This window comes from Vicugna pacos, chromosome 7, assembly GCF_048564905.1.
Source record: "Vicugna pacos chromosome 7, VicPac4, whole genome shotgun sequence".
NCBI classification, from domain to species: domain Eukaryota; kingdom Metazoa; phylum Chordata; class Mammalia; order Artiodactyla; family Camelidae; genus Vicugna; species Vicugna pacos.
Window position 1 is genome coordinate 6235163 of NC_132993.1, and position 288358 is coordinate 6523520.

The 288358-nt window shown below is 42.0% G+C and overlaps 2 protein-coding genes, 1 long non-coding RNA gene and 1 other non-coding gene across 19 annotated transcripts; 1 reads left to right on the top strand and 3 right to left on the bottom strand.

The window, feature by feature from the left end:
• Positions 1-7142: 7142 nt before the first annotated feature.
• Positions 7143-7227, bottom strand: TRNAP-AGG (transfer RNA proline (anticodon AGG)). Its single transcript has one exon. It is a non-coding gene; the product is annotated as a tRNA-Pro (tRNA).
• A 64163-nt stretch (positions 7228-71390) lies between these two features.
• EZH2 (enhancer of zeste 2 polycomb repressive complex 2 subunit) lies at positions 71391-126203 on the top strand. 13 transcript variants are annotated; one of them, XM_072964281.1, is made up of 21 exons: positions 71405-71555; positions 92286-92409; positions 92979-93129; positions 100720-100898; positions 104216-104332; positions 107187-107307; positions 108038-108178; positions 109132-109234; positions 109726-109889; positions 115211-115302; positions 116686-116926; positions 117561-117730; positions 118641-118735; positions 119748-119788; positions 120187-120312; positions 121010-121188; positions 123111-123206; positions 123817-123898; positions 124757-124837; positions 124917-125001; positions 125877-126203. In XM_072964281.1, the coding sequence occupies exons 2-21, from the start codon at positions 92293-92295 to the stop codon at positions 125935-125937; spliced, it is 2442 nt and encodes an 813-aa protein (XP_072820382.1). In that variant the 5' UTR covers positions 71405-71555; positions 92286-92292; the 3' UTR covers positions 125938-126203. The 13 variants fall into 13 exon arrangements, with proteins under 13 accessions (XP_072820381.1, XP_072820382.1, XP_072820379.1 ...); XM_072964274.1 differs by having other exon boundaries at positions 71521-71652; XM_072964273.1 differs by lacking the exon at positions 71405-71555 and adding an exon at positions 86181-86199.
• On the bottom strand, positions 121632-129327 carry LOC140697285 (uncharacterized). Of its 2 annotated transcripts, none has more exons than XR_012074162.1 (4): positions 129163-129327; positions 128251-128374; positions 125856-126742; positions 121632-123165 (listed from the first exon to the last, which is right to left on the bottom strand). It is a non-coding gene; the product is annotated as an uncharacterized lncRNA (long non-coding RNA). The 2 variants fall into 2 exon arrangements; XR_012074161.1 differs by having other exon boundaries at positions 125856-126847.
• Positions 129328-130507: 1180 nt separating this feature from the next.
• On the bottom strand, positions 130508-221147 carry CUL1 (cullin 1). 3 transcript variants are annotated; one of them, XM_006217539.4, is made up of 22 exons: positions 220971-221147; positions 190611-190911; positions 170177-170351; positions 167930-168097; positions 164590-164640; positions 164287-164377; positions 163400-163563; positions 157613-157775; positions 156600-156730; positions 145224-145331; positions 145043-145149; positions 143019-143067; positions 142524-142655; positions 141177-141294; positions 139948-140024; positions 139369-139500; positions 136896-136988; positions 133211-133258; positions 133051-133133; positions 132422-132527; positions 131823-131936; positions 130508-131027 (listed from the first exon to the last, which is right to left on the bottom strand). In XM_006217539.4, the coding sequence occupies exons 2-22, from the start codon at positions 190748-190750 to the stop codon at positions 130947-130949; spliced, it is 2331 nt and encodes a 776-aa protein (XP_006217601.1). In that variant the 5' UTR covers positions 190751-190911; positions 220971-221147; the 3' UTR covers positions 130508-130946. The 3 variants fall into 3 exon arrangements, with proteins under 3 accessions (XP_006217601.1, XP_072820384.1, XP_072820383.1); XM_072964283.1 differs by lacking the exon at positions 220971-221147 and adding an exon at positions 220789-220907; XM_072964282.1 differs by lacking the exon at positions 220971-221147 and adding an exon at positions 220516-220651.
• Positions 221148-288358: the final 67211 nt, after the last annotated feature.

Here is a 288358-nt window from a genome sequence, read left to right on the forward strand (position 1 = left end):
AGTGTTTTGGATTTAGACAGTTCTAATATGTGTGCAGGAATTTCTTGTTTTAATCTACAATTCCCTGATGACGTATGATGTTGAACAGCTTTTCATATGCTTATTTTCCATGTGTATATCTTCTTTGGTGAGGTGTCTGTTTGAGTCTTTTGCCCATTTAAAAAATTGAATTGTTTTCTTATTATTGAACTTTAAGTGTTCTTTGTATACTTTGGATAGCAGTCCTTTATCAGATATGTCTTTTGTAAATATCGTCTCCTAGCCTGTGGCTTGTCTTTGCATTCTCTTGACAGTATCTTTCCTAGAGCAGACCTTTTAAATTTTAATGAAGTCCAGCTTATCACTGATTTCTTTCGTGGATCATGCCTTTGATGCTGTATCTAAAAAGTCATCACCATAGAAAACAAATTGTGGTTACCAAAGGGGAAAGGGTAGGGAGGAATCAACTAAAGGCTGGGAATTAACAGACACACATTAGTATATATAAAATAGATAAACAACAAGGACCTACTGTATAGGTAGGTAGAATATTCAATTTCTTGTAATAACATAATGGAAAAGAATCTGAAAAGAAGAAGTATATATGTATGTATATGGATAACTGAATCACTGTGCTGTACACCTGAAACCAATGTTGTAAATCAACTACACTTCAATAAAAATTAAAAAAATATATATATATATATATAAAGTCATCACCATCCCTAAGGTCACCTAGAGTTTTTCGTATGTTATCTTCTAGAAGTTTTATAGTTTTGCATTTTAAGTTTAGGTCTTTGGATCCATTTTGAGCCAATTTTTGTGAGGAGCATAAAGTCTATGTCTAAATTTAATTTTTGCATATGGATGTCCAATTGTCCCAGTAATTTGTTGAAGACTGTTTTTTTTTCTCTGTTGTATTGCCCTTTTTCCTTACTCAAAAATCAGTTGAGGGCTGCCTGAGCCAGTGGGCCGTGTGCCACCACCCCTGCACAGCCCCTCCTGGCGCTTCTCTCCTTGGAGTCCCAGGTCCTGGAAGAGTTGTTTCTTCTGTCTTCAGTCTGGGTGTTGGGTTTCAGCCACCTGGGCCCTGGGGAGATGCTGCATCACCTTACTCCCTCATAGGCCCTTTATCTTGTTCCCTTTCTGCTGTCCAATCCCAGAAGTCCCCTAAAAGCCACCAGGCTCCACACCTCCCACCTGTCCCCAGGCTTCCAGGCTCCCGACTTTCCTCCAGATCCTGCAGGTCCTCATTCCTCAGCCTGCACTGTAGCCTCTTCCTTTAACTCCATTGGAAGACATACTGACTTCCTCTGTCCTGGCTGTAAAACTTTGCTCCCGAATTGGCCCAGAAATTTCAGGGACGATGCTGGATGTTTCTTCCCATGTGCGTCATCGATAACCCGTATGTTTTGTGTGCCCCTCACCCCCCGTAGTGAGGATGGCTGTGCCAAAAGCAGGGTTACGGACAGCCCTGGGTTACTGACAGTGCAAATTGATTAAAGGGCCCCTTTCCTTAAATTAAAAAACATTTTTAATTGATGTTACGTATATGTCATTAATGACAAAAGCAGCAAATATAAAATCGCTCCACATAAATATGTAAACTATGTATAAATGTCAAATTATGAAACATAATATAATAGACATAGGAATTTTAAATCACTATAAATAAAAAAACCAAAATTTATAGTTTGCTATAAAATAGTCTTACATGCATGTCTCGCTTTCATTGACAGGAAAGGGCAGTTTCAAGCCTTACTTGTGTTACTTTATAACACTGAGTTTTTGTACTGACAAAATTCTCTTAACAACGAATAAACAATTTTTATAATATAAATGGCCACTGGTCCCATGGGCCCAACCATTATAATGTATTGTATGATTGGATCTTTGTCCTACAGAGCAGTTTCCACAGGCATCTGTAACCTCACTATTTTGTTACTGCCTTCAATTTCTTTTTATTGTAGTATAACATAGACAACATACCATTTAGCATTTTCAACAATTTATAGTGTGTGGCATTAAGTCCTTTCACAGTGTTGTGTGATCACCACCATCCATCTCCAGAACTTTTTTGATCTTGCAAAACTGAAAATCTATACCAAATAAACAACCTTCCCCCACCTCCCTCTCCTGCCAGCACCTGGCAACCACCTCTACTTTCTAGCTCCATGAAGATGACTGTCCCAGGTATCTCATATAAACAGACTCACACAGCAGGGGAGGGTATATTATAGCTCAGTGGTAGAGTGCACCCTTAGCAGGGATGAGGTTCTGGGTTCGATCCCCAGTATCTCCATTAAGTAAATAAACAAACTTAATTACCTTCCTCATAAACAAATAATTTTTTTAAATTAAAAAAGAATCATACAGGATTTATCTTCTTGTGACTAACTTACTTCACTTATTATTCCATTGTACATATACATATGCACCACATTTTGTCTGTTCAGCCATTGATGGACATTTGGGTTGCTTCCACGTTTGACTGTTGTGAATAATGCTGCTGAGTGCAGGAATGTACAGATACCTGTTTGTGTCCCTCTAACCAGTGAGCTGGCAGAGTGACTGGAGAGAACATCGGAAGGGAGCCAGCTGATGGGCTTAGTGTTTTAACAACTTAATATCCTAACTTCTGGGACGTGGCCGGGGATATAAATACAGCAGAACTTCAAGAGGATACTAAAACATTTTAGATTGTGAAATGTAATTTGCTGTAAGTACCATCTCTTGGATACATCAACAGCCACATATATGTAATTTTTTAAACAATGTTTTTATTGAACTATGGTTGATTTACAATGTTTCAGGTGTACAATAAAGTGATTCAGTTATATATATTCTTTTTCAGATTCTTTTCCATTATAAGCTATTATAAGATAATTTAATATAGTTCCCTGTGCTATACAGTAGGTCCTTGTTGTTTATCTGTTTTATATATAGGAGTGTATATCTGTTAATCCCAAATTCCCGATTTATCTGTCCCCTCTACATATATGTAATTCATACCCTCACAAAACACCTTCTCCCTAAAATTTAATCACAGTACTGCAATCAAAAGACTACTGTGACTGTGGGCAATTAACCAACTGGTTAGAACCTGATTTTCCTTGTACGTAAAAGGAGGAATTGGTCTAGAGCCCTCAAAAATGCATCTCTAAAGTTCTGTGATTCTGCTGTGATTTTAAAGTCTTTTTTTCACAGCTTTATTGATATATTTATGCACCATAAAATTCATCCTTTTAATGTGTATAATTCAGTGAGTTTTAGTATATACCCAGGGTTATTCAACCATAACAACTGTCCTGTCTTCATTATCCCAAAAAGAAATCCCATATGCCCTGGCAGTCATTCCTCTTCCCCTCTCCCCCATTCACTGGCAACCACAAATCTACTTTAGATTTGCCTATTCTTAACATTCATATAAAGGGAATCATACAATATATGGCCTTTTGTGTCTAGCTTCTTACACTTAGCATGTTTTCAGGGTTCTGCCATCCTGTAGTATGTGTCAGTAATCCATCCATTTTTATGGTAGGACGGACCACATTCTGTTCATGTATTCAGCAGTTGATGGACACTTGGGTTTGACCATTATGACTAAGTCTGCTATGAACATCCACGTGTACGTTTCCAATATGAACATAGCAATTCTCTATTTTGGCAGACCTTGATATGCTGCTCTGTGTGTCAGTAGAATGCAGGTGATAAAAGATTCTCCATGGCTGATCTTCAAAATAAGAGCAGAATTAACTTTCAAAAAATTGGGAATTACTATATTGTACGCCTGTAAATTATATACCATTGTACATCAATAAAAAAAAAATGGAAAACACACACCCACAAGGTAGAGAAGGCTATCCTACCAGGAGGCATAGACTAAAATACTGATTCATATCGGTAATTGGAAACAAAGATGTAGTGCAAAAGAATCAAATGATGGTAAATGGTCAGACTGCCCTACTCAGGTGTTGATGGTAGATCCAATTACATGAGATGCCAGATGTGTAAATCATTAATATTAATAACCTGTGAGTACTATGAATCGAAAAAAAGAGAGAATTAGGAAAGTGTTCAGAAAAACCCCCTGCTGCCCACACAATTTATGGGCGATCCAGATCCATAAAGCACAACTCCAGGAGCATCTCAGTATAGTCTGTAGTCTCCGTATGAATGTGCCCTCTGGAGTTGTGCAGTGCACAACTTGCCCAGCCGTACACGGTGGCCTGGGGAGGTCGCCCTGGATAGGCTCACATCCTCAACAGGCTCTCCCTGGTTGCTGGGGCCAGTGCTTCCCATGTCTGCACAGCATCGAGTGTGAGCCTATCCTGGGTTAGGCTCGGGCCAATACCAAGGATTAAATTTTCTATTTTAATTAAAATATGACTTCCCCAAAGCCTGATTTTTTATATCCCATGTGCCTTTGCTACTTTGCAGAGTGTAATATAACCTTGCTCAGAAATAACATCTTCCCATTCCCCACTTTCAGATTTTCAACCAAGATTATGTTTGTATTTTGTATATGTATTCATATGTTTCCAGTAAGAATATATGCTATAGAATATCCTATTAGATTGTATAGAATACAGGATACAATATAGAATATATATAATATAAGAGAATATTATATTCCATGTAATATATTTATCTATAAATACATAAATATTTAAATATATTTATAAATATATTAGGTATTATATGTAATATAATATATAATATAAGAATTAGAATCTAATATAGTCTAATAAGAAGCAAGATGTAATTACTTTAATTAATCATACATGTAAGCCCACTTTAGTGCTACAGGACAGAATGATCATTTACTTCAAGGGTACATTGTACACATTCCTGTTCAATAGGAGGAAATCACTAATTACAGCATGAAACTCATCTTTCGATGAGTTCATTTAAAAAATTCAAATATTGTAATTAGAACATTGCCCAGGGATCCAATTTAGATGTAATGATACTTGCTAGCAGGCTCTGCTGTGTTAACTGAGAGGATCATTATGCTAGAGACGATTGATGGGGTGATTAACTGCTACACGTGTCACAGCTGATAGCGCTAAGAAACCCAAACAAACCTTCCTCAGCAGCTCACAGCCTCATCACCCCAGGTCACAGGAACTGTCTCCTGGGCTCTAGTGACACCCACTCGCCATGTTCTCGTTTCATGAGGATATTTATTCAAAGTGCGACGCAGACTTCCTGGCAAGATGCAGACTTCCTGGCAAGACGCAGCAGCAGGCTCTGCACAGGAAGGGGGAAATACAGCAGGAAAGAGGGGTCTGGGCAGCAAGCGTAGGGGGCATGGGTGGGGATGTGGGTGGGGGTGTGCAGACGTGGGTGGCGTTATCACCAGGCCTCCAGAGGGATGCGAGGATCATTTAAAAGTGCCCATTCCACCGAAGAGGACAGTATGGAAAGGAAGAGAAAAAAGTGACTTTCCTGTGGAGAAACCAGGCAAACTGTACCAAGTGATGAAGGTTGGGTCAGCAGTGCTAAGTCACAGCGATAGGATGTGGCCATGATGCAGTAAGATGAGGATGGTCCTTCACTTCTGATCTTTTCCCCAAACCCATAACACTGGCATAATCATGAAAAAAAATCAGAGAAATCCCAGGGAAGGGACATTCTACAAAATACCTGATCGGCAAGCCTCAAAACTATCGAGGTCATCAAAAACAGGGAAACTCTGAGAAACTGTTACAGCCAAGGGGAGACCAAGGAGACATGCCGACTAAATATAATGGGGTGTCCTGGATGGGATCCTGGAACAGAAAAAGGATGCTAGGGGGAAAGTGAGGAAATCCGAAGAATGTGTGAGCTTTTAGTCAATATCATGTACCAATACTGGTTCACTCATTGTGACCAATGTACCCTGCCAATGTGAGATGTTAATAACAGGGGACACTGGGTGCGAGGTATATGGAAACCCTGTACTGTCTTCTCGATAGATCTGTTGAAGTCTAAAACTGTGCTAAAAATTTCCTCTTTTTATTACAAATGAGACCACAAACAGGCCCACTCAAAGTTGGCCACTATTTAGCTTCTTCGATATAAAGTGATTTGTATCACAGTAGTCACCCTCTTGCAGTTAAGAAACCAAGGCACTTTGAGTAAGGGATTTACTCAGAGTTTTACCCAGAGCAAAGACTGCAAACCTCGCTGTCCAGGGGGTCCTGGCTGCAAAGCTATTTTCCCTTAAAAAGCCAGCTGTTCGCCATGCTGGTGACATTGATGCTAATCTTCCATCTCGCAACTGTATTTTTTAAAATTGACGTATAGTTGATTTACAATGTTGTTAGTTTCTGGGGTACAGCATAGCGATTCAGTTATATATATATTCTTTTTCAGATTCTTTTTCATTATAGTTTATTACAAGCTATTGAATACAGTTCCCTGTGCTATACAGTAGGACCTGTTGTTTATCTGTTTTGTATATAGTAGTTTGTATCTGCTAATCCCAAACTCCTAATTTATCCTTCCCCCATCGTTTCCCCTTTGGTAACCATAAATCTGTTTTCTCTGTCTGTGAGTCTGTTTCTGTTTTGTAAATCCATTCATTTGTATCATTTTTCAGGTTCCACATATAAGTGATATCACATGTTACATGTCTTTCTCTGTCTGACTTAACTTCATTTAGTATGATCATCTCTAGGTCCACATCTCAATTCTTATTCTCCTTAACCCAACCCAACTATGTGGCTCCTTAACTCTCCTCCCTCATCCTCCCTGACTCTGGGCTGCCTGCCTCATCTCACCATTGGTCCTTTCCTGTTCCCTCCTCCTGCCCTATGAGTACTTAAATCTGTCTCTCCCTTGACAGATCTCTTCACAGCCTTGCCTTCACTCTGCTGGCTTCAGCCGTGCCAGCCTGTGCTATCTGGGTGTCCCCGCTCGAACGTCTCACTCCAACCTCAAACAATCTTTCCAGTTCCAGCCTCATCACCCCTATCTTCTCTCTTCAGAACTGTCTCCCTTATCCAACTGCTCTGTTTTTAGCCAAAAAAAAAAAAAAAAAAAAAAAAGAACATTCCCCTGATTCATGTTCTCCACAGCCTGTCAATCACTTGCAATGTCTGAATAGTTCTTCGCAGTGCTTCTTCTGTGTGATCTTTTTGGGGGGGCGGGGCAGGTGGTAGTTAGGTTTACTTAAGTGGAGGTACTGGGGATTGAACCCAGGACCTCATGCACCCTAGGCATGTGCTCTACCATGCACTCTACTCCCAAGCTATACCCTCCCCTTTCTGTGTGTTCTTTGTTTCTTTGTTTCCCACCTCTAATCTTGTTCAGCTGCTTCTGTCTCATTAAATTATAGCCACAGATCCTTTTTGATCTTTGTGACTCTTGCTTATTAATCCCCTGCCCTCATTCCGAGTTTGTCCTGACGTTCTGCTGCTTTTCTGATCTTATTTCTTCAACATCATTTTCACCAAATAATGCCTTGATCAGAAATCAACAAGGCTCCCTGAACGCCATAGTTTATGTCCTTCTGCCAGATTTTAAGGTCCTCCAGAATCTGGGCCCATTCTGCCTTGCCCACATTTATAATGGATTCTTTAATGAGTAGTTTATAATGATGCTACCAAAAAAAACCCCCCAAAACCAGCAACCAACCCTCAATGAACATTTTGGAGGATGCTTAGAAACCGGCTTATTATTTTCACGACTATAAATAGAGGAAAAGACTCAAACATTTATCCTGCTTTTATTCAGCACACTGCATCTCAGAGTTGCTGAGGGAAAGTTTCTCTTCGTAGAGACATGCTAACTAACAGGTAAGAAGGAATGGGAGAGTTAAAGCCACACCGCTGTGCCGGCGACCCCTGATGAAGTGATGGATCCGGGCAACAACCGACAGCTGTTACCACCACAAAAACAGACTCCAGCACCATGTACTTCTTTATAGACCTTCACAGTACCAGGGATGCCCACTCCCCAAATCCATCTGGAATCTGATCAAGACTCCAGACCTCACCATCCATTTACAGGAGAATACAGAGCAAAAGAACACTGGAGACAACATCCCAGGGAGGCAGTCAGGGACATCTACCGCCTGAAAACTGCGGGCAAATGACCCAGTTTCCTCAACAAGCCAATTGCATAAGAGAAAGAGGAGACGCCTATAGATTAAAAGAGCATTAAGAGACAGAAGGTAGATTAGTGGTTGCCAGGGACTGGGGTGGGAGGGGAAAAATGGCAGTGTTTGCTGATGGATACTGGGGTTTCTTTTGGGGGGTAAAGAAAATATTGTGGAATTTGATAGCGGCAATGGTTGCATAACCTTGTGAATATGCTAAAAATAACTGAATGGTATACTTTAAAAGGGTGAGTTATGATATGTGAGTTATATCTTAATTTTAAAAATTTTACAGAGGATTAAGAGACATGTTGACCAATGACAGTGTATGGCTTTTATTTGGATCCAAATTCAAACTACAAGCTGGAAGAAAAATTATGAGGCAGTCAGGGAAATATGAAAGTTGTGTATTAGATGCTACACAGAATCAGCTGAGTGTTCTTCAAGCTACTGTCTCAGGATCTTTTTTCCCAAGGTTCAGTGGTGACCGTGAATGGGCCTCCTCCCAGCTGCTGGGGAGATGCCCACTGTCCACTGGGACTAGGGCTGGCTGAGACACGCGTGCCACAGGAGGCTGCCATGCTCAGAATCCACCCAGACTTTCTTCAGAAGCATCCTTCACCGATGGCAAGGAGAGACAGCCACTAAGGCGTGGGCCACTACTGAGGGCCCCAGCTTTCTACAGCCGCCCCAGCGCAACCTCTGTCGTTAACCCCTTGGTGTGTTGGGAAGATAATGATTCCATTCTGTCGAGGTGGAAGCAGAGAAGGAAAGAGAGAAGAACTGATTCTGAAAGAACGCTGGTGGGAGCTTCACCGAGAAGCTTACTGCAGAGCCTCCGTGGAACCACAGACCTGAAAATTAAAGCACAGACAGACTTCCCATTTTTGAGTGGGTTTTATTCTGGAGATAAAGTGCAGTGAGTATTGTGAGCAAACATGAGAGTGCCAGGCACAGGACTGTTGAACAAGCACTGCTGTGGCCAGGTCCAGCCCCGCTCGGTTTCGGAGTTGCCCCTGACTGGGGCTCCGGGCTGCTAAGAGATGGTGTCGGGGCTTGCCTCCCGCTTCCCGAAGTTGGGAAGAACAGGAGAAGCTGCTTCTCTCTGCGCCGCAGCTGCTCAGCGCGGGCTTGGGAGGAGGGCTTCGGGGACACACATCTGACCGCTCTCAGAGACATCTGCAGCACGTCAGTGTCCGCTCTGTCCTTTCCTCCCCAGCCCCTTAATCCTGTTACTCCCGACAACTCCCACCGCCTGCTCCAGCTCCCAGAGGGGCCCTTCAGTTTACTTAGGCCACCCATTAGGAATAAGCTGACTTCTAGACCTTGAAAATGTTATATATTACAGTCAGTAATTTTAAATAAATGTGTATTCACTCAATTGCTCATTCATTCCAAAAACACAAAATGTGTACCTGTGAGGTGGGGGGTTGGGTGCTAGACACAAGGAATACATGAATGAAAGAACTCAGGAAACACTCCCTCTCTAGCTGGGGAGCCAGAAAAGGGGATGGAAAATGAGAATATGAGGCAAGATGTAGTTAGGTAAAGGCAGAACGGGGCACTCTGTCTGGAGGGAAAGGTGGGGTGTTTTTTGCCGAAGGCAGTGGCAGGGGCTCAGCGATGGGGTGGGGGAATCAGGTGGGCTCTAGAAGCATAGTCTCTCCAAGGGATCAATTTCCATCCTGTCCCTGGAGAGCAAGACATCTGATACCCAGATCAACACAATTATTAGTCCCCAGGGGACCATGCAGAGGAGAACCAGGGCGCTGCTACAATCACACTTCACCCCAGGTCCCTGAGACGTGCGTACTTGCTCATCCTACACACACACACACCCCCACACACACCCAGGAGCAGAGCCCATGATCCAGGCAACTGAGAAAACTATTCAGATACAAGAGGCAAAGGGGTTTGGGAGCAATGGATAGGCTGCCTCAATTATCCAAGTATTTGCTTTAATTTTTGTTTCCTGTAACTTTGCCTATCAGTTGCAATCATGATGGAGTTTGGACTAGAGATAATTCCTGTTTCAGTGACTCAACCACCAACCCTTGTCCTCTTTCCCCACTGCAGAAAAAAGAGAAAAAGATATCTGTGCTATTTCCTCCATAGTCAGGAGCTTTGGGAAGGGGTAGCACCCTCGTTATTTTCTTTGCTTTGCTTCAATGGCCAGTCTCATTGTCTAGGAAGGAAAGATTATCGCTGGTTGTATTATTTTAAAAAACGATCATTACTATTTTGCACTAAGGCAAATATAATAGAGCAGGGTCAAGGAAAGACTTGTGGATTTCCCCTTTTGGCTCTGCACCCTAGCTCTTCTCCCTAAACTCTCTAAACAGAGTGGGTAGGCCTGAACTCCTAAGAGATGCTTACAGAGATGGATCATTGACAAGCGTTTGCAGCTCAGACAGAAGGTAACCATGACGACAAGGAGAGCCTTGGTCCTCAGAGGAGACAATCAGGCCAGTACCTGGTCCCCTGAAAACTGCTCTTCCCTTCTGAGCAAAAAGGCACCCTGGACACGCTGCCAGGGAGGCTCCACCCTTGGCAATGACGCTGTATTGGCCCCATCACCAAGGGCTGCTATGCAGGAGGTGGGCTCCATCCCAAAAGATGTAAGAAACTGTCATTCAGGCTAAGTACAAATGAAAGGCTCAAACCTGCAAAAGACCACTTCTGGTTGAAAAAAAAAAACTTAGGCATTTGTTAAACTTAGAAAAAGAATGATATTGTTCCTAGTTGTTACGAGTGTACTTATTTAAGAATGTTTTTCCCCCAAAGTGAATATTTTGCAAAGTTATTTTTTTAATTGGATACAAACTCAAATGGTAAAAAGCCAGTCAAATTTAGCAGTGGGGGGTTGTATACCAACTTTAGTGACACTAACGTTAATAAGTTCTGATAACCCACTACCATCGGACCAGCCAAAGGAACTGCTTTCACTTTCAGTATATAAATCTCTTAAGTAGCTACTCTAAATAACTTAGGATGAGTTGTTTTCATAATTTTTGAAAAGTTTTAATGTTATATGAACCATACAATGTAATTCTACAAAAAGCAATACATTTCTTGGTTATTTTCCCTGGAGTTTAAACAGTTTAACACAAACTGATATTCAAAATGAATATAGTTGCATGATGGGAAATAGAAATAAATTACCAGATGGAAGCCTCTTGTCCTTCACAAATATTTTAGGACATCCAGGGATCACAGGAAAAAATAATGAACATACTTGTGCCAAATGGTTAGCAAAAAAAAATTCATGTCAACAAAATGAGCTTTGATTTAAAAAAAAAAATCGTCTATGATCTGCAAAATGCCTTCCTGACTCAAGGCAGCAGCAGATGGCAGTATAAACAGAAGATTCACTTTCCATCCACTTTCTGTGTAGAGCTTTGACTAGAGGACTTCTTGGCCAAGAATACATTTAGTGTTCACACTTGTTACAGACTTTTCTTCTTTTCTTAACAATCCCTGATAGTTATAATAAGTCAAATATTTATACCAAGTTTAACATGACCATATCCTTCATCTTTAAGAAAGACTGCTGCTGTGACGTACAAGTTGCCATAAAATGCTAAAAAGCATTTTTAACCAATGGTTTTGTTGTTGAGGCCAAATCCCACTCACTGATTGGGTATAAGCACCCTCACCAAAATCCAGGTAAGAAATTTCACATGAATCAGAAGAAAAGGAATGAAAAGGATTAGAAAATGGTCAACAAATCTTGGTTATTATCTTTGCACATCAAATCTTAATTTTCCTGCTTTAAATCATTCATATTTTAAAATACTAAATGTTAAAGTGAATCAAAGGTTTCAAAGATACAAGAAAATATGTGTTCAAGATTATGACTAATGTGAATACTTAGGAAAAACGGCTTTGTAAGGCATGACTGTGTCTTCATTGAGTTTATCCAGTAACAGAAAGTTAAGTTATTGGAATAAGAACTATGTTCCAAGTTCCTTGGGAGCTGGGGCTGAGAGAAGGGAAGAGCTGAGCCTTCTTGCAGATGAATAATAGAGGGGAGATACAGTCTCTACCCTCACCTTTATAGTCTCTCGGACAGTAATTAGGACCACTTGCCAAAGCAGGCTAGCTGGGATTTCCTGGAATGCTGACCAGTCCAAAATTACTTTCACCTCTCCCACATCTACAAGACTCTTTGGTTCATTTGGATGGAAGGCCATTCTGGTTGGTCTCAGACATCTCTTATCAAAATGTAAGCAATTAATTTCTGTTTAATGTGGTAGTCTGAACACATGCATTTGTCTGAATTCCTTCTCTAATCCTACTAAAACTAGAGTGAAACAATAAAAAGTAGGGAAAGAGAAGAGAAAGAAGGCGTCCTTCACCCTTTCTTCCTGTGTGCAGTGGGGACTGATGACTGGAGGGGGAAAAGCCATTCTGAAATCCTGAATACAGAGGCCCTCCCAAAGGATGGCATAAGACAGTGAGAAAAGATCTTGGAGTCTTGATGACCTGGTCGTGCATTGCTCCAGCCCTGGTGACTGCATAGCTCCACACTTCTTGTGATCAGAGGACAATAAGTCTGCGTAGGTTCAACCCACTGTTATTTGGGTTTCCTGTTACATGCAGCTCAACGCATTCCTAACTAGTAGAAAGTGGGTACCCAAAGCAGGGGCTATGTATCACCAGATCACGGTGAGGTGTGAGAAAGTTTAGGTAGCACTGTACATGAACTTAAATAACACTGACTCCTATAATGAGAAAGTTATTTGTTTCAACTTTCAACTTTCTTTCAATCCTTCTGATGGCATCAAGGAGGGAAAAAAATCTTAGTTTGATGATATGTCACTAATACCTCCCATTTGCTATGCTGCTTTTTAAGTAAAGGGAAAGTACTTCTTGCTGCGACAGAATCTTACTAGAATTTTAATAACATTACTTTGTTTCCACAGTATTCATATTCATGGTTCCCTTTTACTTATGGTAATTGATATTGATTTTCTAATTTTACTAGAGATGTAAAGTTTTCTTGAAAATAAATATATTTTTGGAAAATTACTTGGGAATAAAAGGAAAAAGATTACTAATAGATGCAACAACATGAATGAATCTCAAGGACAATCATGAACAATAGAAGCCAGATACAGCAGTGTGCAGAAAGTATGATTTCACTCATGAAATTCTAAAAAAGAGAAAACTAATCTATGATAATGGAAGCAGATTTGTGGTTGCCTAGGATGGGGCTTGAGGATGGGGGATGTGGAAAAGGCCATGAAGGAACTTTCTGGGTGATGGGAAGTTTCTACATTTTGGTTGTGATTTCACGTATATATACATTTGTCAAACTGCACAATTAAAGTGGGTGCATCTTATTGTATACAAATTATATCTCAATAAAGATAAAAAATAGAAAAGAAGGATTTAAATAAAACAAATTAATTGATTTAAAGAAAACTGTGTGTAAATAACCATTCAAGCCATCCTTGCATTTCACAAAACCCAGGAAGTGAGTTTCAAATGGCTGAGATGGGGAATATATATCACTTTGACAGATGCTGAGATCAAGATCCTAAAACTGCAACCAGGAGATGCTGGCTATGTCTGGAGATGAGCGGAAGTGTGAACTAGGGGGCAGTGGAGGAAGGAGGTCTGGAGAGGAGGTGGGAGGACAGGCATCGTTAATTACTCTGTTTCACAGCTGGGCTTTGACCTACCTAGAAAAATAGCAACACTTTAGGAAGATGGGGCATTCAGTCACGGGGGTTCTAGGGAGGAACACTTTTTTTTTAATGTGCTAATCTGTGCTTTTCTTCAGAATATGCTGGAAACCTTTCCATGCCCTCCCCACCTTTGATGATTCTTAAATTCACTAATTTATCGTCCCTTCCCCAGGCTTGTCTCTGCAGGTGGTCCTTACCCCTGCCCAAGACCTCTGCTCTCCAACCAGACCCAAGAACTGCTCGTAGCTCCAAAGCTCCGTGTGGTCTCGTTTCTCATCCAGCCTGATTATAACAGCCACCTACAGCAGGGAAGGGAAGGAGACCATTACGTAAAGGGGAATCTTCTGTGGACAAAAGCATTTTTTAGCCAGCTCTATCTAAGCTGGTCTCCGATATGATTTCCTCCCTTAAAAATCTCTGTGCACGGGATATAAACAGATGCCTCTTCTAAAATGCAGGAGGAGAATATGACTCTGTGAACAACACCAACAACAAATGTTGCCTTTGGGCAAAGGTCACGAAGGAATATGAGAAGAAAAAAAAAAAGCAACAGTTGTGCTCTGGTGATAGGATGCCAGACAGTTCTCGTTTTCTTTTAAAAATTCACTTGTGTGAGGCCTTTGGGGAAAGTGATAAAAATGTCCTAGAACACAAACCTGGTGTCTTTTGTGCAACTCTAGAAATTTACTAAAAATTCTTGAATTTTGTGGCACACAGATTATATCTCAGTAAAGTTCTTTATAAACCTTTTTTATGCTCTTTTATGAGTTTAACAATGAATTGAAAATTAGAAATTAAAAAAAAATTCCCAAATTTTCATAGCAGCACTATTTACAATAGCCAAGACATGGAAGCAACCTAAATGTCCATCAACAGGTGACTGGATAAAGAAGTTGTGGTATATATACACAATGGAATACTACTCAGCCATAAAAAGGATGAAATAATGCCCTTTTCAGCAACATGGTTGGATCTAGAGATTGTCATACTAAGTGAAGCAAGCCAGAAAGAGAAAGAAAGATACTATATGATATCATTTATATGTGGAATCTAAAAAGTACAACAAATTAGGGAATAAAACAAAAAAAACAGCAGATTCACAAATATAGAGAAACAACTGGTGGTTACCAGTGGGGGGGGGCAAAACAGGGGCAGGGGATTTTTAATAAGGGTTATTATGGGATTACAGAAATCGTGTGTATGAAACTTTTGAAAATTGTAAAGCACTATAGAATTGAACGAATCTTTTATTCAATAAAAGAAAAAGAGGCTGAGTATACAAATTCCCTCATGGTGTAAGTAACATCATATAAATCCCTATATCGAGTCTAAATGGGATTCCCCAAACCCAAAATGACCCTGAAGAGGAACTTTAAGCAACCAGAGCGGCATGGCCTTCTGTAAAATTGAACCTCAGGGTTCTTAACATGACTTTCCAACTTGAAAAAGGAAAAGATCAGATGGGAACAGATGCTCAGGGTTCCATCCAGCCTCCTGGGGAGGCTTGGTTGTTGAAGCCTGCGTTTGTTATTCACAGGCAGGGATGCTGCAGGAGGAGGGCAGGGGGCATCAGCCTGGGGAATTCTCTAGAAGGCCCACCTGTGGCTCAGGCGGCCTGGGAGACGGGCAGTGTCCGGCTCTGCTACTGCAAGAAAAGGCGGGTGGGACGGGTCTGCGGGGCTGAAACTGGCCCTTCGCCCCCCGGGAGGGTCCGCGGGTCCCAGCATCCGGACGCTTCTCTTGCAATAGGTTCCACCTGGACCCGGCGCGGGGGCGGGCGGCGGCGAGGGGCGCGGAGCCAGGGCCGCAGGGAACAGCCGGCCTTTGTGCTCGGGCGCCGCTCGTCCCGTCGGGCCCGGGGCGGCGATGGCTTCTGCGGCGTCCTCCTCGGGCGTCAGGTGGGGCAGCCGGGGCGCCGCGGACCCGAACAGGAGCGCTTTGTGCGTGCTGTTTGGCAGGGGCACCCCGGCCGGAGCGTCCCCCCCGCCTTTTTTTCTTTCTCCTTTGTCCTTGTTTCTTTCTTTCCGCCCAGACCTGTGTTCCTTGGAGCCACCTCTCTGGAAGTTTCCCGCTTCCTGGCAGCCGCGGTGGGCGGGGAGGGCCCTGGCTTGGGGATCTGGTGTTGTCCCCACCCCGCCACTCCTGGCTCTGCAAGCATTTGTCCCTTAGGTCTCGCCTCCCTCCTTTGTAAAATGGAATGAGAGCACTTCCTCCCCATCTTTCTTCTTGAGGCTCCAAAATCAGCTGGAAAATGGGCTTGATCAAAGGCTGTAAGTACTGCATCATTAAGGGTCAATGCTGGAAGTTTTATTGCTTTTTTTTTTTTGCATCTCGGTGGCCGCCGTGTTCCAAGGACAATCCTCTCCAGCCCTCCGGTCGAGGGTGGGGTGGGCTTTTGCCAAGGCATTCATCAGGCAGAGGCCTCAGGCCTGGATGGGCAAACCGTTAGCTTAGGTAGGTCTTGGTCGCAGGCCTGGAGCTGGATGGAGGAAAGTACAGTTAGTTGGTGGATGAAACACGGAGACTGATTGGGGATGGAGGAATTGGCATGCGAATAAACTTGGGAAATCAGGAGCAGGTGGGCAGAGTCAGACAGAAGTATAATGCTATAAGGCTGGCCCCAACTGGTACCCGAACTCTCAGATTAGGTGTAAGCTTCTTATCTGTCTCATCAAAGCAGAGTCGGATATTATTGTCAAAGCATTTAATTTACACCAAAACAACGCTCATCTCTGCAGTATAGAAAGATATCATGTCTGAAAATAAAAAGCAGGTAATAAGTATCATGATAGTAGTTAAATAGAATTAATTGAGCTCTTGCTGTTTGGGACTAATCACTCTACCATCATACCCATTTTTTTCTATTTTTTAAAATTGGGGTGTAATTCACCCATAACGTTTTTTTTTTAAATTGAAGTCTATTCAGTTTACAATGTGTCAATTTCTGGTGTACAACATAAAGTTTCAGTCATACATATACATACATATATTCGTTTTAATATTCTTTTTGTAAGTTACTTTAAGATATTGAATATAGTTCCCTGTGCTATACAGTAGAAACTTATTTATCTATTTTATATAGTAGTTAGTATCTGCAAATCTTTAATTTCCAATTTATCCCTTCCCACCCCTTTACCCCCTGGTAAACCATAAGTTTGTTTTCTATGTCTATGAGTCTATTTCTGGTTCTGTTTTAAATAAATTCATATCTTTTTTTAGATTCCACATTTTTTTAGATGTCATATGGTATTTTTCTTTCTCTTTCTGACTTACTTCACTTAGAATGACAATCTCCAGCTCCGTCCATGTTGCTGCAAATGGCATTATTTCATTCTTTTTATGGCTGAGTAGTATTCCATGATATAAATATACCACAACTTCTTTATCTAGTCATCTTTGGCACAACATTCTATTAGTTTCAGGTGTAACATCATAATTCAATATTTGTATATATTGCAAAATGATTACCACTATAAGTCTAGTTAACATCCTTCAACATAGTTACAATTTTTTATGAGAACTTTTAGGATTTACTCTCTTAGCAACTTTCAGATATACAATACAGTATTATTATCTATAGTCACCATGCTGTACATTACATCCCTAAGACTAATTTATTTTATAACTAGAAGTTTGTACTTTTTGATCTCCTTCATCCATTTTGCCCACCTTCCACTCACCCACCCCCACCTCTGGCAGCTACCTATCTGTTCTCTGTATCTGTATAATAACTCAGTTATTATATATATATATAGACATACACACATATATATTTTAGTTTCCACATATAAATGAGACCATACAGTATTTTACTTATTTATTTTACTTAGCATAATACCCTCAAAGTCCAACCATGTTGTCACAAATGGCAACATTTCATTCTTTTTATGGCTGAATAATATTTTCTTTACCCATTCATCCAACGATGGACACTGAGATTGCTTCTGTGTCTTGACTATTATAAATACTGCTGCAGTGAACATGGGGGTGCAGATATCTTTTTAAATTACTTTTTCATTTTCTTCAGATAAATACTCAGAAGTAAGGTTGCTGGATCATATGGTAGTTCTATTTTTAATTTGTTGAAGAAGCACCATACTGTTTTCCACAGTGGCTACACCAATTTACATTCCCACCAACAGAACACAAGGTTTCCCTTTTTTCCACATCCTCCCAAGCACTTGTTATTTCTTGTCTTTTAGCCATTCTAACAGGGGTGAGGTAATATCTCATTGTGTTTTTGATTTGCATTTCCCTGATTAGTGACATTGAGCACCTTTTCATGTACCTGTTGGCCATCTGTATGTCTTCTTTGGAAAAATGTCTGTTCAGATCCTCTACCCATTTTTCAATTGGGTTGTTTGTTTTTGCACTACTGAGTTGAATGAGTTCATTATATATTTTGGATATTGATCCCTTACATATATATGATTTACAAATATTTTTTTCCATTCAGTAGGTTGCCTTTTCATTTTGTTGACGGTTTCCTTTGCTGTGCAGAAGCTTTTCTATTTATGTAGTCCCACTTGCTTATTTTTGTTTTTATTGCCTTTGCTTTTGGTGTCAGATCCAAAGAATCGTCACCAAGACTGACTTTGAGGCACTTAATACCTATGTTTTATTACAACTGTTTTAATAGTGAGAAAACCGAGCCTCAAAATTCTAACTTGTGCATGATCACACTCCTGGTAAGTGGCAGAAAATGGAATGTAATGAGGTGTGTCTTAGGCTGCAAATAACAAACTACCAAAGACTAGGCAGCTTAGACAACATTTATTTCTCACAGTTCTGGAGGCTGGAAGCCCAAGATCAGGGCGCTGGCAGATTTGGTGCCTGGTGTGGGCTCTCTTCCCGGTTTGCAGATGTCTGTCTTCTCACTGTGTCCCCACACGGTCGGGAGAGAGATCCTCTTTTCTTAGAAGGCACTAATCCCATTCGTGAGGGCTCCACCCTCATGACCCAATCACCAAATCACCAAAGGCACCATCTTCAAATACCATCATATTGGGGAGTAGGGACTCAACATATGGATTTGGTGAGGGAGGGGCACAAATATTTAGTCCATAGCAAGGTGGCAACAGCCTTTGGTTTTAACATATCAACCCTCCCTAGAGCTTAGGACTTTTCTCTGTATGTGACATACAGACCAAGACACCAGCAGTTCAGTCATTGGAACCTGACAAGATCTATGCTGTAGAACGTGATTTTCATTCAGTCAGAAATATGCATTGAGTACGTACCGCACTGTGTACAGGAAGCTACAGGCGTGTGACCTCACCCCTGCTGAGTCCTCCTGCTTCTTACCTCCCAGAGGAACAAATGGAAATGAGAAGTAATTTCAAAGAAAGTGACACTAATGGAGGAATTGTTGCCAGAGGCTCCAGCTATCTGTTCTCACTGCTGAAGACTTGAGTGTGGTCTCACAGAGATCACTGTCCCTCGCTGCAGGGGGTCCCTCTCTGGTCCCCTCCCCACTGCAGCTTCCTCCTGCCAACCCACTAGCCTTGAGCACATCCTGATGAGCCCAATACCAGCACAGGACAGTGGCATGGATTTCCCATCAGCAGTTGTCAACCAAAAGTTGCCTGTGTTCTTTTCTTGGAAATATATTCTTTCACCATTAACATTCTTTACATATAGTAAAGAATATAACATATTATTATAATTTTACATATTATTATAATTTTATGTACTTTTCTCTTTAGCCATTTTCACAAACTGAATAACCTACTTGTAACTGAATTGTGCTTATAATTTTCTTTAAAATGCAATAAAATCTTTTTTTACAAACCATGAATTATATTATTCTTTCCTTGGAAATTCCTCAGGCTGAATGTGTATTTCTACATATCTATCAATATTTGGGGTGGGGCATTGGGCTTGGCATCAGAAAACCAGAGTTGAGTTGTGATTGAGCCACTACACAGCTGTGCATCTTTGGGCGAGCCGCCTAGCGTCTCTGGTCTGAAGTTCCTTGTTTGTAAACTGCTTTGGGAACCTTATGTCATACTTTGGTGTTACCTTGTACTTCAGAGAGAAACACAGTGGCAGGCAAATCACATATATTATCTACTTGGCTACTTGGGGACAGAGGTTGTTTCTCTTATGTGTTCCTTGCCACAGTGTTTGTCAATGGTAGGGGCCAGAGAATATTTGTTGACAATCTCCTTATTAAAATGATGATGTGTATGCCTCTGTGTAAAGGATGCAAAAAGAGGAGAATCCGAGGGTAACCTCATGGATACACAGAATCCTTTTTGAATTCAAGTTCTTAGGGGCTAAAAAAAATGTGCACTTGAATCAAAGGGCCTTGAGTGCAATTATTTGCATTGTTAAATAATGCACAAAGATATACAAGTCAAGTAACCATTCCTAAATAATGGCTTCCAATAATGAGTAGTCTGGAAACTCATCAAAGGGTCAAGTCACTACCAGTCCTCAGTCCTGCTGAGGTTCACTGATACTCCTAGCAGTTTGGAATCTTTAAAAGATTGGCAGCTTGAAGAGCAGAAACTAAGCTGGTGCTCTCATGACTTCTGAAGCCAACCTAGATCCTGTCTATTAGTGAAAACACGGCTCTTTGGAAATAGAAACTGTTCATTCATTTAAAGAAATAAGCATTGAGTATTTTAAAAAATACTCCAAGGCATTGTGAGGCTAATGAAACCGATACAATTGCACTAAAGGGGTTCTAATCCACCTGGGGACAAATTGGCAAATTATTATTAAACAACAAAGGATTTGTTAAGTGGTGACCCAAAGTAAAGGTAAAAACAAGTCTTTGGTGGTTTGCCGGAAGGAGGAGCAGACTGAGGGGGGAGACTGGTCCCAGGAAACCTAACCAGAGCAAGGACACTTCCCTTGGTTATAGCCAGAGGAGATGCTCTCAGCTGGATACCCTCACAGACCAAAGAAGAAAACGAAATGGGAAGTTTATTAGTAACTCAGCAGCTGTCAAGTCTCCAACAAGGTGACTGCTGCAAAGCCCTCTTCCCAGAAGCCAGAATCCAGATCTGGCGTGAGCTTTGCTAGCATTGTGGTCAGACACATCACATTCGAATGCATGGGACGTTCTACACAGCATCTGATATGCTACTAATTAAAAACAAAATCATCAAATTTTACCTAAAGACCAAAATCTTTATTTGCCCTTGTGAACTTGCATCTTCCAAAATTTGACCAAAGACAGATGCTCTGATTTCTTTCCCTTTCTCTTACAGGAGAATGTATAAAGGAACATCCATTTGGGATTTTGTAAATTTTCTAAACCCACCAAAGTGAAATGTTGTCTGAGTAGAGGTAATGCTTTGTTACAATGAATAAGAAACTGCTGCTGCTTGCTAGTGTCTTGACCCTGTTATTGTATGAGATCTAACCAGAAAATAAAGAATGAACAGAAGCAAGGGAGCAAAGACCTGGCCCAGACTGCCTCGATTAGACCTCTGCTCTGCCGCTTACTCTGTGCACCCTGGGCACGTCCTCTTTGCCTTAGTTTCCTCATCTATAAAACAGGGATAATAGCCCCCACCACACAGAGTAATTATCAGTAGGAAGTGTCCTATGTTTGTCAGATGCTGAATCAATGAACACAGCACAACTCATTCACTGAGTAATCTGTGCATCAAATATCCAAAGTAAGGGTTATCCCTTTCAAAATAATCACCTTGGAAGAATGATTCCAATGATGTAGCCATTGGTCAAAATAGATCTGAAACCAAGTGCAATTGTCTTCAGAAGCCAGGGCACATTCCTGTTGACTATTCCTTGTGGCAGCGACTCTTCCTCTTTGGAAGGCAGATGTGCTTTTCCAAACAGTCCCAAGTCTGTCAAAGTCCAGGATGGTGAATGCGATGAGAACAAGCCAGGAAGGAAGTCCTTGGCAAAAATGAGGTGTCATTAAAGTAACACCATTCATCTTCTTGCGTGGCTCACACTTGGACCCCGAAGGAGACTTTCAGAGCAGAAGGGTTCCAACCAAATAGGCTTAAGCAATGACAGCACTTTTAGGGAAGAGCATGTACGTATTAGTTCTCTCTCACTGCATGACAGATTAACCCAACACAGCGATTTAAAGCAACAGACATTTATTTTCTCACCATATCCATGGGTCAGGAATCCGGGCACAGGTAGCCGGCGCTCCAGCTGAAGGTCTGTCACCGGGCTGAACAGAAGGTGTTGGCCGGGGCTGTGGTCATCTCAAGGCCCCACCGGGGAGACATCCACCTCCAAGCTCTCTGCTTGGCTTTCCGCTCACTCACAAGACTGAGTACACACGTCCTGGCCTCTCCACAGGGCTACTCTCTACAGAGCAAAGAAGAGAGAGAGGGAGGGAGGGAGAGAGAGAGGGGAACCCTAACGGGATCTATAGTCTTTTTTCCAAATTGTACTTGGACGTGACACCCTATTACTTTTGCCGTATTCTTTTCCTTAGAAATGAATGAATAAGCTCAGACCTCACTTCTGGAGAGATGATTATACAGGGAATGAATCTCAGGAGGCTGGATCATTGCAAAAGTCCCTAAAGTGAAGTGACGGGTCAAAGATAACACTCATTTCTCTCTCTATATATCTCCAATTGTCTTTTAAAATGTCATTGTTTTGTAGAGATGCTCCCTTTTTCCACCTACAGATATTTTTGTGGAAAAATTTTCTCACACTAAGAACATGATCTTTTCCCTTTTTTTTAATTGAAGTAAAGTTACAACGTGTCATAGCATAATGTCCCAGTTGTGCATATATACACGTATATTCATTTTCATATTCTTCTTCATTAAAGATATTCATTCTTCATTAAAGAATATCATACAAGATATTCTGTGCTATATAGAAGAAATTTGTTTTTACCTACTCTTATATATAGTGGTTAACATTTGCAAATCTCAAATTCCCAAATATATCCCTTTCCACACCCTTTTTCCTGGTAACCATAAGATTGTTTACTATTTCTTTTGTCTGTTTCTTTTGTAGATCAGTTCATTAGTGTCCTCTTTGTTTTTTTTAGATTCTACATATAAGCGATACCATACGGTATTTTTCTTTCTCTTTCTGGCTTACTTCACTTAGGATGATGATCTTCAGATCCATCCATGTTGCTCTAAATGGCATTATTTTATTCTTTTTTATTGCTGAGTAGTATTCCATTGTATAAATATACCACAGCTTCCTTATCCAGTCATAAGAACATGATCTTAATCATTGTCATCTTGGGCTGTGCCATGGGTTGAAATTACAGAAGCAAAAACTTAGTCCATTTCCTTCACAATGGATCTCACCTCTGAGAAGTTTTTTAGTCATCTGAAATAGATGTGGAAATCCCTGTCATGTCTATAACACTGAACAAGATTCTGGCATTCTAACATTTCTAGACTACCAGTTGTCTAGAATTTGGGGACTTTGCATCTTAATGCTTTTAAATTCAGGAATGAATATCAAGTTCAACAAGGCTGACACAAAGTACCCATTTTTAACAAGCTGCCACTGGCCTGAGAGTGTGAGCTGTGTGTGTTCTCCAGCTGAGGATGGTCCTTACTAAGCAAATGGTGCCCTTTTTGTCTATCCAGATTTAGTAAACAGACCCTTCTCTCCAATTTTTTTCAAGGGCTTTTTCCCTAAACAAATTTACAGTAGAGGGTGCCTATTTCTCAACAAAGCGGTCAAGTTTCTTTGCTAAGTGTGTTGGAACCTGTTGACTGAATCTGAGTGTAAAGGCAGCTGATCACAGCAGTTGAACCAAAGAGATGACAGCTGGGGGCTGACAGCTGCAGACAGAAAGGATGCGTGGAGACGGAGTCAGGAAGTCTTGCCACCCAGCAGAAACTGACTTACTCCTCTTTTCCTACCTGATTTTCAGTTGGGTATCTATCTGGGTCTGCGAACGTATGTACTTCATATATGAAACAATAAGCAAGTTAATGCCAAAAAAACATTATCTATTCATTCACAGACACCTACAAATATACTGAATTTTGGCAACAAATGTTCCATAACTTCCCCTATACTTTCCCCCCGCCATTCTGTCTCTTTAAATGCTCTCACCTGAAATCCCATTCCCTAGAGTTAAGTAAACACTGTTAATAATTGGATATGTATCTTCCAGGTTTTTTTCCATACACAGACATATGAGAGGAAGCTTTGATAGGTTTCCCCCTCCTTCCTGACTTACAAGAAATGCATTGCTGTTGCCATGAATTAGCAACTTTTTAAATAAAATTTCTAAATACCGGTACATTCTTTGATAAGTTTAAAGCTAATTAAAAGAAAGTTTGGTTTTTTTTTTCATTTTTTTTTCCTTTCAGGCACTTTGAAACTTGAATGCATAAATATGCTGCTAGAAAGTTAACTTTACCAAAAAAAAAAAAAGTAACCGAACAGGCTATTTTTAACGTTTTTCTTTTTAGATTAAAAACTAAAACTTTCTTTAAATTTGCACTTTAGTTTATTTACATAAACACTGCAGAGTATTGCTTCTTAAGAAGTGCAAAACACAGTCAGTCAAGCGTGGTTGGGGAGGGAGACATCGTTAAACATTATAACGGTAACCCACAACCCTCGGACCAACTGAACAAGGTGCTGGATCTTTGACTATTTATAGTCCCTTTCCAGACGCTTTTTTAAGTAAGGAGACTTTTCATGGCCTATGCCACAACCGTGAAAAATAAAATGCATACAACTTCCCAATTCAATACAATGTAAACAAAACAAAATCGCTCTTTTTAAAGTAGCACTTGTAAAGATTATGTTAACCACTAACCTTTTTTGCATTTCAGTTTTTAACAAATGCATTGTGGGTAGAGCCTGGCTAAATATGAAAGTAAACCGGGCGGGTGGCTGGCGGCCACGCGGGCTCCGGGAGTGGCGGTCGCTCTGGGTGAGGACGGCCGGCCTGGCTGGGAACCTGTGCCTCGCCCGGCCGGGTGGGGCCGCGCGGAATGACCCAGGAAACGAAGTCACGCGCTTGTCTCGGGCCCAAGGCCGGGTGCACCCTGGCCGGCTGGCCTGTCAGCGTCGTGTCGGTTTCGGGGCGCGCGGCGGCGCCTGGACCGTGCGTCCGCGGAGCGCGCGGAGCCTGGGCAGGGGAGAGGGGGCGCCGGCAGGCACCACCTTTAGAATTCTCTTCATCATTAGAAGCCCCTTCCCCAGAAATCACTGTGTCTACACCCAGGTCTCTACCAGTTCGGGACTGAGTGAGTCAGCAGCAGTCAAACAGGTGGCTCCAGCAAGACTCCCTGTTTCCCTCCGGTAATTGTAGGTGCCACCCAGGAAAAACCATGTGAACTGAAAACCCTATTCTGGGCGTTCTTCAGCCTTTTACATCATCCGTAAATTACCTTTTCTCAACCCACAATGGGGGCCGGGGTATTTCTATCTAACAATTAATTGGGAAAATGCAAACCATTGGTGACCTTCCGCAGCTTTAAATATTTGTAATGTAAGTCTAAGGACAAACCGAGAGATCCCGCACTTAAGCGTTTTGCACGTTAAAAAACATTGCCAATGAAATCATGAAGTTCTTTTCCTTAAGGGAAAGGATTTCTGCTGAGGAACTGGGACCAAACCTCACTTTTATATGTCAGATATGAATTATACCCAGAAACTAAAGTATAATCTAGATGTAAGAAGTAAGCCCTTTGGAATATTGACATCTTCTGAATTTTTTTCTAGGGATAGTTTTGCTTTTTAGTTGTTTTTGTTACAAAAAATCCTTTGGGGGAAACTTTGATAGATTTCCTGCACTTACGCAAAGTTAAGCTCTTATTCAACGTTTTTCTTAGAGTTTTCCCAGTAACTTACTGTTCTTTCTTCCTGCAAAGACAAAACCAGGAAATTGTTCAGAAAAAGGCCCAAGCTGACTTCCTAATTACCTATTGTGATTAGTGAGAAAAACTTGGGAAATTGGGTTGAGAATTTCAGAAAAATGGAGAAAACATCAAATTTAAGATAAGACACTTAAAACTTGTCCTAAAGAAAATGGTGCTACAAAAGTTTAGAGATTTCCAAAGTCTAAGCTAGCTGACTCAGTGGTTTTTTTTTTAAATACATACAATCTTGGAAAGGCTAATAGATTAAAAAAGATATTAGGAAGGTTGTCAAATGCCATATTTCAGAGATGGATAATTGCTCTAGTGACATCCTTATAAATTTTGGGATTTTTGTCTTTGACCAAGGTGGGAATTTATATAACGGTAATCATTGTAGTTTGTGTAATAATTTACACTTTTTTTCATATTATCTCACTTATATTATAGTACTGATATCTTTAGTAATAGGTAGCACACATCAGCTTTTTTCCTGCTTTGTTATATTTATTGGACCTGAAGGGAATCAGAATATGCTACCCCGAAATATACTTACCTTGGCATAAAATTATTTTGAGCTGAGGAGAGTTGAGAGTCAACAGATGAAGAAAGAAGCCATTTTGGAGTTTCCCTTGTCTGACCCAAAGCAGTAACTTCAGGGAAACAAGGCTGTCATAAATTTCCTCTGTGGGGCGAGTCTACTCATAAATGCCCTCTGGGAGAGTTTTATGGCCCTGAAGAAGACAGAAAGACCACTTCAGCCCATATGGACAAACATTGTCACAAACTTTCTTATCTCCTGTTTGTGCTCCTGAAAATCCTTTTGTCTTTCCCAAAGAAACCCATTTGTTCTTCCCATAGTAGCCTTTTCTGTCCCCTCCCTTTCCCCTACTAAGTTAGGTACCTAAGCTCTAAATTCTAACTACCCCTTTAAGTTACTCATCATTGAGCATTCCTGCATAAGTAAACTCACCTTTTTTTGTTTTCCTTACTATCCAGTCTTTTGTTGGGCTTAATTCACAAGTGCCAGAAACAGAACATGAGAGAGTAGGGGGAAAGTTTTTTTCCCTTGCCTACTGACCTAAAGGAAATGCCATGAAATAGTAAAACAAGTACTGATCAAAGAGGTTAATGGGGTATGTGGGGGGAGAGGAGTTTACCCTAGATCTTTAAAAAATTTTTTTATTGAAATGTAGTTGATTTACAATGCTTGTTTCAGGTGTACAGCAACGTGGTTCAGTTATACATATACATACATACATATTTTTTCTTTTTCAGATTCTTTTCCAGTATATGTTATTACAAGAAATTGAATATAGTTCCCTGTGCTATAACCCTAAATCTTTATAGAAATGGTCTTAGACCTAGATCTGTGGATGATTTTTTTTTAGGAAATCCTGAATTATAGAAAGCATAAAAGGGTTTTGTATTTTATTTTACCTTTAATATTATTATTTATTCAGAAGCATTTATGGACTGCCTCCGAAGCCAGGCATCACGAGAGGCAGGGCCTCCCAAGTCTAGACACAGTCTCTGCTCATTGAGGTTCATACTGAGCTGAAGACAGGCTTGGAGCAAACCCTGGTCAGTTCCAGGGCAGTTGTGAAGAGGGGGTCAGGAATACAGGGCAGGGGGAGCCCTCAGAGTGCTGAGAGCCGAACTGCCTGGGGTAAGGGTGGGGGTGTCAGAGAAAAGGGCACAAGCCCCTAAATGAGAGAGACTGGAAGCTTGGAGAAAGTGTTGAGAGTCCAGCCTAAAGCCAGATAATTAGGGCCCATTAAGGCACAGGATATAGCTTGGTGGTAAGAGTGTATGCTTAGCATGCATGAGGTCCTGCGTTCAATCCCCAGTGGACCTCCATTAAGAGAAAAAGTGAAGGGAATCAGGTCCTTCCCTAAGGAAGGAGATAATATGGCCCTTTAAATCTTTTTGAGGGATTTTGGACTTCATCCTAGGGGGCAAACGCTCCTAAAGATTTTAATCAGAGGTGTGATATTTACATTTTGCAGAGATCCTCTGGCTGCTTCGTAGAGAATAACTTGATGGAGGCAGAACCATTAGGAGGCCTGTGATATTTCTGAGAAGAGATGCCGGTGATGTCGGATGATGGCCATGAAAACGGGGCAAGAGTGGACAGATTTGACAGCAAAGTTGGAGATGTAATTGCAAGAGGTAAGGGAAACAGAGGAGTCGGAAACAATGCCCAGGTTTCTGGCTCGTGTCGGTGGATGGGTACAGGTACCAGTGCCTCGACTATGGAACAAGTGATATTGACATGGAGAATATTTAGGAGGTGGTGGTGACAGGGATATGTTGAGACCAATAAGCTCCATTTTGGAGCTGACACTGTGAATCCCTAAAATCAACAGTAGGCAGCATTTGTCAAGTTTACTGGACCCACAATGCTTTTCTCCTTGGCAGAACGTCCCTTGAGGCCAGCGTTCCAGGGAACACGCTTTGGTAAAGGCTGGACTGACTGCTCTCAGTGGTCCCAGCTCAGGTATGATCTTTTCCCATAGTAATCACCAGAATGCAAACTGCATTGCCTAATGTTGTTAAAAAACTTTTAAAGTCAAGGGTCAGAAAGGTCTAGAAGGTGTACAACTGATGCATTTTTACATAGTGAGCACACCTGTGTAACTTAGAACAACACAGAACATGTTATCACAGAAGCCTGCTGTGTGGTCTGATTTTTAAGTCTGTGAATCAAACACTGGACGCTCACAGGCTGGGGGGGGTGGGCCACTTGGCTGGACCGTTGCTCCGTTCTGTCTGCTGGGATAGCTTCCCCTCCAGAACTCAGGGGTGCAGAGGGGCCTAGACGTTGGCTCTCCCATCACTCTGCACCCTTAGTGCATCGCAAATCAGGAGCACTTGGCCTCTTTCCTTGAAAGGAGTGTTAATAAGCAATAAATCAAGTGAAGGACCTCCATCCAGAGCTGGCCTTCATGTGAATGTGTCAGGGAGAAAGGTTCTCATCCATTTGCCAAACAGCCTCCTGCAGCTCTTGATTCCCTGGGTTAGTGGGGGTGCAGCACAGGAGGCAGTAAATATTTGCAGGGTAATGAGTGTGAATATCAACCTCTGCTTCCTGCCCAGGGAATTGGCTGCAGAGGCCGATGCCTCCAAGAAAGCAGCTCTCATACCCTGAGTGAATGAATGAATGAGGGAGTGAATTTGAGACGGGGAGGAAAGGGGGCAGGCGCAACCCTTAAGAGAATGACACAGTCATTAGCACCAAGGTAGTGGAAGAGTCAGCTCCCAGTATACACTCATCATAACACAATGGCTGCTAAATGGCACTTCCACAGGTGCCAGGACAGTTTCAAGGTGGACCATAAAAGGTCAAAAAGTGGGTGGTGGCCCAATTCGGGAAAGCCCATCCCCTCCCCCAAAGTAGTTGGCATAATCCTCCCACCTGTTAGCATATGGAGTTACCGAGCCCATAAAAACTAACAACCCTGCACGTTGTGGCCTTTCTCTTGCCTTCTGAGACGGCCCGCGCTCTGTCTATGGAGTGTGTATCTCTCTGAATAAGTATACGTTCACTCTACTGTGGCTCGCTCTTGAGTTCTTTCTCGCGTGAAACCCAGGACCCTCACTTGGTGGGGTGTGTCCCAGGGATTCACCCAAGACCTAGGACACGGCCATCCTCTCGCGCCCCATTTTTTCCTGTATCAAATTCACTTTCTGGGTTGAAATGTTCCTACCTCTTTCTACGGCTGACTCTCCTATCTGCTGGCCCTAATTTCAATGCCAGTCCCTCAGAGAAGCCATTCCTGACTGCTAGGCTAGGTCAGGCTCTCCCTTACATACTCTTTCAGCCCCTTCTGTTTCTTAACACGTAGCACCCCTGCTGTCAGCAACAAGGAGGCCTTAGGCCCGTGAGGCGGCCTCAGAGGATGGTCCCTAAGGTCAGACTTCTGGCTTCAGGTCTCTGCTCCATTTAATACTTATGAGCCTTGTGACCTTTGGCAAGTTACTTAACTTCTCTGTGCCATTGTTCCTTTCCCAGCTGAATGGGGATCATCACAGCACGCACATCAGAGTCCACTGGTAAGATTAAATGAGAGAACATCCTTGTCAAATGGTCAGTGCCGTGAGGTGCTCAAAATAACGCAAACTGAGTGATGAGCATTGACTGCGTCTTATTGGGCTGTTCTGGCTGAGGTGTGGTGGGAGTTTCTACGAGTCTGGGTGTCAGAGAAGGGCGGTGGGAAAGCCGGTATGGTGTGTGGGGAGAGTGGTGGCAACAAAGAATGGAGTTTTAATAAAGTCTCTTTTAGGACAGGACCTGACTTGCTTTTACCCTATGAAAGATGCTTCTTAGCCTTTGCCCAAGTTAGAAGCCGGCGTCGGTGATTAGAGGCCACTGGTTTTTGCGGGGTATTTGGCAGGGTGGGAGGGAGGTAAGTAGGTTTTTACTTATTCATTTATTTTTAATGGAGGTACTGGGGAATGAACCCAGGACCTCCAGCATGCTAGGCATGTGCTCTACCACTGAGCTATACCCTCCCCCCTAGGGGCCACTGTTTTAATATGAATGTCACAGAGTCTGTCTCTTCTTTCTGCTGGCTTCTGTCATGGGAACTTGGCTGCGGGGCAGGCCATCAACTCAGTGGACTGGATTTGGTTCCTGGTGACTAACCCCGTCTGAAAACCTAGTGCCAAAAGGAGAGGAAAGGGTGGGGTTGGCCTCAGATCGTTTACACGTGATTCCTACGAATGCGCAGAGTAAGGGAAATAATCACGGATCCTCGCCCTGGAAAGTTCTTCCCAATTCCCTTTTTAAATGTAAATGTTTACGATCTGGTCTTACTTGATGAGTAAGTGTTTTTACAGCTTAGGGAGGTGGAAGTCATTTTGGAACGAATACATTTGGTCATTTATTTTCTGGCCTAGTTAAGATGCGGTTTTGAAGACAGTGGGATCTGTCAGATCCATGATCTGTCAGTTTCCTAGATCACTTCTAGCCCTGTAATTCTATGATCTAATAGGATTTATAACATTATGTATTCCAGTAGTGGCTTGCAAAGATTGCTTTGAAGGGATTACAGATGGTTCTGTAAGTATATACTTTTAGAAGAACATAATGCAATTTTGCTTCCTAGCCCAAAGCCCAAAAAAGAATTAGGTAGGAGTTCAAACAAGTGTTAAAAGGCAGTTGTTGCTGGTGAATCCAAATGGGTTTTAAAATTCAATTCCATTTATCTTTATCATCAGAGGAGGCCTTGCATTTCGGAACTCTTATGGTTTGTTGGATGGCAAAGCACAATGACCACTCTAACATTACAAAATTAAGCAATGAGAAAAATCAGTGCAACATTCCAAATTTACATTAAGAGCAACTGAATGAGGAGAAGGCATTTCTGAATGTTAGAGTGAGGAATGGAACTGCGTCTCAAGTATCTGCCTTTGCTTACACGGTCGGATTTGCAACTTTGACACGTGTCTTCCATCTGACTCTGCCTGTAGTCCCTCATGCCTTGGAAATGCCCTGTGCACCTGGTGTCCTTTCATGGCATCCGAGGGAGACATTCTCACTGAAGTGCGGGTCCGAGTTCAGGCTTGATCTGTGCATAGAGGGTAGGGATGGCTCCGAGGAGGAGGGAACAGAGGACATCCAGGTAGTGGGGGCCACACTGTGGAGGGCCTTCCTGCAGGCAAGACGGAAACATTTGGAAGTTTTATCTTCAATAACTTTTTAGTTATAAGAAGAATATACCATTAATGTAGAAAAATTAGAGGAAAAAAAGAACAGTGTAAAAAAGAAGATAAACATCACTCACAAGCTTGTCTTTCAGAGCCTTTATGGTTTTTCCTCTTTTTTAATTTTAATTTTTTAATTTTTTATTGTTGGAAAGAGACATATCAAAGTGCTATTTTTAGAAACATGAACATGACAGGCAATTTAAGATGTACTCAGGGAAGAACTAAGAAGGCAGAGAGACTATTGAGGAAGCTAAGTCATGAGTTACGGGGCAAAGTGGTGGTGGCAGCAGTGACCTAAGGAGGAAGGGACAGATACGAGGCCATCAGAAATGAGCGATCAGTAAGTCTGCATGAATTTAGATGTGAGACTTGACACGGGGGAGGTGAAGGTGGTGTAGAGAGTTCCACTGAATGGACATTGCCTGATTCATTCATTCGTTCAATGGAAATGTATTGAGTACCTGCATTAAATCATCATTTGTTCATCCAACAGAAATGTAGCAAGTACCTACTAGTCTCATGGAACTTTCAGTGGAATGAGGCGGGGGGACAGACAAAAAGGAAAATAATTAACTACAGTGGGGAGTGTTAGGGTTAGCTCAGCAGTAGAGCACACGCTTAGCATGCACAAGGTCCTGGATTCAATCCCCAGTACCTCCAGCAAAAGTAAATAAATAAATAAACCTAATTAACTCTTCCCCAGAAAAAATAAAATAAATAAAATAAAATAAAATAAATAAAATAAAATAAAATAAAATAAAATAAAATAAAATAAAATACCACAAGTCATAGTATGGGGAAAAATTAAGCAATGAGACAGCTGAGATGTGTGGCAGGCGCTGTTTTAAGTAGGGAAGTCAGGGAAGATCTCACCGGGGTGGGATTTTGAAATAGACCCCTTAAAGCATGAGGAAGTGAGCCATCTGGTTACCTGGAGGTGGGTGTGGGAGAGGACCAGGAGAGGAGGGAAGCCATAGGGGGCCTTCGGCAGAATGACTCTGACCCTGGCTGTCACATTGAGAAAAGGCTAAAGAGAGACGCGAGTAGAAGCAGGGAAAGTGACGGTATATCCACAGAAGAGGGAGGTGTCCTCACCGGCTGGAGCTGCTGTAACCAGTGACCACAAACAGGGCAGCTTATGATGACAGAAATGTGTTCTCTACTGCCCTGGAGGCTAGAAGTCTGAAGGCAAGGTGTTGTTGGCAGGATTGGTTCCTTTTGGAGGCTTTGAGGGGGAGTCCGTTCTGTGCCCCTCTCCTGGCTTCTGGGAACTGCCAGCAGCCCTGGGCGTTCCTTGGTTTTTAGGTCCATCTCTCCAGTCTAGGCCTCCATCCTCACACTGCCTCTCCTCTCTCCTAAGGATACTTGTCCCTGGACTGAGGGTTATCTCAGTCCAGGAAAATTTCATTTGGGGATTCTTCATTACACCACTCAACACACTTTTTCCAGATAAGTCATGCTCACAGGTTCCGAGTGGAGATGTCATTCTGGGCCACCATTTGGCCACTACAGGAGGTCGGGATGGGGGGTTTGGGAGTAAGGCAATACGTTGACAACAGTTATGACCTAGGAAGACTCATTGATTCTCCCACAATTTCACAGGAAGGTGCTGTCTCATTCGCCCCAAAATCTATATGCGTCTCCTTAACTTCCCCTAGCAACACAGTGCTGAAAACAACTTGACAAAAACAGAAACAAAAAAAAAAAGCTGAGATCATAACCTTGAACCATAGTTCAACTACGTCATTTCCTCAAGAAGCCTCGGCTCTACAGGTGCGCTGTCATCCTGTGATCTACCCTGAGAAAGGAGTGATCCTGGAGGACACTTCATGGCCCTGTCACCTTTATTCTAATGAGTGAATCAATGAATAACCAATTTCAATCTGACCTCTGGCCAGTGTTGAAATTCATAAGAGACTCCAATAAAGCCACTGGTTCTTATGCTGTTTTTGTGGAGTCGAGGATGCCCTTGAGAGTGCAGTAGAAAGTCACGGATCTCTCTCCCCATGAAACTGTAATTATGCTCACTATACACAGTTTCCAGGGATTCAGTGATGGACAGTCAGTCTGAGGAGGTGGCCCAAGGGGCCCCTGGAGACAGGGCCACATTTTTATTGTTACTTGTTCAATCTTGAGTGCAGAAAACTCCTCAGCCGACTTCATCTCATATAGCATAACCAGCAAGATTTGGGCCTGGAAGCGTTCAAGGGCACCAGATTGTCAGAGAGCTTAGAGCAGGGAAGACTCCAGCCCAAGGGTCTGGTCAGGAGACGGCGGGTACGATGCAGGGGAGAGGCCGTGTGAGGAGGCTGCTGACTCTGGGGAGGGAAGAGGAGGCTGAAGCCAACACACAGTCAGGAAATGAATTGGTGATGGGCTGTGTGCAGAGGGCAAAGGAAAGAGGATTTAAAAAGGACCCCAGCTTGCAAGCCTAAGGGAAGCAACAGAGGCCTGATGACCTAAAGCAGAGGGGGTTATTTTGATGACAAGTCAATCGGTAGCTTTTAAAATCTTCATAGCCATACCAAGTTTGGAAACTTTGAACTTGTGGACATGATAGCAGTGACTGATATGAATAACACTCGGACTTTGCTCTTAAAGCAAATGTGGACTTTAATTGCTGCTGGGACAGCTTACCTTTTCTCTACGACATCTAATCTCATTTGTCATAGGCCAGGTATTGTACATAATCATGTAATGAAAGTCTCCTAAGATAAACAGCAAAGTCCTGCTGTAACACAGGGAACTATATTCAATGGCTTGTAGTAACTTGTAATGAAAGAGAATATGAAAAAGAAAATATGTCTGTATGACCAAATCTCTATACTGTACACCAGAAACTAACTCAACATTGTAAATCAACTCTACTTCAGTTTAAAAAATAAACAAATAACAAAGATAATGAGAGCAAAAAAAAAGTGTCTTAAATAAAAATTGCTTTTAAATGGCACTTAAAAAGTCTCTACTGCACCCCCTACCAAATTCCTAACAGGGCAAAATTCACAGTGTGATGTGAAGATCTTATGTGGAGAGGAGTTTCAGATTGTATATATAGGATGCAACTAAGAGGACAGGAAAGGCTTATGGCTTTTGGAGGTTTGGAGTTAGAAAGGGAGTGACTTAAAAAAAACCTCTCTGTGTGCTTACAGACATGTGCATGTGTGGAAATGCACAGGAAAGTGGTCCACGGGACAGGGATCCTATTAACACATTATCTCCGAGAAGGAGGGGAGGAATGGGGTGAGGGGAGGGGACTTTCAACTGTTCTATTTATCCAGCATTATTTGAATCTTTTTTTTTTTGCTCTTCTTTTTATTGAAGTATAGTCAGTTTACAATATTGTGTCAATTTCTGGTGTACAGCATAATGTTTCAGTTATCCATATACATACATATAATCCTTTTCATATTCTTTTTCATTCTAGGTTACTACAAGATACTGAATACAGTTCCCTGTGCTATACAGTAGAAATTCGTTGTTTATCTTTTTTCTGTATAGTAGTATTTGCAAATCTCAAACTCCCAATTTACCTCTTCCCACCCCCTTACCCCACTGGCAAACCATAAGTTTGTTTTCTGTGTCTGTGAGTCTGTTTCTGGTTCTGTTTTGTAAATAAATTCATTTGTGTCTATTTTTTAGATTTCACATATAAGTGATATCACTTGGTATTTTTCTTTCTCTTTCTGGCTTACTTCACGTAGAATGATGATCTCTAGGTCCATCCATGTTGCTGCAAATGGCATTGTTTTATTCTTTTTAATGGCTGTGAGTAGTATTCCCTTGTATAAATATGCCATATCTTCTTTATCCATTCATCTGTCGATGGACATTTAGGTTTTTTTCATGTCTTGGCTATTGTAAATAGTGCTGCTGTGAACATTTAATGCATGTGTGAATTATATTTTATTCTAGTTATATGCCGAGGAGTGGGATTGCTCGATCATATGGTAAGTTTATTTTTAGTTTTTTAAGGAGACTCCATACTGTTCTCCATAGTGGCAGCACCAATTTACATTCCCACCAACAAAGTAGGAGGGTTCTTTTTTTCTACATCCTCTCCAGCATTTATTATTTGTAGACTTTTTATTCTGATTGGTGTGAAGTGGTACCTCATTTTAGTTTTGATTTGTTGAGCATCTTTTCATGTGCCTGTTGGCCATCTGGATGTCTTCTTTGGAGAGATGTCTATTTAGGTCTTCAGCCCTTTTTTTGATTGGGTTGCTTGTTTGTTTTTTTTTTTTTTGATATTAAAACTGTATGAGCTATTTGTGTATTTTGGAAATTAGTCCCTTGTTGGTTGCATCATTTGCAAATGTTTTCTCCCATTCTGTAGGTTGTCTTTTTGTTTTGTGGATGGTATCCTGAGCTGTGCAAAAGCTTTTAAGTTTAATTAGATCCCATTTGTTTATTTTTGCTTTTACTTCCATTACACTAGGAGCTGGTGTGAAAAAATTTTGCTGTGATTTATGTCAAAGAGTGTTCTGCCTATGTTTTCCTCTAGGAGTTTTATAGTATCTGGTCGTATATTTAGGTCTTTAATCCATTTTGAGTTTATTTTTGTATATGGTGTTAGAGAATGTTCTAATTTCAGTCTTTTACAGGTAGCTGTCCAGTTTTCCCAGCACCACTTATTGAAGAGACTGTCTTTTCTCCATTGTGTATTCTTGCCTCCTTTGTTATAGATTAATTGACCATTAATGTGTGGGCCTATTTCTGGACTTTCTATTCTGTTCCATTGATCTATGTGTCTGTTTTTGTGCCAGTACCACACTGTTTTTATTACTGTAGCGTTGTGCAATAGTCTGAAGTCAGGAAGCATGATTCCCCCAGCTCTGTTCTTCTTTCTTAAGATTATTTTTGCTATTCAGGATCTTTTGTGTTTCCATACAGATTTTAACATGTTGTTCCAGTTCTGTGAAAAATGTTATTGGTAATTTGATAGGGATTGCATTGAATCTGTATATTGCCTTAGGTAGTATGGCCATTTTAACGATATTGATTCTTCCACTGCAAGTACACAATGTATCTTTCCATCTGTTTTTGTCATCTTCAGTTTCTTTCATCCATGTTGTAGTTTTCAGAGTGCAGATCCTTTGCCATCTTAGGTAGGTTTATTCCTAGGTATTTTATTTCTTTTTGATGCAATGGTAAATGGAATTGTTTCCTTTATTTCTTTTTTTGCTATTTTGTTGTTACTGTATAGATATGCAACTGATTTCTATATATTAATGCAATTCTACCAGATTCATTGATGAGCTCTAGTAGTTTTCTGGTAATGACTCTAGGATTTTCTATGTATAGTATCATGTCACCTGCAAACAGTGACAGTTTTACTTCTCCTTTTCTGATTTGGATTCCTTTTATTTCTTTTTCTTCTCTGATTGCTGTGGCTAGGATTTCCAAAGCTATGTTGAGTAAAAGTGGTGAGATTGGGCTTCCTTGTCTTGTTCCTGATCTTAGAAGTAATGTTTTCAGCTTTTCCCCATTGAGTCTGATGTTAGCTGTGGGTTTGTCATACATGGCCTTTGTTGTGTTGAGGTATGTTTCCTCCGTGCCTACTTTCTGGAGAGTTTTTTACTATAAATGGATGTTGAGTTTTATCAAAAGCCTTTTCTGCATCTATTGAGATGATCATATGGTTTTCATTCTTCAGTTTGTTAATGTGGTGTCTCACATTGATTGATTCCTGGGTATTGAACAATCCTTGCATCCCTGGGATAAACCCCACTTGATCATGGTGTATGAGCCTTTTAACGCACCGTTGGAGTTGATTTGCTAGTATTTTGTTGAACATTTTTGCATCTATATTCATAAGTGATGCTGGCCTGTAATTTTCTTTTTTTGTGATATCTTTGCCTGGTTTTGGTATCAGGGTGATAGTGGCCTCATTCAGTGAGTTTGGAAGGGTTCCTTCCTGTACATTTTTTTGGAATAGTTTAGGAAGGATAGGTGTTAACTCTTTAACTCTTTTCTAAATGTTTGGTAGAATTTGCCTGTGAAGCCATCTGGTCCTGGACTTTTGTTTTTTGGGAGTTTTTAAAATACTGATTTGATTTCGGTACCGGTAGTTGGTCTATTCATATTTTCTATTTCTTCCTGGTTTAGTCTTGGCAAATTGTATCTTTCTAAGAAATTGTCCACTTTTATGTTGTCCTTTTTTGGGGGCGTATAGTTGCTCATAGTCGCCTCTTATGATCCCTTGTATTTTTGTGATGTTGGCTGTAACTTCTTTTTCATTCCTGATTTTATTAATTTGGGCCCTCTCTCTTTTTTCCTTGATGAGTCTGATTAAAGGTTTATCATTTTGTTTATTTTTCAGAGAATCTGCTTTTGGTTTCATTGATCTTTTCTAGTCTCTATTTCATTTATTTCTGCTCTAATTTCTGTGATTTCTTTCCTTCTACTAACTTTGAGTTTTGTTTGTTCTTCTTTCTTTAGCTGCTTTAGGTGTAAGGTTAGATTATTTATTTGAGATTTTTCTTGTTTGCTGACATAAGCTTGGATTACTATAAACTTGTTTGAATCTTTTAAATGGAGAAAATGTTCACAAATTACCTTTGGAATTCAAGAGAATTAAAGAAAGACGGAGGTACAATTTCAAGACCAATACAGCTGCATAAACAGACACCTAGACCTTCTAGAAAGATCGACTTAGCTTTTGGTTACCCTATGTAAAATGTGTCCTCATCTGGTCTTCCATTTTGAGAGGTAAAATACGTGCTGCTTTCATGGTTTCTTTCTAAAGACGTAGCTCGGGCCCTGGGCACGAGGATGTGCCAGGAGCCAGCTGGCTGCCTCTCTCACTGGCCATGGGAGGGATGGGAGCTCTCCCTTCATTGATGCTCTCTGAGTGTGCGTGAACTTGTCCTGAGTGTGAAACGCTAAATGCCGCATGGCAGTTAGTCACCACCCACTCTTCCTGAGCTTGTTTTATAATAGAATTGAATGGACACAAAATAGAACCAGAAGTTTATGGGCTTTTTTTTTTTAATACAAATTATCTCATCAGTCCTCCCACAGTCCAGGGATACCCACCTCACAGCCTGTTTACGTGGAGACAAAAAGTCCCATCAAGACGAGGGGGGTCTTGACGTCTACATGCCGGTCTGTCCTCTGGGGCTCCTGGAACAAAGTACCACATCCTGGGGCTTAAAACAACAGAATATGGTTGTGTCACAATTCTGGAGGCTGGAAGCCCCAAATCAAGATGTCAGCAGGACCAGGCTCCCTCTGAGACTCTGGGTAGAATCTTTTCTTGCTTCTTCCAGCTCCTGGTGGTGGCCGCCAACCCTTGGCATCCCTTGGCAGGTAGACACACCTCTCTAATCTCCCCTCCTCCAGGCTCTGCCCTCGTCATCACATGGCATTCCCTTGTGTCTGCCTTCACATGGCCTTCTTCCCTCTTCTTGTAAGTGCATCATCATATTGGATTAAATGCCCACCCTACTCCCGTATGACCTCATCTTAGCAAATTCCATCTGCAAAAACCCTGTTTTCCAAATCAGGTCCCCTTCTGAGGTGTGGGGGGTTAGGACTTTAACGTATCTTTTGGGGGACACAGTTCAACTGTAATAACATGTCAAGCTGGAACTGGAGTTCTCATCTTTCCTTCCCACCGAACCAAACTTATAATGATTCACTGCCTACCCCTCCTCCCTTGAAAAAAGCATCATGTGTAGGCCTTGGTGAGTGATAGTATAGGCTGTGCTGGGAGAATTCTAGAGGGAATAGCTAGTGCCTGCTGGGGACCAACCCTGGGTAGTGACGGAGGAGAGAGGCATCCCAAGGAACTTGCCCGTGGGATGGCATCCTGGCAAGATATTGTCGTACTAACCTGCTGGCTACCGTTAAAACACTTCGGCTCTCCACCCTTGGATTTTGCCAGCCCATAAAACTGTATGTGGCTGATGTCATTTGAAATTCTATAGGTTTGAAACCTCATGAATTGAATATGTTTGTATGTGTAGGTAAGAGTGTAGATGTGTTTTGTGTATGTGTGTGTGTGTGTGTGTGTTTGCATCAGTGTGTTTGTGTGTGCTGTTGTGTGTCTGTGAGGTCGAGATGTAGGTGTGATGATGACAGTTGATTCTCTCAGGATTTCACAGGCGTCCCTTGCTAAGGGAAGCCTTGTAACCTAAGGCCTGGAAGGTTGGATATTAAGGCAAATTAGATGGCAGCGGTTTAAGTGATTTTCTTCTTTCAGTGACCAGTGGAACTCGGGATGCCCCCCACCCCCTGCCCCGCTGACGTACCAACTGAACAAAGACTTTGGGTTATAAAGTTTGAGTGCAGGAAGGAAAGCAGAGAAAGCTAGAGGAATGCTAGGCTCTCACTGCCATCCGGAGCTGGAAGCAGGAAGGAAAATCTTCTTAAATAGAGGGGAGGAGTGGGACGAGATGGGAGAGAGAAAGAGACAGACAGAATCAGAGAGCAAATAGGCCAGTGTTCCCAGGGCCAAAATCAGAGTTTGGGTCAATTAAAAGATGGTTAATAAATTTTTGGGTGAAGAATAGAGGTTAGCATAAAAGCCATTATGGGGAAAGTTAAGAACTGGTAGGAAAGGTTCAGTCATGTATTGTAGAATTAATAATAATTTCAAAATCTGCCCAAAAGGTGTGTCATCTGAAATTCAGCACTTCCAGTTGTTTTACCCATATCTGTACAGGTAGGAATGTGTTTTCTATCAGACTGTGTGCCACCATGGTGTCTCCACTCACAGACAGTGACATCATCAGTGACATTTTCGGGTTGCCTCTCCAGTGACAGCACCTGTGTTGTTGGTTGGGTCAGAGTTACCAGATTAGTAAGGAGAAAGCTATGATTTTAAAAATCAGACCACTCATCTTAAGAGTTGGATATTAAATTCTTGCGTCTTAGGAAATGAATCAACTATCCATTTACCTCTCTACCTAATAAATTGGTAAGACAAAAGTAAATTTTAGAAGTGGACTTAGAGCAAAACCTATAAAAAGTTGCTTTAGAGATACAGCTAGATATGTGTGGAGGTTTGAAGGTAAAGCAGAACTTCCCCAGATCCTAAGACACCAGGAACTACAATGTCTTCAGCAGGACTGGGATGTGAAGCAGTGAAACACTCAATTACTGTCAGGGTTTCTGGATAAATTTAGGTACGTTTCCTTTTGTAGTTGGCATTTCTGGTTGTGCTGGCATTTTCTGAGTCAAATTTAGTAAGTGGATAAGCCTTTTATGGACAAAAGGGAATTTAAAAAATGTGACCAATCTAATTAATATGTTAATTCAACAGCGGAAAGCACCACGTACTTGCTGTGTGCTGTATGCGCGCGGTTAAGCATACATTTTCAGCGTATGTGATCTTTAGATGCTTGCTTTTTTAATTATAATTTTCTTACATTCAGAGACAGTGCTTTTTTTGTTTTGCTTTGTTTTGCAGAAAGGCTACCTGATTTTCCAATGAAAGAATTCATTTAGCAGAAATTCATTTGAAGGAAACAAAAAAATTCTGCTCTGTGGTGGGTGAGAGCCTTCTGCACTGAGGAGGGGATATTAATACGCACCTGCATAGTAAAAATGCTAGCTTGAAAGCAAATAATTTTGCTTGGTATCTAGTATCTGAGCTTAAATCACCAAATAGTAGAATGTTTTAGAGTCTTTCTTAAGGAGAGAAACCATCTCCTAAGAAATCTCTGCCAGGGTAGACACTGTTTTAACTGTCTTTGTATCAGTGACCTGCCCAGCTTAAAGCTTAGAATATAAAACATGCTCAAAACATATCCTTTGCAGGAACATTTGATTTGGGCGTCCAAACCTGAAAGTGCCGTTTCTTTACCTACGATAGTCAATGGTGGCTTTTTTTCCAAATGACATTTTCCCTGCTCTTGGTGATAATTAATGCTCACTTCAGACTGCACGGTTTGGATGAAGAAATCTGAACAATAGCTAGACAAGACAAAGCCTGTTAAATCTTATGCAGGCTTCTCCGTCTACTAATGTGGTTTAGAATTATACGCTGGGAGCACTGAATACCAGAAGAGTATTGATTGCATTTTGGATAATGCAATTTACAGTTAATAAGATGGTTAGGCTGGTCCAGGGAAATATTTGTTTTGTTCAATAATGTTAGACAGAAAACATACATTTTAATAAATACTGCATGAGAACAATCCTTTTGGGTGAACTTCAAGGAAATCAACATAACCGCCATATGGCTACACATCAGTGGATTTTCACATTTCTAAAATCTGGAGAGATGTGTTCTCAGTAATTCTTTGTTTTACAAATAGGTTCTTTTGAATTGTTCTTATTTCAAAGATATCAGAAACCATTGGCTAGCATTTTGTATGTAACCTTTATTTATTTATTTTTATTGAAGTCTAGTCAGTTTACAATGTTGTGTCAATTTCTGGTGTACAGCATCATGTTTCAATCATACATATACATACATATATTCCTTTTCAGATTCTGTTTCATTATAGGTTACTACTACAAGGTAGTGAATAGAGTTCCCTGTGCTATACTGTGTGATCTTGTTGTTTATATACACACACACACACACACACACACACACATTTATAGGTACATGCAGACGCACACACAAAACTCTGGAAGACTGCGTATCTAACTTCACAGTGGTTATGGTGAAAATCAGGGCAGAGTGAGATTATAAGGTATTATTTACATTTAGAGTTACATATTTCTGTGATATCTGAATTTTTATAATAAGCCTATATTGCTTTTGTAGTCAGAAAAAGATATATTAATATACAGAGCTGAGGTTGATCACATCGACAATAAAAACAGTCTTGCCAAGCGCTTGAGAGTAATCTCGTTGCAGAGTCATCTATCAGAACTGCTTCCTGCCTGCTCTACAGGATGTCTACTGAGGCCCCCCTACCCCGAAATGCCAAAAGATCTGCCATTTAAAAAGTCTTCAAAAGCCCCTCATCAGAGGGAGACAAAGAGGACATAAGGATGTGTGTCCGTCTGCAGGGACTAGGAAAATCTTCTGGGCGGTGCCCGGGGAGACACTGGTGAGCCCAAGGGGGACTATATGGCTGGGCTGGGGGGCTCTTTCTCAATTTTGTCCCGAGTGCCTGTACTGCATGTTAAAAAAAATTAAAATGTTAAAAGGCTGTATATAGGTTCACAAACCACAAATATTGGTCAAGATAGAACAGGAATCTGACGGGAGAGTTGCGATTTCCTCCTAGCGGGCTTCTCACACCCGGGTGCCTGCTGTGTTCTCCCCCACACAGGGTTTCTGGAACAGACCATCAACAGTGAAAGACCCGTTTTGGTTTGCTCTTTATTTCCCCAATGCCTCGCAGACCGATGCTGTAATAAAACCTATACAAATGAATTACTGCAAGAATGAAATTAGGAAACAAACAAGACATGCAAAATTCAAGGTCCAATATTTTTACTGTTGGAAGGAACAGACATAAAGGTCCTCTGTCAAATTGCTTTTAAACAGTGGTTCTCAACTGGGGGGGGGGCTGTAATTTTTTGCCCCCTGGGGGACATTCAGCTACATCTGGAGAACTTTCGGTTGTCACAGCCAGGAAGGGGAGTGTTACTGGCACCCAGTGGGTGGAGGCCAGGGCTGCTGCCAGGGTACGGGCATAGTGGAGGGCGGGGACCCACAGGGCACAGGATGGCCCCCGCACTAAGGAATTGTTTGGCTCAAAATATCAATAGAGCCCAGATGGGAAAATCCTGCCTTAACAGTTTTTAAGCGGTTAATCTCAGATTTTGTATTTATCTCTGGTCAAACTGGTAACGTTTCTGGACCCCTGTCCACAAACCACGCTTTGAGAAGACTATCCTAACCTACTCACTTTGAACTCTGGCCCAGGAAGGTTGCCAACCAACTGCAATCAGAATTCTCTAGTCCTTGAAATCTGTGAGGCTTCCACATCAAGAATATACTAGAGCATGCACAGGGAAATGGAGCTGAGTGATGTAACCAAAAGAAACTCGAACAATGCAGGAGGCGAGACAGCGGCTTGAAGCCCAGCTTTGCTGTGTGGTAGCTGTGAGAGCCTGGGGAGGCTAGTTAATACCTCCAGACCACCATTTACCCATCTGTGAAATGGGAAGACCATCAGCTTCTAGGGCTATTGTGGAGGTTAAGTGTAAATAAACCAGTTTTGAAAGCGACTGAGAGTGGGGCGTGTATGGATCCGTGGTAGAGTGCATGCTTAGCATGCAGGAAGTCCAAGGTTCAATCCCCAGTACCTCCACTACCAAAAAGGAAAAAAAGAGACAGTGACTAACCCACAGTGGCGGCCAGTGCATGGCTCATTCTGGCCAGTCTTTTCATTTCCGTAGTAGGGTTTGAGCAAGACAAGGAAAAAGAGAATGGGGCTCTTCGCCAGAGAAGAGTGGGGCTTGGCAGGAACTTCCCACTACCAGACCTGTGAATGGGTGACGGGCGGGGCCTGACTCCTGTGCGGAGGTTGAGAGCCGCTGCCTCATACAGTGGAAAGTGCTGCGTGTGGGAGGAATCAGGCATGACAGTATTGATCAGGTCCTTACCAGACGCCCTTAGTACAAAGCAGTGGGGAAGGAAACTAGAAAGGGTGGGGGGAAGTCCCACAAAACCCGCCACCTGGGAGCAAGCCGTGCGTTTTGGGAGACCCAAAGCTGTTTGAAAGGCAGATGCAGCCTCCCATTTGTTCACTGGCCAAAGCAGTCTGGGAGGGAGGGAAAACACAATTTGTGAAGAAGCTTCTAGTACAGCTCATGAGGCAGCCACAGGGCAGGCGGCTCAGGCTTTGGCAGGAACTATCGGGAGGGATCACACCCAACAAGTTCCAGCTCCACCTTAAAAATTAACTGCCCAGCTGGCTCTGTCCTCCTGTCCAAACCTGGCCCTGGGCATGGCTGACCTGGTTCCAGGGACCCAGAAGACAGCCCCTCATGTGTTCCTGTTCTAGGAACAAGCAGGGGAGAAGGCTGGCTGTGGGCTCAGGGCTGAAACGCTCTCCTGGGTGGATCTCCTGGAATTGCAGCTCATGGAGGAGATGAAGGAAGCAGAGGGGACAGCTAGGGCACACAGGTATTTGTCAGTGACACCTGAGGTCTGGCCATGTGGAGGGCCAGCCAGATCTCTGCTTCCAAAACTCTTTTTCTTGAGAATACTTCCCTGTCTTTCATAATTGCTGTGAGTGAGTCATGCTCTGGATTCTGCTCAAACGATTGTGAAAGAGGACCTGTCAGAGGCTGCTTTCAGTTTGCACTCTGAGTAAGCAACAGGTGCTCTGGAGAGACAGCTGCATTCAGGCTGATGATCGGGCAGCGATGGGTAACGAGAACCTCACTGAACAGTCCAAAAGCCTAGAAGTTCCCACGCAGAAGACAGGGATGGATGGGGAAAGGTATGAATGAATGACACATTTATTAACCACCTGAAGCTGCCTGGGAGGACAAATCCATTCTGTTCTAAACCCGCATCATTTCAGCCACTCCTTCATGCCCGCATCACCTACAGCATCTTTGCCACTGTCAGTGGAGGGACTGGAGAAAGACGGCTTGTTGATCACCTTCTGTACCCGAGGGCCAAGCAGATGCTGGGTACACCGAGAGAATTAAGACCAAATTTCTCTCCCGCAGACACTCATAGCCTGGATGGAGACATGAAAAATCAGCTGATAATGACCACACAGGTCAAGTGCTATAAAAACGCACCTTACAAGGATGTGGGAACCAAGAGGGAGAAACCCTCGAGTGCCCAGGAACAAAGAAACGGCCCCTGATGCTCCCCTGCCTTCTCCTGACACAGGCTCCCAACGCTCAAACCTTATGGTGGTTGATATCATGCCCTGACTATGCAGCAAACACTTTCTTATTTTATGGCTTTTTAATTTTAATTCGTATTATCAGGTTTCGCTTCTGTAGCAGAACATGCAGTCTTAAACTATTTGTTAATCTCACTCACCCAGGTCTTCTTATGACACATTATAAGTCTCTTTTACCCAGCACATACTTTGTGTCACTATCTGACTTACACGATGTACTTTCGTTGCCAAAAGCAATTTGTTCATAGAAATGTTCCTGCAGATCATTAAGCCTACATACTTTGGAACCAGGCATAATTGGAAGATGAATCCACAAATAATCCCAACATTTGAGATTTCATCCTGTTTTCAAAGAAAATAATATGAGTACACTCTTATATAAATGAGTATATAATTGTACTGTATACCAGAAATTGACACATTATAATTGACTATATTTAATTTAAAAACATTTTAAAAAATGAGTATGATATATATATGTACTTGAGTATATATGATATATACATATATGTATGATATATATAAGTATTATATAAATGATACATGGGTATATTGACCTTTTAAAAATTTTAGTCTCAATGTTATTATTTATTCTAGTAAATCAGGCAACGAGTACACTTTTCAAGGCTAAACTCTTTGTAGCCCTGTGACTCAACTCTGCTGTGATGAGGTATTCTAGGGGCTTTTAAAAGAATGGAGACATTCTTAAGATTAGTAAAAATGGGATCGTTGACTTCTTGTGAATTGAAAGTACAAAAAAATACCATTTTAGCTTTTGATGGTTCAATGAAACTTTCTCTTTACTGGCTTCATAATTCATAAGCATCAAAGGCAAGGAAATTGTGGAGACATAGTTTTGCAGTCGCAATTTCTGAGTCCCAGAAATGCGTTCAGCTGAATCGAATATAGTTTTTTTTTAAAAACAGGTAAAATATAGATTCATGGTTTTAGAATCAGAATCAGTTTAATGACTGGAAAGAGCCTTTGAGAAAATTGGTTCCCAGTCCATCTTTTTACAGATGAACACTACAACAATGCAGCTCGTTTATGACTGGCAGCTCTCTTAACCTACCAGGGCTCAGCTTCCTGGTCCATGAAGTGAGAGGCTGGGCTGTATGAACGCTTGATCCCTTCCCACTGCCAACATTTTGTAGGAGCCTAATCAATGGTTGTTGAATGAATGAAACCAATGCCCAGAGACTGATTGATTTGTCTAAGGTCACACAGTTACTCAGGGAGAGATACAAGTCTTCTGCCTCTCAGCCATTGCTCTTCCTCTAGAATAGGCCCCAAATAAAGATCTTGAACTTGTAAGAGTCCATAGAAATTCATGAAGACAACATCCTAAGAAGAGAAAAAGACAAAACAACGCTATATAAAAACCAAGTGAGGGGGAATGGTGTAGCTCAGTGGTAGTGTATGCTTAGCATTGATAAAGTCCTGGGTTCAATCCCCAGTAACTCCATTAAATTTAAAAAAAAATAAATAAAATGATGGGAAAAAAACAAATAAAACAAACTTCTGATTACATTCCAATGATCTGCATATCCACTTTTTAATCATACGCTGGCTTCCCTGAGGCACCCAGCTCATGTGCCTGGGGTACTAGACATGCACTGAAGGAGCATCAGCCATTCTATTGCAGCATAACAAGCTTCTCCAAAATGAAGAGGCTTGTAACAGTTTACATTACCTCTTCTTATGGGTTAAGTTGTGTCCTCCGAAAAGACATGTTGAAGTCCTAGCCCCTGGAGCCTGTGAATGGGACCTTACTTGAAAAGAAGATCTTTGCAGATGTCATCAAGTTAGGATGAGGTCATCAGAGTGGACCCAAATCCAATCCCACCGGTGCCCCCGTAAGAAGAGGGAAATCAGGACACAGAGCTACCCAGAGGGAAGAAGTCCACGTGACGATGGAGGCAAACCTTGGAGTGATGCTGCCACAAGCCAAGGGACATCTGGGACCACCCGAAGTTGGAAGAGACAAGGAAGGACCCTCCCCTAGAGATTTCAGAGGGAGCATGACCCTCTGCTTGACTTCAGACTTCCAGCTTTCAGAACCATAAGAAACTGAATTTCTGTTGTTTTAAGCCACCCAGTTTACAGTACTGCGGTGAGGCAGTCCTAGGAAATGAACATGCCTCCCGTGTTTCTGGGGGTTGATGGCTTCTTTGGGTCCTTCTCTCTCAGGATCTCTTAGTTGGGGCTGGGACCGGAGTCATTTGAAATCTTGACTGGAAAAGATGTCCAAGATGGCACACTCACATGGCCACGGGTGATGCTGTCTTCGGCTGGGGGCTCAGCTGGGCCTGTGGACTGGAGCGCCCACATGTGGTCTCTCCATGGGACATGGATTTCTTGCCACAGGGCAGGTCTCGAGAATGATCATTCCAAAGGGGCAGTAAGGCCCTGGCCAGAAATCAGTGCAGCATCTCTTCCCTTGTATTCTATTTGTCATACCCTTCAAGGAGGTATAACTCACAACTCCCTTTAAAGCAAACATAAGTGATCGAGGGATGGTTCCTTGAGATGTTCTGAGCCATTGCCTCCCACAGATAATATGGATTGACAAGATGAGGTTGTAGAAAACATTCTTCAGGATAGCAAATGCTACCTGGGACCCAGAAGGCCTAAGAGAGCCCCCAAAGGGTTCCATATGACCAGAAGAGCTTAGCTCCTTCAGTCCAGTTTTCCCCTCAGAAACTGTCTCACCTCCAGATCACAGCTTAGGAGGCTGGAGAAGACATTTCCTTTCTCCTTGTTTTTGAATCAGTTTTATAGCAACCATTATAATAATGTTCAGGGATTCACTAGCAGATGAGGGGAGATTCTCCCAGAAGACCTCATAATTCTGTATTCAACATGCCTCCAGTAAAGGCCTCCTGAGGGGCCCACATTGTGTTGGCTGCTGAGACAAGTTAATAAGTAGGAATTTTAGAAGTTCAAAAGAAAAGAAATGCTTGGAATCTGGAGAGATGGAGCCAAGAAGACTTCTTCCTTTTAGGGCAGCAGAAGGTGCAGGAGCTCTGGGTCTCGGAGAAGCTGAGGAAGAAAGCTCCAGGTACCAACCCTAGGGCTTGAACTGTGGGAACAGGAACGTGACCCCAGGAGCCTCTCACAGCCGGAGCACCTGGACTGAGACACCGATGTGGCCAGAGCATGTGGTTCTGATATGTATCAGGGAACTGGAGGCTTATGGATGATCCCCTGTCTCAAAGGAAATAGAGAACACCCTTAATTAGTTAAGGTCTTATTAAAGTCTAGTGAGATCTACTCTAAGGGGCCAGCATCACCAGTATGCCGGCAGGGGAGGGCTGCTTATTCAACAAGTATTAAATCATATATATGTATGAGGCACGATGCAAAATCATGGAAAAATACAGAACATGATAAATAGGATCTATGCCATCAGGTGACTGATGGGCCAAAGACTGCTGGCCCAGGAGTTCCCATAGAACTCAGTTTCTCCATCTGTGACAAGGGAAACCGCCTTCATATTCACTTGGCAGGGATCAGGCACTTCATAGTTGCTGGTTTCCCCTTCTCTCGCCTCTGATGCAAGAGCCCAAGTCATCCTGGGTTACTCTGAATCTCGCCCACACTGTTCTGTCAGCAGGACAGTTCCACCATCCCGAGTCTAGACCTTATGCTGTTGTCTAAACCCAGATGTCCCAAGGAAGTCTGAACTTGCCCTTGCAGTGTGCCTCACCCCCACACCAGGACTGTTTACAACAGGGCAAACACTTGATTGGGAAAGCCACCTAGTTTTAAAATGGGAATATATTTGGACTGCAACTGTGACTGCAATTTGTAGATTTCACTACAGTCGTGCTATCAAGCAGTGTTCAGGTTTATTAATTTTATATGCATTGGAGTCTTGGAAATTGTTAGTTCTTATGTATGGAAATAAATTTTCATGAAATGAACTACAAGCTGTTATATGGGACATCTTTAATACTAGAGTGAAATAGATTTTAAATTACATACCAGAATGGCAGGTTTCTGCTATAAGTTTGTGTTTAAAAAGGGGCAGAAAGAAAGTATAGATTGAACAAAAAAATAAAAGAAGAAGAAGAAGAAGAAAAGAAAGTAGATGTATAGTCGCTATACTTTGGGTTACATTCATGGAGAAATTATTTCCATTTTCCCTGAAATCCAGCCTTGTTTCCACCCTTAAGAATCCCTATAAAGACCGGGGTTATTTATCTCAACTCTACTGCTGGGAGCGACCTGGTACAGCCGGGATGGAGCTGTGGCTGAGCTGGAAGGAAATGATAAGGCGCCAAGGGAAGGTTGCAGTTGTAGGCAGCCTCCAAGCATCTGCTTCAGATCACTGGGCTCACACACGGAGGAAATAGGATCTTGCGGCCACTGGGCTGCAACTGGAGCCCAGACTCTCCCGCGACGGAACCGAGGCTATGCGGGCTGCTCTGTGGACCGGGGGAGGAACTGATCACTGAGATCACGTCGACAGCTGTCTGCTGGAAAATAAGGCTGCTTAGAGTGCTCTCTGAGTTAATTCCTCCATCTGCCCTGGGCCACCACTCTATGGGAGATATTTCATAACTGCTTACAGAACGATTCAGGTCTTCACAAAATCAAATCGAGTGCAGAGCACAGAATTCCACGGAGACCAAGAGAAGGAGCTGTAGAGAATGTCTGCTGTTAGAGAGGAAATGTGTTAAATTGAACCAAACGCTTAGATTTTTTTTTAAAGCATAAAGTTGCACATGACATCACTTTATTGGACTGACAAAGAAGGAAATAAAATTGAAAAGACAATTCTTTTAATCTAGTCAAAGAAAAGAAAAAATTTATTTACATTTCTTCTACAGTTTTCTGTTCCAGTCTCTTTATATCCTTTTTTCTCTGCCTAAGAATGCCTTAGAATTTTGAATCATCATTCTATTATTACTAGAAATTTATCTCACGTTGTTATCAGGTGCGACTGCAAAGCAAGGATACTGATTCCACAAGCCTTGCATGGAAATCAATGTCTATTTTATAATCAAAGCATATACAGGCTATGTGTGCATATATCAAACCATTATGTTATATAAAATGAATACAATGTTACATGTCAATTACATCTCCATTTACAAAAACTTACTCAATATTCTGTTTTCATAGAGTGTCAGATGTGATTTGGGACATCATTGGTGATCTCAAATTTTACTTGGACCACAGAGTCAGGACCTAACAATTGATCTAGAACTTTGCATTTTCAAAATAGTTTACACTTCGAAAAGTCATCATGTATTATTTAATAACTTAATAATATTATCCACGCCCCTCCCCCATGGCCGAAATGAGATTATCACCAGATTGTCTCAGATTACAGATTCTTAGCAGCAGGAACCAGACCCATGCAGTTCCCCATGTGTAACATTTTGTAATTAGATGCTTGCTAATATAATGCTTTGAAGTGTAAACTCAGTTTTTAACTTTCGGTCTTTTTATTTTCAACATAATGAACCATGGAAAGAGTGAAAATTTAATTTTTCTTATCATGCCGTTTTAGACATTGTCAAGATTTCCTCAGTTGCAAGCAAAGTTACAGAGAGGGGAGACATGACTATAGTCAGTCAGCAACCATCATATCCACAACACAACCATCTCTGAAATAGTCCAGAGAGGAACCCAGAAGATGTGTCATGAAGGAGACCAAGTTAAAAGACTGAGTTGACTGTGGGTGGATTTCGTAATGTAGTCACTGGTGTATGGGCCTCAGGAGTTTGGGCATTCCCTGAAATGCCCTATTTGGAAATTAGAAATTTTGAGCGTAGAGCAGTATCAATTGCTTACTCACATGCTCAAAGGAGTTCAGATTGTCCTGCAAAAAAAAAAAAAAAAAGGTAAAAGCACAGTTCCATGTCTTCTGCTTTCCTGCTTCCATCGGGTCAAGGGTAGTAGGACAATGTGCAGATGCTGTTTGTCCAGTCTCATGTCTTCCCTTCTTCCTGCTAATAGAACCCTGATTTTACTCAGGGTGAAAGTGGGCCTAGCCTGAGAGGATGAGTCATGATATTCCAAAACCAATCAGGACAATCCTCTTCCATTAGACTGTCAACTTCCCAGCCCCCCGTTCAGTGAGGGTGTCATCAGCATGTGTTCCATTTCTTTCCAATGAGAAACAAGAAGTAGTCTGCTGGGAAGCTTCTGAAGAGCTTTTACTTTCTGCGTACATGAGAAAGTAGTAGCTGAGTCAGCCCCTTCCCCCTTCTTTTTGCCTTGAACTTGTATGTGATAGTTGGAACTGCAGCAGCTATCTTGTAACCTTGAGGTAACGTGCATGGGGATAATAGGCCAATATGCAAAATGGAGAGACAGAAGGAGTCTAAATCTTTAATGACATTGGTAAGCTGGCAGGCCAATCCTGATATAGACTGTCTTTGAGTTTCTTGTTAAGTAAACAATAAATGTTCTTTTGGTTTAAGTTATATTTAGTGGAGGATTTCTGCTACTTGCAGCCAAATGTACCTTAGTAGATACAATGAATAATCTTTTTCAACTTAAAATATAATCAACTGATTCTGTTTAAGATGTACCACTAGTAGCTGGATGATGTTTTCATCGGATGACACTAACCCTATTACTGTGCTAGCCTGCTAAATATACACGCAGGAAATAGATGGGAAAAATTAAGACTGAAAAAAGTGAACTTAAACAACATTTTTCCTGATATAAAGAATAGTGCTTTTTACTTTATTTTTGGTTAATAATACCATAATCAATGAAAAGAGGTAATTATATAGGCAAAGATACTACATCTCTACTTGCAGCTAAAGTGGGATTAATTTTAAGTATCCATGCTTTTTGTTCTAAACATTTCTATCTCAATAAACGCTTATGCTATTTTATCAAATGACCTACATACTAATATAAAAGACAAATTTACTAATTGAAGTCTGAATTAAAAAATATATATGTATATTTTTTACATTCTGTTAAAGTCATTTTGACATATAAGTCACTTGGAAATTTGAGGAAAAGCCACTGAATTAACTTGGCATGTTCTCCAGGAAATTAGTCATGTGTGTTTCTATGGTATTTATATAAACTTACATATTACTTCGTATATATCCGTATATATATTTGTGGATTATTTTTGAAAAACTTTATCTCTACTTCACCAAAGGTGAAGGGTTGGAAGTTTATCAGTTAGCTTTTGCTGTGTAAGAAACACCTCCAAAACTCAGTGGTTTAAATAACAGTGGTGTTATCAGTCACAGGTAGGTTGGTGTAGCCTGCACTTGACTGGGTTTGGTGCCAAGCTGAAGGTTGGATCCAGGTTGGCTTCACATTTCTTGGACCAGCAGGCTGGCCAGGACATGTTTTTCTCACAGCAATGACGGAAGTGTGAGATGCCAGAGGGCCAACTCAGATGTATATTTCAAGTCTTTGCTTGTATAACATCCACTAACATGCCATTGGCCCAACTGAGTCAGAGGGCCAAGCCCAATATCAAGGGCATAGGAAATGGACTTCACCACTAGCTGGGAGAGGGGACTGCAAAGTCATATGCTAGGTTCTCAGGAGGAGGGAGGGGAAGAGTTGAAAACAATGAAGGGAGGAGAGTTGGTAACAAAGGACCAGCTTCTGAATTGTTCTGACAATTCTTGGAACCCCACAGAGCCAAGAATTAGAGGAACAAATTAGGAAAGAGAGATGCCTCGTACTCCTACCGTGAGAGATAAAACTCCTCCAACTGAACATGTTTAGGCTATTCTTGGAAGAATGATCTTGACAGTGCTTTTAAAAAGATCACCATCTCTTAACCATATCTACATGAGAAGTTGGATGTTGGCTGAATTTATTGTGGTAATCATTTCCCAATCTATGTAAATCAAACCATCATACCTACACCTTAAACTTATATAGTGATTATTTCAATAAAACTAGGGGGGAAAATACATCACCATCCACCACTATCATATTCATGTACTTTTCTAAAGCTAGCCTAGTATTTCTGTGCAATAAAGATAATTTATTTTGTCATTGCTGCTGTCTTGTCTCTCTGTATGCTAGAATTGTATGGAGGTTGTATTTACAAGATCCATAATGTGTTAATGACCAATATATTTAACAATAGCTAAAATAATGGCCATGTTCTTCACATGCATTCTTTTATTTGAATCATCACAGCCACCCTCTGAAGTAGAAATTTTTCATTATTCCCATTTCACAGATGAGAAAGTTGAGTCCTGGATTAAGTAACCTACTGAAGATCACAGCTAACAGAGCCAGGAATTGAACCCGATACCAAACAGGACCCTGTGGGTTCCTCCCTAGTACAAACCTTTCAGTGTCCCCCATTTCTTGTTTAAAGGAAACAGGCTTCATTCAGCCTCTTTGACCTTCCCTGAGTTTCAAAGGGCAGATTTGAACAATTGTTAATGAGGGAAGGGAGGGGATGCAGTCAAAGGAGTCAACTGAGGGAAGAACATTCAAGAAACAATAGTGCATCCTTGGGGCAGGGTCCTGGTTCCTTCTCAAGGAATATACATAACAGTATCTTTAAGTTCTTCTGTAGGAACTGAGGTCTCCCTAAACCCTGACTCTTGTTTATAGAAAAAAGAAAAACTAAAGTCTCCCAGGCCTTAGATGGTTTTTTCCAGAGGAAGGCAGGGTCCTTCAGATTGCCAACATTCTAATTAAAAGCAATTTTCCTTTTTGTTACCAAGGCTGTTGCCTCCAGGATCATACCCCGGCCCCTCACTTGAATAGAAACCAATTACTCTTATCTAAGTTTCAGGAGGGTGCTGCAAAGAGAAGAAACAGAACTGGTTAGAACCAATGGAGCCCAAGAGGATTTGACTTCCAGTGGACCTTGAGCCTCATTATGCGCTCATTGCGATGTATTAGCATGCTAAGTGCCACATCCACCTATACCATGACAGTTGATGATTGACATGACAACAAGCAGAAAAGCCCATAAAAGGATGGACGAGAAGGCAATTGGCTCCATCACATCTGGAAGGAAGACATAGTAGTGAAAGCCTCCCATAAAAGTCCATGTGGCCAAATCCTAGCCGGAGCTGTCTCCACTGGCCATCTTGGCTGATGGTTCCCCACTTGAGCACTTTTTTTCCTTTTCCTCTTTTGAGAAATAAAGCAGCTTCTCCCACTTTGTCCCTCTGCCTTGACTTAATGGACAGGGGAGGTGATCAAGCCCCTTAGGAGGGTGAGGTTCAAATGATTTTTGTAACTGAAATGGCATGAGCATGGACCAGTCGGCATGGACACTGGTCCTCACCAGCCCATGTGGCTGTGTTTCTGTCACCTCGAGATCAGACGTGCTCAGCTCCCTCCCATTCACACCAGTACTGGTACTCAGCTCCATCACCCCAGCTCTGAATCCAAACTCCTGTGAGGTGCTTTTGTAAATAGAATCTACTGCCTGAGGGAAAGATTCGTCACCATTTAGAAAATTCAGTTTCTGAAGGCAATTTCAAAAGAAGGTTTTCAAAGAGATTTTATGCAGTGACTGGGATCAAGTGTACTGCTGATTGAGAACATATAAATTCTGGCATGTTTATTCAAAGACAAGTATTGTTATTTTGTCATCCTTCCTGGTGATTGATATATTTAGTAGTGGCTTCCAGGAAGTGACTGTCATTTTCATGAAATGTCAAGTCAGATGACAGATGTCTGACTTATTTGGGGAACCTTAAGCCTAGAGAGAAAGGGAGATTATTGTTAAATTAGAGCAGTGGGTTAGATCATTACACTAGGAAGGAAAAAGAGTTGGATTCAGAAAGAGAAACCAGTCATCCCAGTGTGACAGCTGTGCTAAGGGGACAACTTGTGCTGTTGGCTTTCAATGTGTAGGTTGCAAGATTGATGGAGTCCATAGGAAGAGAAACAAGAGCCCAGAGCAGAAATGGGGAAAGCTCAGCTATAAGTCCTGGCTTCTTTGACTCTCCATGCTTGCAATATTCTTTTTTTCAATTGAAGTCTAGTCAGTTTACAATGTTATGTCAACTTCTGGTGTACAGCATGTTTCAGTCATACATATACATACACATATTCGTTTTCATATTCTTTTTTATAATAAGTTACTATAAGATATTGAATATAGTTCCCTGTGCTATACAGTATAAATTTGTCGTTTATCTATTTTATATATAGTAGTTAGTATTTGCAAATCTCAAATTCCTGATTTATCCCTTCCCACACCCTTCCTCCCCTGGTAGCAATAAGTTTGTTTTCTATGTCTATTTTGTAAATAAGTTCATTTGTCTTTTTTTTTATTCGATTCCACATGTAAGTGATACCATATGGTATTTTTCTTTCTCTTTCTGGCTTACCTCACTTAGAATGACAATCTCCAGCTTCATCCATGTTGCTGCAAATGGCATTATTTTATTCTTTTTAGTGGCTGAGTAATATTCCATTGCATAAATATACTATAGCTTCTTTATCCAGTCATCTGTCCATGGACATTTAGGTTGTTTCCACATCTTGGCTATTGTACATAGTGCTGCTGTGAACATTGGGGTGCATGAATCTTTTTGAATTAAGGTTCCCTCTGGATATAGGCCCAGGAGTGGGATTGCTGTATCATACAGTAAGTCTATTTTTAGTTTTTTGAGGAATCTCCATACTGTTTTCCATAACATCTGCACCAAACTACATTCCCACCAGCAGTGTAAGTGGGTTCCCTTTTCTCCACACCCTCTCCAGCATTTCAATATTCTTTTATAGTAGGTTTGCAAATAAGAAATTCTCTGAAAATAGAGCCAAGTAAAGAAAACACGGGAAATGTGGGGTTGGCTCTGGAGTTTGTGAATATAAGAGAGTCATTCCACCAAGGAGACCGTACCTTTTTGTAGCAACTTATTTCAACCTTACATTAAAAGGAAATGTAAAAATTCTGTTTGTTCTAAAATGCTCAATAACTAGGGACAAGTTGAATAAATATAGCCTGTCTATCATGTAGAACATTAAGTAGGCATTAAAAACCATGTTTTCAGCAAAGCAATACTATATATTTTCCCATACCTTTATCTAAAAGGTCCAAAGCCTGCATGGAAATGACAAATGCCAAATTCAAATCAAGGTTTACTTTTGGAGAGAGAAGAGGGAAGATGGTGTTGAGGAGCAAGTAAATGGAGTCTATTAATCTGTTATGTTTATTTCTTCAGCTGGGCGCTGGGTCCACGGTGTTCGCTTTATGAGTTTCTGTGCTGTTTGTATGCTTGAATTATTTACTAATTTTAAAAATCTTGTTTTTAGAGTCCAATCACATGCCGTAGTGATGACAAAATATTAAATGAACAAATCAACAGGATATAAAATATATACACAATATGACATCATTTTTATTTTAAAGTAATATACACACATATGAACATCTCCATATACAAACACACAGATATGTGAGTCGATGGAAGTAAAGAGGCTATCTCTGATGATTCTGATTTTCTTAATTATACTTTTTAAAATATATTATACATATCATACATTTTAAATGTTCTATATATACATTTTACATATTATACATAGCATACGTTATCTGAATGTTTTATAATAATATATCTTTAATAATCTAAGAAATGGTATTTTAAAATATTATGGTCTCTAATAATTAATCAAGAAGTGCATTGTAGAGTTTTGCTTTTTAAAATTATAGAAGTAATACATGAATGTGTTCTTATTGTAAAGAGTCTGGCCAGCCATGATGACACAGAGCTGAGTAGGTGCTCCCTCCACAGAGGTGACAGTTTTATGTGCATCCTTCTAGTCTTTTCTGTGCATTTTCCTTTGTATCTATGTACGTGGAGCCCTCTTGTATTTACATACACATGATCATACTATACCAGCTGTTTCATACTTCACCTTTTTCATTTTATACTACATCTTGGGAGCTTTTTAGATATCAGTGTATGTAGGTTTATCTCATATTTTTTGTTGTTGATTTTTTGGGGGGAATGTAATTAGGTTTACTTATTTATTATTATTACTATTATTATATATATATTTTAAATTTAACAGAGGGACTGGGGATGGCACCCATGACCTTGTGCATGCTAAACATGTGCTCTACCACTGAGCTGTACCCTCCCCTGCATTGAGCTATACCCTCCCCCCACTGAGCTTACCCTCCCCCTAGCTATACCTTCCCTCCTTTTTATTTTATTTTTTTCTTGAGGTGGGGAGGTAATTACGTTTTTAAAAAATTTCTTTTCTTTTCTTTCTTTATTTTTTTAATGGAGGGTCTGGGGATTGAACCCAGGACCTCATGCATGCTATGCATGCACTTTACCACGCACCTATCTCCTCCTCCATCTCATATTTTTAATTCAAAGATTTAAAAAATAAATTTAATTCTATTCACTTAATCTCATTCATTTTTAATAGCTGCATAGTATTTATAATATATAAATAAACATCTGTTTATAATATAGCTGTATCATTCATTTAACTATCTCCCTAATGATGGATATTAAGCCATTTCCTAGTTTTTTGCTACTATAAACACTGTTTCAGTGACTATCTTTATGTGCACAAACAAGGATTTTGTAGGAAACATTCCTAGAAATGGGTCTCTAGGTCAGAGGTACACACATACTCAATAATGACAAATACCGCCAAACTGCCTTCCTAAAAGGTTTTATCACTTAATACTCCTGACACGTGAGTCCTGTTTCCTCAGATTCTTGCATTTCACTAACATCAAATCTTGAAAGACACAAGTTTATCAAGAACATTTGACAGATTTCTTGAATGAGCATGTATTCCTTTAATGAGAAAAAAAGTTTTAAAATTAAATCGAAAAGTTGCTTTCCAAGACTGAAAGCAAATGCAGTAATGTGTAAAAGTGGTTCTCTTTGGAAGACAGGCTGTGGGTCATTTTCATTTCTTTTTTAAGCTGAAAGAAAAAGATAGGTAATTAAAAACAAGAATGCTAACACTGAAACATAAATGTTACAGAATAAAATACGGAGAGAGAGAAAGAGACATCATAAGTCCCTGTCCAGTTAGCCATTGGATAGAAGAGAATTGGTTTGTGTATACTGCCAAGTGATGCTGGGTTGAGTATTCAATATACAAAGACACTTATCTGGAATAGACATTAGAGTGTTATTTAAAATGTTATTAAAACACATATAATCATTACACTGTGAGAGTAGAAATGACAATATCTTAGAAAAAATTGAATAATCTCACCATTTTCTGCTAGAATCCAGCCTACTTTAGAAGGATATTGCTTGCAAAATAAGATAAGGTATGAAAAATAATAAAATTATGGGCAAAATGAATGTCTTTACTGAGAAATTTCTGCCAGTGTGAATTGACTGTTATACACTATTTTATATTTGGTCATTCTTTTAGGATTATCCTAGGATAATCTTTGTGTGAAGATATTCAAAAAGTAACTTATGAGGTCAATTTCCAGTGCAGTATTCCAAGTTCCATGATTTTTTTGGCAAAAACTTCACAGGTGAGAGGAGGGTGATGACTCTGGAAAATGAATCACTCTTTCATGGATATGTTGCCCTTAGTTTAAAATGGCTGCTTTTTTAAACATATGGTTCCCAGCTGAAGTTTTATCACTGCTACTGTTTTTCTTCCCAAAAGATTATACACCAGTTTGATAAATTTCATCAGTGGGAAAATATTTTCTCCTCAAGTTAGGAAGGAATTTCTGCAGTTGGAAACATTTCTTCTATTAAAGATATTGAATTGGAACATGCTCTTCTTTTAACGGTAGGAATGTCTTTAGTCAAAAGTCATTAGAACACAGAGAATTGCAAAGCAACACCTCACAAGAGTGCTGTGGGACTCGTACAAAACCAGATTTCAAAAGAATAGAGGAATTGCTTGACTTGGACGAATGTCAGCACGTGTGCATGCAACAGCATTGCCCACCAGTCCATGGGTGGGGGAGGGGACGAGGTGGTCCAGGGAACCTGGCAGCTCAGACCCACTAAGAATGTACAAGAGTTTGAGGGGGGCCATGGAACAGTGGAAGAAATCGGGAAGATTTATTATCTAGAGAGTTGGAGTTCACCCACCCCAGACTCAGAGTTTTGTCATTGAGCCTGGCCCTGATTGCAGGGTTCTGGTCACACACACTGCTTCTGAGATCCTAGACAATGATGTCCCTAGAGTCCAACGGAATTAACTTCCCCCACCGCCGCCCCCAAGTCCCACCAGTCTAGGGAATGGGGTTGCTGAGGGGACCCAGGTCTCTGTCCTTGGGAGCAGGTCTGGGTTGCCTCATCCGCCACCTGCCATCTTCTCACCTTGACATTGCCAACTAGCCCCTAGGCTCCAAGCCACCATCCTTTGTTTCCTCCCTTCCTTGCTTTCTTGACCTGTGTCCCTGCCCTCCCTCCGCCTGCTGTCTTCCTCATCCGGTACAAGCAGGGCAGGGACCAAAGCAAGCATTAAGTAAATGTCTTTTGAATGAATTCATAAATGGTCACATATGACTCTGACATTTAAACATATATGCAAGCATTTTAAACTCTTTTATGTTTGTCTAATTATACTGTATTTTTTCTGTAATGAGTTCCTTAGCTTGTTACTTACCAAATGAAGTCATTCTTAATTGTTTTCATTATACATTGTAGAGAATGCAAGCAGCGCTTTTTAATGGAAACATTTTGGGATTTGATGAAAAAAACCTGGATTCACTTTATCCAGATTGTCTGTTTTCAGAGAATCTGGATGCCTGATTCGTTTCTCAATGTTTGTGTTTTTAGCCTAAACAGTCCTGATGCTTGTCCATCTTAATTCAGCAGAATTTCTTCTCTCTTCCTTTTCGAACCCCCTACCTCCCTCAATCCCCCTCTTAATCCTTTAGGTGCAGTGACCAAAAATGCTTGTTGTATTTCCTTTGGTGGCTACCTCAAAGTTTTTTATTCTTGTTAAGTTTGATGCTAGGGCAAGTAATGTTTTGCCCCTTTTGGGGCCTAAAGACCTTGTTTTCAAGCAATTGACTCCCCGGGGGCCTTTCCTAAGGCTTTAACCAAGGGCTCAGAGGTCTTCTTTTTTAATGCATAGAGGATTTATTTTATCCCTAAATAAGTTGCCTGGAACTTTCCTTCTGAGCAAATATCATTTCTCTGCAAGTAGGATCTTCTGGTGGGAGGGATGTCTGAACAAGTTCTCCTGAGTGATCACCACTTCCTTCTTTATTTAAAAATAACTTTGAGATGTAATTTACATACCATAAAGTCCGCCCTTTTAAACTGTACAATTCAGTGGTTTTTAGTATATGTACAGAGTTGTACAACCATCCCCATAATCTAATTTTAGACCATTTTCATCGTTCCCCAGAAAACCTTGTATAATTTAGCGGTTGCTCCTGGTCCCTCCCTCGCCTCCTCCAGTCCCAGGCAACTGCTTTTCTACCGTCTAACTCTATAGATTTGCACATTCTAGACATTTCATATAAATGGCCCCATGCAATCCATGGTCTTTTGTGTCTCGCTGCTTTCCCTAACAATAACATTTTTGAGGTTCACCCATGTCGTAGCATATATGAGTACTTCATTCCCTTTTATTGTTGAGCAATATGCTGTTGCATGGGCATACCACATTTTGTTCATCAGCTGATGGACATTTGGGTTGTTTTCACTTTTTGACTTTTTGGTGATTGTGAATAATACTGCTATGAAGGTTCATGTACAAGTTATTTTGTGGATATGTTTTCATTTCTCTTGGTTGAAAGGAAATATTCCTAGGAGGGCAATTGCAGGTTCCTATGGTAACTCTTTCTGCTTCACATTTTGCTGAACTGCCAGACAGTTTTCCAAAGCGGCTGCCCCATCTGACACTTCACCAGCAATGTGTGAGGGTTTGGTTTCTCTACATCCTTGCTGACACTTGCTATTGCCTGTCTTTTTGATTATAGCCATCCTAGCAGGGGAGAAGTGGTGGCTCACTGTGCTTTTGATTTGGATTTCCTTGATGACTCATGATGTTCAGCATCTTTTTCTGTGCTTGTTAGCAATTCACATGTCGTCTTCAGAGAAATGACTATTCACACCTTTACCTATTTTTATTTTCATTATGTATACCATTTGGGATATTTGTCTGTTTATTGTTGAGTTGTTAGCGTTCTTCATATATTCCGGATATACCTCTTCCTTCTTTATGAACTATTTTCATGTGGCTTTTGGGACATAACACTCTGGTTTTCCCCTTTCTCATTGTTCAACCCTCTTCAGTCTCCTTTGCTGGCTCCTTTATTTGTCCCTGATGTTTGTTGTTGTTGTTGTTAAAACAAATATTTTTTTAATTTTATTTTTTATTTAAGTGTAGTTGATTTACAATGTTAGTTTCAGGTGTACAGCAAAGCCATTCAGTTATATGTAGACATACAGGTATATATTTTCTTTTCAGATTCTTTTCCATTATATGTTATTACAAGAAATCGAATATAGTTCCCTGTGCTATATAGTAGATCTGTTTTATATATAGTGATGTGTATCTGTTAATCCCAAATTCCTAATTTATCCCTCTCCCCGATCTTAAAAAAAAACCTTATTATTGAAGTATAACATATGGATAAAAATGGCTTAAATAAGTTTTCACAGAGGGAATGCACCTGTTTACCAGCATCGAGACTAAGGAGTAGAACATGATCAGCATCCCAGGAGTGGTCCTCCTGTTCTCCTCAGTCACTGCCCGCACCAAGGATAACTAACTGTTCTGACTTCTAACATCATGGATGATCTTTGCTTGTTAAGGAACTGTAAATAAACAAAACCATATAATACATAGTCTTTTTGTTTACTTCTTTCATTCAACTTTATGTTGATCAGATTCATTCATATTGTTATATGCAGCTGTAGATTGTTCACTTGCATTGTTGTAGGGTATTCCATTCGGTAAATTTACCGCAATTTATTCATTCTACTGTTGATGGGCGTTTAGATGTTTCTAGTTTGTGGCTCTTGGGAATAGCACTCTTAGGAACATTCCTGTACATGTGTTTTGGTAAGTGTACATACATACACCCATACATACATGCCTGCTAGATATAGACCTAGGAGTCGAATTGCTGTGATACAGAGTATTCAGTATGTGTTCAAGTTTAGTATCTACTACCTCTTCTCAATTTTCCAAAGTGGTTGTACCAATTTATAGTCCTATTAGCAGTATATAAGGATTTTGGTTGCTCCGTATCCTTGACAACACTTGGTATCTTCTATATTTTGTTTGCTTGTTTTAGTCATTCTAGTATGTATGTAGTGGTATTACATCATGATTTTATCGGCATTTCTCTGATAACTGGTGAAATTGAGCATCTTTTTATATTTATTAGACATTTGTACATTTACTCTGCTTTTTAAAAAATTTATTTTTAATTTTTTAAACTTTTTTATTGTGTATATATATATTTATTGAAGTATAGTCAGTTTACAATATTGTGTCAATTTCTGGTGTACAGCATAATACTTCAGTCGTACATGAACATACATATATTTGTTTTCATATTCTTTTTCATTATAGGTTACTACAAGATATTGAATATAGTTCCCTGTGCTATACAGTATAAACTTGTTTATCTATTTTGTATATATTAGTTAGTATCTGTAAATCTCGAACTCCCAGTTTATCCCTTCCTACACCCTTTCCCCCTGGAAAACCATAAGTCTGTTTTCTTTGTCTGGGACTTTGTTTCTGTTTTGTAAATAAGTTCATTTGTATTTCTTTAATTCCACATATAAGTGATATTATATGGTACTTTTCTTTCTCTTTCTGGCTTGCTTCACTTAGAATGACAATCTCCAAGTCCATCCATGTTGCTGCAAATGGCATTATTTTATTCTTTTTTATGGCTGAGTAGTATTCCGTTGTATAAATATACTAACTTCTCTATCCAGTCATCTGTCCATGGACATTTAGGTTGTTTCCATGTCTTGGCTATTGTATATAGTGCTGCTATGAACACTAGGGTGTATATATCTTTTTGAATTAAGGTTCCCTTTAGATATATGCCCAGGAGTGGGATTGCTGGATCATATAGTAAGTCTATTTTAAGACTTTTGATGAATCTCCATACTGTTTTTCATAACGGCTGCACCAACTACATTCTTACCAACAGTGTAGGAGGGTTTCCTTTTCTCCACAGCCTCTCCAGCATTTACATTTACTCTTTTGGAATGCCAGTTTAAGCTGGGTAGTTTGGGGCCATTCTTAATATTTTGTTTCTTTTTCAAATTGTTTTGTAGGTGTTCTTTTTTTTTTAATATAAATAATCTGATGATAAGTGTTTTGTCAGATATGAGTATTGTGTATTTCTTCTATTCTTTGGCCTGCCTTTTTTAGAATCTTCATGGTGTCTTTTGGAGACTAGAAGTTCTTAATTTTAAAATAGTTTAATTCCTCTTTTTTTTCTTTATGATGAGCACTTTTTGCATCTTGTTTAAGCACTTTATGCCTGTTGCCAGATCATAAAGACGTTTCTGTTCGTTTTCTTCCACATTTAGATCAGTAACCCATCTGGTAAGAGGGAGAGGCCAAGATTTTTTTCCCCTAAGGATATCCAGTACCAATTATCAAAAAGACTCCTTTCTCCACTGCTCTGCTGGGTCACCTCTGTGATAAATCAGGTGACCTTATATGTATGACTCTATTTCTGGACTCTCTGTTTTGTTTCCCATAGGTCCATTTGTCCATCTTTGTGTTAATATCACTATCTCAATTACCGTAGCTTGAAAAAGCTAGGCTTTGGTATCTGGTAGTGAAGTCTCCCAGCTTCAAGATTGTCTTGGCTCTTCCTTGGCCTTTTGCATTTCACACATATTTTAGAATCAACTTGCCAGTTTACACACACACACACGCACACACACACACACACACACCCACCCATAAACCTTTCTGGGATTTTGATTGGCATTGTGTTGAATCTAGGCATCTTCTACATCATAAATACGGCATTCCCTCTATTTACTTATGTCTTCTTAAAGTTTTTCCCAGTATCATTTTGTCATACTCAGTATACAGATCCTGTGCATTTTTCATCAGATTTATTATTAGGTATTTGATGTTTTTCAATAGGTAAGTGGTTTTACGTGTGTGTGTGTGTGTGTGTGTGTGTGTGTGTTTTAGTTTCTGTTTTTGGGGGGAGGTAATTCAGTTTATTATTTACTTATTTTAATGGAGGTACTGGGGATTGAACCCAGGACCTCATGCATACTAAGGATGCACTCTACCACTGAGCTATACCCTCCCCCTAAATGGTTTTACCTTAAAAGTTTAATTTCCTCCTTGCTTATTACTGATATATAGAAATTGATTTTTATAAACTAGTCTTGTATCCAATGACCTTGCTAACTTCACTCATTAATTCGAATATTTGACTAAAGATTATTTTAGAGTATTTATGTATACAATTCATGTAATCAGTTTTATTTTTTCTAACTCATCCCTTGCTAATATCATGTTTTCTTTCATTTCATATATTTCAGTCCTTATTGACCCTTTCTCTTGTTATAGCCCAGAGTAATGGTAAAATTCATCAGTTCTCAGCTTCCCCAAATCCTCAGTAGCCCTTTGTAGGACGTGTCACATTTCTAAAGTGATATTGTGACCACAGATCATTTTTAACCATATTTTAGCCAAGCATTCCTCAGTTTCATACTTGGATTCCTTTCAAACGCCCAGATAATCTCTAGATTGCCTAAATGTTTAAACCTATTTCAGTCTATTCATTGGACTTGCTCAAATTTCCTCTTTTAAAAGTCAAAGTCAGATGGTAACATCTTGATCAATTTAAGTGAATTTGTGTTTGGGAAAGTGAGTTGGGCAATACAGTATGGCTGGAATTAAGGATGGTGGAGGTAAATGAGAGAAGACTGATGTGACTGCTTGTTTAATCCAGAGCAAGAGATGAGAGAGAGAACGAGAAATAGGTGGGGGGTAGGTCCTAGTTTCAGAAGTGACATCTATTACTCATGTGGCTGCATTCTATTAATTAGAAGTGAATCAGCCAGTAGGTCCAGCCCACACCCAAGGGAGAGAATTACAGGAGGGTGTGATTATCAAGAGGCTATTAAGTAATAACTGGGTGCATTTTAGAGGCTCCCTACCACATCCCCTGAGGCTTTGCAGAGGTGATTACTTCAAACTAATTCTTAAAAGGTCAGGCTTAAATCATGACCAAATTATGCTACAACTTTAAATTAAGCTTTCTCTACAAGCCACACATTTCCCGGCCCCAGCCTGGGGTGTCCTCCAGTCTGTGGGATAAAGCCATTCTTGTTCTCCACGAGAAGTCAGACTTCTCTGGCCTCAGTTGATACTCCTCTGTGGACAAGCTCAAACCTCTTACTCCGATTTTATATCCTCTGGCTCTTCATTTGTCCTCCAAAACCTTTTAGATTTTTCACTTTTGCCCTGAATTCTATATGTCTAAAGCCCAAATCATCAGTTTTCTATCTCTATTAGGACTGAGAAATTATTTTAAGATGGGAGAGTTGATATAAATGTGATGTCTGAATATAATGGTCTAAACATTTTTTTGTCCTAACAAGCTACATACTCATTTAGACACTACCCGTTCTCAGTCTGATAATTACCAGTGGGTATCTGTTGCAATCAGATGTAAATGTCTACCAGATCTACCACATACCTGCATTTCTGTCCATGTGGTCTACCTTCTTTCCTGGCCATGTGCCTGGGAAAAGGCCAAGTCCTCTGCTCAGGCTCCAGGACCCATCTCCCTCACCTGTTCAGCATCTGGAGTCTATCCCTCCTAACACTCAAGGATGTTGCTCCAGCAGTATACACTTTCCTTGCTGAACCACCAACTTTTCCATCTCCAATAGCTCTCTCATCAGAATACCAACATGGCATGTTACTTGTTTTAAAAATTTTCCCTTGATTCCACTTACTGTTCCAGCTATATTTTCTCTCCTTTCCTTCTTAAGCAAAATCCTTGAGAGACTTGTCTACAATGCCATCTCCAGTCTTCATTCACTATGAAATCCACCCAACCAGTCTACTGAAACTGCACTATCAAGGTCACCAGTGACCTCCATGTTGTTAAATCCAAGTATTAAATCTCAGACACCTTACTTGTTGTGCACCAACTACCCTCCTTTTTGAAACACCTCTACCCTTCGCTTCCAGGATATCACATGTTCCCATTTCACTGGCTGCTCCCTCTGTTACTGGAGAAAAAGGTTCTTGTCTTGAGCAGGAAAGAATTAAGTGCGAGGCATCATGAAGTAAAAGCAGGTTTATTCAGGGAGATACGTACTCCATAGACAGAATGGCCACGTGATGTGAGAGTGGTTAGTTTTTAAGGGCCAGGTAATATTATATGCTAATTAGTGGGAGGATTTTTCCAATTATGTTGGGGAAGGGGAGGGGATTTCCAGGAATTGCGCGCCCCCCCAACTTTTTGGCCTTTACGGTCAGCCTGGGAACTGTCCTGGTGCCTGGGGGTGTGCATAAGGCCCAAGGTCTGCTGGAAGTCGAGTCTTCCTCCATCTTGGGCTTAGCTGCTCTGTCATTCTTTAAATGTTTGTGTCCCACCCCATCCCCTCCTATCTCACCTCTGCCTTCCTTGGTTTCTCCTCATCTCCACACACACCATGGTAGAGGACCTGGAACTTCTTTTGTGTCTACACCCATTCCCTTGGTTTTAAGTATCATTTACATGCTGATGATTCCCAAACTTACATTCCTAGTCACAGCCTCCCCTCTAACTCCAGGAATTATTTTATATCAGAAATGGCATAAAGATTACTCCAAAGTGAAAATATCTGAGCTTCTAATAGATGCTGAAAGAACTTACCTGTCTGCCCTGATCTGACTAAAGCAAGAGCTTCATGAGAGTCAGTTACCTGCCTTCCCCAACAGGTCTTTAGTCAAGGAGGTGACCTACTTCAGGCACTGGAACATTCCCCCTCTGCCTACCACCCTACCCCCCAAAATCATTTAAACAAGCCTTGACAGAACCTCCCATCCTTGGAATTCTTAAACCTCCCCTCTTCCCTCTGCTAAGCTGGTATATAAACCTTTACCTCGCGCTGTTTGGAGAGCTCCTCTCTGGCAGAGTACTCCTCTCTGCATGCATAGTGAACTTTTCTCCTGTTAATTTGCTGGCCCTGGTAACTAGGACCTAGATTGGTAGAGGACAAGTTTTCCTCCCATCAAAAACTTTCCACCTGCTTGATATTTGATATCTCTGGGTGAAAGTAGGCATCTCAAACTCATCATGTCCCAGACTACACTCTGATCTCCATCCCCATGGCCCCATCCTGCTCCTACTGCTCATACCTTCAAAACACACCCAGAATCTAACTGCTTCCCCCAGCTCCACTCTTACCCCTTTGGATCCTAGTCATGGTCATTTCCTGACAGGATTATTACAATAGACTCATAACCGTCCTCTCTGATTTGGCCCCTGTTCCCCTTCAGGCTACGGGGGAGGGGTGTAATAAGGCTTATTTACTTATTTGCTTTAATGGAGGTGCTGGGGACCGACCCAGGAGCTCATGCATGCTAAGCATGTGCTCTACCGCTGAGCTATACACCCCCCCCGCCCCAATCTCTTTTAAACAATAGATCACCTTTCTGCTCCAAGTCCTTTGGCTTTAGTAAAAAGTGAAGTCCCAACAAAGGCATACAAGGCCTTAGAAGATCTGCCTGTGCCCCCAAAGAGTAGAAAACTAACAGGATGGCTCTTGAGTTGTTCAGGCTTGTACTTTAAGCTAAATTGATCTTAGAACTAACAGGCTCCCCCTCCCTCTGCACTCTTTTCTTAGGATAATTTTTCTTATATATAATTTTATATTTTCTTTTCTTTATTTTTTAAACAGACTTTATTCTTTTAGAGCAGTTTCAGGTTCACAACAGAACTGAGCAGAATTCTTAGGATAACTTAATCCTTTTTAACACTAGAGGTCTTGAAAGAAGGTCATGGACTGAACCTCAAGAAAATGGGCAGACCCTCCTAAATTCCTCCATAACAACAGCAAGTGCTTATCAAGGTGAAGAGAAGTAACACCCTGTAAAACGCCCTGATTGTTATCAATTTTTCTATTCCATCCAGTTTTTCTGTAAAACCTCAAGACCCCAACCCCAAGATGGAGTCACAGTTACTGAGGCATTGGCCTGCGGTGACTCCCCTTTGCCTGGCCAAGCAATAAAGCTGTTCTTTCCTTTGCTCCCAAACTCTGTCTCCGGGTTGGAATTCGCCTTTCGGGGTGCAGAGGCTGATTTTTTGGTGACACCCTCATGCCTCCTCCCCATCTCCACTTCCCCTAGAACACACCAGGCAGGCTCCCATGGCAGGCCCCAGCACCTGATACCCACTCTGCTTTGAACACCCTTCTCCAAATTCTTCTTCAAATGTCACCTTCTCAGTGAGACCTTCCCTGACCAAGCCGCTTTAAAACTGCAGCATTTACACTCAATCCTGCCCTCCTTCTATGCGATGTTTTTCTCCATTTTATTTACCACCACCTCACAGGCTGGGTAATTTCTTTTGTTTATTGTTTGTTTCTCTCCATTAGAATAGCAGCTCCATCAAGGCAGGGGTTCTTCTTTTGCTCTCGTCATACTTCCAGACCTAAGAACAGTGCTTTCACATGGTAAGCCCTCCGTAATACTTGCTGAATGCTGAGTGAATAAGTGAATGCGTGAGAAGTAAATCCCGTTCATGGGGTTGAAAGGGAAGTTCTGTGATGCTAATAGCCTTCACTTTGCACTTGACCTTCTCCTGTCCCCTCCCCCCCCAAACCCCGAGGATATATTGTGCACAGACAGTGGTAGGCCCTGGGAGTACAGGAGTGAATAAGGTAGCGCTGTGTGCTGACTTTAGAGTTTAACTCTCCACTGCGGTTTTGTCCCATAACTGTAATAGTGAATCTGTATTAGAGGACAGAATGACCCACCACTGGGAGTAGCATAAGTATATCCTATGTATCTTCACAGAAATGAAGTAGCTTGTTGACTCTCACCTTTCACACCCACGTTTGTGTTCAGCCTGGCTTTCTGCTTCACCTAGGACACTTCAGTAACTTGGAGCTCACACTCTCACACACACATGCACACACCCATTTTCTTGCTTTTCCTGGTTGGAAATCTTCAGGTAATTTTTCTTGGTGTGAAAAATGAAGTACTTCTCCCTCCCAACTTCCTTGTATTTGTGAAGATGCAAAAGAGATAATGTATGTCCTGCATATATAATGAAGTCTTTTTGCAATGTTTTCAAATGATCCTGCATTGTTGCCATTACTGTGACCTAAAACAGCTTGCTTAACTGGGTAACGTCATCCCTGAATTAAGACAATATTGTGATTGACTGGCACCCGGACTTCCAGTTCCAAGTCAATCTTCATATTATATTTGACATAAATATGCGTCGTATGTATAAGTATTATATTTAATAAAGTTTCACTTAGCTCTCTAATCTGACCTCTCTTTCCCAATTGGAGCTCTCAGATCAAGTTACACTCCACACAATCACTCAGCGTTCATTGCCATCTCAAGCGCCCTCACTGCTCCATCAATGTAAACCTTGTTTTTTTTTAGGTCCAGCTATAATTTCCTTTCCTGAGATTTATTTTGGGGAACATCTTGATCCAACAACATTCCTTGGTTCTCAATGCTTTAGCAGTTCACATGACGTTTCACACTATGCTGGATATGTTTATATATTGCTTGGATTTGCTGATAATCTCTGCTAATGTAATTTCCTTGTTTTTTTTTAAAAATGCCCACATTGTTTTAATATTTACTATACAGGGCAGGTGAAATCAGTAATTTGATAAGTGACTTAGGGATAAGTAGTTAACTTTTGAGATTTATAGTGCCAGTTAAAAAAGTAATTGTAAATTAATGGCCTAGATGGAAGCTTTTCACCGTAGAATATGAATGTTTGGTGACTGTTAGGCGTAAGACAGGTGGAACTGTTACATTAGTTTATAATTACATCTCAGATAATTACCTACTTCCTTCTGTACTTATTTTTCTTATCATTGATTCAATTCTGCTTTTATTGGGCACATGATTGTTTTTTCTCAGTATCTTTTGGCTTCCCTCCACATATACTTCCAGAGTTGGTCTGGAATATATGTGAGGAACGGGATGGTGATTTAGGAAAGGTGAGAAAACTATGGGTTAAATCCCCATATAAGGAATTAGTCCTTGTAAATCTTAGTCATTTAAAAATGTAATTTAAAATATTACAAACATGCTGCCTTTAAGCTTTTAATTTCAGTTCATAGTTAACCACTTCCCGCTCCCCACATCCGAACTCTCAATATTTGGAACCCCAGTTTACAAAGGTGAGTGGTCATTTTGCCCTATAGCAGCACCCTGTTAAATATAAATTCAGAATAACCTTAACTTCATTGCCAGATAAAACAAAAGGGGGGACTGTATCCTAAACAGAATATTCCTAATTCCTCTGGGTTGAGACAGACTCACCCCAAGATCATTTTCTAATACTTGAAAAATGTTGCGATTATCCTAATACTTGCCAGAGGCGTTAGCACGAGGCAAGTAAACTGCACTCATCGCTGACAAACGATTTTTAACGTTGCACGTGCTTGGAACTACAAACACTGGAAGGGTCCGAACAAGGCGCTTTGAATGAAGAATTCGAGATAGCCGTAACGCCGCTCTCCCCCAGGTTTCTAAGGCGATGGGCACCGAGCGCTTGACCAGCCAAAGTCCACGCGCTGGGGGATCCGAGTCGGGCCAAGCAAGGCGCTCCCTCGGGTGGCCGCGCGCCGGCCCCACCGGAGCGCGGGAGGGTCGCGGCTCCCTGCCCGAGCCGAGCCGAGCCGGGGCCCCCAGAGAGCGTCTGGCCAGCAAACGCGGCGCCGTGGACCCTCAGGTCCGGGCGCCTCCCGCGAGCCCGCCGGGCGGCCTGGCCTCCGCTCCGCGCGCGGGGAAAAGAGCGCGGCAGTTGAAACCGTTACCACCCTCCGAGTTTTGAACTGGTTCAAACTTGGCTTTCGGCCCCGCCCCGCCCCTCCGGCCCCGGAACTCCGAGGCGGCGGTTCCCGCCAAGCGCCGCGAGCGCGCCGTCCCGCCACCCCGCCCTGCCCGCCTCCCGCCCACGGCCCGGGATTCGGGCTCCAGAGGCCCCTCGTCCCTGCCCGCCGGACGACCGTCTTCCTGAGAGGCGCCGTGCGTTCGGCGAAAGAACAAAGAGACGGCGCGGCGCTTCCACTCGGCGGCCGCGTCCCTCAGCTCCCGCCCGCCCGCGCGCGCGCACGCGCCGCCGGCCGGGCCCGGCCGGGTCCCGCGGGCGCCTCTGCGTGGGGCTGGCTCGGCGCCTCCGAGCCCGGCGGGCCCTGTGATTGGACGGGAGCCCGCCTCGCGTCCCGCCAATCGGGGCGGCGCTTGGTTGGACTGGGGGGGCCAAATAAAAGCGATGGCGATTGGGCTGCCGGGTTTGGCGCTCGGTCCGGGAGCGTCCGACACCCACTGGGACGCAGAAGGCGGTGGAGCCCCGGCGGCGGCAGCGGCGGCGGCGCGCGGGAGCGGCGCGCGGGAGCGGCGCAGGCTGGGGCGCGGGGCGCAGGTAACGCGCCGCTGTCGGGCCGGCCGGCCGGCGGGGCCCCGGAGCCCAGCGAGGGGCGGCGGCGGCGCCGGGACATCCCCGCCGCCGCTTTGCCCGTGTGGGTATCGCCCAGAGCGGGCTTTCCTGGGGCGCCGCTTTGGCTGGTGGGGTGAGAGGAGTCCCCTCAGAAGGGGCCGTGGGTCCTGCTGGCCCGCGCGACCCCGCGGGCGGGCATTGCCGGACCCGGCGACCCGAGGCGGGAGCCCGGGGCGGGCGCCGCGAGGGGCGTGCGAAGAGGTCCTCTCGCGCGCCCGCCCCTCCCGCAGCGCCGGGGCTGGGCTGGGGGCGCTCCGGTGCCCGGGGCGGGCCGGCCGCCCGAGCCCCGGTCTCCTTTGTGTGGGGCGCCGCGGCGGGAGCGCCCGGGTGGGACGGGACGCACACAAGTTGGTGGGACCTCGGCGCCGAGTGCGCACTCAGACAAAGGACGGACTGTGTCTCGGGGGAGCTCGGCGCGGGGAAGGGGCAGTGACACCGGGGCCTGACAGCGGGCGGGAGAGGGGCGTGGGGAGCGCCGGCCGCGGCGCCGGGGGCGGGCTCGGCCCCACGCCCCCTCCCCGCGAGCGCGCAGGCTCGGCCGGGGCCGCGGGGGCCGGGACGGCGCGCGGAGACTCGACTCCGAGCGGCCGCGCGTATGACATTTCCCCGAAAAGCAGTCCCTGAACCCCTGGTCTCCACCCGCTCGGACGAGGCAGTCCGGGGCCACCTTCCCCTTCCCGGCTGGCTTTCTGTTAAGTTTGAGGGAAAGGTCGAGCCCTTCTTCCCCTTCTCGGTTTTTGTTCGTTTCGGAGGGCTTTCCGTGGAGTTCCCGAGTCATTGTGCCCCCCCCCCAAAGTCGGTGCCACGGGGTCACTTTTTGAAAATGGGAAGGATCTAGAAGCACGGTATTTTGGAAAACTTGGTGAACTCACGGCCGGTGAATTTCCCACTTTCTAAAGAATCATAATCTTAAAAATTACAAGCTGTTTCGGCCAACTTGTGTGATCCATCTGAGACTGGCGACAGGTGCTAACGAAATCAACTGTCATTTAGTCAGCGATTATTCACCGAATCCCTAGGGGCTGAATGAGAATGAGATGGTAGAAAGTTGATCGAAAGAAAAGGCTTATGACAAATCTGTGCTTAGATGAGGTGGTTAGCAATTTCTCATTAATTGGTCTTGTTTTCTGTGAACAATAGCTTTGTTGAGTCAGAAAAGACCGGCAGCAGAAACGTTTGTTGCCTAAGAAATTGAATGTGTGCTGTCCACAGTTAAGCTAAAACTTCCTTTGTTTGTAACACAGGATCGGTAAAATTTAAATTCATTTGGAAATAAAGCTGTGTCTTCGGTATTTAAAAATATTTTGTTACAAGGCTTACTTTCTGGGTTTTAAAGTTCATTCATTATCAGTTTGATTTGATGGCGTTATAATGTCATATAAAACAACAGTGACATTAATGTCATTTAAAACAACAGTTAAAACAAAAATCTCCTTAAATGAACACTAATGCCGATACAGTTGAATGTAATCTATACTTGTAGGGGTTTGGAGAGCGTGTGGGATCCTAACCGTTAGACCACTAGGGAGCAAGGGGGTTGTGTACTTTCTTTTCCATTATTCTTCATTCATGACCATTAGCAACTATTTTATGTTTGGGAGTAAAATGTAGAACAAGTGTGTAATCCTAACTAGTTTATTTATTATTTTATTTGCAACAAAATGAAAGCATTTAAGATATATTTAAATTTCCTTTTACATTCCCTAAAGTTAGGAATAGCTGGGATTCTAGTCCTAGATATAAAGAATCCTGTTCTCTCTTTTTGGAGGTGTGTGAGGGAACGTAGAGTCCTGGAAACAATTAGGAAAATGGCATCTTAAGTTCTAATTTTTGTGGAAAGTGAATATATTCAAAGAAAGAGAATTTAGAAACACATAGGCACTCTTCCGATTTGTATTGTTCTATCTGATGATCTAATGTGCAGCCTACTATCTTATGGTTTCATAAAAATGGAGACAAAGAAATGCAGTGTAAAAATCTTTATTACATATTTTGCAGTGTTGGACACCACTGGACAGAAATGCCAGGTGCTGTCCTAAGTATTGTTTACATTTATATTAGTTGCTGGTAATTATATATTAAAAAGTCCTGCTGATCATCTTGCCCATTGTTGTGAGATGAGCTACTTAACGCCAATTTTGGCAGAAATTTGGATTATTTAGAATAAGAAATTCCAGTTTTCCCCCCTTGTGTACATTGTATTTGGTAATTGCTATATTTGTACTTGCTTCAAGATTTTTTCAAGAAGTCTTTTTGGAGAACTGGTTTTACATTTTTTCCTACTTGAATTGAGAATGTATTAAGTAGCAGAGATTAAGAAAAAAAACACACTTGTTGATTTAGTGTAATTAGGCAAAAGAAAAAAAAAGCTGGAATACTTTCATACCAGCTTTGCCTCCTACGCATATATATAAGTGATGATCTTTGTGTTGGCCACAAATTTTTAGGCAAATTTCCCCAGGTCATACTGAGATTTTCCAGAATATCTTCCATCCTTTGAGCTGGCATGCTCATCAAGGAGTGTAAATTAGTTTCTGTCTTGGCCTAAAAAAACAGTGATTAAGAAAGTTGATCCGCTGCTTTTCAAAAACCAACAGCAAGGAAAAATCCTCTGATGATCTAATGCTTTCTGGGGTCACTTAGAGATGATTTATAGATTTGCCTTGAAGTCTTTAATGTCTGTAGAAATGAAGAGAACATTTTCTGTGCATTATGAAGGATTCTGTATGGGCAGGTGAAATCAGTTTGGAGGAGAGCATGAGTGGAGAGGAACAGCTCATTAAGTTCAGAGAAAGCTTCACCTGCTAGAGGCCTTCCTTGAATCTCCTGGGGGCACCTGGTGTCCTCAAGGGCTTTGTACTTTTCTTGTAGCCTGTATCCAGCCAGCTCCTTCATCACACTCTTAAGGCCTTGAGGCAGAGGCTCTGTCTTACTTTTCTTTTGTATACCTGGTGGTTGCTAGAGAATAGGGGTTAATAGTTAAATGAATGAAGGAAATCCAAAAAATGTAAGAAAATAATTTGACAATGGAACGTGCAAATAGGATACATTAATATTTATGTTGTGAGGAACTTTGGAAGGTGTTTTTCTCCTTGTTTGAGAGGCAGTGGTTACAAAGAAAAGTAACTCAAGGTGAGTAACTTCCAAGATGTCTCCTAGTTATTTACATTGAGATATGAAAATAGGATATTCTTTAGATGCAACTATTGGTTTTCATGTTTGGTGTTTTGGGCAGCTAGAGAGAAGTGTAATGGATCATCCGTATGCCTAATGTACAGTATCTGCTAAATTTGTTTGATGTTGAAATTGATCGTTGTACAAAAATATAAGGAGAGCGTCCATATTTTAATTAAAAGATGTCTCATTACAGTTAATGAGTTATTTATTGGAATAACTTGCAGTAGATTTTGAAGCTAAAACTGAAGTAGTGCCAGTGTAGTTACAGAGCATTTATTGGGATGCTCTTCCCATCATTTAAAAATGATTTGATTAGTGTAGATTTGCAAATCCAATAATATCTCAAAAGGCACAGCTGATAAACTTGTAAGATAGTTGCACTGTCTTGTATTTTGCCACTGCACCACTACTTAATGCAAAAATAGGACAAAAACAAAGTGAAGACATTAAAGTGCCTACTATTTGCTAGACACTTTATTCATTTCTCTGGTTGGTTAGTTGGTTGGTTTTTTTTATTGTGGTAACATTCACATCAGATGCTTTATTTTTAATTCTTGTAAAAACCACTTTGTATTCATCGACAGATGTTTGGATAAATAAAACGTGGTATATAGATACAGTGAAGTTTTCCGCCATTGAAGGACTGATGTACTGACACATGCCACAACAGGGGTGAAATGTGAAAGTGTTCCGCCAAGTGAAATAAGCCAGACACAGAAGGAAACAGTTATATGATTCCATTTATAGGAAGTACCTACCCAGAACAGACAAATGCAGAGATAGAAAGTGGAATAGAGTTTACCAGGTGCCGAGGTGGGTGAGTGGGAAATTGGTATTTAATTCGAATGGTGTTTGGGAAGCTGAACAAGTTCTTGACTTGGAAGGTAGTGATGGCTTCACAACATTTTGAATGTGTTTAATGCCACTGAATTGTATGCTAAAAAGTGGTTAAAATGGTAAATTTTATGTTATGCATATTTTACAATAAAAAGGCTGTAACAATGCCAGCACACTCTGCAAACCTTTACAGATACGGAAACTTCGGTGTCAAAGGTTAAGAATTTGCCCAGGATTATCCAGCTAGGAATTTTCAGTAGGATCCAAACTTAGATTCTGGTTAGTTCCATATTACCTGCTGGTCTCCTGGATGATCAAAGACATCTGTTCTAAGAAGAGTGAGTATATTTGAATTGATCAGAAAGTTACATTTAAAAGTAGGTAATTGTAGTTTTATGGGATCTGATGCCCTGGACAATCGAAAAGATGTCTTTGTAGATTTCTTTTCAGCCAAGGTTGCAACAGAGCACACTCTAGGGGGAATATGGTAGTTTAAGAGTGTGGTCTTTGGAGTACCATTCTGGTTACTGAGCTGCCAGTTTGCGCTGGTGCAGGTTGTCCTTGATGTCTGAGTTCCCTATCTGTAAATTGGCGGTCATAATGACAGGTATTCACTCCATAAGGTTGTTGAGAGGATTAAATTAATTAATACGTGTGAAACCCTTAGAACACCTGGCACAAATTGTTTGATAAATGATTCTTAATTATTAGGTCAGTATTGTTAAGAGTTGATGTACTTTCTCATTAATGGAACTAAACACCTCTCAAGTTTAAATATGTATTTAGAACCTATATGTAAAGAGAATGGTGCCACACATGCTTTATCTGTTGCTGTTTTTTTTAAGAACTGTCTGTTGATTTAAAACAGGTAATATATGTTGTTTGAAAAACTGAAACAGTTTAGATGTTTATAAACTGAAAGCTTTCTTGATTTCTGTAATCTTATTCCCTACCTTTAACAGTTTGGTGTATATTCTTCCCAAACTTTCCAATGTATTTATATGAATATATATTTATACATGTATTTTACAAAAATGGGATCAAGTTATTTTGTTATAAAACAGTTTTTTTAGATCGATACAGGGAGATCTATTTTAAAAGCTTATGTTTGTTTAAGGCTTGCTATGTGGCTGACACTTTTAAGTGCTTTCATTTATATTATATTGATACCGTAATAGCAAGAGATAGATTAGGTAACTGGTTAGTGTAGAGTAAGAATTTGAATTTGGGCATTTAGGCTTCAAAGCCCTGATTTCTCAGCCCGGGGTTTGTTTTTGTAATGCCTGAGAGCTACCAGTGATTTTAGCATTTCTTAGAGAGTTGTAAAACAGCAACAAAAAAACCCAAAGAATATGCAGGGTGACTGGATGTGGCCTGCCAATCCTAAAATACTTAGTGTGACCCTTTTACAGAAGTTTGCCGCCCCAGCTTTAAGCTTTCAGGCGGTTTTGTTACGTAGGACACGCAGTATTCCAGCTTCTGAGTGTCCGCACATAGTCAGCTGGCCATCTGTGGTGGACTTGGTGTTCTCTGCCCCAAAGAAGGGAACATCCTTATGTATCTCTGGACGTTTTGTGTGACAACTTTCTGTAAGGAGAATTGCTGGTTCAAGATTGTGCACATTTCAAGTTTTAATAATTGTCAAATTGCTTTCTAGAGAGGTACCCATTTTTTTTGTGTCAAAAACTAACCTTATTGAAGTGTAATTTATATACATTAAAATGCACACATTTGAAGGGTACCGTATGAAGAGTTTTGGCAAATGTAAACATCTGTGTAACCAGCACCTCAGTCAAGATATAACCTTGCTATCATTTCGGAATTCTCTCATGCTCCTTTACAATCCTTCCTTCCCACCGCTGGTCAGATTTCTCCTGTTCAGGAATTTCATATGAATAGAGTTACACAGTATATACTCTTTTGTGACTGGCTTCTTTGATCCATCATGTTTTTGAGATTTATCTATGTTGTTGCTTGTTCTACTAGTTTCTCTTTATTTCTCAGTAATATTCCATTGTGTGAGTATTCCTGTGTTTCTTTTTAATTTATCTGCTGATGGACACATGAGCTGGTTCCAGTTTTGGTTCTTAGTAGAAAAGCCTCTCTGACCATTTGGTCCAGCCTTCTGTGGACGTATCTTTTACTTTCTCTTGGGTAAATACCTTGCAGTTGGATCACTGGGTCATGTGGTAACTGTTGATTTAACTTGATGAGAAACTGCCAGGCCACTTCTCGCAGTGACTGGGCCGTTTTCCGTGGGGCTGGGGTTTGCGCTGTAGCTGTGTGGGAGCTGCAGCTGGTTTCCCACATGCCTGAGTCTTCACCCAAGCCGGCGTTGCTGCCTTCTAAGTCAGTGGCGTCTAGCCCGTGCTGAGTATCTTATTACGGTTTCAATGTGCATTTCCCAAGTGATCAGTGATGTTGAACATCTTTCACCTGCTAGTTGGCCATTTATATACATTTCTTGGTCAAGTCTTTTGCCTGTTTTAAAAATAGGGGTGTTTGTCTCACTGAGTTGTAAGGGGTCTTTATTCTGAGTTGTAAGGGGTACACATGTATGTCAGGTGTATCTGTATGCAAACGTCTTCTCCTTGATTTTCCTTCTTTGATTTTTGTGTATTTCTGACAATATATAAATCAAGTTAAGTAATAATATTAGAAGCATAATTGTTTAAATTCAGTTAAGTTGTATGAAAACAAATTTGTTCTTAACCCACAAGTCATTTAGTTCTTGGTGTAACAATGTTTTGTGTTTGCAGAAAAGAAACATGAACATGAAAAAGATACTATTTATATAGATGGTATTAGATGTGTGGCTTGGTGAATTTGAAAATTAAGCTTTAACTAGTTTTGAAAATGGTAATATTTAGTAGTTCTTTAGGTTTTCATTTTGGGTAATTTGGAACTTTTTCATTTATAAGTAGGCTAACATTTTTCTAAAATTTTTTCTTCAGAGGATAAATGGGAATATTAAAAGTGACTTTGATCTTAGAATCTGGTAATGTAGAAGTGATGATCAGGTTGCAAAGCTTGGTCTGCCTATTTTGACAGTTAACTAAATTTTTTATTGTACAAACAGGTGGCTTTTAAGAGCATATATACTTGATTTCTGTGTACAATTTTATTTCTGCAGTGTCAGTTGTTTCTTTTGCTCAACACCTAATTTTCTCCCACAATAATTTTGTTTTTCTTTATTATATAAGTACTACATGACACCTCCTTTTCCCTGTTTAATAAAGAAAGCAAAAAAAGCAAGCGTTTGGGCTTCGATTGGGTGGCCTACACCAAGCCATGAGATCATGCCCTCTCCCAGCTCAGCCTTCCGTGGCTGTCCATTCCAATAGCAAACTCCTGAAGCTGGTGTTCCAGGCTCTCTCCATACAGAACTGCTCAAACTATTTCAGCTGGTCTCGCCTCTGATAGTTTTCTTATACTTTTCCCCTGTTGAGCTCAGCTGGTCTTTTTACTTGTCTCTAGAAATCTTGCATGGAGAGTCTGTGCTCTGTACTGTTTCTGGAATGTCTTTTGTACCATCTTAGATCTCAAGATGCTGTTTAGCCTTTTTGTCTCAAAACACCCCTCCCCCTCTCCCAAGCAAACTAGGCAGCTTGTCTCCTGCTTGGAGGGAAATGTCCAACCTGTCTCTGATGTTTTTCTCTTCCTCTCCCCTTCACTTTAAGCTCTAGTTTACTCATCTACATGGTAGAAGTTAGAAAAGGGTTTTGTATATAGTAGATAGAAATATAATTTTGTGAGATTTAGGACCAGAGCCCTGAAAATTTGAGGATTTCTTGAGCAGCAACTCAGTGAATTATTTAAATAGCACCCCCACCCTTTAAAGCAGGGCTTTCAAGAATCTTAAGTGAGTTTTGTTCATCTTTGCTGGGTATCATCCAGTGAACTTTGCTACCTGCTGTCAGTTGCTGCTACAGAATTTTAGTTTATATCCCCAATATACTGCTGACTAAAGTCAGAAAGCTTGAGAAACTCTAATGATGGAAAAAAGTGAGGAACATAAAGGATTCCGCAGATTTATCTCAAGATGATCTTAACCCCTCCGTTGCATTCATGTGAGCTAAATTCATACATAGTATGTCAGGATGTTTCTAGTAAGTTTAAAAAAAGTGTTAAGTCAGAACATCATGACTTTTATCCATTTTAGTGCCTTGGTTTTTTTTGACAAAAAAATAAACAAAAATTTTTTAGAAAGGAAGAGGGTTCAGCACAGTAGTAGAGTGCATGCTCAGCATGTACAAGGTCCTGGGTTTGACCCCCATTACCTCCATTAAATAAATAAACCCAATTACCTCTCCCCCCAATAAAAAAAAAATTTAAAAAAAGACCATTTGAGAAGTACTTTGTAAGCAAAACACAAAAATTTAAGAAATAGTTGATTTTCTTTAAACAGTGAAAGATTTCCATCATCATTAAAGAAGCTTGTGTATGTTTTTGATGTTGTAGACTCTAGTGAAGTTTCAGTGTGTTCTATTCATTGGTACACGAGTACCTACCATGTGCTCACAAGTAATAGAACTACTGACTATTGCGAACCTGCTCTGTGCACTCGGTGAATCAAACATTGTACTTCTGAAATTTGTTTAAAGTCATGTCTTTTAATTATTTAAAAATAAACACTGTATCTTATTTGCTAAATGAGAAAATAATTATTGCCCTTGAATATTATAAAAGAGTCTTTTAAGATGAACTTCATAATTTTAACAATATAGTGAAATTCTAAAATGTTTCTATATTCAAATTATTTAATAGTGCAAGCAAAATATGCAAAATTATTTTAAAAATCCCTCATGGGTACTGTAAGATATGGTACCATGAAAAGTTCTTGTTGGTCACAGAAGGCTGGGGAATGCCCTTCTAGAGTCATCAGTAAGGACTTTTAAATGGCAGATATGTTGCTTGAACAGGCTTAGAGGAAGGAGATGATTTGTCCTACTTGCTCCATAAGTTATTTTGCCTCTTTGGAGAATATTTATCTGCTTGAAATACAGAGCTCGAGTCAGCTATGAAGAAGACATTTCAGAGGGAGATTCTGCCTGCAGCTGGGCACTGTGCAGAGAACACAGACTCTCGACTGGGCGCTGCCCCCTGGGCTGGTCCTGTTTCCTTGGCAGGTGGGCTCTTTGGGCCTCTGCTGCCGGGTGACCCATGTGAACAGGCAAGCCGAGCAGTTGTGATTATTGAGGAGAGCTACCTTGTGCCTTCAAAGGGTGTGTGTATCTTCGCTTTGAAGGTAGAGAAATAGAGGCATGGTGAAGGTAGGTAACTTGCCCAAATTCACACAAGCAAGGCTGACGTCCCTTAGAGAAGAGGTTTTTGCTGTTTCTAGGGTCCTTTTTAGCTCAAATACTGAGATGGCAGGTGCTTGGTTTCTGTTAGTCACTAGATCTAGTTCTCTGGAGAGTTTGAGAAATACTGGACTTGAGTTCATGTGACCGTCACAGGTAATTGCGATGCTCCCTAGCTGGCATTTATTCATGACATATCTAATGCTGGTTATAAGCCTTTTTTTTCCTTCTCTTTTTTTGCCTCTGCGTAATAGGCGTAATAGCACCTAAATCTTTTTGGACTATGATGTATCTGACTAAACTAGCATTGTAAACAGTCAAACTGGCATATTGTGATTTGTGATGTTTATATTTGGGCTTTGTATTGTTTCTGTCACAGCTCCTAAAACCCTTGCAATTTTCTATGATAAGAGTGATGAGGGTGTTTTCTGATACTTATTTGTAACCAGCTCCTTTCAGCCACACCTGACTTTGTGTTTAGAGATGACTTCTGGAAAGCATGTAAGGATGGGGGCCGGTTGCTAGGGAACCAACCTTGAGATGAGAGGGTTGGAGCTTTCAGACACAACCCCACCTCCCACCTATCGGGAGGAGAGAGGGGCTGGAGATGGAGTTCAGTTACCAGGGGCCAACGATTTAATCAATCAACCTTGCCTGTGTAGTGAGCCTCCGTTAAAAACTCCAAGGGACAGGGTTCCTGTAGCTTCCGGGTTGGTGGACACATGGAGATTCAGGAAAAATGGCATTCCCAGAGAGCATGGAAGCCTTGTGCCCCTTCCCACACACCTGGCCCTATGCACCTCTTCTATCTGCTGTTCCTGAGTTACATTCTTCTATAATAAACTGGTTTTATAGTAAGGAAATTGTTTTCCTGAGTTCTGTGAGTTGCTCTAGCAAATTAATCAAAATCTACCTTAAAGTAGATAGTATCAGATTTGAGTTGAATTGTAGGATCCTCAGCTGGTATCACGGAGAATTGCTTGGTGTGGGGAAAACCCCTGCATGTTTGGTGACTGGTGTCAGAAGTGAAGTGCTATTCAGAATACTGTGTGTAATGAATGAAGACTCTGAGAGAGTTACTCTCTGTACAACAGGTCTGCATTGACAAGTTCAAACTTATTGTTTCCCAGTTTTTCCTATAGAATTTACTCTTGTAGTTAAAGAAATAGTTTTTCTTCACTGTTTGGCTGGTGTCACTTGTTACCCACTAACAGCATGTAACCATGTAGCTAGCTGGACCAGGCAGTTTTCTGGAAAAGAAAATTTTTTCAGACAGTTTATTGGGTGCCTCAGTCTTCAGCCATTAGGACTATTCAAATAAAGGATGAGATACTCTGTTCCTTCCCCTCAGGAAAGAGACATTCTAGTCCAACTTTTACATCTAGATTACCAAACAAAAAGTCATCTTTTCTAGGCACAGTCTACAAACTCCAAATGTCAGGAGCTCATTTTAGTCCCTCCTTTTCTTTTCCCACCTTGGGGTGCTGGGATTCAAGTCCTTTTTTCCTGCCTAAAAACATTAGTTAGTTGGGTAATTGCAGAGAAATAACTGCAGGGATTATATAGCTAGTTTCCCTGTAGTTGGTGAATTCTCTATAACATTTCTGTAGGTATTTGGAGACTGAAAAAAAATATTTCTTTCTCAGGGCTTACGTATTTGTGATAAATGATGTTACAGTAATGAAATAAATAGACAGTATACTTGGTAAAACAAATACGAAAAATATCATTGATTTTAAATAATCCTTGAAGGGTTTGACGTTTCCTAGTACCTCAGCAGTATATTTGTATTTGTGATAAAGCTTTAAGTCATGAAAGTCATGAAAAGCTCATCACTGCCCCTGCCTCCTTTACTTCCATCTTGACCTGAAACTACTACTGTTTTAGCAAGAGAATGAATTTCAGGGTGGAGATGAGTTTAAGGTGCTTCCGAAGGGTCTGAGTTCTGTCGTCCATGGGTTAGAGAAATGGCACTTGAAAGTATCTTTACCCGCTGTGGTGTGCACCAAACTCCAGTCCTGGAACTGCCAGCTAAGGGCTACTCGACTATGGAGGTTGTCTGGGAATTCTGAGAGGTTCTGCAAGTACTTTAGGATTAGTAGTTTGAACTGCAAAGTCCATTACAGGATTCTGTCTTCAGAATATAGACGGAATTGTGTTTTGTTTGAGAGTTAAGATATAAGGTCATTGTCTAAAGCAGCAGTAGTATGTTGGCAGAATTACCCATGAAGAGTTTCCAGGAAGATGCCATGTCATAAATACCTTCTCTTTAGGTACCAAACTAACCCATCTTTCCTCTAGTATGAGAGCAGTTCACTGTTCTGTTGAGCACAGATTTGTTGGTGTGCACTTAGTGGCCAATGCTGTATGAAAAACACTTTGAGCATGAGAGTCACTACGTGGCTAAATACTATGTCAAGGACGTGCAGGGCAGGTTGTGAGAACAGCGGATTCCTCCTGTCACCTGTCTCATGCTCACTTAGGTAACTGATTGCCTGGAATGATGGGCAGATCCGTTGTATTTACCTAAACTGAGCTTCTCTTAAAATTTTGCTCGATATATGTTTAAATTTGTACTAGATATTGGCTTGAGATCTAAGATTTAAAATAGACTTCCTAGAAGGAAGAATGGCTGTCATCAGACTTACCTACTTTTTCATTCTTTTTGCTTGTATTGATCACACAGAATGTTGAAGAAATAGTAATGTATCTCATGTTCCATCCCTGAATTATAATGAATTGTGTATCATAGTTTTAGTTTGTGGTCCATCAGTTTTTGTTCCATTTCCCCTCCAACAGTGTCTCAGTAAACTGACTACATACAACAAAATGAGAGGATGTAGCTTATAAAATGGGTTTCATACAGTTTTCAAAGAAAACTTTACCTTCTAGATGTCAGTGTAATTAATTATTTTATCTATTGTCCAAACAAATTATTTAAAACCTTTATGATAGTTCAGTTTTCCACTTGGTTTAAATTTGTATGCCATTTTTTTTCTAAGACATGTCTAAACTGATAGAACTTTCAATTAAACACAGGAATGCTGGTCTGTAGACTCCATATTGAACTTAGGAGTTTACCTTACTCTTCTGCTGGAAGGAAAATGATCTTATTTTTGTCAAAAATATGTTACTGCAAAGTCTACTCGCTTTTGCTGAAACAGTCCAGTTAATATTTTCTATCATTCAGCTAAGATGGACACATGACTGTAATTTTCCTGTGCCTTTTAACAATACTGTGCCTTTTTAGCACGACTTAAACCAGGGTTACAAATATGATCTGTATTCCCCTCCCCTTACTTTCCCTTATGGCAAGCCACTGGCACATCTGTTTCCTAAAAACTTCTTGAATACATACGCTTTTCATAATACTTTGTCATCTGTAGTCGTGTGTGCAGGTGACCCAGTAAAGTTTAGGCGTGAAGATGCCTGTTGTATCTTACAAACTTGCATCTCTCACAGGACCCAGCACTTTCAGAATGTTTCATAAATTCTTACTGACTGGTTGATAACACCTCTGTTTCTGGCTATCCCAAGTCCTTTGAAACCGAAGTTTCATAAGTTTCTTTTCCTTGAATTTTTGCAAGTCATTTGGGTGGAATGTTTGGGTCCAGCAGTAGTGAGCTTGTGTATTTTTGTCACTTTTTTCTCCTTTTTAAATAAAAATAGAGGCGTGCTAGGAAGTGAAAAGGAACAAGATACTTCTTTCTTTTTTGGGGGTAAGGTGAAGTGTGAGTGTTTGGGGAGTTAGTTGGGAGGATGGGGTAGTTTTAGGTAAGCAGGAGGGTCAGAAAAGTGACCGTGACTGTGGACGGTATCTTTTTACAGTGGTGAAGGGTAGGACAGATGGATGAAAACAAGCAATTTGTTTATAACAAATTTTGTTAACACTAGTCTCTTAATTTGGCAGAGGTGTATGGCGAACTCTTTTGGATTCTATAGTTGACAGTTATAGCAAAATATCCCTCATTAAATATTCTTCACATAGATTTTTGTTTGCTTTTTTTTTTTCAGTTGCAAGAATGATGATTCCTAGGCTTTCATTCTTACAAACATGTCTTTTAGAAATAATGTAAATATATGCCGGTTCTAGGCTCTCTGCTGGGCAAATGAAGAAGCGGGATGGTGTTGTGATTTCTGATTCACGGGGTGTCTGGATATACTTAGGGCAGCTGTTCTCCCAGTGTGCTCTGTGGGCCCCGGGGTCCGTGAGGTTAAAACTCTTTCTGTAATAATTTTAAGATGTTATTTGCCTTTTTTCCTGAGTTGCCATCTGCACGATGGTGGAAAAGCAGTGGTTGGTAAGGACTGTTGGCACCGTAGCGCTTGGAGTAAAAAAAAATAAGAGCCAGTTTTGAGAATGTCCTTGATTAAGTAAAAAATAGTTATTAATTTTACTAACTCTTGGACCTGAGTGCACGTGTTCTGTGCCACGAGACGACTGGTGCGCAGAGGCCTCTGCTGCATGGGGACCGAGGAGGTCGGGCTCTGTGAGCCGCACGGCCGGCCGTGGTTGAGTTGCAGCCGTGCTGGCTGCTTTTTTCTTGGAGAACTGTTTTTACTTGAAAGAAGGGTTGACAGACCAACTACGTTTTGTCGACTTGGGTATTTGGCAGACATTTTTCAGCAAAGTGAGCCTGTCACTTCAAGGAAAACAGCTGACTGTCATTTGTTGTGGGTAATAATAACATTTGAGCTTTCAAAGCAAAGGTTAGAATTTTTGGAAAACTTGTATCTGTTACTCTGAGGTTGACAGCTCCCCAATAAATACTTAAAGACTCTTCGATGAGATCAGTGGGTTTAACAAATATGATTTTTTTTGAAATATGCGAATGTAAGGAAATTCTGCATATCTCAGTGGGCTAGTGTTTTTCAGATGAGTGATGATGTTATAAAATCCCACATGTGTTAAAGATGCATTTCGAAGGAGAAAGACCAATGAATTGTGATGCTGCAGAGTAGGAAAGGTTTATTGATGCAATTTCAGATTCCCCTTTGAAGCTAATCTTTTAAAAACTGCTACTGCGTGCTGAAGAGTAGTGGTTGTCTTGAGGAAAAGCATCTATGAGGTTGAACTAGCCACTTTTTTCTTAACAATTTCGGAGTAATGTCAGAGCGTGAGAGTCACAACTACCGCAAAAGGCTACTCAGATACTCTTCTCTTTTCTAGCTAAATTATCTGTTTGGGAATGGATTTTCTTCATATTTGTCAACCAAAACAACATGTTGGAACAGATTAAATGCAAAAGCAGGTATGAGAATCCAGCTGTCTTCTGTTAAGACAGATACTAAAGAAATTGGCAAAAATGCAAAACAGTGTCCCTCACTGATTTTTTTTTTAAAGAAAAGTAGTTTTAAAAATGTTATTAATATGTAACAGGCTTGCTATTATTATCTTTAAACAAATTAATATTTTAAACATTTCTCAGTTTTAAATGTCTAGTATGCTAAATATTGGTAGATACAACCCATATAAACCAAAGGGGTCCTGAGACCAAAATGCTTGAGTGTTGTAGTGTCCTGTTCTCTTTGTGCTGGTAACTGCTACATGTGTAGTTAATGTCTCGATTTGTACCTAAGTTCAAATTCTTAGTGGTGGCAGTGACTCACTTAGGGCTTCCTCTTAGCTTCTTTTTTTCTTTTTTATTCTTTTTCATTATAGGTTATTACAAGGTGTTAAATATAGTTCCCTGTGTTGTACAGTAGGACCTGGCTGTTTACTTTATGTAGTAGTTAGTATCTGTTAAGCCCAAACTCCTAGTTTATCCCTCTCCCCTCTCCCCCCTCCCCCCGTAACCATAAGTTTGTGTTTTGTGTCTGAGTCTGTTTCTGTTTTGTAAATTAATTCATTTGTGTCATTTTTTTAAAATTCCCTCTTAGTCTCCTTTGATCAGGTTCTTCTGTCTCCTCATGAGTGCTTCTGGTTTTTCAATTTTAGAGTATCTCTTGCCATCTTTTTTCACCATTCACCCTACTGTCCACCCAGTCAGAGCCCTTCTCACTTTATTCCTGAATTACTTCAGTACACCAGTTGTTTCTCACCTATATTTCAAACTTGAGTGATGAATGGAACCCCAGGGTTGACGTGACTTTAATTTTATTAATAGGTACCCTAGAAATGTACAGACATAAATTTGTTAATGGTAAAACCAAAGCAGAGCTACAGATTAAATACAATCAAATCAGAGAACACATATTTCATGATGCTGTTCGTTAACATGAATAGCCAATCTATTTCTGTACTTTGACTTAAGAATACTAACAGAGAATGGCTGTTTGCATATATATGTTTTATAAAATGCTGTTAACTTCTGATCTTTATTTGTTCAGGATAATTAGACCTGTTAACCTGAGCTGTGACACTTGGCAATCCTTGAATGCCAGTTTTGATGCCACTGGATCACTGTGCTGATCACTGGAGCATTGTGGACTTACTGAAGTCTGCATTGGATAGATAGAAATATGTATTGCATATTTTACCACTGGGTTTGCTGGTTGGTGGGAACCAAGTACAAGTTGGTGAGATCTCTGCATCACATTGGCTTTGCAACATGCACAGGGCCTGAGTGCTTCACAGGTTCCTTTGTTTACCAGCCTTGCCTGCCTTTACTTCCCTGTTTGGTTTTTCTCATAGCACTCAACACCATCTTGCATACTGACATTTTACTTTGTTTTTGATCATTTCCATCCAAGTAGATTTTAACTTCTATGACATCATGGATTTTTGTCTGTTTTATTTATTGCTAAGCCTTTGGTTTCTATCAGAGCACCTAGTATGTAGTTGATGTTCAGTAAATACTGAATGAATGGATATATGAACATTTCTCTATTAAAACTCCAAACTCAAATGTTCTTTTCTATGTTACGTGTTTAATGCTGTGTTCTAGCTGGGGTAAAGATGTCTTTCTCTGTCCTTCTTAAACAGAACTAAACTGGACCTGAATTGTATAGAATCATTTGATTTGTTTGATCAGTATATGTATAATCAGTGGCATAATTAATTTCCCTGGTTCAGAGTCTGTATTACTATTAATATAGCCTGAAAGTGTTACTGTCTTTTTAGGTAGACACCATCTTACAAGCTCATGAAAGGCTTTCCCCCCTTTTAAATTGTTCAAGTAATGTTCTCTCATTTGTAAAATAGTAGAATTAGACATGGGAAATTGCCCGTCAAATTCCTTTGAAGTTAAGGTTTATGAAAGTACCAGCTGTCTTAATTACTACCTGTTCTCCTTAGCCTTGTTTTTTAAATAGTTCTAATCATCTGTTCATATTTTTTGTTTTTTTCCTGTTTAGTGTTTTACATAGCATTTTAACTTTTAAAACAGGTTTCTGTTTATCATTTGGAAAAGTGGATGCCATTTTTTGAAATCAATGTCTTTACATTAGATTGTTGTATAACTTAATTCTTTTCTTTAAAAAAGAAACTTTATTTTAGAATAATTTTAGATTTCTGTAACCATGGTACATTTGTCAAAATTAAGAAACCAATATTACTGTGTTACTATTAACTAGAGACTATTTGGATTTTACCAGTTTTTCTGCTCCAGAATCTAGTCACCATGTTGCATTTAGTTGTCTCCTTATCTCCTGATCTGCAACAGTTTCTCCGTCCCAGTTTGTTTTCATGACCTTATTTATTGATCAGTTATTTGGTTGAAATGCCCTTCAGTTTGGGCTGATCTGGTGTTTTCGTGCGATGACTGCGGCTGCAGGTTTGAGGTTTGGGGAAGAATAGATGGGGGTGCAGTGCCCATTGGGTTGCACGGCGGCAGTCTGACCACAGACAGGATGTCTTCCTGGTTCTCCGCTGGGACGTCACCTTTCCCTCCCAAGACTCTGCTGCCAGGCTAGGAAAGTAGGCATATGTATTTTGAAATCCGTGCTTGTCCCTCCTTCCCCATTTACTTACTCATTTAATCATTTCTTTCTCTCATAGACTCATGGATACTTATTTTATTAATTCGGTGATAATACCGTTGTGGTTGATTTTGCTGCTCAGATTACTCCAGCTTTGGCCACTAGGAGTTCCTGCACTTTGGTTCCTGTCTTTGACATGTCCCCGTCTTTCATCTTCTGAGCATCCCCTTACTTTCTGCTACAGGCTTTTCTCGTGTTTTTCCTGTCCCAGCCCTAGAACCGGTCATTTCTCCAGAGCCCAGCTTCCTTGTGCTGGAGGATGGGCTGTAGGTGTGCTTCTGGGGTGGAGCCTGGAGGTGCAGCAGGTCTCTCCATCTGCATGTGTATTAAAATAAATGATTCATACTGCTGTGACTCCAGTCCATCACTACTTGCTTTTTTGTCCCTGGTACCCCGTGAGAAAATTTACCAATTGGAGGACAGTGTTTCTGTCCAGTTCTTTTCGTCTTTAGCCTTCCTCTGTCCAGTCAAAACGGATTTCCAAAGTTTCGTAGAATGGATCTCTTTCCCCACCCCACTTACAGTGGGGGTGAAGTGGAGTAAAGAGTGAAGAACAGGAAATGTGAGTTTAATGTTATAAATTTGATAATATTTGGAGGGAGTTTGTTTTATGTAAAACATTGTTCTAAATGGTGCCTTAAGTTTTGTTATTTTTTCATGGGTCTGCCTGTTTTCATGGATCATAGAGTATATCCCTATACTTGCAAAGAACAGTCTACACACTTTTATTTCTTAATTCAGAGGTCATGGTCCTTATTTTGATAATTTCCCGTAAATGAATCACTACACTTTTTCTCTTTTACCCTCTGGTGTGCATATTTACCAGATCATCCTATAATTTAAAACCTTGACTTATGTACGTCTTTATTCGGAAGAGCTTTGTGAAATTTATAAACGTGGAAATTTATCCATCTGTGCCCTCTTACGAAGAGGGTGTTTCTGAATCAACTGGAATGTTCTGTTGTTGATCTGCAGCTTGTTAGTTCAGTAAGAGCTTTGATTTTGTCCTGACATACTGTTTTAGAGATGTTGTTACTAATGGTAGAAACAATGCAGACAGTATTCTAGAAAGTAAGACAAGGAATGTTCTAGTAGAAAATATGAAGTGCTAACGAATGTAATGATACCTCGTTACCAAGGCATAAAAAATGTACCTTGAAAATGAATTGTAGTAATACCCATGTTGCACATCAGTGAAAAGAAAGCCGTGCTCCCAGTGTAGGTTTTATCAGGTACTGAGGTGCTGCCTCCAAGGACCAAGATTTTGTGGAGGCAGCAGGTGGGACTAGCTGTGGTTAGTTTTTGAGTTCATGAAGCAATGGACCATTTCTTTTTATCTGATTCCTCTTCTTTCTAGTTCCTCGGCTTTTGAAGTGCTAAATGTCTGAAAATAATTTGTGTGGAATTATTTGAGCTCATCTGTTAACTAGCAGATACGAAAGCAAAAAATTGCCACAAGTTTTTAAAAAATTAAGCTCCAGTTTCTCCCTAACTTTGTCTTTTTGCCCTACCCCAGGATCTTCCTAACGTTCTGCCTCACTTCGTTCTCGTCACTGCAGAGCTGGGATGGGCTCTGGGGTGGGCCTGGGGACCTAAATCTTCTGGTTCTGAGGACTGTTATCTTTGTTCATTTCAGCAGCCCCTAGGCAAGGTTGCACTTTGAACCTTTACAGGAATAGTTCTGTCTCTGATCTCGTTCAACTGTCTTTATCTTGAATTCTAAAATCTCTTCATTCTTCTCATTCCCTAAGTCCTTGTAATTTGGGCTCTTTACCTAATCTGGGACCCACCTTTGTTAGCAGGTCTGCTGGCAGCACCTCCCGGATCCAGCTGTCTCTTGCTCATACCTGAGTCCCTCCTCTTCTTGGCCTTTTGAAGTCCAGCTCCGCTTTTAAGGTTGGGTTGCCACCTTTCCTGCCTGCCTTCTGCGGTTCCTTACTTGTCTGCCCCCACCTTCAGCCCCTGGTCCTTTTGCGGGTTTATCTCATATTGTGACGGATAGTCTCTTAGGCCTTTGAAGGTGGGATATCAGGTCCAGGAGGGCAAGTTCTGCGTTTCATTCATGTTTCTGTACTTGTTGCCTGATTTATTTTATCACAGACTTTCTTTGCCCCTCTTTGGGCTCCGAGCAGTCCGCTGTTTGCCGTCTTTGTTATTGTTTGGTGGTGGCGCATTCCTACAGAAAGTTACCCACTGACCCCTGGGCCCTTTTTCTTCCTCTAATTCTTCTCCTTAAGCAACTCTCGGTGCCTGAGGGCTGTGTGTAAACAGGCAAATGAAACCCTACTCAGTTATCCCAGTGAAAGTCATCTCCCCCCATATTGTAATCATTACCACGTTTCCTCCTAAGTAACTCGACTCACTTACTTTGATCACCCGCGTGGTTGTGGGAGCTGCATCACCCCTTGTCCAGTGACAGGACTGCCTTCCCTCTAACCTGGCCTCACCTTCGCCTTTTATTCTCTTCCAGGGCCCCATCCCCTGCCTGCTCCTCTGCAGTCTGCTGGGCATCTCCCTTCTCCCCTTTCCTTCAGATGCTCAGTGGCTTCACATTGCTCTTAGATAAATGAATGAAAGCAGAAATCCCTAACATGGCACCTTTGTACCATCTGACAGAGGGATGTCCTTCCAATCTTTTGAAGATACAAGTATGATTTTAATCAACACTTTAGTGAGAAATGTTCTAGAAGAGTTCTCCCTTCTAGACTCTGTAGTGTGCACCTGGTGGACCACAGGCTGTGCCCACTTTGCACGTATTTGGCTTCTAGAGCCTCTGGACTCCAGATAAGGTGGTAGGGCTCCCTGCATTCCTGTCCTCTGGCTGGCAGAGAAGCCCTAGGGGAGTAGAGGGGCCGCAAGAGGCAGAACCACAGACTTTCATCAGCATTTAAGGTGAAGCATGGTTAAAAGTGCAGCGGGAGTCCTTTAATTTGTATATTTATCATATATTGTACTGTGTATTTTCTACCTTTAGTGCTGTATGTGAATTACTTTTTTTTTGGATTTATCTTTTTCGGTCATTAATTTATGCCTGCAACAGCTAATTTAGCGATGGAAAACTGAGAATATGTGTCCACATTTGTTTCTACTCAGCAAGTGTGGGTCGTATAGCTTGTCATTGTATACTTAATCCCTGTAATGGGCCACATTTCTGTAGGATGACTGCAGTTTAGGGATGGAGTATCTTTGTAAATAAAAATGTCTTTTAAAAGTTGTAGTAAATGAAAATTTAGACTTTGAATGAAATGTTTTAAGGATTTAACCATGCAGAACGAATGAGTACCCTTCTGGAAAATATCAACAGTGTAATTACACATCATTTCTTTTGTTGATTGTTAGTTTGCTGGGAATTAAAACACAAGTAATCATATTCAGGTGGGTTAGATTAGTGATTTTAATATGAAACCATTGCTTTTAGAATAATCATGGGCCAGACTGGGAAGAAATCTGAGAAGGGACCAGTTTGTTGGCGGAAGCGCGTAAAGTCAGAGTACATGCGGCTGCGGCAGCTCAAGAGGTTCAGGCGGGCTGACGAAGTGAAGGTACCGTGTCCTCCGTGACAGCGTGTGTGATCGAGGATGCCCTCCCCCCCTCCCCGAGAAGGGTACAGGGTCATGTTTACAGTAAGATAAATGGAAACTTGGAAGCTGAGGTCCTTGGTTTGCTTAATTAACATAAAAATCGTACCATGCACGTTAATGATGATGGAAAGATTTTAATCTAATGATTATTCAGCCTACTTGGAAATCACCGTCTTTTCAGTGTACCTTGTACTGCATGTGACCCAGGACCCAGACATACAGGGATGTGTTTCATGGTGTTGTGTTTCCAAAGTCGTGATTTTTTAGAAAAAATATAAAAATACACGAAGTTAACAAAGAAAGGATGGAAATAATTTAATATTCCTCTCCCACTCTCAGTAAAATAACAAATGTGATGTATTTTGTATTAATAGAATGTGGGAAACAGTAATTTCATGTAAAATCCATATGCTTTTGAAGGAATGTTCCTGGTATTTTTGAGAAGTCAGTAGATTTTAACCTTCATTAGAGATATTACAAATTTTCTAACAATGAACAATTTCTTTTCTCCTCTCCTTCATTTTTTAAAGAGTATGTTTAGTTCCAATCGTCAGAAAATTTTGGAAAGAACAGAAATCTTAAACCAAGAATGGAAACAGCGAAGGATCCAGCCTGTGCACATCCTGACTTCTGTGAGCTCATTGCGCGGGACCAGGGAGGTTGGTGAACTCAAGCGCTGTAGTAATTATCAGTGCATTTTGGTTTTTGCTGTTGGAACGTTGGTTGGTTGTTGAGAGGAAGCCATTGACCTCAGGATGTCCCTTGTTTTATTGCTATTTCTCTTTAATGTGCAACTGTTAATGGCTGCCTTAGGTAGCACTGCTGGTATTCCTGTAACAGAGCTCTCGGATTTAGAATATGCTTGCACTGTTATTAGGTAGATTCCTAGATTTTTAAAAGACTGTTCATTAAAAAAGACTGTTCATTTAAGATTAAATACTCTCGAATGTCCTCATCAGATCACCAGTTAGAGCAAGGCTTTCTGATGCACAGTTGTCTTTTTCTCTCCCTCTTCATATGAATTAGCTATGCTGTAAAAAATATTTCTTTCCATCCATACTCATGGACTGAGAAAGCTTTTTATTATACATTTTGTTCAAATTCTAAGGCTCTTGCTATAAGAATTTTTAAATTTGTGGTTGAGAGATCAGAATTTGCTTTTCTGACAGCAATTTTTGAGTGAACGAGACAGATCTTAATTACTCCTTAAAATTACTGTTTTAAAGGGAAAGCATCTATGCTAGATTTTATAATTAAATAACACATTGAAACATAGTGGCAGCAAGATGAAAAGAAAATGGCAGAAATTTATACAGTACAGAACCAATCAGTAGGATTTTGGTTAAAGCATTTCTGTTTAAGTACCTGTTTTATATAGGAAGACATGCTATATGGTATGGAATGCTATATGAATGGACATGGAAGCAAAAAGAGGGAAGAAAGTGACTTGAGATATAGATGACACAATGGAATAGATGGTGGTTCACCTGGATGTCTAAATGTTGGAAAGCATCTGAACTATAGAATTTGTTCTAAAATAATGTTTTCAATGAGTAGCCATTTTTTAATAATATTGTAATAATCCAGCACTCATTTGCTGTTGTATGAGGCTCGTTGAGGTTGTGTGACACCCTGGCTTCAAAGACTGGTCGGTGCTGTCACAGTAGCTCAGTCTGTGCTCGACACGGACCTGGTGGTGATTTCAGCAATGGTATTAGTGGTCTTGATGGTGACGTGTGACTTGGGATGATTCTTTGTTATTTATGGATTTTGTCAGGTGAAAACCCTTTAAAGCTCTGATTTGCAATTGTATAAACATGTATATATCATTAATACCTTCCAGTCACCTGGAAAAGTTCAGTGCCTACACAGTAAAGGTAAATGACTTATTAATATATGAAAAGTGAAAGGGATTCTTTTCCGTGCCAGTCAGAACATTCTCAGAAGGGATCAGGATGGAGCCTCTGACTGATTCTTTTGAAAATTTTGTCTTATGACCTTCTGGAAATTTTGAGGTGAAGGCAAAAGAAACCTTGTTTTTTCTTCCCGGAGGAATACATCTCTTACATTTATGGTAAAAGTTAACAGCAGTAGTGGTTTCTGGCACTGTGCTCAGGTACTCTACCTCATTTTATCTTCGTGATGGTTGTATTTATTACCCATCTTTTATTCCCAGGTGAGGAAACTGAGCCTTAGAAGAATTAAGCAGTTTTTCCTTGCTCTAATGATCTGATGTGGGCCTGGAAGAGTACACTTTGCTCAGACACATTAAGAAACTACTAAAGGACATTACTTATATACAACTTGAGTTGCTCATGATATAATTTTTGGTGTTAAATTTAAGAGTACAGTTTATTCAAATGAATATTTACTAATTCAATTTTGCTTTTAATTTTGTCAAGTGTAGATAAAAGACATTGAATGTAAAGATAGCTCACTTTTCACTGAGTTTGTGAGATGTTGTAAGAAGAAAGTAGCATTTTAATAAAATAAGTATTTTCTAAACTTAGTACCCATGAAGGTTGAGAAAAAACATTTTCACAAGATAGGACGGGAAAAGGAGGAAGGTGATCGCCAGCCTCAGGAATTCAGTTTCTGTTGCATGGAACTCTGACCTGGTCAGGCTTGTTCATTTTTGAGCCACTCCTGATAGCTGATTCTGCTTCAGATGTTTTGTCTTTTACTCCTCCTACCTCCTACCCCCTTTAAAACCATCATCACCGACTTTGGGAAGCTGAAGGCTTATACAGTTGGTGATAAACTTTTTGGTGTTATAATAAATAATAACATTTTAGGACTGGAAAGGACTTTAATGATCTGTATCTTGTCTCCTTACCTTTCAGATGAGACTATATCCCTGTTTATTTTTCTTCAGTTTGAGCATTTCTAGCTATATATCAGGTTTCTTTTATATGCTTTAAAAATCAGAGCCTGAAGTAGGTCAGAAGCAGGAGGATAAATAAATTAACCTGTTTTGCAAAGACTTTCTAGGAGTAGGCTTGGCAGAATTTGTAACTGCAGTGTTGACCCAAACACCTCAAGTCTGTGGCTTTCAACATCTGGAAGTGCTGTTATAACATTGTTTTAATGAAGTCCTTATTTTTATTAGCTGATCCTTTATAAATGCTGTCTTCCGTTTAAATCCTTTAGCATGACAACGATTCAATGACAATTTTTGGTTATTCACTCAATTCATACTTTATTCCCTTCTATACTTGAAGAAGTGGATATGCTCAGCTTTAAAATGATCGATTTTATCTAGGTTATTTTAGTAAAGAATGTCTAAGTTTACTTTCTGATCTAATGAAGTGACAGCTGTAGATGCTGACTTGAGACCAAGGAGCTCTGCAGATAACCTGGAGACCACATCTTTAGTCTATTGTTTCCTTAATGTGTGCTTTTAGGAGCCTTGTGGGTACTTATTTTTTGGTGTTAAAGTTAGAGAACCTAAGCAGTGTTGCCCATTGGACTTTAATACAGAGTATGTGTCTTTTTTTCTTGTTAAAAGTACTTCTGGCTTCTTGTGGACAGTGACCGTAACATATGTTTTACATTTAGTTCCTTTGCTCTTCAGTTTTAAGAGCATTCAGCCTGAAAATGTGTGTAGGCCAAGGGATGTTCCCTTGTTGCTATAGTATATGGCCGTTTATCAAAAAATTGTTTCTAGGTGACATTCATTACTTTACCTTATTGATCAGTAAAAACTTTATCTTCTATAAGTCTGCACATTAGTAATCATGTTCCTCAATGTGTCTGTTTTTCCAGTTTTGCTGAATAAACTGGTTTAGGAGATAACTCTTGTAGTCCTTGCTAGTGCATTTCTTGTTGTATGTTCTCCATTTCTTGCTGAAAACCACAAGGCACTTTTCACCTTCATTGACTCTTGTCAAGATTTTTATTACCTGTACATATTATGACTGTGCAAGGGATGCTTGCTCAAATGATGTCTCCTGGGCAAGTGATGTGATTGGTTTAGTAATTTAAAAATATCCTGCCAATATGCATTTTTAGATTCCCAGGAGAATGCAATGTTCTTGTAAAAATTCTGTCTTGTTTACTAACAAGAAGAGTGAGAAATGTGGGGCTTCTTGGGAATGTTTAACATACATGCAGTGTCAGAAAGACCTCCCAGTCCTCTCATGAAGAATTAAAAATCTTTTGGACTTTTCAGTGCACACAGGCTTGCTCTTCCTAGTGATGTCGGAAACAATTTTAATTTTAAGTTCATCACCTATCATTTGATATTTGCAAATGAATTTTTTTTTGGAGTGGCTTCTATCAAAATAACACAGAATGTGTAAGTTCTTTCATAGGTTTGCAGTTTTGACTTATTTTTGTTGGAGAAGAAAAACATCTTATTTACATGTAAACACCTGATTGCATTATTTACTGATGTGGTGATACACTTTCCTCAGTTAATTGTAAATAGAAATTTAGATACTATACCCAAAGAAAAAATAAGATGCTAGTGTACTCTGTATACTTGAGTGGTCTTCACTTAAATAAACTTTTAACTTTCAACAAAGTAACATGCTTTCTTTCCTTCTTACATTTCAAGATTGTAGGACCAATGGGCATGCTCAGCCTTTGAGCAGACGTGGCAGAGTCGGGTCGTTTTTCTCAAGTCTAGGAATAGATGAGTGGCTCTCGCAAGCGTCTGTCTTTCCTCATAGTCTGCACATACCCATCCCTTCTTGGTTCCTCGAGGAACTGGATTCTGAGTTGCCTTCTGCTGCTCTTTGTCTCTCTTAACCATTTATTGGTTGAGTCTCATGTTAACTCTGCCAGTCCTTTCTGCTCATGTAATTTTTTCAAATCATGGCAGCCTTTGCTTGCTTTCTTGCTTTCTTTTACCTGAAATAGATGGTACCTTACTTAAATGATCATAAAGGAGGTTTTCTTTGTCTTTTGAAAGGAGGCTAATGTAAGCATTTTATGCTTTTCCAAAAAGGTCACTTGAAGAAAGATCACTTATGTCATATGAGTTTATGTATCATTAGCATACATTAAAGATACATCATACACTTACGCTGTTTGAGATCACATTTTAAATTTAAGATTATATGTCTTAAATTTAAAAAGTGAACTTTTCAGAAATGTCAAATGTTTATTTTGTTAATTAGAAACTTTAATTTGCTGTTTTTCTTCTAAAATACTGTATATATAGTTTGTATTTTAAAAATTACTGTTAAATTGACTATTACAAAGATCAAGTCTCTTCCCAAAATGCAAGACTGAAATTTGACAGCTGTTTTAAAAACAGAATGAACAAAAACCTAAAGAGATGCTGGTGTGGTCTCTGCAGTGTTAGAGGCTGTTCATTCCTCTGAAGAAATAAGAGCGAGCTTCTATGGCAGGTTAGCTTGGTAATGTGGATTGACTTACACCCACTGCTTATGATTCTGTTTTATCTTCTTTTACTAGATTTCATAAAAGAATATTATTTGAGTACCGTTTTGGAAGGTTGGGCCGATTTAATGAGCTACCTTGGCAACTGATGAGGCAGTTTTATACCAGCTAATGTGACTATTTGTTGGGTTAATCAAACTCTTGTTTTTAATCTTTTTCTTCAAATAAAGCTGATTGCAAAATGCTAATTACAAAAATTCAAATAACAAAGAAATATATAAAACAGGCAAAAGTCCCTGTAGTCCAAACCCTGTGACTTATTCTTTCAGATTTCTTTTTCTATATACAATAACATGTTAATAAGTGATACTATACATTTTATTTTGAAACATTACTCCCAGATAAAACATGCCTGCTATTTGGGGCATCACTTTACAGCCTCTGTCCAGGTCTTCAGTCTCTCCAACAATGCACAGTGCTTGGTCCTGTGGATGTATCACAATTAGTGGCCCTGTTCATAATTGATGAACACTTAGGCTTTTATTTTTCCCTTTTGCAATTAGCATCTCAGTGAATATCCTTCATACACATCTTTGCCTCTTGAGTAATTCTGTAGGAAAAGTTCCTAGAAACAGGATTCATAAGTCAAGAAGAGATGCAGATTTAAAATTTTAACAGAGATTACAGCATTGCCCCCAAAGGTTTTACATTTACACTCTCACCAGCTGTTCGTGGACGTGTTTATCGATATTGCCAAGATAAAATATTAATCTTGTTAATCTTTGTCAGTATGATAGAAAAAATATTAAAATGTGCTTACCTTTCTTTAATCAGTAAGTTAAGTGCCTGTTGTTTGTTTCTTTCGTGAGTTGGCTCTTACGGTCTTCAGTCTTTTGAAATTGGGTTGGACTTTTTCTTATGATTTTGAAGGACTTTTTGTATATTATAAATAGTAGTTTTTAATCATCTGTTCTGCAGACCCCCCATTTTAATGGCTGTTATTTGTGCTATATTTTGGTTATACAGAAGTTTTATGTAGTCAAATTAGAATTTCTTTTGATTTCTGGGTTTCTTAGACTTACAAAGCCTTCCTCCACTTCAAGATTATCAATTATCTGTCTTTTTTTTTAGTTCTGTTTTAATTTTTACATTTTAATATCATTTAACCTTTTCTTTGGTGTAAAGAGTGAGTGAGGGATTTTGTTTTTAATTTTTCTCTGTTTAGCTTTGTCGTCATTTCATTGCTATTCACTGAGTGACCATCCGTGAGCGGTTAAGGAGCAGTTATAAATGTGTTTCGCAAAGATCAGCAGAATTGGCCTCCCTGCTGGTGGTGGTCACCCGAGCAGGTTTAGCGCCTGAGCCAGGACTTGGAGCTCCTCCTCAGAGGCCGCGTCCGTGGCAGTCTTGCTGGTGCCTGTGCTGCTGGGTGGCATTAAGCCTCACGTCTGCTCGTGGAAACAGGGCTTCCTAGCTTGTGCTGTCCCGGCTGATAGAAACCCTGACTTTCTGCTTTGTTCTGCTTCTTAGTTTTTGTTTTCTTTCTTTTTTTCTAATGATGGAAATGGTTTTATTTACCCCTCACAGCACTGTTATTGAATTAGGTACTTGAGTTTGCATGTCAAGGACAAATGTGGCTATGGTGACCTGCTTCATGGGCTTTGTGGAGTGTTTTTGTGGTTTTACCAACTTACGTCCTGTAACTGTTCTTCTGTTTCTGATCTCCAGTCTTTTAGGCAGGTGGCAGGTTATGAGGAGGTGATTTACCCGAAAGGCACCACCTCAGACCCAGACTGCACTGGGTCTTAGCAGTTACTGTACTAACCAGGTTTATCTCTTTATGGTCTCTTTATTCAGGATCAGGCTTCTGAAGCCAAGCTGCAGGGAAGAGCTGTAAGGGTTTAAATGTCCTGAAATTGTTTTCCAAATGTTGCCTGTTCTACTTTAAATGCTGGACTTGCCCCCCCTCCCCGCAGAAGTGTAAGACTGATGCTTATATGGGAGGAGATCTTCCTGTGGTGCTTCAGGGAGCTCAGAGCAGGGGCCTAGTGTTGCTGGGTGGAGGTTCTTCCCCAGCCCGGCGGCTCTGCAGCATAAATATTCAGCAGCGAAAATTGAAGTAACTTAACAGTCTGGTATGAGCCACTCTTCTGTTCCTTAGCTCCAACACCCTTGATGAGCTGCTTTTATTAAATACGCCTGTGTCAAGATGGGGTCGGGAGTTTTCCTCTGACCCTCTCCTGCTGGAGCACACGCTCACTACCCTTCTCTGCTCCTCCTTCTAAACCTGGTTATGAACTCACTTCTGCTATGAGCTTTTCTTGATCTAAACTTGATATTTATCTCATTCCAGTTTTTTCTTTAGTACTTCCTTCACATAGAAGCAGTCTGAAATTAAGTTATATACACTGTCATTTTCACCAGCAGGGCTAGCTAATTTAAAACTTGGTGTGTCATCTTTTCTCTACTCAGATCTTAAAGAATGTGGGCAGTTTCAGGAATCATCTCAGCTTTTCCCCAGAGTAGGTGGCAGCTGATGCTTCCTCCCCTCCACCTGGGATGTGAGACAGTTCCTTATTGTTTTTACTTAGAAAAGCAAAAGGATATTAGACAATATCAACAGTTCATTGTGTCTCTGGCTTGAATTAAATGGACCAACCAGGGTAAAGAATATTTTTAATTTGGCTAACTGTATTTTTCCCTCCACTATACGGAAGTCGGACTTAACCCTTCTAATGTTTAAGATTGTTTAGAGACCAGATGGCTATAGCTATTGCCCGTTGGGGTGTCCCTCTGTAAGATGGGGAGTCATACCTACCTCACAGGGTAGTGGTGAATTTTAAAGAAATTAACTTTGGTAAAGTCTCTAGCACAGTGCTTGGCACATAGTAGGGTGTGTTAATTTCTTTCCCTTCCCTGCAGGCCATTCACCTGCTCTTCCCTCTACGATTTTCCATAACACAGTTTTTACTTGGAACCAGCCTTCTGCCAAGAGTCTCAGTTTGGTTGTGTACTCCTACAACTACTATTTTTGGCTTGACTTCCCTCTCCAGCTCCCAGTGGTCCAGCCACACAGTCGCCTATTGTACCAGCTGGTTGATGTAAGTCTATCCATCCTCAGAGGAACCTGGTTACTTACCAGTAAGCTGTGTTTCTCTGAAAATGTAGCATCCTTGATAACTAATATAGTTGTTTTCTTTCTTCACCATTGATGATGGATTATCTACAACAATTTCCTTGTGTCATCCTCAAGTTGGAGCTAGAATTAGAGAATTTAATTTGTTGATATAGGTCTCCTAGTGAGTTCCTGAGTCCAGGACATGTGACTCTTATCAGGTAAAATGCTGTGGAGACCCATGAGGTCAGACTCCTATTCACTACTCTGAGTGATCTGAGACTTAATAACATAAACTGTCAAGGATGATACATTTTCAAAGAAAAAAAGTTACTGGTAAGTAACTGGGATTTTTGAGTAATTTTCCTGTAAGTCAATAAATAAGAATTCCCAAACTTGTTTTACCAACAAATGCTTTTGCATTTGAATATTATTTCATAAATGAAAGGAATATGGTTATTAGTTACGGTTAATAGGTAAAGAGTGGGGTAGGTTTCTAGAGAGATTCTTCGTAGATAATGAAGTGGGTGTAGGCCTTCAATTTTCTAAATAGGTGTTCTGCGAGCTTTAAAGGGAAATTGAAATCTCCACTAGGGAAAGTGAGCAAAATCGGTCTGTTCATTCCAGAAACATTTTTTGAGTGCCTACTCTTTTTTGAGACACTGTGCTGAGTATTGTCACGAGACAGAGGTAAAACCGCGCTCTGCCTCCGCTGCTCTGCCCTCAGAGAGCTTGTCTCCGGCCCCGGTGACACCCGTACGGCTTGATTAAGACACCGGGCCCAGGTGTGTGGCAGGTGTGGCGTGGAGGCAGGACTTAGCGCCGCAACCTTTGCTGTCTTATTTTCTGTGCTTCTGTGAGTTCTTTCTGTTCACGGAAAAATCATTTGACCTCATTCAGTAGACTCAGTATTTGCTACATCATTAGAGCCAACAGGTAAACCAAAGTTAGCATCCTCCTGTCTGGTGGTTGAACAGGGTATTCAGCTGTCCTACCTTACGTGTGGCCTTGGATTTAAATGTTAAAGCAGGTGAATAAGTCAGTTGGAGAGGCAGCTGTTCCCCTTACCCCCCAGGCTTTGGGGGGGAAGTCTTCAGAATTAAAGTCACAGAATTAATTTACCTCTACCAGGTGTAAAACAAAAATCAAAAACTCTAGTTTAGTTGTTTTGCAAGAAATGAAGTTATTTTGTGCTAAAATCACTGGACAGTGTGTAATACTTTATTCCATAATTATAACCACTCTTTGCCCCAGAGTTACTTGGTTAAGTAACTTAGGAAAAAGGAATGAAGACATGGTAGTAGTAGACGAGAAGAGGGCATGGAGGAGGAGATGCTCCTGTAACCTTGTCATGTGTTCCTGCGCAGTGCCCACTGCGCCAGCAGAGCATCTCCAGGCTGAGAGCTAGAGCGCAGGGATGAGGCTGGGGCACTGGAGTCAGACTTAGGCTTCCATCCTGGCTTGGTAATTTACTACCTTTCTGACTAGGAAAGTTACTTTACTTCTCTGAACCTCAGTCTCCTCCTCATTTGTGAAATTGTGATGCTAAAGGCCAAGATGAGGAGTGGTTAAGATGATGTATACAAAGCACTTAGCACAGTGCCTGCAACACAGTACGTGCTCAATAAATGTTAACTGCTGTTATTATTGGACGGATGGATGAGAGTTGTATCAGAGGCCAAAGAGTGAAACAGGAAAAGATCGCGGGTTTTGGAGTTTTAGTAAACTGTTCACACCTTCTTATTTACTTGAGCTACGAGCTTTCTAGTATTATCTTTATCTTTGCCCTTTGGAAAGCAAATTAATGGATTAATCACTGTCACAGTTCTTCCTAACTACTCTCTTTAAACCTTCGCTTCCACGAGGAAGGAACTATTTTTGTGCTGCAGTGACTGTGACTATTGCAAGATTATCCCCCTGGCCTGATGGGCTGAGGGCCAGGTGTGGCCTGGATGCCAAAGACTTCCACTCTGATTTCACCAAATCTAGTCCTGCTATTTTTAAGTCCTGTTAAATAAAAATTAAACATTTAATAATTGTGTGTGTTGTATAGATAAGATTTTTTTTTGGTTTCATTTTACTACTTCAGTTCTACTTCTTTTTCCTCTATTTTCATTGATTATATGCCCAGGGTATTTTTGAGAAGGCTCTGGAGACCTGATAATTGGGTAGTGGTACTGTTTAAGAAAAGACGGTTTCCTAGACAGGATGCAAAATGCTGTGGTATTTGGGCACAGATTTTTACCGTATTTCATTGAATCGAAGATGCAACCTTTTTTAACATTTTAACACCTGAAACTGGCATGCATCTTAGAATCACTATGATAAGAAACTATTGTCTTGTAGTTAAATTGGCAACATTATTTTCTTAGTGATAGAGGAGATAATGGTCTGCTTTGAAATAGATGTCATCGTAGGTTGGATGAAATACGGTATTTCAGAGGAATAGCTGCACTTAACCGGTATAGATACGTATAGAAATGTGGTATCGGGACAGTACGTGTAGTGGGTGAGAGCAGAGGCTCCAGAGTCAGACTTGCTGGGTTTAAATTCTAGCCCTAACTAATGTATGGCTTTGGGCCAGTTACTTATCTTTTCTCTATCTTAGTTTTCTCACCTGTAAAATGGTGCTAAGAATAGTCCCCATCTTACAGGGTTGTAATAAAGACTAAAATATAAGATATGTAATGTGTTTAAAATAGTGCCTAGCAAGTAGAAAGTGCTTAGTAACGTTAGCTATTGTTATTATTACTAGTTTAGAGATTACACTCTTGCAGAGATGATTTGAATCCATTTTGTTGTGATAGAAGCTCAGACCTGTTACCTTTAATACTTCGTATATTATCTGATAACAGCAGCAAACTACACTTGGGTTTTTAAAAAGGGAAGGTGCAGATAAGAAAGGTTAACCTAACAAGTTTGTATATTTCTATTAAGTAAGATTTAAGTGGTTTATTGGTGTAGATATTATTATTCCACATGGTTGAGATATAAAAGAAATGAAGCATTGAGCTAAGAAATTTATAATGAAAGCCAGAGAAACACACTATTTGATTCTTATTAATGCTGGTAAGTATGGGAAGGGTTGGAGGGTTTTGAAAAATTTGCAAAATATGAAGCTTTTTTTCACACTAAGTAAAAGAGAGGAGAGAATCCTTTTTGGTTTTTATGAACTTATTGTCTTAGGTAAAGAAGTTTCCTTTTCAAGTGATGTAAGCAGGCAGCATCCCTTTATAATGTGATGACTGCAGCTGCAGATTGTCCTTTTATTCTTACAGGTCAATTTTATTTTTTCTCTTCTAGTGTTCGGTGACCAGTGACTTGGATTTTCCAACACAAGTCATTCCGTTAAAGACTCTGAATGCGGTTGCTTCAGTACCCATAATGTATTCTTGGTCTCCTCTACAGCAGAATTTCATGGTATGTAAATAATGTGTCCTGCTTATTTGATAATCTTTTCTTTTAAATAAAACATAGATAATTTTCTTATCAAGGTAAGTCAAGATAGTATCTAAGTGAAAACAGCTATCAAAATGGGAGCATTTGGAGTAATTTTTTAAACCGATTTAATATGTGTATTTTTAAGCATTTTCAGGGTTACCCTTTTCTTAGACCTTTCTAGTTAAAATATTCCCTAAAGGAAAAATATTAAGCAAAACCCATACCTGGGGTTAAAAATTAATTTAAAAGATGAAGGTTATAAGATGTCAGTCTGTATCCTGTAATCTCAGTCTGACTTTGAGGTCTTGTTAATTGAGAACTTATTATTTAAAAAAATTTTAGGCAGCATGTTATTAAATGATAATGTACACTATGAAATATTCTCAGGGCTTATGAAACACAAGGTTAAGCATATTTCCACAGATAACACTGGCACAATAGCTCTCGTAATGAAATGCTGGTATTTAATTCTTTACAGAAGTAGGATGAAGGCAGATGGAACAAGAGAGAAATTTGAGTATGCATTCTTGACTTGTTAAGTTAGAAATATGTATTTTTACTACTTATTTGATATGTAAAATAATAAAGCTATTAAAATATTGATGGAAGCCCTTGGTAAGCCTATGGAGAATTGTTTACTAGACTTTAAAAATAAACACGTTTCTAATGTCTTCAGTAACTTTTCAGTATTTTTCAGTTGAGGCTTAAAGGCAAATTTCAGATACTCTTCTGCAATTGTGTATGTGTTTAAGACTATATTCAAAAACAGTAAGTTTGTGTGGACTTTGGTGATTATGATGTGTCAATGTACATTCATCCTTAGTTTAAAGATAAAAAGTACCACTCCAGTGAGCAAAAATAACGACTATGCATATGTGTGGAGAAGGGGGTATATGGAAAATTTCTGTACCCTCCTGTCAATTTTGTTGTAAACCTAAAATTGCTCCAAAAAAAGGTCTTAAAAAAACAAAAAAACTCAGGGTAGACATTTTTGGCAAAACTTTGATTTCAGTTATTTACATATATGTGTGTGTTTGTTGGATTGTATTGTAAAATGTATTTTTTAGGTAAAAAAAGTTTGCAAGCTGCTGTAGTTAAGTTACCCTGGCAAATAAAAGCAAAAATTCACCTCAAACAAACAAAAAACCCCTAAAAAACCCCAGTAAGTTGGAGAATCATGTTGAAAAAGCTTACAGGAGGGTTCATATTTTCAGACTGAAATTCTCAAAGAATATAGTGTTTGATGTTGTCAGTAAATAGTATTTATGAATCATCTGTGGATTTTGCTGCTGCTGAAAGCCAGAGTAGGCAGGCTGTTCTGACTGGGATGTGTTTTGAGGAGCAAAGGTTATATGGATACATTTGGGAAGACAAAATAGCCAGTTGTCATTTAATTTTGGCTTGTGTTCAGAATAATTCACTCTCCTAGATTAAATGTGATTAGTGCAAGTGCGATCTGATGGAACTATTCTTGTATATAAGCTTGAATCTGAATAGAGCAATCCCTTAATATCTAAGTTTTCATTTTATTCCGTATATGCACTTTCTCCCAGTTACCTTCTTCCTGGTTTGTCTAAGGCACTATTACCTTTATGAACTCTGCAGCTGTCCTGAATGTGCTACGTAGAGGTTATTTGGAAAATTTCCCTTTCTTCCTTTTTCCTGCCTGCTCCTACCTGACAGTTCCCTGTGTGTGTCTTGGCTTTCCCATGTATCTTCCTTCCCAGCGATCCTGGGCCAGCCTCAGCACCTCGCACTTGACGTAGTGGCCTCGTCCTCCTGTCAGTCTTAGCCAGTCCATTCTGTTTATCAGAATTATTGTTCTAAAATTCTATTTTTAACCAATACTCTGTTCAAAGGCCTCTCAAGACTTAGACCTATCCTTGTTTTAAATTAGTCTCCTTATTTAGATACGGACTTCGGAAACTTCGCATCTTTATCTGTAATTGCTGTCTTTTTTTATTCTTTATTGAAAATTCTCTTCCTCCATGAATGTCAGCTTCCTGTCCCTGTCTTCTGTAGCACTCTGTTCTCTCTGAACTTTCGATTGGCTCTTTCCTACTAAGCTAGCACCTTCTTCCTCCTGTTTTCCAAACCTTCATGTAAACTCACCTGTCATCTTTATTAGCACTTCCGACTTTCATATGCATCTCGTTCATCTCAGTATTGAAATATTTTATTCTGGAATGTTTCTATTTTATGCCTAAGAGTAAATCCTTTTGGCACAAACTTTAATGGACCATCAATACTCTGTTTTATATTCCTAGAACTTTATTCTATTGAATGTCCCTTAATTACATTGTCAAGTGAAGTTTGGAAATCCGTATTTATAGTTTTTTTTCTTTTTTGGTATGGTTTCTTATAGTTTATTTTGAAAAACCATATTTCGTCGATCCTAAGACACTTTCAAACATCTAAAATACAAATGTGTCTTAAAATTGATGGAATCATACTGTGATTTGCAGCATTTTTTTCCTTAGATATACAACAGTGGTAAGTTTTAACGACTGATGAGATTAAGTTAGATAATAACAGTATTTTCTCTTAAATTTTTTCCCTATAAACAGTTTTCTCAGATGAACTGCTTATTGATGAGAGGGGTCTTTTTGTATTTTTTAATTGAAGTGCAGTCAGTTTACAATTTTGTATTGAGAGGGGTCTTTTATTTGTAGCTTTGAGAGTTTGCTGTCTATTATTTTAAATTTGGAGAACTGGATACAGACATCTACTTACGAAAAAATATTTTTGTGTTTTAGTTAATTACATTTACTTAAAGAATATTTTGATACTTAGGATAAGCCTGCTTTTTAAATACATGTATTTTTACTTTTAGGTGGAAGATGAAACTGTATTACATAACATTCCTTATATGGGGGATGAAGTTTTAGACCAGGATGGGACTTTCATTGAAGAACTAATAAAAAATTACGATGGAAAAGTACATGGGGATAGAGGTGAGCCATGCATTTATTCTCCTGGAAAGGGGGCCAGAGAATTGATACTTTAATTTTTGTTTTTTTTTAAAAACGGGTATGAAAAAATTGCTGGACTGGCCTGGACTCACAAGCCTAAAATTTTCAATGTTTTCCCTATTTTTAAATTGAAGGATCATGTTTGCCACTTGAAAATAATGCATAGATAGTTATAACAAATTATAATATCAGTAATACGTAAACTAAATAGAATTGTTTGAGTGTATGTCACTTTTAAGATTGTTTAGCAGTAAATTTAGTGAGGATTAGGGCTCTGCTTGTGTGACATGGGCTCCAAAAATACCTTCCCCACCAGGCACTTGCAGCACCTGAAATTCTGTCATCAGAATCACAACTCCGGTGTTTTGTCCAGGAGACCCTGTTAAATTGCCTGGCAGGATGGTAATGTGTGTCTGTTCCTGTTGCGGGTGGATAGCAAGGTCTGTCAGATACACTGTTTAGGAGGCTAATCCCATAGTTAGTTTGTGAAGAATTAGGTTGTTGTAGCACTGGACACTTGTGAAAATGGCAGGTGTCAAAGATAAATTCTGCTTCGAACTTTGCCTCAGGCCAGTCCTGAAAATGATCCTTCCTCCCACATTGTAATAATAATGCTATAGTGCTGATTGATAGACCCCAGCTGTTTCTCATAAATTAGAAAAGGCAACATAAACTTTTGTGTATTTCTGATATTTGACTTGGCAAATTTCAGAATGTGGATTTATCAATGACGAGATTTTTGTGGAGCTGGTGAACGCACTTGGTCAGTACAGTGATGAGGACGAGGATGACGATGGAGACGATCCTGATGACAGAGAAGACACACAGAAAGGTCTGGAGGAGAACCGGGAAGGTGCGTCGTCATTCTGTCTGCAGGTTCATGGGTGACCATTACAGCATTTTCCAGAAACAGTAGAGTGTGGATAAATCTTTTGTTAAATATCACATCAGTGGTAGTATAGTCAAAATTAGAATATTATTTGTAACATTTCACCCTGCACTTGAGCATCTTTATTTCCCTTGACTAGCAAAAGAACATATGATTTTTGGGTTTCCCTGGGCAATCATCATAATCATTATGATACATAACAGAATCGTCATTGACAGTGTACAGGGAGTCTGCTCATCCCCTTATATGCAAGTATATATATTTAATCCTCATGATGTTCCACAAGGTGGATTTTATCATTGGATCCACTGTATAGTTAGGTGATGGGTTTAGTGAGTGTGAAGTAAGTTATCACAGTGCTGGGAAGAAACAGCCCAGAAAATGCTGTGATGGGAACAAGCTCTGGCCCAGAGCATGTGTTTTAACCTGCACACTTGTTATGGTTTACCAGAAAAATAGAATTCCAACTTAGAGCCCATAGTTGGTGGAGATTTGACAAAGCTTGTTGTTAAGACAGTATAAAAGAATTTGGGGAAAAATTGCAGTTTCAGAGAAGTGTGCAATGTTTAGAACAAGTACCTTGGTGATCATCTATCTAGTTTAGCTCCTCCATTTTACAGATGAGGGAACAGCCCCAGGTGGATCGGTGACCAGCCAAGGTCACAGTATCAGTTAGTGGCAGAGCTGGGATTAGAACCTTGGTTTTCTGCTTCCCAGTGCACTTGGTTAAATCTTTGTATATTTGACTTTGAATTTTTGTCCGACCTACCAGCATTCCAGATACCTGTAAAATATGTTAGAAGTAAGTAAAACACTAGAGTTGATAATTTCTTGGAAAATCAGCTTTGTTAGACATGGAGAAAAGATTTACTTTCATTCTTTTTTTTTTTTTTTTCCTTTTCTATTTCTCTGTTTAGATAAAGAAAGCCGCCCACCTCGGAAATTTCCTTCTGATAAAATTTTTGAAGCTATTTCCTCAATGTTTCCAGATAAGGGCACAGCAGAAGAGCTAAAGGAAAAGTAAGATTTGTTCTTTGGAGGTGGTCTTGCCTCATGTGGAGTTAACTCATCGTTTGGTTTATTAGAGCCAGAGCAATGCAGCCGGGGAGCCGAGCCCAGCGTCTTGTGTTGACGAGTTTGTGAGGCTCCGAGCTGGTGCATGTGTGTCTGGAGTGCCCGAAATAAACACACGTGCGTGCGCACACACACAACTGACAGGAGTTCGTGTGGGAGGCCATTTGTCTGCACACTTGTAGAAGTTTTAGTGCAGTTCATGCTTCACTTTAGTCACATTTTTCATGACAGATCTAAATCACGTCAGTGAATTTGTTCCTTGATATACCAGGCATAGTATTTAATTGGTTCTTCATCTAAATATTGTTGTAGGCTAGACCTTTTTTTGTGTTTTAGGCAAGATAAACATGAAAAAGAATACCCAGAAACCTTGTAGAAACTTTATTTTCTATGGGTTCTGGTTTCGCCTTTCTTTCATTCCTCTTGGTTAACGTCAGGTACAAAGAGCTCACCGAGCAGCAGCTGCCAGGTGCCCTCCCTCCCGAATGCACCCCAAACATAGACGGACCGAACGCCAAGTCTGTCCAGAGGGAGCAGAGCCTGCACTCGTTCCACACGCTCTTCTGCAGGCGCTGTTTTAAGTACGACTGCTTCCTACATCGTAAGTGCCGTTATTGTACGTTCTCACTTTCTTCCTTTGTTGTGAAATTAACGTCTTAAAGCACTTGGATGTTGTCATTTAATCTTGCAGTTACAATTGAACAATATGTTAGGATCAGAGGATTGTTACTTAATTTGTTGTTTGAGGGTTGCTCTGAAGTCTTGCACAGGGTAAGTTTAGACTTCTGTCTCCCACTCACTCAGAATACAGGTCAGTGATTTTTCCATACATGCTAACCAAGTGGTTGTTTTATAATAAAACTTACTGTGAACCAGCTCATAGCCCAGAGCAACAATGCCAATATTGACAGACAACTTCTGTTGACCAAGAAATTGGCTAAAAAGGTGTTTATATATATTATCTATTTAGTGTTAAATCTGTTCTGTTTTTTTCTTTTTTGGGTTCTCTGAATAAGCTACTTTTAAAAACACCTGCATTTGAATACAGGTAAAGCATAAAATGTTTTTAATGAAATTGAAGTGTGGCACACATGATATTACTTATTTTTCTGACATTGCTGGGGAATGAGGTTTCAGTTGATGATTTGATACTTTTAATAATTCGTAGAAGTCAGCCATTTGTTACCCCAGCCATTGTCAGGTTATCAGATATCTTACTGGTTTGGCCTCATTGTCTTCACACAGCCCTTGAAGTAGTTGTCTTGAATTGCACTTAATTCCCCTTTATACATGACCATTTTACAAAATAATGTTCACTTCTTATTTAAGAATGTTTGAATTGCATTCTCATACCACTGTAGCAAAAAAATTGGTGGGCGCTCTTCTTCGAGTCAATGAAATGGTCCCTCCACTTTGTCGTGTTTAGATATAGCATCTGATGGACCTTTTTGTCATATTGATGAACCAAGAAAAACAGGAGGATATTACTTTTAAACATTATGCAAGAGTTGTTTTCTTGTGCTATTCCAGTTTAAGTAATTTTGGTGAAGCTTGAACCTGCTCATCGTCTTGCCACTCAGGCTGGGGAGAGGAGGGGGTGTGTCCCTCAGGAAGGCTGGCGTCCATGGGGCCGGCGGGCCGGCTGCTCCCTGCAGCGGGGCCTGCTGTTCCTCTCGTCTCACGAGAGCCGGGCTCTTCGTAGTGTAGCCTTAACGGATTCATTGCTTTACACTGACTTTGACAAAATATTATACACTATATATTTTCCTTAGATAAAATAAGTTACTTGAGGTATTGTTAAACATACCTGTTAAATTCAGCATTTTGTGCTTTTTGTTCTTTGTCTATATAATGGGAATAATATAAGCTGTCGTGGGATTTAATTTATTACTTACCACGTGTAAAATACTTAAAGTAGCACTTGGCTTATGTTTAGCTGTTGTATTTTAAATAAACCATCATTCACAGGACTTCGATTTCAAAAGAGCACTGGAAGGTGTCCAGGGAAGTCTCCCCTCCTTCTGGCCCGCCCGCGTCCTCACTTCCCTGTGCTTAAACTGCTTGTGTTGCTTGTTCTCCTGTACCTTCTATGGCCTCTTCTGGAAACACAGCTGTAGTCTTTCCCAGCCACCCTGTTCAAATGCTGCCATGCTCTTCAGCTTTCTCCCCTTTTGGACTTCACACTGTAGACGTCGTTCCTGTCTGGACGCTGCATGGTCCCCTGCCGAAGAGGGCCCTATAACTTAACTGAGTCGCTCGTTCCGAGGGTTAGCATTGGGTTGTTTTGAGCCTTGGGCTGTGACAGCGCTGCAGTGACTGACCGTGCGTGGGGCTGTCCGTCCTTCCTCACAAGTGTGAGTTAACCTGGTCCACTCGGTGCAGACGTTGCCAGATGACCTGCCGTGTAGGGGCCTGTCGACTTAAAGAACTACCAGCAAACTAAGAGTCCCTGTTTCCCAGAGCCGTGCCAGGAGAGTATGTTTTTAAAAACGAAAACAAAAACAGAAAACTAAAGTATAATCAGGTCACAATGTTGTGTCAGTTTCCGGTGTATAGCATAATATTTCAGTCATACATGCACATACAGATACGTTGATTTTATTGATCAAGTCAGTAAATGGTTTTCAGCATAGTTTAATTTGCATTTTATCTTCTTATATGTTTAAGAGACTTTCATTTTTTTCCTGAACTGTATTTATCCTTCTGGTTTTCTGGACTTTTTGATGTCTTGAACCTCTTTTATACAGTCAGGAAATTAGTTGTCTTGAGATGAGTTGCAACTTTTCCCCCCCAGTTTGTTGTTTCGTAAAAATCCCATACGCAAGGTTAAAAAAACCTTCAAAGTTTGTTGAATTTACCAGTTGGCTTTCCCTACTCTTAGATTTTAGAGAGTTTCTTGCTTTTTTTCCTAGAACGTTTTATAGACTTCATTAAAAAAAAACAAAACAGAAAAAAAATCTAGCCCTTTGATCAGTTTGGAATTTATTCTGTTAAAATTTTGGATCCAGCTCCTCCTCCCTCCCTCCTTGGCTGCTCTGAGCTGCTGCCTCTGTTCCTTTCCCCATGTGTGCTGGGTGTTTCTGGTCTTTGGGTTCTGTTCCTTGAGTCTATCTGTCCAGGAGGAAATTAACATCTATTTTTTTTAATCTTCTTATATAACTACAGGGTAAAAAATTTTTTTTATTGAAGTACGGTCAGTTACAATATGTCAGTTTCAGGTGTACAGCACAATGTCCCAGTCATGCATATACACACATATATTCATTTTCATAAAACATATTACAGGATATTGAATATAGTTCCCTGTGCTATACAGACGAAACCTGGTGGGGTTTTTTTGACGTTTAAAAAGAAGGGTTATGTCTGACTATATGATGTCTCCTTTTATCCTTTAATAACCTCAGGTTTTCTTCCTCTAGTTCGTGTATATTCTTGGTCAGATAATTTCTAGGCACTAAGTGTGCCGAGCTTTTGTCCTTCCATATTTCATACCCTGCTACCTTACTGAGTTGTTCTTGTTTATAATACTTCCTCAGCAGATTGTTTTGCGTTTTCCAGCTGTAATTAAACTACCTATGGTTATGGGTGGTTTCACCTTCTTTCCAATCTTTGTAACTTTAACTTCTCTCTCCTGTCTGACTGCGTCTTCATGGCCGTGCTAAATGACAGCAGTGCTAGGATATACATTTCCTGTCGCTCCTGGGTCAGTTTTAGGAATTTATCCATTTCATTCAGGTTTTGAAATTTATTTCTGTAACGTTGATCTGTGTGTTCTAATGATTCTTTTAATTTACTTCTGTGATTATTCTCCTGTGTTTCATTCTCCCCCTTTTTCTTGATGAGATTAAGACTTGGATTATAAATTAAAAAAATCTGTTTCGTGTTCCCTCAGAATCAGCTACTGTATTAGTTTTTTTTTTTTTTTACTGTTTTTGTTTGTGTTATTTTTATTTTTTGAATATATGTATTTAATACAATGAGTTGTCTCTGGAGCACAGTTTCAGCTTCTCCTTTAGGTTATGACATTTGGTATTGTTACTTCTTTTTTTTAAAGGAATTTTAGGGAATATTTTGTATTTCCTCTTTCACTCATTGTTCAAGGGAGGCTTTAAAATTTCTGGGTGAAAGAGGCTTTTTTCGATTTCAACTATTTTTATTATTTCTGTGCTGGTAACCTTACTGATACTGGGCCTTGTTATTTAGTTGTTAGGGGTGTCGACCTTTTATAAGGAAGGTGTTTTGTCGATAGGGGATTGGCAGTTCATTGGGCCAGAAGCTCAGTATCTGATCATGAATCTTTTCTATTAGAGGGCCTTAAATCTCAAGTACAGGCCTAGGGAATATTTAGAATTGTATGTTATAATTTATAAGTCTTACTTTTGTTTGAAAACTTAGATAAAAATGTTCACCTAGATTTTATAGGTTGCTTTTGAAGTTAAAAAAAATTTAAAAAGCCCCCAGTATCCCTGTTCTTATCCTTTTGTAAAAATTTAAAGTATCTTGCTTTAATTTTCCATCTAATAATTTTCCTGATCAGGGAATTTTATGTAGTTTTTTTCCCTGTATTATTTTAGTTTAAAATGTATTTTAATGACTTAGTTCAAGTACTTTAAGTGCCTATCTGAAAAGATTATATTCAGTATTCTGGAAATTTAAAATAGTCAAGACATTTCTAGGAGAGAGAATTCTTTATATACTAAGTTTTCCTAAAGAATTCAAGTTTGAAATTCTGCTGAGGAAAATCTGTTCCTAGAACAGTTCTTTTTCTTTAGCTGAATGCAGGGTGCAATTAAGAATGGTACTTTTGATTTTTTTTAAAGTACCTTTGGTTACTAGTATGTTAATTTTTCCTTTATGGCCTGAATTTGTTCTTAACTTGGAGGCTGTGTAACTGCAGCTTGTGATGAGGATACTGTCACCTCATCCTGACTTGAGAGACATCTTCTGTCTCCAGACCAGCAGAGGATGCTGTCCTCATTTGTGTACGTGCATGTGCACAGACACAGATGTGTCTTCTGCACTGAACTGGGACAGAACTATCAATCTGTAAGTGTAATATGTACTAGAGGGGACATCCAAACTAAAAACTTTTACCAAAAACATGTTGGTTGGTATGGGCTTCTGGCTCATCACAATCTTTTAAGTATGCCTTTTAACAGATATTTTAAAAATGATTTATTTCATGAATTTGTCATTTTTTGTTTGAAATAACTTTCATGTTACTCATTCTGAGCAGGGTGTTTCTAGTGTTTGCCTTGGTGCACGGGAAAGCACGCTTCCCCAGGCCGACTGAAGCCCTCACTGCGGTGCTTTCATACTTGGTTAGTTAAGTAGCAGCGTGCTGCAGTGTGAACCTGTGTTATATTATTTAGGAATTGTCGGTTTCTAACACTTCATTTTTCTAAAACCTGTTTTATCCGACCCTCATGCTTCCCTGTAGAAAGGTGCTGACTGCGCAGGCTCTCCCTGGGTTCTTGAATTATGTGTGATTCACAGAAATTGGATTTGAGGGTTCTGAGGCTGTCCGCATTAGCTCTGAAACTGGTTTTTAACAAGTGATGTCCTATTCTTCTCCCGCATTTGACAAGCTGGTGCTGACCTTTCTTTAGAAATCAAGAAACTATAGATGTCAGAATTCTCTTGGTAAAAAGAGGACGTCTGATTACTGTGCAGAGGATGTGTCAGTTGTTTTCTGTGGAGACATTAAGGCCTCAAATGTTTATAATTAGAGCTCAGGTGTTCTGGGGGGACCGGAGGACAATACACAGTGATAATTCAGTACGAGCTTGAAGGAAGTTCCATGACGTAAGCCACCCATCAGCACAAGTGTGATGTGTTCATTGGCTTTTTCCTTTGGAACTGGAGAAATGGGAAAGTAAATGTCTCATAGTTATATCTGGGTATTTCATGGTTATCTTGCAGCTTTTCACGCAACACCCAACACATATAAGCGGAAGAACACGGAGACGGCCCTGGACAACAAGCCCTGCGGTCCTCAGTGTTACCAGCACTTGGTAAGCGTGTGCGGCAGGGGTCTGGAGGGCACTGCAGGACTTGGTGAGGCCCATGAAGTCAGCGGTAACCTGGCCGTTCCCATGCTTTTGTTGGCCACGTGATGGGCAGAGATTTCTCACCCATGTCTCTTCGTGGCTCTTAACGTACCGCACACTCTAGTCCTTCCTTAATCTCGTATTATTCTCTGTTAATCTCTTCAGCATGAGGTCTGTAGGGCCCAGGACTCTGGTGTTTCCCAGAGCTCATAAGCATGGGAAGCACAGGTGGCCTGCTCCCCCCAGCAACGCAATGGTTGCAGGCAGTGGTCCCCAGGCTTTTGTCAGAGCCCGAGCCCTTTGCGTCTTAGACCCACTGTATCTGAGCTGTATTATATAGGTCCCGTAGAAGTGGTGTGTTTTTGTTTTTTGTTGTTTTTAAATATTGATGGAGAAAAGGTAAGGGTTTAAGAAAATATGAGGTAGAAAAGTTGTTTTTTACGGGCACTATCTTATTTTTACCATTTCCCCTCTTTGAACCAAGCCACTCCTACCTAGGAACTAAGTGGGTATATATTGCCTGTTGGATTTTGGACAGAAGATTCATTGAATGGCACCTGCAGAAGGTATCCGATTTTTAAGCAATTTGGTTTTTGTAGAATGAAGTATAAAACTGTTGGCTGCTCTCAAACTTCTCCCTTCTATTGCCACTAAAAATGGAACTCTTGAGCACTGTTTCATATTCTTTACAAGGCAGAATTTTATATGGCTCATCTAAAATGTGTCTGTAGTCTCTCTGTAATCCATGCTCTGACCGTTGTTTTATACTTTCTGAGATGGGATTATTGCACTTGGTAATGCAGAGCGTAACCTTCACGGCCTGTTCGAGTTCCTTCCTGTCTCTCTGGGGCCGTGCGTGCCCCACGGGAGCAAAGCGGGCTGTTCTGCAGTGAGGCAGGAGTGACGGAGCGGAGCATGTGTATATGTTTTGTCGTCCTGTGTACACTGAGAGTTACCGTAGAAAGAGATGTGTTCGCTTAAGAGACCCTGAGAAAGGAGAGTCTGGCTCTAGGTGCACGTTAGGCCTATGATTCTTCTTCAAGTTCACGTTTAAATAGACTATATTACATGAAGTATATTTTGTATTTTACTTTATAATCAGGTAACATAGAGCTGTCTCCTTGCTTGATTTTGTACTGCTTTGTATAGAATCCATGTTTATCTTTCTGAAATCGTGAGACTGTCAAAAGCAGATAGAAAACAATCGTATTAGATACGTGATTATTTGTGAAAAACAGATGTTGTGGTAAATGTGACTAACGTGCTTATGCAGTCCTATTTTTTTTTCTCCTCCACCGAAACGAGCTGCAGAACTTTACCTTGATGTCTCCACTTTTCCCTTTATAGGAGGGAGCAAAGGAGTTTGCTGCCGCCCTCACTGCCGAGCGGATCAAGACGCCCCCAAAACGGCCGGGGGGCCGCAGGAGAGGCCGGCTGCCCAACAGCAGCAGCAGACCCAGCACCCCCACCGTCAGCGTGCTGGAGTCCAAGGACACGGACAGTGACAGGGAGGCGGGGACCGAGACCGGGGGAGAGAGCAACGACAAGGAGGAGGAGGAGAAGAAGGACGAGACCTCCAGCTCCTCAGGTGAGGCGGCGGCTCACCGGCCCTCCTGCTGCGGAGAGCGCGAGCGGGTGTCGTGGCCGGGTCGCTTCCCTAGCTGGGCCGTTCTGCACAGAGCGAGAAACCCGAGGGCGCCCTGCACCCCACACCCCGCACCTCTCCCCTCACCCCGCCCTCGCCTGGGACGCTTGCCTGTCTGGGCGGCTTGAGGGTGGACGACCCTGTTCATTTTCACTCCGGGTCATTTTCCCTCTCCCCTCTTGCTTAGCCAGGGCGTGATGAAAGTCTGATCATTCGGCTGAACAGTCTTGCTGGTCTGGGGCAGTTTTGGTCAGGAGAGAGAGTTAGAACTACCCTCTGGCACGTTACCGATTGGGTTTCCATTGTCCTTTCAGCCCCGTGAGTCACACCATGAATGCTAATGGTATAACCCGTTGGCTTTCATTTTGGAAAGCTGTGTTAAGGGAGCCCGTCTGGTTCCCATGGGGGAAAGCTTACTGGTCCAGGTTCTGGCCTTAGTTTATCCTCAGATATGATTCACATCCTGTTTTCTTAAGCACACCCGAATGTAAGTCTTAATTCTGTTCTCCAGCTGCCATTTCCTTCTTCCTTTTCCCAACTGCCGTTTCTTGACCACTGCGAACCTTTGGTTTCATAGAAGCGAATTCTCGGTGTCAAACACCAATAAAGATGAAGCCCAACAGCGAGCCCCCTGAGAACGTGCTGTGGAGCGGCGCTGAGGCCTCCATGTTCCGGGTCCTAATCGGCACCTACTACGACAACTTCTGTGCCATCGCCAGGCTGATCGGGACCAAAACCTGTCGACAGGCAAGCGTGTCCCGTCGCTGCTGCCCCAGGGCTCCAGGTGGAGGGGGCGGTGCGCACTGTCCAGACACAGGGACGTTCCTGGTACCATCAGGCTCCTGTTCATCTCCTGAAAAGAAGTAAATTTCTTTTTTTCACGGAGAGGAAACCGAAAGAAAATTATTCTTTTGACTTTAGATATTTCAGGTTAGGCGGCAGTGGTTTTTATTTTTTTTAATAAACTTTTATGTGGGCATGATTTTCAATTTACAGAAAAGTTGCAAATGGAGCCCAGAGTTCCCATATACTCTTCACCCAGCCTGCCCTAGTGTCAACACTGGTGTTCTTATGTATTAACTAAAATCCAGACCTTCTTCAGATATCCAGTTTTTCCACAGATGTTCTTTTTTTTGTTCCAAGATCCAGTCCAGGATATTGCACTCTGTTTAGGACTATATCCCTTTAAATTCTGTTGGTCACCTGAGTCACCTTTCCCTGGGACAGAGAACGGGTGGGAAAGCTGTTGTCTTCATAGTGAGCTGGAGGACCTGCGGCTCGACAATGCCAAGGGACCGAGTTCTCTTAGCAGGGCAGTGAGAGCAAGGCCCGCCTCCCTCTGAGCCCTTCCTCTGCCTCTTCCCTTTCCCCTGGGACCTGGGGATTTCAGGAGGCCCTCTGAAATGTCCCACCTGGCCTACCCACCCCCTGACCCACCAGTACAGACAAGGAGAGAGACCCCTCCCAGAGTGGGCTCAGCCCTGGGAGGGATCTAGGCGGCAGTGGGTTTTAAAAACCAGGAGGAATTTAGACTGAGCCTCCTGACTCGTGATCAGAACGTAATTGCAGCTGCTCTCCCTGCCCTGCGTGGGTGAGGAGGGGACGGGTTTGCTACAGCTGGCAGTCCTCACGGCCCTGTGACTGTGCCTCTTGTCAGGTGTATGAGTTTCGAGTCAAAGAATCCAGTGTCATAGCTCCGGCCCCCGCCGAGGACGTGGACACCCCTCCCAGGAAGAAGAAGAGGAAACATCGGTGAGTCTGCCGTGGTCGGGCGCTCAGAGGGGCAGGGGCGGCCCCACTCCCTCTGTTAGGAAAGAAACTCAAGTGGCCTCAAACCTGTAGGGTCTTGTTTCCACGGGCAGTTGCTGGTGTTTTTCTGTAAGAACACAGTGGCAGGCAGGAGATGGGGTGTGTTGAGTCATAAAAAGTACTTACTCTGCTCTGTTTTGGTTCAGAAGAGCTAGCCAGTAGCTTTGCAGTAGAGGCTACAGAAACAGAGGCTTCAGCGGTGCTCTGGGGACCTTGGGGCGCTGTCCGCTCTGAGCCGGTTTCACTCTGGAGCCTGGACTTCTCACGCGTGTGGCGTTGATTCTGAGACTCCCTGTGTTTGCCCTGCTGTGGGCCTGCATGAGCAGGTGATGCAGGCAGGGAGGGGAGCGGTTTAAGTGTCGAGGTAGGAAATCATGGCTGGACTGTGCTCTAATCACCACCCTCCCCCCCAACCTTTTTTTTTTTAAAGAGAGAAGCCTAGTTGGGTTAAGGAAACATTTAGATTACGCTCCCAAGATTGTCTACATATTCATGTTCTATTTCTTTAATAAATGTAGGGTCAAGTTAATTTAGAACAAAAAAACTTGTAAGTTTTCCCACAGGAATTTAGGCTTCAGTCGATACTTCTGCATTTTTTGGTTGGATTATTTCTGACTACCTAGCTCAGTTGAAATGATTGAAGATTCAGAAATTAGAGAAAGTACACTGTATCAGTATCATTTATACCAGAATAAACCACGAGGCGGATGTGCCCTGCCCACTGGGCCCAGCCACCTGTCAGAGGAGGCCAGAGCCATCACGTTGTTCCCAGGTTGCTCCAAACAGATGGCGGCAGATGTCAGCCAGGTAGTGTGACTCTTCCTTTGAGTCACTTGGGGTTAAAGCGCTGCGCTCTCCACGGCAGACCGACCTGCTTCAGTTGCTTCTGTTGACACTGACCATCTGCCCTGGCGTCACGAAGAAGATGGTGTTTTATTTTCTTTGTGTTTTGCAGGTTGTGGGCTGCACACTGCAGAAAAATACAGCTGAAGAAGGGTTAGCATCTTCCTGTTCAACTTCATTATTAACTTAAAGATGTCTACTTCTCATTTGTCTTAGAACAGTAATTGGATTGGGGTTAGGATATTCTGATATAATTGACTTTTGTACACTAAACCGGTTTAAGTGGAGACTGTCTGTTGATTAATTTCCAGTCAAAAGAGAACAAGTCTGGAAATCTGACTGAGATGTGGGACAGCCTCTGGGGTTCCTGAGCTCTTGCGGGGGGTGAGGGGGTAATTCTCCTGTTACTCTGTAAACAGGAGGATGTGTAACAGACACAGCAAGGAAACCTGCTAAGCTCAGAAGGTTGCAGGGAGAATGTGTTCTTGTTGGTCGTGTGCAATCACCTCGCACCTCTCTGAACTGACATGGGTGGTGTTATCTTTGTGCAGATGGCTCCTCCAACCACGTTTACAACTATCAACCCTGTGACCATCCACGGCAGCCTTGCGACAGTTCGTGCCCATGTGTGATAGCACAGAATTTTTGTGAAAAGTTTTGTCAGTGTAGTTCAGAGTGTAAGTATGTGTTGTTTCGATGTAATTGCATGAGAATTAAACAGGTTCTTGGTCAGCAGTTTAAAACCATAACTGCAGTCAAAACAAGGACACGGCAGCTCCTACTTGCTGTTTCCTTTGGGAAATTCAGTTCTGCCACAAGGATTCGTGGAGCCCATGGCCCATCTCCTGGCTAAGCGTGTATGTGGGCAGGTTGGGCAAAGTGAATTAAAGGAGTTTTCTCCCCCTTTGATCACTTAATTTAAATTACAGTAAAGTTGGCACAGACTGGAAGCAGAATATAGAAATAGCTACCCAAATACCTTTGGGGCACCAGAAATGTCACAAGTTAGGTGGGTTTAGTCTTGTAGCAGAAGGGCAATGACTGTAGTTTAATGAAACTTGGATACCGAGGAAGTGCCGAGAACTCAGAATGGTTGACACACGGAGAGTACATAGTCCAAATCCTTCCTTCACTCCTATTTTATGAGTGAAACAACTTTAAGTACACATGCCATTTAACCCATAAAAATGAAGAGAGGGGAGCTCAGTGGTCTTTTTCAGTGTGGACAGCTTTGACTTTCCTGTGTCTCCCATTTCCTCATCTGTCTGGTGGGATAGTCAGGTTGTGGGGAGGTGATGAGGTGCTGAGCACAAAACTCCACCTGCGCCGTTACATTAGGCAAGTTTTCGTTTAATGAAGGACATCTCTCTGAAGGTCAAAACCGCTTTCCCGGGTGCCGCTGCAAAGCACAGTGCAACACCAAGCAGTGCCCCTGCTACCTGGCCGTCCGGGAGTGCGACCCCGACCTCTGCCTCACTTGTGGAGCCGCCGACCACTGGGACAGTAAAAACGTGTCCTGCAAGAATTGCAGCATCCAGCGGGGGTCCAAGAAGGTACGGCGCGACCACTTTGGGTTGGTCCTTGAAAAATGAGGGTGCCTGGGCAGTCGTAGAGCGTTTAGCTGGGGCAGAAGAGGGAAAGTGATCATTGCATGGTGCAGCCGGCAGAAGGACGCTGGCTGATCTGCAGGACAGTTTGGTGAAGACGAACCAGTACATTCTGAGAAGCAGCTATTGATGGTTTCTGCTTTGGAATACGGTATTTTTCTAGTTGTTTAATAGATGATTTGAATTTCTTACTTAGCTAATAGAACAGGTAGTTTAGCTGATCTCCTGAAAGCAAACGAATGGTGTTCCTATCAGAATACAGAGACCTGTTCTTATCAAATAGTATTCAAGGTTCCTGTTTGTGCAGAGTAAGATGGAACTTCCCAGGGTAGCTTCTGCAGACTTGGTTCCTGTTTCTTTTATAACCTTGAAAATAACACAGCCAGGAATTGTATAACGCAGGTCTGGCAGGTGCACAGAGCTGATTTTCAGTGCAGCAACCAGGGAGTTTATTACTGAGCAAAAGAAACAAGTGACATACACTGGGGAAGCTCAGAATCTTCGTTTTTTAGGGTAAATGATGGGTTTCTTCTTCAATTAGTCATTCTTATAATAATAGCTGACATTTGTTATATAATATAGAGCAGGCACTGGCGTAAGTGCTTTGCGTATGAACTCATTAAACCCCGAGTTACCGGACTGTGTAAGGAAAGGAGCAGGAACTCAGATCCAGGCATCCGTGAGTGACCACACCATGTGCATGTGGTATATGCGTCTCTCGGGTTAGCGCTGTCTGTAATGTAACTGAGATCACACTACCACGAGCCCTCAACTACCAGCTGTTTCTGGCATGGCTTTATTTTATTGGCTGTGGTGTTAGCCAGCGCCGAGGTCATCTTACTCCAGGTCGTCACGTCACAGTGATGTCGGCAGTTTCCCACGGCTCAGCCCTAAGCAGTCTCATTTCTCTCCCGCCCCGTACTTTGCACTGTGTGATAAGCCCCTCCCTTCAGCTGGTCCAGAGAGTGGACAGTACTAACACAGACGCGTCTTCCTAGACGTCTTTTACCTCCTAAAACAGAAAACTGTGTAGATACCTTTACCAGATGCATTTCATTTGCTTAACCATATTTAGCTAAGTGAGTGAGTGGTCAGGGAGGTGCATTCCTCTGACAGGTGAGTGAAGGCTGGGTCGCAACAGGAATAGACGGGGAGCTTGTGGGATCAGGGAGTCTGTAAGGGTCACAAGGACATTTGGAATGAAAGCATAACGATGAGCCACAACGAAAGTTAGAGGACGTTTGGGAACGAATCCCTGACTGTAAAGGTGGCAGCGCTGGTCGTCCTGGCATCAGCTAAGATCCGAGACCTGGCGTGGAGGCTGTGCCACCACCTCACAGTGGCTTTTCATGCTGTCGTGAGGAAGGGCCCGTCCAGGAGGAAACTGCCCTGGAAGGAGGGGCAGCTTCGGGAGGAATGAAAGTCAGTGGAGGAGCAGGAGCAGGGCCTGTGGGGTTTGGACGGGCCCCGCAGGAGCCGGCGTGGGGAGAGGGGGCTAGGCGTCCCCGTGTGACGTGCACGTTGGAAGTCAAGGGCTGAAGGAACTGCAGGAGTAGGTGTGCAGGGTCAAGGACCCCTGGTGCAGGGCTGGCCGTCCGGGGCCCCACATCAGCACAGGTGATGGGGGAGAGCACGGCTCACTCGGTGCTGGATTCACAGAAACCAAAGCGTGCTTTCTGTAGTTCGTCAGCCCCTTCGGCTACACGTGGGAAGCTGACCGCTGAGCGGCCTGCCTCTTGGCCGACTCCGTCCCTGGTGGACTTACTGCTTAGGATGGATGGTCCAAGGACTGGCCCCGCTTCCTCCGTCATCTGATTTGTCCGTCTTCAAGTTCCTTGGGTTGTACGATTATGTTTCTTATTCTCTAGCATCTGTTGCTGGCGCCATCTGACGTGGCAGGCTGGGGGATTTTCATCAAAGACCCTGTACAGAAAAATGAATTCATTTCAGAATACTGTGGAGAGGTAAGGCAGAGTCAGACAGTGTGACGTGCACTCATCACACGTGTCCACACGTGTCACCTCTAATAACCGCTGTGGACTGGGTTTTATGGGGCAGGCCCATTGGGTTGGATTAGAAATGAATTTTAAAAGCCTTTTCAGCTTGGACTTCTGGGTTTGGTTTGCTTGGTAGCTAGACTGACTGCTTCAGCACTCCTCTCAGTGGAGCTTTCAGGGCCGGGGGTTGGGGGCAAGAGCTTTACAGTGTAGAGTCTGCTCTGCTTGGTCCACAGCCTCACTGACAAGGACCTAGAGACGACAGCGTTGTCTGCTGTGTGCGCCTGTGGTTGTGGCGTCAGGATAAACCACAGGGCCGGCTTCGTCTGGGGATTAGCCCACTCAGTTTGTATTTTACTGAGTTAATTACTCAATTTAGATGTGGAAATATTTCTTAGTCAAAGTCCTTAAAACATCACTGTTCTTGACATGTCGGCGTGCAGCCGAGTGGAAGAGTGGAGGTGGCCGTAGTGACGCTTTGCTGAGTCTCCGCAAGGCCCTGGGCCTCTAGGCGAGCTTGGGTGTGTTCTCCTACCAGACTCACCTAATCCAAAGCCCTTTCATCCTGTCTTTTTAGATTATTTCTCAAGATGAAGCAGACAGAAGAGGGAAAGTCTATGATAAATACATGTGCAGCTTTCTGTTCAACTTGAACAATGGTATGTTTGAGTTGGGGACGTTTGGTTCCTGGGTTGCACTTGGGAGCCCTTTTGCTGGCTGAAGGGTTCAGTAGACGTCGGAGGCCCCACGTGTCAACGTTGTGTCTGGAAGGAGCTCCTGGCATTTCTTACCACAGGCTCAGGGAAGGGCCGTTTGCTCGAGAGCCCACGAGGTTGGACCAGTAACTGGAGCGGGGCTCCCTTGGGCTGGAGGGGTCACGCACGCGGGGAGCACCATTCTGGGCAGGCCGGGTGGGGGCGGGAGGCCGCGGCAGCCCTGGTGCTCAGGTCTGGTGCCCTCGTGCCTTGGGGAGTCCGTCTCTGACCTTGGGAGCACAGGCTTTTGAAGCAGCTCCAAACCTCCCCTGGGTGCTCGTGATAAAGGAAGCTGCATTTTGCAGACAGTGAACTTGGGTGGGAAACGTAAGGTGCAGGCAGCGTCCCTGGTGGGGACCGCGAAGACGACGCAGATGCTTGAACACCTGCCGTCACAGTGCCTCGGCTGAAGCAGTAGGCTGGGTTCTTAACGAACGTGTTCCACAAGCAGGATGAGGAAGACAGTGTCATTTAAATGTGAAAATGCTTATTCCTGATGTCGGGTAAAATTTAGATTCCAGTTTTTGCATGTTTTGCTTAATAAGATAAATTTATAGCTGATACAAATACCTTCAATTATTGTTAATGCTAACCTAGAACAGCATTTTCCCCTGAATGTCATTTCATACTGGGTGATGTTGTTTGAATGATCCCTTTTGCTTTTGAAGGTAAAGCCTAAAGAACTAGAAGCAGTTGTATTTCCAGAAGCATCATAACTTTGTGTCCACTGATCTGTAACTGAAATTGTGTTTTTCTCTTTAGATTTTGTGGTGGATGCAACCCGCAAGGGTAACAAAATTCGTTTTGCAAATCACTCAGTCAATCCAAACTGCTATGCAAAAGGTGGGTGCCCCTGGGGCGGAGTCCCCATCAGTCCCCTCCCAGCCTGCATCCGCTAACCTGACACCATGTCTCTTTCCAGTGATGATGGTGAACGGCGATCACAGGATAGGGATTTTTGCTAAGAGAGCCATCCAGACTGGTGAAGAGCTGTTTTTTGATTACAGGTTGGTAGCTCCGTGCTGGGGCTCCTGTCCTTGGAGGGACTGACGGCTGGTCAGTGTTTGCCGTGGGCAGTGGTGGGAGTTGGGTTATACTGTCTGGTAATGTGTTACACAGGTAATGTTTATTTTTAAAGTAGGAGCCATTTTTACCCTCTGGCTCCTTTGTGCGGGGAAAAGCCACACCAGCCATCAGGGGGCCCTAGGGGTGGTCATAGCCTTGGGCATTCACACCGTCAGGCTCTTGGGGATCAGTGGACAGTCATCTGACTGTGTTTAAAGATAAGTCCTGGGGCTGAATGGCCACCCTGTCCAGAAGCCCAGTTCTGGGAGGACTGAGCTGTCTTAACCTGGGGGCCCCGTGTGGCCACTTTCAGGGGCCAAAACTGCAGCCCGGCTGAAGGTGAGCTCTCTCGGAACCTCCCTGAGCCAGGGTGCCGCGGCCCCTCCCACTGAGGAGCAGCTCGGGGGGCCTTCCTGCAGGCTCTGTCCAGGGGTAGGGGGCGCACAACACACCTCTTCTGGCCTCTGTTTGCTGGGCTGTGTCCTGGTTCTTCATGGGGAGGTGCCCAGCCCTGGCTGCTCTGGGTCCCTGTTGACTGGGAGCCCAAGTCACGCTCCGCCTTCCCCGGGGTCAGGCCTGTGTCGTGATGTGGGTGGGCCCAGCTGGCGCGGGAGAGCGCAGGGGGAAGGGCCGTCCTAACAGCACTCAGCCACTTTTCAGCTGGAATGTTCCCAAGGACCCAGCTGCCTGCTGCACCTTCGATGAAGGTGGCTTGTGCGGGCGGCCGTGTCTGGACACGCGCGCTTCCTCAGGGACCAGCGGCCAGGGCGGGAGCTCCCGGCTGGAGCGCGCTCACCTCTTACCCCTGCTGTTCCAGATACAGCCAGGCTGACGCCCTGAAGTACGTGGGCATCGAAAGAGAAATGGAAATCCCTTGACGTCTGCTACCTCCTCCTCCCTCTCCTCTCCGGAACAGCTGCCTTAGTTTCAGGAACCTCGAGTACTGTGGGCAACTTAGAAAAGAAAATGCAGTTTGAAATTCTGAATTTGCAAAGTACTGTAAGAATAATTTATAGTAATGAGTTTAAAAATCAACTTTTTATTGCCTTCTCACCAGCTGCAAAGTGTTTTTGTACCAGTGAATTTTTGCAATAATGCAGTATGGTACATTTTTCAACTTTGAATAAAGAATACTTGAACTTCTTGTTGTCGTATCTGTCACAGCATCACCAGCTGATTTTAGAAAAGGACTGAGACCCTACTGGGAAAATCATTGACCTCCTTTGGTTTTTCTGTAGTCATCCTACAAATCTTGAGTTAACTACTAGTGCCTATTAATAATAATTTGCCTATTTATAACAGAGATATGCTTACATATGAAGTACAGCTGTGAATATATTACTTGTTAATAAGGAGAAGCTACTTACCCATGTGTGACTCTGCCTGTGTCTGAGACCAGGGTGCGGTGTGTCCCTGTCAGTCAGCCGCGTGGCGTTACCCTCCCTCCAAGCTTCGTTCTCCATGGGACAAGGTGATTTCTAAGACCCTGCCTAGCTCCACAGTCCTTCAGAAATAGGAACGGGTAGAACCAGTTTTATACCTTCTTGGAGGACCACGGAAACGGGGTGCTGCTCTGGGGGCCGGGTGGAGCAGCGGCCGGCCTCCCGCACCGCCCGAGGGACAGCTGTCCTGTCTGCGGCTGGAGTTGCTCGTCCTCGTGTTACGTGCATTTTTTATTCATAACTGAGAACACATAGTGTGAAGCATAGTTAAACCTTACCGTCCTTTCCAGTTAGTTACGCAGACGTCTCCCAGACTCTGGTTCCTACTGCAGCGAGGCACGAGGCACTGCAATGTGAGTTCGCCACTTAGCTCTGGCAGCGAGGAGACCTGGCCTGAGATGCTAGTCTCGTGCGGTGCCCTTACCTGTGCCTCGCTTAGTTCTGATGCTCCCCCTCCCCCAGCCAGGACATGGAGTCGCCTGCTCCGTCGCTGACGGTCACGGAGGCCCACCTTGGGCCTGTCTGACCCCCGGGCACTCAGCCCAAAAGGAGCCTGCCCCCTGCGGGTCTGTTCGGAACACTACAGGGACGGTGCCAACAATTTAACTACTGACCCGGGGCTCATTCCAGCCACGGCAGCTGTTGGCTGTGAGCAGCTCCCAGCCCGTCCCCAGGTGGCCACACCCGGTGGGGGATGCAGGGAGGCTCTGCTCACTTCATACAGCAGAGACCCGACGGCAGCAGACATGTCCTGACGGAGACCAGTAATTGTGAGCACTGGCTGGTGTGTATTCCCAGCACACAGCAAGCTTCCTGTGCCCTGATACGGAATGTCCGTGCCCAGGACCCTGCTCACTGGCCCCAAGGACACTGACCGGAAACACGTGGCCTGCACCCATTTGCTGTTTCCCCTGTGATGACACAGGGCCTCCTGAAATCTGCCCTTGTTTACAGCGAGGGGTGGGGGGAGGAATCCCAGAGCACACAGGGTGTTCAGATACCCAATTAACAAAATTTGGGCAAAAGCTACGTGTTAGCGTGCTTTTGTTCCTCCACTGAGGTACCAGTTACCCGAGTGTACGCGGGAGAAGCCCGATCATTTCGCTATCGGAGAAAATAGCTAAGGGACAAGTGTCATGAGCTGTCACGTCAGGATACAAATACGTCGCAAGTAGTTTCCACGGTTTAGGAACATCGCACGTCATTCACTGAGGGCGAGGACAGCCCGACAACAGGCTGCCCAGCCGGTCACTTTCTGTTGTCCCCGAGCATTTTCCTCAATGGTCACGGAGAACCACACGTCCAACAACAGAGTCCTGGCTCCGTGAGTGTGCCGTCTGGCTCGTCAAAGTGCTCTTTCATCAGGGTTTTGTAAATGATTCCAAAAATCAGTCATCTACCTAGAAACTGCTTCCTCATTATCTTTCAATACTGTCCGAATCATTCAGCCTCCAGCCTTCACCGCGTCCATGCAGTGACCAGCAGTGACTGGCACCTCCACCCAGGTGTATCCCCCCCCCACCTCCAAAGGTCGGCTAAGGAGTCGGAGGATTCAGAGCTGTAGCTGGGCCAAGGATGAGGCTCCACATGTGGACGGTCTAAATGCACTTCGTGGGGAAGTTTCAGAGCTTTGGGCATAAGCAGAAATATCACACGCTTGCTTATGCTGCCAGCCCCAGGGTTAACGATTCCAGTGAGGGGTCTGTCTATATAGCACCTGCGATCTGTATGGGAACCATACAATCTTACCTGCAGAAAGTGGTTGTAAAAACCAGTCCACACTCGCCCAGTGTGACCAAGTCACTATTCTCCCACTGGAGAGACGAGCTTCACGTATATAAAGTGAAGTCACCCAGACAAGGCAGTGCCATGCCTAAAAAAAAAAAAAAAGTCATTAGAAGGGGGATTCAATTATAAGCCAGCAGGTCTTTGATTTTTCATCTGGATGTGATAATCTTAAGTTTTTTCAAAGGAAAATTAGATGCCTCAGTAAATAGGTAGGCCACCTTAAAATGCTCAGTGAAAACACTTTGAGAGTCCAGGTCCTCTCGGTCCTGTGTCTGCTGTCCTCTCACCCGCTACTCAGGCTACTTCTCACAAGGGCGCTGGCGGGGACTGGCTGGCATCTGCATCTACGCGGGCACGAGGTCCGACCAGAGCCCAGCCCAGGAGAGCCCAGTACCCTCCTCGCGGGAAGGATGGTCCTCCCTCGACCTCTCCTCCCGGCTGAGAATGGTTCCCTTGGGTGGTGATACCCGTGGTGACCGATGCTCAGCCTGAAATGTGGTTCTCCTTCAACCGACTGACCCCTGTGGGTATGCAAGTGCTCTGTTACCCGTCCCTCCCCCAGGGCGGGGACTTCCATAGGGACTAGGCACCAGACAGTTGTCAGAAGACCTGGGCCTTTGTCTCCACACATCTTCAGAAGACTGCTAAGTCATCCTGAAAAAGGCAGCTAATTGGGACTCCCGCAGCTTGAACTGGAGGCCCTGGCCGTCCCTGTCGGGCTGGGATGTGGCCTGGGGAAGAGGTGCAGTCTTGAGAGGACTTCGATTCCACACCCGTTACACGGGACCCAGTGTGAGGAGGAGGTGCAAGGTACCGCCCGAGCATGTGAGCTAACCACCCGGCCCCCAACCCCGTCCGCCTTTGCTCACTCACGTCCTAGGACTTTGCCGGGGCGCTTTCTGTCCTGGATGAATTCAAAGACACCAGCAGAACCTTACAGTTTAACTGCCCAGCCTTGATGGGCCTCAGACACAAGTTCTGCCAGTGGCTCCCTGGTGGTGATTCACAGCAGTTTGTCCCAGAAGCAGTGGCCCCAGCTTCCAGCCTGGGAATCCTGGGCAGTTTCCCCGTCATCCTCGGGGCCCTTCAGGATCGGGGGGGGGGGGGCGGGTCCACAGGGCGGTGGCAGCGCTTTCTGCCTGGTTCATACACCAGGAATCTTTGTAAGACTGTGTGAAAGAGAAAGTATACTCAAAGTGTGGAAACCGTTTAGCCTCTTACTACTACAACTTTTAATAACCCGTTTAACCTTTAACTTTTTTAAACTAACCTGTCAGGTGCCAGATTGGCCCCAAAACTCTAAGAACTTACCTTTTGCTTATTCCTTGAGCTGTGTCGGCCCCGCGCCGATAACCCTGACTCAAGGCAGGCGGAGACGGAAGCGCCGCTGGGAAGCTGGTTCGTCTTCCCAGCATGGAGACCCGCTGGGTTGCGAGGACCTGCCACCACCTCCCGTGTGTCTCCTGGCCTAGGGCCATGAATCGGCTGCATGGCGGGCCTGTGGGCGAGCGATGGGGTGTGATCAGCAACCTGGGGACTGTGGACAAGGAGGCTGCGAGCCAGGCCGGCGCCCCAGGCGGCCTGGGTCGCACCTCTTCCTCCAGGGACAACGTGGGGGCGGCTGCTCCGTCCTCCCTGGAGGAGCGACTCTCTAGCCCGCCGAGAGCACCGCCCGACTTACCAGCAGGGCCCGACCCACCACAGCTCAGCCCTCCGCCGCATCCTTGCAGCACAGGGGTGAGGCGGGTCCAGGAGTTCAACCAGGAGACGCTGGTGGGTTCATCTTAAAAGGAGCAACAGTTTAACAAGCGGTGAAGAGCGGAAGGCAGGCGCCCGGCCCCGTGCTCACCAGTGCTGAGTCCCCTCCTCACCAGTCTCCCCACCGGTGACAAGCGGACACTGTCCCGTGTGAGGGGTCAGGATGAGCCCATTCGGGCCTCACCGGTGTCAAAAGAGAAGCCGTGGGAGTTGCTGAGTCCCGAGTGTTGCCTTTGAGTCGCTGGAGAAAGTCACAGAAATGAGCACAAATGCTTGAGAAAAGAAAGATGACCAAGGGGCTTCGACATTTAAGAGCTTCAAAACGTCAGTTCTCAAGAACGCAGCCCTGCAGACTCCAGGAAGACACTGGGGATAGCAGTTTGCACAATCATTGTGTCTTTTATTTACAGATAGAAATTAGTAAAACTTAGAACAAAACCAAATGCGACTTGTACAGAAATCCTTTAATTTTCTTTATTTTCACACATTAAAAAATGAAACACACTATACAAATGGTTTTTCATAGCAGATTACACGTGGGTCCGTTTGGACTTGCTCTCAAAGTGCCGCCGACACCGTATGTGCCACCTCAGACGGCAGCTGTTAATCATGTAGCCAATGTATTGATTTAAATGCAGTAGCATGCAGCCCTCAGCGTGGAAGGTTCGAGTCCCCTCTGTTCTTAAATTAGGTTAAATGGCGTTGGTGTCCATATTTACAGACTTGAGTGTCGCAATCCTGAGCAGTTCTGATGCACACCTGAGACCGGCCGATGGGAGTCCGGGTCTCGGGGCCGCGCAGGGAGGCCCGAAGGGCAGGCTGGCTGCTGTGAACTGGCTTCCGTCCCTCCCACCAGGAACTGTGTGCTGCGCTCGCATAGGCAGACCCTTCTAGAAGGGCTAAGCCAAGTAACTGTAGGTGTCCTTTTCACCATCGACTCGTTCCAAATACTCTTTCTCGATCAGAATGTCAATGCATTTCTGGGCGTTATTTTCAAAAAGGGAAGAGGGAGGGAATGGGGAAGAAAAACACATTTATTGTCAGAACAGAGACAAGCCACCCCCACCACAGACCCCTCGACACCCGAGCAACCCTTCAGCACGGAGTTCCTCCCTGGGCGGCCAAGATGCCTCCCTGCAGGGGGCCCCCGGGACCAGTGTGGGGGAGCCAGGCTCTCCTGTCACCCCCGGCCTCACCTGGGGGGCTGTTGGCAGGCCCAGGGCTGTGGGATCCCCCTGAGCAAACCAGCCCCCCGCTGTTGGGGAGCTGCCCACCTCAGCTTCTAGGAGGGGACAGAGCTGCCTCCTTTAAGCGACCCCGATTAGAGTGGACGTCAGTCTGCGAGGTTCACCCAGGGGCCCCCACAGAGCACGATCCACGTGCCAGAGATGAGTCTCCCTTGGGCGTAGCAGACACAGGAGAGTGGGGAACCCCGGGACTGTTCCCATGGTGTTCAGGGCAGGCCACCTGCTTTACCGTGTCAGCCCCATGACAGTGGGGACATGAGAGGCCCTGACCTGGGACGCAGGCATGGCTGCCTCTCCGTCAGGGCGTGTTTACTGGGAGGTCAGCAGGCCCAGCACCCGGGAGCTGGAACCTGTGTGTGTGTGTTTCAGTAAAACGTTTACAAAGGAAGCCTGTGTCTTTGTGGAAAGTTATTATACAGGAACAAGCCAAGTTCCTTCTTCAGGAAATAGTAATCCACCTTACTTTTGGTTACATTTTTTGTTTTCTAAAATAATACACTGAATGCTTCTGCTACGGAATTCTTGTACCTTAATGACTGGGACCCGAGGTTTGAACCTTGAGGACAGCTGAGTCAGCACTTCTCCAAGTAGCTGCTGGTGTTTCAGAACCTTCCTCATTTTCATAATTCTCACAATCGCCGCCTATGCAACCAAGTAAGGAAACACAAACGTGCTTTATAAAAAGTTATAAGAACTTATTGGTGATAATTAAGGACAACTATCTACAAAGCTGCCCAAGCTCTACCTCTGTGAACAGCGTCACCATTTTCCAACAAGTAACAAATAAAAAATATACTGCAGGGCCGGGCCGGCGGGCGAGTCTACCTCCTGTGTTTCAGCGCTAACAAGACCAACATTAAAATGTTTCTCTTATGAGCAACCCTAGTCATTTAACCCAACTAGAAAACATTTTTAAAAATGAGAAAAAAATTCAGTCTTCGAAGTCACAGGAGCGGCCTGACCCCTCCCTCCCGTTTTACTAACTCACCCCATTTATGCGCGTTCATCTGTCTCATCGATTATTTCACCTACTCCTTCCAGAACCATCCATCATCCTGGTAACCACAGCCAACACACAGCCCAGAGGAAGCGCCACCCCCCGCGTGAGGGACGGGCCCCAGCGTCACCTGGATCAGTAGTTTGCGATCTTCCTCTATGTTTTTGTGGGTGGTTTCTTGTTCCTGCTTCTGTTCCGTTTTCATCGGCACATTGATGTTAACCCTTAATTTCTTACTGTCAAGAAAATTGGGGAAACCAATCACTATGGTTTTGAAAGACAGGCTGTACGGGCTTCTTCCTGTTCTGATCTCTAAGACGTGCTCTGCACCCCCGAGGGTGGAGGGCCTGCCCGCCTCCCTGCAGGGTTTCCAGCATCAGTTCTGGGAAGTGTCCCCTAGTTCTGGACAGGGCGGGCTCCTAGGATGTTTGCATCACAGGAAATTCAGTTCCTTAGCCCACTCTCCCGAATTTTGCCCTGTGAAATAAAATCAAGATACTCGGACACAGAGGTCTAAACTTTCTAGGCGAGCCACTTCAGGAGACTTATGTACCAAATGAAGAAAAAACCCAAAACGGAAACAGTCAAATAGAGAACCATCCAGGAGGGTCAAGCGGAACCACGGGCCCATCAAAGGCCTGCGAGTGCCCGCCTGCCGGCCCTTGCTCACAGCCTCCGTCCGCAGTGATACAGGCCACGGCCCCAGGGTGTCGGGGTCAGTCTATGGCCTAGGACCATCTACTTATTAATTTTCCTTACTTTTTATAACCAAGATATAATTTTATTAAGGTATCTGGCTTCAATTCCACTTCATCAACATTTGCATTTTCATCTTCCAAGACCTGTAAGAAAATAACTGTTACTACATAGTCTCAGGAAGGCTTTCTTCTAGGTTAACATAAAAAGCACTCAAACATACCAGCAACTTTGACTTCAATAAAATCTGTAGAACTTGTGCCAAAATGTCCTGCAATTAAAGAGAAAAAGAAGAGAAAAATGCATGTTTTTCTGCAATAAAAACCACAGCCAATCCCATACTCCAGTTCTCCACAAAAATGTAACAGTTGCCCAAGTAGCAGTACAAACCCAGAGGAAAGGAGGGGTGGGCCTCTCAGAGGTTCCCTAAAACCTGCTTCTAAAAGGGAAACCAACCCTTTCTGCTGTCGCTCTCCCAGTATTAAACCTGACAATTCTCTGATCAGTACGAGACATCGTGCACCACTGGTCTCCATCATCACATCTCCAGGAACCTACTAGCTTCTCAGACACCGGACAGTGCGTCTCGGACGCTGATCACTGCAAAGGCACCAGAAGGGGCTGCACTAAGCCTGGAAAGCACCTTCTGTTCCCAAACACGGCAAGGGTGGCACTGGTGACCCTCCTGAGGACCTGCCTTTGCTGGACTCTAACATGCCTTGGGCCTCTGAGCTGCTTCCTCACCCGTGAAGAGTGGTTGGATCCATCACCTCTCAGCTCTCCTTCAGGTCTGCAGCTTCCCGATCTCATGAAACCCATAGCACCATCAGCTGGACTGAAAGTCACTGGAAGGCTCACACACCCGGCCCCTCCCACGGCCGCCGCTGCCACCGGACAGAACGGGCCCATCTGGTCTTAATGGAAGCCCGCCCTGGACGGAGGGCACATGGTCCACGCCATCAAAGCAAAACAGAGAGGCCTGCAGCGTGCTAAGAGGCCCAGGAACCGCAGCAGGATGAGAACACCACTGGCCATGTCCGGGGCTCGGATGCAGAGGCTGCCTGCGCGGAGACAGCCCTGGGGAGTGGCGGGGGGCGGGGAGGGGAAGAGCAGCCACCACGCAGGGAGTCAGTTCTACACTAAGAGCTGCCTGAGGGCTGGCGGGGAGGCTGGACGGGGTCAGGCAAGGGAGCGCTCAGCTGGGTAAGCAAGCGCCCGAGTGCAGAGGCCTCTCCATGGTCTGGGGGCAACCTCATCCCCTACCCGAATTTAGGTCTCCTCCTGGTGAGTAAGGAGGAAAAACTCTTACGAGCAGAGAGACAAATTCACTGTTATTAGAACTTGAAGATGTATTTTGGACTAACTTGAAGCACGATTAAAAAATAAATGGCTTTCCTAATTTACATTCTATGAGGCCAGTATTACCCTGATACCGAAACTAGACAAAAGCATCATGAGGAAATGGTTGACCAATTTCTCTCTGAATATAGATGCAAAAATCCTCCAGAAAATCCAGCAAACCAAACTCAGCAGCATAGAAAAAATACTACACACCACAACCAACCAGGATTTATCCCAGAATGCAAGGATGGTTCAACATAACAAAACCAATCAACGTAATACACCATATTAATAAGAAAAAGCACACACTCATCTCAACAGCAGGAAAAGCATTTAAACAAAATCCAACACTCTTTCATGACAAAAAACACTAAAAAAAAAAAAAAAAAAAAAGCCCAACTAGAAACAGAAGGGACTTTCTTGACTCTAGTAAAGGGCATCTAAGAAAAGTCACAGTGACAAACTGTAAGCTTTCTCTGAAGTTCAGGAACAAGACCAGGATGCCTGTTCTCACCATTTCTATTCAACATTATACTGGAAACTCTATCCAGAGCAATCGGGCAAGAAAAATAAAGGCATCCAAGTAAGTAAATAGTAGAACTATCTATATCTGCAGATGACATGACTGCATATTAAAAAAAGCTCTAAAGAATCCACAAAATTGTCAGAATAAATGAGTTCAGCAGCGCTGCAGGATACAAGATGGACATACAACTGTACTTCTATCCACCTGCAATGAACAAGGAATTCCACTAACAATAGCATCAAATTTAGTCAAACGCTTAGAAATAAATTTAACCAAAGAAAACTACGACCCACCGTTAAATTTAAAGACAACTCAGATAAATGGAAAGACAGCCATGTTCGTGGATTAGAAGACTTAATATTGTGAGGATGGCAATACTCCCCAAAGCAATGTACAGATTCAGTGCAATCTCCATCACAATTTCAACTGCCTTTTCTGCAGAAATGGCAGAAATTTACAGGAAAATGTAAGGGACCCAGAAGACCCAACACAATCTTGAAAAAGAACCAAGGTGGATGTCTCAGTTCCAAAACTTACTTCAAAACAACAGCAACCAAGACAACGCGGTACTGGCATAAGAACAGACATCTGATCCCTGGGAAAGAACTGAGAATCCAGAGATAAACCCATATATTTATGGCCAACTGATTTTCGACAAGGTTGCCAGTACCAACCAACAGGGAAAAAATACATATAAAAGTATCCAATGACTATGTTGTACACTTGAAACTAACACAATATTGTAAGTCAACTATACTTCAACAAAAAGAGAAAACAAGGGAAGAATAATCTTTTACATCTGATTAGGCAATGGGTCCCCAGATGTAACACCGAAAGCACAAGCAACAAAAGAGAAATAAAGTGGACTGCAAAATTAAAACCATGTATGTGATAAAGAAAATGAAAACACAACCCACAGAATGGGAGAAAATATTTGTAAATCATGCACCATGTAAGGGTCTACTATACAGAATATATAAAGAATTCTTACAACTCAACAAAGAGACAAAGGACCTAATTACAAACGGGCATAAACTTCATTCATCACTAGGAAGTGCAAACAAACACAATGAGACACCAATTCATATCCACTAGGATGGCTACAGTAAAAAAAAAAAAAATGGATAACTACATGATCCCAGGATGTGGAGAAAGTGGAAATAGTATGAATTGGTGTAGCTACTGTGGAACAGTTTGGCAGTTCCTTGAAAAGCTAAATACAAAGTTACCATGACTTGGCAATTCCACATCTAGGTATATACCCAAGAGAACGGAAAATATGTTCATTAAAAAATTTGTACATACTGCTCACAGCAGTATTAGTCATAATAACCAAAAGGTGGAAACAACCCAAATGTCCATCAGCTGATGAATGGACAGACATAATATGGTCCCTCCAGATACTGGAATGTATTTCGGCCATAAAAAGAGGATGAAATACAGACACTTGCTACAACGTGGACAAACCTTGAAAACATTATGCCAAGTGAAAGGAGGCAGACCCCCAAACCCACGTCATGTGATTCCATGTGCACGAAACATTCAGAGTAGGCAAATCCGGGGAGACAGTAGAGTGACGGCTGTTGGGGCTGGGGGAGGACAGGTACAGGGTAGTTACTGCCAGTGGGTGCTGGGTTTCTTCTAGGGGTCCTGGGAACATTTTGGAATTGGATAGGGGTGGTGGCTGCACAACCCTGTGAAAAACCACTCAACTGTATACTTTACAATGGTGAATTTTATGTTCTGTGGTATATATATCTCAATAAAAAACAAGAATAACATTAAGTGAAAATTTAGTAAGGAAAGCTCAGCTGGACAGAGGGTTAAGAATACACTAAACGCAGGAGAGAGGCATGTCGTGTGTGTGTGTGTGTGTGTGTGTGTGTGTAGGTGTGTGTGTTACACTAAGCTTAAAAATTAAAAATCAGGTACTGAACCCGGGAATAAGAGCACTTTCATATTCATAAGGCAAATATCTGTCTCAAATTGAAGACCCCATGCTCCCCGCCCCACCCCGGAAAGGCCAAGGCGGCAGGAGTACCATCTTGATCTGGGTGCTGTCCGTCAGCTGCTGCACCGCGTACGCATCCTCCGTGTTGTACTGCAGCAGGATCGCCATCTGGAACGTGGACGCCTTCGGGGGCCCGTGTGGAGGAAAGAGAGGCAACATCTAAATGCGGGGAAAACTCCCAAAATACGGGGCCTAAGTGTGGAGAACTTGCTTAGGAAACCAACCCTTCAGATGCAAAAAAATTAAGCTGATCTATTGAAAAGGGAACACACCATGTCCGAAGTCCCTTACAATGCCACATTTTCCTCAAAAAGGTCATTTCCCACCTTTTCAAATATTAAAGTGATTTTGAACTTTCTTCCAAAAGGCTCTGTATACATAAATAAAGTTGACCCTGAACAACTTGGGATGGGGGGGATGCGTCAGGGTGCCAACCCTCTGAGCCGCTGAACATCCAAGTTTAACAGGGTCGGCCCTCCGTCCACGTGGTTCCTCCGTATCCGAGGTTTCACATCCACGGACTCAACCCACCGAGGACCCGGGTCGTGTGGTCCTGGAGTATTTACTACTGAAAGCAATCCACGTGTGAGTAGCCCCACACAGTTCAAACTCGTCTTGTTCAAGGGTCAACCGTACACACACCTGCTCAGTTATACAAACAGAGATACTCACCTCGTACACACAGAAACAAAGAGCAACAATCTTCAGATTTGTTTTTGCACAAATGCTAAGGAAAACTGTCTCCGGTGCGTCACTTGCACTAACATATCATGCTTGGTTTTTCAGTCCTAAGTACTTAACTGTGTAAAGTTTGAAATGGTTTAATGCCAACCACAACTGCTCTGAGGGACTTTCAGCAGACTGTGCGCCATCGGCCCATGCTCCTCTCCAGGGGGAGCCCTGGGCACCGGCCCGCATCCCCCACGGGGTCCCTGCCCCTCCCTCTTCCCTGGTCCATGGCGACAACCACGGAAGCACGGGCAGCTCTGCCTGTCCAGGCAGAGCCCTGGTCAGCGGGAGGAGACAGGCAGTGACCGAGTCAGCCTGGGCCAGCACCTCCCGACGCCTCAAGACGCCAACCAGGAAAACACGCGCAGTGGGGGCCAGAGCAGGGCTCCCAGAGGCTCAGCGCGGCCCCGCCTGGTGCCGGTTCCCAGGCGCACAAGTTTGCCGTAACTCTACTGTCTGTGTGCTTCAGATGGGTGTCTTTTATATGTAAATTACCTCAATACAGTTGATATGAAAAAACATAAAAAAGTACATTTTTTAAAACCTGAAAAAAAAATACAAGACAGGTAAAGAGCAGGTGACTGACACCATCCACTGTGCCACCCTTGGTTCCCCTGGCAAGGTGGACACACCTCTAGTTAGGCGTCCACTGATCGAAAAAGGGCACTGAAACTTTAGGTGCTGAAGTGTGAACTCATGGATTCTTCTGCGTATATTTGGGGATAAAGAAAACAAAATTTCAATCCTATAGCTGACCCTCGAACACAGGTTTGAACTGTGTGGGTCCACTTGCATGCACATTTCTTTCAATAGTGAATACTGCAGGACTATAAACCCGAGGGTGACTGAATACAAAGACGTGGGGGATCCGTGGATGCCAGGTGCTGCCTGTAGGTTATCGGCAGGTTTCCACCTGCACAGGTCAGTGTCCCAACCCCTACACTGTTCAAGGGTCAACTGTATAGGAATCCGCATTCAAGTTGATAAAGACCTCTAGACCTGGTGTAACAGAATATCATACATTTTAACTTTTTTATCATAACAGAATTATTTAAACTTTAAAGTAATGAGCAGCTTGAGACTGCACAATGCAGTCAGAAGTTTCTTGACACTTAAAAATAGATTTATAATTGTTTTTATAAGGACACTAGAGAAACCTTGAAGATGGATTCTTTAAGGGAAAAGACCGTAACTGAAATTTCGGCTCTGCCACATACAAGCTAGGATCCAGGAGTCACTTAAATTAAGCTAGTCCTCAGCGTCTCATCTATAAGATGGAAACGTAAGTCACAGATGTTCTTGCCTAGTACTCAGTGCCTAGTACTCAGGGCTGCTGTAAGCACTGAGGGTTGTCACCACTGTGAAGCTGCCTTGTCAAAGGGAAAGAGCTATCATCACAATTAAATACATGAAACTCCCGTTTTTTAAGCTAATACCTGAACACTTAATGTGTGTCAGGCAGGAGCTGTGCCAGACACTTACTAAATACATGACTTCATTTAATTTTCACACCACATACAAGATAGAGGCACTGACATCCTTTCATGGAGGAGAAAACTGAGGCTCAGTGCTATTAAGTAACTTGTCCCTTCGCCACAAAGGATTAGAATTCAGCTCACCTGACTCTTAAACTCCGAGCTGTTTAACCACTGTATTATTTTGTCAGAAGCTTAACTCTAGATTCTGTTGTGTGAGTCACTGGATTCTGATTTCTATGATTTGTCTTCTCTTCATTTATACTTAAAAAAAAACCCAAATGAAAAGGTGATCTTACCTGCAACGTGTATCTGTTTTTGAAGCAGTTTGTTACTAACTCGCCCTTAGAGAGCTGATACAACCACGTCAACTTTCTGCCACTGTGACGGCTGGCGTAAAAGGCTGTGAAGCGCTGGTAACTCCGTTCCAACTGGGTAAAAATGGGGGGGAGGGCGCTATGTGAACAGACATCTCACCATATTCTGCAGTCGACATTTCTAAATAAAATGCGCTGGTCCAAGTTTACAGGACAAAATGCTCACATCAGAGTAAGACGCAAACATCAAGTGTTTACTCTCGGACAAAGCACGTTCATTTAAGCATTTGAAGGTACAATCAAAACGTTTCTACATCAGGCATCACCGGGATGCTCATCACAGAACTATGATGTTCTGCTTCCTAGGAGCAAATATCCACGTACACGACCATACCCTGTCGAGCTGGAACCGAGGCAGCCCACCCGCCACAGCCCTGCCCAGCTCCAGCCCCACAGCCCACTGCAGGAGGGCCTCCTGCAGACACACTGCGCCTTCGCTGTGGAAGCTGCCCCCTTCCATCTCTGCTCACACCAAGGGAACAGAAGATAAATCCTCCTTACCTCTGACGGCAAGGCAAACGTACAAGATTGCTGAAAGGGCCACGATCCGGAACTCAGAACCTGAATACTGAAATCCACTGGAGGAGTGGGGAAAATTTCAGAATACATTTAATTAGCCTTATAAACTGAAAACTGCCACCATTTCAGATAAACACGGACTGTTTTTTATCAAAAGAAAACACATTCTTTGAACAATCCTGCTTCAACATAAAACTTAGGATTGAACGCATTTAATTTCAATGAAACTGTTTTCTTCAATTAAAATTAGGAACAGGAAGAAGAGCCAGAAATTCTCTCCTCCAAGGACTCAGTTTTTCATTTCTCTAACAGAATCATAACATCGTGTGCCTCTTCTGCTGCATTTGCCGTCATTTCCTGCCGTGAACGCCCTCAGTCCACAGCTGAGTTCACCAGGCAGGGATGGCGTCAGAGCCCCAAAGTAGGGTAGATGAGAACCCCAAGGTAAAGTCACTTCACTGTGTTTTGTGCAGCACTGACTACTGGGAACAGACACAGATTCTGTACATCTTACACACACAGAGCCTATAAATTACAACAGAAACGCCTTCATCACAAACAGCGGACCACGAGTCTGCCGGCACCGCTCAAGTTTAACACGGGAATACTCCTTGTAATTTGGGAAAAGTACAACCCCCATTTTTCACTTAGAAAGATGCACCACATCCTGCAGCAGGACCTCACGGCAGGGGCCCAGCTGGCCCCTGCCCACGAGCCTGGGCACCCAGGCTGTCCTGACCCCCAACGGCAATCTGAAGCCATGAGGGCTTTTGTCCATTTGACTTTGGCCAAGTTCTTGTAATTGAAAAACTACTAGAATGGAGCCAAACTCAGGTAAAAAAAATTAATTGAAATTTAAGCTGTGAGTGGAGCCCCAAGCTGGCAAACGGCCAGGGTGGGGTGGCCGTATCTCTGCAAGTGGCAGAGGTCAGGGCTCAGCCCCTCCCACCCCCACCCAGCTGTGCTCAGCACTGGGTCCTCGGGGAGAGGCCACCCGCTTCCCCAGCTGTCATCTCCTATGGTCACATGAGAGTTACGAGGTGGGCAGTGTGTTTGGGAAGAACTTCCGGTTTGCCTGGCCTTGAATTTCTGAGAAAGCACCTGCTGCCCTCACTGAAGACTGCCGTCTCCCCCCCTCGCTGCAAGTGAGGGAGAGCCCCGCCTCCAGGAGCACGGCCGGGAAAGGAGGCCCACAGACCCGGGATACTTACAGTCCAGGGGTTCCGAGTTCGTCAGGTGCTTTTTGAACTGCTCATTCAAATCTTTGCTCACACCAATGTCTTGAAACATCCGCTGAAGTTTAGAGGTATACTCAAAACCACAAGCTTGCTGAAATGAACCCAGACAATTGCCTTACTAATTTCTATAGAAATATAAATGTACACAAGGAAGTCTGGCAGAAATCACAGCAGAGGACCGATGCTTAACTGCAGCACTGAAGCTAGTCAGCATTTGGCTGCATCTCATGGTACAAACATGCACTGCTTAACATTAATACACTGTCAACAACAAAGCAGCTCCAAATGGAAGAGTCAGGTCTTTGTACACACTACACACTACACACAGTAACAATCACTCGGGTGCTAAGAGCTAGGGTTTCTGACACCGTGGGAGAAGGCAAAGATGACATAATTTGCTTCTGTCTCTTACCCACCACCATAGCCTGAACTGTGCACCTCCTTCCCCAACTCCTTTGTTGAAGCCCTAACCCCAGCTGTGACGGTATCTGGAGGCGGGGCCACAGGGAGATAATTAAGTTTAGAAAAGGTGGTGAGGGTGGACCTCCACGATGGGATTAGCGCTCTCATAGAAGAGACTGGGGAGCTTGCTCCCTGCCCCGCTGTCATGTGAGGACACGGTGAGACGGGGCCAAAGGCGAGCTGGGAAGAGGGCCCTCACCAGAAACTGGGCTGGCCGGGACCTTGATCTTGGACTTCCTAGCAGCCTGCAGAACGCTGCGAATGCACGTCTCTGGTTCAGTCCGCACTGTGGCGTTACGGCAGCCCACGCTGAGCAGGACTCCCATGTAACACAATGTCAGGGGAAAGTGAAATCTGCCCTAAGCCATGTAACAGCTCTTGACAGGCCAGCAAGCCTGTCACAAATGCAGGCTGAGTGCAGCGGTGGCTGAATAAAGAAACACTCAACAGCAAACTAACACTGACGCTCTCTGTCCTGCAGACGTGGGTAGTTAACCCCCAAGTTAACTACCAAGTCCAGAGAAAAACAAAACACTCGACCAACTCAGGCCAATAAACCGAGTACGGGCCATGCCATGTGGAGCAATTCTTGAGGCCACAGGCACAGAAGCCAGGAGAGGACACTCGGACAGCGAGCAGAGCCCGGCGTGGCCGGAACAGACGGGCCCCAAGAAGTAAGGGGTCGGGGTCGGGAGGGCACCCGAGGAGGGGGATCTGGCCTTGTCCAACACTCTAGTTTTCAGCAGTGGAGCACCAGGGCTCAGACTGCAGCGTCTGCTCAGAGCCACTGATAACATGGAGAGACTGGGAACCTGAATAACTTAAAAGCTGGAATTTTCAGGGAAAGGTTCCATTTACCTTTAACTTGGAGATCATGCTCGCCTCGGCATCATCACTCGCACTGTTCTGATGCACAAGTCTCTTGGCCAGCATCTTCGCGTAGAACTTCTGAAACACGTCTTTGTCCTCTATGTACTTGAAGACAACCATCTAGGAAAACCACCCCGAGAGCACACTTAACGCGCTTGCAGTCTGTCCCCAACATGGGCCCCAAAGCAGCGTGTGCACTGTTCTGTCCGGCCCTGGACGGTCACGTTGACAATGACCAAAAACACTGCCCCATCATCTTCAAGGTAAATATTTCCATCAACCCCTTAAATCACATTAAGTTGGTATGGACTTAGTACTAATGAGGAGGGAACAAATGCTAAAATTAATGACTCAATATAGGGAGTAAAATCACAGATTCAAAATTAAAAAATTACTACTTTCCACTTTCCAGATGCCTCATAAAACCAGCCACCTGTCAGGTGACAGGCTACTGAAAACCGACGTGACCACACAGGGACTTACCACTTGGTTGAGTGTATCCTCTAGCTCTGCTTCCTCTGGGTTCTTGGAACTGAAAAGTTAAAAAAGGGAACAGTGTTTCCAAACAGATCAGCAAGCATTCATTCAACAAGCACCCCTGAGCCAAACTATCATATCAGAATACGGCTCTGAACATCTGGACTACACGCTCTCTTCAGATGAGCAGGTGGAGGAGGGAAGGTTAGCCTTTCTTGCCCATGGCAATTTGGCAATCTTTTACTGTATCTCTGTTTCATAATCTGTCCTTCCATATAGTCATGTAGAATATCACAACGGAACTTAACAAGATATTTATTACAAGTTTCCCAAAACATTCTGAATCAAGTTTTAAGGACAATCCATTTAAATTTAAGTAAATGAACTTCACTTTTCTACTTGCTTTCTACAATATGCTTTAATTTACCTCTGAAAAAAGTGAAAGGGCATATAGTTTCCTTTTAATGGCCTAATAATTAAGGATAATTTAAGGATGTTTTTTAAACTACTGCTAAAGTGTCCCTTCCGTTTGCCATTATGTCTTCAAGACAGATGGCTGTCCTTTAACAACTGATTCATTCACTCTATTCTATGAACAAATATTAACTGAAAGGTGATTTCAAGGTAAATAAAATTTCAAAGCTTTTTTTTCTTTTATAAAGAAGATCTCTACAAATTCACATGAAATGATCCAACTACCAAACAAGCTCTGAAGAGGTGCCCTGCATGAGAGCAGTTGGCTCGGAAAGTCCATTCTCCTCACTGATGGGTCAGGGCTGTCTCCCTCCTGGCAGAGTGTAACCCGGTGCCTGCTCGAGTCCAGTCACTAGCATGTGCTCGTTAAAGCAGCCCTTTGGAACTACCTGCCACGCTGTCTGCTTCATCAACGGACCTGATGAGGACCATTTATGAAAAGATTATGGCTGAAAAGAAGTTTCATGTTTTGTCAAACAAACTGAAGCCCTACGACAGTACTGATATTTAAAATGTTGAAAATTTTCATTTTACAGAGCCTAAAAAATAAAACCAGGTCTGATTTCCATTTAAAGTCCACTTTCACTCCTAATGAACGCATTAGGGGACCTGCCCACAGCTGCTGAAGTGCGCACCAGACAAGCACTGCAGAGACAGAAAAACCCCAGATACTCAGTCTGCACTGGCCTTGGGCAAGTGGCTTTCTGGCGAAGGCGAAAGAAAGCTACTGACCTTATCAAATGTTTTCCCACGGCAATTAGGACGACCTCATGGTTGACCACACAGTTCTCTCTTAATGTCAATTACATTAAGTCTGAGCCATCCTTGCACTCCTAGAAAGCTGGCCTATGTTCTGGAGAGTTACTCTTTAGTTTGCTGATAAATTTAGATTGCTAACATTTTACGTAAGATTCCCACAGCTGTATTCTAAGTGAGGCTTGTTTGCAGTCTTCTTGGTAGTGTGAATATTCTGTCTTTTCTGTAGTGGGGTGAGGTGAGCCTTTGAGAGCTGCTTAAAATGTAATTTATTACTATCAAACCAGTAGAACTGGGGGGTGTAGAGAACCACTGCCACACCTGCTGATGCGATGTTTGAAACAGTAAAATGAGCCCTGAGCGTTTCTAAACTGAAAGCAGCTATTCTAGTGAAAGAGAACTTGAGGAAAACCCACAGAAACACACAAAAAACTAGTGAGAACTTCAAAAGGCACAACACAGAGGAGAGAACCATATTAGGTTATGTTGCCTCTCGTGCTTAATACACATACACGGATTAGGAAAAAGAACAGCTGAGAAGTAAGATGGATAAACTATAAAGATTATGATAGAGCAATAAAACACATGCGTTAAATGAAGATGGTGACGAAAGCACACAGAACAACAAGCGCTGTGGTCTGTGGGGAGTCTCCCGTTTTAAACGGCAGTCAGTAGGACTCTGCTCTCAAAAGGTCCAAAAGTGACATTTTAGTCTATGTAAAATGGAAGATCAATTTTCACTCCTCATCTAGAAGCTGAGATTTTGAAGAGTTTCCCAGGGGAGACCAAGTCACCAGTACCTCTTCTTCAACAAGGAGTCGCAGTAGCGAGCCAGCAGCTCGGGGGACTTGCTGGACGACTGAGCCATCTTGGTGACCGCGTTGTTGTTGATGAAGCGGCCGCAAGCCTGCGGGTCACAGAGAAGGTGTTAGAGGACCACTCGCACCGCCTGCTCCACAGGGGAGCACGGGGCACACCCACCTTGTCCAGCGCTGCCACGAAGCCAGCGTCGTTGTTGAAGGCCGACATCACCAGGGCGTTGTATTTCTTATGAACATCCAACACTGTCTGTACATACATTTTGGGGTCCTCGGGGAGAAGGAAACACAGACATACAGGTCGGTTACTGGGGACTAGCCTGTGTGCTAGCCTGCTGCTATTACAACATTCCAAAAGGTGTGGCTACTTCTTCAAACACATTAACAAACAAGACCAGGAAATCATTTCACTCCTTCATCAAAACACACAGGACATTCTGCTGATGTATATAGTAAATGAAAATACATTCTCACACGAAATTAGTGATTTCAAGCTGTATGAAAACCAGATTTTTCAAAATATTTGAAAATTCGAAGGGATCGCAGAAAACAAACTTTCAAAGTGATTGCTTTGCTTAGCCAATTTTTGTTGTAAAAAATACAAATTTTGGACTTAGTTTTGGCTGAAGAAGCTAGTCAGTCAGTTATCTAGAACCTAGCTGGGCAGGCAGTAAGTATAAATTTGGCTTTCGGTCCTCAGAGGTGTGGACAGGGGGCGGGGGTGGGTCAGAGTGAGGGTCTGCCCAGGACACCTGGGCCAGTCAGAAGACACAACTGGACGTAAAGAGAGAACTAAGAAGGGAACGGCCGGCCAGGGAGACAGGCAGAGAGTGGGGGAGCGATGGGGGAGCCAGCTGGAAGTCTCTGGACAAAAGCCAACATAATGTAAATGAAATGTAAAAAGCAGCCCCAGGAGAGGCTTCTGGAGCAATGCAGGAGGAGCACACGGAGGACAGGGCAGAGGAGACCGGGCTGGGAAGCAATCAAAGCAGGGCACAATGCTGACGCTTGGCCGCACGGCCGACGGCCCTGAGCCTGCACGGGGACCGTCACCATCTGTCAGTCACGCTGCGGGGTCCGTGCTGTCCACATCCCCATCTTGCAGACGGAGAAACTAGGTCACAGGTAAGCATCTGGCCAAGGGCCCAAGGGGCGGCAGAGTCAGGCCTGGGCCCAGGCAGCCCGACTCCCGAGCTCCGCGACTCCTCCTTGGCTTTGTGAAAGGAGAGGGCCCTGCGGACGGTCAGGAGGGCGAGCTGAGCGGTGAGCCGAGGGGGCAGTGCTGGCGGACAGCCCGAGCAAGGGGCCCAGGCCACCGCTTCACGAACGGAGGCCTGATGTGCAAGGGGTCGAACGGTTTGCCAGGCCTTTCGATGCCTGGCCGATCTTACTCCCCGGGACTCAGGAATGAGAAAACAGCTCCCCCGATTCTAATTGTTCGTGACATCTTGTTTCTAAATAATAATGAGTACTCGTAAGAGTAAATCATTTTCCCACGACAGGGTTACACTAGGAGTTTCAAAGGGTTTCTGTTAAACATAGTATAAACACACAAGGTTTATTATTATTACGAACAAATATATTGTGACAAGATTATAATTTTAATGACACGTAAAGTGGCCTCAACCTGATAGACATTTGATAAAATATTAAAGGGGAAATTAACACAAAATAATTGCCAAATAAAAAATCACTTAAATATCTAAAGCCAATGCTATGTATATTTTATATTTAATATTTAAAAATTATATATCTTAAAACTTAAAACAAATACAGAACTGTCTCATCAGATAATCTTGCTCCTAATTTCATGATCCTATTCCAGGAGAAATTTCTTGCATTCTGTATTAATGGTCTCATTCATTAGCCTGCATCCAAAAGCATCTCCCAGTTGGCACACATCTTACTTAAATATAAACTCATTTCTCTTTTTTAACAGTGGAAATATTGCCTGCTTGACTTAATTTTGGTTTTGCCATTGAAACTGATACTCCTTTTGCCAAATCAGATTTTAGATTGCTTCCTAATTTCATGCCAAATTATTTCACAGCATTCACATATTTTCTCTCTGCATTTGTTCTTTTAAAGTATTTTCCAAAGAACTTTAACCCCTAGCGAGTATCCGAACACTGGAAAATGCCAGCAAGCAGCACTGGGTAGTATTCGAATATGGTATCATTCAAGGTTAATAGCGCTACAAAGAAACGCACATCAAAATTGCCAAGTAAGGACTTAAATTTGCTTCCAAAACTTGTTATTTCTCGGAACGCCACTCACAGGATTGATATAAAGTATATTATGTATATAGACAGATGAGTGTGAATTTATTTGCAAGAATGACTCACCCCAGCAGCCGTGAAGGCTGCACACACAATGGTAACTGGGCTTCACCTACAAGGGAGACTGACACAAGACGGCGCTGCTCCCCCACCTCATTCTGGTTCCTGGAGATGACCTTAAGCTTGGACCCTATGCATCAGGGACCCTGTGCCTGCCTTGAACTGTCATCAGTGGAATCCTCTGAACCAGGAAGGTCTTCATGTTTGTAGGAGAATTACAATGCTTTTCCCTGTTTTCTTGATTTCTTGACCAATTTTTCTCAAAATCAAGATTTGGAAAAATGTAAATGTCCCAAGAAATACCAGGAAGGCTTTCCCCAAAGAAAGACAGAGCTTCCCTGAGGGCACAGAAGTCTTCACACTCCCATTCCAGATTCCTTCTGCCACAGGAGAAGGCCCAGCCAGGAGTCTGGCTGGTCAGAAGTGAGGGCCAGAATAGATCTAAGGGACGAGTGTGTAAGGCACTGAGCCCTGCAAATTTGAATTTGGCATCTGAGATTCAGAGAGAAGCCACCTGGGCGCCTGGCAAGGGCACATGGAGACAGGAACACACAGGAGTAACACAGAGCAGAGAACGTAGGAAGGAGCAGTCAGTGGTGCCAAACAAAAGATGTTCAGAAGGTGAGTGCTTTCACAACCAGGAGGTAAGTGACCATCTTTAGGAAGTGCTTCAGAGGGCATTAGCTGGCAAAGCTATAAAAGCAACAGCGGTAAGGAGAGAGGAAAGATTGGCTAGATGGACGCGTGTTTTTTCCAAGAAAATGAAGATGGGAAGTTTTGGTGTTAAAAAAAATGAACAGAGTAATTAGTAATTAGCATGGTTTACGGCCACTGTTCACGCAATAGTACCCGCGGGCTCTCGGCACGGAGGACGCTCTATGCCTCTCAGGCTGGTCCTGCAGGGACCTCACCCAGCTCCCATGTGGTCATTGTCATTAGGCCAGCGGCTCCAACACTCACCTCCGGACTATGCCCCAACTCAGCTCCCACAACCCGCCCTGGACACCCTGGGGTCCCCGCGCTTCCCAGATCCAGCCTCCTCTCCTCCCTGGCCTGCTGCTCCTCAGGACCTTTCTCTCCCCATTTCTCTCCTCTCAACATTTGACTGTAGAAAAATTCGTAAGTATATTCAAAATTACAAAGAACAGTAAAATCCACCTCATGTGTCGTCCAGCTTCAGCAACTGCCCAGCACACAGCTTGTCCACAACAAAGCCTAGCGACCCCGTTCCTTCTGTGCACCCCCTGCCCCATCACCAGCTGGTGTCCTTTCTGCCTGAACCACTCTAACAAACCTCACTGGTATACTTAACAACTCTCCATCTTTTTAATCCATTTTCCACATGGCAGCGATTCTGGAAAGAGTAAAAAACTGATCTTGTCAGTTTCAGGTTTTACTATAACCCTGACCTGGTTTCCTCTTGCCCTCAGGACTTAGGCAAGTCACTGATCTGGCTTCCAGGTCTCCCACCGTTAGGCCAGCCTGGGTCCACCCTTTCGAGTCCACCTTGTGCCACATCCCCTCTTCCCGTCACACCCGACGTCTCGGGTCTCAGGACGGGGCCTTGCTCTGTCTCCCCACCTGCAGAGGCAGCTCCAACTCTTCTACTGGTTTCCAGTACTTTCTCTGGGACGCCCTGAACTTCCAGGAAAGGCTAGGCCTCCCTGTTGCATGATGCCCGGGCCGCACTGGAAGGCTCAGCATCCTTGGGGGCTGCTGCTGATGGCTGCCTCTCTTGCTGGTCAGGAGCTCAAAGGAGCCTGTACACCGTGACTGCCTCGTCTACTACCGTTCCTCAGGCGCCCCCTCTACTGCCAGTCTGTGCACGCTCAGCATAGAAAAGTCATTTCCATATTAAGTAGTGAGCAAAACCCCCAAAATCCAGACTGAAAAAAAAAAAAAACCTCCTCCAAACTGGGAGGCCTCAAAGATCGCTCAGCACTGTAACAGTCTCACATTTTCTTAATGGGTCTTCCCTACTCCATCATTTAGACTCATTTGTTTAGATAAGCAGAAGTCACTAGTTTTCCTGACTGAGAACGGTTTCAAGTTTAGAATACCAAGACAAACAAACCTAGCAATTTAACCAGTGTTCCCTATTCTCATCATGTTAACCTTTGTCCACCTGCCACTTTTTGCTTCAGTCATTTTTATTTATCTTGTAATCACGGCTCTAAGCCTCAGATTATAATTAATATATCTTAACTCTATCATGACCTCTAAAAAGCTGGACTCTGATACAAACTGTCACAGCCCTTCACCCCTCGTCCTGGCTCACACCTGCATCTCCCTGGGCTCCAAGGTGAGGCTCGAGTCCACCTAAGCCGGCTGGCGTTGGTTACTCTGTAAATGCCGAGGTTCTGAATTGACTAGATTTAGGCAATGAGTGATCAGAGGTGAAAATACTGTATTTTCAAAATGGAACTAAGTTAGACTTGCCAGGAAAAACTGTGTCTCCTCTAGGAGAAAAGAATGATGCTTCAGAAAGTAATAATTGCATCAGTTCAGAATCAGGAGCAGCGGAGACAAGTGGGCAGGCCCGCTCATCTCACAAGGAGGCGGGGGCAAGGTTCACGGAGCATCTCACTGGGCTTGAGCCAACGAGGGGCCACTTCAGGACTTAAATATACAGCAAAGACTAATTCAAAACTTAAAACAGCTCCCTGGTCCTTCCACTTCCTCCTTTCCCACATCAAAACTAATACATTTCTTTTTTTTTTTAACGTTTTTATGGAAAAATTTCAACATATTCAAAATAAGAAAGAATAGTAAAATCAGCCCCCAAATCCATCACCGGCTTTAAGGAATCACCTGCATCTGTAACAGTCTAAGCTTTTCTTACCCCACCCTCTAAGGGTGTGAGGTTCTCTGGCTAATTTTAGCTCTGTGTGGATAATTTTCTTCTATTACCATCCACAGAAAGGTTGAGTCAGGACTAAGTTACTCAAACATTTTACTCCAGGGAAGAACGGGAACCCTACATGTATAAACTAACCCCTTATCTGCAGAAGCCCCCAGCCTGGTGCTGCTCTGTTCACTCTGGGGTAAGTTCATACCACAACCGAGCTCTTAGAATTACGCCTAACGCAACCTCTCAACCCAAACCACAGAGCTTTCTCGGAATTCTGACATGGTCCCAGATTCACCCCTTAGTCTTATACTGAAAAATATGCTCAGAGATACCTGGTTTTATTTCTGCCTTTAAAATCCTCCATGGTAAGGGCTCCCTTTTAGAACAAGTATCATTCCTGATCCTGGAGCCAGCAGCCCCCGGCAGCACCTGAAAACGCCTCCTCCCGTCTCAGCACGCAAAGCTGCAGGTGAACGTTCATAACCTTCCGTGCCCGTCCGGCTCTGCAGCCCAGCTCCCAGCGGTCACCCTGCAGCCCCGCAGCACATCTAGGCATCACTGGCCGCTCCGGCTGGGTTACATTTCAGTTCCGGGCAGACTGAGGTCACTCTAACAAGATATGGTTTCAAAGAGGACTTCATGCTTATCTGTTGCCATTTCTGCCCTGAAGACAGAGTGATGAAACGTTCTCTTATAACCTGACTTATGAAGCCCTCTCGTAGGGAAGCACAGGGGCTTCCAGACGGCCAGACGGCCGCGGAACCGTGTGTCAACTGCAGATTCAACATGGAACCAGCTGTGCCCTCAGGCGCCCATTAGCAAGCACTTACAAGTCGGCATGGACTCTGTGGTCTAAAAAATTTATTATCGTTTATTTTAATGGCGGGACTGGGGATTGAACCCAGGACTCTTCTTCCGAATGTTATTTTGGTACTTTGCTACAAAATTTTGGTGACAAGGGAAATTAAACAGCTATCCAATGACTCGATACTGTACTTACTTTGTGTCTACACCGATGACTTTCCACCTAACTGGAAAGTTTTCTTCAGGATGGGCTGTCAGTAAAGGTATCGTCAGTTCTGAATGCCAATAAAGTCTTTCTTCTGAGCCACAGGCTTATTCCTTATGATCACTGTGAATCGAGCTGACTGCACTTCACAGCTCTGTCTCTCCCAGCAAGTGCTCTGCACTGACAGAAAAATCGGAAACCAGCTTGTGGCTCACCTTTAACAAGAGCACTAGACTTCACCGCCTGCACTCTGAGCACGGACACTTGGCTTTGTTTGTGTTTCCAGCCCTTACTTTGCTAGTCTCTACTTCATTTACCCTATTATCTTTTATGTATTGTGTAAGCAGCCCTGATCCGCTGGCGACAGTGAGGAGTGTAATTAAGACACAGGTGTAAGTGTACCAAGACCCTGCTCTGTCCCAGGCCTTGTGCTCAGCTGCAGACATGAAGATGGATGAGAAAGCCATCCCCGCAGAAGACGTTTCCACAGACATCTAAGTAGTGTGAATGGCATGTAAATAGTCCAACACGCTGTTATTTCAAAGTGGTGACCAAGAAAGGCTTCGTGGAAGAAATGGCATTTGGGAGTTTTGAAAGATAAAGATGTTTAACACAGAGGGAAAAAAAGAAGGAATATGTCTAAGCAGAGAGAAGAACCAGGAAGGTACAGTGAGGTCTAAGTATGGAACTGCGAGTGTCTGTTTAGACAACGGCCGTGATGAGGATACAGAGTAAGGAGGCTAACTGGAGAGGAGGCGGCAGCCGTGGCCGAGGCACGGTCGTCGGCACCATTTACAAAGACTGTTGAATCAGCTGCTGGCGCTAAGACTAGAGCATGTAAAACCCTAACAAGGTGTCAGCTTTGCTCTCGAGGCACTGGGAATCGATGGAGTAACAGAAAACACACAAATATCACACACAAACAGTAAGGGGCACAGGAGACACTTTTATAAATGCCGTCAGAGTTTAGGATGAGGGGACAACTACTCCAGGCTGGAATAATTAACGGAGAGCTCTTTTTAGAAAGGGGGACTTGAGCTGGCTTTAAAAAGCAAGACAAAGCAAGAGGAACACAGGAAGGGGGTGTCACAGGTGGAGGAGATGGCAGCATGCATACTGACAAGGAAGTGCATTGGGGGGAACAAGGACAGAAAGGTGAAGTTTGTGAAAATGAGGGCAAATCAGAAGAGGATTTTGATTTAATATAATACTGATGGTTTAATATGTTATATTAGGGAAGAGGGCTTTTTTTCTTATTAAATAAAGCAAAGGATGAAGAATGTGTAGTAAAACTGTTAATGCGTTTTGTTAAGCAGTAGTTTTGAAAGATGAAACTGCTGTGCTGATGAGGGATGAACACTGGGACACAGGTAAGACCATATGGAAGCGAAGTGAGGGGTCAGAGGGCAGCTGTGGGACTGGACAGAAAACGCTTGGAGAGCCGAGGAAGGGGGCCTGTCCACCCTCCACTGCCTCATCAGAGGACAGAGGGAGATGGCGCCCCCTGTGGCCAGCTGGCAGGCCAGCTCAGTGGGGAATGAAGCCACCTTAGATGACTTGTTGCTGGGGCAAACGATGAGGGCAGGGAGCCACACAACTGCCACCGCTGTGCGGGGAATGGAAGAAGGAAGATGCGCTTTTACAGGGACCTGCTGTACCGTCACTAAATCAGGCAGCCGAGGTCACAGAGATATGAGAAGACAGAAGTTAGATCTGATGAGAAGACAGGGGTGAGGCACTTCGAGCCAGAATTCCTGACATCAGATCCATCGCAGGGAGGCCGTAAATGCTTGCTGAATGAGTGAAAATGATTTCACCTTTATCTGTAACAGTCGTTGGCCCTTGGAGTTATCACCCCAGCCAGCATCACGCAGCTGGTTGCTCTGGCGGATAACACAACTGACAGCAGCACAGGGCCGGCCACACCGTGGGCTTCCAGCTTTTAAAACAAACACCCGAAGCTGTGGGCTCCACTTTCAAGGTGTTCCCCCTTAAGAACTAAGTGGACCATCCTTAGGTCCATCCTACTCCTATATTTTAATATAGATTATTTTTCTACAGTGACTGTACTGCTTACGACTGAACACACTGCAGTGTGTAGCTTCGGCCTATCTAAGGAAGCACATGAGATCTTTCTGTTCTGACTCTGATGCAACCAGAATGGGGTTCACCCCGCTGCCCGCGCTCTCCTGCCAGTCCAGAGGCCCTGCGTGGGGCAACTTGCCAAAGAAACAAACTTGCTTATTAAGTTATCTGATCCTTCACTCAGCTCTACCCCAGTTTAAAACCCATCCTTGAATACTTCCTTGCACACCAGGTCTCCCGCAGCACGGTGAGACAGGGACGTCCTCCGTCCCGGGGGTCTCTTAAGGCTGGTGAGAACTCCTCTCCCACTTCTACCAATTCAAACAATTTCTGTTTCCTGCTGCTTTTCTCCCCGCCGGCGTCAGTGGGTTTTGGAAAACCATCATGGTTTGTGCCACAATATATCTTTTATGTTTACTACACATGTGGTAAAAATGGATACCTACTTAAACTATGCACATTTTAGCAGCTGCATTTATCCTTTCTTACAGCAAGGAGCTACGCAGGCTGCGCCGGGCTGAGGCCGGCTATGAGTTTGCTCACACCGCGAGTGAACACAGGAGCAGGGACAGCCCAGCCCCGGGAGGGTGTAAAGAAACCCACGCATCAGTCAGACGGCACCGCAGACTCAGGAGTCAACTCAAACTTCTGAGACAAGACAATAACATGGAAATTCAGGAAAAAACTCCATTTTGAGGAAAATAGGAAAAGTATTCGGTTTCTGAAAAAAAATTTCTCACAAGAGTAACAATTTAGAAAACTGGTTCCATGAGTTCACTATAAACATAGTTCTTACAGAAATAATAACTATAATCAATAATATACGTAGAGGGGTGGGTATAGCTCAGTGGTAGAATGCCTGCTTAGCGTGCTCGAGGTCCTGGGTTCAATTCCCAGGACCTCTATAAAAAATAAGTAAATAAATAAACATACTTTAAAAAGTGTCAAAACCAACTACATTTCAATTAAAAAATAAATTTAAAAAGTATGGTAAGAAGTCTGACTTTTCAAAGTTAAGGCAGATGCAAAACAAGTTTACTGAGTTATATATAATTACTTTTCATGGGGGAAGATCTTGTTTTGGTTTTTAAATTCATGTTAATCAGCAGCTTACATCTGAGTGATAAACATAATGTTTAAAAGCTTTATTTCCAGTAAAATATAACCGCTGGTAGATAGTTTATTTTTGCTGACTAATGCTGACAGATGAAGTTTCTACTAATAGAGACAGGATCTGACTTAGAGCTGAACTTGTGCTTTAAGTCCCATGAAAAAGCAAACTGCAGAGTCAAAATTCATGGACCAACTCAATCAGGCAGCTGACTGCACCCAAAAGAAAGAGAAAAAGTGGTACTTGAGAATTACGGTGTGATTATTTCCCCATTTAGGACCTTACTTTGGTGTGGAAAAGACATTAGAAGTAATATCCCATCATTCTTATGAAAATGAAAAAGCAAGTTATGTTTATTTTTAATCTAACTATATTCACCCAGAACATGAGTCCCGTAAGGCCAATCTCATATCTAACATGTAACAGTTTACGTGAAAAAGCACAACCTGCTTCGTTTATCTGCTGCTCTAATCCACAGCCACTGAGACAAGACTCCCCACTGAACTCACTGCAAGGAAAGTATGTCATTTAAAAAAGTTCTATTTATTTATTACTGTATTATTTGAATTATTTTGGGGGGTAATTGTTTATTTTTAGAGGAGGTACTGGGAACTGAACCCTGGGCCTCGTGCATGCTAAGCACGTGCTCTACCACTGAGCTGTACAGCCCCCCACCAGGGAAAGTCATGTCCCTTAACACGGCTCTGCTGCCCACAGCCGCACTGAGTTTACTGTGACAACACCTGACGTTACCGAAAAGCTGCTTCTTCAAGTCGGCCCCTTCTGAACCTCAGGTACAGGCACGTGTGTGTGTGTGAGGCCCTTTAAAAAGGGACATTTAGTTTGGAAATAAGAAAAGTCATCAAGATGTAAAGATAATTTTAAACGAGCTTTTAAAATGAACACTGTACACCCTGTAACAACTGCAGTCTCACCGCTGAGCACTCTGCACCCTGATTTATTAGGTGCTTCACAAGCAGCATTTATTTACAAAACCTCTACAAGGCAGTCACTGTCATCATTCCCTTTTTTCCGCCAACTGACACAGACAGGAGAAGCAGGTTAGCAGTGAGGCTGGAAAGTCAGTCAGCAGTGGGGCTGGGTGGGACTGGCCCAGGCAGGCTGTCCCCGGGGCCCGTGCACAGCGGCTCCCCTGCAGCGTGTGGCCTGCTGCTGGGGCTTCGCACCGAAGCTGCTACTGAAGCCCGGAGAGCTATGCCACAGCACCTGCCGCTAAGCCTGCGCCCTTCCATCTTGTGAGTGTAAAATTCCTGTATAAACCTCAAGAAAGGCGCGTTTACATTCACCCCTCTAATAATTCACAGATGCGGCAAGCGGCTGCAACCCCCACAGTTACAAGTGGAAAAGAATCTTCCAAAGACAACAGGAAAATAAGACTTAAAAACACACATTAAAGACAGCACTGTTGAAATAATTAATATCAGACAATAAAATCAGAGGTAAAAGGATTACTGGTGCAAACCTAAGCACCAACTGTGTTCCAGAAGCTTTTCTTCTCCGTTAGTTTTCCCAAACACTATCAAAATTAAAGTTCACGACAGGGACAAAACTGAAGACAACTTACCTGTCCCTTAGAAACACAGGATGCTTTCCACGTAAAATTATCATGTGAACTACAGATAACCCAGCAGGAGTGTTCTCCCATCCCCGGGGGTGGGCGAGGTAGGGAGTGTATGAGAAATACTACCCGTTTCAGGGCCTTCCCAGGGCAAACAGCCCGGTGATCTTCAGCTGGAAGGCAGGAGCTCTGGTCTGAGTCCTGCCAGGTGCAGCCTGGGGCCTGTGGTGCCAGAGCCCATCCCTAGGGGGCTGTGGCCTGTTCCTTCTACGGAAGAGTCTTCTCTCTTCTAGTGCAAAGAATGTAATTTCGAGAAGAAATAAAGGGCAGAAAATGAAGAAATGACATCCTTAATGCCTAAAAAGTGCCAGAGAAGAGTTTGCGGAGATACTACTAAACAAAGATGCTTGTAAACCTTCTACTTTAGACAGCCAAAACAAGGTTCTCTATGAGAGTCTAGTGAAAATCTTACCACTTGGATTCGTAAGTGGAGACACAACACGCGCCTGGCGTCCACGCTTGGGAATGTTTAGGCTCGACTGATTTTCAGTTAAATAGTACTTACATTTAAAGCAGCTTCTCCACACTTTTCAATTGCTGCAAGACCCTGATTATGAATGTGTGTCTCCAGGAGTTTTTTCAGTTCTCCCAGGCCATCCTGGATTCTAGATACAAGATTATACATGCGGCCCAAATCTGAAAGAAGAAGGGCGCCACCTTTACGCACTGAGACAAACTCTGCATGTCCATTCCACCAAGCGTGTATTTACACAGATGAAAGACACGCTGAAATAAAACCACCAAGTTTTTAAACCTTAATAATCAAATGCACTCAGTTGTATCCAAATATTCTGTATTTAGCATATGTATATTCAGCTGGAAGTAACAATGAAGTCACACTATTATAAAAGCATATTTCCCCCCCTTACTATGAGAAACCACTGATGTAATAGTTAAGATTTTTATCTGGAACTACATCTGATGCTTCCTAAAATTCAAGATTGAGATATTACTTATCTCAAACACACTTAATAGGCACACAAATATTATTTAAAAGAATGAATAAATTTAAGGAGTATTTACAACTATCTCAACTATACAAATAAGTCACAAAAGGGCCCCCAAATTCTTCACTAAATATATGTATGACACACCATTAATTTATGAGCACCAAAGAAGAAAAATCCTGGATCCAAGTACCAATCTTTTACTGAGCTTCTAACATGTCTCAATAAAACAAGGGAGGGGTAAGGGAGATACTTTTGCAAAAATAATATCCTTCTCAAAGAATTTTCAAAAGAAAAACACTCAAGAAAAAAAAACCAGCATAGCATCATTTAATGCTAAAGTGTATGGAACAAGTTATACTCAACCAAACTCAAAAGATGCTCTTCCTGCAAAGTCACACCCAACACACACTCTACAGAGGTCCAAAATCAACACACAGCAAGGTACACACACATTAATCTTTTAAAATGACTGGTGTTACTCAGGCTAACTCAGAGTCTAGAATTTCAAACAATCTCAAAATCACAGGTCAAGATCAATATCTACGTGTTTAGAATCTGAGTGGCTCACCTTCGTTTTTGTCAGCATCCAATAAATTCTGAAATTCTGTGTGGAAAATTTCCAAGTGCTTTTCAATGAGCACCTGCTCACACTTCCTGGCCAGCTCGTCCTGCGTGCTTTCATGGAGGTACACCTGAACTCTGCGCTGTTCCTCCAGCAGGCGAGCCTCCGCCTGCAGGAATTAAATCAAGCCAATGGTTTGGATTTGTTTTTAAAGAACTGTTACAAAAGTAACAACAAAAGAAACTCACAAACCTGCCCTAATAAACTATGATTAAGTTAAAGGGGGGAGGGGCTCCTTGATTTTAGGGTCAATGCCAACCACAATTCACCAGTCACTGATGTTCGCGAGTTCCTCCGTAAGGTATATTTTTGTTTCCAACTCCTCTTTAAATGACTTAACGAGGTTATCATAATTAACAGTCCAAATGCCTTTATGTCAACTTTCTTCCTTCAGATACATGGTGTTTCACCTTCTGGAGGTGATATCCCCAATGACACTCTGCTACACATGGACACCAGGTAAAGGACCGCTCCTTCTGAATGAAAGCTACTTGAAATCAAGAGTCACACAGATACATTCCTTGAAGCGGCCACACGGAAATAATCATTAGCAATCAGATTTTTTAAATGTCTTGACCTTCTCTTGCCAATCAATTGACTATGCATCTCTAACATCTACTGGGTTACTTACGTATCTCAGTTTCTTACATTTCCCTTCAAGGAAGAGAGGGAAAAAAGATGCAATTCAACAGAGTAGCCAAAATTAATAAAATCAGTATTTTACATTGTATTACCTGAAATGTGTGGTATAAAGTATCACATAGGAACCAATAAATTATCAAAGAAAAAAACTTCAGTGATTTCCTATTATTCAAGTAATCTGAATAAAGAGAGAAAAACTATATTTGTAAAAATGCCAATACTCTCCAAAATGATTTTTAAATTTGGTATAATTTTGGAGAAAACTAGAAAAATTCAAGCAGAAGAATAAACATCCAAGAGCCAAGAAAACAAAATGAAAAAAACAACCAGGTAGGCCTTGCGCTGTCAAGAGTTACTGACAGGACAACTGTTTAAGCTACAGAAATTTGAACTGTATTGTACCTTCTAGATAGATTTAAATGTGAAAAATAAAATAAACTTAGAAAATATCTGTAGTGTGCATCAGAAGATCAAAATCCCTAACACATTAAAAATCTCTGAAAAACCAGTAAGTATATGCAAATAAAAGCCTGGGAAAGGAAAAGGAACCATTTACAAATGAAGAAATGCTTGAAGTTTCTGATAAGATGTAATTAGTTACAACATATTTGGTCAATGAACTACTACTATCCAGTAAACGTAAAATATGTTCATGTAACAAACTCGTAGAAAAAAAGGGTTATTAAAAAAACCTGTAGTATGACTCCAATTTAGTTTCTATGTGCATATTTAAGTTTTACTGTCCCAAGTTTGTAGGTTTATGTTATTTGTATTTCCCCAAGTCTAAAACCGTGGTGTTTTTTTCCTGATTACAAAGTTATTTTAAAAAACAATAAAAGATCCTCTTGTGCTTTAACGCAGGAGTTCTAAGCACCTGCTGCTTCACATCTAATAGTTCATTAAGATACCTTAAGAACTAAAGCTGATGAAATACAGGAGATGCAAACCCCAAAGCATCACTTTTTCTGGAGATTATACCTGTTTCCTGAACAATTACCCTGACAGCATAAACTCATCTCTTAAAAAACTCTGCTTCCTCCTACAACAAACTTTTACCCCTTCCCAGATGAAAGGTAAAGCTCCGGCACCACTGCTGGCGCAACCTCTGGGGTAAGTCCCTGACTCTCCATCCCTCGTACTAGACTACAGAAAGCAGCAGCACTCTTCCCGCAGGGGCCCGGAGGGAACAGTCCGTGGTATTTAAGTGATTGCAAAAACGTTAAAAGCCAGAGGGGCTCAGTAATTATTTATACAGTCATCCCCCCTTATCTGCAGGGGATACATTCCAAGACCCCCCACTGGATGTCTGAAACCGTGGAGAGTACCGAACCCTATATGTACTATGTTTTCGCCTATACATACATACCTATTATAATGTTTAATTTATAAAGGGTACAGTAAGAGATTAACAATAATAAAATAGGACTATTCTAACAATTTACTGTAATAAAAGTTATGTGTATGGTGTCAGTCTCTCAAAACCTCTTCTTGTAGGAATTTCATGCCTCTCCATCCTAACTAAGCACTTGTCATGCACAGTGGCCATAACTTTAGTTTGAGATGTGACAGCAGAGCTAGCACACATGTGTCTTCTTCACAATTTCACGAGAGATGATTCATTCTTCCCACCGATCTTAGCAACCTTTCCTTATCAAGTCAAGAACTTTCTCCCTTTCACTTAAAGGAAATTCTTTATGGCTTTTCTTTGGAGTATCTGGATTGCCAGCATCACTCCTTTTGTGCTTAGGGCCACTTTTAAGTGAAATAAGGGTTACGTGAACTCAAGCACCGCATACCTGACAGTCAGTCTGATCTCCCAAGCAGCTAAGAGATGAACGGGCAGATGCGCCAGACAAAGGGATGATTTACAGTCCCCGGCAGGGCAAGATTCCATGATGCAACCCAGGACAACGTACATGCAACTTAAAACTCATCAACGGTTAATTTATGGAACTTTGCATTTAATATTTTCGGGCTGTAGTTGACTGTGGGTAACTGAAACCGTGAGTAAGGGGGAGGACTACTGCATACAGGCGTATCTCCATTTATTCTGCTTTGCAGGTATTGCCTTAAAAAAAAAAAACCAAACCACAAATTGAAGGTTTGTGGTGACCGTGTGTTGAGCAATCAGTTGGCATTGTTTTTCCAACACCATTCGCTCACTTTGTGTCTCTGTGTCACATTTTGGTAATTCTCAAAATATTTCAAATTTTTTCAATATTTTATTGGTTATGGTGATCTGTAATCGGTGATCTTTGATGTTGCTATTATAATTGTTTTCGCATCATTTAGCAATAAAGTATATTTTTAATTGAAGTAGTCAGTTATAATGTGTCAATTTCTGGTGTACAGTACAATGTCCCAGTCATGTATATTCATACATACATTCATTTTTAATTTTTTCTCATTACAGGTTATTGTAAGATATTGAATATAGTTCCCTGTGCTACACAGAAGAAAAATTTTTAAGATCTATTTTTATATACAAGGGCTAACATTTGCAAATCTCAAACTCTCAAATTTAACCCAGTTAAGGTATGTGTCTTGTTTTTTTCAGACATGATGTTATTCTCCAACTTCACAGATGACAGTACAGCATTATACACTGGGAAACCAAGAAATCCGAGTGCCTGGCTTTAATGCAGTGGTCTGAATCTGAGCCAGCAGTGTCTCCTGCGGCTGGTGAAGAAACCAAGTTCCTGGGTGCTGTGTCATTAGAGTTTAGGAAGGACATTCATTTACATTCTCTGTGATTTGAAGGCACATAAGCTCTTGATTGTCACTGTACTTGGCAGACAATTACATCAGAACACTAAGATCAAATCCAAAATGACTGGTTAAAATTAAGCACTTAAAGACTGTCCCTATTAATTCTATTAGGATCAGTCTGCAGGAAAAACAAAATGAAAAATAGACTCCCAAAATTAAGCAAATTAATGAAATAAGGTGTATTTTATTTTTAGTTTTTAAAATGACATTAGAAAGCTAAATAGTCACACAAATTTTTGTAGCTCAGATCAGTCTCAATCACATGAGACAGTAAGATACGCTACAACACTAATGTGGTTTAGGGTGGGTTGTTCACTCATCGAAGCCATTAGCAAGAAGGAAAGCCAAAAATTCTCAGATGTTTCTGCTAAAATACTCCTAACACAGAAAAGGGAACAGAGACCCCACTCCCCAAAGAATCTGCATATCTAGGTCAAACTGGCTGCTAAAAGCAGAGTATTTCTTGAAAGTTCATGCTTTCTCTCAATATTGTTCATGAGTTTTGGATTCTCCTTTCTGATAGAATGTTTTAACATAAACAGAATCTCTCCTTCAGTTACTGAAAAAGATGTGCCACATTTGATTCGTGGTTTTGCATATTCCCAGGCATGCACTGGAGGTTCTGAATGATGTATGTGTGTAATACCAAACACATATCATGCTAGCTCTTTGCCAAGTACCAAATATCAATATACAATAATAAATTATTACCCCCATTTTATAGATGAGGAAACTGAAGAACAGAAAAGTTAAGGTCAACCCCCTGGTAGATGGTGGAGTGAAGATTTTTCAATTAGATGCAGAGCCCAGTTTGAGATGCAAGGCTTTAGTTAAGAGTGGAACTGTTCACATGGTTAAATTAGAATTTTATGCTTACAGGTTCTCGGCATTATGGACTTTCAGAATGTGATGGATGTCATGTTTCGTAAGATCCAACCAGATTTGGGCCAAACCTTTAACCCTGATGAAGAGGAATCTGGTCTCAGAGAGCCAGGAGGCAGAGAGACTGCTGCTCCCTTGAAGGCGGGGCTCACACCGGGTTGAAAGCATCCAGTGGAGATCTTTGCTCCTCAAGTTGCCTTTGGGTCCACGTCTGATTTTAAAAGCAGATTTCCCTGTTTTGGGAGTGCTTATGGGGCTCCGGCTTCCTCATCCCAGAGCCCTGTTGCCTTCTTCCTCAGTGTGGGTAACAGGGGACTGCAATTCACTCAGAGCTCCATTTTTGTTAGGTTTCGAGATACCAGAATTTTGTCAAGGACTTTCAACTTCAAACTTTTAAGGCCCATTTATAATCACTATCTTTTATGGGAAAATGCACTCAGAACATCACAAATCAGGGAGGACCTTTTCCATGTGGTGAGAAAGCAGAGTGGCTGCTCTTCTTGACTAACTGTGACCTCAGCATCTGGAAGCAGCGACCCCGTGGTCCACCTGCTCTCCAGGCGGATGGAGCATAAAGAGAAAAGCAGGCATCAGCCCAGAGTTCCTGATCTCCTGCACATCTCGGTCAGGGGTCAGCAAACTGCAGCCTGTGGCCAAATCCTGCCTGTCAGTACATTTTGTTGGAACACAGCCACACTCGGTGTTTAGACGTTGCTGTGGCTGCTTTCGCTATACAGAGTCCAACCGCTGCAAGAGACCACACAGCGCACAGAGCCTGAATCATTTACCATCTGGCCCTTTATAGAAAAAGTTTGCTGACTCCTGACTTGGGTTACTCCTCAGGGCATAAGTCAGGGATACTACCTGTATTCCTGAGAAAGAGAACAAAGAACAATTACTCTAGAACCTCATTATAACATTACTTAATACTGAAAAAGATTTATGATTCAGAGACCAATCTCGGATCTTCTCTTTTCTAAGATTTTGATCCTGTTGTTTCAGAAGGACCTCTCCTCTCATACAGACTTGAGGACTGCATTACATAGGTCATTAGGCGATACTCCAGAAGCAAAAAAGCAAAAGCTTAAAGTTTGCAAATATCTGTTTCTTAAAAACTTATTTTCTCATTGACATAAGACCACGGCACCCATTAGATACACATTCACATTCTAGGAGAAACAGTTCTAAACACGGAAGCCACACAGCTATTATGGTTACATCTTCAGAACAGTAAGAACACTGAGCCTTGATTATCAAATTAATTTATAAAAGCTCCTTGGTGAGTTGGGAGAAACCATTTGCACCTGCTACAGACACGACAGCACAAGAGTGCCCAAGAAGTGACTTGTGAAGAAAGTTGCAGATACTAAAAAGAACGATTCATTTGAGTAGCAGTAACTTTTAACTTAAGTCTACTGTAAGGACTATGTTTAAGCTTACCTTTTTCATATATTCAGTAACTGGATTCTGCTGCAAGAATTCGGTACTTTCTCTGGTATAAAATCTCTCTGTGTCAGCCAAAAACTGAGACTCAAAGGATTCTTTGTACACTGTTAGCGTAGGGCCCTTCGCAAATGCATCATCTTCATTCAGTCCCAGTTCCACTAGAAGCCAACAGGAACTACATTTCAATTACCCTACTTTTGGTTATGTTTTAAGGAATATACTTAGGTGAAGCAGTCGGTTTAAGTTATGCTTAAAAGGAAACAGTGAAATGGAAGAGCATGAGGCAAATCTGATATTTACTGGTATTAAAGTACATTTTCAATAAAAGAAAAAGGAAAAAATCTAAGGAACATGAAACAAAGTGATTCTGACCGACGGCCAGCAATACTTCAAAGTCATCATGAAGTTCACTAAGAGAACTTCTGTATTTCTAAAAGCTTAACAATAGTAAGAATGCCTAATTCGAAACTTTCAAAGAAATACAATGCTACCTAAGCTTTTAAAACACTGTATTACTTTACTGGTTTCTCCACCTCAATTTTTCAAGCTGGTAACAGATTTCTGGTAATCATTCAGCTCCACCAATGACACTCCAGCACATACATCCAGTAATTCAGTATGAGACCAGAAGAGAAAATAACTCAAATATCAAAAGTCTTAGTCCATCAAAATTTCCTTAAGACAACAAAGACCAGACAATTTTTATGAAGGGTAAAATCAAACAGAATCACACTGACTCATAAAGGGAACTATGAGTACCTTTGTAAATGCTAACAATGTTCTTGATAATATTAAACCATTTGAAAATGAATCTGTTGGAGCACTGTTATAATTGCCATTTGATATAGAAACTTTGAATAAATTAAAGGGAAATTGTTTACCGTAAGACTGTACAACTCCACTTATCAGTCTTGTATTAATGGTTTCACCATTTCTTTCCTTTTCAATCAGTTTTAAAACAGCATTTGTTACCTTTAGAAAGGATATAGGAAAAAGACACGTAGATTACAGACTACAGTATGCTTTATATCACTATACATCTCTTAAATATTTAAATCCACCAAATGCAAGATGAGAGATACTTTTAGGACATGACAAAGGAGCGAGGAAGACAAATGGCTTAGAAATGAAATGTGCAAGGGGTTTTAAAAGGAAGACAGGTACACACTCACACAAGTAGGTACCTGTTTATTCAATGGCCTGAAAAGACAATCTCTCCAAGTCACCAATGCAAGCTGGATGACAAGAAAAAGAAACAGCATTAAATGTCTATACTTTAAACAGCAAGATCTTACTCTATAGCACAGTATTACTACAGTAGCTTGTAATAATCTATAATGAAAAGAGTATGAAAGAGAATATATGTATATATGTATAACCAAGTCACTATGCTGTACACTAGAAACTAATACAATATTGTAAATCAATCATATTTCAATTAAAAAAAAAGTCTATATTTGTACTGTTTTTTCAAAACTGAAGCCACAGGGAATAGCTTGAATCCTTGATTATACGTAACACTATTTCTAGATTATAAACTTGGTAAAAATCGTCATGATGAAATTAGACGGCCATTCTCTTGAGTTCACAACTTCAAGAGGCATTAAAGTATGGATGTTTATCAGCTCATATTTTAACAGTTAAAATAAAAAGAAAATTAAGAGAACATACATATTAGCTTAAAGGGCAACAGTGGATTCAATCTATAAAATTGTTCTCTGACTCAAATGTAATTTTTTACCTAAAACATTTAATGAAGATAATCCCTTCTATCATAGTTTCCTAAAACTCAGTAAAATAGACTATAAAAATCTAATAAGTTCTATTTCTTCATTGTGCTGTTTTATGTTTCATGGATGCATAAAACTGTAAATGTATCAATTGTACATTTTAAACAAATGTTATACATACATTATTCAAATTTCCCATTTTACTTGTGCATGTGTGTATGATACATTTTGCAAAGTTTCTGGAACTTCTCAATAGAGGCTATGTCAGAAAATTACTACAGAATGCTCCCCAAAAGAGAAAGATTATAATTCAACATATGGTCTTTAAACTGTTGAGAGAGGTATTATTCAGTTAAAGTAAAATTCAAATTTATAACAATTTAACATTCAAATACACACTGCTAAGAAACAACTTTAAATGTAAATGCTATCAGTCTTATTTTTCTCAGGTCTGACCATAGATAAAACTCAGTTTATGTAAGAGACGTAGTTCTGAAAAGATATGTAAATTTAATTTACACAATGAAAAAATTTCTACCAAAAAGGGCAGCAAGAAAGCAACATTTAAGAGAAAAACATTCTTAATAAAGTATGAACAATATATACTTAAATCTAATACTAGAATAAAGATTGTTTCAGAATTAGAAACTGCAAGGGGGAGGGGATAGCTCAAGTGGTAGAGCACAGGCTTAGCGTGCGCGAGGCCCTGGGTTCAACCCTCAGTACCTCCTCCAAAAATAAATAAATAAACCTGATTCCCATCCCCCACCAAAAAAAACCACCTTACAGAATTAGAAACTATGATATCTAAAAAGATGCTGGGAAGAAAGAATCTTACTTTTTAGGAGAAATGCACCCTGGTGGGGGAGGAGTTAGTGGGTACGGTTTTGAAAAGAACTTCTCCCTGTGCAAATTCTCTGTTGCTCCTCAGACCTGCTTCATGCAGGAGTGAGGCAGGGAAAATACAATGTGTGGCCATGAACTTCTAGTAAAGATACTACGCCTTTAAAAATAACTTTTTCCAATATTTTTGTAAGTTAATACAGCATTAGACAGACCTAATTTGACTCGGTAATTTGTCACTTTGAAGGAAGAAAGGAAAAAGAACCAGGCAAGATAAGGAAGGAGGACCAAAGGTGAATCAGAGAGAGTTCAGAGGAACAGATGCAGGGAAAAAAAATCATACTGAATCACTTTAATATGTTAATAATGAAACTAGTTTATGTCCTCTGGTTGACTTGAAAGGAAACCAACAACAGTCTATAAATGAAAAGAAAGAAAAAATTACTGGGAAAGAAGTAAAACTTTCTATTTCATGACAAGCATCCCCATCTTCTGGAGATTCCGGAAAATGCAGAGAGATCACTGCACAAGAACCGCTACCCCGTGTCAACTGATACTTGAACTTTAAATGAATCCAACAGGCTCACTGGCAGAGCATTTAGAGGCAACGCTGTTTCTAGACAGGAGTATCCTCTGCTAAAAGTTATGGCTGCATATTATATTTCCAAACTAACTGGCATTCAAGGATGTAGGAACTGTAAATTTTGAAAGTAAATAAAAAACTAAAAGCAAATCAAACCTTGAAAATAGTACACAGAAAGTTAAAAAACTATAATGACTTACAGGAGCGTGTGATATTACAGGGTATACATGGTGTCTTGGTCAAGTGGGTTTCTAAGAAGAAATCAAAATCATGCTGATTCCTACACTGACAACTTTCAGTTTCAAGAATTTTTACGTGGAAAAGAAAAGACAAACTGAAAAGGTTCAAATCAAAACACTAAACCTAAAAAGTTTTGTTAAAACTATATAACCAAGTACCATTATGAAGCGACACAAGTTTGGTATAAACTGAGCTATACAAATGAAAAAAATGTCACGTGTCTGACACATAGTGTTTTTATTTTAATTAAATTTGCCAAAAGCAAAGCAACAAAGCATTATTACTATAGCAACATTCTTGGATATGGAGATAATCTCATTATGCAGAACCTGACATTTGAACACTACTGGTTCAAAAGGGGCACTGTCTGTGTATCTGACAGCCCATCATGAACAGATAGACTGTCCGTTGTTCTGAGTCCTCCCTTAATTGATTGGTTCTCAAACTTCACAGTGCATGGGAATCACCTGCGGGACCTGCTAAAAACACTCAGCTGGGCCCCACCTCCAGAGTTTCTAATTAGGTAAGTCTGTGCTGAGCCCATCCATTTGCATTTCTAACAAGTTTCCAGGTAAGGACGATGCAAGTCTGGGGACCGCACTGTGAAAATGCATGGGCCCAGAGAAAGCTTCCTGGACTGAAGATACAATATTAATGAAGATGATCTAACAGTTCAGCTTCTGCCTTTTCAAAATCTATTTTCGTGTGGTCTTAAGCCCTCCTTGAGGCAGTTTCTCAGATCCCAAAAGACCAGGGAGGGCTGATCACTGAGGCCTGAGTCCCGAGTAAAGGACTGGATTCACCCACCGCAGCCCGGACGCGGGCCCCGCTGGCTAACAGTGGGACAGTTCCCGGCTCAGCCTGAGGGTTGGTCAGATAACTGAAGAAGAAACTTCTCAGAGCAAACGGAGAGGTGTGCAGACTGTATTTGAGAACTCCAGTGTACGCGTCCTTCTCCTTTCTTGCCACAAAATATCTAAGGGTCACTTACTGATACATTAAAACAAAGGAAACTGGCTTACTGTTCTGAAAAGTGCTTAGTATTTGCCCAAATCCCCCTCGACCCCCGGGAAGAATCTGCATCATTAAGAAAACACACAGGTGAAAAGTGTGTACAAAAAATCTTACAGAATAGATTTCATAGATTCCTTTTCGTCCTTCGTCACACTCGCGGCGAACCCAATGTCGATTGAGGTAGGCACAGATCCCGTTCAGCACTTTGCTGGAAAACCGGTAGTCTTCCCACTGCTGAGTGTAGAACTTCAGTACACTCTCATCCATCAGATCTTCTCCGTCCTAAAAACAGGTGAACTGAAGCTTTCAGATGACTAATTGGTCACATGATAAATTAACTAAAACAAATTTATTGCATTAAAATACACTGGTGTGTGTGGTTTTAGATGGGTTCCCTAAATTATTCTGTCTACAAAACATGCTCATTAATATGAATTCTCACAAGAATGGAGCTCATGAAGATTAGACTAAAGGGAATTTTAATAAAAATTCTTTCATCTCAAACTGGAACCTTTTTCATGGTATTAAATATGCATGTACCTTCATAAAAAGAACACTGAACTTTTACAGTGAGGGTTAATTCCTTCACATTAACAAATAAAGAATTCACTTCAGTGTATCCCTATTTTTGATATTTCCTGTTAAAAAATAATTGAAATGTCCAATTAACAATTTAGACCATAGGACCAAGACTACTTGATTTTTTAATGCGCATTCTTCATTCATTATACTTAAAAATTAGAAAAATCTATAGTCTTTTATGGTAATCTGTTACATTTTTGTAAAAAATAAAATATATGGTATAGCAGTACATTATTTCTTTTTTAACAAGACCTCATGAGGAAAATGTTCATTTACCAAAATTATTTTTACTGAGGTCTCTACAGCCTAAACTGCAAATTTTTATTTGAAAGAAGCTAACTTGAAGTTTTATCTGAGGTATCAATGACATCTCCGAAGTTAAGTCTTCCCCTTTAAAAGGGGGCACTAAATTGCAGTATCAGCACAGCGTGGTGGAGGAGAGGCGGGGGAGGGCCGGGAGGGGCCCCTCCCTGAACTAAGGGCAGGCCATCCCGGAACTGCTCTCAGCCCCAGAGTCCGCCGCCAGCAGCAGAAGCAGCTGGACAAAACTGAAGCTCCACAAGTGCAGGGGCACAGGTGGTCCAACAGGCCACGTGAAAACCTGATCACAATCTTGATACGGCCGAATTTTTGTTTCTGTAAATTTAAATCCTAAGAAATGAACCAGAACATGGAAAGTTAAGCTATTCTGGATTACAGTGTATGTATGTCCTTTTCTAAAATGCAAAAATATCACTGATGGCATGGCTAGCAACACCTTTTCACAGCACAATATACTGTTCCTCACTCCGAGACTACAGAATAATTAATTCCAGTGTTCACTTTACAAAGTGTTGTGAATAAAAATAAGGACACATAGTGGCTTCAGCAAGACACTAGAAACACAGTTAAGGGAACGTGAAAACAGTACTATCTTAGTCACGATTTGTGGTCAGTCCACTATGGTCTGCTAGAGTGGTGTTAAGTTTCCAACTACCCTGTAAAATATATTAAGGAAAACAATTTTGGAGCATGTTGAAATTTTTCACCTATTATCTGGGTAACTCCAACATCTTTAAAACATATACACAGAGAGTGCACTTTCCAGGGCAGAGAGGGTAGATGTCTTCATTCACTCTACGTGTGTGTGGCACCAGATGAAGGAGCCACTGGCCCACCCTGTGGCTGGATGGAAGGCATCACACTGCCTCTGCTCCAGAGGATGGAGACTGAGGAGGAAAAAGGCAGAAGATGAAGGGGAAAACTCCACATCACTGCCCAAGCAAAAGGCTCAGAACAGGAGAGCGGATGTTTGTCCTGAAACCCATCCTAGCCAGGGCACAATTTCATTAAATATACTACAAAACCATGTGTAAAAAGGGCAAGAACACACTGGGAAATGTGGTTACCAAAGGCTCGATAACCTTACGGGTTATTTATACTTTCTGATACATAATAGCATATTGGGTTCTAAATATAATATAGGTAATCTGAATTCATAACTATACACTTTACATTATGATTAGTAATTTAATAAAGTATTACTATGGTGTAAGGCTATCAAAAACTTCTAAATTTAATAAATTAAAAAGAACAGAATATGGCTTATGAAGATTTCATCTTCACAACAGGTAAACAACCAAGAAACAGCAGAACATCTTCAGGTGCATGTCAGTGTCAAAAACAATGGACAAACAACAGTGAAAGTTTCAGCATTTAAGTTAGAATTATTATTCCACCACCACCTTTTTTTTTTTACATTCTATTACAAACGCTCAGTGTATACGTAAAACGTCTTACCTTAAGAAGATTTGTCAAGTAATTCTTCAAAAACTCTTTAAGCCGTTTGTATAACTCCAATCCAACAAACTGAGCTCCCCCCGGCGTCTGTCCCTTTTTTGATTTAGAAGGAGGGACACCAGCCCCTCGCGCCTGGTTTGACTGGTGAACACTTGTGCAGTAGTTATAAACGTGACTTGGAGAAAAGTTAAGGAAATCAATGTGTATCATCAATGCCAATAGTGATTAATGTGAACATATTTTCCCCCCCAAACCCCCAGAGGGGGGTAATTAGGTTTATTTATTTGTTTTTTAACGGAGGTACTGGGGATTGAATCCAGGACTTTGTGCATGCTAAGCATGTGCTCTACCACTGAGCTATATCCTCCCCCTTTTTTGCAAACATACTTTCTTATAAGATATTTCAGTACCAATATGTTTCCCATGTATCAACAAACACCTGTTGAACCTAGAGTGGGAAAAGATCCCATTCACACATCAATAAAGCTAAAAGTCAGCCAGCCGAGGAGGGCGGATGTTCTGGAGGAAGGCCGCCGAGAGAACACTAGACCTTCTAGACCGTCTCATGCCACTGCCTTGTGGACAACTGTCTGAGAGTGTACTGGACACTATCCTGAGAGTATGTCAGAAGATAAGAATCGGCAATTCGTACCAAAAAGACTAATGGAAAGAAGAAGAAAGCAATTATCTGCTTCAGGAAAAAAAAAAAAGCTACAACTGTAGTCTGTTATGATGCTCAGCTATGAATATTCCAGAAGCATATGTTATAAATATAAAAATAACCAAAACTCTACTTTAAAATTATTTTTAAGTGGATTTAAACAAAGCTATACTTGGAGAAGGAAAAAGGAAAAGCAGAAGAAATGCAGGGCAAGAGACCAAGTCCTCTCATCACAAAAGTCATGAATGTCTGAACCTGATCAGCCACAGAAGAGCAGCCCTGTGCACCACGGAGACTGATGGAGGGGAGCTATGCTTTGTTACGACCCTTAATACCATTTCAGTCAATCTGCATGTACTTAACTTGGATAAAGTTAACAGAGAGACACTGATACACACAGAAAGAGAAATCGTGAAACAAAATATTCTGGTGTATTTAAGAACTTTCTGTATAAATATTATTTCAAGTCAGTGGATAGACTACTGAATAAAGGGCATTATGGGTAAGAAAAAAACTCCATATTCCAGGCTGGGGGTGGTGGCAGGGTGAGTGGTGTATATATAGCTCAGTGGTAGAATGTGTGCTTGGCTTGCATGAGGTCCTGGGTTCAATCCCCAGGGCCTCTGTTAAGGGAAGAAAAAAAAAAGAAAGAAAAAATCCATGTTCCAATTAATATATAACAACTGGATTAGGAATTAAAATATACAAACTGAAACCATAAAACAAAGAAAATACACATGAACATTCTCTTGAGCTGAAGTTGGAGAAGGCCTTTCTAAGCAGTCATATGAACATTTCATCTGAAATTTTAAAAATATTTTAGTATGAAATATCTTAAAGTTATTACCTTTAATGAATTAAGCTAATTCAAAACAATGTGAAAAAAATTAATCTCTAGAGAAACATAAGCCAAGTAATCCAAAAGAAAATCCAAAAGTTTATACTGCATAGCACAGGAATTATATCCAACATCTTATAATAACCTATAATGAAAAAGAATATGAAAAGGAATGTATGTATGTTCATGTATGACTGAAACATTATGCTGTACACCAGAAATTGACACATTGTAAACTGACTATATTTCAATAATAAAAGATCAAAAAATATGTATTTTCCTTATTCAGTTATACTTTCTTTCTTCCATTATTAGTTATTTTGTGATTAAGTTAAAAAATTTTAACTTCCAAAGTGTATTTTTTTACCTTAAAAAAACTCCTTAATTTCATTTTAAAATTAATCAGAGAATATCATTTTTTTGGATAGTTTCCTTAAAATGGGATGAGACTTGTAGCTGAATAAGTCATGATTTTCTTTACACGTGCTTGAAAAAAAGGTCCATTCTCTAACTTCTGGACACAGGTATCTGTTACAGCAAGCTGGTCAATTTTATTTTTCAAATCTATTTGTTGGTGATTTGTCTGTTTATTACTGAGAAATTTTACTGAAACCTCCCTATCCAGTTGTGGACTTGTCAGTTTGTCTCATAACTCTCTAAAATATCTGTCATACATTTTGAGGCCCTGTTAACAAGTGTACAAATCCAGGATTATACTCCTGGTGACATGTTCATCTCATCATTGGGAAGTAGCCATGTTTATTCCTAACAATGGGCCTTAGAAACCCATCTATATGATGTTAACGTGGCTCTTCCTATCTTTTGCTAGAATTTACCACAAATACTCATATTCCACCTCTTTACTTTCAGCTTTATGTAACTGTGTTTTGGTTTGTTTACTGCAAATCACCACAGTAAGACTCACTTTTAAAGTAGTCTGACAGCCTCCGGCGGGCAGGTTTGGCTTTAAGATTATACTGCTGTCTGGATTGATTTCTACCATCTTAGTTTGCATTTTCAATTTTAATTCTTTTCTCTCTGTGTCTTGTTCTCTCCCTTTTCCCTTCTAATGGATCAACAGTTTCCTTATTCCATCTACTTCTTTTGTTATGTTGGGGTTATACTTTTTATTCGCATTCTTGTGATGGTTACCTTAAATGTGTCATGCATATTTTGTCTTTCACCAATTCTGGTCAATTCTCAGGTTAGTTCCTCTTCAAAAGTTTCTGACCCCCGTTCTATTTTCTCCTAGCTTTTCTATGATGCATATTTTGGACATTTTCATTTTCATGTCACCTTCTATATCTCAATTTACATCTTTAGTTATTTCCATCACTTCTTCTAATTTTTCTTGATCTACCTGCCACATCAAGTTAAGTGTTTCTCTTTCAGCTGTGTCAAATTTGCTATTTTTAAAAATTTTATTTTACATTTGTAGAATTTCCTTATTGCTTAAAAAAAAACTGTCTTATTTGCCATAGCGTTTTGTTCCTTTATATTCTTGACTCTTTTCTATCACTAATTGTTTTTAATATACTTAGAAGTGCTTTGCCAAAGACCCTTCTATTTGAAGTTCTTGAGGCTGTAATTCTGCTGTTTCTTCTATATGCTGACTTGTTCATGTGGACTCTCCTCTGCTTTGTAACTTTGGATTTTTTAAACTCATTTTAAGTGGGGCTTTCACATTAGTCATCAGTAACAATGAGCTACCCTGGAAAACCCCAAATAAATTAAACATCACATTTCTATAAAATTCAAGAGTCAGGAAGAAATAACAAGGAAAATCAAATTGTCTAATACTAAATGATAAAGAAAATACAACAAACCGAAAATTGTGAAATGATGCTAAAAATCCTTACAAAGAAATGTGTACTTCAAATACTTACACCGGAACAGGTGGAAGGGCAGTGTCATTAAGGTGAGTACCTCCCAAACTGACCTCAGATTCAACGCAGTCCCTACCAGAATCCCAGCTGGCTTCTTTGTAGAAAGCGACAAGCTGATTCTAAAATTCATCTGGAATTGCAAGGGACCCAAAATAATCTTGAAAAAGAATGAAGTTCAAGCAAGCATTCATACTTCATGATTTTAAAACTTACTACATAATCACAGTAATCAAGACCGTGAGGTTCTGACATACGGTGGACACAGATCAATGGAACAGAACTGAGACTCTAGAAATAAACCCCCATCTTTGTGGACAAGTAATTTCTGACAAGGGTGCCAAGACCATTCGATGGGAGAAAACTGGTCTTTCAACAATGGTGCTGGAACAACTAGACAGTGACATGTAAATGAATGCAAATGAATGAAGCTGGACCTCTACCTCACACCGCATATAAAGACGAACTCAAAACAGATCAAAGACCTAAATATAAGAGCCAAAGCTACAAAATTCTTAGAAGAAAACATGAAAGTAAATCTTCATGACCATGGACTTGGCAAGAGATTCTTAGATATGACACCAAAAGTATATGTAACCAAAGGAAAAAATGAACTCCACTTAATCAAAATTTAAAACTTTTTCATGTCAAAGAACACAGTCAAGAAAAGGAAAAGACAGCCCACAGACTGGGAGAAAACACTTTACCAATCATATATCTGATAAAGTATTTGAATATATAAACCTCTTACAACTCATTAATAAAAAGACAACCCAATTAAAAAATGGGCAAAGGATCTGAACAGACATTTCTCTAAGGAAGTGTATAAAAACTGCCAATAGACACATTATTAGTCATCAGGGAAATGCAAATCAAAACCACAATGAGATACCACTTCATACCCATTAGGATGGCTAGAACAAAAAAAATCAGGTAACAAATGCTGGCCAGGATGTGGAAAAACTGCAACACTCACGCAGTTGAGAAAGTGAGAAAGTAAAATGGTACAGCACTCTGGAAAAGTCTGGCTGTTTTGCAAATTGTTAAACATGGAGCTACCTTCTGATCTAGAAATTCCACTCCTACCCAAGAGAAATGAAAACATATCCACACAGAAACTTGTACACAAATGTTCATAGCAGAACTATTCATAATAGCCAAAAGGTGGAAATAATACAAATGTCCATTAATTGATGGATAAACAAAATGTGGTACAGCCATACAGTGGAGTATTATTTGGCCATTAAAACAAATGAAATAGTTACATATGCCACCATGTGGATGGTAAGTGGAAGATGTTAGTCACAAAAGACCATGTGTATTAGTCTACTCAGTCTGCCTGAACACAGTATCACAGACTGTGTCTTAAACAACAGAAACTAATTTTCTCAAAGTTTTGGAGGCTAAAAGTCTAAGATCAAGGTGTCATTAGGGTTGATTTCTGGTGAAGATTCTCTTCGTGGCTTGCAGATAAGCTGCCTTCTCCCTGTGTCCTTGGAGAGAGAGCTCTCTGGTATTTTTACTCTTCTTATAAGAACACCAGTACTATAGATTACGTTCCCACCTTATGACCTCATTTAATCTTAATTATTCCCCCAAAGGTCTCATCTAAATACTGTAAAATTGGGATTAGGGCTTCAATATACAAATTTGGGCGGTAGGGGCACACTCTTCATTCCATAAAATGACATATACGATTACATTACACGAAATGTTCAGAATACACAAATCTACAGAGACAGAAAGTAGATTAGTGGGAGGTGGGGGACTAAGGGAGTAACAGCTAAAGGGTACAGGGTTTCTGAGGTGATGATAACTTTCTAAAATGTGATGATTGAACATATCTCTGAATATAACAAAAACGACTGAAATGCACACTTTAAATGGATGAATTGTATGACGTGTGAATTATATCTCAATAAAACTGCTGTTAAAAAATTAATGCGATCCTAATTGTAATTCAGCACTTTTTAGGGTAGAAATTGACAAGCTGACAATAAAATTTATAGAGAAATGCAAAGGACCTAGAATAGTCAAAAAAATCTTGGGGTGGGAGAACAAAGTTGGAGACTTGTACTACCTGACTTCAAGAATTTTCATAATGCTACAGTAATTAAGAAATTAACAAAAAATGAAAACACCAACCAATAATCCCACATGAATATAGATGCAAAAACACTTTACAAATTAGAAACAAATCAAGCTAGTAACATATCATCCATTTAGGATAGATATATATCAATGAAAAAGAATTCTAGAAACAGCACCATACTTATATTGTCACTTAATTTTAACAGAGGGACCAAAGCAACCAATTAGGACAATGTCTTTTCCATAAATGATGCTGGAATAACTTGATAGCCACATGGGGAAAAAAAATTAACCTCAAGCCCTACCTCACATCATATACAAAAATTAAATCAAGATGGATTACAGATCTAAACGTAAAAGCCCAAACCACAGAGCTTCAAGAGGAAAACAGAGTATCTTTGTGATCTAGGCAGAGGTTTCTTATAGGTCACAGAAGATGTTAACTGTAAAAGAAAATAAAACAAATCATTTTCCTCAATATAAAAAATATCTGCTCAATGACACCATTAAGAAAAGAAAGAGCAAGCCTCAGACTTGGAGAAAAGTATTAGCAAGACAGCTGATAAAACACTGGCATCTTAAATATATAAAGAACCCCTACAACTCAATAATTAAAAGTGTATTAATCCAAAACTGAACCAAGAAAAAGCAAAAGACTCAGATATTTTACAAAAAATGACATACAAATGGTCAACTAACATATGAAAAGGACTCAGCATCATTCATCATTAGCGAAATGCAAATTAAGATTGTGAGATACCACAACATACTCACAAGAGTGGCTAAAATTAAAGAGAATGACATTCCAAGTGTTGACAAAATTGTGGAACAACTAGAACTCATAAACACTGCTCACATGAATTCACAATGATACAGTCACTTTGGAAAAGCAGTTTGTCTGTTTCTTATGAGGTGAAACATACTATTACTATACAATCCAGCAGTCCCACTGCTATGTGTTTATTCAAGAGACATAAAAGCATTATGCTTACAAAAAGGTATGCACTTAGATGTTCACAGTAGTTTTAATCATTATAGCCCAAAACTGCAAACAGCCCAGGTAGCTATCATTAGAAGAATGAACAAAGAAACTGTGGTATCCATACAGTGGAATACCACTCAGCAATACAAAGGGAAACACTACCGCTACTTCCAACAACATAGATAAATCTCAAAAATACCCTGAGTTAAAGCAGCTTACACGAAGGGGTACATACTCTATGCTTCTTTTTACATGAACTTCTAGGACAGGTGAAACTAATCTATGGTGGTTGCCTTGGGAAAGGCAAACATTAACTGGGAGGCATAAAGGATGTTGACTATCTTGAAAGGGCTCTGGGTTACACAGGCAATTGTGCTAGTCAACACTTACCTCCTGGAAACTATAAACATACATCCAGCTCTAACGACGTACATGCCTAAGCATTTAGGGAGAGGTGTACTGATGTCTACAGCTTATTCTGAAATGTATGAAATAAAAAGGATGGATGGATAGGGGAATAAAGGATAGACAGACATGTGATTAAGCAAGTACAGTAAAATGGATCTTCACTGTAAAATTCCTTTGACTTTTCTGTGTGTTTTAAATTTTTTATAATAAAAGGTTGGAAACTCCAAGACAGAAAATAACATGTAACAACCTACAAAACACAAAAACGCTTGAACTTCTGATGTCTTTATCCAAAGACAAATATAAATGCTTTATTATGTAAAATCAAAAGCAAAGATATAAAACCAGTCATGTATGAAACTTCTGAACAAATGCCTGTGTATAACTTTGGTTCATCTGTTAAGACTTACTGAATGGTCCATCAACAGATGAGTGGATAAAGAAGTTGTGGTGTATTTATACAATGGAATACTACTTGGTCGTAAAAAAGAATAAAACACCATTTGCAGAAACATGGATGGACCTGGAGATCATCATTCTAAGTGAAGTAAGCCAAAAAGAGAAAGAAACATACCACGATATCACTCATATGTGGAATCTAAAAAGATAAAAAAAGATGACACTAATGATTTCATCTACAAAATAAACAGACTCACAGACGCAGTAAACAATCTTACGGTTACTGGGGGAAAGAGGGTAGGAAGGGATAAATCTGGGAGTTCAAGATTTGCAAATATTAACTACTATATATAAAAACAGATAAAAAACCAAATTTCTTCTGTGTAGCACAGGGAACTATATTCAATATCTTGTAATAACCTTTCAAGAAGAAGAATATGAAATGAATATATATATATATATATATACACATACATGCATGACTTGGACACTGTTCTGTACACCAGAAATTGACACATTATAACTGACTATACTTCAATTAAAAAAAAAAAAGACTGGAATGGTGCTCTTGGCTAATTTCATTGTGATGGGCTAATCACATAAGACAGGTGGTCAGACTCCCAACTATTTCAATATATGAAGCTGCTAAATCATCTTCCCTTTCCCTAAGTGCTTCTTTATAAGGACAAGCTTAGGGCTTTTGATATGCCCTGTATGTTACTGTGGATAATTTAAGGCTGAGTTTCACTCAACACACTCATGGTCTTAATTTTGGGAACAACTGCAACAGCTCCCCGGCTTCCAGCTCCAGTTCAGACTGACCGCTCTCTAGACCCACTAGGCAATACTCATCCAGGAACTTTATCCTGTTCTCATATTCAGTCCATAGGTTGTTGGTTATCTCTTAATTCTCTGTGCACAGAAATTTCATGATTTTATTCCTGCCATCAATCTTTTTTTCCTTTATTATCTTGGGTACCAGAGATTGAGCATTCTTTAGTTCTGGGAAGTTACTTTACACTCTCTCTTAAAATCTTCTTCCCCTGTTTTTCTCTAGAATTGCTAATAGTCAGATATTAGGCCTCTCGGGTTACTTCTGTCTCCAAAGCTACTTGCCCTTTTGTTTTACTTTTTATTGTTCTTCTGGGTCTTCTGTTACATTTTTTAAAATCAGAGTTACCATTTCAAATATGAGTTCTTTTCTCATAGCATCCTGTTCCTAATCTACTGCTACAATGAGAAGCTTCGCATGTCAGACAATATTACATTTTAAAACATCCTCTTCTTTTTCCTGTATTATCAATTTCTTCCTATTCCCTTTTATTCTATTTGTTTATTCTGTCCTTTCATACAATTATTAATCCTTAATACTCATAACGATGTGGTACTAAAAGCCCAGCCCCCGGAGTGGGGCTGGTGGGCCACAGTTCTGAATGGGTGAGTGGCCACCTCACTGCTGTATCCTTTCATATCAGTGAGTCCATTTATTTTTCAGAGCCGTTCAGTTTTTCCAGAGAACTGTTCCGTCTCTAGCACCACCATCAGTATTTTGATACGGAATTAGGGACCAATCAGTCTAAATGCTAACTTTCCATCATAGCCACTGTTGCTAGCTCCTATTTATGTCAACCTCTGCAAGGCCTCCCATTCCCGAATTTCTGAGAAGGTTCCATTCAATGTGTTCTAACAGAAGCACCATGTCTTCTGCTTGGGATGCAGGCTCTTAACTGCCAAGTGTTCTTATTTGAGTAGAGGGAAGTGGCCAGCTTTTAATTTTACAGATTTTCAGTCTATCCCTCGTCTCCTAAGCACTGCCCAGTCTCGCACCTCCACCTTCTGCCAAACTGGAGCCTTCAGATCCCCAGCTCCTCCGGTCCTGCAGTGGCTCCCTCCCCAGCATCCTCCTCTGGGTATGTACCCTCTAAATTGGGACTTCCTATAACCTAGCAGTCAGTACTGTGAGGCTCTATCTGCTTTTCATTTTCCAAAAAAATTTGTTAAATTCTCATTTATGACGCCTGTTGTCTTCCGTTCTTTGTCTTCACTAATTTAAAACTTATTTTAGGATCATTTTAGTGATGTCACAAACGGGAGAGTCAAAACATAAACTTCACCTTCAACCAGAACCCCAGAAATTTGCTCCTTTTGTTTTCTATTTCTATCACCGCTACCCTGTTCAGAACTTACACAACACCACACTTGGATTACTAAGACCCACTAGGTCTCTCCATGCCATTGATCTTTCCTGCTTTAATCCCATTTGGTTTCCAGATTCATCTCCTAAAACCTGTATACGTCAAGTCATCAATTCTCAAAGTCATATATCCATCTCTATGGACCTCCAACACTTAAAAAAAATAAACAACAACGAACTCACTTACCTGGTTTTCAACGCTCAGCATCATCTGGCATCATCCTTTATCCAAGCCAGCTAAGCTAACCTGCGTAGCCATTTCCACCTATGTAAGCCAGCCACCACCATGTCCTCCCAGAGGGCCCTTCCACATCCACATTCATCTTTCTCCCTCCAGCAATACTCTGCAAGACTTTCATCCCTTTTTTTCTCCTTATCTAAACTCATCCTTTGTGGTCCACTTAAACTCTCCCAGTTCTTGAAACGTCCCAACCTTGGTAGTATCGGTCTTTCTCCCTTCTCTGAGCATCTCCTCTGCAGTATTAGCTGTCTGCACCACCCACCACCACATACCTCCTAATTAGTGAAATGAGATCATCAAACATTACATCACACACACACCATCCCTCTACCTCATTAGGCATTTGAGAAAGCTTAAGAATACCTAAAACATAACAGAAAAATAAAAAATACAAGCCAGAATATCCATGACCATAAAAATAAAATGGGATACAAAATCACAGTATCTAAGTCGAATCCTAAAATTTACTTACACAAATTGACCAAACTATGAATTATTAGAAATAAACACATTACACATTTGGAGGACTATCTGCCAAAATCAATTTTGGTTTCAGCGTATTTATCTTCAGTATTTCTAACAGCATTTAAGTAGCAGAACCAATTGTTAAGACAATTCCTACTCCTGAGTAAAGTACAAATGTGATCAAAGAAATAAGGAAAAATGAATTTTTCTACTGTCTCTAACAAAGACGCTCGTTTACAGATTATACACGAACAATTACAAGTGATTAAATATAAGCCAAAAATGGTATGATGTCAAGAGACCGTTTCTGTTCACACTCACAGGAGGTTTCAGAGAAAGTTCTCTTCAAGGATCGACAACCAGGAAACCATTACAGACATGTGTTTACTTACACTTGAAAACTGTGTAAAAGGTTATTTTTAAGTTACATACAGACACTCGTTTTCTGTATGTGTGTATGTATGTGTAGATAATATGCCTAAGAAAGCAGTTCAGGGACTGCCCAGGTGGCTGAGACACATGAATGATGGAAAGGATGTGCACTTTTCACTGTGTAACTTTTTGGACTTCTAAATTTTGCAACAGGATTATTTCTCTAAAAAACCAAAAATTATATATTAAAGAGCCCCCAAATGGATCTATTCTTGAGTTCATGCAGTTTTTCCTACAAACAGTTTGAATCCACAAAAAATGAGTAATTGCATCCAGTTGTGGAAGATTTCAGCCTAAAACTTCACTAGTCCTCGTATAAAATGCTGGCCTGGGGAAGCCACGCTTGCTGTTTTCCTGAAGAGGAACAGACACAGAGTTCATAGGGAAAGATACCAACAGGTATGTACTTTTGAGGGAGGAGTGAACTACCTTGCACCAAACCCAGGCAGCGTCGGCAGAAAGGCAAGAACCACTGCCTCTCATTCAGACAGACCTACATAGCTTTGAGGACACACGATCTTCACTCTGTTTGTTTTTTTTTTTTTATCTTGGCTTTAAATCAACTTACTATGTGGGGAAATGTTACCAGAAAAGGAAAAAGCAGATTGTCTCTCTTTTTTTTTTTTGAAGGGGGGAGACAGTTAGGTTTTTATTTTATTTATTTTTTTCTTAAGGGAGGTACTAGGGGATTGAACCCAGGACTTCATGCATTGTAAGCACGCACCCTACCACTGAGATATACCCTGCACCCTGGAAAATGCAAAAGCTTCAAGAGAGAAGTCATCTGCGGGGGGACCCAGCCGTCCTCACATACCCCGCACTACCCGAGGAACCAGCCCTGCTGTGGTATTTCAGGCACATCGTCTGGAGGGGAGGGCGAGCCATGTCTCAGGAGGACTCGGAAATGGACGTGTCTGTTCCCAAACTACCGGCAGTGGCTCTTTCCACTGCGGGGCAACCACCGGCCTCAGGCTCCGGGCTGAAGGGCTCCTCCCGCACCTCCCCGCCTGGAGCCCATGCTTCCCACCTGCCGGTCCAGCGCGTGCAGTTACGTGTTAATGGATCATTTACTCCAAAGTCTGCCGTTTTTAAAAACTCAATAAATGACTCACATTTAAAAGAAAATGGTCACATCAAAAATTATTTTTAAAGAAAAACAAAGAAGAATATGAAGAAAAGTAAATATAGGAATTAAGGGGTAATTAGGGGAAAAAAATCACCAGGAGGTAAAAGTAATCTAAAAACCTAAAAGGCAGTTCAGAAGAAGCTTCCTTCAGTAGTCAGTGGGCTGGTTGTTTTATACTAAGGTGGTGAGATCCTGACAAGCCCATGTATCTGACTTTTAAAACTTTGAGGCTGTTTTCAAAAGGCTCCTTGGTGGAGCTCCTTTGGCAACACAGCCCAGGGAAGACGGGGGTGGGGGAACTTTAGGCAGACACGTGGGGTCTCTGGCCACAGTGGCCGGGATGGCAGGGAGCCTGGCAGCACTCAGAGTTCCACAGCCAAGCCTGGTTCCGCCTCTGAAGCAGACCCACGACTCTTCCATCCTAGACCTGCCTCATCATTTGCCAGAACACACCTTTTGCCATGACTGGTAGGGACAAGTCACCGTGAAAGGGGCCGGGTGAGATGCAAAGAGGTCAAAGGCAAAGCTCCAGCTCCAGACAATTCCCAGGCAGCCTCCCGCCCCGGCCACCTCCAGGACTCATGTGTGAGACTGCAAGGGGCGAGAAGGACCAGGGAGCCTGTGTGGGCTCCAGGAAAGGCAGGTGTCGGCGCTGTCACCCAGCACCACGCAGTGCCCGTAAAGTAAACCAGCCAGGCAATCAATTTGCCACTTTCAGTTACTACCAAACTGAAGCCATTTTCATTTTCTAAAAGAAAAGTTAATTAAAGAAGTAAAACTAAACAGAACAGAACCACACTCTATTACCCCTTCTTACCCAACTGAAACTTCAAGTGGAAATTTAAACAACTGCTTGTATTAAAATCATTTGGAAAGACTCGGCGCTAAAAGCTGCATTAAAAATCCTTCCTATCTTCACACGTCAACAAGTGCTCCCCTGCGCACTCTGGCAAGAGCAGCAGGCCCGCCGACCACTCTACTGTTGTCAGTGAAGTTATAAGAATCAAGTTCTCTCTAGGCTGTGAGAGGAACAGCTCTGAAAAGGAATATCCCATATGAAGCAAATAAATGCACACTTATTTCAAAAGCAAAGACTGCATGCCAACAGACTATGATTAACAATAAAATTTGTTTTGACAGTGCTCAAAGTATACACACCATGAATCAAGTTTAGGAGAAAAAAGCTAAACACCATATTTATACTAATAAAAACTAAAAAACTGCTTCTAGAGGCAACAACGCAATATAATGATAATTTCTGTGGGTTCTCTCTCTCGAAGATACATACAATTTCTCAATTCCAAAAACTATTTCAATAGTACCAGGTCAGTATCGAAAGGTAGAGAGAATTCTGCAAGTGAGTGTAGTAACTGGGACTTACATTCACATAAGGAAAACCAGCAAACACGAATGAACTGTATTTTAAAATGTATGTTCTACCCTGAAAGTCTAGAAAGCACAGATCAAAAAAAAAAAAATCACCTTAAGCCCAACACCTACAGCAGCCACTTTCAATGCCAGGTAAAGATTTCCCAAAGCAGAGAGGGTGCCCCGGGGGTTCAGAGCACACACACCACTTCCTATCCTGTTCTCCCCCTTATCACGAACATTATTACATGTCAACGAATATTCTTCAGTGAATTTTTAATGGCTGTTTACAGCCATTTTATACCAAACCCTTAATGTTAAAGACTGCGGCTGTTTTCCATTGTTTCCTATTATGAAAATATGCTGTAATAGCCTCGCACATACAATTTGAATACAACTATTTCCTTAGGACAGAGTTAGAAGTTAAAAAAAAAAAATCACTGGGCCAAAGTACATTTTTACATCTTTATATTTCTAAACTTCTCTCCAAGCAAACTAACACCCCGTCTGACCGCAGGGGCTCCCCCTCCCCCCTCCCCTCCTCACTCTCGCCAACACTGGCTGTGAGCACTTCCTGAAAACTGTTTTCAAACTGACAGGTTTAAAATTTCTTCAATTCTTCATTTCTTTAATAATTAGGAGGTTGAAAAATTCCCTATCTGCTTACTGACCATTTGCACTTCTGTGAACCAGTTAAAACCCTTCAGAGCCTTATTCTAAAAGCAGGGATTAAATATATACATGTGAACAGAAGTGTACATTTGGAAAAAATATCACATACTTTTACATATTTAGGTTTATTTGATGTAAGCCATGCTCATTAAATGAGCAAAATCAGATTAACGTAAAATGTACAACATGAGAAATGTCCAACTACCTCCACTGATTGGAGACGGTGATTTCAAAATAGATGTGGAGCATCATTACTCTATTGTGCAAACAACCTGTTACTCTTTCTGTTTCATCTGCTTCTCTAGGAGGCTGAGTGTCTAGAAAGGGAAGAGAATTCAGCAGGCAGGCAGAGAAGAAAGGCTGCTGCCCGGAACACGGCCCCTGCATCCACAGCTCCCCTGGAGGAGCTGGCGAGGGGCAGGCGTGACACTGAGCAGGGTGACAGTGCAGTGACAGCCAGCGCAGCTGGCAAGGGCTGAGCGGCAGCAGGACCAGCGAGTCCTGGTGCGTCATCCCTGCATAACACAGGCGAACACATGGCCCTGCCCCAGGCAGGGATGGTGAACTGTGTCCCGGGGGTCGGGTCAGAGATTAACACAAATTCTGAGTGTGCTTATGTTGTCCCTTGCGGAGAGGCAACCAGCCAAGCCTAGGAAATCTGCATGAGATCCTTAGTGTTCTGGTTGGGGGAAAAGAACTTTTAAAAACAGGCTGAAAAAACAGAATAAACTAATTCTGCTCACAGCTCTACAGGGAGAAAAACTTTTCTATGAGAGAGTTTGAGAACTTTTGCAGGTAGAGGGGGAAAAAGAAAGAGAAAGACATCAATGTGGAGGTTTAAACTGACTCCAAGAAGGCTAAAATTATGACTTGAGGTGAATGATGACTTCAGATACAAAGAATTTTGACCTGGAGGTGCGGAACAGGCAGACCTGGGGCCCAGCAAAAGCCACCTGCAGCCAGGTGGCCCGAGGCCTGGACGAGATCAGACAGCGGCTCTCAGTCCCAGCACAGGGACCCACACACCTGTCTGTCCTCCACTCAGACCTGCCCTGGTCTCTGGGTCAGGCACGGTGCTCGGAACATAATGGTGTCAATAAACTGAATAAGAAGTTTCACTACCTATTTTAAGTTCAAAAAAAGGGAAACCTACTACTATTTACCCACTTGCACAGAATGTACTCCTATAGTTTACTGCCAAAAAAACCCCCCCAAAAAACCTTGTTGCGTTGTAACTATAATACCTAAGACAGAGAAAATCAGTACTGAACAGAAGTGCTGAACAGACACAGCAGGAAGCAAGGGCTTAAGGCTACACTTTAGAAGGAAAAGAAAGACTTTGTGAAATGGCTTAAACAAAGTTAACTGAACTAGATCTTTCTGACTGCAGATGCTCTGACTTTCTTTTTCTTTCCTCCAATTCCCTTTCCTTTGCCATTTTGAATTGCAAAAAAATCAAGAAAAATGTTTATGTTGTATAACAACCCACCTTCTTGTCATAGCACCAACAAATGCCAGAGGTTCCTAACAGCTCTAAGAATATTTTTTTAAAAAATAAAAAAAAATTTTTTTTTTTGGTGGGAGGAGGTCATTAGGTTTATTTATTTATTCTAATGGAGGTACCCAGAATTGAACCCAGGGCCTTGTGCATGCTAAGCACGTGCTCCACCAGTGAGCTCTACCCTCGCCCTGTAAGAATACTTATTTCACATCCAGAAGTAGGTTACTTTTCTCTAGAAAATGTTCCGTGGGTCTCCAGGATAAACAGGGTTACAATCTTGCTTTAGCTGTGAGCTAGAATGATGGAGAAAGGACCCTCCTTTTTCTCTCACTGGTCTTCCCTCTCCTCCCCTTCTAGCCCAATCCCTCTCCGGCTCCTGAAAAGGCCTGACTCTAGGACAGTGAGACACACAGCCTGCTCCTCCTTCCCAGGAACAAAAGCACCTCCCAACCTGAAACACAACCTCGCAATCCCAAGTGTCAGATAATCTCTCACTGGAAACCAGCCTGTAGGAGATTACTCTAAAGGGCAGTGCAGATAAGCCGCTGCATGGGAGACTGAACATGCAGCCGAAAGAGAAAACTCTTAAAAATACTGCTATGCACACTGAGGCTGGGATAAAACTGCCTTATGGCAACATATAGTTTCAAAATGTATTGTGTCCTTGGAGAAAAGACAGTCTCTTCAGCAAGTGGTGTTGGGCATACTGGGCAGCTGCATGTAGATCAATGAAGTTAGAGCACTCCCTCACACCATACACAGAAATAAACTCGAAATGGCTAAAGGATTTAAATATACAATGAGACTATAAACCTCCTAGAAGAAAACATAGGCAAAACATTCTCTGACATAAATCTAAGCAATGTTCTCCTAGAGCAGTCTACCCAGGCAGTAGAAATAAAAGCAAAAATAAACAAATGGGACCTAATGAAACTTACAAGCTTCTGCAGAGCAAAGGAAACCAGAAATAAAACAAGAAGAAAACCTACGGAATGGGAGAAAATTTTTGCAAGTGAAACCGACAAAGGCTTGATCTCCAAAATATATAAGCAGCTCACACAACTCAATAAGAAAAAAATAAACAACCCAATCCAAAAATGGGCAGAAGACCTAAACAAGCAATTCTCCAAGGAAGACATACAAATGATCAAAAAGCACATGAAAAAATGTTCAATATCACTAATTATCAGAGAAATGCAAATCAAAACTACAATGAGGTATCACCTCACACCAGTCAGAATGGCCGTCATTCAAAAATCCACAAATGACAAATGCTGGAGAGGCTATGGAGAAAGGGGAACACTCCTACACTGCTGGTAGGAATGCAGTTTGGTGCAGCCACTATGGAAAACAGTGTGGAGATTCCTCAAAAGACTAGGAATAGACTTACCATATGACCCAGGAATCCCACTCCTGGGCTTGTACCCAGAAGGAAATCTACTTCAGGATGACACCTGCACCCCAATGTTCATAGCAGCACTATTTACAATAGCCAAAACATGGAAACAACCTAAATGTCCATCAACAGGTGACTGGATAAAGAAGATGTGGTATATTTATACAATGGAATACTACTCAGCCATAAAAACCGACAACATAATGCCATTTGCAGCAACATGGATGCTCCTAGAGAATGTCATTCTAAGTGAAGTAAGCCAGAAAGAGAAAGAAAAATACCATATGAGATCGCTCATATGCGGAATCTAAAAAACAAAAACAAACAAACAAACAAAAACAAAGCATAAATACAGGACAGAAATAGACTCATGGACAGAGAATACAGACTTGTGGTTACGGGGGGAGTAGAGGGTGGGAAGGGATAGACTGGGATTTCAAAATTGTAGAATAGATAAACAAGATTACACTGTATAGCACAGGGAAATATACACAAAATGTTATGATAAATCAGAGAAAAAAATGTGACAATGAGTGTGTATATGTCCATGAATGAAAAATTGTGCTGAACACTGGAATTTGACACAACACTGTAAAATGATTATGAATCAATAAAAAATGTAAAAAAAAATAAAATAAATAAATAAATAAAAAAAGAAAAAGACAACACTAATGATCTCATAGACACAGTAAACAAACTTACGATTATAGGGGGGGCCAGGGTGCGAAGAGATAAATTGGGAGTTTGAGATTTGCAAATACTAACTACCATACATAAAACAGATAAAAAATAAATTTCTTCTGCATAGCACAGGGAATTATAGTCAGTATCTTATAGTAACCTATAATGAAAAACAATATGAAAACAAATATATGTATGTATGTTTGGCCAAAACATTATGCTGAACACCAGATATCGATACATTGTAACTGACTATACTTCAATTAAAAAACCCCCAAAACAAACAAAATGTATTGCATCTTAAACAGAAACAGATTCACAGACACAGAAAACAAGCTTACGGGTTACCAAAGGGGAAAAGGGGGGTAATGGTAAATTAGGAGTTTGGGATTAACATATACACACATTACTATATATAAAACAGATAAATAACGACCCACTCTATAGCACAGGGAACTATATTCAGTATCTTATAATAACCTACAATGGAAAAGAATCTGAAAAAGAACTGCATCACTCTGCTGAGCACCAGAAACTAACACAACACTGTAAATCAACTATAATTCAATAAAAAAAAAAGTATTGTATCTTACACGGAAGTGAAGATGTGTTCTAGAAAAATGTGTCAGATGACTCAAATTCCTCTACCTAGAAATGCAGGTGAAGGGGGAATAAAACTTCATGACTGTCAATAATTAAATTAATAAATACAAGTATACGTTCTGTTTCATCTGTATCCTAAAAGTTGATATATTAAGAATTGATCAAAACCCTCTTCTTGGTAACTTCATAAGGAAATATTCAGAGAACTGTGATTCATTCAAATACAAAACCTGAAGGCCTTACAGTGGATAAAGGCAGTTTCTAGATTCAGACATGAGGACTTAAATGGTAGCCATGATTTCATAAATAATATCTAAAGAATTAATGTCAGATATTTTAGACTCAGTTCGGAGTCCCCATTCTATATGAAGCTGTTATCTTCTCAGACAAAACTGGAAGAGTAACATTCAATTTAAGAGTAGCATTCCAAAAAGAATTAAAATAGAAGATATTAGAACTACAAATTATAATTATTTATAGAATAAAAGAATTCAGTAATTGCAGCTGGCAGACAAAGTCTTTACTTTCTCAGAGTTCTAAAAGCAAAACATTTGATTGGGTAAAGAACTAATCTGATTTGGTCAGAAATTGCAATTAATAAATTCCCTGGAGGAAAAACCAGCGACTAAATTCCCGTGGTCTCCCGTGTTTTATTGAACACCAGAAATCCAACCAAGTGGCTTGCTGGCTCGCCACTGGAATCACCACCTTTAGCTCTATTACTTACAAGAATTTAAAAAAAAAAACCCAAACCTTGTCATACCTAGCAAGACACAACCCTGCTGAGTGGATTAACATCCTCTCATTTGCATAGATTCTACCCTCCTTAAAAGTTTTCTATGTACCACATGACCCAGCAATTCCACTCCTACATACATATCTAAGAGAATTAAAAACATGTCCACACAAAAACTCATACAATATTCACAACAGCACTGCTCATAATGGCCAAAAAGTAGAAACCACCCAGATGACCATCAGTGATGAATGGATAAACAAAATATGGAATATCCATCCAATTCAGTCATAGAAAGGACTGAATGATTCCATTTATGTGAAATGTCCAGAACAGGCAAATTCACAGAGACAGAAAGTAGCTGAGTGACTGCCAGGGACTGGGGGAGGACAGAATGGTAAGTGACTACTAATGGGTACAGAGTTTCTCGGGGGGGGGTGATGAAAATGCTCTAAATTTAGACAGTGGTTATGGTTGCACAACCATATACTGAAAACACACTGTACGTTTAAGAAGAGTGAGTTTTACCGTATGTGAATTATATCACAATAAAGCCGTTTTTTTAAAAAGGATTCTACTGTGTAAGTATATACACATTTATGAATATCTGTATATACCTACAGTAAGTTTTAAAGTAATTTAGAGACAGGCATATAGTTTCATATCTTTCAAAATTAATGTTAATTTTTTTTTTTTTTACAGATTGTAAAATTTTAGCCTAGCTGAGGGCATACTGGAACATCACATAACCAAGTCTGACAATCACTGATACATATTAAAGATAAAATTAAATCTCCATTAAACTAGCAACTTTAAACTCCCAGAACCAGCACATCAGGAGCCATCTGCCCTTTAGTGAGTTAGCTTAAATTGCAATTTCTCATATTTGGATGGAATCAAGTGACTCTACAAGTTCAATAGTAAGTCTCAGGGTACAGCTATCCCTCTGTATCTGTGGGGGACATGTTGCAGGAAGCCCCCCATACCAAAATCCACGGATGCTCAAGCCCCTTGTATCAAATGACCAGTCCAGGTGGAGCTCTGCATGTGCAGATCAGGAAGGTCGACTGCATGAAACAGACAACAGGAGCTGCGTCTTCTATGACCTTCGTGGCAAACAGCAGTCCTTGCACACATCACAGACCACGTGACCAGTGAGCGAAATACTGTAACACCATGTCTGTAAAACATAACAGTGACTCTTGCTCTATGTGGTGACCCTTCAGATGGGAGTCAGCACACTTTTCCCATAAAGGACCAGAGAGAAAATATTTTCAGCTTTGTGAACCAGACCATCACTGATGCAAGCTGTTCCACTCTGCCCCAGAGCACCGAGGCAGCCACAGAGAGTGCAGAAGCCAGGGCTTCCCTGCTTTAACCAGCGCTGCCCAGCAGAACCTTCCCCAAGGACAGGAGAAGCCTGTTACCTACTGAGCCCAGAAGCACGGGTACCGCGACCTAGGGACTGAATCTTTAATTACTTAATTTTAATGAGTGCAAATGTGAACAGACATGCGTGCCTAGTGGCAACTATACTGAACGGCACTGCTTTAGGTGACCAACCAGCCAACGTCACTTCATTCAAAAACCAGAAGGGTAAATGAGTTCACTTTTAAAGCTAAAAAGGAACCTTATAACTACACTATAGGGTGAACTGGAAAGAGAAAGCATGATGTGAAATTTCTATCAATCCACAGATCAGGCTAGGAAATAATCAAAACCCTACGCATTAAATCTCAGCTCAGGCAGCAGGATACGTGTAGAGTTCCATGTATCTGGACTTCGCCATGCTCTGTCTCGTGTACACTTGCTGGATTCCAGCTCTGAGGTCGTCCCAGATCTGGTCAAGGCCAATCTGCTTCAGTCCGTGGGGATTCTGACTCCTGTTTGATGACATTGTGAGTAATATTCTGAAGTCGTCCAGTGCAGCAATCCTTATTCAAGGGACAGCTAATTCTCCATTAGATGAAAATATACAGTATCATTCCAAATTTATTCACAGCAGCTCAGAAAGGATGTCCTTTAAATGTAGAGAATGAAATCTCATTGCAGGCAAACCTGAAGAAGAAATAAAGGGAATTAATTAATCCTTTCCCAACATCCTGGGGGGAGGGGAGGTGGAACAGGATGCCCGCCACACACTGGCAGAGATACTCAGTCTGCAGGCCTTAGCAGGTACCATTCTAATCCAGAGATTATTTCTCTTTCTCTGTGGAAACACACTCATATTATACGATCTGTGTAATATGCTTACTTAGACATTTAGTTCAAAATCATTATGACTATTAGCGCTCACGAGAAAAGCTGGGTTAAACTCGCACAAACACAATGGGCATGTCGTTTTACAGGCCTTCTAAAGGCATCAAAACAAACTATATCGCTCCATTTACATAACAGTTAGAAAGACAAACTCAAGGGACAAAAGGCAAAGGAAATTCCCAGAAAGAGAAACGCAAATAGCTAACAGAAGAACCAAACGTTCAATCTCACTAGTTGTCTGGGAATTTTAATAATTTTTCACTTATCATCTGGCAAAATGCCAGTGCTGATGAGGCCGAAGGTGAGGAGACTGGGGCAAGAATTACCAAAATTTAAAATGTGCCCTGAATTTAGGGAGACCTAGGTCTGAAGCTTAGCTGCACACCTACAAACATGCGGTCCTGGGCAAGTTACTCAACTTCTCACTCCTCTAAGCCTCAACGTCTGAGCCTGCAAAACGGAGGCAAATCTATTTAACATGTAGTAATGCTGAAAAAATGGTAATGGCCCTTATTTCTAAGTGTATGGAGCTACTGCAAAATGCACATTCTAATGCTTCCGGATCACGGACCCACAGATAAAGGATGTCAGCTATTCAACACCATATTAAGTCAGTACTTTCCAATGTACAATACTACGTTCTTTAAGGACTGACTACGTTCATCACATCAAAATGTGGAGGTTTTTTAAGCAAGTATTTCTAGTGTAAAACTAAGAAACATGGACTTATTCTAAACAGCTCCACAAAATAAATGTTGTTGGGAGGTGAATGGTGTCTGGAGCGGTAAGAAGGGGCTGTCAGAGCCTGCGGTCCAAGTCTGAGAGACCCCAGCAGGGGATTCGTGCATCCTGATCCTTGACGGCATCACGGAGCTCCCCGTAGACCAAGGCACGTTTAAGGACAACGGAGGTCATGCCCGTGGATAAGCCTGAACTTCTGAAACTGAAATCACCTCTAATATTTATTACCTAAGTTATGGGACTTAATATTTTACGAAACCACAACACCATTTCTGATTCTGGAAGTATTTTATGTCATACATTCAAAAAGGTTATGAAATATTAAAACATCTAACACAAGAAACTCCAAGTTTTCAGAAACTAACAACTGTTGCAAATGTTTCCCAAATATAATTTCAACCTGCCTTTCTTCCACCTTGGAACCAGGGAGTCTTGGACTGAAGTACCACCTGAGAGCATCACCTGCTTAAACCTACACTCCTTTCCCTGCCATTTATTTAGATTTTCCCTCAAGGGAAATTATCACTTAAATTCCCCAGACTCACAATCAGTTAATTCTGTCTTAGACAGTAAGCTTTCCCACACCCATCGAGATGCTCTAATTTACTCCTTTTTCTTATAGTTCCTACCAGCAACTGAGAAAAAGTCTTGCCTTCCCCATTTTTATCTTTACCTCATCTATCATTTCAACCAGGTACCAAAAATGTAAGCTGCATTATGACAGATGAGCTCAGTATATGGACATATCAAACCTTCTTCCCTCAAACCTCTATACGCCGGTGCGTCACAGCGTTACCTCCAGCCCAGATTTCTTCTCTGCATTCCAGACGTGCCTTTGTATCCAAGTGCCGAGCTCACATCTCCTGATGTCTCACACCCAACAGATCCGCAGCTGGGCTAGGGACTTTCCTCCAGATTCCATTCTCCACCAGTGCTGCCAGTCTTAGTAAGTGGCAGCTCCACGTATCCACAAGTCAGAAACCTGGGAATAATTCTAGCGCCTCATTCCTCACTTCTTACATTGATGAGCTGATTTGAACTTTTCAGGTCATTTCAAATCCACTTGCCCATCTCTATTTCCTCTTCTAATAATCATCCTCCTCCTCTCACCTGGACCACTATTTTAATAGTCAAACTGGACTCCCATACCTCTCAATGTTTACATCATTCCCCGTCCATTCTTCACATAGCAGTTGAATCTTAAACTGTCCATGTGATTAGCTGACATCCTGAGAGCAGCGGGAGCCCAAGCAGCCTGAAGCGGAGACATCCTTACTTACTACGGCACAGACACATCTCTCTCCTCACCTGTCTCTTACAAAACTCCCCCTGCAACCCCTTGGGGACAGTCACACGGACTCTGCCCTGGCAGGTCAGTCTCCTTGCCACTCCTGAGACCTGTGCACTTGCCGCTGCTTCTGCCTGGAAAGCTCCTCTTCGTCAAGTTGTTTTCCAGCCACGTGAGAAATATTAGACAACTCCCAAACGAGCTTCAGTTTCGCCATCTCTCAGGACTTCCCCTTCTCAGCTCGCACCCGGGGTCTGTGTCTACAGCGGGGCCCTCTGTGCACCGGTGAGCAGGGTCCCAGGCTCGGGGACTGTCTCTCCCACCACAGCAACCTGGAGCCCAGTTCAGAGCCCAGCACTAAGGTCAGTGTTTTGCATGAATAAACAAGAGTCAATCAAGGAACTGACCAGTTATATGTTTTTAAAGGATTTAGAATTAAGGAAATACCAGTATCATCAAGCATCTAAACTTGCCCCCAATCCCCCTTGAGAATCCCCACAAATTCTATCTTGTTTCCTTTAAACTTTTCCCTTCAAACACTAGATTTCAGACTAAGGTTTATTTCTAGCTGTTTCATTTAGTAATGGTTTATATTATCCTGGTCACTGCAAATATATATACATATATATACTAACATGGTATTTAAGCAGACTTTTGAGAGTTATAGAAATTCAGTGACCATTAATATTTATTCAACAAATATTTGTTAGGAAACTACCATGCGCCGGGCAGTGTCCTCTGCCCTGGTTATGTACTGTTAACAGGAAATCAAAGCAGACACGGTCTACTTTTATGACACTACCACCACAGAATAAAGTGTCTAAGAAGCTAACACATCCATCTTTGGTACACAACCTACTTGTTAACTGGAAACTTTATGTACCATGCATTTGTGTGCCAAAATTATAGTCCCACCTTAAAAGACAGCTCTCCCTTTTACAGATGAAGAAATGGATTCAAAGAAGCAATCAAACCTGATCAAGATCACAATGCTAGAAAGTGGCAGGACCACAAGCCAGGTGCTCTGGATTCTCAAGCCTGTCTTTCCGAACTCTCTAGTCTCAGCTTTAGGACCTCTCACTTTTAAGGTGTCAATGAACAGGGAAACCACTAAAAGAGCCATAAGCAAAAAAAAAAAGAAAGAAGATTCGTTGATTATCTATTAATCTTACAAACCCAAAGAGCTCCAATTAAAGGAGCTGGTAATTTGAAAGAACAAATCAGTTCATACTTTATCAATACTAAATCTATTCAAATATTTTGAAATTTAAGAAAAGTTTTGTTCAAAAAATTCTGATTTTTTTAAACTAAGAAAAGCATTGCAAATATCAGAACAGCATAAAGGATAAAGCTGAGATATCACTTATTAAACCAACACCCACCACAGCCCACCCCAGGGTAAAGTTATAACACACCAGATAAAATGGTCAGTGGTTTTTCTCTACGTCAGTGTCCTCGCTCGACATCGGCACCCAGATACTTTCTTTACATGTTCTTTCTTCCTCGCATTATGCATCTGATTCCAGTTACGAGTCTAACTCTGTCAAGATTCACTGATATTCTAAGATCAAATACAACCTTCTCATGTTAAAATGTCAAGTCTACTTTATTACACACATTTTGTGTCTAGTTCAAATCATGGAAATCTGGGGCCACAGCAAATCTCAGCTTACATGCAGACTACGCCAAAAAATTTGCAAAATATTCTATTCCTGCTTTTAGTTGCTTTATTGTTTTCTCTTTCAAACCACTCCTTCCCTTTTTCTAGTTGTCCCCACTGAGTGTCCAGAATTCCTTTATAATTGGTCTGAGGTTCACAAAAATTCAGATGTCCTTATCGACTTAATTGAGAAGTTTAAAGAGAATTATCTTGTCTTACAGTTTTAATATCCCCTAGAGAGCCTCACATTTATATACTTAACATTTACCACTAATAAACAGCAAAGAAATCTAAGTCTAAAAAGAAACATTACAAGAAAGCACATCAGGAAAATGTCTTACAGGTCAGGTCACATGTTGACAGCAGCTGACCTGCTGGCCTCATGCTGGGCTCCCTGGGGCAGAGTTTGAGTGGAATGCGTCTTAGGGGTGACATCTGCGAGGTGAAGTGAGGAGGCAGGACCAGGCAGAGAAGGGGGTGAACTGTCACGTGGCCCCCACGAAGCTGGCACCCACCCAGCCAGCAGCCATGCACCCAGCACTGCCTGGCAATGGCACCTGGGGCGGCAGCACGAGCCCATGTGTGCCCATGGGCTTAGTCCCTGAAGGCGGGCCGGGAGGGTGGGATCTGCTGACCCTATGCCAGGAGTCAAGCCCTTTCCACATGGGACCCAAATGGACCCGAGATGCTCTAGTAACAGAGTTTTCCAGCTCGGGGTGTGTGGGGGGGTTGTGTTTCATCTGCTCATGCATCAAAGTGTTTGACTATAAAACCATTTGGAGTAATAAAATAGTTAATCCAGGTACCCATAAAAGAACGGCTTTTATCTGTCAATGTTGAATTTGCAGGAAAAAACCACATGCTCTCCTCCGTCTCTTATCCAGGCCATCAAAAGTTATCAATAATCTTAAGCAGACTTCATGAGAAGTCAGAGGCTTAAATGGTTTTTAGGTAAGGGGTAAAAATATTTTCCCAATAACTCATATCACACAGCCAAAAAACTTAGGCTGTCCAAGAAGCCGAGATGTTAAAAACAAACCCTCCCCCAAAACTAAACACAATTGACACTTAGGAAATCAGGTGGTTTTCAGCAGTACCCTGGTCTGGCAGCTGCCTGGCGTCACAGGGTTTACCAGGTGTGGTCAGGAACACCCAGGAGGAGCCCTCAGGCTTTCAGACTCCGGATCCGCAGGAAGCACAGGAAACCGAGGCACAAGACGTGACCAACCAAGGACGGGAACCAATGGCAGAGCCGGCCACGGGCTCAGAAGCCTGGACAGGGCACAGCATGTGCTCACCCCCCTGACCTTCCTTCATCCTCTTCTCTCCCAGGAAACTAAGACAACGGAGCGGAGCACAGGAGTCAAAATAAAGGTGTCTAATAGGAGAAGGGAGGTTGTCTCTTTAAGGCCCTGCCTTGTGGAAAACACCGTGTTACTCCAAAAGGACAGGAAAGCCAACAGAATCAATATGAAACAAGTTTCCTGACAATTCAAACTGTGAGCTAATCAGACTTGTATCAAGACTAACGGTGCAGAAGATTCCTTCACTGAGCAGAAGTGTGAACTAACCAAACGGCCTCCAAGAATCCTGAAAAACATACTCTCCGTGACATTAATAATTCGGAACGTCGAGAAGCATTAATCATGAAAGGGCTTTTTTAAAAGAGCACTTACCACAGCCGTCTACTCAACACTAATCGGAACATCAACTGAACGGAGTATCAAGGGAATCTGGGGAAATGCTAGCTTTCCTGAAGCTAAGTATTTTGTTTGCTACAAGACTTCAGAGGCCTTAATAAGTGAACACGTCTTATGAATTTTGGCTTAAAAAAAAACAACAGTATAAAGCATCTCCCACTCAAACTGACTTGGCCAAGAGAGTATTTTTTCCTGAACGTATCTCAGGATTGGATTTTCAAGGAAACACTAATGTTTCAAAGAACAACATAACTTAAAAAAATAAAAAAGGGGAAAAAAATCTGTGATCTTTACAGATTCCTAATTCTCCTGGGATCAACCACACACTGTTCTCAAACTTTTTTCACTGAATAAGAGAAAGGTCACTTCACTTCGAGAGATACACCTCACCAGTCTTGGGAGCGATGCTCTATTCTAAGGTCCCCCACACTACTGCCCGGCCAAAGAGCTACTCGGCGTTTACTTTTTGCACAGTTATAAGCAAAACCGCAATAAGCAGCCTTCTAAGGAGTCTCTTCTGTTGACCTGAGGGTGTCTGATCAACACTCAGGCGAGTCTACATCTACATGATAATGGACTCTTGCAGGACAGGACACAGGAGAGGAGGGAGACTGGCGGGAGGTAGTCACCTTCAGACACCCTGAATCTGAGGTGCTTGGGGATCATCCCAGGCAGCTGATGGGGAGAGCTCACCTCTAACGGGCACGACTTGAATCTGGGGACTGGAATTAATCAGAGGAATTAATTAAGAAAGAGATGGGTTCAAACTGAATCCCGAGAAACGACAAGAAACTGACTAGGTGGCGGGAAACCCACAAAGTCCAACCCTCAAAGTCATGGTCAAAACCGACGAGACCCGTCCTGGAGGCCAAGGGAAAAAAAGACCACTTGTGGCTGGGCCTAATACAGTCGCTGCCATTTTCTTCTGGTATGATCTTGGGTAAATCACTTAGTATCTATGGGGGTCAGCATTCCACGTGGCAAGGCAGAGTTTGATAAACGCTAGCTATTATTTCCCTCATCCTGACGGTAGCTGAACTGCAGCCTGACTTTAGTTCCATGGAAGTCCCTGGTGACCTCAGCAGGGGCAGGCTCCACTGCGGGTTTTAAGAGCAGGAAGCCAGCGGGAGTGGACTGGGAGGGACAGAAATGCAGACCATTTTTAAGAAATCTGGTCATGAAGGAGTGAAAAGAGCTGTCAGGGGATGTGGGAACCAGGAAAGGCTCGAAAGCCCCTGTTCCCATTCAAGGGAGAGCGCGAGGGCCGGGCTGCTGGAAGGGGCGCTGGACTGGTGGCCCTGGAGGTGGCGGCCAGGTGGGAGGGCCGAGGCCAGTGGCCACGGAGCAGAGCTGGGGTGGAGGCTGAGTCACCTGAGACAACAGGTGTTGGGCGGAGAGGGAGGCTGAGCCGGCGCTGGGGGGCCGATTCAATTCTGAAGTCGGGGAGGGGGGGCAGTGAGCAGTCCATCACCACGGGGAGGGCATCAGCAGAGCCTCCAGGTCAGTCTCGGATAGAAAGCCCTGGAAGGCCCAGCCCAGCCTCGGGAGCCCGGTTGGATGTGGGGGAACACCTGAGCTCTCGGGAGCCTCTGTCTTTGAGAAAGAGCGAGGAGGCTGAAGGAAAGTGAAGAGGCTTCAGAGGAGTTTCTGGCTGATATTAACAGGGCTCCAGAAAGCTCCATGAAGAACTGAGGTGGGGAGGATGGGGCTAGGAACTTGGGTCTGAGAGGACGTACAGTGCAGCTCTGGTGATGTTTGTTCAGATGAGGGAAAGAGGACCATGGGGAGGCACCAGGGGGACTGAAGCCTGTAGTCTCAGGAAGGAGGATGGCTTCCAACCTGCAGGATGGGGCCGTGGTCCTCGGACTGGACTACAGGGCCAAGCCTTTCTTCACCACATCTCACTGACTAAGTTTTGTGCATTCTCCTAATGTACTATTCCCCTAATAATTCCTATATACAGAACAGAGAGGAGTATAAACTCGTAAGACTTTAAGGAACATAACTACATTTCTCCTCTAGGGGAGGAACCCCTAAATTTTAAAAAGAGTTGTGTCCCCTCAATTTCACCTCAAATACTCAAAAAAATCCACATACTACTTTTGTCTATTAATCCAGTCCTGATATTTGCCTCTGCTCCTATAAATTAAGACCAAATACATTTAGCAGATGCTTTTGCACAAACCAACACTGAACAGTGTTAAACAAAGCTAACTCAGAGCTGTAAGAGGAAAACAACAGACAATGTTTTCCAAAAAAAAAGAGAGAGAGAGAGAGAGAAAAGACCATAGCTGCTTTAGTTGAGCACCTGCTTTTGAAAAATGTAAAAAGATGAAAACAAAGCACGGACTTAAAATGCTACAGTATCTTCTAAAAGTCTGTAGTAGAGTTAATGAAAATACAGTTAAAATTCACTGTTAATAAAATAAGACAAACTTTGGCTTTTCTAGTTTAGTAATACTTTAAATCTGATTAAATTTAAATGATCCTGGGTATTACTCAGTAATGACTTAAAATTCTAACACTTGGTTAAAACTGCATGTAACACCTGGCTTTTACCAGCAGTGTGGCACACAAGATAGGAAACGTATGGTAAAACAACTTAGACCCTGAGGAATGTTTGCCTATGCACATCAAGAAACACATGAACACAGGCATTTGCTGCACTATTTATAAGAATAACAAGAATAAGAACCCAAACCTGGAAACAACCCACATGCTCACCGACAACAGGAGAATTAACACAAGTAAACTGTGGGACAGCCACACAGTAGATCGCACACAAATTAGTCAACTTGGCTACTTTCATCAACATGGATGAATTTTAATTTTAGAAAGAGTCCAGAGGGAAAAAAGTGAGAAATACATATAGTATGATACTATATTTATACGTGATATATTTTGAAAAGGGATACTTCTGCGGCAGGAGGGAAGGCTGGCCCTCCCCGACAGGATGGGAGGGTTCCGCTCTCAGCTGGGTAAGGCTCCGGCACCGTGGCTTACTGTGGGTGGCTTACTGTGGGTTACTGCGCTCCTTTAAAAACAAACAAAACCTCCTACCATCCTTGTCAGATATGCACTCCTGTGTGGGAAATGATAAGACTGCTGGGGTTTACTTTGAAATACTGCAGGAAAAAAAAGCTGAGCGAAAGGTACACTGTCATTTCTCTTTTCCGTAAGTAAACACTCTGCAAACCTCCACAACCCACAGGGTAAAAGCAGAAAGAAAAGTGAGAGGATGTGGGGAGGCGGCCGGGGTACAGCTCAGGACTCGGATGTGAGTTGGGGTGGGACTGGAAAGTAGTGCCGGGCATGGTCTGTTCCAGGCGGGGAAGTGGGTTCCCTGCAGAAGCTGCTTCTCGCTTGCATCCCTGGAAATACTGTTATGTTTTATTATGATTGGGTCGATTCATACAAAGGAATCTCAGTGCCATTTAGAACTGAGACTGGAAAGCTCTCTATCGGAGAAATTCTTAAACTCTTATTAGAAATTCTTAAATTCCATTAAAGTTTTAAACGAACGCGACACGTGACTAGGAGGTGGATCCAGCCAGCGGGGGCCTGCACAGCTGAGATCAGGCAGTAGCACACTTCGCAGACCGTCTGGCCGGGATTTCACTGCACTTCTGCAGTCGCACTTTGGAAACTCGGGGAGTCGGGTGCTGGCAGCAGCAGGGCAGTGTGGGGCTCCCCTACTCTCCAAGCTGCACCTGAATCCAGCTCGTCCATCTCCTTTCCTTTCCCAGATCTTCCAGAAGCCACAAACTCCCGTGAATAAAACAGAATCTCACTCCACCTTTCTTCCACCTTAGTGAACTGAAGCCTCCACAGCCCAATCCAAAATCCTGGCAGTAATGAAAGCACCACCTTCTAACCGCAGACACTTCTCCGTTTCACAAATACCTCCACCTTCCTCCCAGCTCCTCCACGGAAGCTTTAAACTAAAGGTCATGCTTAGCCTCTCGACTGGTCCACTTCAAACTAACCCCACTCTGTATTTCCCGTCTCAATAAGACAGGTCAGCCCTGATTCCTCCCCATTCTTACCCCGATGTAAGGTCGGTTCCATTCACTCTGACCCTCTTCTCTTGAATCATCTGCCTCCCCTGATACTCACTATAACGTCTAGAGTCTGGGCGTCACTGTCATCTCTCACTGGGGTCACTAACAGAAGTCTCTTCACTGTCGCACCCCCTCCAACCCATCCTCCACAGTGGTGCCCGGGCCAGGTGCCAAAACACGAGCAGTCTTTCATTCTGTTAAACGAGCAGACTCCACGCACTTCCACTCCCTCCCTCCCAGGACCACCCCGACAGCGTCCATTAGGTGGGAGCTCCGTGTCAGTTCACGCATACTTTCTGTAGGCCTTGGTGCTAGACTCTGTGCCAATGGGAGTTTTAATATTTTCTCTCACAGAGTCCTTACAATAGTCATATTCTCTGCATGATACTATCTATTTCTTACAAATGAGGAAACTCGGGCTTGGAGATGTTGAGTAATTTGCCCAAAGCCTCTCTGCTCATAAGTGGCAAGGATTCACACCCAAGTATGTAGATTCCAAAGCCATGTTCTGTCCATCACCACCCCCCTCCCCAACTCCACGCTGTTTCTTTGGGAGGGGGAGATTTCTTAATTTCACTTCCTTAAAAATTTGCCACTAAGACTTACTCTTCAATTTGAGATTACAACACAGCTTCCAAAGGGATCAAGCAAAAAAGATGAGTGAAAGCTTCACAACGTGATTGTGTACTGACAAGTCCAAATGCCTGCAATCACCAGCTCAAGAAAGAGCTGGCAATTCATGAAAAGGACATTTATTCATACACCCCCAAAACGACTTAGTTTTCTAGTTCATCTGAACATTCATTTATTAGTATCTGAATGTTAATTATTTAAGTTTTTCACTTTTTAAAATCAAAGGAATCTTAAAGACACCAGAGTAGAGGCTAATTTCTTTTTTTTTTTTTACATTTTTCAAAATTGAAGTATAGTCAGTTTACAACAGGGGCCAATATCTTACAAATGTACATCAAAAACTTCTGCATTCAGTATTTAGGTTCTACTTGTACAACTACCAGGAAGGGTGTTTACTACCTTAGATAACCCTACCCGACTTCACTACTGAAATACAAGGCTTGCAAAATTTACTCTTACTTATGAAACTTAAACATATTATTCCATTTCTAGATAGAACTAAGGGAACAATTACAATTAAGTTTAAACAATTACAGTTGACAAGAAGCATAAAAAATTCCAATCAACACCCTAACAGATGGCTTTCTAGAGATATCGGCGGACTTTTCGCCTCCACTTAGTCATTCAAAACCTTTAAATCCATGGCTAAATATTAAGAGAAACAACATAAATTGACACCCAGATGGGAAATGGGCTCTGCTGTTTCTCAATCAATTCAGAGCCAAATTCCCAAGACCTGAATGTATCATAAGCGCTCAAATTGCCGTGTTTATGTCTTTACTCAAAGCTAGTAATCAAACATTTTGGCCATTTAAAGACCAGGTTCAGTTAACATAAATTTACCACATGACCTTTCAATTCCACTACTAGGTATCTCCCCCCCAAAACAAGAAGACATATGTCCACCCCCAGACCTGTATACAAATGTTCACAGCATGTTATTTATAAAAGCCAAAGAGTGGAACAACCCAAATGCCCACCAGCAGGTCAATGGCTACTGATACATGCCGCAGCCTGGACCAACACCAAACGTGTCACACTGATGAAAGCCAAGAGGAAAAGACCACATGTTACAGGGTTCTATTTACTACGTGAAATGTACAGAACAGACAAACTAGAGACCTGTGCCTGTCCGGGGCTGCGGTGGAGTGGGGGCGAGGGTGGGGATGGAGAGTGACTGCAGACAGGGATCTTTGTGGGTGATGGAAATGTTCTAAAACTGGATTGTGACAACTCTAACTTTACTAAAAGTCACTGAATTATACATTTAAAACAAGAGAATTTTATGGTATCTGAATTATACCTCAATAAAACTGTTTTTTGAAAAAGACAGCTTTAAAGCATACCAGCTATAAATTGTTATGGGTCAAATTCAGTTCATTCACAGAAAGGCATGCATCTTTCTACAATGACCAGGTTCTGCATGCGTAGGAGCCAGAGCCCGAAAATTAGTATTATCAGGTGTTCTACTGGAAAGAAAGCTTGAAGAACTGCTATTTAAGATGTTAACAACAGAGGGGCTCCTACTTTCCTGCAACATAAACGAGTGAACACGTAATTTAAGAGACTCAGCTGAAGGTACCAAGGAGAGCTGTCACGTGGCACAGATGTTTTACCACCACAGTAAAGACACAGACAAAACTTCAGTCCAAGGTCAGAGAGAAATCCTTCCAGGCTACCACGACCAAGAAGGTTTTACAAAGTGTGTGCTCTGAACCGCTTCTCAGGTAGGACTTGGGGGCAGTAGGGGAACAGGAAGGGTGCTGAGCAAAGGGAAGGAGAGCGCAAGGGAGCACAGGGGGCTGAGTGATGCTGGAAGCGGCAGAGGCAGGAGGGTGGTTTTGGAGTAACCGGACAAGGGGCCTTTATTCTGAGGGGGCAACACAGTCAGGTAAGGCTGTAGAGCAGGGAAGTGATGCGACTAACGTGACTTTAGAAACACGAGTCTGACAGCTCCGCAGAGTCGGGATGAAAGGGGGCCTGGCAGCAGTGAAATTAACTTAAAGAGACACAGCAACGGAAAGAGAAAGGCCAGATGCTTAAAACCACACAAAGCAGGAATGACAGTGAAGCTGATGGGAAGGGGAGGTGTAGGCAGGGGGCTGGGGGATGAAGGATGAAGAGGGCTGTCTCTCAAACCCGGACTTTCAAATCTCCAAAAACCTAACTCGATTCTGGAATCTGACAGATGCTACATTACTAAGTCAGAAGGACTTAACTCTTGCTGGTGGGGATGTTCAGTGACACAGACAGAACTGCCGCATCTAATGACACACAGGTGCACTGACCCTATCACCCAGCAATCTCACTCCTAAGAATCTATCCCCAACACAAACTGACCAAAAACTACAAGTTGTAAACTCAAGTTTAGTCACTGTCGAAGACTGAAAACCAACCTAAAATCCATCAGGAGAGGATGGGAGCTCCCACACAACGGAGCACCGTGTGGTTATGAAAAGGACCAAGGGCGACCCCCATTTACTGACAACTCAGTGGTGGACACAGTAACTGAAGAAGGTAAGGTTCCTTTTATGTGCGAGGGGCGGAGTACATATGAACACACAGGTATAGATCTCTTTGTTTTTCTCTTCAAAAAGAAAAACGTGGAGGATAAATTGAACCCTCATACAAATGGCCACAAATGGGGGAGGGAAGAAACGGGGTGGAGATGGTATGAGACATCAGTAGGGGTCCAGGGAGAGAATTCAGGGGGGTGCGCACACGGCAGTGGGGAAGTACATCTTCTTTCCCACTAACCCCTGACCGAGAGTCGACAGTTCCCCCAGTTACGAATGCAGGCAGAGACCACAGCAGTTTTAGCGGTACCTCTGACTGTGCCACCAGGAAATCACAGATGTTCCCATTATGCCATGACAGTTATTGCCAGTATCAGTTCTGCTCATCAGCGCTTTGGAATTACAGTAGTTGGGCATAATGGCTTTTATACCCTAGGTAGGAATATTTAAAATATGTTACCGTGTACTTCTCAGGAGCGGATGTTTGTTGTTCTTTACTGGACATCTTTCATGATTGGAAAAAAGCAAAAAGTTACACTGTAAAAGCTACAAAAACATCTGTGAGCCCTAGTTGGCCACACAGGATCTCAACCACTGGTGCTCTCTATGTTAGTTAATACCTGGTAACAAGTATAATTATAAATAAATAGGAATTTACAAGCACGACGCTCTCATGGAAGTTCTAGATTAAGTGATGATCATCTAGATGCTCATAAATCTATAATTATAAAATTCCTTATATTACTAAATTGAACATGCATTTAAAAATTTTCCCACATTGGCAAAACACCAGGGGTAAAAGGGGTTAAAGAGAAACCACCCAAAAGAAAAGGTGATATTATTAAGAAAAATAAAGTTACGAGAAGCCTGAATCTAGAGGGGAGACAAAGAGCTTAATTTTTGATATGCTGAATGTGAAGCAATTTTTAAAAATAACATCAAAATGAAAATGCCCAGTCAGTTTGAAAATACAGGACTGTAGCCCAAGGAAATCACACCTAAAGAAATACATTTAATAATCTACAAAAAGGTAAAACTGTTGGCATCAACATGGGTAAAATCTTCAAAGTGTAAGGAAAGAACTTAAAACTTCGAATCCTCGACAAGGTCAAAGGCCTGAGATAAATCAAGGAGGTCTATGGTGAAAAAGTCACTGACTGTAGGAAGTGCCAGGAGATGGTGCCCTCAAGAACGCAGCCCTTGGGAGGGTAGGGAAGGCGCAGGATTAGCGTGCACAAGGTTACAGGTTCAATTCCCAGTACTTCCATTAAAAAAAAGGATGCAGCTCCAACAGAGTGAGAGCCAGGCTGCAGCCACAGGGAAAACGGACCACCTACTACGGCCGGGAGAAGGTGCTAGACTCTGTCGCTGATAGACACCAACAGAAACGTGCCTCTCCTGATGTCTGGTGTCAGCCAGGACTGGCTCAATAATGATAATGCGATGACTTATTACCCCGATCACCACTGCACAATGGAAGTGAGCGAGACATATTTTCCTTTCAAATTCTACGGCCAGCATACAAGCATAACTACTATAAAACTTATATTTGAATACCACATGACACTGATCATGTTTCAACTTCTAACACAAATCACAGACCTTATTCAAAAATAATAAAATACAACCACTGCTAATTACTTACAACAGCTGTCTCACAATAAAACTTCTGTGCAATGTCTCACAGTTGAACGTATGCAGCCTTGAATTCTAAGTCCAAAAGAAAGTTCACGCTTCCCGCTGCCCTCTGACAGGGGTCCCCTTGGTGATGTCACCAGGATGATCCGCAGCTCAGATCACCCCACGTGGGACTGAGAAAATACTTCATCAGTCACTACGGGGAAGAGACAAACACATAATATCCAAAGCCAGGGAGCAACGCCAGTCATTCACTTAGAAGGAGACATTTGATTCAGTGGATTCCACTTCTAGTTCTATTAACTCCTAAATTATACCATCCAAACACCAACTTCTCAGAGTTGTTACAGAGATTTAAATGAGACATCACATGTAGAAAGGTCTAGTTCTATGGCTGGTACCTAGTAGGAATTCCCCAGCTAACAGCTCTCTTCTTACTTCTGAAAAAACCAATACTTTGGAGTAGATGATCCTTAAAACCCCATCTAACTCACTTGATTTTAGTCAAAAAATGATTAAAACCCATTAAGTGCAAGGATACTTTTAGTATGTTGAACATTATGCATGTACTATTTGCAAAACCTTCCTTAAAAACAGAAGTGGAGCAAAACTACAAAACTCCTAGAAGATAACATAGGAGAAAATCTAGATGACCTTGGGTAAGGTGTGACTTTTTAGACACAACACCAAAGGCAGAATCCATGGGGAAAAAAAAATCACTGATAAGCCGGACTTCACTAAAATTAAAAACTTTTGCTCTGGGAAAGAAAGAGTCAAGAGAATGAGAAGACAAGCCACAGACTGGAAGAAAATCTTTGGAAAAGACACATCTGATACAGAACTGTTAACCAAAATATACAAAAATCTCTTAGAACTCAATAAGAAAATGACTTGATTAAAAAATGGGTCAAAGGCTTCACCAAAGAAGATACCCAGATGGCAAATAAGCAAATGAGAAGATGCCCCACATTGTGTCATCATCAGGAAAATGCAAATTAAAACAGTGAGACACCTATTACAGCATCCTGAATCCAGAACACTGACAACACCAAACGCTGGTGAGAAGGTGAAGCCACGGGAACTCTCATTCCCTACTGGTGGGAAAGCAGCATGGTACAGTTTCCCACAAAACTGGACACACTCGCATCAGAAAATCCAGCAACTGTGCTGCTTGGTATTTACCCAAAGGAGCTGAAAACCGAAGTGCACACAAACACCTGCAGAGACGTTTATAAAACCTGGTTTTGTAACTGTCACAACTTGGAAGCAACCAAGATGTCCCTCAGTGGGTGAATGAATAAATAAACCGTGGTCCATCCAGACTATGGAATATTATTTAGCACTCAAAGAGGTGAGCTACCAAGCCACGAAAAGACATGGTGGAACCTTAAATGCTTACTAAGTGAAAAAGCCATTCTGAGAAGGCTACATACTGTGTGATTCCGACAATACGACATTCTGGAAAAGGCAAAACAAAGGAGACAGCAAAAAGTTGTCAGTGGCTGCCAGGAGTTTGGGTGGGGGCCGGTGGAGGTGGGGGGAGACGGGAGGTAAACAAGCAGAGCACAGAGGATTTTTAGGGCAGTGAAACTGTTTTTATGATACTATAATGATGGAGACACACCATTTTATACTTGTCCAAACCCATAAAATGTACACCACCAAGAGTGAACCCTAATGTAACCTATGGACTTGGGAGATTGTGATGTGTCACTGCATGTTTATCAACAGTAACAAATGTACCACCTGGAGGGGGATGTTAATGATGGGGGGGGGTCTGCATGTGTCAGGGCAGGGGAATGTAGGAAATCTCTGTACTTTCCCCTTCATTTTACTGTGAACCTACAAATGCTCAAAACAAAGGTCTTTTTTTAAAAAAATCAAAACCAAAAAATGAAAGTAGAGGCTAGCTTTTGCTTTCTGTATTTTGCTCATGAAATAACCTGCATTTTATAATCTAGAAAACATGAGTAAACAAAACACTAGCACTGATATTAAATAATGTATTTGCTTATTTTTCTTAATTCAAAATTAAGTTATTTTGCTAATTATTGCTATTTGAATAATGGATGTTTTAATAAGTGGATTTTATATTTATACCTGTTACTATAAAAATGGAAAGTATATCAATAACAGAGGTTCTTCTTTGTATTCAGACTCTGGCCCCAGGACCCTGGGATTTAATAGAAGCAGTATGTCTGATTTGTGGGCTCCGCCCAGAGGCTGGAAGGCAAGGGCCTAATTCACAGCTGAATCTTCAGGACCAGACAGTGCCCTGGCGCACCGCAGGGGCTCCAGAAACACTGGTGAAAGTACTACTCCACATATTTTGGGGACACATCTAAATCACTGATGATACTTAAAAAAACTCAAAACCAACCTAGCCCATCAGCGTACAGAACTACAACAAAGAAACATGCTAGAACACATTAATTACATGTAATTTAATTTCTACCACATGGTACCAGTACTGAGAAAAATGGGGAGGGGGGTGGGGCACACCATTTGCATTATGTATAACATTTAAGAGAACTATAAGTATTCAAACCGCCATAAAACTGTAAACCTGATGGTTTTGCAAAGTTAAGAAACAAGACCAGGACCCACCATCCTGGGGGAGGACTAGAGGAAGTGTGTTTCAAGCCTCACAGTTCGTTTTATGCTTTCTCCCACGTCCTAAATACTAGCAGAGCTTTGAAATTAGTAGGCCCTCAAACTTACACTAAATAAATTAATATAGCCACCTTCTCCTTGGGATCAATCTTTGTCTTTCTAATTACATAAATATAGAAAAACATGCTAATTCAACTCACTTCCCTGAACACACACAATCTTCTAATTATGAGAAATTTCGAATGTCATTAAGTATGGCATTTTCTCCTATGAACATCTTAGGAATTAGGAAAAAATTTTTATTCTTGGTACTTGAACAATTAATAGCAGAGGTCTTTTTAAATCCTAAAAATCTACATACAGGCACTCAAAAAGTCTTAACTACTGTTCAATTCATAACTGAATCTCAATTTAGTTAGTATATAAATTCTTCTTAGTTCAATTACTATGTGACGTCCAGCAGGGTGGAAGTGTCACCGGTATAAACTGCTTTAAAAATTTGAAGATGACCACAACCAGTTAATATTTAAGAGGTGCTACGGAGACTGACCAGTTCGTCCCAGTTCATCCGTATGAACGGCCAAGGGCTGAATTGCAGCTCTCAGCTTCAGCACACACAACGCTTTCACAGGCGAATTTATTCAACGGCCTAGCCTGGGGCTTGCATGTATTTCATTTCTAAGCATTTTCATTCACTTTGCAACAAGGAGAAATGGTATTACACTTGATGATGATTATCCGCACCGGTTATGTGTTTCATCTGAGGGCTGTGGTCCATTAATGTGCGGGCCATGAGATCAGCTTAGTAAATGGCAACTGGAAATTTTCAAAAAAGTGAAAAAGGGACTTTGAAGTTCTGGTTCCACAGCTCACACGCTGTGTGAACTTGGGCAGATTCCTTAACTTCTGTGACTAGAATGGTCTGCAATTTTGAATACAAATATATATACAAATAATGGGGAAAATAACAGTACCTATCTTACAGGATTGTTGTGAGGAAATAGATGAGTTCTGTCCATAAAATGTTTAGACGGGTGCTTGACACACAGTAAGCATTTGCTACTCTTCATATTAACATGTCACCAAAGGTTATCAGATGTCTTTGAAATTCCTAACATGGTACTTAAATAAAACAAAAAACTTCTGGGGGGGGGAGGGTGTCAAAGCTAGCATGCTTATTTTTAAGTCAAAAGGAATTAAATTAACGGTGCCTGGAAAATTCACAATACCCTTGATAACTGGCAACACCGGGGAGGGGTCCTTCCCCAAATTCCCACCAAAGCGCATCTATCATCAGAAGGCAGGGGGCCTTGTCTTCAGACGCCCTGGGGATCCAGCAGAAGCACTTGCTAAAAATTGAAATTTTCTTAGAAATCTCATTCTTTTCTTAAAATTCATCTGAATATTTCATTCCACCACCAAAAATGTTGAATAGAATACTCTAAAATACCAGCTGGAAAAACTGTTTCTCACCTGTCTCCTAGCTGGTGGATGAGCTGCTGTTGTACTGAATCCACTGAGTTTGCAAACCCGCCACCGAGCTTTCACTGCACACCAGCATCCAAGCCACCTCTCCTCTGTCCTGGTGCCGCAGCCCCGTCAGGACCCAGACTAACACAGATACAAACAGCAACTGGTTTTCACTCCTGAGATACCCTGGATGCTGGTGGTACAGGAGATATCTTCAGGGCACCAAGGGTGGGAAGCTAGACCCGTACCTTCAGCTGGGGAGGCACAATGACATGTCACCTGTAGGTGACAAGTCTCTCCCTCTCCAGGTGAGGATGCTGCTTCAGTGAAGGATGAGCTGTTCGACCACACACACTGTCACTTTCGTTTCCAAGAAATGTTTCAGCTCAGTGCCCACCATTCCTAAGTTCCAGACTTCCCTTGTGTGTGGTGTATGGTGTGCCCTGTCACTGGGTGAGGACTAGGCCTTGAAATAATATCTGCTAAACTAGCAGATTTTGAAAGCCACCACATCACTAAGTGAACAAGAAGCTATTCATCTCATCTGGGTTTTCAACCCTTGTCATTATCTTTCTTTCCACTAATACAAATTACCCTAAGTTCAAAAATTCTGATCAACAACTCTCACTAGCTAAATGAACTTTCAAAGACACTTCCTACTTCACTACAAATTGGTTCAAGAAGAATGAACAGTCCTACATCTACACTCTTTATCTGATTTGGAGCTTTTATGTTTTGATTTGTTTTGAATACAGCTTACCACTTTATTCACCTTACTGAAGGTACGAGAGAAACTGGACAGCGCCCTCTTCCTGGTACATGGACAGCGCTCCTGACCATGAGGGGCCACCGAGTCAGATGCATCTGCCGCCCCTGGGGGTCCACCCAGCAGAGATCTGCACCCCCTTCTGTGCACACCTGCAGTGCTGACTTGATCAAAAGCACCTTGTTGGAAAAGTCCTTACTGGCTGCTACAACATCAAGCATTTAAGACATGATAAATACTGGGGGAAGGTATGCAGAGATCAAACCTAGGTGCTGCATCTCTCAAGGATAAATTATTGGATTAAATTCAGTCTCTCAATTATTTGAGTACGTCATCTGAGTTCATGAAAATATACCATCTGATGATAACCTCCAATAAGGGAGGCTTTTTTTTTTCCTTTTTGGAGGCAGGAGTGGGGTTTTAAAAAAATCTTGCTCCCCACCCTGACCAAAACAATCTGGCTGTATCTATAACAGAGGAAAAATTTTGGTAAAACCTTTAACAGCTTCACCTGAGAGATGATTCTGAAACCGATTTAAGCTTCCAGTATTTTTTAACTTGGTTTGTTTTTTGGCTTGGGTTTGTTTTTGTTTTTTAGTCGACCTGCTCCCAGTCACGATCTTTCTTTTTAGTTGCAAAAACTCGTAATGCATTTCCTTCATGATCTGTACCACGCGTTCTTACGGTCACTATAAAAGTAGTGGGGGTTTTGGTTATTGTTTAGGGGCAGAAGAGACACAAAAGCAGCTCATTTCACTTCCACAGTAATTAAAACCCGTATTATTAAGTAAGAATAAAGACCACCCTACACATTGAGATGGTTACTGATTTCTATCCATACACCAGTAGTGACTGGGGCAGTACCATAGCCTTTGCAGTCAAGCTCAAGTTTTGCGTGGGAAGCGTCAGAGAAATCTGTCAAAATTCTTAATTTCACATAATAAACTTCATTAACTTGTGTATTTTCTCAAGCAAGGTTTTCAAGTTTATGCTTCAAATAGCTTACTTTGAAGACCATCAAACCATGTTCCCAGTTGAAAACAGTTAATGTTTTTTCAAAGAACACCAAATCACAAAATTCAGATTTTCTCCTGTAGTTTTTTTCAATCAAGAAGTCACATCTATTAAAAATGTGTACTTTATACAGGCCTTGAGCTTCACAAACACGAGTCAATTTTTTAAAATAAAATTTAGACATCAGAACTTTGCAAATAAATCAAATTCTGCAAAGTATAAATGCAACGGACGATAGAAAGAATCACACTTTAGGACTAATTTTTTTCGGGTAACACACACAAAGTACGCACGTAACAAACTCACATAGTCCGTGCTGGACTGTCAGTAAAGCACACAGATCACCCTTTGCGTTTTGGGGGGACACCTCTCTTTTTAATGCAACACTGCAGTTAGACTTACTGCTGCCAAGGGAGTCATCTGAATGTGTTTTAAAGTCATTTTTACAACAACTGTTAAGAGAATCTACTGCCTGAGCGGGACACACACTCGCCTGTTTATCCACCGTAGAAAGCAGTGAGGGCGTTCATCCCTCCCCACATGCACACCTCCAAAATCCAAACTTTAATGTAACATACGGTTTGTTGCTTATATCTGTGAATTTTTTTATGATACCTTCAAAAAAATTGTTTTTTGGAGTCGGGAGGAGGTGGTAATTAGGTTTATTTATTTTTTAATTATTTTTTTTTTAATGGTGGTACTGGGGATTGAACCCAGGACCTCATGCCTGCTAAGTACTCATTTTACCACTAAGCTATACCCTCCCACTCTGTGAATTCTTTAATCACAGACATTTTCCATAAATCAGAGCCTATCAAAAGAAAATTTCTACATTTATAATTTATAATAGGTTAAATCTCAAAGTTAACATCCCCAAATTGGTTTACTTTACTTAAATTACATTAAGTTTTATTGGTAGAGATCATGCTCCCAATGTGAACCAGGACAAAAAGCCAGAACCAACACCCCGCCACCACGCAAGCTTCAGGACTGGCCACAGCCAGACTTTCAGTAGTTTTTCCTAGCTTGAGAAGGAGAGAAGATGCTGCAGTGAAGGACAGGGAGCACAGAGAGCAGAGCCCACTGGAGCCAATCATGGTGCCCCCAACACCCGCTGGGGACAGACTCTGCAGTCAAGGGAGCCATGGCAAATCCTGAACACACACAACATGAAGCTGGTGACAGAACCAAACCAGGCAGATCTGATACAGAGCATTTTGAAGGAAGAACTAACAAGACTCGGTAGCTCACTAAATATGGACACGGGGGGAAAATTAAAGTCTCGGATAGAATGCTAGAAATAGAGAAGTTGGATCCGGCTTGGGGAGCAAGAGAGATCAGACTGGGGCAGGTGGGGACAGAAGGGCAGGCCAGCGATGGAAAAGCCCTGGGGGCCATTAGGGGGACTGATGGAGCTCAGCTGGAAGTCAACCAGCCAACAGTGAAAACTGTCAGAACTGCTTTGGCCAAAACAAAACTGAAAACCCCCACAGCAAAAGGAACTAGAGCAGAGAATCAAGTCGAAGAGGCATCTCCTGAACGTCCATTTAAGAGAACAAGATACAGTCAGGAAAGAGCAAAGTGTCTCCACAGAAGCTAATGCCAAGAGACCACTCAAGAAAAAAGGATGCTCACCTGGTCCAGAAGTTTGGAAAAATCTGCATGTTACACCCCCTCCTGAAAGGGGACAAAATGTTCTAGAAAACAGACCCACTTACACCTCCCAAACATACTGCGTGAACAGTGTTCACACCCTGCAAACCACTGAGCTAGAAACGCAGGAGAACCAACTTAAATGATCCGGAAAGAATCTAAGAGAACCTTAAAGAGGGAAAGCACAGTCTGAGTTTCAGTGCACTGAAATGCTTTTAAAACCCTGGCAGTTCAGGCTTAAGTTTTTGGAAACACTTTTGTAGTTAATGCTACCAACCAGAATTTCCCAGTATTAAAAAGTACTTCCAGCATACGACACCACCAAGAAAACATGATGGATGCACGCTCCGGGCTTGTTGTTCCTCAGAAGTGAGTGGGGATAAATGCTGACCCCTGTGCTTAAAACAAATTTTTTTTTGATATTTCCTATCATAGCATTTGGGATTTACATTGAGACCAGGAATAAAGTGAAACAAAAAACACTTCTAGACAACTACACGTCCTACCCTGTGCTCGTCAGGACCTCAATCTCCGCAGCGCTGCCCACCCTGCTCCCAAGAACAGGACTGGCCCAGGATGCTCCTGGGCCCCACCCTAGAGGGAAGGAGCAAGCCCAGCCATTCACTCCACCCGCAGCTCCACCGCGGGGCACGGCACTGTTCACCTCTCTTATTCCAAAGTCAGTGCGTGCTCTACAAAACAAAACATATTCCTTAATCTGATAGCAAGGTTTTCTTCCCTCAAAGGCTATTATTAAACTAAGGGTACACCCAGTCTACACACACACGTAAGCACACCCTGGAAGCTACATGTCCCCTGTAAGCGCGGCAACCTACGTTCATTTACTAAAAGCCCCTCAGCACGTGACCTAGCATTTCCGGAATTTATTTCCTCAAACATCTTCCCTCCCACTCAGCATCTTACATGTCACAGAACACGGATGGACAAACACTGCTCTAAATCATTTTTTTTAAATTACTGAAATGCAGGGAGTGGTAAAGCTGAGCTCCTTTATTATAAAAATAATAGTGACGAACAAAGCTTCACCATGTCAAGTGACTACCTGCATGACAGGCTTCACAACAGATGCCCAAGCTAAAGTGCAGACATTAAGAAACAGAACAGTACACCCCACAGACAGGGCAGAGGCATCCATGCGCTGAACACTTGCAGAAGTACCACTGAGCAGCAACTCCAGGCAGAACAGCTCAGCAGGCCAAGTGTCCTCAGCACCTCTAACCCTTCTCCCTTCTGTCTTTTGGGTCTCTGCTGGTGGACTGTCATCACTGTATCAAACAGGAGACCCTCTGATTTCGGAAGCCTTTAGCTGACGACTGACTAGTAAGCTGCCCTGCGCTGTGTGTCCAAGTCTACCTTCAACCAGGAAAGTGGAGGAGAGACTTCTGTCCAAAATGAGGCATGTATTTGCAAAAAGCTGAAAGCTGAGGGGGAGCAGCTCCGTAGTCCCCAGCGTGGGTCAGCCCAGTAACTGGCACACTCTAAGTGCCGAGTAACAGTGGTATTATTACCTGCAAGATGAACTAGTAAGATCGGAGAAGTTAGAAGAAATCACTCTTGGAGCCCAAACCAAAGTGTCCTAGTTCCCAAAGGCAAGCCTGGGGCCTGGGGAGGGGACAGAGCCTGCAGCTCTCGTGCCTGGGATTCCCCTTGGAACTGAAGCCTGTGGTCCCCGGCTCCAGGATTTCAAACCTTCCTTCTAGTCTGACCAGGGCAGGCCTCCTCCCCTCCTGCAGGCCGGGGTGGGGCCCAGCTCTCTGGCCTTTCTCCTATGTCCAGACTTTCGAGTCCTTTCCAGGCACACGTCACCATTTTAGCTAACAGGTGACAAGTGCCTAAGCACCTGCTTTCTCAGATTTCCCCCAGTATTCCTAATCTGTGTCATTTAGAATACATTTCCAAAATCAATGGTAGCCTTTTAGTTTTCCAAGCTACAAAGTGTGACAAAAGAATTTACTTTTTCTAATTTTTAGCAAATTTCTATTCTTAAGCATAATAACAGGTTTAAACATCCAATTAAAAAAATTCATCTTCTCTCACTAGGAGCTGTGAAGTAGGCAAAAAAGATAGGAAGTTCACAGCATCACTAAGGTAAGGAAACTTCCCCACTGAAGACAGTCCATCAGGATGTTATCCACTGTTTAATTCAACGAAATATCCAAGCATAAATGAGTTTCATGGGACTAAGATGGTCTCACGGAGGGCATGAAACTTGAGGGGACCTGCAGTGGCTGGAGGATTAAGGTGGGGGTGGCGGGAAGATGAGTGCTGCATGGAGAACCCAAGGGCTAGAAGCCAGACAGTTAACCCCACGTGCCAACACGCCTGAAAAGGGACCTGCAAGGAAAGCAACCACCAGAGTGACCCCAGCATTAAACTAAGCAGAAGCATCTTGCTTGAAAGTAGGCGCACTGCTTCTCCCGTCTTCTGTCTTCATAAACGAATCCACTGTTATTAGAAATACACGAGCACCACAGAGAATTGGAAGGAAAAATAAAACCCAGAAGAATAAGCTAAAAATAACCCATAATTCCACTCCTCAGATAATCACTATGAACATTTTGGTTTATTATCTTTTTTAATGTACATACACATCAAAAAACAAAAGTATAGACTTTACACACATTGTTTTATAGTATGTGTCCTTTAATTCTCATTGAATACAGAATTACAGAAATGTAAAGGTCTGTCTGAAAGTGCTGAGATAATCATCCTTAACAGCAAAACACTGAAAACAAAGGCTCAGGAAGAAGGCACTAAATAAGTGTGCCCATGACAGAAGAGTAACCATTTTTTATATTTTTTATATTTTCTTAGACTAAATCCTTAGAAGTAGATTAGCTATTTCAAAATGTATACATATTTTATAAGCTTTTTTCTTTTTTTAATGCATTTCTCTCAGAAAAAGTATACTTTTTTCAGGCAATGTATGAGTGGACTCATTTCTCCACACCCTCACCAGAAGTGGTTTATTTTTCAATCTATGGCCCAAATTTTAAAAACAGTATTTCATTTATTTGCATTTTTAGTAGTATTGCTAGTAAAGGTGGAAATTTTTTCATGTTTCTTGTCTTTATAAGTTGCCAGTTTATTCGTTTTTTTTCTATGGCGGGGGAGGGTGTCCTATCTATCTTATTGCTTAATAAGCCCTCTTTTTATAGTAAGGAAACTTAATTTGCTGTAATTTACAATACTTTTTTTCAGTTTGCCATTTGCTTTTTTATTCTCTTTATAGCATTTTAACATACAGAAGTTTAATTCTTCTAAAGTAATCAAAAGACCATTTCCCTTTACAGTTTCTACTTCTGGTGTTAGGCTGAGAGAGGTCTCCATCCTGAGATCATTTGTATTACATTTTGGTTCTTAAAAAATTTATTTTGGGAAAAATATTTTAAAAACACACACACAAGTTCACCACCTTAAAATACAACCATTTTTACTACTTTGAGTATTTTCAGCAGTACATACACATTTTTTAAGCCCACATTTCATACAGTCTGTTTTCCAAAGTATTTTCTGACACAGGCCCTTTTTAAAAAAAAAAATCACAGCTTGTCAGATACAAACAGTCTTAAATGGCTTTATAAATGTTTGCAAGGCCAGCAGGTCGCATTATCACACCCAACGTAATAATAGTCCCAAAGTTCCAGGACTGTTCATTTCCCCACCAGTGCCCAATCAATCTCCTTCAATGTCCACCAGCTACTAAAAGACCAAGAAGAATAAGCTCCATTCTTGTGGTCAATCCACTTCTGCATAATGAATTCTGTCATACTTATCAATTACCAGCTATCAATCGCTAAGCGTTTTAATTTTTATCTCTTTTCCGCTTCCACCTTCATATAAATCAGACACTTAGGGAGCTCTGGAGTCCCTGTCTGGTTTAACTCAGGCCCCCCAGCTGCTGGGCCTGACCTTCACCTCTCAAAGCCTCAGTGTCTTCCCCTCTATGCGGTGGGGCTTGGTAAAGAGTTGAAGCAGGAGGATGTTCATGAACAAACTATGAGTTAAGTGAGCTGGTGCAGGCGGTGTGCTGGCACAAGGGAACACAGTCATAAGGTCCCAGCCCTATGGGAGGTCTGCCGAGTGGGAGAAACCATCAAGTCCAGTCAAAGGGTTAAGTGCTGGGACCGTGACGCAGGCAGGGCTCAGGGACCCCAGAGAAGGCTCCCAGTCTAGGATGGAGCATCCTTCCAAAGGAACAGGAGACTGCGGGTGACAGAAAGGGGACACGATACTCGGGGCAGAGGTAAGCAGGAGCAAAAGCAGAGGAGAGGGCAGCCAGGCAAGTTCTGGGACGCGGCTGCAACACTGCAGGAGCCCGGAGTGGGCGCCGACAGGTGACTGCTTCCTCGATCCACGTTTCCCCAGGGAGAAAACGGACACGACCACCAAACCCAGGCTTGGCAAGTCTGCTTTCCAAACACGAATGACATTACACTTCATAGGACTTCAAATGCTGGCAGTGTTAAAAGCTATGGCATTCCCATGGAACCCACACAGCCCGAGGGCCTGAAGAAAACTGAGTCAATGAAAAACTATCTCACTTTATAAATGAGGAAACAGAGGCTTGGCACAATTAAGCTCCAGTTAGAGCCCATGTCTCCTCCCCCAAGCAAAATGCTCTATGCCTAAGCACAAATAAATGAATACATCACATATGTGTCTTTTCTAGAAGCTATATAATAGTTTTAAAGGCAAACAAAAGATGACATTTTAGTGAGAAACTACCAGATAGCCAAAAATAAAATAATTTTTAAAAAGGTAAATTTTGAATTGTTCCTTAAAAATGGTACACTCTTTTCTCCAGAGACATATCTAAAAGACAAGCTCAAAATTCAGCCAATGATCCCCAAAAGACATTTTACTCCAGACTGACTCAATTGCTGAGGGTAGAAAGCCTATGGCTTTGGAACCTAAGGAGAGCTGAAGCGGTGAAGAATAAAAGGCAAACATCCTCCTATGTTTTGGGGCCCACATTTTCTATTTGAAGAAGGCCAAGTAACTACTCCTCAATTTAAAGCACCTTCATTTGAGCTTTCCGGGTGGAAAGAAGGCATGCTATGCCTGCTGGGTATCCTGGGTGTGAACTTCTGATAAAAGGCCCTCAAGGACCCAAGAACAGTCTCTGCTATAAGAAAGGTCACATCAGCTCTGGTACCACCACTCTCTCCAACAGGGAAGAGCCTTCACGAACTAAAGGATTTCATTTCAAAGGCAAGGCTGCAATTATTTAACCTGAGGGAAAAGACTCCAATCTTGTTTAAAAAAAAAAAAACAAAAAACACACACACACAAAATTTTAAAAATCTATACCTTAAAACTAGTTTTGAAAGAAAAAAAAAGCTAATTAAAGTTACAATAACTTATTTTCTCGGCACTTTCCCGGATTGCCATAGCTAAAGGAAACCTGAGTATTTTTCTGCCGGGGGCATTTTTCTGTATTAGTTCCCGGGGTGCTGTAATAACAATTATACAAAGCTTGCATTCTCTCCCAGTGTAAGTGCAGTGACTGTTTCTGTAGCCAAAATCCAAAGTGGTCAAACACTGGGCATAGAAGTTAACATTATTCCAGATTTATTCATTCAAAAAAGTCCTCTGCTACTTCTGGGATGCAAAAATAAATAAGGAGTATCTCCTGCCTTTAAGGAATTCACTGTCTGAAAAGTATGAGAAATTATGCCGTACTGATAACACAAACTAAGTTAATTATCTCTAGAAGATCATATTTAGTAAGATTCAGGCATTCAATGAACTATTAGCTCTCCGAAGTGGTAAGCGTGCATTAGGAAAGGGGGGCTTCCCTGCAAGGACCTGAGCCTGTGGTCTCTCTAAGGGAGAGAGGATTATTATAAACTGGCCTCAAATCCCTGCACTACACCTACAGGGTTTTTTTTTTTTCTTTTTGGTAAAATAACTTTTCAAAAGATGATTCCAGTGACCAAAAAAAGTTAAATATTTTTATAAAGTACCTTGGCCACCCCTCTCAAGCTTACTGAGCACTCTCCTGAAACCTCCAAAAATGGGCATAACAGAGTTAAAGTAAGCCTGTCTTCTGTTTGCCTGCTTCGGAATTTGAAATGCGATGCAACAACTATTTCTCGACTCATCACGGAAAGCAACAAACAGAACTTCCAAGTAAAATTTGTCCTAATATCCAAGAACTCCTTTAGATACAGCCAAATATTCTTAAACAAAATGACTAGTTCTGCTTTTGAAATAACATTCGCTATTTTGCTCCACAACCCATACACGCGCCAGGATTTCAGAAAATCAGATAGACAGGGTGGCCACAAAATGAGGCGTTAAACTTACAACTGCACACGCTTCCGCAGAGTATTAAGATAAGTTTAGGTCCGAGAAGCTGAGGGCTTAAAATAAATGTAAATTTAGTTCCCTTCTGTCACTCCAATAAGTTGCATTTCAAAAACTACGTGACCACTGACCCACTCCTAACTTTGAAGGTTCTAATGCCACTACGGAGAAGGGCAATTACACAGAGCAAATAAATACTTGAGTAAGTTAACTGTACTGCAATTCCCCATTTGCACCCTTACCACTAACCCCAACTGCGAACTAAAAGCAACAGCAGCCATCCAATCAGAAAAGAGGATCCTATTTTTGGCCGAGAGCTCGCCAAAGGGGGAAAACCCTGAACTTTGGGGATTAGTCTCAAGGAATACTCACACCGCGTTTCTTCCCGAACCCGCACTGGGCCTGCAGCACGCGACCTCCCACGCGGGACAGGAGTGGCGCTCGGGGCGACCCCTCCACGCGGGCGGCCTGCGCCCGAGTTACCTGCGGGGTCAGCGCGCGCTCCCGCCGGGCGCAGGGCCGGGGGCGCGCCGAGGCGGCGGCGAAGGCCCGGCCCGACTAGCGGGCGCTCGGCGGGCGCCGGGGGGCTCCGTCCCGTTCGGCCGCAGCACTCGCATCCCTGCGCGCCTCCCCGGCCGGCTGCCCCAAGAGAACCGGGCAAAGGGGCGACTATTACCCAATAATAGCGCCCGGCACCGTCGCAACAATGCGGGCAGGGAACCGGAAAGCCGAGAGCCCGGCTCCGCGGCTCCTCCTGCGCGCGAGCCCCGTACCTACTTGGGAACACGAGTCGGGGAGAAGCTACGCTCGGGGGAGAAGTGATCCCGAGGGGGCGCGGGAGGAAGGGCACGCGTCCCGGAGCCCCGCGGGGGTCGCCGCCCTAGGAGAGGCGAGGCGCGCGCGCCTGAGCAGCCCGGGGCCGCTCGCCCGCCCGGCTCCGCGGCCCGAGCCCGGTCGCGCTGGGAAAGGGGCGGGCGCCACCAGGCCGCTGCCTCGGGTGCGATGAATCGGGCTTTTTCCCAGTGCGTAGTCCGGGCCTGGCCGCCCCGAGCCCGCGTTCGGGGCCGCGGCCCGGCCAGGCCCGAGCCGGCCGGGGTGACTCAGGGCCGGGCCGCGCTCGCTCCCCTCCCGCCCTCAGCCCACGAGTCCCCCGGCCCCGCCGCCATTCCGCCCGGCCGTCCGCGACTCCGCGGCTCAGGCCTCGCCCGGCGCCTGCGCTCAGCCGCCGCGGCCCCAGTCACTGCGACACCGCGGCTCCGGGCCGGGCCTGCGCCGCCGCCGCCGCCTCCCCTCGGCCCCGGCGCTGCCGACACTCACCCGCATTTCCCGGAGGCCTAAATGGCTCCCGCGACGTCTCTACCTGGTCGCTGGGCCCGGCCCCGGTTAAATCCCCGTCCCGCCAAGGTCTGGCGCGTCCCTCAGCCGCCGGGGCTGCCCCGCCTGGAGCTGCGTGCGACACGGCTCCCGCCTCCTCCTCCTCCCCTGCCCGCCCGCCGGCCCTCCTCCCGCCGCCGCCGCCGCCGCCGCCTGCACCACGCAACCTCCGCCCTCTCGCCTTTCCTCCGCCGCTCCCCGCCCTCCCGGCCTCACCGGCTCCGGCTCCCGCGGGGGAGAAGCTGGTGGGGGAGGGCCGGAACGCACCGCCATCGGCGTCCGGGGCGGGGGAGCCGGGAAACCGTCGCCGCCATCTCCCCCCCGGTCCGCGGCGCGGGAGGGGCCCGGAAACCTCCCGCCCGCCGCCGCCGGGGCCCCGCTCGCGGGGTGGTTTCTACCTGAAAGCCCGCAGCCCCGGCCCCTGAACCCCCGGGCCATCCCCGGCCGGACGCACCGGATCCTCCTCCAGGTTTTACCGCCTCCCTCGGCCGGGGGCCGCCTCTAAGGACCCGGCTTCCCGCCACTTCGTACCGAACGAGGAGGGGTCACCTTCTTAGGTCGGGGGCACCAGCCTCGGGAGAAACTGCCCCAAAACACCCGGGAGGAGAGGGTCTTAAAAACCCCCCTCCTGCCCCGCTCCTGCGCGCACACACACCCTGAACCCTGAACCGACATGGAACACAAGTACACCCAGTCGGTCTGCCTCGCCGGCAGGGAGAATAACCAAAAGCGATACCCCGACCGGCTGATAAAGTCCGAGATGGGCGAGTGGCCCTGAAAAACAGGTTCAGACTCGAGAGAAACGTGTCGTCCATTCTGGAGCCCCGGGACCCCTCCAGGCCTCAGCAATCAGCACCTGAAAGCCGAACTCCTAGGCGCCTCTCTCTCTTTTAAAAGCCGTTTCTGAAATAAAACCAAACTAGCTTCCGTCTTCAAACTCTTTAACCGACTCTTTAAACAAACGTTGACCAAGATTCACTTTACCATTTATCTTCGTAAAGACAAATTAAGAATGGAATTTAAGATTTTTACTTAACATGGATGGTATGAGGTGTTACTATAGGATTGTTCTCAGGTGTAGTCTGGAGGAGTTCATCGCATTCGTTTGAAATTAACTCACAATTGGGTACCTGAAGTATAAATTTTGGCAGCACAATAGCCACCTGGCTTCCTAGGGTCACACAGGTGAGAAAGCACGGACTTCGAGGGGCTTCTGCTTTAATTCCGTGGTTCACAGCGTACCAGAGAGCTACTTCCATTAACAAGCAAGGAAAGATTGCAAATTATCTGGGCAAAAGACTTGATGAACGTAATTTCCTGTTTTGCTCCAAACTAAAACATTACAGAGACTTAGCATCACCTTGGGGTGGAAATCCTAGGCTCAGAGCAGAGGGCTGTGCCCATAGTCCACACTATTTCCTGAGTAATATGGGCTTCTCTTAGAAGAAATATTCCAGGAGTATATAGGTGGTTCCTCCTATTGAAATGTGGTCTTTTGTCAACATCTGTTAAGTATCTGTAGAAGTGTGGCCTTTGACTATAAAGTAAGTCTGTGATCTCAGTCTGTACAAGCATTGTAAAATTCTTGGTTTATAGCCTAAACTTCTAAATAACCTAGTCAGAAGAAAACTTCGATGTATTTACAGCTTTTTTTGTGGGCACATGGTAACACTGAAGGTAAAAATGGAAGGCTTGTCCCTGTGGCCTGTGCTTTCCCCTGTACATAATGGCTTCTTTTAGACCCTCGCTTCTTCCCCTTACTGGAACTGGTGCTTTCCTCATCTTCCCTAACCTGTCCTCTCCCGTTGCATCATTCAGTATGATCTCCTTGTCTGTGACTTCTCGCAACTAATGCACAAGGCAAGTGGGTCAACTTTCCCATTACTGTTTATTTTTTCCAAACTCTCTTTCCTTAATGGTAGTATTTAGTCCACCTATCCTATCCTCTCCACTTCTCACTGCCTCAATTCCTGCTTAACTTCCTTCCATCTTTTAGCGTCCACTCATCTGCACCACTATTCTTAGCTCTTAGACTATGCCATTGACTTTTACATCCACTTCGCAACCTGGATGCATCTGTACCACTCCTACTCTAGGCAGGTAACCTCGCCTCCTACCTAATGAATCCAGGCCATCTTTCCCCTCCGAAACATCCTTTCTACATCTTTCTCCCTGCCTCTGCAAAATTGATGTCCCCCTTTCAAACGACCCAAAGTTTGGAGGAATAATTAACTTGATAGATGTCAGAATCAAAATTCAAAATGTCTCAGGCTAGAGTATTAGGCCAAAACCAATGAAATAAATTATACCTTTACAAGTCGAAAACAATATGATGATGTTCAAAAAGCCCACATGTTAGATTGAGGCAGACCTCTGTTTATATTTAAACTCAACCTACCATCTTTTGCCCTGGTTAAGCCAATTGTAAATGGGGATTAAAATACCTACCTCATAAGGTTGTCGTGAAGGGTCATTCCTTTATAATTCTGGCATAATTCCTGAAATACTGTTAGTTCCCTTTCTTTCCTCGTCTTCTGTGCAGTGGAGGTCCACTGACTACCCTATTGTCGTCGATAATACTAACATTTTCCAAGGCCTGGGGGCCTGAAGACTCAAAATCCTGACCTGGCACCTAAGATTTACCGTAATCTTTTCCTAGCTTACTTTTCCAAATTTCTTTCCAGCCACTTCCCAAAAGGAACTCTCAACTTCATCCCATCCTGTTGAGTCTACGATTGGCCCACAGGTACCAGCCTTGAATTACCATTTATGAATGCCTACTTCCATTTGTTCCCTGAACAGAAATGATCCCTTCTTTCCTCCAATTGCAAATCATGCTGCCTCTTTCACATCCTGCTCACATCCGCTTCCAGGAAGCCTGCGTTGCACCTTCTGCACAGGCTTTTGTGACCCACTCCCTGACCGCCAGCTGCTCACCTGTGCCCTTAAACTAGATGGTCTGTGCCTTGGTGGAGCACTATTTCCTGACGTTCACCAGGCCCCTCAGCATTGTTCCCGAAGAACACTGAAGAGTGTTCAACCATCATTGTTTACTAACCAAATGGGAAACGTGATAAGCCCTATGAGCTATTGTTTCTAAGACATGAGTAAGGAACCAGCCATCCAGTGCAAAGTGAATTCATTTCATGAGATAGTTCCCAAACCTGTCTTTGCTTCCGAATCACCCAGGGATTTGCATATTGATTCTGGGGCCCTGATTCCAGACCTACTGAGTCAAAACTGGGTGGGAAGGGGAAGGGAGGAAATTTGAAACTGCCAGAGTTTATATCCTGGCTTTACTAACTATCTAAATAGCTTTAAACGAGTTACTTAACCTCTTTGTGCCCCAGTTTCTTCATCTATGAAATGGTGATGATAATAGTATCTCATATGAGATTATTATGAATTAAATACAACAAACATTACTCATAGTGATGATGATGATGGTATAATTATCCAAGGCCAGTCTGGTGACCTGAGTTTGGGAACCACTGGTTTAATGAACTACTACTTCCTCTGTTAAAGTTTCAAATATTGCGATCTTAAAATTTCTGGGACTAACATTATGACATACTACAGTAAGTCTTATTTGTTTTGAAATAGTGTATTTTAAGGAAGAGGCGCTAAGTAAACAGATTTTTCAATTAAATTTGTTTATTTAATTCAAATATGAAATATATGTTTTTGCATGATTTTTTAAAAAACTAGTTTCTCTTAGGGAAAACAACTACACGTGTACTCTAACTAAATAGAATAATCCAACCAGCTTAATAATCAAAGGAAGCAAGCAGGAAAGAGATGAAATAACACATGATTTCTCTTACTTAGGGCAGTGAGTCATAAGTTCTTTTTGAAGAAGCAGGTTTTTAATCGTCTACCTTCATTCGTTAGAAAAAAATTCATAGCTCAGGTTAGTCCATCAAATGCCAAACAAACAATATTTAATGATGTTAAATGTAACTAGCTGTAAAAATAGGAAGCGGAAATTTATTTAACCAAAGTCACAAAGTAAATATGTCTGAATAGGGAACACAGAATTTGCAGCCCCACCTTCTCAATTCCTATTTATAAATGGCCTATACAAACAAATACGCAAAGGTCTTACTTTTATTGCCTGGAATTCCACCAAAGATTCCTCGTATCCTCTCTTAAAGACTCAGATAGCTCCGGGAGGGTAACGGAGTTTGAGTCGTTCACACATCAGCATTAGCCAGTTCAACCTTCCTAGCCCAGATCGGACAGCACCCAAAGAAAGGGAAGTCTGGAGGCAGATCAAGTTTGGGAGAAACAGTGCTTCAGGGCAGGCTGGAGCCTTGGGGGGTCAGAGGTTCTGGTGAGAAGAACCATAAGCAAAAGGTGGGACTGAGGAAAGGAGACGGAAGTACCTTTAACAATCCAATCTGTGCAGTTCCGAATTTTGCAAGTTGAGAAGTCCTAGGCTTCGTATTTTGGAAACCCATTAGGCAGAAAATACTGTTGCAGGATAGTCTTTGGAGGTCTGACCTGGGCAACAGAACACCACTGAAATATGAGGTTGGACCATATGAAATTGCAACTCATTTTCAAATGACTCAAACATAGTCTCTATGGGAAAATGACTGAGTTCTAGAAAACTGCCCTAAAATCTCTTCTTGCAGGAAGCTTGCACACCTCAACCCAGCCCCACATCCACATGATTCTTAACACCGTGTCCTTATTAAAGTGTTTATCAATATCGCATTCTGTTTTCCCTTCTCTTCTCCCGCTCCCTCACAGACTGAGCTCCTTGAATTCGGAGACAGTGCCTTTATGACCATATCTACAATATTTATCATGGTGCCTGGCACACAGTACACTGACAGAACAGTGAGAACCCAACTCATGGGATTGTTTATACTATGAAACCCAGTGATACTACCTTCCTGCTCAAAGACCTTTAATAATTCCCTGTTTCCTACCAGAAAGAATGACAAAGATCTCATTCCTAATCCCTCTACACCTTGGCTTCCATGCCTCTATCCATACTTGTCTCCTTCTGGTTTCTTATATGTGCCAAGCTACACCCCAGCTGGACTCCTGTGAATGCCTCAGTGGGCTCGGTGTGTTTCCTCATCCGACTGCACCTTCCATATCGCTGTTCTCCCCCAGTCCCTGCTCACCCAAATGCGAGCCATCCCTCTGGCCCACCTTAAACGCAGTCTCTCCAGTCAAACCTTTCTTGCTTCTTTGCCTGATGTGAATTCTACCCCTTCCCTCACACTGGCTAAGCTTCTTGACATTCTTAAACAAGTTTGTATCTCCCCAGGACTGGTATTAGTTAAGGTTCTCCAGAGAAACAGAACCAAAAAGACATATATATGTTGCCTAGCACATAGAAAACTGAAAGAATGGTTAAAACCCAATTTATGGATTAGTTGGGATTATCTGGGGGAGAGAGAGAGAGAGAGACTGATTAAGTATAAGGAATTGGCTCACGTGATTATGGAAAGCTGGCAAGTCCAAAATCTGCAGGGTGGGCCAGCAGGCTGGAGGCCCAGGGAAGAGCCAGTACTGCAGTCCAGATCTGAAGGCCTCTGCTGGGTGACTTGCCTCTTGCTCATGGAAGGTCAGTCTTGGTTCTAGTCAGGCCTTCAACTGGTTGGGTGAGGCCCATCCACATTATGGAGAGCAATCTGCTTGACTCAAAGACCACTGATGTGTTCATTTCACCCCAAAAGCCCCCCTCATTCTGAATAATATTTGACAGATGTCAGGGCACCATGGCCTAGCCCAGTTGATACATAAAATTAATGTCTGTAATAACTAAGCAGGCTATCCTGGACATAGCAAAGGACACTGTATTTCTTTATAAAGTATCACTCATTGCCTCAAGTTTCTCACCTCCTATGGACTCTTCTGCCCATTTCTACCTGCCTATTCAGCTCAACAGTTTCTCTCCTGCATTTACTCCTACTGCCTACCCTTCTATCTTGAAACCCACCATCCCTTGTCTTCCGAATTCCAAACTCTCATGCCTTGTCTAACCTATCTGGTAACTTTTTCTTCATCTAGCTCGCTCCACCCACCACTTAAATGTGGGTTCCTGAAGCTTCTAGTCTCATCAATGTTTTCTTGCTACATCCTCTTTTTGGGTAATTTTATCATTTCCACAGCTTCAGTTGCCAACTATATCAAATTATCACCTCCAGCTCCATCGAGGGACATGTCTAGGTATCATGGCACCTGATGTTTCTATGATTTGGGAGGAGGGTGCTCTTTAAGAAAATTCTATACTAGGATGGCTGGCTATAACGTAACTCTACAAAGAAACCACACAGATGTAACCCATTGATTCCACATTATATTTTATTCCTAACTCAGCTTCCTCTCAAACAGAATCCCCCAGAGTGAGAAGAAGTTGGGTGGAAAGAGGTAATAGGATCTTAATCAGCTGCAACTACAAGAATCCACTTTTGAAATTTTTACAAATGCCTTTGACTAATGAACATATAGTTGTCCCCAGTCCCTCTCCCACCCTCCGGGGGCTTGGAAGGGCTCATTCATGGGAGGAGCTCTGAAACAAAGCCTCCATGACCTTCAGGAGGGTCCACCTCCACCTCTGCCTTCAGCCTCTCCCACCGTCCAGGTCTGATTTTCTACTGCTTGTGCCCCCTCCACATGTGCATCCCCCATATTTCCAATCATTTGACCTCAAACAAAGCCCACTATTCTTTCTTCTCCTGATCCTATCCTGTATCTTCTCCTGTTTTCTGCCTCTGGTGTTGGCAGCACCATCCAAGGGTCTATCAAGTTGGAGGCCTCAGGAGTTTTTTATTCTGTCCTCTTTTTCATCTCCATGTCCATTCGTTCATTAAATCCTATCAGACTTAGGCATGTATTAGCTTCATTTGGCCTGCTACCATGGCCTCCTGGCTGGCCTCCTCTGCCTGCCTCCAGCCTCTCTTTTAATTCCTCCTCCACACAGCTGTGGAGTTTTCTCTAAAATACGGTAGTGACTTTCTCTAGAAGCAGGAGAGATGGGGCTCTGGAGCTAGATGACCTAGGTGTAGATCTTGACTTCACTAGCTGTTTGACCTCGCCAAAGTTATTTCATCAGTCTTTGCCTCAATTTCTTCACCTGTAAAATGGGACTAGTACACCCTGGATTGCATAGTTTTAAGAAAGAAGTGAAGACCATTTCATGGTGCTGGACATGTAGGAAACAATTGATATGTTACTCTCATGATCACAGAGCTTTCCTCCAGAAAGCTTTCAATGGTTTCACATCACAAAGAAGACATTCAATAATAATCATAGCGCGACCTCCGTCTCCCTTCCCAGTTTCCATCTCAGCCATGTCTCCTCCTGGACCTTGTGTTGTTGCCACACCTGACTACCGGGGGATCTCCCCAGGAAGGGTGGGGACTCTTGGTAGAGACCTTTGTTGGGAATGTCCTCCTTCCTTTTTGTTTCCTTGAATCATTCTCCAGATCCCTAATCCCATGCCATCTCCATGAAGTGTCCTCAAGCCTTTTCTTACCCTTACTGTGTCCTCGTGTTTCCTCATAAACATTGGCCAAAAGTCCTCTGAGTAATTTCCAATTCCCTCTCTCCCTAAACTTTCTTTTTCAACTGCCAAAAGTGAGGTTTATGTTTCTGAGCCACTATTCTTGTATGTAATGTAATACATGTAAAGTATATCTTGGATTATTCCAAGTTTTTATTGGCAGAAATTGGAAAGAACAGTCTAGTCATGAATGATGAAGTGTGTTTTCCAGGTCATTCCACATTTGTGCCAGGAAAAACTTTATAGCCCATCAACACCATCTGTTTATATGCTATATTTTAAAGAACAGCTATAGTAGTTTGAGAATGTGGACAGAGAATTTAAGAAATTCCAGTGACCTTAGACTTGGTTTTCTTGGTCTGAAAGGTCATTTGCTTTTTGACTCAATATTCACATTGGGAATTAAAAAATTGAACACTAAAGGAGATTGCAGACTGCAGTTCTCGCTGAACAGATAATAACCAAAAAAGATATTATACTACCATTTTATGAGAGAAATTACTTTCCTTCCCCCTCCATTAATTTTTTCTCTGTGAAATGGCAAGTGAAGGGGCCTCTCTCGAACTTGCATAATTTCCCTGACCATTTTTTAAAAACGTGAATTTAATTCAGACTTGGAATCTGGATAAGGAGCTCCTGGCGAGTTCTGCTGGCAGGGTACATTCAGAAACCAAGCTCTCTTTGTACAGTGAGAGTTACATTTTATTGTTACTGATAATGTCCCAGAAACTTCAATGTCATCAACCACTGTTCCATCTCAGCAGTGACAAGGCCGTTGGCAGGCTTTTGACTTTGCTATTGACGCCATCAGCATCCAAGTCTGCTTCTGGGAGCTTGAGGAGTTAATCAAGAGGGACATATCATGATGAAAACAAGAATTACAACCCCTTCCCCAATAACTTGGTAGGGAAGCAAGAGGTACAAGAGAAGGGGGAAATCAAGCACTAAATATCCAAAATAAACACTGAAACTTTCCTCCAGTTTGGGAAGCCAGTCCACCTTTCCCATTGTTTCGTCAATGATCTTCTATTTCTCCCTACCTTCTTCTTTCCAACAACTCTAACCTTTTCCTAAAAGATCAGAACTAGGTAGATATCCCTACCCATTCTGGTTCCCTAGTTGCTGAAAGATGGCTGGCTGAATTGACTTTAAATTAGGACATGCTATTTGGATCATGCAAAAGGTTGTATATTCTGAACATACCAGCAAACCCGTCTGGAAGAAATTGGCGATGGAATAAAATTTACTTTGAACCACAGATACTTAAGTTTCCCAGACAGAATTAGTTGAGTAGATGTCAGGAGTGGGTGTAAAACTCTAATGGTCAAAAGAAAGTGAATTTTAAAAATCCCAGGGTATCTACACTTGTGGAAAAGGCATTTACTGTGATGTGTTTCTTGAATGTACACTTTGTAAACCATTTGTTAACTGACCTACTTTTTCCCCCCTGCAGCTAAAATGCTCCCCTGTAACTCAGACATGAGAAGTAGGGTGGCTCTTACCTTGCAGAGACCAGGCTGTATTCAACTGGAGCTGCTGCAGGTGAGCGTTTCTGGCTCCGCCCTCAGCCTGAGAACGATGGTGGGAGAAGCAAGGAAGAGACTCCCGTGGGAAAAAGACAGACTTAGGTATCCCAGCCTGTGCCTAAGATAGGAGGCCACAGCCACGCCCTCCTGCTCCCCTCAGGCAATGCCACCTGGAGCTTCTGGGCATCTTGCATGATGGCCCTTGGCCAAATAATCCCATTCTTCTTGGATGTCCAGAGTTCACACCTGCCAGCTTGCTCTGCACCTCTTACCTGAATTAGCATTTTTCTAGCTGTAAGTTATCTGGGAGAAGGGCCATGTCCTCACTGCACTTAATTGTACAATATGTCCCCAGATCACCTTTCCAGGCTCACTTCCCACTCTGCTCCTCCCATACACCGTAATCTGTACCGGGCTACTCACTGTATAAACATTCTTGCACTTTCCTTCCTTCTAGCTCTTGCTAATTCTGCCTTGGATGCTCTTCTTACTCTTGGGTCCCTCTGTTGCAATCCTACTTGTCTTTCAATTCCTAGCTTGGTTATCGCCTTGTCAGACTTCCTAGATTTCCTTGGCTGAAAGTAATCTCATTTTCCTTTGTATTCTCAGAGTATTTGTTTGGACCTCTGCGATAGACACAGATTCTTGTGTGTATTTCTGCTGCACTAGAGTCTAGGCTTCTTGTCTGCATCCTCTAATTCTGGTCTCCTTGCAAAGCAACAGGCTTTAATTTTGATGATGTCCAATTTATCAGATTTCCTCTTACGCAGTATGTTTTTGTGTCAAGTCTAAGAACGCTTCACCTAGTCTCAGCTCCTGAAGATTTTCTCCTATGGTAAAATAAAGATTCTTGACTCTATTTTAAAGATTGGGGAAAGGAAATTAAATATAATGGAAATATTGTGAAAGAAAAATTGTTATGTTCACATTATTTAATTAGAATTCCTTGCCATTTAGAAAGATGAAATAGTTAAGGATACATGCATGTGAAAGAACAAGGACAAATTAAGTGTGTTCATAGCCAAAACATTTGAGTACAGAATAGTTATTAAAAGAAAAACCATGATGTCAAGTCAGGTCTCAACAAATAATTTTTAGAAAGTGGTGATTGAAATAGATGTCAAAGAAGAATGCAAAAAAAAAAATAAAGTTACAGAATGGATTTCTCAAGAATTTCTTTAGCGCCTGGGTTTAAAGTTCTCAATATGTATATTTTACGTACACAGGGAGTTCAATATGCTAATTAAAAATGTAAGAAGAAAACTCCAAATTTCAACTATAACTATGATATTCAGTATGTTAGAGTGTTGATCGTTACATAAATTACATTAAAATTATTTTCAAGGGGATTCTATGAAAATAACACTTTGCTGAGAGACGAGCTTTCTAAGTATGTCCATTTTTCACCCTGACTGGTATTCTCGAAGAAAATAATAAGATGCAAAGGGTTTTGCTTATTTGTCTAATTCTAAAGTCGGCAATGATAGGGGTTCTACCAAAATCAGCTGTCATCCTTTGAAACATTATCCATGCGGGTAAAATTGTATAATATTTTATCGGCTGCAGCTCACTTTTCCCCACCCAAAGAGATCTCAACCTCTGAACTGTAGTAGTCCTTGGAGTTCATGTTCTGTATGGTGGCTTTAATATATGTGCACAAAGGTTTTTATACTCCTCCCTAAGAGGAGTTCTTCAGCTTTGTTCTTTCTAAAAATCACTGGCTGTTTTACATGTCTTTATAGATTTTAGAATCAGCTCATTGATTTCTGTAAGAAAGCCTGCCGGGATTTTGATTGGGATTACCTCTTGAATCTGTTTCTCTCCATCTCTACCACAATTCCTACCCCAATATTAGGCAGGATGAACAAGAGTCTACTAACTGGTTCATCTGCCTGCACTTTGATCCCTCCCCAATCTGTTATTCACCCTACAATTGGAGTGGTACTTTTAAAACATGTATCTGATCATGTCACCTTCTTCAAAGGTATCCAATTATTCTTGGAATAAACACTAAACTCTCGTGTGGAGAAAAGGGAACCCTCCTACATTGTTGATGGCAATGTAGTTTGGTGCAGCCATTATGGAAAACAGTATGGAAATTCCTTAAAAAACTAAAATTAGATTTACCATATTATCCATCAATTCCACTTCTGGGCACATATCTGGAGGGTATTCTAATTGGAAAAGATACATGCACCCCAATATTCATAGCAGCACTATTTACAGTTGCCAAGGCATGGAAGCAACCTAAATGTCCATCAACAGATGACTATATATATACTGGAATACTACTCAGCCATAAAAAATAAAATAATGCCATTTGCAGCAACATGGATGGACCTGGAGATTATCATTCTAAGTGAAGTAAGCCAGAAAGAGAAAGAAAAATACCATATGATATCACTCTTATGTGGAATCTTAAAAAAAAAAACCACACATATGAACTTATTTCCAAAACAGAGATAGACTCACAGACAGAAAATAAACTTACGGTTACCAGCAGGGAAAGGGGCTGGGAAGGGATAAATAGGGAGTTTGAGATTTGCAGATACTACTATATATAAACTAGATAAACAACAAGTTTCTACTGTATAGCACAGGGAACTCTATTCAATATAGAGAAGAAGAATATGAAAAAGAATATATGTATGTGTATATATATATGACTGAAACATTACGCTGTACACCAGAAATTGACACAACATTGTAAACTGACTATACTTCAAAACAAATAAATAAATAAATAAAAACTAAAAAAAATAAATAAATAAAACCAGAACACAGAAAATAGACTGAATAGTAACTCTAAAAAAAAAACCCTTAAAATGTAAAATAAAAAACAATAAACATAAAAATAAAATAAACACTAAACTCTTACATGGCCTATAAGCAGGGATCCTATTCAAAACAGTCTAAATATTCAACAACCCATATTGCACAGGTACTGACCATCAGAACAGGCACCAGCATCTGGGAGCAGCACTGAAAAAAGCTGCCCCCCCACCGCCCCATTATGCCAGGTATTACTCCTTTGGTTCCTAGATCATGGAGAAGTCCAGAAGAGGGGCTGGGCAGCTGGACTGGGGGGACCCGAGGGTAGCTCAGCGCAGCAGTCGTTTATCGTCTGGTGCAGAAGTGTGTTACTGTCCTAGTGACAGCGTTGCCACATGGGTGCAGACCAGCTGGCCATCAGGGCTGCTTCCAAGACCTTCTGTGGTCTCGCATCTACCTGCTCTTCTGGGTTTATCTCCTGCCCTCTCTGCTCCAGTCACACTGGTTTCCTTTGACTCCTGCTCCAGAGTCCCTGGACATTCTGCTTCCTCTGTGAACATCTTTCTTTCCTCCTTCACCAGCCAACTCCTACTCCCACTCACCCTCCTATCCAGACTCTAACACGGACTCCCAAGTAATAATCCCTCACAGCACCACATCCTTCTCCTTTCTTGTATTCATCACACTTGTAGTTATAAATATACTTACATGATTACTCAGCTCATCCTCTTTTGTAAGCTGTAGGAGGGCAGAGATCACGTGTTCTTTTGCTTACTGCGTCCAAGGTGCAACCCAGTGACTGGCACATCCTAGGTGGCTGATAAATATTGGTTGAATACATGAATGAAAAACCAAAGTCAGTTCATTTTCTCTCAAACCCATTCTTTCTGAGTTTCCCAGTTCAGCTGGTGGCTTCATCTACCTAGTTGGCCATAGCAAGAGACTTAGAAGTCATCCCAGACTCCTCCTCCTGTATTCCAGTATTAAGATAAACATCAGATCCTACTGGTTCTAGCTCCTAAATCTGTTACTAGCTTAGCTCATTTCTTGTCTGGACTAGAGCAGACCCCTCCATACTCAGTTCATCCCCAGTTTTGCATTTACTTTGTCCATTCTCCATGCTGCCCTCAGGGTGATCCTTTGAATCTAACCAGGTTAGTCCCCTGTGTAAAATACTTCAAGGTTAAGTTCAAATTCTTTTCTGATCTGGTTCTTGCTCTCTTCGAAGGCCAGTTGTCTGTGACCATTCATTATACATCTTCTTTGAGGGAGAATGTTCCTTTAGGGAGAACGAGCAACCCTAGATACAGGGCCCAGGTTTCATCTGGCTCTATTTTTAGAACTCAACATCATGTCTGGCTTGGAGAGAGCAAATGCACAAATGTTTGTGGTATTGAATGGAAATGAACAAGACTTATTTTTGTCCCGGTGTGCTGTCACAACAGCGCAGTACAGTGAAGAATTCCTAAGGATGACGGCAAGTCATTAAGAAATGGATCAAATTATATTTATAAACTTAACATACTACATCTTGCAAGGCAGTCACATAAGAATGATTATAATTTTAAAGTTTCAATTTAAAGGCATGATTGTTCAACTGTTTTGGAAAGTCAGTTCTGCAAAAGCACATTCTGTTAGTCCCTGGGATACCGAGGGGAGCTGACTATGACTTAATAACATTGCATTTTCCTGGGGGTGGGATGGGATGGAAGGGGGAGACTTAGCAACATTTCTGAGTTTGACATATACTTTCTTAAATTCCACAGCTGAACCATTTTTTTCTGTTCCTTCAAATTACTGTCATATCAGAATCTTGCAAAATTCTAATTACTTATTTTTATTTGCTGCTCTGAGAGATTGTATTCGGAACTGAAATTAAATCTAGGTGTAAGGTGTGCCTAGAGCAGTCCATAGGCAAGAATGTATGTGATTCAACATGACATGGAAAGAAATGATGCCAGCAGGTACCATAACAGATGCAGCCTTTTTAAGGGACCAAATTTCCATCTGTTGAAGGCAGCTGGCCCAACAAGACTGAGAAATAAAAATCAAAAGGAGAGGGCTTCAGATATATGGTATAAATCGAGTTTAAACTAGGAAACTCCCAGCAGAAGCTGAGCAGCATAATTTTAAGAAGCAATTTTAGTCAGGGGTGGGGGAGTGTCTGGGAAACAGCTGTAGTCAGAAGGCTGAAGAAGACACTATAATTATAGCATTTGAGACTACGACTTTTTCCAATATGTAGTATGAACAGTTAAGATGATTAAGTGATAATTGTCTCAGTTTTCTTACCAGAAAAATGACTTTTCCTCTAAAGATATGTAAAACAGTATCACCTGATTCCCACATTCAACTTGGAAATTCTGTGTGTGGAGTCAATGTCCCACCTTAAGCTCTGCCCTCACAAATGGGTGTTCTCTTTTCCGGCACCAACACAAGGTTTGGGCTCAGGGATGCTGTCTCATCTGAAGGGACCTTTGTGTAGTTCTGTGAATTTATCAGCTTTTGCCAGCTTTCATACTGTGGACAGTGGGCCCAAGAGACGGCTAAGAGAGGACTGTCACTGTGAATTTTTCTTTACTGTGTAACCTTGTATTTTGAAACTGACAGAATTTGAGTTAATTCGGACAGGGCCTAACTTGCATTTTACCATTACACCATCTTTGTAAAAAAACATTTGAAAAGTCAAGTTAGCATTTTTTGATAAAATTTCAATATTTTTCAAAATAATTTTGTAGGTACCCTCAAAGGCCTAGAAGCACCATTTACACATAAATTATTATCTTGGCTACCAAAATCACCACTGACTTTTCATAAAACAAATTCTTACAGTAGATAGTAATTTGTCACGCTACATCCAATTTTCTTCCAATACACTTTTATTAAACACATTCTATGTGTTTAATACTATGTTTAGCATTATTGGTGATAAAAATAAGTACTAAGGAGGCAATAATACACTTGGCAGGATAAAGCCTTCTTGCACAAATATTTTTATAACAAGCAAGAGAGTATATAATCATAGTATAAGCTGTGTCATAGTTAAGTACTACAGAAGTTCAGAGAGACAGAGGTCAGTGAATTCTGGGTTAGTGAAGACACACTTTATAGAGAATGTTTTCTTGTTTGATTTTTTTCAAATTGAAGTATGGTTGATTTACAACATCGTGTTAGTTTCTGGTGTACAGCACAGTGATTCAGTTATACAGTTATGTATACATTCTTTTTCATTTTAGGTTATTACAGGGTACTGAACAGAGTGAGCATGTTTGTCATCTGGATGGAAATACAACTTCAGTTCTTTCCAAAGAAATTACAATTCAGACTCCCACCAATTTACAAAAGACTTTCCTGCACTTAATTTGTTATTAATATCAACTTTTATGGTGGGTATAAATGGGAGCATCATACTGAGCAACTCTTTTCCCAGCTGCCCCCAGGCCCCATCTCTGCAAGTCTTTAGGGTCTTAGGTCTGGCCCCTGGCGCTGCCCTGTCCCAAACCATCACCCATTAGGACTGAGGCTGCAGAAATACGCAAGAGCTATTACCTCCTGATATCAGGGTAAATGCCAACAAGATCTTTGAGTCTCCCTAATTCTCCAGGATTTTCTCTCAAGAATGTGTTTCCAGAAAGAATAAAAATTTTCTTTTGCACATCTTCAGTAGAGCCAATTTTCCACTTTCACTTGAAATCTTACCTCTCACTTATAAGAGACATGCATTGTTCTTGCCCACTCAGCACCCATCCTCCCCTATTCTGGTAACAGAAAGCGAATCCTTTGGGAGCATTTCCCACTGGTATGCTAGACCTGCCTCCCAAGAGCCAGTTGTTAAAATGTCAGGAATTTAGCTACTCTGTTGTCACACACAGTCACTGTTTAGCATTAAATTCCTTATGACTGAAAAAGGTGCTATTGAAAACAAAGGTAATGCCTACTCAAAACTCATCACTTCCTAATTATTTTACTACATTTTATTATTATTGATGGTCTTGAGGTTACTTACATTCGTTTTACCTGCGTGGTAGGAATATTACATAGCAGGTGTGTCTTCATCTCTCTTCCCAATTCCGTGCACATCAGTAGCTTGAAATTTGCTTCAGTGAAAGTGTTTATTACACCATGGAAATTGGCAAACGTTACAAATGAAGACTCTACCTCCGACCCTCACCCAGAACTCCTTGTTAAACATCCCCCCTACCCTGCACACCACTGGGTGTGCCCCATCCCACCCATCTCTCCCCATCTTGGCTCACGTGGATCAAGTCCTCAAACTGTTTTCCAACCCCAGGAGTGGAAACATGCCCCAAACTGCGAATGAGAGTGACTCCTCTGGGGTCCCTAAGTCAGCAGGATGTAAGTCAGCAGCTGGTGATAGCCTCTTTGTCATCACAGAGAGACTGCCGGAGAAGGAAACCAACACAGAAGACAGCAAAGTGGGAAGATGGAAACAGATTCTTCATGACGTCTTTTAACATCAAAATCTAGCCTTGTCTGAAGCTACTATACCCTAGACTTTGCAGTTACAGGAATCCACCATTTCTCCCCTATTTTTGGCCTGAGTCACGTTGAACTTTCTCTCACTTGAAAGAGCAATTTTCCACAATAAAAATAATGTATAAAAATCACTCCAGGAGACACTAATGAACTCATCTACAAAAGAAACAGACTTGCAGACATAGTAAACAATCTTATGGTTACGCGGGAAGTGGTGGGGAGGGATAAATTTGGGAGTTGGAGATCTGCACATTTTAACTACTATATATAAAAATAGATTAAAAAATTTCTTCTGTACACCACAGGGAACTATATTCCATAACTTGTAATAACTTTTAATGAAAAAGTATGAAAACAAATATATGTATATAAATGCATGACTGGGACATTATGCTGTACATCAGAAATTGACACATTGTAACTGACTATATTTCAATTTAAAAAAAACATCACTCTAGGACTGTTCCTGAGCACTCATGCTCTGACAGTGGCTGTCCTGACTCTGTTCATGTGCCACAGAAGGAGATGGTCCATGTCCTCCAGAAACATGCTGCATGGTGTGAAACTATATACACCGAGTCAAGCTCAATGTCGTATTTCCTCAAACTATATAACTTGAGGCTGGAAGAATATGCCCAACTTGTGGAAAGAGCCCTGTATTAGAAGTTGAGGGCTTGCTTTCTAATCCAGGTTTCCCCGTGATTTTGGACAAAATGCCTCACTTCTCTGCGCTTCAGTTTCCTTTTCCAGAGAGTGAAGAGCGGAGGCTGAGCGACTGAGGGGCATCGTCCACTGTCCCAATTCCTATGGCGCTACTGGAGACCTTGATGTTACCAAGCCTTCTCTAATTCTCCAATGTTTTCCTGTCACATCAAAACAAAATATTTGGTTAAAGTGCCACATTCTAAAAAGGCTCTTATTTTCATTCTTTAATCCATGAGCGAGAGAGTGGTAAAGCCAAGAGGTGATGAATGAATGACAAGTGACTTTTCCCTGTAAGAAGATGGAGGCCCAGAGAGACAGTTACTGTGGGGGAGGGCCGATTTCATGGAGTTCATCCTTCAGTGTCTTCCACCTGCTGCATCACCAGCCTGTGATCATAGGTGCTAATTAAATTAATAAAAAGGCATTTTGTTAAAACATGTGCCCCACACCTGCTGTGTCACCAGACACAAGTTTCTTGCCTGCTGTGATGGGACAGTTTTACCACTTCAACAAGGAAGACAAAAAAAAAAAAAAAAAAACAGCAAGAGGGAAAAGTCAAATCATAGCCAATATGTCCCTGATTCTCCCCTCTCCCAAATGCTTCTTAATTTATGCTGACATATTAGGAAAGCACACATTTTGAATTTGACATTCTCAATTACTTAGGGTGTGACAACTTTGTTTATGAGCTATTATAATTACAAGAAATAACATCCTGTCCTCTCCCAATTAAGGACGAGTGAGGATGATAAACTGAGAAATTATAGTTTATAAAAATAAAACCTTAGAACCAACAGTGGGTACGTCCATCTCTCCGTAATGATGCTCTTACTGAATGGTCTGGAGATCACTTGTTTGGAATTAATTTAAGAAGCTCTAGTATCATCTCTTCTTGACTTGAATGTGGATCCATGTGTTTTTGTTTGAGGAAGACATGTTTAAAACAATCTGTTTTGCTTTAGCTACATTTCTTGTTAAAAATGGCCAGACCCCAAGATGTTAGGACTAGATTTAGTTGTGTGAGACAAAAACCCAAAATAAGAATTTGTTTTCCTCTCATCTAGAAATCTGGGCAGAATCTTCAAGTCTGGAATGATGCTCCCATGGTCTTTCCCATCCATCCCACTGCTTGGCTGTGTGTGGCCTCTCTGTTCAAGTTTTTCTCATGGTTCAAGATGAAATTGTACCTGATCCACTTAGATCTTACAGCAACCCTTAGACACATGACGTAACTACAGGGAATGTAGAAAAATCAAGTCTCTGTTCTAGGCAGCCGTGTACCGAGCTTAAAATTACTTGTTCCAGTATTATCAAACAAGAGTGGCAAATTTCTTCTGCAAAGGGCCAGGTAGTGACTACTTCAGGCTTTCTGAGCCACCTGGTCTCTGTCTTAACTACTTAACTCTGCTGCTGCAGCATAAACACAGCCACAGACAATATGCATGTGAGTGTTCATGGCTGTGTTCCAATAAAACTTTATTTATAAGAACAGGTGCCTGGCTGGATTTGGCCCACCAGCTGATCCCAGTCATAGAAGATGGGTAAAACAGGTGCCAGGGATAACTAGTACTTCTCCTACACCCCGTAATTGAGATAATTCAGAATATTAACTTTGGTACGTTCCTTCTGCACTCAGCTCCCATTTTAATAAAGTTAGTGGCAAGCAAAATGGCCAATAATTAATTAAACTCATCCAAAATGATGTCGTGGGGGCAAATGTGTTTCAGGCTCTCTTTGAAAGACTAGTTAGTAAATTTCAGTTATGCTTTTGTTTTTCATGCTGACTCTTCCTTGTAGGCAAAAACTCCCATTTCTTACCTTGGCACTCAACCCACTGCTTGGGAGAAGCAAGATTCCACGAAATGAGCACTTTGAAGACAACGCAGAGGAGACACTGAGAAAATAATGATAGCTTTACCTTCTTCCTGGCAGGGTGGGACAAGCCTGTGATCATCCACTTAATTACGTCTCACTTTGAGATCTTTTCTTTCTTCCTGGTAGAAGAATGATGGACCCATCCTAGGCAGTTCTCACTCGAGCCAAATACACCCTGTAGGAATGCGATCAAAATTGACCGTGGTAATTAACTTTATTTATCAGTAATTTTTCCTATTGTTTCATTACTCTTACTCTTCTTTTTTCTCTAAGTTCCAAGACAGCCCGTGGTTGAAAAGGTCAAGTATCAATATGTAAATACATAATTGAGAGTCATAATCCCCCCGACCCTGCCTGATCTCTCCCAGATTGTTTATATGCCTGTCCTAACAATCCGACAGTTGGCCAGGAAAGCCAGGTTAGTGTGATTCCTACTGCTTTCAGATCTCCTGAAGTGAGAAAAGCTGTTCTACAAACCGCCCTCCTAATTCCTTCGCCTCCACTTAAGATCTTGTTAGCAGAGGGACATTAAGCTTCAAGATCTCCCCTTTGCATAGTACTGTTTACTGTGTTGAATCGACTTTTAGCAGCTCCCAAATTCCTAATTTTGTATTCAGTACAAAAGGTACTTCAATTAAACTGATCAAATATTTTTACTACATGGATTAGAAACTAGGAAGACAGTAGCCTTATATTTCCATGTCTATGAATGGCAACTGTGGGTGAAAATAATCAATAAGCAATCAATAATAAGAATAGAAAGGAATTTTATTTGATCCAAACTGACTAGCCCAGAAGCCCGCTTCCCAGATGACTCTGAAAAACTGCTCCAAAGAAGGAGGCTTTCCAGCACAGTTTCATATTTTGTCAGAACAAAGAACATTAAGCAAGTCAAGGATACAGACCAGCACGTACAGCGAGTCTATGACCTTGGCACCTGGGAAGGGAGTCTTATCATCAGAGGAGGACCAGCATTGGCGTCCCAGGAAGAGGGGCATTTAATCTGTATTTTTAACACAGACATTTGTTACTTCTGGTCAATGTGCCCTTTTCTTTAATAATTAAAGCAGTTGTACACTCTATGCTTGATAAGCCTCAAACAGGCTGTTTTAGTTAGCATAAAATTCAAGTGAACTTGTGTATAAGCCAGAGTGGTTCCCTCTATCTCAAGACGTGAACATTTCTTTGATCACAACTTAGTTAGAAGAGAACGGTAGAGTTAAAAAGAAACTTGGAGAGAATTGAGTCCAAATCCCTTAGTTGACTGAGGGGAATGGAGGTTCAGAGGAAGAAAGTTATGACTCCTGGATCACACAGCTAACTGATAATAAAGTTCAGTAGGAACTCCGGTCTTCTGGCTCACAGAAACCCTCGAAGTTTCCCCCTCCTTGCTGGTGGGCTGAATTCTCATTGGGGGTGTAGCCCTCACGGCAGATGGGGGCAGAGGGGACAGCAGCCTGCTGTCTGGCAGGCATTAGGAGTGAGAGGATAAGATGTCTGGCTTCTCCATTTCCTCTTGCAACAGTGGTAAGGAAGGAGGGACAGAACTTCCCCTGGAAAAGACGTCTGTTCTCTGGAAAGATGTCGAGTGGTAGCTGCACGGACTGCACCTGGGACAAGTGGCGAGTATACTGGTAGGAAGAACCAGATGACCCCTGGCTAGGATGTCTGGGCTTGTCTCTGTAACCTTCTCAGGTGCCTCTAGGTTTTTCAGGTGGTCTCAAAGAATTGTCTTCAAACCTACAGTGACTTTAGCCTACAGTGGCTTCACATGACAGTTTTGGGAAGAAAGAATATGTGTCAAATTTAGATCAAACCAAAAGGTTAACAACATTTCCCAAAAAGCTGGAGAATACTAAGCATTAACAATTCAAACTTATGGTTACCAGAGGGGGAAGGGGTGGGAAGGGATAAATTTGGAGTGTGAGATTTGCAGATACTAACATGTATATAAGATAGATAAACAAGAAGTTCATACCGTATAGTACAGGGAACTATATTCAGTATCTTGTAGTAACTTATGATGAAAAAGAATATGAAAATGAATATATGTATATTCCTATATGACTGAAGCACTGTGCTGTACACCAGAAATTGACACAACGTTGTAAACTGACTATATACTTCAATTAAAGAAAAAAAGAGTGAGTACCCTCCGGAAACCAATTTAAAAAGCAATTCCACTTCCATCCAAGAATTTTTCAAAGTAGGTATTAGAGACACTTGAAAATTTTGCCTACAAATTGAGAGAGGGAAATAAAATCCATGGACAGATACCTTAAAAAAAAAATCAAACTAAGAGGAGGAGGGAAGAGTGCGTGCTTAGCATGCACAAGGTCCTAGGTTCAATTCCTAGTACTGCCTTTTAAATAAACAAACAAACAAGCAAACAAACCTAATTACCTCCCCCCTCAAAAAAAAGCCATTTAAAAACATTAAAATAAATAAACTTAATTACCCTCCCCAATCAAACGAATATGTATGGTGGTGTAGTTTTGTAAGGGATATAAATACTTAGTACTTCCTAAGAAGTTTATTGATTTCCAGAGTCATCTTCATAAATGGGTAAAGTTTTCATAGATTCATATGAACATATGGATATATATTCATATTATGTATACGTAATATGCATATGTAACATACAGTGCATTATGTATATACACACAATATGCACAAATATTTATATGTATACACATAGAATATATTTATATGTGTATATACATTCACCCATATAGAATATATATTAATATGTGGATGTTATTTATATATGCATATATTGCATATATGTTATGTAAGATACAAAATACACATATGTGTGTATACATATACATCTGTATATTCACCTACAGAAATCTTACCTATTTATGAAGATGACTGGAAATTAAGCAATAAACGTGTTGGGACACACTAAGTGTTCACGTATACATGTACACACATGTACACATATACACATAAACACACAAATACACATACATTTGTATTAATAGATTATACACGTATATGCAAACCCTCTTTCTCCATAGGTGAACACATTGTGAGATCCCTCTCCCTCCACATCTGTATGTATATGTTGTACACTTTTCTCTTTCATCTCTTTTATTTTCCTTCAAAAAGAGGAAGGGAAGAGGAAGGGGGGAGGAAATAAAAAAGAATAGAATTGAGTGACAAAAAAATGCCCAAACATTAATATGAAAAGAATAAATGCCTAATAATAGTAAGTAGTGACACTTGCCCTTTTTGAATCTCATCCCTTCCAGCCTAAGGAAAGAAATTTTGAAAGAACATTTTAAAATGAAAGAAACACCCTTTTTCTACTTTCTAAAACCAGTGAAGTCCCTGTCGCATTGCCAGCCATTACAAAAGCATTAGGAAGGACCACTTAAAGTTAAATCTGTCATTAATTTACTAACTACTCACTCGAATCTCATAAATAATTTTAAGTAGAAAGAGTTGTCAGATGTGATTAAGGTCGTTATTTCATGTTAAAGTCGCCCACGGGCTCTTCTCATGTAAAAGAATCTTTCCATAAAAAGAAGAACTAAGGATTCTTCAAGGTTAAGGGCCGCCGGAGCCTCTTCCATGAAGATGTATTACAGTCGGGGTGACGGAGTGAGGAGAAGTCCTCTGAAAAGATGACACAAGGTTTCTCAAGGTGAGCAGTCTCTGAACAAGAACAGATTCTATTATTTTAAGAAGATTTGCTGGGTGTCCCATTTCCAAAATGAATTGTAATGTTTTCTGCTACCTAAAAAACTCACATCTGTGGTGAGAAAATGATCGCCTTGGTGACATTTAGTTGATTCAACAAATATTTATGGAGACTGACCTATATGCTAGGTTCTTGGGATCCAGCAGGGAAGCAAATGAAGTCCCTGCTCCCAAAGACCTCATCCTGTAGTGTGGGGGCAATTCATAATAAATAAAGATCCTAAATGTAAAAAATCGCAGAACCCATAACCTGCAGCAAGAAATACCAATCTGTGATGCCAAGCTCAGTGGTGAGTTCTGGGGACAAGGAAAGGACAGGGAGTTCTCAGACTTGGGAGAGCAAGTGATGTTAAGCTGAGACCTGGTAAAGAAAGAGGAGCTGACACCAGCAATGCAGGTGAGGGTCTGAGCTGGGGACAAGGAAGGAGTGCTCCCGGCCAGACTTTGCCAGACCTTTGAAGTCATGTTCAGAAATTTGAAATTTATTTTAAGAGCCATGGGAAAACCACCGTGAAGTTGTTAGCAGGGAAGTGACCAGATTAAGTTGCGTTTTTATGAGATCTTTTGTTGGTAGTTGGAGGAGAGGCAATACTCTAGACGGGAAGACAGGGTAAGCCAGGGATGAGACAGTGGGCTCTGAAGAGTGGTGGTGAGGACTGTGATGAGAATTGACTGAACCTTCAGATCATCCCCATGAGGAAGGTCTATTATCATCACATTTTACACATGAAGAGACTACAGAGAGGGTAAGCTACTTGCATAACCAGGTAGCAGATCCGAGATTTGAACCTCCTTCATCTGGCTTCAAGTTTAACCACTACCTCTGGAGAGGAAAAAAAAACTTGTGGTTTTCCTCTTGAGAGGTAGACTGACCTGAGGAATATTAGAGACTAAACTTGAAAGCATTCAGTGATTGAATTTGGGAGTCACAAGGGGGTAGGAGGAGTTCAGGGGGGTTTCCTTTTCACCAGGAGGAGAAGAGGGGTTTGGGGTTGAAGTGGGAGGGGAGTGCGGAGATGAGGAGTTTAGTTTTAAACATGCTGATTTGGAGATGCCATGTGGAGATGTCCAGGTGAGTTATGGATCTGCTGCTTGGAAGCCAGGTCTGGACTGACAAACGCAGATTTGGGAGTCCTCGACCTAGATTGTAAGTGGAGTCGTGGAGGTAGATAAAGTTGCCTAGGTACACCATTTAGGGTAATTGGAGAAGATAGCCTAGCTCCTGCAAGGGACTCCAACATTTCCTGGACAGACACACAAATTGAAGAAGAGGCTGATGGGATGGGGCTAGGGAAATCTGAGAAAAGCAGAGGGATGGGCTGTCACTGAAATCAAGGGGATCTTCCAGAAGAGGAAGAGGAGGACCACTGAGCAGCTTCCTGTGGTCTGGTGGGGAGGTGGGGGCTGGGACACTGCATTGGACTTGACAGTGATGAGGTCCCTGGTGAGGACAGTTGTAGCAGATGAGACGTAATAGCCAGATGGTGCTGGCCAATGAGACAGTGAGTGAGGATGGCTCAAAAAGGGAGAAGGAAGGTGGCTGTTGGAAGAGAATATGGGGAAATAAGGGCTGAGGAAGTTTGTTTGATTTTTAAATTTAGGAACCACCTATGTTCATCTACTCACGTACCAATGATAAGGAGGTAGTTCAGAAAAAGAAGTGAGAGATGGGGCGGAGACCAAGCAAGGAATGTGTTCTCTGAGTGGAAGTGGAATTCATGGGTGGAAGGACTGACTTCAGACTGCAGAGATGGGGGTGAGGGTGGGGATGTTGTGGATGCAGGTGTTGGTGTGGGTTTGGTGGTGGGAGATTGTTGGGCTGTAGCCCACAGTCCTGCAAGCCTTGTAGTTGCCCATCCTTGAGAATGAAGAAAGGGCCCGGAGACAGTGACAGAGACATCAGTAGTTTATGAGGTAGGGGACCTTACACCAAGGGTCCTGGGCAACATCGCACTGTGTGCAGTGACAGCAGTCTTTGCTACTTGGGGGAGAAGGAAGCTACGGGGAATTGACGTCAGTCGGGCTTATCAGTTACCGAGCCCTATAATTAAGAGGATTGCTTCATGTGGGTGAAGCTGGGACTGGCTGAGCAGGGGATGTAACGACAGCAAGAGAACAGCCATCTTAAATGGCCTGACCAGACAGAGATCAAGGGTTTTCCCATGAGAGGAACTCATGTTAGTAGGATTGAGGGTAAAGGGGTGATGTAGGGGGGTCAGAAGTTTGAGGAGAGTAGAAACCTTGTGAAATAACTAGAGTGGAGATTGTCAGCATGGATCAGGGAAGGATTCACGGATTGCTGGCAGCACTGAGGGCCAACAGAGTCTGGCAGGCATGAATTTGTGGTGGCACAAATCCGTGAGGTTGTCTGATGTTCTCAAGCAGAGCCTGGCAGCCCAGGTAGACAAGAGCTCAGAAACCTAGACTTGATCCAAGTTGAGGTTTTTCCAGGTGGTTGGGGGTGGTGAACTCTAGAGATACTGGAGCAAGAGAGCTGAGGGTCTGTGAGGAGCAGGCTGTGGACTTTCAGCTGGATGGGGAAAATGGAGAGAGGTGGGGCAGATTCGTGCTCTGGCTCCCACGTTGACTCTGTTACTTTAGGTGAATTGCCACATATCTCTGGGCTTCAGTTTTTTCCCACTCAGAAGAGGGTGTTGGCTCACTTGGTTAACATCCCTTCCAGTTCTAAAATTCCATGGCTCAGTTTTGTAAAAATGCAAGTACTCTTTGACCATGAGTGAGAGACACGCCAATTCCTTCTAATCACTGGGGTCAGACAGCCTTCTCTATGCCAGAAAAGCAAATTCCATCGATGTTTCCAGACCATGGGTGCAACTCATTCATTTTCTCACGAAAATATGAAAAATGTTCAGGGCCCTGCCCATAAGTTAAGAATCATCATCTCGTTGCCATTGGTAATCAAGGTCTGCAGTACGTGCCTGAAACTGGACTTGATTCAATTCAGTTCAGTTTAAAAACATATTAATTGAGCATCTACTTTGCATCTGCTACTGAGACAGCAGTTGCAGGGAATACAAAGATAAGAGAGCTACAGCCCTTGCCCTGTGGTAGCCTAGTAGGAAGGGTCAGACGAGTACAGAAATCAGCACTATATACAACAGCCAAGACACGGGAGCAACCTAAATGTCCATCAACAGATGACTGGATAAAGAAGTTGTGGTTTATTTATACAATGGAATACTACTCTGCCATAAGAAAGAATAAAATAATGCCATTTGCAACAACATGGACGAACCTAGAGATTGTCATTCTAAATGAAGCCAGAAGGAGAAAGAAAAATACCATATGATATCACTCATATGTGGAATCTAAAGAAAAAAAAAAGGACACTATGAACTAATCTACAAAACAGAAACAGACTCACAGACATAGTAAACAATCTTATGGTTACTGGGGAAAGAGGGTGGGAGGGGATAAATTTGGGAATTTGAGATTTATAAATGTTAACCACTATACATAAAAATAGATTTTAAAAGTTTCTTCTGTATAGCACAGGGAATATGTTCAATATCTTGCAATAACCTTTAATGAAAAAGAATATGAAAATGAATGTATGTATGTATACACATGACTGGGACATTGTGCTGCACACCAGAAATTGACATGTTGTACCTGACTGTACTTCAATTTAAAAAAAAGAAATAAGTGTGTTATGGGTATAAGTCTTCAAATTCAACTCAGGAAAGAAAGAACAATTTCTTTCTATATTTCTCCTTAACAACTTAATTCCTGTTTTCAGCCTACTTTTCACCAAGTTGGAATAAACTCAGTGGGGGTCCCACCAATTTTTGAGTCAGGACTAACTCTCAGGGCTTACACAATCCTAAGGCATCGGGATGGGGTGCCTTCATGATCCTCAATATCATCTCCCTGCTGGGACTGTCACTGGCCCTGTGGTTCTGCCTCATCAGCGCATGAAGGCAGCCACAGGGACGTGCTCATTTGCTCTGCGTGGTCCCTTTAGGACTTTTCTATCCTCTTTGCTACCTCTAGGCCCTTCTGGGTTGCATGGTAATCAGCATGCTTAAACACACTGCTACGGTCTGAATGTTTGTGTCCCCTCCCCCAAATTCATATGCTGAAATCCTAACTCCTGAGGTGAAGGCATTAGGAGGTGGGGCCTTTGGGAGGTGATTAGGTCGTGAGAGAAGAGCCCTCATGAATGGGATTAGTACCCTTATAAAAGAGACCCCTGAGTGAACCTTTGTCCCTTCCACCACATGAAGACACAGGAGGTTGGGCTCTCTCACCAGATATCAAATCTTCCAGCATTTGAACTTGGACATCGCAGCTTCCAGAACTGTGAGCAATAAATTTCTGTTGTTTATAAGCTACCCAGTCTATGGCATTTTGTTAAAGCAGCTGGAACAGACTTAGACACACACCATCCACTCATTTTCTTGATGGGGTCTTACGACCTCTCCAAGGTTCAATGTAGGACATGGGATAAAGATGCCTCTTCTCTCTAGGACCAATTGACAATTTGGCTTCTTTCATTTCCCCCCATCCTCCATCTTTCCTTACTTCTAGCCCCAAGAATCCTCTGATTTGGAAAGATTGGGCAGGTGGGGTGGGGAATCCTACTATTACAAATAATGTCTGCTTCCAAATCTTTTGTTTATGCTGTGAACCATTTCTGTTATACTAGGAAACTTCTCCTTTACTCTTTTCTGCTCCGTCACACCCCTCTAAGGCAATGAACACAAAATGCATTAACTGCTTGAACATAGAGAAGAGCAAAGGGGAAAAGAGGAAATGTGAGGGGAAACATGGAAACTATTTCATACAAGGCAGAAATAGGGTGTGTTATGTGACGTACCAACTTTGTGCTCTGGGGATTCAAAGTATATCAACAGGAACATTTGGCTGAACATGAAAGAAATGAACAGTGGCTAATTTAAGGAACAAAAATAATGGGTTTATTAGAAGGCTTCTGGGCACCTCACTGAATAGAAGAAAAGAGCTCAACAGATGCTTATAGAATGACAGGAAGTGGGGTGGCAGTGGTGGTTGGAACAGGAGGAACTCAAGAGCCATCAAGTGTGCCATGATTTCAGCTCCAACCACTTTCTGTCTGGTGTGCTTCCACTGGGGAGAAAGTCCTACAGGAGACAGGATCTGATTGGCTGAGCTTGGGTCACGACTACATTGTGGACAGGGGTTCTCTACTTGGGAGCTCCCCCAGTCCTAATGGGACAGGAGAGAAGCTGTACCCCTCAGACAAAGGGGAGGTAAAGGAATGTGGGGATGGGGGTGGACAATAAAATGGGTGCTTGCTCAAGAGGAGTGAGAGGCAACTTCCCAGTCAGAAGACAGGAAAGCTTAGAGGAGATGGCATTTGTGCAGGACGTGGGAAGATGGGAAGGGTTCTGACAGACGGAGATAAGACACAGGGTAGGGTGAGCAGTGGCCCAGAGACAGGAAACATGAAACCCTTTTAGGGACTCTCTGAGAACAGTTTTGTAGAGCTTAGTATGTGAATGGGGGTAGTGTTGCTGAGCAGGATCCTACTGTCATCAGTGATCATCTGACATTTGTTCTGCTATTTGTACCTGCTTAACTGTATAATGGTTTAAAGGGTTTTTCTCATGCTCTTGCTGAACAGATTTGGGCTGGAAAGAAGGGAGGTTTGGGTTGTCCACCCAATCCCCTTGTGCTGTGTGCAGGGATCACGCTCAGTGCCCTGCTCTTGCCCCCAGTGCCCTCCTCTTGACCCCTTGTGGTTTCCTTGTATCCTGTTGTTCGAGCTGTGGGCCTCGGCCTGCAGCAGGAGGTCCCAGGCCTCAGCCTGCTTAAAAGGCTCAAAGCATTTATCAGCCTGACTTTAAACTGCACAAGTTTCTCTCTAGAGCTCTTTTCTGTGGAGCTCCTTCCTATGCATCCTTTGTTCTAGGTACAAGAATATAGAGTCCCAAATCCAGAGGTGCACTTCATACCCAGCAGAGGGAAGGAGACCACTGCATTTGCAAAAACAAGAACAACTTTGCAACAATTGGTTACCCCATATGCAATCTCTATGGAAACTAGCTCCACCCTTTGAACTCCTGAATTTTACTATAAAACCCCTGGCTCACAGTCTTAGAGGCATTAGCCCACTGTGACCTCATTTACCTGGTAAAGAAAGAAAGCTGCCTTTTCTACATCATCCCAAACTCTGTCCTAGAGTCTCAATTTGGTAAGCAGTGTATGGAGGCTGTGTTTAGGCAACACGAGGAGGCACATGCTTAGATGCTACTGGAAGGTAAAGCAAATGAGGGAAGCAGACCCCATTAATGGTGACCTCTATTGCTCAGCTCAGCTGATCATTGCCACACGAGAATGAGGGGTCTAGTATTGTCCAGATAGGATTTCCCAAGAGAAGCTGGTAATCTGAATTTTCATATTGGCAGCTAACTTAGAAACCTAACAATCCTGTGTGAGCAAAACAGTTCATGACCTTGGCTCTCCACCTTGCGGGCAGGAAAAACAAGAGGCCAAGATGGGAGAAGAGACCACATAAACAGGCTTCACCTCCAGCTCACTTGTTAGAGATGTTGGTGGGAGAATGGTTTCTAGGGTCCTCCAAATCTGGACCCCTCTAGAATGACAGGACAGAGTGTGGGACTTTAAAAGCCATCAGTGGTCTGGGGCTTAGCCTCCTCTTCTCTTTAAATAAATCTGGGAAGTTCTTTAGTGATTACCATTCTTTCCTTTTTCAAGTGAAAAATACTGTATAATCTGGGTTAAAATAGTAAAGGAAAAGTTAAAAAAAAAGATGTTGCCAATTTTGCAGTTACAGTTAATGCTATGACATCTCAACTCTTTTTTTTTTTTTGGCCTACTATGTGCAAGACAATGAGTTCTACCTTGTAGGGGACATGAAATGAGTAGGAACAAACCCTGCTCATGCTCTTGATGTTTATCATTTGAGGAATCAGAGTATCATTGATTCACCTGGTCTCCCAACCATCACATGTTCCTCAAACCAGGTACTGGGGACAAAATAATAAATAGTATGTGTTCGTGGATTCACAGTGTAACGTAGAGAAAGATGGAAACAAATAATTACAGTGCAGTGTATGTGTCATAATAGCAGTACGATCAAGAAACTATAGAGGAACAGAGGAGAATGACCTAATTCTGTGTGTATGAGTCAGGGTAGGCTTCATGGAGGAGGCTACATTTATGATAAGTCTTCAAGGAAGACACAGAATTTGTAAAATGGATTAAAGGTGGACAGGCTTTCTAGGCACAGGGCACAGCACATGCAAAACTCAGACACCAAGGACAATCACATGGTTAGCGTGTGATGGATGAGACATCAAATGTGGCAAGTTTCTTAGGAGAACTACAAGAAAAGTGCTATGCAATTCTCGTTGACATTCTGAGTCCATTGTTTCACGTAAAATGAGTCAGGGCAGGGGAATGTCTTGGGCATGCCAAACATTCAGGTAGTCAGAGGCCTGCCTTATGTCCTCCACACTTGAGGATTTTATTGGAATTTCTACTGGAAAGAAAGCATTTATGTCATCTAGACTTGGAGGGTACAGGGGTCTCTACAAAATTACTTCAAAGTATTTCACTTCTGGTATTTAGAGCCAGGAGAGCAGATATTTAAAAATGAGCATTCAAAAGAAAATTTCAATAGAAAATTCAATAAAATTTCAATAGAAAATTGCCTTATATTATCATGGAATTAGTGATTCTTTTTCCTTAGATGGCAGGGTTATGTTTTAAATGGAAATTTAATGGTAAGATCTAAAACAAAACGAAAAGACAACCTACGGAATGGGAGAAAATATTTGCAAATGATGAGACTGACAAGGGATTAACCTCCAGAATATACAAATAGCTCATATGACTCAATAACAAAAAACAAACAACACAATCAAAAAGGGGCAGAAGATCTAAATAGACATTTCTCCAATGAGACATACAAATGGCCAACAGGCACATGAAAAATGCTCACTATTGCTAATTATCAGAGAGATGCAAATCAAAACTACAATGAGGTATCACCTCACACCAGTCAGAATGGCCATCATTCAAATGTCCACAAACAATAAATGCTGGAGAGGGTGTGGAGAAAAGGGAACCCTCCTACACTGCTGGTGGGAATATTAGTTGGTGTAGCCACTATGGAAAACAGTACGGAGATTCCTTAAAAAAACTAAAACTAGTTATCATAAGATCCAGCAATCCTACTCCTGGGCATATATCTAGAGGGAACTCTAATTGGAAAAGATACATGCACCCCAATGTTCACAGCAGCACTATTTACAATAGCTAAAACATGGAAGCAACCTAAATGTCCATTGACAGATGACTGGATAATGATGTTTTTTATATATATGGATTACTAACTACTCAGCCATAAAAAAGAATAAAATGATGCCATTTACAGCAACATAGATGGACCTGGAGATCGTCACACTAAGTGAAGTAAGCCAGAAAGAGAAAGAAAAATACCATGTAATATCACTTATATGTGGAATTTTAAAAAATGACACAAATGAACTTATTTACAAAACAGAAAGAGACTCACAGACAGAGAAAACAAACTTAATGATCACCAGGGGTAAAAGGGGGTTGGGGTGGAGGGATAAATTGGGAGTTCAGATTTGCAGATACTGAGTACTATATATAAAATAGATAAACAACAAGGTCCTACTGTATAGCACAGGGAACTATATTCAATATCTTGTAATAGCTTATAATTAAAAATATGAAAAGGAATATATATATATATGACTGAATCATCATGCCGCACACCAGAAATTAACACAACATTGTAAACCGACTATACTTTATTAAAAAACACCCATGGAAAGCTCAGCTCAGTCCAGGCAAATTAATTCAGCAACCCCTATGGTCTCTGGCTGTTTTGCTGGTAATTTGCTATTTTATATAAAGTTTGAAAAGTGAAAAAAAAAAAGGTAGGATCTATTATCTGTTTACATTGAATTTTGTCATTCAGGTGACTACTGAGTATTTACAATACACGTAGGGAGATATATGAGTTTGTAAAGACAAGAGAATGCTTATTACATTTGGTTTGTATAAATCAGGATCACTACCTTAATTCATAGTGAAAGAGACAGAGTAACAGTCTATGAACGAGTCCTGGTCCACACCCTGAGGTACCCTGGTGAGCGGCTGGGGGGGTCCCACCAGCGAAGGTCACCCACTGGAGGCCAGACGACGTGTTTTTTATTTCACGTACACATGTGTAGCTCCCATGAACTATATAATAAATATACGTGGATTTTCAGCCAATTTTTGTTGAGACATTGTGTTACAGAGCATTTTAGCAGCACAATTTGATTTCAACATTATCAGATATTTACCAATAAAGACAGTGATGTACTAAGTAAAATGTAAAATCCATTGAATCAATTCACTATCATCATTTAAGTATAAATTTGAACTCTTGTGACTGTGAGTTGGCAACTGCTGATGCCAGGCTGACCATCTCGTCTTGGTGTTAGCACAGAAGATCCCAGGTCCTGGGGGCTCTAGACCGCGAGATAATTCTGCCCATTAGAACTCAGCACCGCCCGGCTCAGGTCTGAGCTGCTCTAAGCTACACAGTGTTGTGTTCTAATAGCAGCTCTGAGGGCTTTGTATCTGCTGGAGCTGAGTTAGATGTGGCCCACGAATTGCTTGAAAAGTGAATGACCCAGGATGGTGACAGATGATAAAATACTAAGGCTGCATCCATCACAAATCTGACCGTGAAGGGTGGGGAATGTGAGAAAGACAGACAATGTAGGCAGGAAGGAAGAAGGGCCAAAAGGCTGGAGGAGAAACTTCGAAGAGTAACTCCAGAGCCTCTTACGGAAATACTTGTCAAGGAATGTTTCTTTCCCCACTGTCCCCCTATACATTTATGTTTAGGGAAAAGACAGTTAAAAATCCTCATACACAGCACTTAAATCTTTTTAAATGTACTATGTCCTTAAGTGAGTTTTCCTCACCATTTTTTAATGAAAATTTTCAAACGTGCAGAAAAGTTGCAAGAATTTCAGTGCAAACAGTATATACCCACTACCTAGCCTGTACAATGAACATTTTACTTACACACTTGCTTTATCATATATCTTTCATCTCTCTATCCATCCATCTTATTTTTTATGCATTTCAAAGGAAAATTCTATATTCCCTTACCACTAAACACTTGAGCACACTTATTATTAACTAAAGTTTAGTATATTTTTCTCTTGAGGTAAAATTTACACCCAATGAAAGGCACAGATCTTAAGTATATTTTCCCATGAGTTTTGACAAATATATACACCCATGTAACCCAAACTCTATCAAGACAAAGAGCATTATGTCACACCAGAAAGTTCCCAGGACACCTCTCCCACTTAACCCCCCACAACTATCACCCCCAACTCTCCCGTCCCTCCAGGCAATTATTTTTCTGATTTTTTCCCCCTACTGACTAATTTTATCTGTTCTAGAGCTTCATATAAGTGGAATCATAGTGTGCATACTCTTTTGTGTCTAGTTTCCTTTGCTCTGTGTGTATCTGTGAAATTCATCCCTGATCACATGAATATCAGTAGTATTTCCAACTAGCATCCTGTTGAGTGGCTATATCATGGTTTATTTTCTCTCCTATTAATAGACACTTGGTCTATTTCCAGCTTTTGAACATTATATATAAAGCTGCCACGGACATTCTTGTGCAATTCTTTATGTGGACGTGTTTTCATTTCACTGGGGTAAATACCTAGGAATAGAATCCACAGCATTATTTTTAATGGCTTAGTTCAGCACTAGGTGGTGATATCACAGTAGCTCAGCATAGCTCATGTCTCTACCCCTACATCCATCTTATTTTCTCTCCTTTACTTTTTCTTCCTAGTCTCCTTATTACCTTCTTCTACCTTGTTCTTTCTTCTGTAAGCTACTTGTGCTCTCTCCTCTTGTCTCTCCGGATAGGCTGCGGTATTTTATTACAGTTTTCTCATTGTCCTAAAAATTCTTCCAGAGGGAGGCAGCATGATGTTGATGAAAAAGTCCTGATTCTTGGACTACATTCAAGATGTGCCCTTGCCACCTCTTAGCCCAGCAAATCACTGTACCTCTCTGGGCTCCAGGTCATCAACGGTTTATTCAAGGGGTTGACAATCCTGTTCCCAGATCTGTTTTTCTGTGAATCTAAGACTCTTTTTTTCTAAGTCACAAATCTGGCAGAGAGCCAAGAGAAAAGGAGGACAAGAGATGAGGAAATTAGGGTATAGATGGAGAAGGAAAAGTAGAAAAATAAACTGCTTCCTGCTTCTTGGCCAGGAAAACAGTGACATGTTCTCTGGGACCAGGACCGTCCCATCCCAGGTCAGGTTTCTTTCCTTCCTCCTGGTATGGGGGCTAGGCACCCCACCTGGCTTAGCTTTTTCCTCTCCTGCTGGATGCCTCATGCAGCATCTTCTCTGTTTCCCCATTAGTATATATAAGTTCTGTGCTGCTCCTGAGAAGTTCATTGTATCTTATAAGGTGGCATTGCATGCTAATTTATGCCAATGAACCTATGAAGAAACCCAAAGAGGTCCTTTCTTGTCAGGTATATTTTGCAGTTTCACATAAGCTTTGTGGATGTGATGACTCATTTTTTATTGTATAATCCAGAGTTAGGAGATTTAGGTTTTAGAAGTGAGGAGACAGCACGTCAGCCTATGGGGGAGTTCCTCTTGAGCACATGAGGCTGGGCATTTGAGATCCTCTTGGTTCTATACAGACTATGTGACCTGAATTTTATCATATAGTCTCAATTCCAAAAGCTTTATCTGGCTGCTCTCAAATATACCCCTATACGTATCAGTACACATATCTCAAGTTTTGGCTCAGAAACTGTTCCCAGGGCATGTTGATCCATACCAATTTCAGCACCTGTGCTCTCCTGGGTATTCTTTGCCCGAAGATAATTAGCATATAATTAGCATATATGTCATTTCAAAAAGGGAAAGTTTCAGCCCTCGGTACTGGATTTACAGAAAGTTTAAGTGAAGGGAAAAACTACTAAAATGAGGAGTTACACTTTAAAAAAAAAGCACAGAATGAAAGAGAGGGGGAAAAGATGGCACAGTTGTGAATAGAAGATAGAAAAAAATGGGGAGTTTGGGTTGTCTGAGCATAAGCTGCAGGTTCTCCTTGCTTGTCTCTGCAATAATCCTTTCTCTGCTCCAAACTCAGGTGTTTCGGTTTTTTGGGTCTCACTCTGCATCATGAACTTGCATTCGGCAACAAAACTATAAAATTTTTGGAAGAGAATAGAGGAATAAATCTGCATGACCTTGGGTTAGGCAAAGCCTTTTTAGATATGACATGAAAAGCATTAAATGACAAAAGGAAAAGAAAAGAAAAATTAGATTTGGTAAGGATTATCAAAGGTGCTCAAAGGACACCAAGAAAGTAAAACAAAAAACAAAAAACAAAAAAGCAAAAAAATAAGCCACAGTATGGGAGAAGATATTTGCAAATCATCTAATAGGGGACTTGTATCTAAAAGGTGTAAGGAACCGTTACAACTCGATAATAAAAGGACAAACCAATTTAAGGGGAAAAAATGGGATGTATGTGGAAAAAAAAAGAGAGAGAAAATCCTTAAAAGATAACATTTTAAGTTTGGTGAAAAAAAATATTCTGGACTAACCCTATTCACAATTTCTTGGTCCAAACCCAAAAGGTTTAAAAGTAAAATGTAAATCTTGGGCTACAGCGCCCCCTGGCATCTCTGACTGCAACCACAGCACGCATCTTCAGATGGCTCCTGTGGATGCACTCAAAACGTACTCATATTTCACAACAAACACAAATTAATTATAACTCAAATGGAGCAGAGCTAGGCTTTCAATTCAAGCTCTAAGCAATCATATTAGTTATTTTTTTTCTGTTTCTAATATACCAATTAAGCTCATTGAGTTCCAGCTAATTAAGTTACTTAACTCAAAGGTAAGGGAATCACAACATACACTAAAGATGGCATGAGCTTTTAAATATCCATCTCTCTGAGGTTGGGGCTCTTCAGTTTCATGTTATGCCAGTATACTGACTCTTAGGAGTCATTCACAGGAAAAGGAAAAGGCATCAAGACCGTTCTAAGGCTGTGTGTCCTCATCAGATGGGGTTATGAGCCCAATGACTCTGAGACCCAGGGGCACGCACCTGTGGGCACTGGACCACATCTGTGCTATGAAAAGGGGCCCAGCCACAGCTGGAAGGTATGCTCCACCCTTATCATTCTCATCTAAAACCCAAGAAAGCGAGGATGCTCCCCTCCAGGTATACTTAGGAGCCCTAGATGTCTCACTCCCAAGAAGAGAACCTGCAGAACACAAAGCAAGCCAACAGAGAGTCTAACTTTGCAAACTGAAGAAATCATAAGGTCTGAGATAAGGAGGAAGATCAAATAAATGAGGTCAGGATCAAAACTCTCAGAGCCAGGGTTTGGGAACCAGGAGAGAAAGGGGCAGAGGGCAGATCAATTTGTTTTGAGAACCCAAACTGGCCAGGCTCATGGACTGGGGCAGTGGGTGTGCGGCTGCACAGGTGGAGTGAGAGAATCTTAAAAAGCTGAGAACATCTGTCCGTGTGACCTTTCAACTCAAGGTTGGGTTCAGAGACAACCACTTCCTCCACTGTATGCCACCATAAGTAGCTCATTTCCTTGCTATAAACCCTGAGAATGTCTATCCTGAAATCTATTTGAAAAAGGGCTCTTTTAATTTATTAGAAAACAAGAGAAGTTTTCAGTTTTTAAAAGACTAATGGTGACAAGCTAGTCACATTTCTGGCGTGGGCTGCCCGCTCCCACCCCGGGGAAAAGATGGCCACCTGTGGCAGAAAGGAAGTCCCAGGGAGGGATGGAGTTGGAAGCCCTCAGCTGCTGGTCTTATCAGCAGCACTGATTCTGAAGGGGCAACCTGAGTGAAGGCCACAGTACCCATTCCAGTCCACCCCGTCAGCCAGTCAGTTCCAGTGACTTCTTGTAGCAAGTTTGTCCTATCTGGGAAGAGTTCCTCTAGAATTTTGGTCAGTTTTCTTTCCTGGGGAACTTTCAAGGGGAGAGTTAGAAGGATGGGCTTCAGCCCCTGATGTTACAGTTGGTCTCAAGGCTGTAACTGATGCTCATCATCTCCCTTCTCTGCTACCCGTCCTAGACTTGTCTCCCCTTTGGGCTGGCGCTCCTGCTGATTGACTGGCTCGTCCAGTTAAGTGATTCAGACCCTCATCCCAGAAGGGTGCAAGCCTCTGGTTACCTTGCTCTTCTCAGGCTATGTCTACTGTACTTGGCCATTAACCTTCAAAACTCAGCGTGGAGCAGTAAGAGATGTTCCAGTGGATCTCCTGAGTGTCAAACGTAGGGTACAGATATATAGCAGCAGAAAATCTACCTCCCTCCCTCCTACAATGACCAGAGGCAATTTTCTCTGCCATTGTGGTCACTCCTTTCCTTGTCTGCTGGCCTCTTGACACAAGGATTCTAAAGCGACTGGGAAGCAGCCATGGCTGAGAGTTCGATGGGATTCGTACTGTGCCCCTAGGAAGAGGTGTACTTCTCTGGACTTAAGGACCTCTATATTCATGATGCTTAAAGCTGTAGGGCAGAGAGCGCAAATTCCCCAGATGGGTGGGTGGGGGTGATGAGTGGGGTCACTCCTCCTTTTACCCCTTGGTTTCTAGAACCATGTGTTCTACCTACTGAGGACATAGCAACATTCTAATGGTTGTTGGTTTAGGGTACGTAACTTATCATGGAGGATGACACCCCATCCTTGCAGGATATCATCTCCAAGCTGGTGCCCAAGCCCCATCCTTAAGAGGCCATTCTACTGCTCTGTGAGGCCAATGACTTCTTGGTGGTGTGATAGTCTCCCTGGATCTCATGGCCAACTCCTTTGCTGTAAAGAGGGTCCCTTGGTTTCATTGTTATGAGAGATTTTACTTCAGTGGATAAAACCCTCTAAATCCTTGCATAGTTGTGCTACCCTGGAAGGGAACCCCATATGTGGAATCCCAGGCAAGATGAATTTCTGTCTTTCCCAAGGTGGAAGGGGTCCAAGGTAGTCAACCTGCTACCAAGTGGTTGGTCTCTTCACAGGATAGTGCCACACTGGGGTGGCAGTTTGGACAGCCAGCAGTGGCAGTAGCTAACGCAGCCTTGGTGAGTGGGGCCCATGCTTGTGTTGCAGGACTCATACTGCTTCCTGGACCTTCAGAGCTGGCATAGTGACAAAGCTACTGGGTGGATCCATAGATTGTTCCTTTCTATTGTTGATTCTATTGTTCCCACTTAATTTAGTATTCCATTCTACAAATATATCCATTTATCTGTTCACCTGTGATGGACATTTGGGTTGTTTCCATTTGGGGGTGATTATGAGCATCCATGTACAAGTCCTTCTGTGGGAAGGAGGCTTGGGAATCTGTGTTTTTAATGAGGAACCCCAGGTGACTCTCAGGCAGAGTCAAGTTTCATAATCTACCTGCTGGGAGGAATCATGACATTTTGCTGAAGCAGCTGAAGGAGACCCAGCCCGGCCTGGGGAGTGTGACTCAGCAGCCAGGCTTTGATGTGGCTCCAGATCCCAATTTAACTAACAGTTTGTGCCCAAGACTGAGTGTCTACCTTGAAGTGAGCATGTGGAATTCTGGTGCTGGATATGACACTGAGTTTCTTGGTGATCAAGATAAGAAGCCATTATATTCTAGTACAGAATTCTCATTGTTCTGGAAGAAAACAAACCATACCAGTATCTTGGGAGAAGCAAAGCAGGTCCCAACCCTTATTCAAAAGGAATTTTCTCTGGTACCAATGTGGTGGACCCATTCTCAGTAACACTGACGAGTAACTACAGTCAGGGGTGATTACTGGGTGAACGATAACTTGCAAAGCCTAGAGCTTTAAAGTCAACCAGACTTGAGTTTGAATTGTAACTTAAATTCCTTTTACTGGGTGGGTAATCTCCAGCAAGCTACCCTTCTTTAACCCTAATCACTTATTATTTTTTTTAAATGTGTAAGTAATTAATTTCCATTGTAAACGGTTCCAGGAATGTAATTAGTGCAGAATGAACTGGAAAAATCTCCTCCTCCCACCCTTATCTTCCCCCACTTCCCTCCCTCTGCTCCTCCTGCCTGAGGTAACCACTGACAACACTTGATGTATGTCCTACCCAGACTTTTATAAGCACATTTTATTTTACATGAATGCATTATTCTGAAAATTGCTTTTTTCACTGAACAATATATCTTGGAGGTAAGAATGGGCTTACCTCACCATAAACAAAATGAAAAGGCAACCTATGGATGGAGAGAAAATATTCACAAATGATGCGAATGACAAGGGGTTGATTTCCAAAATATACAAACAGCTCAAGCAGCTCAATATCAACAAATAAACAAACAATCCAATCAAAAAATGGGCAGAAGACCTAAATAGACATTTCTCCAAAGAAGACAGAGATGGCTACAGGCAGATGAAAAGATGGTCAACATCGCTAATTACTAGAGAAATACAAATTAAAACTACAAAGAAATAACACCTCACATGGGTCAGAATGGCCATCATTAAAAAGTCTACAAATGATAAATGCTGGAGAGGGTATGGAGAAAAAGGAACCCTCCTACATTGTTGGTGGGAATTTAAATTGGTGCAGCCAGTATGGAGAACAGTATGGAGATTCCTTAAAAAAACTAAAAATAGAGCTATCATATGATCTCGCAGCCCCACTCCTGGGCATATACTTGGAAAAGACAAAAACTCTCATTTGAAAAGATATATGCACCCCAGTGTCCACAGCAGCACTATTTACAATAGCCAAGACATGGCAGCAACCCAAGTGTCTAGTGACAGATGACTGGAAGTAAGAAGATGTGGTATATACATACATATGGACAATGGAATATTACCCATAAAAAAAGAATGAAATATTGCCATTTGCAGCAACATGGATTGTCTTAGAGAATATCATGGTAAGTGAAGCAAGTCAAAGACAAATATTATATGATATCACTTATAGGTGGAATCTAAAAAGTAATACAGATGAATTTACTTATAAAACAGACACACAGACATAGAAAACAAATTTATAGTTACCAAAGAGGGAAGGTAAAAATTAGGCGCATAGGATTAGGGGATATACTCTACTGTATATAAAATAGACAAACAACAAGGATTCACTGTATAGCACTGGGAACTATATTCAATATCTTGTAAGAACCTGTATTGGAGAAGAATCTGAAAATATACATATATATTTGAATCATTTTGCTGTATACCTGAAACTGCCACAGTTTTGTAAATCAACTATACTTCAATAAAAAGGAAAAATAATGGGTTTATGTCACTCATTTTTAAGGTTGCTGAACATTCCATAATACGGAATTATCCTAATTTATTTCACCACTCCCTTTTGATGACTCATAGATTTGTCTTTCTTTTTTCCTTTTCTCCTTCCTTGCTTCTCTTCCTTCTCCTTTGCTAATATAAACATTGCTGTGCCGAACAGCAAATATTTCTTTAGGATAGATTCTAATGGAGAATTAACTGGGTCAAAAGAGAGGTACTTACATTTAAAATTTGGGTTGATATTGACAAATGCCCTCTAGACAGCTTTACTAATTTATACTCAGGGAAAGTTAATTTCTGTGCCCCTTTGTTTCCTCAACTACAGAAATTAAATATAGTAAAACCTACCACGTGAGACTGGTATGGTGATTCAATGAGAAAACAAATGTAAAAACAGTTTGAGATTTGCAGATACTGACTAGTATATATATAGTAGATACACAAGTTTCTACTGTATAGCACCGAGAACTATCTTGAATATCTTGTAGTAACCTATAGTGAAAAAGAATATGAAAACAAATATATGTATGTATACGTACAACTGAATCACTATGCTGTTCACCAGAAACTGACATAACATTGTAAACTGATTATACTTCAATTAAAAAAAAAGACAAGCAAAACAAAAAACAGTGCTGGGAACGTAGATGGTTGTTATTGTCTTTATACCTTACAACCAGGTAGGAAAAAAGTCTATTTTAGTGTAAACTTCAGTTTCATTATTTGCGGAGACTGAGGATGGTCACAACTCTCCTTGTGGGATGTCTTCATGTTTGGTAAATTTCAGAGGCTAAAATTTTTGGAGATTACTATAAAAAAGGTTCTCCAAAACACGGCGGTGTGATTTTTATTGTTACGCTGGAACATCACTTAACAATCCGATTCCCGATCATCTGGCTCGAGGCAAGTATAACTTTATTTAATTTACTATTTACTAATGAATAGAGCCCAGGCATTTTATAACAAAAAGTTGGAAGTTAATATGTAAAAAAACCCCAAATAAGTTAAAAATAATTTTTGTCCAAGAGCAATGCAAACAATTTCTGCTTATCAGAGAAAATATTTGTATCTAATTTAATAATTTCATTCTAGTCTTGTTTTCTTTAATAAACTATATGTACATCTGTCTCTTGACTCTGCCTTGGAATCATTTTGTCATTCTGTTGGTTCCTGCATGAAGGAGCTAAATAAAACTTGGATGTAAGCTCTCTACTTGTGTGTTTTTAGCATTTTGAGAATCTTGCTTTCGACAGTTCTCAAGGTCACACCATGCTACCACCGTCACTCCTTGCAGATGGCTCATATTTTGGGAGGCCTCCATTTGTTTATCTTCTTTTGAGTTGTCCCTAAATTTTCCACGGGTCTGGAGAGTAATTCAAGATAATACTCAAGTAAGGAGAGAAGTTCTGCGGCATTGCTCCTTGAGTCCTCAGCTGAGAATTTGTCTCCTTTGGAAATCTTCCATCGTCCTTCCATCTCATCTTAACACTCGGTAATTTCCTCTTGCAATGTATTCATCACACTGTATTCAAAATGCTTATTTACTTGTCCATCTCTTTCTCTGAATTCCTTGGGAGTACAGGTTCTATTTTGTTTAATTTTTATTGCCAGCTTTCAGCGCAGTGCTGGCTAAAGGTACTCAATAAATATTTTAATGGATGGATTATGGGATGAATATTACATCAGTCTTACTTTATATTTCAAGGGTTCCACAGTTTCGTTGTTATAACTTACAACTTCTAACTTCTAACAACAGTGATGCCCGTCTTTGTCTTGTATATTTCTTATCGATCTTCCTTTTGGGGATTGTGGGGGTTCTGGTGCATGCTTGTACATAACCAAGACTACATCTTTTATTCATTGCTTTTGTTTCCTTCCCTAGTATTTTCCGAGTGCTGCTCCTTTAAGATCAGTAGAAGCCTGCTTTTAGAGGAAGAGGTCCTGACACTGAACAAAATGTCTGTGCTGATCTAGCCATACTTATTTCAGATGTTCCTTAGACTCCTTTAACTTGCCCGTCCATCTATCCCTGCCTGATTTGTCCTTAGCTTTGCCCTCAAGATGCTGGGTTTGGTGCGTCCTGATTTGAACTTGGTGTCTCTGGCTATTGACTCATGAGTTCTGACCTCCACCCATTCCCAGTTCTGCTACTCGGTACCAGGCTTTGGCATCTCCCAGGACCTGACCTCAGCTCAACTGCCTCTGGCCCGGTTTGTCCTGCCTGACACCAATAACTGGAAGGAACCCGGCCCTTTTGCAAGCAGAGGGATGGAGCTGAGAGGTTCACCTGAAATAAAGCTTGCCTTATGAGAGGGAACAAACAGGTACACAGTGTGTTAGAAGGGAGCATTTGAACTTAATGTAGGTGTTGTTTTTGTGATATATTTCTTCTGTTTCTGCTTTTGTTATGAAATAGGTGTTTGGCCAATATGGGATGGAATATTCCAGAAGTAAGAAAAAAATAAAACCCTGGCTGCTCGTCAGTAATTAAACTAAAACTCTGCTTTATTTTTAGTTTCTTTTCCAACTTCCTGTATAAAGAGGGGAAAACTTTACAGTTTGGAAAAGAATTTAGACCTAGTCTTCTGGACTGGTACTGCTGAACTTTGTTGAGAATATATTTTTTTCCATATATTATCCCACAATATTTTAATGAATGCTTTATAAAAACATTTTCAGAAATTACAGCAACTCCTCCATTAGACATTGGAAAATGGCTATTTTATTTTATATTAGTTGGAAATATGCAGTCATGAAAATGGCTATTTTAAAACAATTAAAACCCATTTCTAGATTTTCATTAACATGGTATTTAGTGTAGTTGTTTCTTAAAAACCAAGCCTCCAGAGAATGCATTATGCAAAATGAAACCTGCTAACTACACAGGAAAGCCTCTTCATGCTTGTTTACAACTTTTTAAACAAGGTTGTTCTATCCCAGTATCAGATCCTTTGTTTTTCCAGTCTCCAGGTGGAAAATGATAGGGACTGTCACACCCAATGTGTTGGTTACTGTGCTCCCATTGGATCCAGACCAGGAGCAGGTGTGATGCCCTCAGCCTGTGACGGGAGGTGCAGGTTTGTGGCATCCAGCGTGCTGATGGGAGTGGTGCAGGCAGAGCTGTTGGGCTGGCCCAAATAACCACAAAAAAGAGCAGATTTCAGACAGGCAGTTTGATGGTTTCCCAGTGGTTATTTTTGCCAACTTCCAGCCGATTTCTCTAGCTCTGAGCGGAAAAGAAAAACAATCATTCTTTTAAAATGTCCTGAATATACAGGTCACTTGGTTTCTTTTCCTTATCTTTAATCTGATGAGTATTGATTTACCTCTCCACACCGATCAACTCAATTTACATTTAAATAAAGCTTTCAAATTAATTGCATCCTAAAAAAAAACCTATTTAGGAAGTTAAAGGGTATTAAAAATGTGCTCTTTTTTCTTCACTGCTATAAAGATGGACATGACCAGCTCCTACAAAAAGCCTTTAAAATGTTTTTCATACTAGCCATAGCAGGTTTAATATTTCCCGAAAACTGTCATATGTAGCACATCTGCTATAAATATTTGGTTGTATGTGGTTTTTATTTAAAAATCCTGAATCACATTTGTTAGAGTAAAAAGGAATCTCTTTGGAGAGTGTTTTGGTCCTGTTTTTCACTGATTTTACTTCTTTCCCATGAGGCTGTGTTTTCACTGCTACACCATCTGTCAATAAACCAAGAGCCCCACAGGAGGAGTAGAGACCAGAGCTCTGTGACGCCACCACCACCGCCACCGCCACCGGGGCAGCTTGTTTGTCAAAGGACAGACAATCGTTTTGGAGATGGAGCTCCTCAATGCAGATAACCCTCAAGCTTTTTCCGGGAATGCATTTAAAAAATCTCCAGTCCGTGGGGGTGGGTATAGCTTGGGGCAGAGCACATGCTTAACATGCACAGAGGTCCTGGGCTGGATGCCCGGTGGCTCCATTGAGGAAAAAAATTACAAACAAACAAACAAATCTGCAGACCCAGATTCAGGGCCAGAGTTATGAGATCACCAAAAATTCTTTTTGTGAGGAGGGGGATTAACAAGAGTAGTCATTGTTGGTTTATATACAATGTTGAAAAATGGAAACAAGATAAATGTCTGTATAAAGGAACCATTTGTGGCATTAATTTGTGGCCTGTTCACATGATAGACTATTAGAAATCCATCAAGAATTAAAATTTTTTTAACCGTTCAAAAAAATTGAAGTATAGTTAATTTACAATGTTGTGTTAGTTTCAGGTGTACAGCAAAGTGATTCAGTTATATATATATTCTTTTTCAGATTCTTTCCTATTATAGGTTATTATATGATACTGAATATAGTTTCTCGTGCTATTCAGTAGGATCTTGTTTTTTACCTATTTTACATACAGTAGTGGGTATATGTTAATCCCAAACTCCTCCCAACCCCCAACCCACACTTACCCCTTTGGTAACCATAATTTTGTTTTCTATGTCCATGAGTCTATTTCTGCTTTGTAAATAAGTTCATTGGTATCATTTTTTAGATTCTACATATAAGTGATATCATAGGATATTTGACTTTCTCTTTCTGGCTTATTTCACTTAGTATGACAATCTCTAGCTCCATCCATGTTGCTGCAAATGGCATTATTTCATTCTTTTTAATGGCTGAGTAATAGTCCATTATCTATATATTCCACATCTTCTTTATCCAGTCATCTGTCAATGGATGTTTAGGTTGCTCCCATGTCTTGGCTACTGTAAATAGTGCTGCTATAAACAGTGGGTGCATGAGTCTTTTTGAATTAAGAGTTTTCTCCAGATATATGCCCAGGAGTGGGATTGCTGGATCATATGGCAGCTCTATTTTCGTTTTTTTAGGGAACCTCCATACTGTCCTCCATAGTGGCTGCACCAATTTACATTCCCACTAACATTGCAGAAGAGTTCCTTTTTCTTCATGCCTTCTCCACAAAATTACCAAGTTTTGAGGTTTAACTCTCAGAACCTTTTTCTTGAGTCTCTTTAAGGATTTATTTCATTCATTATTTAAACTATAGCCTTCCTCTAGTCAATGGAAATGTACTATACACTTAAAAATTGGTAAAGAGAGTAGATCTTATGTCAGTATTTTTGCCACAATAAAGTTAAAAAAATCTTTAAAATATTTCATGAAATTATGTTTAAATTTTTATTACTTTAAATCTTTAATATATTATTAATATTCTAAGGCAAATTATATTAGAATAAATAACCTATTCCTAATCATTTAACATATATGTGAGAATACTCATAAAATAAATTCCTAGAAGTGTAATTTCTTGAAAAAAATGTACATATATTTTAATTTTGATAGATACTGCTAAATTGCCCCCTATTAGGGGTTTTGCCAATTTCCTTTTCCACCAACAAGGGATAAGAAGGCCCTGTTTTCTGATGGCCTTAGTAACAGAGTATGTTACCAAACTCTTTGATTTTTGCCAAACTGAGAGATGAAAGTGATATTTCAATGTAGTTTTAAATGTCATTTGTATTTCATGAGTAAGGTTGAATATATTTTACATGTTTTAAAGCCATTGCATTTTGTTTCTTGTAAACTGTCCATTCCTAAACTTTGTCAGTTCTTTTTCCTGAGTTGTTGATTAAAAATATATATATTTTGTAGCAGCTCTTTATATATTCATGAGCTTAGCCCTTAGTCTGTGATATAGGAAATGTTTTTCCTTCAATTTCTTGTTTGTGTTTTGATTTTATTTTTTATGCTAAAATATTTTCTATAAAGATGACTTTATAAATAGTTTATTTTATAATGTCTGGTTTTTTTGGCATAGTTAGAAAGGCTTCCCCTCACTCCAAAGTTATGAAAAAAAATGCTCCTAAGTTTTATCTCTCTCTTTTTTTTTATCTTTTCCTCCCTTCCTTCCTTCCTTTTTTCCCTCTCCTTTCTTTTCTCTCTCTCTCTACCAAATAGGGTTCCAGGAATGAGTTAAATTCAGAATGAGCGTTTGGCCAAGTCGGGAACAGAATGAAGTGAAGCTTGAAGATCATCACTAGGGAAATAATAGAAAGCTTAAGTCTAATCCTTGGAGTGAGGACAAAAATGGAAAAAGGAGCAGTAAAGTGAAGCAGCTACAAAAGATGTAAGCAAGATCAGGTGCAAGATAAAGGTCAGGAGAACTGACTCAGCACCGAATCCGTGAATGCCGTGTTTGTTCACAAGCCTAGTGCATGTTATAAGCACACATGATAGCTTCAATGGGCTCTCCAGGGCTGGACAATTTGTTAATTCCAAGTCTAAAAAAAAAGCAGGAGAATAGCTGGATGCACACAGCTCAGGAGTTGCTGAGTATACCTTGTGTTGTGGTCAGTGGTTTAAGTCATATCAGGAATTTGTACATGGTTCAAGGAAGTGGTTGAAATCAAGCAGGCTGAAATCTGAAGGTTAGTCAAGATGGACAGCAGGTCAAAGATCACATAGCAGTCAAAGATCACAGAGCCAGGAACTCTCCAGAAACCAAAGGGCAAGTCCAGATGATGCAAGACAAGAAGTCTACAGTAAGGTAAGTAGGCAACTAGCAGCCTGGACCACATTCTGTATGACCCAAATGAGAACTCAGACAGGGAGACTGGGCAACACCAAACTGAAAGCTAAATTGATGCTCAGCTACCCTGACCCAGAAGCTCCAACTGACCTATATGGCTAGAGTAGAAGCCAATTATACACCACTGATGCCAGCAGGGAATTCAGGGGAAACAGCAAGTAGATGCAGTACTTGAGTGAAAGAGGTGGCACCAAGGACAGCTGGTGATCCTGCCCTATCCTCAAGTAGCCTTCTCTTTTCTGGCATCGTCCAGTGTATTTCTGTGCAGGGGATCCTAGGACTGCATGAGTCTGGTTTTATTCCTGAGAACCACTGACAGTCCAAGGAATCTCCCTCTCCCTGAGAGGTGTCACCGCTCTTCACTGGGAGCAATGACATCACCCCCCAAAAGGCAACTGGTACCCATTAAGCAGTTGCTCCTCCTTCCTTCTCCCCAGCCCCTGGCAACCACCAACCTGCTTCTGTCTCTATGTGTTAGGTAAGTGGTAGTTAGATAAGTGGGGGCACTGGGCAGGTAGGTGGAGGAGAGGGAGGATAGTCCGGAAGATGGTGGGATTCCTGCCTTCACCATAATGGGGCTTTACTTCCTCTAAATGAGTGCCAGCAAGAAACTAGTTAGAACCGACAGCTACAACTGCATGGTAGCAACAAGGACCTAACTGGACATGACCCATTGCTCATTGCAATATAATTAGCATTGCAATTTAGTTCCCTCCATGGGTTTTTCTGTGTGCATCATTGGTAAAGACATGTGCAAAAGGGGACAAACATGACTAAGCACTCCAGGGGCAAGAGCCATCAATCAATCAAGAGATCACATCTAAGCGAGGGTATAAGAGAAGAGGCAAATAGACACCACTGCTCTCTGCCCTTGGATCAGCCCACCTCCCATTCCTGGAGGTGTACTTTCCCCTTGCTAATAAAACCTTTAAAATCTTTTGCTACACAATGCTTCACGTCCCGTCTGAATTCTTACCTTCCAGGTAAGACAAGAACTGGGATATTTCCCCTTCCCCTTTTGGGGTAACATCTTGATTTACCTCTTCTGCATATTTCACATAAAGGGATTCATACAATATGGGACCTTTCATGACAGGCTTCTTTCACTGAGTACAATGTTTTCAAGGTTCGTTGGCATTGTAGCCTATGTCAGTGCTCGCTTCTTGTTTACAGCTGAGTAATATTCCATTGTATGCATAGACCTCATTTTGTTTACCATTCATCTGTTGATGGACATTTGGGTTGTTTTCACCTTTTGGCTATTGTGACATGCTATGAACATGTGTGTGCAAGTATTTGTTTGAGTCCTTGCTTTCAGTTCTTTTGGGTATTTACCTTGGGGTGGACTTGCTGGGTCCTATGGCAATTCTATATATTTATGAATTTAAAAAAATTTTGAATGCTGGTTCATTTTCTTCTCCATTGAGGAAGTAATACTTATTCATGTTAAGAACTCAAATAGAACAAAAGGGGATACAGGAAAAGGAAGTCTCTCTCTCACTCCAATGGCAGCCTCTCTCCTCAGGAATAATCTCTGGTTCCCAGGGACTAAGAGTTTCCTGTGTATCATCCATACGTTTTCTACATGTGCACAAGTATATTTACCCTTCCGTGTTTGACATCCATGGGAGCAGGGATGTTCTCCTCTGTGCAGTCTGCTCTCCTTTTGGGTATAGTTTCATCCATGGGTGGTCTGCTGCTGGATACCCCCAAACAGTGGGGATGCTGGTGCTGAGCCAGTCTCCTCTTCCATCCTTCTCTTCATCTGTTTCTTAGTTTGGGCTTGATGCTTGCTCTGCCTGTCTGCGCAGCCCTGCCCTGAACTCTGGGCATGTAGCAGCAGGCTGTGGAATGCCAGGACCCAAGAAGCACAATATTCATTAATGTCACCAAACACACTGTGCTTCTTTGACCTACTTTGTAGTTGAAGAGCCACTGAATAAAGGAAGAAGGTCGTGTATGGCTAGAAAAGCTGCCTTTTCCCAAGCATCTCAAGGACTTTTATCAAAACATCTATTGGCTTAACCCTTTGAGGGCAGGATTCTATTTTATTCAGGTGTGTGATTTCCACATCTCCTGGACAATACCTTGAATTAGAACAGGCGATCAGCATGTGTCTGTTGTATGACTGAAATGAGTTTTACTTTGAGTACAAAAAAAACCCTCAAAAGGACACATTTAAATTTAAGATATAAAGGTCCACATAGTCTAATCCTGATGAGCAACTGCAGAATAGCTGAGTGCAGAACACTGAGCGGCAAGGCTAGACTTCCCAGGTTAAGTGTCAGGATACCTTTACTCACAACGACAAAAGTCATACATTACAACGTGACATGAATTGGTTGGGAGAAACCCATAAACCAAAGCATCTTGTTCATCAACAGGTTCAAAACTGAATCAACTTCCTCCCTCCTGAAAACTGGTCCTGTACCTTTATTTGCCTCTATGGTTAAGGGTATGAACATCCTCACAATATGAGGAACCAGGAATCTTGGAGATACCCTAGATTCCTCTGCTTTCACTCCCATATCCAATTGGTCACCAAGTAACTCCTGTTGAATATCTTCAACTCCTTGAACTTGTCAATTTTCCCCTCACTATTGCCCAGGCTCTGGTTCATGAGAATCATTTTTTTTCTCTTGAATGTGAATAAATTTCTAGGAAATTCTCTTCCTGCCTCTGGTTTTGCTCTAATCTAGCTTAGTGCATCCTAAAACTCTCGTAAGTCTACACCCCCAACCTTAAACTATTCTGTGGTTCCCATAGTGGCAGGATAGTTACACAGCATGTTTTACCAGACAGTTAGCTTAGACACACCAGGTATTATAAATAATATGCAAGTGAGTTAGTGTGGGTCAGGTGTAAACTCTAGGGTCCCATTATAACACAGCAGGACCCTTGGGGCATTCCCAGGACAGAACCTTCCCTTCATGTCCTCTGCCTGCCTCTTGAATGTGGAAAAGCTGTAATCTTCCAGGCCTCCCCTGAGTCACAAAAGCCTGACCCGAGAATGAATGACTGAAAGGATGCGAACATGTAGTGACAAAAACAGCAGTTGGGCCAGGAGAACTGGTAAGAATTTAAACAGTAAACCAGCCACATGGAAGTCACAGAATCCTTAGTTCCTCCCTGAAGTACCTAGATGACAGTATCTGATGCGCATTTCCTGAGTTGTTTTACAGATGCAAAACCCCCACCACGTGGAAGAAGCTAACTGCCTGATGACCATGAGCACGGAGCCCCCAGACCTACCGGAGCCTGAAGGTTGGTCATGTTAACCCCTGTGACACCGCCTTGTTACCTCACCGTCAACAAATCATAGACCTGTGCACGAGTTGATCACACGCCCTGTGACGCCACTCCCTCACCTTGCCTTTAGAAATATCTCCCTGAAACCCACCAGGGAGTTCGGGTTTTTTGAGCACGAGCTGCCCTGGGCGCCTTGTCTGGTGCCTTACAATAAATGCTGTGCTTTTCTTCACCACAACCTGGTGTCAGTGGGTTGACTTTACTTCCTGTGGGTCAGCAGACCCAAGTTTGGTTTGGTAACACCATCACTGGGGGCACATTTAGCAAATGATGCTCAGGGAAACATCCCACCACGCTGATTCCTGTGGAATGGTACCAGGTCTGTAATTAGACAATTCTCAGCTTCTCTGCTGTTGTTCAAAGTCAGACTTCAGATTGCCAAGTTTTCATCAACTGTTAATTTCTATAACTCCAGCTATTATTCTTTCTACTTGCAAGTGGATATTTCACAATCCACTCACTCTTCAATTCTGCAAAATTCTTATGACTGCTGCTGGTTCTGGGAATACTTGAGTCCTCAGCAGGTTCTGGAGTTTACATACTTCATGGCCACTTATCTATGTGTGGGTTACAAGGGCTTCTGTCATCTCAGACAGATTTAGCTTTTTCACAGAACCTCAACCACACTGTTGAAAACACCATCTCTACCAGCTCTCATTAGAATCAAACAGAATCAACTTCACTTACTTCATCTAAACATTTATTAATATTCTACCTATTTGCTTAGAACTTTAGAATTTTCCTGAAAGAGTTCACAGATATCTTTCATCTTAAAGATTTAGAGTGACGTAGGCAACAATAATTTTAGAGCAATCTCATTGCATTATTACCACTAAGAGTATTTTAAAATTTTAGGTTAAGGTAGATGTTATGAATGCTCAAGTTGATAGATTATTCTTCTGAGTTGGGAGTTGCTCAGAAATACTGTAGTTGGAGGCTCTAATTTTATGGGGTCTGCTATAAGTGCTGAGTGATTTCCCCAGGGTCACACAACTGCTGAGGCCCCTGGCTTCCTGTAGTGTCCTCTTTCTACAGCACAAAGCTATGCATAAACAGGTTTAGATATATAATCCCCATTATTGAGCCCCTCGTTTGTTAAAGCTGCCATACGTTCTGCTAATAACACTAGTTGTCATAAATATAATGGAGAAGAGGGAAAGGATGTTAATGAGATGCTCTGGGAGGTTGGTAAAGGTATTTTCTTTCATCCTAACATAAAACACTCTGGCAAAAAAGCTTGTGATCTGCTTCATTTCATGCCAGATATTCAGAGAATTATGGAATATCAGGCATGCTAGAAAGAAGCAAGCCCCCAAGTCTTAATTTTTGGGAAAGTCTCAGAGAATCTGTGAGGGTTTTTTTTCAGCTTATAAGTTCTAAGACCCTTCAGAAGGTCTTAGGTATGAATTACTCACCTTCTTTCCAGGTTTCCGAGAGACACTTCCAAGAAGAGCCAGGTAATTGGCAAACTGAGTGCAATATACACACAGGCACATGAAACCATCACCACAGTGAATTTTAGAACTTCTTCATCTTCCCCAAAAGAAGCCCTGTCCCCATTAGCAGCCACTCCTTCTTTCTTCCCAGTGTCCCTCGACAGCCACTAATCTACTTTCTATCTCTATGGATTTGCCTACTCTGGACATTTCACATAAAAGAAATCACACAATACATGACCTTTTGTCACAGAATCCTTTTACTTAGCATAATGTTTTCAAGGTTCACCCATGTTGCAATGTGTATCAGCACTCCGTTCCTCTTTATGCTCAATAATTGTCCAATGTATGGACATACCACATTTTATTCATCCATTTACTGCTTGATGGACTTTGGGTTGTATCCGCTTTTTGACTATTATGAATAATGGTGCTGTGAACATCCACACGCAAGTTTTTTGTGTGGACACATATTTTCATTTCTCTTGAGTATATACCAAGAAGTGGAATTTCTGGATCATGTGATAACTGTATCTTTAATGTTTTGAGGACGTCTCAAAGTAGCTGGTACCATTCTACATTCCTATCAGCAGTGCATGAGTCTCCAAAGCTCCACATCCTCACCAACATTTGTTGTTATCTGTCTTTTTTGTCATCCTAGTGGGTGTAAGGTGGTATTTCATTGTGGCTCTGGTTTGCATATCCCAAAGGCTAACGATGTTGAGTATCTCTTCATATGCCTATTAGCCATCTGTTTATCTCTTTTGGAGAAATGTCTATTCACTTTGCCTATTTTAAAATTGGGTTATTTATCTTTTCTTATGGAGTTGTAAGAAATCCTCATTCTAGATACAGATCTCTGATTTATAATTTGCAAATATTTTCTGCCATTCTGTAGGTTGTCTTTTCACTTTCTTAATGATGCTCTTTGCAGCACAGAAGATTTTAACTTTGGTGAAGTCCACTTTTTATCTATTTTTTCTTTTGTCACCTGTGCAGCTCCAACATGTTGAAAGATAGATCTAGTTCCTCGGGGTAGAGGTAAAAGAATTATTTACAACTTAAAGATCTGATGGGAAGTTTATTATTAATGAGACACTTTGAGGATGAGGACATAAGATAGAACCAAGAAGTGAGAGAACAGCAGACAAAGTCAACTTCAGTTGACTATAAAAGTCTCTCTGTCACTCATGGTCCTGGCAGGAAGCAGATGGGATACTGCGGAGAGGCTAGTGAAGGGACTTTGTTGACAGCCTTAAGGAAAATCAACAAATGATGATGAAGCACCCAGGGCAAGTGATGCTGGGAAGTTACTGTCACAACTTGGTTAACAGGAAGGGAGCAGTTACCCAAAACCAGTTATAGAGAAGGGCTCCTCAAGGGAAGCCATAACTTTAGGTAAAGGAATGTAGCCACTGCTAGCCTACAGGGAGGCAAGGAAAAAGCTGGAGGAACAGTACCTCCAACTCTTTCCCTCCAATCTATCATCTCCTGCCTGTGCCCTTTTAGGCGAACCCAAGTAAAAGCCAGAAGCAAGGGGACCTGGTTGACACAGTCCATAAAAGCCAGTCTTTGGGGCCACAGAACAAGATAGACAAGAATGAAGGGTGGAGAATGGGTCTGAAGGAGAATATCCCATGTAGCTACGGGATTGTGAGTTGGGCATTTCCCCCTTTGGGTAAGGGTCAGGGAGTAATTTACACCAAAAGAAGAAAAAAATAAAAGGCAGATCATTCTCTCACCATACCTTTTAACTTTCTTCCCCTGCTTCCCTCCTTCACCCTGGAATACCTGTCCCCCTTACTTTTGCATGTAAAGTTTGACCGCTCAGCCCCAGCTCAGATGCCACCTCATTCTTGCTGCTGTTCCTGGTAATTTGCTCAGAGATGATCTCCCTCCTTGGAAGTCTTGTTGGAGGCTGAACTGTCCACAAAGTGGTTCTAACTTTTATTCTTACTTACAGACAAACCACATGCTCTCACTGCTTAACAAACTTTTTTTTTTTTTTAGAACTACTGGCAATTTTATTCATTACTTTTTTCTCCTTAACAGAGGCACTGGGGATTGAACCCAGGACCTTGGGTACGCCAAGCACATGCTCTACCACTGAGCTATACCCCTCATCCACCCTGCTTAACAAACTCTTAAGGCAGAACCATTGTTTATTCACCTCTGCACCTCTGCACACACACAGCACATCTGCTAACATTTGATGAATGAATGGATTTAAGATGAAGAATTATCTAGCTTCCTGAAGTCTGCTGTTTGGAAGGGTACTCGATGTCTTTCTGTTTTGAATGTGGCCACTTCCTGGTCCTACTCAGCAAAGACTGTGCCTCTAGGTGGGGCCATGTTGTTGGCTTACTCAGCATTTCTCCTTTCCTCCTCTCACCCAGCCCTGGTTTTGTACAAGTCCCCCCCCTCCTCTACACAGTCATGTATCAGAGAGGAACCTCACCCCAAGCTAGATAATTTAAAGATAATGCATTCCCTCTTGCCAGGAATTAGTTTAGGGATGGATGTGTGACCAAGTTCTGGCTGCAGAGCCTTGAAGAGAAGTTGCTTGTGATGCCCAGGAAAGTCCTTTCTTCTTTAGAGAGAAGCTCCAGCCATTCCGGGGAACCACTTTACAACTAGGAGAAGAATCACCTTCAAGACGATGTCAGCGTGGACTGCAGGGCAGGGATCTGAAAAGAACTGAGCCCTTGCTGACATCACTGAGGGCAACCTGAAACCTGCTCTATCTTGGAACTTCTCTTTCTGTGATTAAATACGCTTCCTTGTTTGGAAAGACCTTTGAGCTGGCTTTTCTGTTCCTCTGTATCTGAAAGCAGGTACATATACTCTGCCATTGTTTCCCTCTTCAATTCTTTTGTGATTTGAGCCAAAATACAATTGAATAGCCCTCTGAATGTTTAGACTTGCTCTGCTCCCAGGAATGTAAGAATGGTTTATACCAGAGGGACCCTGTCAAGTCTGAACATCATATATCATTTCACAGCTGCCAGTGCTCTTGGGGCTGACAGTTTGTTCTGTTTTTATTCTAGGAGCCCATTTATATGCTGCCTCTTGTCTATTACATTGGACCTGGGTTTTTTCTTTTTAATAGTTCCTTCAAAATGTTAAAGATGTTTTCTTTTCCATACACACCGAAAACTCTTAGCTTCTTTAAGGGAAGAATGAGCCTTAAGCCCTTAAGCTCTGAACCCAGGGTAGATCAACAACAGCATTTGCCAAAGCAAAGCCATGCTTCCCCCAGGGGCCTCCTACCGGGCTCTATTAGCTACAGGATTTGATGCTTCATCATAGGCAGGAAATGGGACTATTTAAGTTGTAAATAGGCAGGCCAGCTTCACAGAGAGATTTATTTTGCCTTTCCTTGCAATTTAGATGAAAAATCAAAACCAGCTCTTGTGTAAATTTAAGTTCAGGTAGCGTGGTCACTGGAGGCTTTCAGTAGGCAAGGGAAGGGGGCTAGTTACTGACACATTTTCTAGTTATTTTTTTTTGTAATTTCCAGGTTCTTGTTTTTTCTGGATAGAAAGATCTCAATTTCCTCCACCTGTCTCCCTACCTGGGAACAAACAAGAACTTTTCACTGTGTTTGAGAGGATGGGAGATGATGCACTGAAGAACTGAAGGGCATTTTACCTGTGGCTGAAGAACTGAAATAAATCATCAAGAACTTATTAGGAGAAGGGGAGAAAGAAGAGGTTTGGAGCCAGGAAAGGAGGGAGAAAAACAATGGGTGAAGAATAAGAAAAAAGACAGGGCTGTGACAAGAGGCGAAGAGTAAGGCTCACCAGGGCACAATCAAAGAAGCTTATTCAATCCCAATTTGCTTGTACAGGGTGACCGATCAAAGATACGTTTATTGGTGGTTACTAAGTGGATATATCGTGTAGGACAAATGAGGAGTCTGGGTTTTGCAGATATTAACTACTATCTATAAAATAGAAAAGCAACAGGTCATATTGTTTAGCACAGGAAACTATATTTAATATATTTTAATAACCTATAATGAAAAATATGGAAAAGAATATATATTATATATGATATATATATATAACTGAATCATTATGCTGTACACCAGAAATTAACACAACATTGTAAATCAGCTATATTTCAAAGAAAAAAAATGACTGGTCAAAATAACAAATTGTTCAAATACTAAAAGCAGCAGGTTTCTCTAGCTGTATTTATCTGAAGGCTGTGGTGCACCAGTCATTTATTACCTAACATCAAATAGGAAGGATCTTATCTCCTTCTGAAGTCCTGTAGTTTCATAAAACTCATCCTTCTAGCATTTCTTTCTTTGCCTCTTTTTTTAAATCAATAAATACACATTTTGGAGAGTTTGACCATTTCTTTCAGACACAGTTTTGCCCGTCTGCTACATAAGTTCCTTTATTTTTGTAGTATCTAGAGCAACGTTTCTCAATGCGGTTTGTGGGCTACCAACTTCAGAATCACATGGGATGCTTGTTGAAAATATGTATCATGACGCTCCACACCAGCCTGAATGGCCCAGAATCTTTGGGGGAGGGTTTTTTTTTTAATTGAAGTATAGTTGATTTACAATGTTGTGTTAGTTTCTGGTGTACAGCATAGGGATTCAGTTATACATATGTATATATTCTTTTTCATATTCTTTTTCATTATACATTATTACAAGTTCTTGAATATAGTTCCCTGTGCTGGGCTGTAGGACCTTGTTGTTGAGAGGAAGGTAGTTTTAACCAACACCACAGGCAGTTTTTACAAATTCTAATCTTCAGAAGCACTGGTCTAGACTTGAAGTTTCTTGAGATAGGCTCCACGTCCTTTATTTTTGTTTCTAATGCCTGACATGTAGAAATGGTTTTTGGAGGCATGGAGTTAAGAAAAGTGACTGCCTAAAAAGTTGGCTTTAAAGCCCCTTACTGTCCTGTCCCTGCCTGTCTTCAGAATAAACCTTACCTGTCTGCTCCTAACCTGGGGAAGTGTGGCGGTGGTGGCAGAGGGGACAATTTAAAGGTCCCAGCAGCAGGGTTTTGTTCAGAAGATTCCTGCTGAGTGAACGTGGCCGGGCCTCCTGCCTTGGCCAGCCTGGTTCTCTAGTCATCCTGTTCCCCTGATAAGCTACCCAGTAACATTTCAGTAAGTTTCTTTTCTACTTGAGTTAGCCAGAGTCGTCAGTGTGCAGCCAGGAGACAGTGTATACACAGGTTATTTGAACATTAAGAATTCAATATAGAGGGGAAGGTATAGCTCAGAGGTAGAGCGCCTGCTTAGCATGTATGAGGTCCTGGGTTCAACCCCCAGCACCTACATTAAAAAAAAAAAAATTATTATTAAAAAAAGTCAAATAGGTAAAAATGTGTTAACCAAATGTAAAAACTTAGGGGTGGGGCCTCATGGAGACAACAGTCCAGTCTCTGAGGTGGGTGGGTTTGGGGTGTGGGGGTGGCTTAGGATTCAGAATGGAGGGTTTGGAGCTTGGAACCAAGCTCAGTGAGCGAAGGACACACAGCCAGGTTACATCTCTGCTTTTAGATTCTTTGATTTTCATTTCACGATTCTCCTCTGGACACCTTGCAATTTAGTCCTATTTTCTGAGTCGATTTTGACTTTTTCTTCACTTTTTTCCCCTAGCTAAATTAATTGTTTCACTTTTCTTTTTTGTCCATCTCTGTCCAGAGTTTCTTATTCACGGTGTCCTGTCACAGTGGCTGTGGCTTGTCTAGTTATACTTAATTGATCGTAGAGTGTGTTACAATATTTGTTTTTTTTTTAACTTTTTATTGGTGGATACATTTGGAGTCTCACTGTGTTCTTGGAGTATGTTTATATGGATGTTGCCTGCCTACTTCTGTTCATTTTGGTTTTTCTTGATCAGCAATAGCGAATGTGTCTATGAGTTGAGTGAGGAGTTAGTTGAGTTACTTTAGTACACTTCTTAGTCCAGGAAGGCGCTCTGATGGTACAGCAAAGTGTAGCGCCTAGTTTCTGGTGCCAGGGAAGGCAGTGTATCTTCCAGTTGTGTGACTCCTGTGTTTCTGTGAGACCTTTCATTTCCACTGCTTATTTTCTTCTTTTTACTTTTTCAAGAGATGCCTCCCCTTCCAAGTCTTCCTCCTGACTCAGAACTGCTACACTCTTCAGGCTGATCCTCTGATCCTACACTTTGAAGCATCTTCCTTTTGATTCTTTTGTAGCCAAGTTCATCTGATCTCAGAGTTGTTCAGAGATTTCCCCCAGCCTGAGAGAGGCACTTTCCTCCTGTTTTGGGATGTTTTTACAGGGGTGTTCTGCCACCACTAGGAATCTTGCTTCACTCTCTTCATTCTGTGTGGTTTTCACCTGCCTCTCTGCTCCAGTGTGGGCTTTGGAGCTGGGTCTGCAGGTTCTATAAGTGTATTTCCTCCCTTATGTGTAAATTGACATTTGTAGCTTCTAGCTATGATATAGATGTCTCTTTGTTTTGGTGGAGGGGGGATTATTATGTGTGTGTGTGTGTGTGTGTGTGTGTGTGTGTGTGTGTTTGTTTATTTATTTTAATGGAGGTACTGGAGATTGAAACCAGGACCTTGTGCACACTGAGCACATGCTGCACCACTGAGCTATGCCCACCCCCAGATGTCTCTTTTTGGACAATTTCACTTGCTCTTCTTGTTGATCTTTTAATTTAACTTAATTTTTTATTTCACATTCCCTCCACCTCCAGTTTTACTGAGAAATAACTGACATCTATCACTGTATAATTTTAAGGCATTTGGCATGATGGTTTGATTTATCTATTTTGTGACATGATGAACATATTAGTTCACCTCATATCCATCTTCTCATACAGATACAACAAAGATAAAGAAAAACAGAAAAAAGGGGAAAAATTCTTGTGATGAGAACTCTTAGGAATAACTCTTTTTGATCTTTATGCCTTTTGAAGAATGTATGGAGAATTTCACGTTTAGGGAGTAGCTACCACCCTCTGGGAATCTGGAAGGGATGCCATGTTTGAGGCAGACCTGTATCTTAATGTTTCAGATTTACGGGCCAATTCACACTCCGATGTTAGTGTTCAGCCCTGGGGAGCAGTTTGCCATTATTTATAAAGACCATTTACCCCCTGAGCCAATAATTCCATTTCTGGATGTATATACCTGAAAGCAGCGCTATTCTAAGAGCCAGTTCTGCATCGAGAAAGACGACCTTGCACCAGAATGTCATAAATCAACTTGATCACGAAGCATGCTATTTATTGTAGCTCAAATTTGTTTCTCGGTGAAACTTTCTTGATGAAGGAAGCAAGGCATTGATTTACCAGTTCGAGGCCCATACTTTGGGTAACCCTGACCCAGAGAAAGTCTTGCCTATGTGCCCAAGGAGTCATGTACCAGAATGTTTATAACAGCATTGTTTGTAATAGCAAAAATCTGGGAGCAAACTTAATGTCCATCAACAACATAGAAAACCAGATTGTGGCAGGTTTACAGAATGGAACACAACATAGCAAAGAAAGGCAATGAATCAGAATTGCACATTTCAATATGAATGAGTTTTGTAAGTCTAGTATTGGTGAGATTTGGAGGGAGAGAAGGAAGCCAAGTTGTGAAAGAATATACCCATAATACCACCTATTTAAAGTTAAAAACATGTAAAAGATATTGTGTGTTGTTCAGGAATATATATACAAGCAGTAAAAGTAGATGAAATAGAAGGGAAGGATTAACAACAAATTCAGGATGACGGTTACTTCTTGGGGAGAAAGCTGAGTTTGGGAGGGATGAGGTGAGCCTGCCAGGTGGTGAATTTAATTTTGGCTAAACATTTTTTGAAAAAAATTAATTATATTATCATCATACAATCCAGCAATTATGCTCTTTGGTATTTACCCAAATGAACTGAAAAATTATGTCCACACAAAAACTTGCATACAGATGTTCACAGCAACCTTATTCATAATTGTCAAAACTTCTAGAGGAAGACCCTGAGCTCAACTCCTCCAAGGGGGATAACTGGCAAAAACCTGGAAGCAACCAAGATGTCCTTCAGTAGGTGAATGAATAAACAAACTGTGTTCCATCAGACAATAAGATATTGCTCAGCACTAAAAAGAAATGAGCTACCAAGACATGAAAAGACGTGGAGGGAACTTAAATGCATATTACAAAGTGAAAGAAGCCAATGTGAAAAGGCTGCATACCATGTGATTCCAACCATAGGGCATTTTGGAAAAGGCAGAACTATGGAGACAGTCAAAAGGTCAGAGGTTGCCAGTGGTTAGTGAGAAGCAGAGCACAGAGGGTTTTTAGGGCAGTGAAACTATTCTGTGTGATGCTCTGATGGTGGTTACACGCCATCATAGATTTGTGTAAACGATAGAATGTACAACACTGAGTGAAGCCTAATGTAAACTATGACGTTGGGTGATGCTGACCTGGCAGGGTAGGTTCATAGACTGTAACAAAGGTACCACTCTGGTGGGGATGTTGGCACTAGAAGAGGCCGTGCCTGTGTGGGAACTCTCTATACTTTCTGTTCAATTTTGCTGTGAATTGAAAACAGCTCTAAAACATAAGGTTTGTTAATTTAAAAAAATTAAAGATTAAAAAAAGTTTCTTTTGTATAGTACAAGGAATTATGTTCAATATCTTGTAATAACCTTTAATGGAAAAAATATGAAAATAAATATATAAATGTATATGCATGACAGGGACATTGTGCTGTACACCAGAGATTGACATATTGTAACTGACTGTACTTCAATTAAAAAAAAAAGAAAATTAAAAAATATTAAAAAGTTCATATTCCTGTGAAGAGGCTAATTCTTTTTTTCAAACTCAAGTGCATCAACCACAGAATAGGGATTATAACTCTGGAATATTTAATATTAATGTAAAATTTATGTGAGAAAAAGTTTCAAGTTGTACATGACCTACTGTACTTTTGCAGTTGCCAATTCTCCCAGTATTCTCAGTGATTTGTGATAAGATGAAATTTTAATAGTCATGACCCGACCATTTCATGATACCAAGTCTAATTACCTTCAATTGCTAAGGCAAAGTAAGCAAGAAGGCTGTGGGTTAAAAAAGCCCAACCAATCAACTAACCAACCAACCAACCAAAAGTGACCTGGTGAATGTTGACAAATTGGAAACCCGGTACTCATCGTTATGTGGCTGGGACTTCCCTGATCTTCGCCTGCCGGAGTCCCCACTGATTCCCAGGGCCATGCTGTGTCTGGACCAGAACACCCCTCTCCCTCCCTGTCGTCACACGTACGTGGAGTAGCCATGCATGGAGGCTGCACTTGCCACCTAGGTTCCTGAACCACAACCTGCACAGAGATGCCATCTTCTTTTGCACAGAAGACAAATGATCCACTGCGACTGCTCCAAATCTTATCTCTAAGGATATATCTGACACATCCAATTCCATCATATTTCCCCTAAACAGCGTAGATGGATTATAAGCATGACCTCCCTCCCATTAGGAGATTCTGTGGAGCAAATCAAATGACAACTGTGCTGCTTTGCACTTGGGTGTCATCTCAGCTGACACTGGTCTGTAAGTTGGCACAGCCTTTCCTCCTACTTCATTTCCAAGGGACACCTCTCTTGACTCCATCACTTTTCACTCGGTCCCAGCTTGGACTTGCAACTCTTCCCCTGACCTTGGCTTCACGCCCAGTCTTCTCCAAAGGTATTAGACCCCAAGTCAGAGGCAAAGTCCTATGAATTATCCTGACTTTAAATGAACATTTTAAATAAAATATAATTTTAAAAATATTACTATAAAACAACATACATATTATATATACATATATATTCTCTTACTTAAAAAATTCAGAGTATTTTTAACTTTGGAAAAATCATATGGAACTCATAGGGCCCTCCAGAGACAACTACTCTTAAGACTTGGATGTATGTCCTAGTGATTCAGTTAGATTTAAATCAGATCTACCCCATATGCTCCACCCAGCCACTTGTAGCTTCCTTCAAAGGATGGGATTGGGCAAGGGCAATCTTTTCTTATTACCTTTTAAACACATATATGTCATTTAATTATCATTTGTATTCATAGTTCAAAGACTAATTTCATTGGATCACATCAAAATAATCCTGGCTTGGAGGCATTTTTGTTTTCTTCCTTTTTTTAATCTTTTCATTCTAAAGAGGCTTTCCCTGACTTTGGGAGCAGACCGATCACCACCACCCGCAGCTGAGCCCTCATGCTCTCGCTGACCCTTCAGTTCATGCAGCTGTTTCCAGGGAAAGGTCTTTAAGCCCTGTTCTGCCCTTCAATGACTGGCCCAGAAGACACCCTGAGCCTGAGGCCATGTGTCAGTTTGGGGCATTATGTTACAGAGTGTGGGCAGTTGGAAGGAGCCTCTATCTGAAAAATGGGAAAAAAGCTGGTGGTGGGAACTAGAGGAGAAAGCTGGCGGACCCAGTGGACCTGGACACCTGAGTTGGAGACAAATCCAAGAAAGGGGCTCATCCTTCTACCACATATGCACCCGGAGCAGGAGGGAGAGGTCTGGGGAGTCAGGTGCAGCCAAGGCTGAGGGTGAGGAGGTGGTGTCAGAGGTCAAAGGCAAGTGATGGGTCAAAGGTCTGGGTCTTTGCAGAGAGGGACTAAGGAACCCAGGCAAGGAGACTGGAAACAAGTGCAAGACATGCCTAAGGAAGGTGCTTGGCCCTGCACTAAAGATGGAGGCTTCCTACTCCCTCCAGGGCAGGACCCCATCTGGGAGTCAAGCCCAGGCTCCCCCAGAGAGAGAGCACAGACCAGAACTACTCCTTCTACTGAGGGGGTAGAAATATACAGTTTGGGGGAGGGGACAGAAATTAGGTCTATTTATTTATTTTGAAAGGAGGTACTGGGGGTTGAACCCAGGACCTCACACACACTGGGCTTGTGCTCTACCACTAAGCTATCCCCCACTCCCAGAGATATACAATTTTTATGCTGGAAATGTCAAGTCAACATGACTCAAGGGTTAAACAAAAGACTACCCTGCAGGCTGCTCTGTGAGGACTGTTTTCCCAAAGGAGATTCCCAGTCTTTTTAGGGTAGCGAACCATTCTCTCTCTCACTTCAGAGTCCTTTACCCGGGTGCCCAGGAACACAATGGACACCACACACCTCCGTTGGATGAGTAAATGGATGGATTCACAGGAGATGATATTGTTGACTAAAACGGCAGTCAAGTCATCTTAGAATCACAGACTTACCTTCTATTTTTTGGCGGCAACTTTAATTGACCTCACTCACCAGGGGACAGACCCAAACAGCGACTACCCGCCCCCCCAGGCAGAGACCCCGTCAGTGCCTCCCTCACTGGGCTCAAGTCCTTTCCATTCCCATCAATGGCCAGGAAATTCCCAGACACTCTTCCAGGCTGAGGCTTGTGATGTCCCACTTGGATTTAGGAAAAGCAATACCCTTCCCCGTTTGCTCTCAAGGAGGGCAGCAATTCACCAGCAAGAACGGAAATCAAATCATACCTCTCCCTGGAGGCAGAAATCGGCCGGGCGCCTCGCTCCTGACCACCAGATTGGCATGACCACGAGTGAGGTCACAGCTAAGTATAAAATGCCCAGAGCAAACTGGAGGTGATAGAGGGGCCAGTCGGGCTGTATAATAGGCAGTCCCTGCACGCTCATTATCCCCACCTGCTCTTGTCTTCTCAGATTAGAATCCTACCGTGAGTTTGTAGGTAGTCAGCTGGAGCTCATCCTCCAAGTAATTCAGATCATGTTGCCTGCAGCTCTCAGGAACTCAAACAAACAGAAGGACTAATATTACTACTGAAAATGTAATTAAGGGCATTCATTGTAAAGTAATAATGAATTACCTCACCCTCACCATATGGCCAGCCTGATTAATACTGAGAGGAAGCGATCTAAAACTCCTAAAAATCAGAATTAATGTCTCAGATCATAATGAGAAACTTTTTTTTTTTGGAAAGAAAAAGTGGTTGGGAGTTTACTAAACTAAGAGGCAAAAAGGGAAATATTGGGGAAACCACTCTGAAAAATCTTATTTAGATTAGGTGAGTTATGTTTTCATGTCGAACCATATCACAAATGCAAAAAATATCATAGGATTTACCCATTGAAATTGTTATTTAATCAAATGATCTTCCCTCTTGTAATTATGAGGAATTAATGGAAGAGTCCTCACCTAGACTGATAGTTTCATAAATCACGAGGGATGGACTCAGCCCATTGACTAGATATCTTTTTTCATAAATTACTGGTTGAAATGCTGTTTGTTGGCAGAAAGACCACGCATTGTGATTTAATCCCTTAGGATTAGTTAAAACGGTGGAAATGTTAGAATTTCTGGGCCATGCCAAACAGGTTAGCATTACAAGAGATGCCTAGAAAGATGCAGACCCACTTAGAAGACAGTGCTGCAGTTAAAGGGAGTTTGCAGGTGCCCCCTGGGGAATTAGGGGATACCTAGGGCTATCCCTGGCCCTTGATTAGCATACATGCCCTATGGCCATCTGGGGAAACAAAGAAGCAGAACTTGGGATTTTTTTTTTCCTGCCAGCATCCCTTAAATTACTTTGGATACTGCTGGGAGAAAGTTTAATGGGCTCAACATCACTGTCTTGAGGGAGGGTGAGGGGGGAGTGTTTTTCTCTGCAAATCCTTCCGTGGGTGGGGTGGCAAGGACAATTATCTGCAGCAGGGCTGATCGTGTGGGGCTGGCATTTCAAGCATTTCGTGTGGAAGCTTGAACCTACTGCTCTCAACACTGACTCCAGTTTTGTCTTTTTGCTTCTCTGACTTTGTCCACCAGAGAAATGGACAAATCTCATAGTATTACTTCTTGAACTACCTCTAAAAAGGTTATCACCTTAAGTTTGGGACACCTAACCTTTGGACAAGATCCGTGGACCTTTGACGAGAGTCAATCAGAGAATTCCCAGGGTGGTAAAAATCCCTCCTAAAGAATCTCCTGGATTTGGGTTGCAGAGTGAGACAGCTGGTCACCTTAGGTGTGAACAGAGCCAATGTACAAGCCTAACTGTTATGTCAATGACCCAGGTTGGACTTGGGGAATATCTGTGCATTTCTGTAATGCGTACACCCACGCTGAGGTGTCCTCGTGGCGTAACGGAAGGGGGAGTGGCTAAGAAGATGCCCTTTCCTGGGGAAAAACCAAAATCTCTTCCTCCAGAACAGATACCTGGGTTTCTCTTCCATTGCTGAATGTGCGCTCAGGGACCTGGCCCCTCGCTGTCTGGACAGTATGTGTATACTAGACGATCTCCTAATTGCTGTGACATGCAATCTATCAGCTGGGCCCCATCTGGGGATGTGATAAAGAACTCAAACGTCGTTCAGTCACAAAGCCCTGTTGGAGGACTTCATCCTGAAATCCACAAACATCCTGAAATCCCACAATCCTGTCATCTAAAATGCCTGGAAAAGTCCATGTTGGGATAGACGGCCCGGCTCCCGTGTAAGTGACAATGCCCTCATCAAGCCATTGATTCCATTTGTGACATTTAAATATTCAAACAACGACTGATGTGCTAGTGAGAGGTGCACCTTCACTCCCAAGGATTCATCAGACCTCAGTAGTCCTGGTAGAAACTGGGGCAGTAAATGGCCTTATTTATGGCAAAGCTTGGGCTCCCCAGGGTCGCTGAGCTGTGAGCACGTGTGAACCTGGAAGTGTGGGCGGGGACAGGGCTGGAAGTAACTCTTCCAGCAGAAACCAAGATATCCGCAGGCAAAGACTGAGATACTGAGGCAAAGACTGAGATACTGAGGGAGCAGAGAGGATGAGGCAGCTAACTGGAGACGCTGAGAAGGGAAATCAGTGCTTTTTCTCTGAGAAAGGTTTAAAAGCTTTTCACTCTAAGAAAAGCAAAAACTGCAATTTAATTTAAGGGATGTGATTACTGGAAGATCCTGGGCTCTTTCAAATGGCAAAGTTTCGTTTATGAAAGGGAGAGTTTGAGGTTTCCCTTTAAAGTAGGAGGAAAACCAGGGTTTTATTAAGTGTTATTTATCAATAGTTAACAACTTTATGACAACTTCACTCTAAGATATGTTCTTTTTTGCCTAAATTAGTAATAGTTAATATTAATGCTTTATTAGTTTAATAATGCATTTATTAAAAGCAGTTTATTCTCCTAGGAAAAACCATAATTTTCTGGTACTGCATGCTATCAAAGAGAAATGCCACTGTTCCCACTAGTGGCTATTATATTTCTCCCCATAAGCAAGTGCCGGAGGTCACCTGGTGCTCAAATCCAAATGCTAAGCACCTTAAACCTGCAAACCTCAACCTTCCTAAGAAGGATGGGGCATCAGAATGAGGGCCCAGGCGTGGCACAGATGGTGGGAGGTGGTTTGGGCAGGAAGACTCTCTATTGTGAAGTATCTCTGGTACTTTCTAGGGCTTTGCTGTTTTCAGTATCTACACAGACGATGTCAGAGTCTCACAGCTGAGCTATTTCAAATAAAGTCAAAACCAAAATACACTTAGGAACAACCCTTACTTTTCATCACTGGAAATGCTTCCTTTGCTCACTGATCATATATATTCCTTTGATCTGTCTTGCGTGCAAGATTATTATGGAAGTGTTTTTTGTCACTCTGTTTAGACTGATGGATTTAAAGCGCCTAGGAAATAATTTCAGAAACAAGCTTTCAGCAGACCCTGAGACATTGACATTGGACTTAGAAGCCCCCAGATATAAGCACAAAGCTGCAAAAGGGTATTTTTGACCCTTTCTATTCAGTTTTTCTATTCAGGAATTGATCAGTGTTCAGAGGGCAGCAGCATGTGGAGAGACGCGTGGTTTCTGCAGCTTTAGGGTTAAAGCCCTCAGCAGATTAGACTGCCCCAAGCAGCCCAGTTTCTATTCTGGGCTTTGGCCTGGGGACCTCCTGGGGGCTGACAACAGCTGCCCTGGGGCTCTGGGCAGGGTCCTCCAAGGAGCAGCCAAGCAGCTGCTGCACACTGCCTTTCTCGCGCTTCCTGCGGGGCCTCTTCCTTCTCCCCCTCTCCCAGTCTAACTGGAGGCTTTTTCCACCCTCAATGTTGCATGTCAGTATCTACCAGAGCAGTAACCCCTGCCTGGAATATTTTTATTGCAATTGAAAAAGCTGGTATCTCATGTTCCTTGAGCACTTAAATGCTAAGTTCTTCAAGTGATTTATCCCCCCTGGGCCACTTCATCTGGATAATTCCAGACCAGTAACTTTATTGCTTGTTCTTAGGGTATGGCTTCCTGGTCAAGTAGCTGTTGACATGGATCTGGAGAAAGGGGAGGACGTACAGGCCTAACCTCCATCTGTGGAGAAGGAACAGGACTTGGCTTGGCTGAGCCTGATGTGGCCTGAAATGCTAGTGTCCCACTCATTGTGTTATTTCAGACTCAATACATCAGATGTTAGGAGATCCAATGTTTGTTGATGAATGTCTTGCTGGAATGCTATGGCCAGACCGCACTGTCGGCAGGAACTGAGTTTTCCCTGAAGGGAAATCCTGGGAAGAGGTTACTCCTGGGACAGGCAGGAGCTCTGGGCCAGTGGGCCCTGGCCTGGAAGAGGATATGGACACACTGCCCTTCCCTTGGCCTCAGGGCTGAGTAGAAATGGCTGATGAGTCATCTCTGCCTCTGTATTCTGGAGGCAGCCATTTGTATGTGCAGTTTTAAACGATTTCAGTACTGCATTTCCTTTCTCTGATCCTCAAACGGAGCAAACATCTGTTGTTTTTGCCTTCCCAATATTCATTTTACTCTTTCTTGTAATAGCACCTTCTGTTTCCTTTAGGCAGTTGGATTCCCCACATAGTCCATGGCTTTCAGACAGCGCTGGCCCCATCTATGGCTTTATAAGTGTGTCTGTGACACAGACCTGACTGATAAAGGTGCCGTGCACCCCTGCCCCAGTGATTGGCTCATGGATGAGCATATGACCCAAGCCAGGCCAATCAGAGCCAGCCCTTGAACTTGCCAGGGCTGTTGAGAGAAAGTCACCTTCTCACAACTGGGATGAACCCGCCTGGAGTTGCTAGGGGCCTCCACTTGGAGGTTAAAGTACCCAGAGCCAAACAGAGCCAAGAAAGGGATTTTGAATCCTGAGAGCATTCTCTGAGTCTGTGAATCCAGCCATCCTCAAACTAAAAATATGCCTGTACTTCTTCAGTTACACGAAGCAATAAACTCCCTTTTTGGCTTGTCAGTTTTAATTGGGGTTTCTGACATTTGCTCCTAAAGAAATCTTGTTAAATGTACGACTTGTGTCTCATCCATCACTGTGGGAAATTCAGTAAGGGTCTATGCCTGTGCCCAGAGTAAAGTGCACTGTGGGAGAAGAGCAACAGCTGGAGGAAGTGGACAGAGATTTGACTGGAAGTTATCTGCAAGGAAGAAGGTGGACAACAGTGGTCCAAAGCCAGATCACTGGTGAAGGCAGCAAGCTTCAACCTGGACAGATTCGTGGAACACGCCATTA

What these genes read in the sequence shown, in the direction of transcription:
- EZH2 (XM_072964281.1), top strand. Translation starts at nt 92,293, where the DNA reads ATGGGCCAGACTGGGAAGAAATCTGAGAAGGGACCAGTTTGTTGGCGG. An exon ending in AAGAAGAAGAGGAAACATCG is followed by an intron (nt 118,736 to 119,747) that starts GTGAGTCTGCCG and finishes TGTGTTTTGCAG; the next exon opens with GTTGTGGGCTGCACACTGCA. An exon ending in TCCAGCGGGGGTCCAAGAAG is followed by an intron (nt 121,189 to 123,110) that starts GTACGGCGCGAC and finishes CTTATTCTCTAG; the next exon opens with CATCTGTTGCTGGCGCCATC.
- CUL1 (XM_006217539.4), bottom strand. Translation starts at nt 190,750, where the DNA reads ATGTCATCAAACAGGAGTCAGAATCCCCACGGACTGAAGCAGATTGGC. An exon ending in TCAGGCCATTGAATAAACAG is followed by an intron (nt 164,378 to 164,589) that starts GTACCTACTTGT and finishes TCCTTTCTAAAG; the next exon opens with GTAACAAATGCTGTTTTAAA. An exon ending in GAACTCGGAACCCCTGGACT is followed by an intron (nt 140,025 to 141,176) that starts GTAAGTATCCCG and finishes CCACTCCTCCAG; the next exon opens with TGGATTTCAGTATTCAGGTT.